At 41.4% G+C, this 288358-nt stretch overlaps 3 protein-coding genes across 7 annotated transcripts; 2 read left to right on the top strand and 1 right to left on the bottom strand.

The window, feature by feature from the left end:
* The first annotated feature begins 74704 nt into the window (after positions 1 to 74704).
* On the top strand, positions 74705 to 225647 carry LOC139533026 (RNA-binding Raly-like protein). Of its 5 annotated transcripts, none has more exons than XM_071331185.1 (9): positions 74705 to 74930; positions 142194 to 142467; positions 201547 to 201622; positions 203940 to 203987; positions 210351 to 210538; positions 216846 to 216962; positions 217337 to 217506; positions 218575 to 218613; positions 223067 to 225647. In XM_071331185.1, exons 2-8 carry the CDS (start codon positions 142212 to 142214, stop codon positions 218605 to 218607), a joined length of 888 nt encoding a protein of 295 aa, XP_071187286.1. In that variant the 5' UTR covers positions 74705 to 74930; positions 142194 to 142211; the 3' UTR covers positions 218608 to 218613; positions 223067 to 225647. The 5 variants fall into 5 exon arrangements, with proteins under 5 accessions (XP_071187286.1, XP_071187287.1, XP_071187285.1 ...); XM_071331186.1 differs by having other exon boundaries at positions 74705 to 75636; positions 216849 to 216962; XM_071331184.1 differs by having other exon boundaries at positions 74705 to 75636.
* Positions 225648 to 251190: 25543 nt separating this feature from the next.
* LOC139533025 (ribosomal biogenesis factor-like) lies at positions 251191 to 275670 on the bottom strand. Its single transcript, XM_071331182.1, has 5 exons — positions 275532 to 275670; positions 258120 to 258285; positions 257804 to 257920; positions 251657 to 251773; positions 251191 to 251527 (listed from the first exon to the last, which is right to left on the bottom strand). Exons 3-5 carry the CDS (start codon positions 257912 to 257914, stop codon positions 251459 to 251461), a joined length of 297 nt encoding a protein of 98 aa, XP_071187283.1. The 5' UTR covers positions 257915 to 257920; positions 258120 to 258285; positions 275532 to 275670; the 3' UTR covers positions 251191 to 251458.
* LOC139533024 (carbonic anhydrase 1-like) lies at positions 260338 to 266682 on the top strand. Its single transcript, XM_071331181.1, has 7 exons — positions 260338 to 260494; positions 260815 to 261012; positions 262721 to 262839; positions 263264 to 263356; positions 263514 to 263576; positions 263698 to 263853; positions 265070 to 266682. Exons 1-7 carry the CDS (start codon positions 260461 to 260463, stop codon positions 265187 to 265189), a joined length of 783 nt encoding a protein of 260 aa, XP_071187282.1. The 5' UTR covers positions 260338 to 260460; the 3' UTR covers positions 265190 to 266682.
* Positions 275671 to 288358: the final 12688 nt, after the last annotated feature.

Raw genomic sequence — 288358 nt, 5'->3', positions numbered from 1 at the left:
ACAAAGCGAGGTCCATACAGAAATGGTTTGTCGAGATCGGTGTGGAGGAACTTGACTGGCGTGCACAGAGCCCTGACCTCAAACCCATTGAGCACCTTTGAGATGATTTGGAACGCCGACTGCGAGCCAGGCCTAATCGCCCAACATCAGTGCCGAACTCTCTAATGCTCTTGTGGCTGAATAGAAGCAAGTCCCCAAAGCAATGTTCTAGTGCAAAGCCTTCCCAGAAAAGTGGAGGCTGTTATAGCAGCAAAAGGGGGGCCAACTTCATATTAACACCCATGATTTTGGAATGAGATGTTTGACAAGCAGGTGTCCACATACTTTTGGTCATGTGTGCGTGCGTGCGTTCACCAAGTGAGGTCCTAAACATATTCGTTTAGTGAGGTCCTCAACATATTTGTTTAGGGTGAAGTCCTTAGGACTGAAAATGGATGAACAGAGTCATGGTGGTAACTCCACAATTTACTCAAGGCACTCTGGGAAATATTTGAATAAGAGTTTACACTAAAAAGTGTGCTAATTTAACACTGTTCAGGGGTCTATATAGGTCCACAGACTCAACAGTGTTGATTTAACACTGTCAGACTGGATAATTTGCTGTGTACCACTAATGTATAAACTATAAATACAAATAGGCACACACGTTCTGATCACTCAGTCAAAATAATTGTGCTGAAAAGGATTGAGAACTGATTCTATGCCAGGTGAATCATTGCATTATTCCTCTCAATGCAATGCAGTGGAAATTGGTCAGATTTGTATCGAGAGCTGACTAAACTGGAATAACAGAGGCTTTGTTTGCTATGAATTATATTTCTATTTGGACGGTTGACTCAATTTTGACACTGTGCCCACAGGCTAATGCATGCTACAATGAATAATAACCATCTAAATGTTAATCCTTGGATGCAAGTGTCAGGATGCGAGAAAGTCATTTAAAACTAATAAAAGAACATGCACGGCTCTTTAAACAGCAGTGTTTTTAAACAAACAAACTTTCTGTTTCATTACATGCTGTTTATTAGTGAAGGGCTGTTGCGTATTGAAGATATTATAAAACGCTACAGGACAATTATTTATTGCCATGGTGTCTAAATTATTTCTAAAGACATTTAAAGCAACCATAGCTCCCAAAGAATATGAAAAACATTGGGCTTACGAGGTTCCAATGTGGTTCCAAAGTGTTGATTTGAAAGAAGTTTGAGAAGCCCTTTCACCGTATTGGCTTCATTCTGTATTGACTGATGACACAGATGATTCTTGTACATAAGAATCTCCTTTGTCCGCTTGGATCGGTGCTACTACAGTAAATTACGCTTCTTGCGTTTTATAAAGACGGTGTTCATGGATTTGTGCAACGCTAGATCTGCATCATTGGCAATGTTCGCCAGAGGTGAAACTATTTTTGAATGATAAAGCACCTGATCATTGACCGAAGTATATGGATTGTACTCTGTCTATAACTGTATCAATCTGGTGTGTAATGGACCTGGACTTCCAGAGGGTTCCTGTTCCCCCACAGTCATTTGGCGAAGAAGTCGAATGGTGACACTTAAACCTAATAGATCACCTCCTATGAAGATAAATTCTAATTTGTTATGGTATTGCTACATGGATGGCTATTTTCCCCATATGTGTGATTTGGACTGCTTTGTGTCGTCTGTCTTCCTCTCTACCCCTCTTTCTTTTGCTCACTCTTTTTCACACTCTCTTGCGTCTCTCGCACTCCTCCATGCCTCCCTGACTCTCTCATATTTCTCTCTTTCCCACACCACGCACACATGTATACTCACACCCACATAGGCAAATGCATAAGTAAACACACATACACACACACCTGGCTCATAGCAGGATTGATTTCCTGGCCATGAACGTACGCTGTAGTAATGAGATTACTGAGCAAGTTCAGGAAGAGTACAGAAGGCTTAACAGCTCAGGTGAGAAGGGGAGAATACACCCCTCTGTGCTCTACTTACACTGATACAATAATATACACTATATATTCCTTTCAGTGATTGTTGTAACATAATTCAACTTGTACAAGCAAGAAGTACTCTTCTTGCTTGTACAAGAAGTATTGCTAAAATACACAATATATACGAAGGTATGTGGACACCCCTTCGAATTAGCGGAGGCTGTTATAGCAGCAAAGGGGGGACCAACTCCATATTCATGGCCATTTTGGAATGAGATGTTCGACTAGCAGGTGTCCACATACTCTTGGTCATGTAGTATATTTATACAAAAGGGGGAAATACAGTATGTTGAACAATAAATGCAAAGAAAGGAACTAGTCCCTGAGCACGAAAGAAAGAGATGGTTTGGGAAGTTTTGAAATGGACCTGGAGCAATCACAAATGTTTATTATTTGGGCTTCTTTCTCAGTTTGTTAACGCCCTACAACCTTGGTAGATAATGCACACATGTTTTTCTTTTTCGATACTTTAAAACAATGGATGCACCTAGAATGATAGTTAAAAACCATTACAATATCATCTGGAGTCATACATTGCATATGGGAACAGATTAATATACAAATTATATTTGAGAACCAAATGGCAACTCCATTACCTAGCACTGGCAGAACAAAAGGTCATGGTGAGAAATGTTTCACATGAAACACTAAGGAGTACAGCCGGTACCAAGAGAGAGTGTACAGGGTTCAGAACCAGGTCACCGTCAGACAGATTAATTAGCAGAGATATGAATAATTAATTCCTTCAGGAAAAGGGGTGATAGGGCATGCTAAAAAGGAGAGGCGTGAGGTGTGTTTGGTAATGAGAGAATGTGTTGCCTTCAATATTCATCTTACTAGAGTCTGTCTATTTTGTCAGCCCCTGCTAATCCCTCGGTATTTTTCTTTATCTATGTGCTCTTACTACTACAGACCACAGAGACACTACTACACATCAACATTTCAATGCATATCCTCAGGCCATATTCAAGCATACTCAAAAAAGAGACATTCAGTGGGGAGTAGTTCAGACCCCTATGTTCATTATCTGTTGATGAATTTCAACAGTACATCAGACTCTCAATTCGGATATGTCAGGGGTTTCATACATCCTATTACAGTGTATAGTATGTGCTTGTAGTGAATTGATCATTTTTTTTATTTAACTAGGCAAGTCAGTTAAGAACAAATTCGTATTTACAATGATGACCTACCAGGGAACAGTGGGTTAACTGCCATGTTCAGGGGCAGAACAATAGATTTTTACCTTGTCAGCTCGGGGATTCGATCCAGCAACTTTTCAGTTACTGGTCCAACACTCTAACCACTAGGCTACCTGCCTTTTATGCAAACAACCAAGCTATGAATGCCAGTCTGAATAAGTCATTTACATCAGGCCATTGTGCTATTTCCCACATATATATATTTTTTTTTACAGTTTACTATAGAATACTACAGAAGTTACTATAGTATTCTGAAGTAAACTGTAGAATACTATACTACAATCTGTAGTATCCCTATAACAGGTGTAGTACTTACTATAGAATGTTGTAATATACTGTAAAAGACTATATTAAATACTACAGTATTATCCATCCAAAACAACACTAGTAAATACTACAGAAATGTACGCAAAAACACTACACTTTTTTAAAACTATAGTAAATACTACAGTATTGAATTTACATATACCCTGCCCATACCCCTCCCCCATTTTCCAATTTCTGCCACCCTTCAGTCAGAAACCCACATTCCAAGTATAGACCATATTTTGTTTTCATTGTAATTTATACATAAAAAGTGCTGAACTATCAATTCATACTACATACCTACAGTATCTGTTATGGAAAAAGCTAATAAAATAAAAATGCTGTCTTGTAAACCCTAGTGATGGGGAAATTAAGCTTCTTTAAGCATTGACCATTTCCAGACAATTGTGTTCGAAAATAGCTTCATTACACGAGGCTTTGCTCAACACAGTGTACAGTAGTGCTACCTGGTTGTCAAAATAATGTAGAAAAGCATTGTATTATGTTTGTCTTCTACCGAAACCAATACCAAACCAATTAGGTGGTTGTTTGACAAAACGTAGCTTCGGACATCGTTCATCACGCGCTTCTGATAAAGCGATACAAGCATCGGCACACTGCTTTGAAATAAACTGCTTAGCGATTTCGACGCACGCCTCGGAGCTCCGGTATCAAACGTAACATCACTAGTAAATACTACAGTAATGTCCACAAAATCACTACAGTAAATACTACAGTATACCACAGTCTGCAAAAATGTTACAGTAAATGCTATGGTATATTACAATCCGTAAAAACACTACATTAATCACTATAGTATATACTAGTTTTCTTTTACTAAAGTATTTATACTATAATTAAAGGACATGAAATTGGATGATATTTGAAGGAAAAGTATGAGAAACAACTTGCTTCTACATTGATAAAGTTTGATCATAAAGTTACTGGTCCCCTCCCTCATGTCAAACACCTGGATTCATTATTAAGGGAACAAGGTGACCACCTTACCTCTCATTTTAATACACCAATGGTAACATTGGAGAAGGCGTGTTTGCAGAGTGGCGTGGTTTAGATCGCTAGATAGCTACTCTCCTGGTGCCAAAATTTGACTGTAGGGTGCCAGCAAATATAATTAGAAGTTTACCCTATTCATCTATTGCAAAGATACTGTACTTATATGTTTCCCCTTTCATCTGTGTCTGGTGTTTGCTAGTTACTGGTTAGCTAGGTGTTCAGCCAGCATGAAAGAAAAGGGGGGGAAGGGTCATTCAAAACTCTGACGCAGTTGTCAAGTCAACACATCCGTCAGTGCTGCGGTGAACTGCATCACAAGAGACATGCCAAATGGGAACAACATTATTTTTTTCAAAAAAATAAAAATAAATGTGTATCCTTCATGCAGTTTCAATGTTGGTTTGTGCATCACCAAATTTGTACTGGTGGGGAAACAAAGCTTCCTGGAGCATTGAACATTTCTAACCAATTGTGTCAAAAATGGGTTTGTTAATTGAGGCTTTGATGAACACATTTTACACTAGTGGCACCTGCTGGTCAAATGAATTTAGAACAGCCAAATTACTATAGATGACGTCACACACGCCAGAGCACACGCGCAGGGTAGCCATATTGTCTTACACTGAAAGCAATACCAAATCAATCAGGTGGTTGTTCGACAACACAAAGCTTCGGACGTCATTGATTACGTGATTCTGACAAAGTGATACAAGCATCGGCACACTGCTTCAAAGTAAACTTCTTAGCAAATGTGATGCATGCCTCAGAGCTCCGGTATCAAACGTAACATCACTACAAATTTGCTTGAGATTATTTCATTGCAACACAGCTCACTGCATCCAAGTTGCTTGACATAGGCGTCTCAAAGAGCTGTCTGTCAAGGGGAGATCATGAATATAAGCTCCACGCTCACTCAGCCTTTCTTTTCAAACCTCCTGGTAGTTAGCTATGAGAGAAAAAGTAATTTTCAGAATGACTGTTCAGGACCATTCACTGTAAATACTACAGTAAATACTACAATATTCACTGTAGTGCTTTTGCGGACTAAGGTCTGCAGTAAAGCCCTCAAAAACACTACAGTGAATAATAGTACTTATACCATGGTATACTATAGTATTTTTTTCATGTGGAGAGATTCACCAAGGAGTTCTATGACTTGTGTGGGAGGTGAGGTGGGTGGAGAGGAGATGTACTGTATGTGTCTATCCATCATATATCTGTATCCTCACCCTGATGTATGCCTTCAGCTGCTTGCTGAAAACCCACTGACACAGATAGCTAATCAAGAGAACCATGTACAGCTAGAAAATGTATGTAGCAAATTTAGTGAGTGATCGTGAGAAAGAGCTGAACCAGAGATCCTGCACCAGGGACTCTGCACTTACAAGCACATACATTGTGCCAATAGTGTCCAACAAAATCTTGGAAACTGCCTCCCTCCAGGACCAAGAGATCCACTGCTACAACACAACCACTGAAGCTGGACTCTTGGGTATAGGCTGAAGGATTATTGCAGCATTGTCTGCAGAGTTGATGCTGCCTTATTGTGCATATAACTGAATAGAAGCAAGAGCTAATTCTATAATCCTGATGAGACAAACCTTGTAAGCATAACTTTCAAAATAAATATATATTTAACAAGAAAGGACACTATCGGGGGAGATGCCTTTGTTGGCAGTAAAATAAGAATTCCATCCATTTTTATGCGTAAGATATTAACAAAAAGGTTTAAAGGCAATGGTTCTATGTCAGACTTTTTCAAGTCCCCCCTCCCCTCTGCTCCCCTCCCTGGGTGCACATTTCAGTTTTTTACCCAAGAACTACAAAGCGGATTCAAATAACCAACTCATCATCAAGCTTTGATTATTTGAATCAGCTGTGTAGTGCTAGGACAAAAACCGAAATGTGCACCCAGGATGGGCCCCAGGACTGAGTTTGGGAAACCCTGCTTTAGAGCCAAAATAATACATTTACACCCAATAAGATATATCAACTTATATTTTAAAAAATCACAGATCGATTCAGGTTCTCAAAGGGTCAGTATTACATTTTACAAGAGAACTTGGCACAACTTTTAATGCATTTCCCAGCAATACTTTAATGAGAAGATCAAAGGGTGAGGCACAGTTTAAACTGGAATTATATTATATATTGGCACTATGTTCCAGCTTTTTCAATATAGCTTTATTTAATTGATTCCAAAATACTTTTAAGAAACACGATGTCAGAATGAAAAAGGATTTGCTAGAATTTTCAGAGCTGAGAGTTGTAAACAGTTGCATTAATTCAGACTTAGAATTTAATTTTGTCATTCTCCCAAAATAATGGTTTTATGTTTAATAAAGTAAGTCCAAAGTCAGTATTAGACTTACCAAGGTCAACTTCAGTTGTAGAAGTATAGTTTAAAATGTTCCTCTCAATCCTGAGGGCACTTGCTATTCACTTGCCCTCCCAGAGTGCAAAGAACGTTAGCTTGGCCCTGGACAACACCCTGTCGATCTATGCAAACCTCAAAGCAGTGACTCGCTCCTTCAGGTTCTCACACTACAACATCCGTAGAGTATGACCCTACCTCACACATGAAGCGGCAAAGCTCCTAATCCAGGCACTTGTCATCTCCTATTTGGACTGCTGCAACTTGCTGTTGGCTGAGCTTCCTGCTTGTGCCATCAAACCTCTGCAACTTATCCAGAAAGCTGCAGTCTGCCGGGTTTTTAACCTTCCCAACTTCTCCTATGTCACCCAGCTCCCCCGTAAACTCCACTGGCTTCCAGTCAAAGCTTGCATCCATTACAAGACCATAGTGCTTGCCTATGGAGCAGCAAGAGGAAGTGCCCCTCCCTACCTTCAGGCTATGCTCGAACCCTACACCCCAACTCGAGCACTCCGTTCTGCCACCTCTGGTCTCTGAGCCCTCCCACCTCTAGTGGGGGGCAGCTACTGCTCAGCCAAGTCCAAGGTCTTCTCTGTCCTGGAACCCCATGGTGGAACCAGCTTCCCCCTGAAGCTACAGTAGGACAGCAGAGTCCCTGCCTATCTTCCGAAAGCACCTGAAACCCTACCTCTCAAAGAGTATCTTAAATAATCCCTCTCCTCACCTTGACACCCTTCTAGCTCTGACTTTGCTACATTAGTGAATAAAAATGCATTACTATGCCTCTGATATGTGGTTATCCCACCTAGCTATCTTAAGATGAATGCACTAACTGTAAGTCGCTCTGGAGTGTCTGCTAAGTGACTAAAATGTAAATGTAACATATATTATACTAAGTAATGCACATGATTAAAGGATACTACAGTGTGTAGTATAATACAGTCTACTACAGAATTCTATAGTAAGTACTCCAGTATTCTATAGTAAACGCTAGTATTTTTTATGTGGGAGGGGACCTCTACCTTCATCAAACTGCAGTGAAAATGATTGCAGAATCACAGAATATTGGCCCTTAGTTTTTTCATGTCAGATTACATTCGGAGATAAGGCTTGGGAAGATAAATAATTCATAAAGTACCACATTAAATAACATCTCTTATAAATTCATGTCACAGAGAATGTGTATAGGCTATACTCAAAACACATTTTTCCATCTGACACGTCCCTGGGTACAGCACACGGCATATGCAGATGTGCCAAAGCAACCCTCTTACAAACCCAGGACCTGCATTTTTATGACAGTCACACAGAGTTAACGACATCTGAAAAGAGCTAAACAGGGAAGGGGATGAGAGCTAATAAGGGTCAGAGTAAACTCGGGTCTCTCTAAGCAGCCACTAAAATGAGAAATGTTAAAGAAAATGTTAACACACACACACACGTTACCAGAAATTCATAGTTGCGCGAAGTAGGGGTGCTGAGGGTTCTGCAGCACCCCCTGAAAAATCAGAATACATCTTTGAAATGTATATTATTATTTATTTAACTTTTTTCACAAAAGTAGTGCACTGGGCCTTTACTAGTCCTTCATTAGCGGAACGTTATAGTCATATTTTTCAATTGATTGCGTTATTCAAAATGTTTATTTTTTCTAAGTGGTTTGACGTTCCAGTCCTCCGTACCAGTCCTCCGGTGTTACAGCTTAGACATATGTGACTTGCTCTATCATAATCAGTCACATTGACCCCAAAAACACAGTTGGAGTTTTATACCGGCTGGAAAGAGGAGAATGTTACAATTCTATTGAGACCAACATGATCTCTCTACTCCAAATATCAAGCGAGTTACGTGCCATTACATGCTGAGTGACACCAAACCGTGTTTTTGAGAAAAACGCAGTCAAAGCTTGCAGTTACTTTTAAGACATTTACTCAAATAATGAATAACAACTATTTACTTAACACAAAACACAATACATGAAATCCATTGACATGAGTGCCCATGTTCTTTCTATTTCTATTTCACACGCACACGCTTTTGCCATGATATGTGCGAGGACTACATGCAGTGTGCACGTGTTTTGTGTTTCCTCGCACATATCATGGTTGTGGCCTTTAATTTTTCCATGTCAGATTACATTCGGAGATAAGGCTTGGGAGGATAAATAATTCATAAATTACCATGTTAAATAATCTCTTATAAATACATGTCACAGAGAATGTGTATAGGCTATATTCAAACACAATTTTTTCATCTGACACAGCTCTGGGTAAAGCACACGGCATATGCAAATGCTCCAAAGCAACCCTCTAACAAACCCAGGACCTGCATTTATGACAGTCACACAGAGTTAACGACATCTGAAAAGAGCTAAACAGGGAAGGGGATGAGAGCTAATAAGGGTCAGATGTTAAACAATACAAAGGAGTGAACAACTTCCAGCTAGCATCAACACCTTTGACTCCGTTCCACGTGGCGAGTGTGTTTCATTTAGTAATCTCATGAAGTACAGGAAACACACATAATGGTATCTCTTAAAGTGTACATCTCCCAGCTGTCAAGTTTACATCTAAATATTGTGAAAAGTATGTGATTAAACATTAAACTGTTTGTGAAAAGATGTAATGAGATTTTAGCCTTCTAAATGAGAGTATGGATTTTCATATAAAGATTAACTTGTCAGTGGCCGCACCCCCGTGAGCCCAGACATCACATTAGGCGTCTTGGACCTCACTTTTCTACTCTTACGTATAAAACGCACTCCTGATGAAATTCACTTCAGACTAAACAAACCCAGTGTGAGCTGAGGTTGCAAATAGTTGAATTTCTGAGACTAAAACATGCCGGGTGACGCTGGTGTGTGAAGTGGTTTAAACTACAACTCTACCAAAGGACAAGACTATACCACGTGGAGCATTGGCTACACGGCTGGAAATGGTTCAACTCTGAGACTATTGATCCCTACAGAATAAGAGCAAATCTTAGATACAAATTACTAGTCTGCAGCTAGAAATTATGTAAATCAAGGACGAGAATACATACAACCCCCGAAACATCTATCTATGAGAATGTTTCTGGATGATGCTCTGAAGTATCCATTCTAACCCTGAAATACTTTGTGACTTCCATGAAAGTTAACGAGAGAGACTGTCGACTCTCTCCAGCAGACGGACCAAATTCTAACAGAGAAGACAACAACGACACACGGCAATAAATAGAAATTGCAATTCCTTTTCGAATGAGTGGCCGTTCATGGGCAAAGGATTAGCATTTCAATTAATATAATTATAGACGGTGTGTAATGAATCCATGTTGTCTTTCCCAGTCTTCCTCAGTCCACACCCCCTTTCCTTTGTCTACCAATCCGTCATATCGGCTTAGCCCACTAGGGACTCTATCCTATCATTGTTAGTAACCAATGTTTGTTACGTATTTCTGTGATTATTTAGTTAGTTAGTAATAAATAATTAAGCCAATTTGTATGTTGTTGATTCATAAGTATAGGCTAGGTTCGTGCAGATAACCATTCATTTTACAACGTTTGGAATGAGAACTGATGAGGTAATAATAAATTAATAGAAGACTGTACTCGATAAGATATGAAAATATCTTTAGAGTCGATTTGGGAAATAGACTCTAAACATTCTCCCGTGGTGCCCCGAGTTCCTAGTTAATGAAAGTTTACATGATTAGTTTAATCACATAATAATTACATGTAGAGAATTGATTTGATAAAATAACAGTCTTCACATTTAATGACAAGTCAGAGACACAACATTATTATTGGCGGGGGGTTTAGAGGTACAATATTAAAAAATATTGGTACAATATTCAAACAAGAAAACAAAAAGGAAGTGGGCCTCCACCCCTAGCCTCTAACCCCAGCCAACATGTCTCCATCCAACTGACTTTAACCTCAGTAGTCTTTCTCTTCGTGAAATGATCACCAATGCATTCCCCAAAAAGAAAGAAGCAGTACTACAATGTGAAGTCATCTATAAATAAAGGTGAATGCCTTTTGTTATCCAAACGCTGACAAAAGCTGTGGCCGAAATGTATCTGTTTGCCCTGACCTCTGCTGTTATAAAGAATACATTAAAACTTAAAGAATATTCCAGTGAGTGTTGTGGTGTGAATGCATCCCTCTGCCATCCATGTCACATGGTGTGTGAAATGTGATTAGCTGCCACATAGGGCAGAGTCGCAGAAAGCAAAAAAAGATTTGCCATTTTAATTGGTAATGAATAGTGTATCAAATTGCTGAGCTCGTGTGTATTTAAATCTCTAACTGTATAGTATTATATGTTTAATCAATAAGGCCCGAGGGGGTGTGGTATATGGCCAATATACCACGGCTAAGGGCTGTTCTTATGCGCAATGCAAAGCGTAGTACTAGGACACAGCCCTTAGCCGTGGTATATTGGCCATATATCACAAACCCGAGGTGCCTTATTGCTTATTTAGATGGCCTATGTTATATACAGAGACACAAGTGCTAATTAAGTCATATAATAATCAATAGAATAGAATAAGGTTACAGGTTAACCAAGGACAAGATAGTTCTGGGCATCACACTCACAGGAGTCACGTCAACAAGTCAAAGTGACTAGCTAGCAGATCCTTAAATCTCTTATTCAAATGTATTGATAAAGCCCTTTTTACATCAGCAAATGTTACAAATTGCTTATACAGAAACCCAACCTAAAACCCCAAAGAGCAAGCAATGCAGACGTAGAAGCCTGGTGGTTAGGAAAAACTCCCTAGAAAGGCAGGAACCTAGGAAGAAACATAGAGAGGAACCAGGTTCTGACAGGTGACCAGTCCTCTTCTGGTTGTGCTAGTGGAGAATATACAAGTACTTGTCCATTAAGGCTAGATAGTTCTTCAAGATGTTCAGACGTTCATAGATGACCAGCAGGGTAAAATAATAAACACAGTGGTTATAGAGGGAACAACAGGTCAAGAGAGGGTTAAAAAAGCAGGTCCGGGATAAGGTAGCACGTCCGATGCACAGGTCACGGTTCCATAGCCGCAGGCAGAACATCAGAAACTGGATCAGCAGCAAAACCAAGTGGACTGGGGACGGGGACAGCCGTCTCCCACCCCTTCTAATGCAACTAGCCCCGATGCTCCTCCCTCTTTTTAAATAACAAAAATATATATAAATAAAGGAGTCATCGGGCCAGGTAGTCCTGAAGCATGGTTCTAGGACTCAGGTCCTCCAGGAGAGAGAGAGAGATGGGAGAATTAGAGGGACCATACTTAAGATCACACAGGACACCAGATAAGACAGAAGAATTACACCGACGATACCCCCGGACAGGGCCAATCAGGAAGGATATAACTCCACCCACTTTTCCAAAGCACAGCCCCCCTACCACCAGAGGGATATCAACAGACCACCATCTACCCTGAGATGAGGCAGAATATAGCCCACGAAGATCTCCCCCACAACACGAGCCCGAGGGGGCGCAAGACCAGACAGGAAGATCAAGTCAGTGACTCAACCCACACAAGTCGAGTATAGCAAAAAAAGCCTGGCAAGACATGATGCACCCTTCCTATGGTGTACAGAAGGACCAAATCGGAGAGATAGGTAGGAGCAAGTCTATGTAATGTTTTCTAGGTTAGCAGTAAAACCTTGAAATCAACTTTAGCCTTATCAGAAGCCAGTATAGAGAGGCTAGCACTGGAGTAATATGATACAATTTTGGGGTTGTAGTCAAGATTCTAGCAGCCATATTCAGCACTAGCTGAAGTTATTTAGTGCTTTATCCGGGTAGCCAGAGAGTAGAGCATTGCACTAGTCTAATCTTGAGGTGGCAAAAGTATGAATTAGCTTTTCAGCATAATTTTTTAGAACAAAACGTTTTTGAAATAGTTTTGATATGTTCGTCAAAAGAGAGATCATAGTCCAGAGTAACCCTGAGGTCTTTCACAGTTTTATTTGAGATGACTGAACAACCATCAAGATTAATTGTCAGAACTAACAGCAGATCCCTTTGTTTCTTGGGACCTAGAACTAGCATCTCTGTTTTGTCCAAATGTAAAAGTTTTTAAAAATGCTGCCATCCACTTCCTTATGTTTGAAACACAGGCTTCCAGGGTAGGCAATTTTGGGGCTCCCACCATTTTTCATTGAAATGTGTCATCTGCACAGCAATGGACAGGACAGGACAGGACAGACGCAGAGCCTTGGTCTGACAACCATTGAAAGATAATTTACCACCTTCACGAGTGCAGTCTCAGTACTATGATGGGGTCTAAAATCAGACCAAAGCGTTTCGTATACATGACTTGTCTTCAGGAAGACAGTGAGTTGCTGAGCAACAGCTTTTCAAATATTTTTTAGAGGAATGGGGGATTCGATATTGGCCGATAGTTGGTTGAAAATTTTCAGGAGAGGCTTTATTACTTTTAGGGAGTTTGGTACACATCCGGAGGATAGGGAGTCCTTTATTTATCACACACAAACACACACAAATATTGACAGGGCCATACAAGGAAGTGCAACATTCAAAAGAATGAACACACTGTGTTTTGCCATGTTTTAGACAAAGCACTGGGCATGGTTTGAAGATGCTGGATGCTTGTCTTCCCAATTGGCAGGTGCATTGTGGCTATCTCTAGTCCATATGGACGGATTTAGAACTGGAATGGGAAAGGAATGAAAGAGAAGAAGGGAAGAAAATACCAATTTTGTTGGCAAATGGTTTTGGAGGAGGTTGATAGTGTGTAATTGTTGGAGGGAGAAGGGCTTGGCACTGAAGTGATTTGAACAGGTGTGGTGAAGATAAGGTGAAAACATGCCACTGCTTCTGCTGTGAAAAGGTCACGCTCGTCTGGACGCACAGAACCGTGTTTTAGGGGCTCCTGTTTTGGTGGAGGAGGAAAACAAGGTTACACAGGGTTGGGCTGCAGTCAAATGAAACCTCATACCTAAGAGTAAAAACCATTTTCATACAGTTAAGTTGCATATTATTTTTATACAGTTACGTTGTCTATGAACATCGTTCCTGCTTCGCCGACTCTGAATGGGTCAATTCATATTTACAGTGTTGGGGAAGAAAGAACGGTTGTTTTAGTAAGAAAATATACACTGTCCCTAAATGTCATGTTCTAGGACAGTTGTTAATATCAGCCTCGAAGAACTATAAAAAAGAGCCTTTTAGTTGGTGCACCCAGCTTAAGAAACTGCATTTCAGATGGCTGATTAATATGCACAAAATATTTACAATATAATTACCTCAAAACGAATTTAATATGTATTGCACTCTAAACAATACTGTCTGGGATATGCAAAGAAACACTGCTGGATAATGTTATTATGTACTGTACATCGCCCTGCTTTATTGGAGTCCTAATGCTTTCTTCTTGTTCCAGGCTACTGAAGCCTGGAATATATGAACAGAGCACAAGGGAAACTAGCAAGTCTCTACTGTATTATACCACATGTTAAACTACTTCGGTCTTGCAGCATGTTAATGTTTTGCTACCAGTCTTGCTCATTTTGGAGTGATACATACAACTGTAAGGACTTCGAAGGGAACTTTGGGGATTGTACCACTGCTACATCTTATATTTTATTTTCTTAAGAATACAACATTTCTACTCTAAATATATCAGAAAAAATCACTAGGCTATTTCAGTTTCTCAGAATTCTAGTCACCGAACTGGTGGTTTTGCCATTTCAGATCTCTTCAGAACAAACTTTGAATCATCAATTTGTTCTTTGATATTATTTCATACTGTATTTGTGAAACCTTTCAAGTCATCCATTAATAAAGATGAACAGGCATCTTCACATAGACTGTCTGGGATCTCTTCAAGGTGCAGACAGGCTGCTAATCCTTCTGTCTCACATCTCTAAAATCAAGGCTTATTTTTCATCCTGCAGGGGTTGTTGATATTCATGAACTTGGCATTTTGTGCCTGCAGTGAGATTAACTGCAGAGGCGATGGGGATTGGCTAGACAGAGTGTTCTAACATGCATTAAATGTAGGTATCCATTGCATACTCCCTGCCTTAGTTGTCTATGGTTGTGGTTTACCATTTTCAACTTTTCAGCTCTGTGATATTTCCCTTGTCTGTTCTTTTCAAATAAAATAGAATATGTTATTTGTCATATACACATGTTTAGCAGATGTTATTACGAGTGTAGCGAAATGCTTATGCTTCTAGTTCAAACTGTGCAGCAATATCTAATAAGTAATATCTAACAATTTCACAACAAATACCTAATACACACAAATCTAATACAGTATATACATATGAGATGAGTAATGCAAGATATGTACACATTATAAAAAGTGACTAGTGTTCCATTTATTAAAGTGGCCAATGATTTCAAGTCTGTGTATGTAGGCAGCAGCCTCTCTGTGCTAGTTATGGCTATTTAACAGTCTGATGGCCTTGAGATATAATCTGTTTTTCAGTCTCTCGGTCCCTGCTTTGATGTACCTGTACTGACCTTGCCTTTTGGACGATAGCGGGGTGAACAGGCAGTGGCTCGGGTGGTTGTTGTCCTTGTTGATCTTTTTGGCCTTCCTGTGACATCGGGTGCTGTAGGTGTCCTGGAGGGCAGGTAGTTTGCCCCTGGTGATGCGTTGTGGAGACCTCACTACCCTCTAAAGAGCCTTACGGTTGTGGGCGGAGCAGTTGCCGTACCAGGCGGTGATACAGCCCGACAGGATGCTCTCGATTGTTCATCTGTAAAGGTTTGTGAGTGTTTTCGGTGACAAGCCAAATTTCTTCAGCCTCCTGAAGTTGAAGAGACGCTGTTGCGCCTTCTTCACCACGCTGTCTGTGTGGGTGGCCCATTTCAGTTTGTCCGTGTTTTGTACTCCGAGGAACTTAAAACGTTCCACCTTCTCCACCGCTGTCCTGTCGATGTGGATAGAAGGGTGCCCCCTCTGCTGTTTCCTGAAGTACACGATCATCTTTTTTGTTTAGTTGACATTGAGTGAGAGGTTGTTTTCCGGACACCACACTCCCAGAGCCCTCACCTCCTACCTGTAGGCTGTCTTGTCGTTGTTGGTAATCAAGCCCACTACTGCTGTGTCGTCTGCAAACTTGATGATTGAGTTGGAGGTGTGCATGGCCACGCAGTCATGGGTGAACAGGGAGTACTGACTTTTTCTGACTCTGTGCAGCATGCCGCTGTTTGGTGATGAAAGTCTATGTACAGCAGGGTTATTTGTCCTCATTCTTCCACTCAGGGCAGTGTGTCTGCCTCTGCCACGGTACTGAACACTGGAAACGGCCTAAGCTGGGCTGATAGATCGCAGGGCTGCCGGCATCCAGGGCAGCCAAGCACCGGTGCTCGGCTCAGCTCTCTGCGACACAGTGACACCCTTTAGCCCAGAGGTATGGCTTAGTGTGCTGCTATTGGAGTGCCCCTGAAGATTTAATGAGCTAATTACAGCACAGTGCTGAACAGCTGATAAAGTACAGCATGTACTGTTAGGAATGTTTCATTGTGGTTGGGGGAAAGGACGTGTGCAGGTCTTGTTTAGCAATAGCCCTTTTAACACCCAGTGGCTGGTAAAGAGATCTGCACTTAGCTTTCGCTCTAGTTGGGTGAAACATTCCATTGTATCTTTTTCTACTGCATCCTGCCAATTGAAACAATGCCAAGCTGTAATTCTCTCCTCTCCTCTAGATCCCCTCACTGACATCAAGTGAAACAAGTCAATCTCTCCTGTCTCCGGAGGCAAGCTGCCAAATGATTCCATGAACATGTCTCTGGAGCCAGGAGGACTGCAATAAAAGTGAAGGAACACATGCACCGAATTTTCAATTTAAGTGGAGAAGTACTCCTAGAACGTATCACTCTTGGTACACTTACAAATAACACAGCATAAACAATGTAACAGAAACATAGGGATATAGTATACCAACAGTTTAGAAAGGTACGGCTGATAGCGCTTGCCCATAAGCACCTGCTTACAATACATCGTTTTTGTTATTTTCATGCAGGTAATATTACCTGGAGGGTTCATAACTGACAGTAAAAGAGTAGACAGCAAGTCTTGCTGTACAGATTCATCAGAAACAGACAGAACCAGCCCAGATGTGCTCCACCCTAACTGTTAATTAGCAGTTAATTGAAACAGGCCCAGTGGCCATCATCATCATCAGCTGTTCGGGTCTTGGAAACTCCTGGTCTTCACAGAGGTGTCACATTAATGACCTCTGATTGGCTACACAGCCTCTGACCCCCCCAACACCTCTCCCTCTAGTCACCAAGCTCCAATCTGTCCCTTTCTGTTAATTGCATGTACACTCTCAGTAATCACACTGGACCAACAGAGAGCCAAAGGCGCTGCTGACCTCTCACTCTCCACTACACTAAGTGTAGTCATTATACTACAGTATGTGTATGAAGACTCAATATGTTTTATGTGGTTGCAATTATTGTGCAATGAGCACCCAGCCTACCACAAATGGACAGTCCTAACAATTACTGTACTGTATACACTGAGTGTACAAAACTTTAGGAACACCTTCCTAATATTGAGTTGCACCCCCATTTGCCCTCAGAACAGCCTCAATTCGTCGGGCCAAAGCGTCCACAGGGATGCTGGACAATGGTAATTCCAATGTTTCGAATAGCTGTGTCAAGTTGGCTGGATGTCCTTTGGGAGGTGGACCATTCTTGATACAAACTGTTGAGCATAATTTGTAGTTTTCGACACACTCAAACCGGTGCACCTGGCACCTACTACCATACCCTGTTCAAAGGCACTTGAACAAGGTATGGCACACTGAATGGCACACATACACAATCCATGTCTCAATTGTCTCAAGGCTTAGAAATCCTTCTTTAACCTGTCTCCTCCCCTTCATCTCCACTGATTGAAGTGGATTTAACAGGTGACATCGATAAGGGATTTGTATTTGTATTTATTAGGGATCCCCATTAGTTCCTGCCAAGGCAGCAGCTACTCTTAAATGGGGTCCAAACACATTAAGGCATTTACATCACACATAAAAAAAGACAAAACAGTACACCATATAACATTATTACACCACTTTACATCTACAATACAAAATGTATAAAATCACCATAAAACAATATTACAGTGTGTGTGTGTGTGTGTGCGCACATGCGTGTGTGTGTGCACATGCGTGTCTCTTCACAGTCCCCGCTGTTCCATACGCTGTATTTTTATCTAATTTTTTAATTGGATTCTAATGTTTGCATCAGTTACAGTACCTGATGTGGAATAGAGTTCCATGTAGTCATGGCTCTATGTAGTATTGTGCGCCTCCCATAGTCTGTTCTGGATTTGGGGATTGTGAAGAGACCTCTGGTGGCATGTCGTGTGGTGTATACATGGGTGTCATAGCTTTCACCTGGTCAGTCTATGTCATGGAAAGAGTAGGTGTTCCTAATGTTTTGTACACTCAGTGTATATCTTAAAATCCCTTTTAAACCTCCTTTGGGTATTTCAGCTCTGCCTTGTATAGAGTGTTAATTCAATGCGTTAGACATGTGTAATAAGGCAAACATTTCTACTATAGCCCTACAGTACATCTTACAAAATGAAGAAAAGATGAAGCGCACAAAGTCAACAAAAGAAAAATTGGTTGTTATTTTTTTATTCTGATCGTTGCTGGTGGTTTGGTGTAACTATAAAGACGAACATAACCTACTTGAATTAGTGTTTAGCTGTGAGATGTGTTGTTATACACTGTATAAAGCTTGCCTAGGGTATATATTGCTATACATGTGCTCGATGTTACATCTTTGTAAAGAACCACAGTCCTAACGAGATCTTCAGTTCCTGTAGTTTAACCAAACTCTGTCACTTGATCAACAGTTGACTTATCCATCTGTGATGAAAGACACTCGACATATGGCTGCCCAGTTAGCTCTGATTTATATACAATCCACCATTGGCCAATGCTGACTCACTACCTCAGTGATGAAAGCCAAACAGATTTTTCTGAGACATTGTCCTCCCTTTCAGTCCACTTAGCCCCATAAAATTGTGAGATATTCCTCTCGACTCCTGTTAGTGTGGGCCATAGCCATTTATAAAGCAACGGCACGATTGACAGTGAATGCCTGAGTGCAGAGTTGGATGTTAAAACCATTAGGAGCATTTTTGTACACTAAAATAAAGCTGTCTTATAGGAATAAACCTGTATGAAATATAGGAGTTAAAGCTAGTTTATGTTACATGCATTCAGAAAGTATTCAAACCCCTTGACTTATTCCACATTTTGTTGTTAGAGCCTGAATTCAAAATTTATTCAATTGAGAAAATGTCACACTTATCTACACACAATACCTCATAATGACAAATTGAAAACATGTTTTTAGAAATGTTAGCAAATATATTGAGAATGAAATACATAAGTATCTCACGTATATAAGTGTTCACATCCCTGAGTCAATACATGTTAGAATCACCTTTGGCAGCATATACAGCTATGATTTCACATTATATTTTGTTTTAAATTCAAGCTCTGTCAAGTTTGTTGTTGATCATTGCTAGACAGCCATTTTCATGTCTTACCATAGATTTTCAAGCTGATTTAAGTCAAAACTGTAACTAGGCCACTCAGGAACATTCAATGTTGATGTTGCCTTGCCTAGCAAGTGGCCTTGTATTTTAGGTTATTGTCCTGCTGAAAGGTGAATTTGTCTCCCAGTGTTTGTTGGAAAACAGACTGAACCAGGTTCCGTCTGGCTGTGATAGGACAAAACTGAGGATGGATCAACAACATTGTAGTTACGCCATAATACTAACCTTTTGCTTGTGCTTAGCTCAATTCCGTTTATTTTTATCCCCCCCAAAAAACTCTCTAATCTTTGCCGATGACAAGCATACATGATGCAGCCACCACCATGCCTGAAAATATGAAGAGTGGTAGTCAATGATGTGTTGTGTTGGATTTGCCCCAAACATTACGCTTTGTATTCAGGACATAAAGTTAATTTCCTTGCCAGATTTTTTGCAGTTTTACTTTAGTGTCTTATTGCAAACAAGATGCATGTTTTGGAATATTTGTATTCTGTACAGGCTTCCTTCTTTTCACTCTGTCATTTAGGTTAGTATTGTGGTGTAACTACAATGTTGTTGATCCATTCTCAGTTTTCTCCTATCACAGCCATTAAACTCTAACTGTTTTGAAGTCACCATTGGCCTCATTGTGAAATTCCTGAGCGGTTTCCTTCCTCTCCAGCAACTGAGTTAGGAAGGACGCCTGTATCTTTGTAGTGACTGGGTGTATTGATTTACAATCCAAAGTGTAATTAATAACTTCACTCTGCTCAAAGGTATATTCAACGTCTGCTTTTATTTTATAATAGGTGCCCTTCTTTGTGAGTCATTGGAAACCTTCCCTGCTCTTTGTGGTTGAATCTGTGTCTGAAATGCACTGCTCGACTGAGGAACCTTACAGATAATTGAATTTGTGGGTTACAGAGATGAGGTAGTCATAAAAAGAATGTTAAACATTATTATTGCACACAGAGTGAGTCCATGTAACTTATTATGTGACTTGTTAAGCACATTTTTATTCCTGAAATTATTTAGACTTGCCGTAACAAAGGGGTTGGATATTTATTGACTCAAGACATTTTAGCTTTTAATCTGTCATTAATTTGAAAAATATATTTTTTTAAAACAATTTCACTTTGACATTATGGGGTATTGTCCGTAGGTCAGTGACACAAATTCTCAATTAATCCATTTTAAAATCAGGCTTTAACACAACAAAATATGGAAAAAGTCAAGGGGTGTGAATATTTTCTGAAGGCATTTTATGTTGCTCCTTGGTTTGACACATTGTAACTCCCTATCCACACTCATAGTCACTCTAGGTTAAAGATACCCAGGTTAGGACAACCTAATAATTCCATGCAAAATAAACAGATTCATGTTTTTTGTATTATGTCACATTTATGCAACGAGTTATGGGATATTAGAATCCTCGTCTTAAAGGGATACTTCGTGATTTTGGCAACAAGGCCCTTTATCTACTTCCCCAGAGTCAGATTAACTTCTTGATACCATTTTTATGTCTCTGTGTCCAGTATGAAGGAAGTTGGAAGTAGTTTCTCGACAAAATCCTGAAGTATCCCTTTAACCTTTGTCATCTTCAACCTATAGGTTGAGTGAAATAGGAAGTGTGTGTGTCAGTAAAGGTAGAAGCCATCTTGACAGAATTTTGTGGTTAGAAATATTTGGTAACTTGGACAATCTTTTTACGTTTAAAAGCCTAGTTTTCTCAACTCCATACAAGTGAGTACTTGATCATCAAGAGAAGTTTCCATTCTGTGGACTATTAACTTCCAAGAACTACCAACTGGGCACATACTGATTGAATCAACGTTGTTTCCATGTGCTTTTAATGAAATGACGTTGTACCAAGGTGGAATAGGCATTGCATTGACGTCTATGCCCAGTGGGTAAAGTGTGGAAGGCTATTTCTAAGTCCAATTTATATATTTTGGGGGTTTCATTTGGATTATTACACAGACTAACAAATTAACTGGAAAGATTTCTCCGTATTTCATTTTCTTGCGGCTGGATTATTTCGATTTTAGATTTTGGGAGGGATTTCTTGATGGATTTTGGGACTGAACTGAACATTTACTTTAATTGGAAGACAAATACATTGTTGCTCAACTAAAACAGACTTGATTTTGGATTTTCATTTGAGACAGAGACTGAGCCTACACATTTGAGTTGATTTTGGGGGTATTTTGATTTGATTCTGTATGCCAGTTTATTCAACTGTAACACTTTTCATGAGATTTGTGCCTTCCCTTATTTTCAGATTAGCAGTGTTGGGTTTAGTGCTCACTGACTATTATAACGTCATCATTGTCAGTTGAACAGTTGCTTAATGATGTGCAACTATGTTCAGATTTGGGGGTTCATTTCAAGGGTCCCAGCCCAAGCAGTGGGCGCTCCAGTAAATAATGGTGCATGTGCGGTCAATAATCGTTACCACATCAATCATTATTTAATTCCTCTGCTATCACTGAACACCCCTTTGTAATTGTCATTCAGCGAGGTTTCCTTATGTAGTTGGTGAGGGATGGAGAATGACTAGGTCAATGTTAGTGTCTGTTCTCTGGTTATCTCCCCAGCCAACATGTTGAGCGTCTTGTCTACTGCAGTGCACACTAATTTAATTTGGACGAGAACAAAGTAACTAGCCTAATGCACACTGACTTACAGATGGACACAGGATTGTGCTTACCTTGATTAAAACATTTGGATCAGCACAGTATGTGAATGTCCTGTATTACACTCCATCTCCTCTGATCACATTAACTCTTGAAGCATTCAACCCAAATTGTATCTCGGGACAATAAATATTTTGGGGGTGGAGGTCTGAATGGAACAGAAAAAAATTCTGAATAGCAAGGAGCTCACTTTCCAAACTTATAATTCATGTTTGAACTATTGACTGTCGAGCCATGACCATAATCATCTCTATGAATGCTTATTACATCATGGTTGATGGACTTCTTGTCACTTAGGTCATTTATATTATACATTTCTTGTCCTGAGCACTTTTAATGATGAAAACAATTCGTTTTTTAGTTCTCTGCTTCTCCATTGTTGAAAATTCCATCATGTCATAGAGTCTACTATGACACCTAAAGCCACAGAAAAAGAGAGACAGTGAGTGACTCAGACAGTGCTTTATTGACAGTCACCACTGATTCTGACATTCCCTCTGAAGCAGACTTCAAAGGGGAGGACAGGTTTGCAATTCTCTCACGATTCTGTGAGAAATTTCCTTTGCTTGGCATGAAGGAACAGTGGGAGCCTATATTCAGTGGACCTGTTGTGAATCTCATCAACTATGGCTGAAAAACACATTGTGCTTCATTAGGTGAGCGCTTGAAATAGGTTTGGTCAAAACGTAAGCATTATCTGACAATTACCAACATTACTTTGGTTACCTGAGGGTAAAATTCGTACATGTAATATATCTTGAATGTTGGAAATACAATCTGAATAACATTGGACTTGAAACACCCCCACGGAAAAACAACATGAATTTCCCATGTGATCACGTGATTCTGTGTGATCTCGTGATGATGTGATTTTACGTGAAGTTAATGTGATAGCATGTGAAAACACGATCTCATCTGAAATCAAATTTCAACATGTGATAACATGAAACGACACGTGACAACATTTGAGCACGTGAAAACCAAGGTGTCAAATGTCACTGAGAATATTTTACTTTAAACTGCTTAATTGACAGTACTTCAATGTAAACAGTCATGGTCTCATGCAGGTTTGATTTAGTTACCAGTTTGTTTCAGTGGCATACCAAGACTGTTTTTGGAACATTGCGTTCCCTGGATTACTTGGTACTCCACCTCACTTGGGATTTGAAGTCACAACCTCTTGGTTGCTAAAGACCTTAAGTTCCTGCTTCACCACCTGTTCTTTGGAAATAATGAAGATTGGCTTTTCATACACTGAGTGTACAAAACATAAGGAACATCAGCTCTTTCCATGGCATAGACTGACCAGGTGAATCCAGGTGAAAGCTATGATCCTTTATTGATGTCACTTGTTAAATTCACAATGTAAATGAAGGGGGGGAGACAGGTTAAATAATTATTTTTAAGCCTCGAGACAAACTGTAGATTGTGTGTGTGCCATTCAAAGGGTGAATGGGTTAGAAACATATATGTAAGTGCCTTTGAACGAGGGATGGTAGTAGGTGCCAGGCGCAGCAGTTTGATTGTGTCACCAACTGCAACTGGGTTTTCCACTCTCAACAGTTTCCTGTGTGTATCATGAATGGTCTAACACCCAAAAGACATCCAGCCAACTTGATACAACTGTGGGAAGCATTGACATCAACATGGGTGTTCCCTGTAGAACGCTTTCGACACCATGCCCCAACAGATTGAGCAATTCAATTTTAGCAAGGTGTTCCTAATGTTTTCTACACTCAGAGTATATTGCCAATAATACATTTTTTGCACATTGCCTAAAGTTTATACAACAACTTGAAGGAGTTGTTTCTATAACATGACAGTATGCGGCTGCATTCTGATGTCAATTAGTGTAAAAAACAACAACCATGGTAATATGACCACACTTGGGACTTGTACTTAAAACCTCTTGGTTGTTAGCAACCTAAAATGTTCAGCTACAGTACATGTCCTGCTACACCACCAGATATGTGAGCATAGAATAGATATGGCTATAGACTTATTGGCAATAACATATTCCTGTACTTTGCTAAAAGCTGCTGAGAATCAAGTAAACAATTGTCCATTGATCACCACCAACATTGCATCAACGTAAAACTAGCAGTGCTCAACGACACTTGACATAGAGTATACACTAATGCTTTGAACTTGCAACCTCTCGGATGAGTGCGTCAATGTTTCTGCAGTGGCATCAGGTTGACTCTTGTTGCTTGGAAAATGTATTAACGAATTCAAAATATAAAGGTATGGTTAGGGTACAGTGTTGATCCCTGGGGTGCAAAAAAGTCAAAGGTACACTTCACAGGTACACATATGAACTCACATGGTACAGTTTGGTACCTTGTATTTTTCTACCCAATATTTTGTATATAAGGTACAATCATCACTGCACTTAGATAGGTGGGGGCAATGTACTGGTGGGGCTCAGTAGCATATTTGGCATATTTGGGGATGTGGTCAAATATATGTGTATTTGTGCCAAACATCAGTGGAAGTGTTGTAGCAGTTGTGTTTGATGCCGATGACACTCTTCCACAAACTTTGTAAGAGGGTGGGTCACTAATGAGCTCTGTAAGCTAAAGAGGTTATGGTGCACTTTCTTAATTGGAAACCATTTGTCAGTAAGTCATTGTAAAGTTCACAGCAACTTACAGGCAACTGGCTGCCACTAGCAATACATGCCAGTAACCTACTGTGCCTTCACTGACAATATGCTACATTACTTGCTAATTGGCAGCATACTGTTGCAGGGGCAGCCTATCAGAATTGGCTTATTGCAGGAGTGACTTTCAACTACTGTAGGTCTTTTTGGTCTCCCATGAGAGGGAATGCAATCCCAGTTAATCTTGTCTAAATACTAGGCATTTACACTGTAAGTCCATGTGATGTCAAAGAGCCAAACAATATTTCATTAATAGCTAGTTACCATCAGATTGTAATACTCACTTCACAGCCACACCATTAGGTCAATGACTAACAGATAAACTAGTGTAACTTAATGCAAAACATACAATTACTGACTTGCAGCTTGTTGACAGCAAGTTTTTGAAAATTAAACATTACATTTCTGTGAACCAGCTGCTGTTAAGCTAATAGAATATGCACAGCAGCCTATAAACAGCACAGTTCTTGATTGCCACAAGTTCTTACACAGCTAGCATCACAAACATTGTCCAAAGAGGTGCTTAATCTTGTTTCGCATAATGATAAACCACTCGTACAACATTTCCACTGACGGTTAGCACAAATACAACATATTTTACACCATGCCCCCAAATATGTTAATGAGCCCCAGACAAAACAGTTGCAACACATGATTTCACATGGAAAATGACATGATTTCACATGTAAAAACATGTGAAAACATGGTTTTGGAACACCGCGTGACATTTCATATGTGAAAATGTGTTTCCTTACATGTGAAAGCATGTGTTTTTGGAACACTTGAAATTCCTATACACATTCATTACCTATTATAAACTGGGTGGTTTGAGCCCTGAATGCTGATTTGCTGAAAGCCGTGGTATATCAGATTGTATACCATGGGTATGACAAAACATTTATTTTTACATTTACATTTACATTTTAGTCATTTAGCAGATGCTCTTATCCAGAGCGACTTACAGTAGAGTGCATACATTTTATTACATTTTTACATACTGAGACAAGGATATCCCTACCGGCCAAGAGCAGATGCTCTTATCCAGAGCGACTTACAGTAGAGTGCATACATTTTATTACATTTTTTTTTATTTTTACATACTGAGACAAGGATATCCCTACCGGCCAAACCCTCCCTACCGGCCAAACCCTCCCTAACCCGGACGACGCTATGCCAATTGTGCGTCGCCCCACGGATCTCCCGGTTGCGGCCGGCTGCGACAGAGCCTGGGCGCGAACCCAGCCCAGCCTGGGCGCAAACCCAGAGACTCTGGTGGCGCAGCTAGCACTGCGATGCAGTGCCCTAGACCACTGCGCCACCCGGGAGATTTTTACTGCTCTAATTATGTTGGTAACCAGTTTATAATAGCAATAAGGCACCTTGGGGGTTTGTGATATATGGCCAATATACCACGGCTAAGGGCTGTGTCCTAGCACTACACATTGCATACTGCCTAAGAACAGCCCTTAGCCGTGGTATATTGGCCATATACCAAAACCCTTTGGGCCTTATTGCTTAATAATACATTTCTGCACTTAGCAAAAGGAGTGCCATCTGCACTGCTATTTTAGTTATACATTAATCTAACTATTCTCTCGACATTGATTTAATTTACATATTTCACCAATTTGAGGGTTTTCTATATAATTGTTTAATGTTGGTGGGGCATATTATTCTGATCAAATTCTGAATCTCTATGATAAATATAATAATTTTTCTTGAGTTTAATTTTAACAAAGCTGAGATTCATTTTAAAGTCCAAACTGTAAGAATACAGGTGAAATCAGTTAGTAACACAGTTGTGGTTTTGTAGCAGGAAGATCGGAAGGCCATAAACCAAGAGGTTGTAAGTTAAAATCCCAGGTGAGGACACGTTGAATAATAATGACTGTGTAAATGAACATACACAATGTGTGTGTCAAATATGTACGTTAAAAGTACTGTGTGTATCATAATGATTAATTTTTGTTTTGACATTTGTTCCAAAACAAAATTTTCACATGTGAAATGTCAAATTTGAAGTGTTCCAAAAATTTCACATGAGAAATTATGTGTTTCTTGTTTTGTAAGTGTAGTATTATCATATTTTTACTTTTACCTTCAAGATATATTACATTTTGTTTCATCACACATATACTTCTCATCCTTCATCAAGGCAACATGAGAAAGAATCTGAACCTCTGCAAACCTAATTTGTCAGACATTTAAATGTTAATAGTAGTGATGGGGAGATTGGACTGTCTGTCGTGTTGTTGCTGCTAGAATAAAAGTATGATTATATTCAGAGCTTATCTTTCTTTCATTGAATTCCATCACTCTGTGAGTCATGGCAAAGGCTTCCTCATTTAGAATCCTTATCAACTTCTGCTTTTCAACTCTACTAGGCCTTTGTGAAAACTCTCTCTCACAGATGTTCCTCTCCCTCCTGCTCCATTCCTCTATTCCTCCCTCTTCATCCCTGTGGCATTGAAGACTACACTTGATGCCCCAGACACACTACAGATGTCACATTCTCTGAATAGCCTTCTGTCTACTTAGTTAGTTGCCCACTCTTTGTTGACAGTAGCACCCCTGCAGTCTAATGTGCAACCAAAAAATAGCCCTTTGTTCCAAAATAGCAAAGACAGTTAGTATGAAGCTAAGCCCAATGTTACAAATCTAATGCAAGTGTTAGGTCTTGTGAAAGTTCCTTGCTTTACTGTAGTCGACATTATTAATATACCTCCCTCGGCCACTTGATTAATTATGCCTAAACTGAAAGGCACATAGTTAACTCTGTGGGGTAAACTTTGTCTTCCAGAGGCAAGCAGCTGACCCAAGTTTGGTTTCCAGTCAGTCACATATACATTCATAGGCAAACATTAGCAAGGCTTTTTGGAGGCCAACAATATCTACCATGTCATATGTTGACATATGTTTATGTCTCAGATTCCCCAGGCTGATCCGAGGCATTCACTCATTTCCTGACTATAGGATGAGCAGTCCATAATCAATTCCAGAGGTAGCAAACTTCTTTGGTGATTGATAGCGAGTTGTCACTAATGGCAAAATAATAAAAGTGGGGTACGGCTCAATCATGCCAGTGGGGTACCTGACAAGTGATGGCATCTACAAAAGATGAATTTATTACACGTCAATGCTGAAATAGTCAATGGACTGCACTGCTTCAATACATCACAATTTTAAGTTAAAAAAAGATATACAGTGCCTCCGGAAAGCATTCAGACCCCTTGACCTTTTCCACATTTTGTTACGTTACAGCCTTATTCTAAAATGTTTTACATTGTTTTTTTCCTCATCAATCTACACACAATACCCAATAATGACAAAGCAAAAACAAAGGAAATATCACATTTACATAAGTATTCAGACCCATTACGCAGTACTTTGTTGAAGCACATTTTGGCAGGGCAGCGATTACAGCCTTGAGTCTTCTTGGGTATGACACTACAAGCTTGGTACACCTGTATTTGAGAGTTTCTCCCATTCTTCTCTGCAGACCCTCTCAAGTTCTGTCAGTTTGGATGGGGAGCTATTGCACAGCTATTGTCAGGTCTCTCCAGAGATGTTCGATCGTGTTCAATTCCAGGCTCTGGCTGGGCCACTCAAGGACATTCAGAGACTTGTCCCGAAGCCACTTCTGCGTTGTCTTGGCTGTGTGCCGTTTATCTTTCCCTCGATCCTGACTAGTCTCCCAGTCCCTGCTGCTGAAAAATATCTCCAAAGCATGTTGCTGCCACCACCATGCTTCACTGTAGGGTTGGTGCCAGGTTTCCTCTAGATGTGATGCTTGGCATTTAGGAGAGAGTTCAATCTTTTAGGAGAGAGTTCAAAGAGTTCAATCTTGGTTTCATCAGACCAGATAATCTTGTTTCTCATGGTCAGAGTCCTTTAGATGCCTTTTGGCAAACTCCAAGTGGGCTGTCGTGTGCCTTTCACTGAGGAGTGGCTATCGTCTGGCCACTCTACCATAAAGGCCTGATTTGTGGAATGCTGCAGAGACGGTTGTCCTTCTGGAAGGTTTTCCCATCTCCACAGAAGAACTCTTGGTCACCTCCATGACCAAGCCCCTTCTCTCCCAATAGCTCAGTTTGGCCCGGCGGCCAGCTCTAGGAGTCTTGGTGGTTCAAAACGTCTTCCATGTAAGAATGATGGAGGCCACTGTGTTCTTGCGGACCTTCAATGCTGCAAAAATGTTTTGGTACCCTTCCGCAGATCTGTGCCCCGGCACAATCCTGTCTCGTAACTCTACGGACAATTCCTTCAAACTCATGGCTTGGTTTCTGCTCTGACATGCACTGTCAACTGTGGGACCTTATACAGACAGGTGTGTGCCTCTCCAAATCATGTCCAATCAACTGATTTTACCACAATCAAGTTGTAGAAACATCTCAAGGATGATCAATGAAAACAGGATGCACATGAGCTCAATTTCGATTCTCATAGCAAAGGGTTTGAATACTTATGTAAATGTTTTCTGTTTTTCATTTTTTATACATTTGCGGAAAACTCTTAACTTGTTTTCACTTTGTCATTTTGGGGAATTGTCTGTAGATTGATCCATTTTAGAATAAGGCTGTAACATAACAAAATGTGAAAAAGTCAAGGTGTCTGAATGCTTTCCCGAATGCACTGTATATTTAAACTTTTAGATAACTGAACTTAATGACTATCGCCCCGTAGCACTCACTTCTGTCATCATGAAGTGCTTTGAGAGACTAGTCAAGGATCATATCACCTCCACCTTACCTGTCACCCTAGACCCACTTCAATTTGCTTACCGCCCCAATAGGTCCACAGACGATGCAATCGCCATCACACTGCTCTATCCCATCTGGACAAGAGGAATACCTACAGTATGTAAAAATGCTGTTCATTGACTATAGCTCAGCATTCAACACTATAGTACCCTCCAAACTCATCATTAAGCTTGAGGCCCTGGTAGGAAACAACATCTCCACTTCCCTGATCCTCAACACTGGGACCACACAAGGGTGCGTACTCAGCCCCCTCCTGTACTCCCTGTTCACCCATGACTGTGTGGCCATTCATGCCTCCAACACAATCATCAAGTTTACAGACAACACAACAGTAGTAGGCTTGATTACCAACAATGACAAGACAGCCTACAGGGAGGAGGTGAGGGCACTCAGAGTATGGTGTCAGGAAAATAACCTCTCACTCAATGTCAACAAAACAAAGGAGATGATTGTGGACTTTAGGAAACAGCAGAGGGAGCACCCTATCCACATCGACAGGACAGCAGTTGAGAAGGCGGAAAGTTGTAAGTTCCTCTGTGTACACATCACAGACAAAAAGACAGTGTGGTGAAGTAGTAGCAACATTGCCTCTTAAACCTCAGGAGGCTGAAGAAATGTGTCTTGTCACCGAAAACCCTCACAAACTTTTACAGATGCCCAATTGAGAGCATCCTATTGGGCTGTATCACATCCTGGTACGGCAACTGCACCGCCCACAACCGTAGGGCTCTCCAGAGGATGGTGTGGTCTGCACAACGCATCACCGGGGGCAAACTACCTGCCCTCCAGGACACCTACAGCACCCAATGTCACAGGAAGGCCAAAAAGATCAAGCACAACAACCACCCGAGCCACTGCCTGTTCACCCCGTTACCATCCAGAAGGCGAGGTCAGTACAGGTGCATCAAAGCTGAGACCAAGAGACTGAAAAACAGCTTCTATCTCAAGGCCATCAGACTATTAAACAGCCATCACTAACACAGAGAGGCTGCTGCCTACATACAGACTTGAAATCATTAGCCACTTTAATAAATGGATCACTAGTCACTTTAATAATACCACTTTAATAATCTTTACATATCTTGCATTACTCAACTCATATGTATATACTGTATTTTATACCATCTATTGCATCTTGCCTATGCCGCTCTGTCATTGCTCATCCATATATTTCTATGTATATATTCTTATTACATTCCTTTACTTAGATGTGTGTGTATTAGGTAGTTGTGGAATTATTAGATTACTTGGTAGATATTGCTGCACTGTCGGAACTAGAAGCACAAGCATTTCGCTACACTCGCAGTAACATTTGCGAACCATGTGTATGTGACCAATAAAATGATATTTGATTTGAGCACTTTTTTTGCCCTTGAAATGAGTGACTTGAGGGCTCTGGATATTCAGAGGAGGAATAGTATGTGCAGTGGCTATTTTAGCATGTTAATCATGGTGGGTCAAACTCCCCCTAAATTTTCTTTGATGCATGCCAGCAAAACCAATACACAGCACAACACTAAACAATACATGACAAACGGTGACAAACGGTGCCCACAACACTGGGCGAAAAGTATCCATATCAGGGGATATCGTAACTTTTTGATGTTCTACAGAATACAGGACATTTCCAATGCATATTTTGAGTTTTGTGGATAAGCACCATATCCTGACAAATTCAGAATCCAGATGTGTCTTTTAGACATATATGATATGGGGATTACTCTTAATATCACACATGGACATTACCTATTGCCGCATATTCAATATCCTGAGATACTGTATGTGACATCCTATTTTCTTCCTTCGTATTGACAAATACTGATTGTATACATCACATATCTGTGTTTTCTCAGTACAGTCAAGATATTAAACTATATTGATTTCAGATATGCTTCTCTTGGCTGAGGTTCATATCCGGATTTTGATATGCTTTTTGATTTGATGAAAATAAGGACGATTTCTGATGCATTTTTGAGCTTTCAGCATATGCTCAATAATTTGTCAAATATGACATCCATATTTTTCTTTCATGCACAAATCCTTTTTTGATTCTCTCCGGATATCATACATGTAATGGCCGGTTATTGACTCATTAGATATCCTGAGATCGGCCTATGCAGACATTTTATTTTCTCTATATGATGAAAAATACTGACAGTAGGCCTACACGGTATATTTTCTCAGCACATACAATGCATATGCTCTTGACTGAGTGCCGACAAAGGAAGTGGACCAAAGCGCAGCGTGGTAAGCGTACATATTCCTTTTATTTAGGTGACGCCAACAAAAACAATAAACAATACAAAACAACCGTGAAGCTTAAGGGCTATGTGCCACAAACAAAGTTAACTTCCCACACAGAAAGGAGGGAAAATGGCTACCTAAATATGGTTTCCAATCAGAGACAACGATAGACAGCTGTCCCTGATTGAGAACCATACCCGGCCAAAACAAAGAAATACAAAAACATAGAAAATAGAACATAGAATGCCCACCCAAATCACACCCTGACCAAACCCAAAAGAGAGACATAAAAAGCTCTAAGGTCAGGGCGTGACAGTACCTCCCCCCAAAGGTGCGGACTCCGGCCGCAAAACCTGAACCTTTGGGGAGGGTCTGGGTGGGCATCTATCCGCGGTGGCGGCTCTGCTGCGGGACATAGACCCCGCTCCACCTCTGGCTCACCTCACTTTGGTGGCGCCTCTGGTGCGGGGACCCCCGTCGCCGACCCCGGACTGGGGACCCTCGTAGCGGGCCCCCGGACTGGGGACCGTCGCTGGAGGCTCCGGACTGGGGACCCTCACTGATGGGAGGAGACGTATAGACAGCCTGGTGCGTGGGGCTGCCACAGGGCCCACCAGGCTGGGGAGACATACAGGAGGCCTGGTCCTTAGAGCAGTCACAGGTCGAACCGGGCTGTGGGGGAGCACTGGAGATCTGGTGCTTACCACGTGCACCTCTCCTTTTGGCTGCATGCCCACTTTAGCCCGGCAAGTGCGGAAAGCTGGAACAGGCCGCACTGGGTTCTCCTGGCGAACTGGGAATACCGTGCGTAGAGCTGGCGTAGGATAACCCGGGCCGAAGAGATGCACCGGAGACCAGGAGCGCTGAGCCGGCACAATCCCTCCTGGCTGAATTCCAACTCTAGCACGGCAACTGCGGGGAGCTTGCAGAGAGCGCACCAGGCTATGAGAGCGCACTGGAGACACATGGCGCAGAGCCGCATAACCTGGTGCCTGACTAGTCACTCTCTCCCCACGGTAAGCACGGGGAGTTGGCTCAGGTCTATAACCTGACTCCGCCAATCTCCCCGTGTGCCTCCCCCCCAAAAAATGGGGGCTGCCTCGTGCCTGCTTCGCTGACTTGCCTCCTCATATCACCGCCGCTCTGCCTTAGCTGCCTCCAGTTCCTCCCTTGGACGGCGATACTCCCCAGTCTGCCTCCAGGGTCCCTTACCATCCAGGATCTCCTCCCAAGTCCAGGAGTCCCTTGGTGGTGGGAAGTTCTGTCACGGCCGTCAAAGGAAGTGGACCAAAGCGCAGCGTTGTGAGCGTACATATTGCTTTTATTTAGGTGACGCCAACAAAAACAATAAACAATACAAAACAACTGTGAAGCTTAAGGGCTATGTGCACAAACAAAGTTAACTTCCCACACAGAAAGGAGGGAAAAGGGCTACCTAAGTATGGTTCCCAATCAGAGACAACGATAGACAGCTGTCTCTGATTGAGAACCATACCCGGCCAAAACAAAGTAATACAAAAACATAGAAAATAGAACATGAATGCCCACCCAAATCACACCCTGACCAAACCCAAAATAGAGACATAAAAAGCTCTCTAAGGTCAGGGCGTGACACTGCGATCCATATCAGGATCTTGATATGCTAAAAAATGACAATTTCTGACGCTTATTCGAGTTTTGTGGACATGTTCAATACCTTGCCAAATATTAAATCCAAATAATTTTTTCAGACGCTAGCTAAAGTTTTTATATTACATCTGCATAAAGACACTGGTAAACCGCAAGCTAAAAGTTCTTGTAACTGGTAGCCTAGCAACAACAATCACAAAGTTCCTTGCTTTACTGTGGTTGACATTATTAATATACCTCCCTCGGCCACTTGATTAATTATGCCTAAACTGAAAGGCACAGAGTTAACTCTGTGGGGTAAACTTTGTCTTCCAGAGGCAAGCAGCTGACCCAAGTTTGGTTTCCAGTCAGTCACATATACATTCATAGGCAAACATTAGCAAGGCGTTTTGGAGGCCAACAATATCTACCATGTCATATGTTGACATATGTTTATGTCTCAGATTCCCCAGGCTGATCCGAGGCATTCACTCATTTCCTGACTATAGGATGAGCAGTCCATAATCAATTCCAGAGGTAGCAAACTTCTTTGGTGATTGATAGCGAGTTGTCACTAATGGCAAAATAATAAAAGTGGGGTACGGCTCAATCATCCCACTGGGGTACCTGACAAGCGATGGCATCTACAAAAGATTAATTTATTACACATGTCAATGCTGAAATTGTCAATGGACTGCACTGCTTCAATACATCACAATTTTAAGTTAAAAAAAGATATACAGTGCATCCGGAAAGCATTCAGACCCCTTGACCTTTTCCACATTTTGTTACGTTACAGCCTTATTCTAAAAAACGTTTGACTGGTACTGTATATATCCCCTGATATTTCCCCTGATATTTTCCCTTTTCGCCCAGTACAAACTGTTTTGGACTGCGGAACTTTCCTTTGCGCACCATGGAGTGAATCCTTACTACCGCTACATAATTAGCAGACGGTTACTTAAGGCAAAAACGAAAGGAAGGTGGTTAGTCGAGGTGTATGGGTGGGTGTTTAACATTAATTCTAATCTCATCACGGATAACTTTAGTAACTTTTCAACTACTTACAACTTTATAGATACTTTGCAACTACTTAGCATGTTAGCTAACCCTTCCACTAACACTAACCTTAACACTTCATCTAACCTGAACTATTTAAGCTAACCCTAACATTAACCCTTTAACCTAACTCTTGACCCTAACCCTAACCCCTAGCCTTGCTAATGTTGGCGAGCTAGCTAGAATTCGTAACATATCATATGTTTTGCAAATTCGTAACATTTACTTTTTGCAAATTCATAACATATTGAACGTTTTGTAAATTTGTAATATATATTACGAATTGTAAATCGCAACATATCACAAAAAATGGTCAATCACAAATTAATACATACCATACGAAACGTATACATACTGTATCATACTAAATAGAGTGTCTCGGAGTTACAGAATGATAAGAAATGCTCTGAGACCAGGTTTTAAATAAATATGGTTTCTACTGACTCCTTGTGGATTTCTGTAATTCAATAAGAACAACATTCTCCTTCAATACTAACAAATGCCAACATGAGTTTTGACTTTTGAACCATACACAAACATTATATTTATGTTCAGTAAATTCATAATGTTTGTTAACACATTAACATTATATCATTAACACTTCGCTCTAAGTATAAGCAAGTGCAAGCAAACAAGCTGCAACAAGTTAAGCCGATTCGTTGAGCTCTTTCAAAATGGACAGTTACAGAAATTCAGATAGACGTTTGATCAGATAAATTCAGCAAGATGTTGAGACCTTAACTTTACTCTTCTTTAAGTCACCACACAGAGAGAGAGAGACGGACTCAGCAATTAGCCTACCATTTGAAGTATTTTATTGTGTTCTAAAAAGGGAGGAAAATACAATCACAAGGATACATTTTTATAGACTATATACCGACGCACACACAGCGCATTGCGCAAACAAAACAACCCTCGCAATATGAATTGGAATTACATGGGTCAATTACTGAACTTTTTTTTGAACAAAGATATTTAAATTGAAAGATACTGTCTCTGGCAAACATGGTTATAGACCCAACAACATTATATATTATCCTTCTTACTGGCTGAAAGTTCTACCAGAGACAGTTCATCACTTGTAACTCTACCAATGTGTGTATATGCTTACTTGCCCGTGTGGTACCGCCTATGTGGGCCAAACAAAAAATAAGAATATCTGATCATAAAACTGCAATCCGCACTGGCAATATTGAATATACTATGGCAAAACACTACTTAGAAGCCAAACACGGCCCATCATCCTCTTTGCGCTTTGTGGGCCTGGAACAGATCACGTCCTATAGACGTGGTAACCTCCCTAAAATGCTCTCACAACGAGAGATGTTTTGGATTGATAGATTAAATATCATGCATCTTCGAAGTCTAATGATGATTTTTCATTCAGACCTTTTTTGTAGATGATATGGCTGCACTGTGTTTTGAATGCTTATGTATATCTACATTTTCGCACATTTAATTACAATCTTCGTCAGATGTAAAAATAAAAAAATTCCCAAAGCATCTATTTTTGTAGGCTTTACTGTGCAATAGGAAGTAAATAAATGCGGCCAAATTTCGGACATTTCCTACATGTCATCATGATACCTAAATGCTATTTTTCAAGTTTATTCTGCTAATCTGTGTATTTCTATATGTATTTGTAAGTATATTGTAACAATTGTTGGTTCACTAATGTTTTTATTACCACTATGTACTGCCCTCACACAGGTGTGGGCAATTGTAATTATCACCTAGGCACATTTATTCCACAGTATGTGTCGTAATACCCACAAAACTTATCGGTCAAACAGGGAAATGGTTCCAATAGTTTTTCCACCATTAATTTTTCCCATAGGGGATTTTAGAAACACTTAAACTATAATATCTCTCAGACAAGGTGACTTTTATCAATATATTCGGCTCTATTTACTCTCAGATTCGAAAAGGCTAATTAGTATCAAAGTAGACATCATGCAAAACTACAAATCATGGCAAACTCCTGCACATCATCTCTATCTGAAACCTTTGCTAACAGCTATTGTGTCAATTTAAAACTTGCACAAGGCAGTTCACAGAATTGTCCATTTAAAGAAATGTTGCCAATTTATTAATTACTTCATTTAGCTAACATTAGATACTTAATCCATAGATTATTACATTTGCCTTGATTTGGCAGTCTCGTCCAGATCATCATGGCATATGTAGTTATTTATGATAGCCACAATAGCATTTCATTTTTTTGGTGTGGGGGGGGTGAATACAGGCTATTCATAAAAGTCACCTTGTCCTAGAGAGACTTACGTGGTTATCAAAACGTCATTCCAGGGTAGCTTACAGGAAACAAAGTCCTTATTTTAAGTGTTTCTAAAATCCCCTAGGCGAAAAATGAATGATGAAAAAACAATTGGAACCATTTCCCTGTTTGACCGCTAGGTTTTATGGGTATTATGACTCATACTCTATACTTCAGATTTAGAAACATAAAACAAAGTTTTTTTCCCCATTTTGTTTTATTGTATTAAAAACCAAACATAGCCTCCCCTCCTCTCAATGAAGGCTGTTTTCTCTGTGTCCTTCCCAATGTAATTAAGTAGGCTAGTTAAGACCATTGATAAAGTGGTTGGCTTGTGAGACTGCTTGGAAATAAATCTTAATCACCAAAGCTTTATTCAAATATCAGCTTTGAGAGGAGAAAAAAAGGGAATGCCAGCTCACTGTTTATCTATGTATTGTAGGCAGGCCTACATTATTTTAGCCATGATTTGGTCATGCGTAAAACCCCCTCCTTGATGGAGACTACATCTGTCCATGCCCATCATGAAACAAGAGACGAGAACCTCTGTGAATACCGGTGAATCTATTTAGAAGTTATTTTCCTGTAACACTTGTTTGTTTTCCATTTCATATTTTTAAAACCCAAGCCCTCCGTAGGCTACCCTTACTTACTTACCCTAAGGCTACTATAACGAAGGCTTGTTCAACAACAATATGTTGTCGTTTTTTATCCTGCCCGATTTTATGATATCATTACATTTTACATGTATTTTTGATAATTATTCACTGACCTGGTTTCATGGTGAGAACGTTCGTGGTGCGCATGCAATGCACCTTCTGGAGAAGTGTGAATGCGATCTGTAAGATGGTTCCAATATGTCTATAAAACATTATTTGGGAGCAGCGTAAGGGTGAGTGGACATTCCCCCTTTCTCTTTACATTGGATCTTTGTCTAGCTACTGTGAACAGTTTAGATGTGCGTAAAACCCTCCATTCATATTACATGCCCACGGGAAGCAATTATAGTGCCTGTAAGTGCATTTTGCCTATTTAAAACAAGTTGTTTCGTTTTGTAAAAAAATGTATTAGAATTTTTCACTCTCTTTTTAGTGAATTTAATCTTGCTTATGGGCAACATTTGTCATGTCCATGCTCAGCCATAATGCAATTTACAGTAGGCCTAGCCCCTATATCAGTGTGAATGCTATGTATATATTTAAACATTGAAGCCATGCAATTACTTAAAACAGTGGTTCCCAAACTTTTTATAGTACCCCTTCAAACATTCAACCTCCAGCTGCATACCCCCTCTAGCACCAGGGTCAGTGCACTCTCAAATGTTGTTTTTTGCCATCATTGTAAGCCTGCCACACACACTATACGATACATTTATCAAACATGAGAATGAGTGTTTTTGTCACAACTCGCTCATGGGAAGAGACAAAGAGCTCTTATAGGACCAGGGCACAAATAATAACAAAATAATAATCAATTATTTTGCTCTTTATTTAGCCATCTTACATATAAAATCAAAAATTGTGAATAACTCACCACAAGTTAATGAGAAGGGTGTGCTTGAAAGGATGCACATAACCCTGCAATGTGGGGGTTTGTTGGAGAGAGTCTGTCTTAAATAATTTCCCACACACAGTCTGTGCCTGTATTTAGTTTTCATGCTAATGAGGGCCGAGAATCCACTCTCACATAGGTACGTGGTTGCAAAGGGCATCAGTGTCTTAACAGCGCGATTTGCCAAGGCAGGATACTCTGAGCGCAGTGCAATCCAGAAATCTGGCAGTGGCTTCTGATTAAATAAAATGTCAGATATCAGATATCGATAAGTGGACTGGAGGCAGGGTACGAAAGGGATAATGAATCCAGTTGTTTGTGTCATCCGTTTCGGGAAAGTACCTGCGTAATTGCACATCCAACTCACTCAGGTGCTTCGCTATATAATATTTGACATTGTCCGTAAGCTTGAGTTAATTTGCACACAAAAAATCATACAATGATGGAAAGACCTGTGTGTTGTCATTGTTAATGCAGACAGAGAAGAGCTCCAACTTTTCAATCATAACCTTAATTTTGTCCCGCACGTTGAATATAGTTGCGGAGAGTCCCTGTAACCCTAGATTCAAATCATTTTGGTGAGAAAAAATATCACCCAGATAGGCCAGTCGTATGAGAAACTCGTCATCATGCAAGCACTCAGACAAGTGAAAATGATGGTCAGTAAAGAAAACTTTAAGCTTGTCTCTCAAAAAAAAGTGTAAATACTTTGGCCCCTGATAACCAGCACACTTCTGTATGTTGTAAAAGTGTTACATGGTCGCTGCCCATATCACTGCATTGTGCAGAAAATACACGAGAGTTCAGGGGCCTTGCTTTAACAAAGTTAACTATTTCCACTGTAGTGTCCAGAACGTCTTTCAAGCTGTCAGGCATTCCCTTGGCAGCAAGAGCCTCTCGGTGGATGCTGCAGTGTACCCAAGTGGGGTCGGGAGCAACTGCTTGTCTCCCTGGCATGGCTTTTGTGCCATCAGTACAGATACCAACACATCTTGACCATTTGATGTCACAAAGCTGTCCAGTACTTTAAAAATATCCTCTCCTGTTGTCCTGGTTTGCAGAAGAGGATGTCTTCCTTAATTGACCCCCCATAAACGTAACGAACATATACCAGGAGCTGTGCCAGGCCTACCACATCTGTTGACTCATCCAGCTGTAACGCATAGAATTCACTGGCTTGTATGCAAAGCAGTAATTGTTTCAAAACATCTCCTGCCATGTCACTGATGCGTCGTGAAACAGTGTTGTTTGATAAAGGCATAGTCTGTATAGTTTTTTGGGCCTTTTCCCCTAGCATTGTCCCAGCCATATCCACGGCAGCAGGAAGAATTAAGTTCTCCACAATAGTATGGGGCTTGCCTGTCCTAGCCACTCGGTAGCTCACCATGTAAGACACTTCTAGCCCCTTCTTAATGGTATCTGTTGCTTTTTTGTCTTGCTACTCGAAAGTTGTCTAAATTCTCACTCAAAAAACTCCTGTGGCTTATTTTTCAAATTGGCTGATGGTTTAATTTTATTTTTGGCAGTGAAACGAGGCTACTCAGGCGAGAAAAAAACCTCACCCAAATGTATAGCCCCGTTGGAAAATATAAATGGACTGTTTGAAAATGTGAAGACACTTTTTTTTATGTGAATCACATTTTTATTTGGCGTACCCTCGATGGCATTCCCAGTTTGGGAATACCTGAATTAGAACAATGTGGACCGCAAACAGGTTTAAGTTATCATATTTAGAAAGATAGGTCTACATTTTGTTATTTTGTTTCTGTAAACTGTTTAACAAACTATATTGGACTAACATTGGAATTTGAGTTGATTCCAAGGCAATACATAAAAGACCGTAAATACACAACTTCAAGCAACCATATATTTAGCCATGCAGCACGTTCTGATTGGCCAGCACGTTCTGATTGGCCACCCACAACCTGTTCATTCATCAAAACCCACCCCTTTCGCGCCAACGCCAGCAAATCAAATGAAATCGAATTTTATTTGTCACATACACATGGTTAGCAGATGTTAATGCGAGTGTAGCGAAATGCTTGTGCTTCTAGTTCTGACAATGCAGTAATAACCAACAAGTAATCTAACCTAACAATTCCACAACTACTACCTTATACACACAAGTGTAAAGGGATAAAGAATATGTACATAAAGATATATGAATGAGTGATGGTACAGAACGGCATAGGCAAGATGCAGTAGATGGTATAGAGTACAGTATATACATATGAGATGAGTAATGTAGGGTATATAAACATAAAGTGGAATAGTTTAAAGTGGCTAGTGATACATGTATTACATAAAGATGGCAAGATGCAGTAGATGATAGAGTACAGTATATACATATACATATGAGATGAGTAATGTAGGGTATGTAAACATTATATTAAGTGGCATTGTTTAAAGTGGCTAGTGATACATTTTTACATAATTTCCATCAATTCCCATTATTAAAGTGGCTGGAGTTGAGTCAGTATGTTGGCAGCGGCCACTAAATGTTAGTGGTGGCTGTTTAACAGTCTGATGGCCTTGAGATAGAAGCTGTTTTTCAGTCTCTCGGTCCCTGCTTGGATGCACCTGTACTGACCTCGCCTTCTGGATGATAGCGGGGTGAACAGGCAGTGGCTCGGGTGGTTGTTGTCCTTGATGATCTTTATACATTTCTGTGACATCGGGTGGTGTAGGTGTCCTGGAGGGCAGGTAGTTTGCCCCCGGTGATGCGTTGTGCAGACCTCACTACCCTCTGGAGAGCCTTACGGTTGTGGGCGGAGCAGTTGCCGTACCAGGCGGTGATACAGCCCGACAGGATGCTCTCGATTGTGCATCTGTAGACGTTTGTGAGTGCTTTTGGTGACAAGCCGAATTTCTTCAGCCTCCTGAGGTTGAAGAGGCGCTGCTGCGCCTTCTTCACAACGCTGTCTGTGTGGGTGGACCAATTTAGTTTGTCCGTGATGTGTACACCGAGGAACTTAAAACTTTCCGCCTTCTCCACTACTGTCCCGTCGATGTGGATAGGGGGGTGCTCCCTCTGCTGTTTCCTGAAGTCCACAATCATCTCCTTTGTTTTGTTGACGTTGAGTGTGAGGTTATTTTCCTGACACCACACTCCGAGGGCCTTCACCTCCTCCCTGTAGGCCGTCTCGTCGTTGTTGGTAATCAAGCCTACCACTGTAGTGTCGTCCGCAAACTTTATGATTGAGTTGGAGGCGTGCATGGCCACGCAGTCGTGGGTGAACAGGGAGTACAGGAGAGGGCTCAGAACGCACCCTTGTGGGGCCCCAGTGTTGAGGATCAGCGGGGTGGAGATGTTGTTACCTACCCTCACCACCTGGGGGCGGCCCGTCAGGAAGTCCAGGACCCAGTTGCACAGGGCGGGGTCGAGACCCAGGGTCTCGAGCTTGATGACGAGTTTGGAGGGTACTATGGTGTTAAATGCTGAGCTGTAGTCGATGAACAGCATTCTCACATAGGTATTCCTCTTGTCCAGATGGGTTAGGGCAGTGTGCAGTGTGGTTGCGATTGCGTCGTCTGTGGACCTATTGGGTCGGTAAGCAAATTGGAGTGGGTCTAGGGTGTCAGGTAGGGTGGAGGTGATATGGTCCTTGACTAGTCTCTCAAAGCACTTCATGATGACGGAAGTGAGTGCTACGTGGCGGTAGTCGTTTAGCTCAGTTACCTTAGCTTTCTTGGGAACAGGAACAATGGTGGCCCTCTGCGGCGATAATTGTGCTTGTGAAAATAGCTCAAATATTTATGACACACCCCCGAACCTATAGCGCTCGAAACTAATCGCCTGGTGCTTAGATTGATCATTGCATTAGGTTTGTTCAAATAGAGCCCTTTATATCGGAGTTCTCTCGAGAAAGCAATGCATATTCATGGCATGAGCCTAGTAGCATAGCATTTCTGCATTGAATACAGTCCTTTGACATAAAAAAGTAAATCTATGGCAGCACCCAAGGAGGGCTTGAACTGCCTAGCTCTCCAGTAGATTCTGCGGTGACGTACTGTCCCCATGAGTGACAGAACCCTGAGCCAATCATGGCGCAACCAGAGAATATTAACAACGCCTATGCTCTGTGCTTTCACTGGCTGGTCCTCCACCTCAGAAAGCACTGAGCTAGGCTGAAGCAGCTGCATTTTGGAGATGCCTTACTCAAAGAAAGAGACCAAGTTTGTATGCTGCTCTATTCACTCAATATTATTTCTTTACATTGTTGTTTGCTGAACTGATATGTGACACAAATTAATGCCAGAATTACATGCCAAACAGACCAATTACTATAGATTTTTTTCAAAGCAGCTTCTGCCCCACCTGCCCTGAATGACAGGTCGCCACTGCAAAGGTGAAATTAAAGGCATAAAAAAAGAACTACTAATGAATGAGATATGCAAATGCATTCATTTTCTTTTTTTTGTATGAGTGTGAATTATATATCACATATGTCACGATCGTGTGGAGGAGAGACGGACCAAAACGCAGCATTTGGAAAATAAGCCATCTTCCTTTTATTAATGAAGAAGGCAAAACGAAACAAAAACACTTACAAACTAACCAAAACAATAAACGACCGTGAAGCTAATAAACGTAGTGCACATACACATGCTACAAACGTTCAGACATAGACAATTCCCCACAACAAACTAAAGCCTATGGCTACCCTAAATATGGCTCCCAATCAGAGACAACAGAAACCAGCTGTCTCTAATTGGGAACCCATTCAGGCAACCATAGACTTTCCTAGACAACTACACCCAACATAGACACAGCTAGACAACTATACTAAACATAAACCCAACTACTCTAAATAAACCCCCTAAACCTTACAATCACCCTGGACACTACAAAAACCCACATAAATACCCATGTCACACCCTGACCTAACTAAAATAATAAAGAAAACAAAGAATACTAAGGCCAGGGCGTGACAACATATTTATCTTAGATCTGCATTTCATCTTGTTCTCAAGATCAATGCACACCGTGGCATCATACTGGTCTGGTCGCAAGACTTCTCTTCTTCACTTGGCTTCATTGAGCATACAGTACTGCTCCAAGATTCAATTACAAGGGTGATCCAATGAATGCCTAGTGCTGCCCCTACTTCCTGGTCAATGTCACTGTAGTTATGTGGGAGCAAATAAAGAGATGCCAATCACAACCTTGTTAGCCAAGCCTCAAAGGTGATGATGACTTATTTCCCTTTGTCCCCGTGAACCTGTCCCCGTGAAGGTTTTTCCACAATCCTATGAAAAAACGCGAAATGAATCTCAATGACACTGAGAAAAGTTTCTACTGAGAACAGCATGTGCCTTTCATCATGGCATGAGAAACAAGTCAGGCACAGTGGGGAGTCATCTAAACACTGAGTGTGCACATGAGGAAGAAGGACAATAATATCTCAAAGAAAGTGAGGGCAATATAAAGGAATATGGTATGTGCATGCACACAAAATGTGCCTTTAAAGTGCATTCTGTAACTTTTTTGTCCCCAGATTCAAGTTCTAAATAGGGGATGTGTAAGGTAATATATTTACAAAATATCTAAGACATGTAACAAAACAAAATAACAAAACTCATGTTTTTTACATGACCAGCTTCAGTTTGTGCACGAAGTGTTCCAGACATACAGTTGTGATGCATGGTTCCATCATCTGTGCAGTTCTCCCTCCCCAAGATGAGCCGTCTTACAAATCTCTCTGCTGTTTAATCCCACTATCACACTTTAGCAGTAACATGAAAAATACATTTTCCCTCTAAGCTCTAACACTGAAGTTCTTTTTTTGACACATGCCTAAGGTTCTTTAGGAACACTTAATCAAGCCTACAAGGTCATTGTATTTCTAGGGAGCACTCGGAATGGTACAAGCAGATAAAACTTAAATGTTCAATTTAGCTTCCTTGCCAAACCCCTTAGTTCAATACGCAGGGCCTTATTCAATGTCGTAGTTCTCTCTCATGGTGGGTGTGTCCACGGCATGGCCTTTCAGTGTGATTCAGTGCAGACTATAGTGTCTCGCAAACCAAACTCCGTTTTGGCTGAATGTTTTATCCAGTTGTGCAATGACATAATTTAAGGATTTCTGAAATTATTTTTATCACTTTCTGTACTCCCTTTGGTAGCAATTAATATGAGTAGAAAAAAGTAGTGGCTAAGCTCCCTGTTTTTCAGTATCCCTTGCCAGTGAAGATAGTGCCATAGTCTGTCTGAGAAAACTCTTTTGTCTAATTACCTTATCTTTACCTGTGGCTTCCTTTGAAGATAGCTGCCTCAGTGTGTCCATGGGCATAATCAATTTTACATCCAGTACATGTTCTGAGGAGAACTGCCAAGGCTTTCAACTGCAATGTGTCTTCTTTTTCTCATTGAATTTATTTCTGAGTTAAAGGTACATAGTTGGATTTTTTTATTTGTTTTATTTTTTAATAGATTGATTTGGAATTCAGAAACTTAAGAAAATGGTTCAGTCTATTTACACATGTATTATGTTTTCATCAACAGGTTCCCAAGACAAGGCTAGACAAGGCTAACACATCGTTGAGGTTTGTAATCTTATCTTTAAGGACAAAATTACAACTGCAAACAAGGCTGAGCCACTCAGGGGCATTTTGAAGATTTGGGTGTGCCAAATAGACACAAATGTACCTGAAGACAAAACACGTCTTTGCATATTTATAATCAGTAAGCAAAAGTCTTACACTTTTGGACTACTGTTAATTTCATGATCAGCACAATCCTCTCTCTTCTAACGATGGATCTATTAAACGTTTGCTAAACGAGGTGTTTTGGGAACCCCTTGTCAAAATGCAATGCGCATTGGTGTGATGTGATCCTTCATAAGTTCTATGGTTCATTGTAAAGATCACTTGATATGGGATGGATTAGCTAATACTGAATCCCTTGCTGTTTATTTACCTGTCCCTCAGTATATTATCATAATTTGCAATTCATTGGAGCAGTGTGCACACTAAAAAAATAAGCTTATTAGGTTTAATTAAATAGTTGTTCTCAGGCTCCCTGGTGATTGGGGGAGAGTCATTGATCTGTAGAAAACAAACCTTATTAGTACAGATTTGACTGTGATTTGGTTCACAACTAATATGTTGCAGTGCCAGGAAAAATCAAGTGAGAATTTTTGGATAGTAATAGTTATATCAAGTGAAACTCTCACCATCAATTGGTCCACAATCATGCACTGGACCACTGTAATTAAACTTACGGAATTGTGACAACCCAAACAAAAATAATGTCCTATTCTTGGTTAAGGTTTTCTTATCATTACCTTAGTCTCAAAAGGGCTGATTCAGACTCAGGAAATGTATGCCTTTCCTATGCACTTCTCAGTCATTGGTATTCATGCTTACCTTATGCAGGCGCATAATGAGTTTTGCAGGCGTGGTTCCCTTGCACAGGCTGAATACATTTTATTAAACCGCTGAAAACTCTCCCACTTGCTGGCCAACACATTTCCTCATGAAGCTTTAATTCAATAGAGTTTTCAGTGCAACTGGTTTAAAAATCTTGTAGATTATTTAGGCAAATTTTAGGATTAGGGAAGTATGTATGACTCAGAAAAAAAGGTTTGGAGAGCATTTATGTACAAAATATATTGATGAATCAAAATTACAGTGGCTTGATTCATCCTGAAAGTTGCCATATTCAAGTTCAATCCATGAACTATTGGAAGGTGAAAAAAAAGTGTACAATAGGGGTTGAACAATAGGCTAGTCCTATAAATGTACCCTGATCCTCAATCATCATGGAAGTGTGATGACAATGGTCCAGTCATCGTGATTTGTGCGTCAGGCTCCATGTTTAATAAAAGTTTAAAGATTGGAGGAGGGGGGGGGGGGGGGGGGGGGGGTTACTAAGCTAACATATGGAACTGTTCTAATATGGTCATACCATGGATCATTTAGCTATTTGATTAGAATTTTACGACCCCTTTAGGTATCCCCAAATAATATATAAATAATATTTGATACAATATTGAATTTGGCCTTTACTACTATAACTCATAGAACACACTGAATCACACATTCATGAATTGTCAAAATTACATTCTAATGATTCATTTTTTTACTATGGTTTTGAAGTGTCTGTCCTATATCTAGGAGATATAAGAAATATCTGTGTTTGTTTTGGACACATATTTAACCCCTTATTTTTTGGGCACAAACTACCTCCATTTGTTTGTATGGGTTACCTTCAGATGAGTCCCGTCACACTTGTGGGGGTCATAGAGCAAAACGGAGAACATCATCGTGAGAGTCTCCCCTTTCCTTAGTTTGTAGGCCAAACCGTTCGGACACTACAGACGTTTTCATCAGAAGACCGATTTTCGCGATGTCTCATTGTTAGATGAACACCGCTGTTGTCACATGCTCCCTCTCTGGCCTCTAGGTCACCAGGCTGCTCATTATGGCGCACACCTGTCAACGTCGTTACGTGCATCAGCGCATAATGGCACTCACCTGGACTCTATCAACTCCTTGATTACCTGCCCTATATATGTCATTCCCTTTGGCTCCTTCCCCATGTGTCATTGTTTCTGTTTCAGTTTCCTGTCTGTGCGTTGTTCGTGTTTCTTGTTTTGTTTATTAAATTATCCACTCCCTGAACTTGCTTCACGACTCCCCGTGCACATCATTACAGCTGTAGCTCGGTCACCTTCCAGCGCAGAGGCGGAAGGCTAACATAGGCAAATGTGGTGGATTGAGATGAAACCATTGCAAAGAAATGATATTTCCAGCATAACTGATGGATTTTGATTGGGATTTTTAAAATGTTTTTATTGTTATTTAGATTGACGCTTGGATTTTCAACTGTTATGTGTGTTCTGAATTCCGTAACGATTCAAATAGGCTTCATGTCCCAAATTATTAAACATCTTGTAATACGTTAACCTAATATGATCCACTATTGCTTGTGATCCACAGGAACAACCACATGAACGTGACAGAGCAAAGACAGGTAACCTAACGATGTAATAGAATGAAGCAAAATGTAAGGAAACTAACATTAAAGTCAGTGGCAGTGATACATATATGTGGGTATAACTGAGTGAAAAGTCTGGGCATATAATTAAAATATTCTAGAAATCATAAATCAACTCAGGTTTGGCACTGAACTTTAAGTTGTGCATGGCTACAGAAGCCTATAGCTTGGATCTCCAAATTTGACCCCAAGTTATAAGGCCAGCATTTCATAAACTTCACTGTGGAACGGGTGATATGTTGATATGATTCAGTTTGCTGCCATATGACTGGTTCCACATTTGTCTCCAGTGATCATAAGGTAAAATAGATCTAAAACAAGTGTCATTTATATTTACAATCCCCTTATCCAAACGGCTTACTCATTCACCTAGCTCTATCAATATCTCTTATCAATTTGTAAGTTACAGTGCATGGAGAACGGTGTTAATTCTATCAGAAAAGATCTAGTAGGTGTTGTTCCACTTGGAACCGAACGGTTTCCAAACCTTATCCATTGCGCTTATGAGGGAATTAAGTCCGAGTCAGAATTCAGTCAGAATAAGGTCAGAGTTCTGCGTTTCTGTAGATACTCTTCCACCACACTTTAATTTCTTTGATCTCCACCCACAACGAATAGTGAGTGAACAGCGTGCTATTCTCATGCCTAAGTTCTTTGGTCAGAATACGCTAGAGAGAAAAGTGCCTAAAAAGGGAATTCCATTCCATTTATGCGCTTAACTCAGGCCGTAATCAGCCCCCAAAGGAACACTGAAATATTCAAATGTATTTCTCAGTGGTCCAAATTAATAAAACATTTACTCTTGCATTTGACTAGTAACTATTCTGGTGACTGCGCTTGAAAATGCAGCTGAAATCAATAATTAGATGAAAACCAAGTCTCTTGTGAATGGTTAGTGTTGTGAAAACGTAATTAGTTTTTATGTGTTTAATAAGCTCCAATTCTCTGCAGGGTTGAGCAGTATTTCTGAGATCACCTGCTAATGCTGAAAGACGAGCAATGTGTTGTCAGCATCTGCCTTTTGCAATAAAGCATACCCTGACTTTTTTTTCACTTAGAGCATATCTTCATTAATGATTACAGTCTAAACTTGTCATGGTCATCTCTTGGGATGATATCCTAATTCACTATACTGTGCTAATCAACCATGGTCCCTAACTGTCACAAGGACCAAGATGAACAAATCAGTATCGGCGATTAATGCGGGAGATATTTTCAAAATGACCCTTTTCCCGATGGCCGAAACTGTGGACACGTAGGTAACTGCCCCCTTCCGCCCCCATCACGCCCCCCTGAAACCCTCTTCCCCAGAGCTAAAGATCCGTTTCACATTCTGCTCGTGTTTCTTTACCTCTATTTTAGTTTATGCACACATTTTTGTGGTCACCCTCTCTTCACATTTCTCACAGTCAATCATGAATGACAATTCTTCAAGTTTTACGGGTGAAATGTACATGCAGCATTTGCATGCCAACCATTTGATCTTAATCAGTCTTATGGAAATATACATTTAGGTCTACTTAGTTATGTACAGTGTTGTTTAGAAGTGGCCGACAGTGTTGTTTTGAATTATGTACAGTGAGTGAATTGTGTTAACAAACCATAGTATACCTGTGTTTTGTTTCAATCAAAGCACATATTTTGCTGCACTGTTGAGTTGTGGCCGTATGAGAGAAATCCTAAAATCTCATAATAAATTAGGTGGTGTTTTTTGTCTTACAGTAACATTCTACTACGCTTTTTATTTTTTTTTAAATGTATTGAACATACAATGTACATGCAGTGAAGCCGCTCAACATTTACATTACATTCAGTCATGTAACAGACTACCATCCAGAGCGACCCACAGAAGCAACCAGGGTCAACGCCCTGCCCAAAAGCACATCGACAGGTCTCCCACCAAGTCAAAACGGGGACCCGGCCCAAGCTCCCAACCGCCAGGCCTTCAACCCTACAAGATCCCCCCACACTTCCTTGAGAGCTGCCCTTCAACCATCTGATACCAACCTCAATTTTTTTTAAATAATAAAATACTTCTCCCTCCATTCCAACCCCCCCCCCACCCCCCACCCCCCCCACCCCCAAGCCACTGTCCCCAATGCACCAACAACCAACAAAATGAACAAAAGACAAACGAGAGAAAAACAACAGAAAACAACAATGCAAAAACAAAAGACATCAAGGACAACAAAAATCTAAACATCAAGGCCAGCTGTATACATTTGAGTGCGTGTGTGGCACTATTTACATGTGTGTGTGTGTGTGTGTGTGTGTGTGTGTGTGTGTGTGTGTGTGTGTGTGTGTGTGTGTGTGTGTGTGTGTGTGTGTGTGTGTGTGTGTGTGTGTGTGTGTGTGTGTGTGTGTGTGTGTGTGTGTCCATGTGTATGCACATGTGTGCGTTTGAATGCGAGCATGTGTATATGCATGTGTACACGCGTACAAGCATCTGCGCAGCATTATTCTCAGGCAAACATGCATTGGATGTAAAAGCGTTGCCCCTCTGTGTCATTCAAACCAACTTTTTCGTTGAGTTTATTTTGACTTATCTTTGACCGTCATTCTATTCCCCGTCCAGCAACTCCACTCCCACTTGTCTCCATTTCCACATCCCAACCCTCTGCTTCCCTCAGCTCATCCCATCTATCTCTGCTGGGCACCCTCTTCGGATTTCTACGTGCCGTATATCTTTCAACTATGCTGTGATGTTTAACATACAATTTGAATCTACCTAATCGAATATAATCTACAGATTGCGTGTTGAAGATGAATACTTTTACTAAGAGTATTAGTATATTAATAATTGACCACGTCTCTCCAGATCTCTTAACAATGCTATTTCTATGGTACATTTTAGATTAATGTTATGGTTTTTCAGCCATTCCTGAAACAGAGACCAGAAACAGGCTACCTGAGGGCAATACCAGAAAAAAAGTGTCTATTGATTTTGTATCCTTACAACAAAATCTGCAGAGCTGCGATGATTGTATGCCCCAAATATTCAACATTTTGTTGGTGGCAAGAATTCTATACAATAATTTTAGCTGAAAAGTACCAAGTCTTGAATCTTGCGTTATTTTATATTGTCACGCCCTGATCTGTTTCACCTGTCCCTGTGATTGTCTCCACCCCTCCAGGTGTCACTTATTTTACCCAGTGTATTTATCCCTGTGTTTCCTGTCTCTCTGTGACCGTTTGTCTTGTATGTTTAGTCAAGTCAACCAGTGTGTTTTTCCCCATACTCCTTTTTTATTCTCTTCTGCTAGTTTTCACGGTTTTGACCACTGCCTGACTCTGGACTACTTTCCTGCCTCCCTGATAATCCTGCCTGCTCTGACCTTCAATCTGCCTGCCCTTCGGTACCTATTGGACTCTGAACTGGGTTTGACCTTTTGCCTGTACATGACCATTCTCTTGTCTACCCTTTTTGGATTTATAAACATTGTAAGACTCCAACCATCTGCCTCCTGTGTCTACATCTGGGTCTCACTGTGTGCATTGATAGTACGAACTGGCCATGACAGACCCAGCAGACTTGGACCAGCTCCGCCACAATGTCTCCCTGCAGGGAGCCACCATTGGGAGACATGAGGAGTTGTTACAGGGCCTTTCGGAGGGGCTCAGTTCCTTGATGGATCCCCACGACCATGGGTTAAAGGCTATTATGGAGCAAATCAGGGAGTTAGCTCAGAGGCTGCCTGCCATCTCTGAAAAACCCCAATCACGCAGTAATTTCTTTCCCAATCTGTGGTGAGTTTGTACAGCCTTTCCCCGCTCCCTGAGAACCCTGCTTACCTCCTCCGGAGCGAAATTCGGGGAATCCTGGTACCTGACGGGGTTTTCTTTCTCAGTGCTCGCTTATTTTTGAGCCACAGCCACCTTAGTTTCCTTCAGACCGACCAAAAATAGCGTATATTATTACTGGACTACGGCAGTTTGGGAGAAACAATCTGCCATTTGTGATCATCTGGAGGAATTTATGGCAGAGGTGAGAAAGATATTTGAGTCCCTGGTATCCAGGAGAAAGGCGGCCAGTAAACTGCTTGACTTACGTCCAAACTCCCGTAGTGTGGCAGACTGTGCGGTTGATTTTCGCCCGTTTGCCGCCGAGAGTGCCTGGAATCCGGAGTCTCTTTTCAATACATTTCTGCACGGATTATCTGAGGAGGTGAAGGTTGAGCTAGCTGCTCTGGAATTGCCGGTGGACCTCGACTCCCTTATTGCCCTAACCATTAAAATTGATGGACGCCTAAGGGAATGCAGGAGTGAGAGGAGGTCTGGTCTCGGGCATACTCGTGCACACTCGTGAATCCGGAAGTTTCCGAAGGCAGCTTTTCCGAGAGGATTCGAAGCCACCCAAGCCCTCTCGTGAATCTACGACGGGTGAGTTGGATACTCCTGAGCCTATGCAGTTGGGAAGAGCTAGGTTATCAGTTGGGGAATGCTCACGGAGGATGAATAGTAACTGTTGTCTGTACTGTGATGGGGAAGGACATTTTATAGCTACCTGCCCTTTTAGGAAACCCTTGTCTCTAGTGGGAACCATTACTTTGGTGAGTCAGACTGGGGAATTAGGGAACTACATCATCCGCACACCCTTTTTTGTGCTTGTGCTGTGGGGAGACCAATCTAAGTCTCTCTGAGTGTTCATTGACTCTGGGGCTGATGAAAGTTTTATGGATGCCACTATTGCTTTGGAACTTGGTATTCCCACTCAGCCTCTCTGGACGGACGCTCTATAGGGGAAGTCACTCATAGTACTGTGCCCGTTCAATTATGGGTTTCTGGTAACATCAGTGAGACCATACAGTTTCCCCTCATTGCATCTCCCCATTTTCCAGTTGTTTTGGGATTTCCTGGCGCCAAAAGCACAATCCTGTGATTGACTGGACCACAAGCTCCATCCTGGGTTGGAGCCCATTTTGCCATTCCCACTGCCTTCAAGCAGCACAGCCTTCCCCAAGTCGTCTTCCTCAGGATGTTAGCACGACTGTGGATGTCTCTGCTACTCCCACTGAATACCATGACCTCCTGGAAGTGTTCAGTAAGGCACGTGCTACTTCCCTTCCCTCGCACCATCCTGATGATTGTGCCATTGGTCTTCTCCCAGGCACTACACCACCTCGGGGTCGGTTGTATTCTGTCAGGACCAGAGACCAAAGCTATGGAGGAGTACATAGAGGAGTCTCTGGCCACTGGGGCCGATCTACGCTAGAACATGTACTTCATGTCAGACAGGTCCTTCAGCGACTCCTGGAGAACCAATTATTTGTGAAAGCTGAGAAGTGCGAGTTCCACCTCTCTACCATTACCTTTCTGGGATATGTCATTGCTGAGGGCAATGTTCAGATGGATCCTGGAAGGGAAAAAGCAGTGGTGGATTGGCCTCAACCAACGTCCAGGGTGCAGTTGCAACAGTTTCTTGGTTTTGCTAACCTCTACCGCCGTTTCATTCGGGATTACAGCACCCTGGCGGCCCCCCTCTCGGCACTCACCTCTCCCAAGGTGCCGTTCAAATGGTCTCCAGCTGTCGACAAAGCCTTTGTGGACCTGAAGCATCAGTTCACAACAGCCCCCATCCTCATCCATCCGGACCCTCGCATCAATTTGTGGTAGAAGTTGATGCTTCGGATGTTGGAGTGGGTGCCATCCTGTCCCAGCAATCTGCCCAGGACCAAAAGCTTCATCCCTGTGCCCTCCTGTCCCGTTGTCTCAATCCTGCAGAGAGGAACTACAATGTAGGCAACTGAGAACTCCCAGCGGTTAAGATGGCGTTGGAAGAGTGGAGCCACTGGCTGGAAGGAGCAGAACAGCCATTCTTGGTCTGGACCATCCATAAAAACTTGGAATATCTGCATACAGCCAAGCGCCTCAACTCCAGGCTGGCCCGGTGGGCCTTCTTTTTTACCAGATTCAACTTCACCATTTCCTACCACCCAGGGTAAAAAAATGTGAAGCCTGACGCTCTCTCCCGCCTATACAGTTCCTCTGCCACACCGTCGACCTCCGAAATCATTCTCCCTACCTCATGCCTTGCTGCCATTGTGGATTGGGGTATTGAGAACCTGGTTCGTGAGGCGCAACGCTCCCAACCTGGACCTGAAGGGAGCCCGGGCTAGCCGGCTGTTTGTCCCTAAACCAGTCCGGTCCTGGAATGGGCTCATTTCTCCAGGCTGACCTGTCATACAGGGTCCCATCGTACCCTAGCCTTCCAATGTTTCTGGTGGCCCACAATGGTTCCTGCCGTCTCTGCCTTCATTGCCACATGCCCTTCGGTACCTATTGGACTCTGAACTGGTTTTGACCTTTTGCCTGTAGACGACCCTTCTCTTGCTGACCGCTTTTTGGATTAATAAACATTGTAAGACTCCAACCAGTCATGAAGAGGGCACGACAAAGCCTATTCCCCCTCAGGAAACTAAAAAGATTTGGCATGGGTCCTGAGATCCTCAAAAGGTTCTACAGCTGCAACATCGAGAGCATCCTGACTGGTTGCATCACTGCCTGGTACGGCAATTGCTCGGCCTCTGACCGCAAGGCACTACAGAGGGTAGTGCGTACAGCCCAGTACATCACCGGGGCTAAGCTGCCTGCCATCCAGGACCTCTACACCAGGCGGTGTCAGAGAAAGGCCCTAAAAATTGTCAAAGACCCCAGCCACCCCAATCATAGACTGTTCTCTCTACTACCACATGGCAAGTGGTAATATATATATACAGTGGGGAGAACAAGTATTTGATACACTGCCGATTTTGCAGGTTTTCCTACTTACAAAGCATGTAGAGGTCTGTACTTTTTATCATAGGTACACTTCAACTGTGAGAGACGGAATCTAAAACAAAAATCCAGAAAATCACATTGTATGATTTTTAAGTAATTAATTTGCATTTTATTGCATGACATAAGTATTTGATCACCTACCAACCAGTAAGAATTCCGGCTCTCACAGACCTGTTAGTTTTTCTTTAAGAAGCCCTCCTGTTCTCCACTCATTACCTGTATTAACTGCACCTGTTTGAACTCGTTACCTGTATAAAAGACACCTGTCCACACACTCAATCAAACAGATTCCAACCTCTCCACAATGGCCAAGACCAGAGAGCTGTGTAAGGACATCAGGGATAAAATTGTAGACCTGCACAAGGCTGGGATGGGCTACAGGACAATAGGCAAGCAGCTTGGTGAGAAGGAAACAACTGTTGGCGCAATTATTAGAAAATGGAAGAAGTTCAAGATGACGGTCAATCACCCTCGGTCTGGGGCTCCATGCAAGATTTCACCTCGTGGGGCATCAATGATCATGAGGAAGGTGAGGGATCAGCCCAGAACTACACGGCAGGACCTGGTCAATGACCTGAAGAGAGCTGGGACCACAGTCTCAAAGAAAACCATTAGTAACACTACGCCGTCATGGATTAAAATCCTGCAGCGCACGCAAGGTCCCCCTGCTTAAGCCAGTGCATGTCCAGGCCTGTCTGAAGTTTGCCAATGACCATCTGGATGATCCAGAGGAGGAATGGGAGAAGGTCATGTGGTCTGATGAGACAAAAATAGAGCTTTTTGGTCTAACTCCACTCGCCGTGTTTGGAGGAAGAAGAAGTATGAGTACAACCCCAAGAACACCATCCCAACCGTGAAGCATGGAGATGGAAACATCATTCTTTGGGGATGCTTTTCTGCAAAGGGGACAGGACGACTGCACCGTATTGAGGGGAGGATGGATGGGGCCATGTATCGCGAGATCTTGGCCAACAACCTCCTTCCCTCAGTAAGAGCATTGAAGATGGGTCGTGGCTGGGTCTTCCAGCATGACAACGACACGAAGCACACAGCCATGGCAACTAAGGAGTGGCTCCGTAAGAAGCATCTCAAGGTCCTGGAGTGGCCTAGCCAGTCTCCAGACCTGAACCCAATAGAAAATCTTTGGAGGGAGCTGAAAGTCCGTATTGCCCAGCGACAGCCCCGAAACCTGAAGGATCTGGAGAAGATCTGTAGGGAGGAGTGGGCCAAAATCCCTGCTGCAGTGTGTGCAAACCTAGTCAAGAACTACAGGAAACGTATGATCTCTGTAATTGCAAACAAAGGTTTCTGTACCAAATATTAAGTTCTGCTTTTCTGATGTATCAAATACTTATGTCATGCAATAAAATGCTAATTAATTACTTAAAAATCATACAATGTGATTTTCTGGATTTTTGTTTTAGATTCCGTCTCTCACAGTTGAAGTGTACCTATGATAAAAATGACAGACCTCTACATGCTTTGTAAGTAGGAAAACCTGCAAAATCGGCAGTGTATCAAATACTTGTTCTCCCCACTGTATATCAACTCATAAACCTTGTGACATGGAATCGGTACATCAAAAATCTCTCTTGAGTTCAACCATAATATTTGGTCTCTCTTTTCAAGGGGATGAAATTGGAATTGTAACCAGGTCTCCAATGGTTCTTTGAATGATACTTTGAAAAAGGTTTCATTTTCAAATAATCGAAAATGAGACATGGCAATCTTTTGTATAAGTGAAGCTTTTAGAGAGGTTTAGTGTGTTTTATATTTAATTATCTCAACCCACCCAGTTCATATTCATTTTATAGTTAAGATATAGAGTGTCTGTCTGGTTTAGCATCCCAGATAAAGTTAAATATATTTTGCTCAAATCATTTGAAAAACGAATAATCAGGAGTAGGCAGTGCCATAAGTGAGTAAACTGAGATATAACTAAGAAGTTAATCGGTGTAACGCACGTCTTTCGGGAGAAGGAGAAGAGGACCAAGGTGCAGCGTGGTAAGTGTGAATATTATTTAATAAAATACGCAACATTTGACAAAACAACAAACACAACAAACGAACAGTCCTGAAAGGTGAAACAAACACTAAACAGGAAACAACCACCCACAAACACAGGTGGGAACAGGCTACCTAAGTATGATTCTCAATCAGAGACAACGATAGACAGCTGCCTCTGATTGAGAACCATACCAGGCCAAACACACAGAAATACAAAACAAGGACAACATAGAACACCAGACATAGAATGCCCACCCAAACTCACGCCAACCAAAGTAGAGACATAAAAAGGATCTCTACGGTCAGGGCGTGACAATCTGTATCATTTTTTCATAAATAGACAGGTATTTAACTCTCCATGGTTGCAGGATTGTGTCTATTGTTACTACTTTCTATTGACATTCATTGTGGAGAGCTCATTTATGTCTTTTGTGATATGAATACTAAGTATGTCTACTTCACCGTCAGCCCTTTTTATAGATAAACTGCAGGGTAATGTAAAAGTTATATTTATAAAGATCCAATAAGTAAGATGGTACACTTATCATAATTAGGTTTTAGTCCAGAGAGTCCAGAAAAGTTATCTTCAATGAGACATTGCAGGGATCTAGCTTGCGGACTTAATATATAACTTGAGCCTTGGATTTCTAATCCTCTAATGTTATTTGATCTGATTTTAATAGCTAGCATTTCGATGGCCATAACGAATAGATATGGTGACAGCGGACACCCTTGTTTTGACAATACAAAACTCTCTGAGAACTAGCCACTGTTTAGTATTTTACACCTGGGGTTACTATACATTACTTTTACCCATTGAATAAGAGACACAGCGAAATTGAAAAAAATCCAGGCATTTATATTAAAATCCAGTCTTACTTCATCAAAGGCCTTTTCAAAATCCGCTATATACTTATACCAGGCGTGGCTTCTTAGATGTTTCATGTTGTTCAATTAGTTCTAGTAGTATGTGTAATATCGTCAATGTATCGTCCATTTAAAAAAAACTGTCTGATCAGTAGGAACAATACCTGGTAAAAAAAATATAATTCTGAGTGCCATGCATTTTGCTAGTATTTTGCATCACAACATTGAAATGTAAGAGGCCTCCAGTTTTTTTAGATGAACTGGATCTTGTTTAAATAGTAGTAAAATCAGTCCTTCCTGCTGATTACCTGACAGACTACCATTTCTTTAGGTGTCATGTTAAAACATGCTAATCAAATCGAATCGAAGTTTATTTGTCACATACACATGGTTAGCAGATGTTAATGCAAGTGTAGCGAAATGCTTGTGCTTCTAGTTCTGACCATGCAGTAATTTCTAACAAGTAATCTAACAATTTCACAACTGCCTTACACACACAAGTGTAAAGGAATGAATAAGAATATGTACATAAAAATATATGGATGAGCGATGGCCGAATGGCATAGGCAAGATGCAGTAGATGGTATAGAGTACAGTATATACATATGAGATGAGTAATGTAGGGTATGTAAACATTATATAAAGTGGCATTGTTTTAAGTGGCTAGTGATACATTTATTACATCCAATTTTTTATTATTAAAGTGGTTAGAGATTTGAGTCAGTATGTTGGCACCAGCCACTCAATGTTAGTGATGGCTGTTTAACAGTCTGATGGCCTTGAGATAGAAGCTGTTTTTCAGTCTCTCGGTCCCAGCTTTGATGTACCTGTACTGACCTCGCCTTCTGGATGATAGTGGGGTGAACAGGCAGTGTTGTCCTGTTGTCCTGTGACTTCGGGTGGTGTAGGTGTCCTGGAGGGCAGGTAGTTTGCCCCCGGTGATGCGTTGTGCAGACCTCACTACCCTCTGGAGAGCCTTATGGTTGTGGGCGGAGCAGCTGCCGTACCAGGCGGTGATACAGCCTGACAGGATGCTCCCGATTGTGCATACAGTGAGGGAAAAAAGTATTTGATCCCCTGCTGATTTTGTACGTTTGCCCACTGACAAAGAAATGATCAGTCTATAATTTTAATGGTAGGTTTATTTGAACAGTGAGAGATAGAATAACAACAAAAATATCCAGAAAAACGCACGTCAAAAATGTTATAAATTGATTTGCATTTTAATGAGGGAAATAAGTATTTGACCCCCTCTCAATCAGAAAGATTTCTGGCTCCCAGGTGTCTTTCATACAGGTAACGAGCTGAGATTAGGAGCACACTCTTAAAGGGAGTGCTCCTAATCTCAGTTTCTTACCTGTATAAAAGATACCTGTCCACAGAAGCAATCAATCAATCAGATTCCAAACTCTCCACCATGGCCAAGACCAAAGAGCTCTCCAAGGATGTCAGGGACAAGATTGTAGACCTACACAAGGCTGGAATGGGCTACAAGACCATCGCCAAGCAGCTTGGTGAGAAGGTGACAACAGTTTCTGCGATTATTCGCAAATGGAAGAAACACAAAAGAACTGTCAGTCTCCCTCAGCCTGGGGCTCGATGCAAGATCTCACCTCGTGGAGTTGCAATGATCATGAGAACGGTGAGGAATCAGCCCAGAACTACACAGGAGGATCTTGTCAATGATCTCAAGGCAGCTGGGACCATAGTCATCAAGAAAACAATTGGTAACACACTACGCCGTGAAGGACTGAAATCCTGCAGCGTCCGCAAGGTCCCCCTGCTCAAGAAAGCACATATACATGCCCGTCTGAAGTTTGCCAATGAACATCTGAATGATTCAGAGGACAACTGGGTGAACGTGTTGTGGTCAGATGAGACCAAAATGGAGTTCTTTGGCATCAACTCAACTTGCCGTGTTTGGAGGAGGAGGAATGCTGCCTATGACCCCAAGAACACCATCCCCACCGTCAAACATGGAGGTGGAAACATTATGCTTTGGGGGTGTTTTTCTGCTTAGGGGACAGGACAACTTCACCGCATCAAAGGGACGATGGACGGGGCCATGTACCGTCAAATCTTGGGTGAAAACCTCCTTCCCTCAGCCAGGGTATTGAAAATGGGTCGTGGATGGTTACTCCAGCATGACAATGACCCAAAACACACGGCCAAGGCAACAAAGGAGTGGCTCAAGAAGAAGCACATTAAGGTCCCGGAGTGGCCTAGCCAGTCTCCAGACCTTAATCCCATAGAAAATCTGTGGAGGGAGCTGAAGGTTCGAGTTGCCAAACGTCAGCCTCGAAACATTAATGACTTGAAGAAGATCTGCAAAGAGGAGTGGGACAAAATCCCTCCTGAGATGTGTGCAAACCTGGTGGCCAACTACAAGAAACGTCTGACCTCTGTGATTGCCAACAAGGGTTTTTCCACCAAGTACTAAGTCATGTTTTGCAGAGGGGTCAAATACTTATTTCCCTCATTAAAATGCAAATCAATTCATAACATTTTTTACATGCGTTTTTCTGGATTTTTTTGTTGATATTCTGTCTCTCACTGTTCAAATAAACCTACCATTAAAATTATAGACTGATCATTTCTTTGTCAGTGGGCAAACGTACAAAATCAGCAGGGGATCAAATACTTTTTTCCCTCACTGTATGTAAAAGTTTGTGAGTGTTTTCGGTGACAAGCCAAATTTCTTCAGCCTCCTGAGGTTGAAGAGGCTCTGTTGCGCCTTCTTCACAACGCTGTCTGTGTGGGTGGACCATTTCAGTTTGTCCGTGATGTGTACGCCGAGGAACTTAAAACTTTCCACCTTCTCCACTACTGTCCTGTCGATGTGGATAGGGGGCTGCTCCCTCTGCTGTTTCCTGAAGTCCACAATCATCTCCTTTGTTCTGTTGACATCGAGTATGAGGTTGTTTTCCTGACACCGCACTCCGAGGGCCCTCACCTCCTCCCTGTAGGACGTCTCGTCGTTGTTGTAATCAAGATAACCACTGTAGTGTCTCCTGAAAACTTGATGATTGAGTTGGAGGCATGCATGGCCACGCAGTCATGGGTGAACAGGGAGTACAGGAGAGGGCTGAGAACGCATCCTTGTGGGGCCCCAATGTTGAGGATCAGCGGGGTGGAGATGTTGTTTCCTACCCTCACCACCTGGGGGGCGGCCCGTCAGGAAGTCCAGGACCCAGTTGCACAAGGCGGGGTCGAGATCCAGGGTCTCAAGCTTAATGACGAGTTTGGAGGGTACTATGGTGTTAAATGCTGAGCCGTAGTTGATGAACAGCATTCTTACATAGGTATTCCTCTTGTACAGATGGGTTAGGGCAGTGTGCAATGTGATTGCGATTGCGTCGTCTGTGGACCTATTGGGGCGGTAAGCAAATTGGAGTGGGTCTAGGGTGTCAGGTAGGGTGGAGGTGATATGGTCCTTGACTAGTCTCTCAAAGCACTTCATGATGACGGAAGTGAGTGCTACGGAGTGATAGTAATTTAGTAAAGTTACCTTAGCTTTCTTGGGAACAGGAACAATGGTGGCCCTCTTGAAGCATGTGGGAACAGCAGACTGGGATAAGGATTGATTTATTGAATATGTCCGTAAACTCACCAGCCAGCTGGTCTGCACATGCTCTGAGGACACGGCTAGGGATGCCGTCTGGGCCGGCAGCCTTGCGAGGGTTAACATGTTGAAATGTTTTACTCACGTTGGCTGCGGTGAAGGAGAGCCCGCAGGTTTTGGTAGCGCGCCGTGTCGGTGGAGCTTTGAGTATAACAAAAAAGCCTTGATATACCTCAACCGGTATGCCATCAAGCCCTGGGGGTTTTCCAGACTGAAAGGATTTAATAGCATCAAAAAGTTATTCCTCTGTAATTTGGCATTCCCACTGATCTTTCTGCACATTTGTTTAAACAATTGTTTTATTATTATTTGGAAAGAATTCCTTAGAGTAATCGTCATTCAGAGGGTGAGGATGAGACATAAAAGAAAACATCTGCTTAAAATATTTAGTTTCCTATTTTAAAATATCATTCGGAGAATCATAGATGACTTAGTCTTTAGTGACGAGTTTCTGCAAATTAGTTTTGGTAGGGTTCCTGTGTTGTAGATTCAGGAAGAATTTGGTGCATTTGTCTCCATATTCCATCCAGTTTGCTTTATTTTTTTAATAGATTACATTAGATCATTCTTGAATAAGTTCCTCCAGTTCTTTTTGTTTTTCCTCTAACTTGTTTTGTATCTCTGTAGTACCGTTTTTATTGCGATCTACCTGTACTATTAGTTCGTGAATTTCACTTGTTGGTCTTGTCTCTTTAGACAGAAACTGCTTTTCTTCTATTGATTTAATATTGAATTGAATGACCTCTGAAGGTACATTTAAAGGTATCCCAAACAATAAGGCGATTTGCTGAACCTATATTGTGCTGGAAAAATTCTGTTCTACATTATTTTGTCTTAGTTAAGAATAAATTGTCGAACAGTATACTTTGATTAAATTTCCAATATCCACGTGGAAATTCGGTAAGAGCTTTGTGAAGGCCAATTAGATGATGGTCCGATTGCATTCTGTCTCCTACCAATACCTTTTTAACCTTTTGATGCAAGAGAGAAAGGGATCAAGACCACTAGCTTGATTAAGTCTCCTCCATGTATATCTCACTAGGTCAGGGTTTTTTATTCTCCAAATATACACTATTTCTAATGTGTCCATAATATTTGTGATCTCCTTAAGGGCACGGTGATGATAGTTTGTAAAGTGATTTCCTTTTCATTCTACTATGCAATTATGTTTGGTTCTGTTAAGTAGGCCTACAATACTATATCATGTGATCTTGCAGATATTGATTTATCTTTGATCTAACTTCATTAAATGAGCACCAGCAGCCTGTTTTCTGGGCAGCCAAACGAGTAGAGCAGAGACTGTGCGTAAAGTAGAAAATCTTGCACATATGCAGAAACTCCGGACCTTTAGCTATTGGAAAGAGGATTCTACAGAATCTGGACCCACAGCCACTCGGGAAACAGATTCCCTGTTAAATGTATGTTCACTAGTGTTGTGTTACGATAGACGCCACATATATATATATAAAAAAGAAAGCATCCTGAGTAATTTATGCTCAGAACATAGCATTCATGAGACAGTAGACTTCACAACACAAACTTGCCATCAGTTCAATGTTGACAACTTTACTTCTTCTATCTATCACAACATGACAGAAAAAAACAACTAAGTATAGACTCAAGTGTATTAACCCATGCACGGGTGACATTTAAAGAACAGTGGTGTTTCAAAACCTGTTCAAATATTCTTCCGAAAAATACACACAACAAAACAAGTTGACCTTCAAAGAAAGTGTTGTCTTCAGTAAGGTCATCAAGCTTAAATAATTGTTGTTATTCAAACTGTTTTTATGGCAAAGTGTTTTTGTTTAGTTCATTTTGTATTCACACAATTCCTTTCTCACAGAGCAGCTTCAAGTAACAATAAGTAAATCATGTAGTTATTAATGGTTAATTAATTTAATGAATAATTCATTGATGGGTTTTGAATAACTGATGTAAAAATACCCCAGCTAATTAAAAAAAAAAAATTCTAATGGAAGTTTCCACTAATTGGCTTTCTTTATGCTTGACATCTGAACTTTGTATTTCACCTGGAATGAGCTTAAGTCTTTACCTGAATATTGACACATTAAAATGATAAGGCAGCAAATTAATCAGGAACACATAGGCTGTGTCTACACAGGCAGCACAATTCTGATATTTTCCCACTAATTGTTATTTTGACCAATCACATCAGATCTTTTCACATCAGATCTTTTTCAGAGCTGATCTGACTGGTCAAAAGACCAATTAGTGAAAAAAATATCAGAATTGGGCTGCCTGTCTAAACGTAGCCATGGCCTACTGTATCATATACAGTGGTTAGTAAAAGTATTGCATCAGGAGCATTGCAGAGCCCAAATGGCATTGTTGTGAACAGCCACAGCCACAGTAGTGAAAAGCGTGTGTCTTTGATGTAAATATACTTTGTATGTCAATATACTCTTCTTCAACCCACTTTATCACACTATAGCCTACATCTTTACTGATATTTTTCCATATCGAAATGGGAAGCATAGTGACAGTTCTTAGGACATTTAATAATTTCCTGAAATAATTGCCTCTGAATCCACTTGACTTTAGACATTGTAAGTCATTTTGTCTGGGGATAAGTCCCTTACACTCAGCTTTTATCTTATGGAATTTGTTCATTGAAAGAATTGGCCAACTTCGTCACTTCAAGATCCATCATCACTCTGACATTTGCATTTTCTCTCCCAGGCATGACACGATGGCTTTACATATATATATTTTTTTATCCAATGTAGACCTATATTACTGATGAAGACAGAGACTATTCTCAATATTTCTCAATATTTTTATGCATTAAGTTTTTCTTTTTACTCTGGGCATGTTCTGAGCTTACACCGAATATGAAATGGTGATGGATTGTTAACTTCATTGGAATGATCACCTTTCCAGACAGATTAAATCATTGAGTTTCCATGTTGACGAAAACAAGAGGGATTGCGCAGCTCACCTACCGTTATACGCTCCAACCTACCCAGGTGGGCCTTTTGGTGTTCAGAAAAGTGTTTCCCTGAAGGTGTCATGATGTTGCCAATGTGAAAGGGCTAGCTAGTTAGCGGTGCATGCTAGTAGGGTTCACTCAGTGACGTCACGTGCTCGGAGACCTAGAAGTATTTGTTTTGTGGCATGACTAGTTAACTTCATGGAGACACATGTCGATGTGTTGGTCAGAAGGTCTCTGGTTTGAGCCCAGGTAGGTGCAAGGAGAGGGGCGTAAGCAACAATGCTACACTGGGTCAGTAACAAATTAATAATGGATTTCTTTGTCTATCCAGCTCATGTAATTACCAGAACATATCTAACAATGTTTTGAGTAGCCTACTTTTATTCACCGTAACAGGAATGTACAAGGTCATTATATACAGAAATATTTACAAGTAGGCTATGCGAGCTGCTAACTTAATGTTTTGAAGGTAATGAAATTAAAGCAGTGGAAGGTTTGAATTTAGAACATGCAGCTGTCAGGTTACCATGACAATGTTTGCAACAACACTGTCAAAGTTGAATGTCTCTTGCTCCTATATAAAAGGTGAATTCAGACAAGAAAGAGGTAAGAAATAGTGCTGTTTTTACAGGCGACATACCGTGTATTCAATGTGAAAGCAGTATAAGTCATCTCCAGATCTGAGATCGCTCCTAGGTGAGCTTTTCTGCTTCAGTCATACTTACAGTTGACTTTAGTGTGTGAAGTTGATGGAAGAAAGCTGAGCATTGCATCCAGACAGGTTAGTTGCTACATACTGCATTTGCTACATGCTTCATTACATGCATATAGGGTAACGTAGTGTAACTGTCACGTTCTGACTTTAGTTCCTTTGTTTTGTCTTTTGTTTTAGTATGGTCAGGGCGTGAGTTGGGTGGGTTGTCTATGTTAGTTTTTCTATGATTTTCTATTTCTGTGTTTGGCCTGATATGGTTCTCAATCAGAGGCAGCTGTCAATCGTTGTCCCTGATTGGGAACCATATTTAGGTAGCCTGTTTTCTGTTGGGTTTTGCGGGTGGTTATTTTCAGTCTTTGTGTGTCTGCACCAGACAGAGCTGTTTCGGTTGTTTCTTTGTTGTTTTGTTATTTAAGTGTTCAGTTTTGATTATTATTAAATATCATGAACACTTACCACGCTGCACCTTGGTCCTCACCTTCTTCCACCGACGACAGCCGTTACAGTAACCTAGCCCCCCTAAGAACAATGTCCAATTGCTGACACAAAAAAGCAACGTTTGGTAACAATGTGGTACGTTGGTTATGGTCATAAAGGCAAACTATGAAGGGAAATAAGTGGCTACAGTTTACACATTTTTAGTTATTTAATGAAATGCTGTTTGTAGAAAACGGGCGTCTTCCCCAAGTACCAGGGTAACTGCTCCCTTACTTACCTTCATTACCTTGAGGTGACAGAGAGAGTGAGAGCTACTTTATCAACAACCACTGCAAATTAAACAATTTTTATCTTAACCTCAGGCTGATATGGGATCGTTTAATGTATTTCTATCTTCTTTACCTCTACAAAGCTAATGCCTTGTCACTTACAGAAATTGCATTTCTACCAATCTCAGAGATATCAAATCATTGCATTTGTCTTCACCTTCACTCCTGTAATGTTGCCACCCAGGCTCTGGAGGATGTTAATGGGAGGAAAAACGGGAGAGATTTTTTTGTCATATTGAATAGCAGGGCCCTTGTGATGTTACTGTAGTCATAACAAAGATAGACAGGACTGTAACGATCTCGAAGGGAGCATAACTGAGGGGCAAAAAGACACCTGTAAATGTATCAAGTGTCATAACAATAACATGAGGGATTACATGTGTTAAATAAAAGGTGATGGTCATGGGTGTAAAGACACAAACAGAACCTCCCACCTTAGGCACAATAATGCCATGTCTGTATCATATGAGTATAGAAGGCAAATTGAAACACACAGGGGCTAAAGCGATTTTTAAGTAACTTATTAAAAGCCAACGGACCGATATTGTTTTAGCCACGCCTAATTAATTCACTACTAAGTCTCAGTTTAGCCAATTTCATGCTCCTGTGATCTGACAAAGTGCTTAAATGGTTTAGCATCTGCGAAAAACTCCAATAAGGCGTCCGTCATTAGTAAGGGTGCATCCATAAGAGTGGCTTGATCTCTGTAAGCATTCTCCTGATCTACCCAGAGCACCATATGGTCCAGTGTGCAACACAGTCAAGAACAATGCTAGAATACAAGAACATAGTCGAGGAGAAAGTAAGATGGTATTCACACATATTTAGTGTCACACACACACACACACATATCTATTAACCATAAGGATGGTATAAATAAAACATTAATACAATCTGTTCATCTCTCAAGGCTGAAACCTCACCTCCTGCTGACACTGGCTATGTGTATGATATAAAGATCCACATTACAGTGTTCCTTTGTGGCCTTGTGTAAAGGTCACTACTCCATAGTTTTAGTGGGTGGGCATAACTGAGACATTTGAGTGAGTATGTTATCTGTGAGTTATGGTAATTAGGTAGATTACAGTTGTGTAACAAGGGAAATATGACGACAGATGTGGATGTGCTTGTTTGGCAGAACCTCTCCTTGTTTTGAAGCACAGTTGCCATGGAAATGTTGTAACTATTTTCCGTGTGTTTATGTCTTGTCTTCTGAGCCAATTATTTTGCTCATCAGAATGTAACATTGTGAGTGACTTATTTTCAGAGCTCCTTGTGTCACTGACTGAATGCAATTAATCCGATATGCAAAGGCCAATTTTTTTTGCAAGACTTAATTTTAAATTAACCAGAAGCAGAACAGCTTTATAATATAGCATAGCATCAATAAATTGGCATAGTGAAGCATACCTGATGGTAAAGTGTGTGTGTGTGTGTGTGTGTGTGTGCGTGTGTGTGTGTGTGTGTGTGCGTGAGCAAGTGATCACATGTGAGCAAGGAACACTGATTCATTCTTTTGTATAAAACCTCTCGACAACACATCAAACCCTGCGTTGGTAGGACAGGAAGTGAAGCATATGTTCACTGCAGAGTGACAGAATATGAAACACCTATAATTGGGTCTCCTCTACAAACAGGCTGTGTGAGAGAGAACCTCAGTCTGAGTAAAGGAGAAGTGGGAAGTTGACTGTTGCAGTGAAAGAATTGGAAATAAGCCTGTGTTCAACCAATGTTGAAATCACATTGCAAAACGAACATTTGCCTCAAGTTGTGCCCATGTGCCATACACTTGATATAAAGTAGTTTACCAAGGATATGTCACCAACTTTAGTGCATGCAGATCTGAATATCAGCAGTGTAAATACTATCTAATTCAAACACATTTCTGGAAGCTCCAACCTGTAACAGTAGGTAGGGACAGTGTAACAATGAGGGACTCGGTTGGGTTTGTGGCTTTTTCCATGTAGGTTTTGCCAACTTCGCTTACTTAATTGCTTGATCTTTTCAGACCCCAACAGCATAAGCTACAAGACACAAAGGTCAATACTTATATGGATTTTGAGATTCATTTTGTGAATGCAAGACTAATAAGAAGGGTTTTGTCCATATTCTCTTCTTTGCTGTCATTCTTTTCAATAAGTACTGTATTTTCTCTCTCATGTTTCCTGTAGCTTTCAGACTCTTCATTGTTTAGGGCCATTATGCTCAGAAGCAGAGAGCTATCTGTGCATACTCAAAATAAAGTGCTGTGCTGTCTTTAGTGTGTCAGACAGCCAAAGTCTACCGACAGCTCCGGGAATCTTTTTCAATTGAGAATCATCACCGTGATGCTACATATACAAAATGGCCTGCCATCACATCCTGATAAGCTAATCATAGACAACACCAAATTGTACACAACATGGAATGCGATGGGGAGCAATAATCACCTAGTAACACTTTGCATCCAAATACATTCAATTCAATAACATATGGAATGAAATTCTCATCTAAGTCCTTTGCTAAAATATGTTCAAACATCAGAATACGGAATGTAGATAACAGAACGAAGATGTAGACCATGTAGCCATGATCCTTCCCCATGTCAGGTAGATAGTGCAAACCCCCTTTAGCGTGACATCAGTGGTGATAAGACCATATCAAGCTGATGAGTACAAATCCTAGCTGCTTCCTGCTTCCAGGCTGGCTATGGCATTGAGGAACTGAAGCAGAGTAATTTACCTTGATAAACACAGAAAGGTGAGGTTCTGCACTGGGATGGGTCATGTTTGGGATGTGCTGAGTATAAATCATCATTAAACTGTGAAGACATATTGGATTACTTTTATATGTTGGCAAAATAAGAGGCAGAGCTTAGCCGACTTATCAAAGCAGACTTAATTTTTTGTTGTGTTCTGAACCTAGCTCTTCATTAAAACATACATTAAAATACCCAACATTGTTAATCAAAGTTAATTACCCTGATTTTCATGCATGCTATTGTTCCTTACCAACTCTGCCATATGTTATTTATTTCCTTTGTCTTCTCAGACTTAGTGGCTGCGTTTCTACATGTCCACCCCTAGCAGGTGTTGAGTATCTGATATGAAAGGAGCATAATTTGCACCTGTGACAAATACATTTTTTGGGAACCTATGTGATTCACACTTAGCATTGAAAATAGGAAATCCAAGTGGGAGTTTATACATCGTTGGAAAATAAACACATTCAAACTGTAGGTGTCTTTTATTGTATTTATTTTGATTGGATTAACATTGTAAGAATGTTTACAACGTAACCCCTGGTTACATTCCCCAGCCTTAAGGTAAAGTCACCCCCATGTTACAGTATTAAAGACAAAACAGGTTAATTGACTTAACCAAAGGTCAAATTTAGCTAATTTCCCAGAAAGCACAGTTGACGCACTTATAATTCACCCACAGAATTGACTTTGCACAACAAGCTGATTCTAGTTAGGGAGAGGAATCCACTAGCCCATAAGCCCTACCTGAATCTTTATGGCATTATATTAATATTTCATTCCTAAACCCATTTTGCCAGACATGGACACACTGTACCCAACACGCCTCCATCCCTCCATGTTTGGCTGCATTGGAGATTCAGTAAGACGTGTGTTTAATAGTAAATACGTTCAAGAGACGTCTCAGGTAGGACACATGGTGTAACCGTCACCAAGAGAAGTTATAGGATACAGGATATTTTCATTCTCTGTGTCAGTTGCCTAAAAGTTTCTTTGGCTGTCCCCATAGGAGAACCCTTTGGAAAAAAAAGTTTGGTTCCAAGTAGAACCTTCTTTGTTCTATGTTGAACCCTATTGGGTTCCATGTAGAATCTAAAAGAAAAGAAGGTTCTAAAAGAATCTAACCTGCAACCAAAAAGGGTTATACCTGGAACCAAAAAGGGTTTTCCTATGGGGACAGCCGAAGAACCCGTTTGGAAACCTTTTTTCCAAGAGTGTAAGGGTTATTTCTGAGACTTTAGAAGGTGCTATTGTTTGCCTTTCCTTGTGGGGCAAGGGCCATTATGGCCACCACAACGGACGCAAACAGCAAGTTGAGGCAAGTAAAGACCAAACTGTCCTTATTATTGCTGCCAGAAAGAAACATTTAGGATAAGCATCATTGTGCGGATGAGCAGAAGATCAGCCAACTCCTGCTTGGAGAGAGTGCAGCTGCTGGCAAGCCTTTGCTTATTTAGTCAAATCATGCTTTAAAACTAATGGGAGTTGGGGAGGAAGCCAAGGGAATGTGGCGTATATAGGTTAATGGAAAACGAATTACAAAAAAAATATGAATAGCTGCATAGTCTGTGTGCATCAAGTGAGAAAATGTGTTCATGACTGAAAAGAAAGAGAAACAACTCTGTGTATATATTACCAATGTGTATTTGCTACTACCTCAAAAAAATCACATAAATGAATGCCAGAAAATGACAGTTATCGCATGAGCGTGCTTTAAGATGTGCATGAGCACATATGATTATTGATTAACACATGCTGTGTTGTTTGAACAGGTAAATAAATAGTTTGCACATTGGCGCCGTGCTGACACCACAAAGGTCCTTTTTCCATTGTGATATCAATTAACAGAATCCGTTCATATCAGACTGTAAATTGTGTGAATATGGCACGGGAAGAACCCAATCCCCAATAATGACTTGTTAATCCGATCACCGTTGTGTCTGTGCAGTCCATTTGTTTCTGAATTGAGTGCAATATCCATTGGCAACAATTACACATTTCCTAGGAGTCCATAACAAAAGTATCATTTAGAAAATGCTAAATCCATAATTGTGACAGTGGAAATTAATTCAGTCCATATTGTGTATTAATCAACGCAGCGGGAGCTTGGACTCTGTTGGCAAAGTCGTGACTGGGCTGTGACCATGTAAGGAATCAGTGTCCCTTGTCTAAGTCTGAGCAATTCAATCTCATTCCCAGCAATAAAACTCAAAATGCCATAAATAGTCAAAGCTTAATCAATGGTCTCGTTTGGGTCTTGTGCTATGTGCTTTGGCTAATAATTCATTTTAGAATATGGATTAAACCTTCACTTCAAAATTCCCAAACTGATTCCCATGGTGTGCATTTGTTTCTTCAGCTCTTGCGTGTATTTGATTACACTATTGTATGAAGCTGAGACATTAGTTAGTACCATAGCAATCAAGCTCATTTAATTTCCAAAACATGTACACCTGTATAAGAGAGGCCATACAAATAAAAATTTCCAGGTTTTGCTCAAAGCGAAAAGGCAATTATTAAGTGGAAAGTTGTATTTTCAGGCATCTCAAACCGCATATGTTTTAAATGCCTCAGGTGATATCCAGACATTCATTTTTTTCATCTCTCTCGGGAAACATCACAGAGAAATCTCAATCAAGCCCTTTCACGAGCCTCTACCCCGGGTCCGGGATCACCCCCCACCCCCCCCACACACTGATTAGCATAGCTAGCATAGCTTCACAAGTAGATAGTAGCATCTAAATATCATTAAATCACAAGTCCAAGACACCAGATGAAAGATACAGATCTTGTGAATAAAGCCACCATTTCAGATTTTTCAAATGTTTTACAGGGAAGACACAATATGTAAATCTATTAGCTAAACACGTTAGCAAAATACACCACTTTTCTAACTCCATCAGTTTCTTACTCCTTCAGGTGCTATCACCAATTCGGCTAAACTAAGATATTGATAGCCAATAACCTATAAAAAACCTCTTCAGATGACAGTCTGATAACATATTTATGGTATAGGATAGGTGTTGTTAGAAAAAAGTGCATATTTCAGGTAGAAATCACAGTTTACAATTGCACCGACCATCACAAATCGACTAGAATTACTAGATAGAGCAACGTGTATGACCAATTTACTCATCATAAAACATTTCATAAAAATAGACAAAGCATAGCAATGGAAAGACCCAGTTCTTGTGATTTCAGACCATATTTCAGATTTTCTAAGCGTTTTTCAGCGAAAACACAATAAATCGATAAGTTAGCATACCACATGTGCAAACGTTACCAGAGCATCGATTCCAGCCAAAGAGCGCTATAACGTAATCACCGCCAAAATATATTAATTTTTTCACTAACCTTCTCAGAATTCTTCAGATGACACTCCTGTAACATCATTTTACAACATACATATACAGTTTGTTCGAAAAGGTGCATATTTAGCCATACAAAACCGTGGTTACACAATAAAAATACTAGGAAATCAAGCCTCAATATGTCTGACGTCATCTATCAGAGTGATCTAGTTTAATTGAAAGCTAATCATATACTTGACTAAAAAATACAGGGTTGACAGGAATCGAAAGACAAATTAGTTCTTAATGCAACCGCTGACTTACATTTTTAAAATTATCCTTACTTTTCAATACAGGGTTCGCCAAGTGACGCGATAACAAACAAAATGGCGAAATATGCGTTTAAAATATTTCGACAGAACAACGATTTATCATATTAAATATTGCTTACTTTGAGCTGTTCTTCCATCAGATTCTTGGGCAATGTATCCTTTCTATGTTATAAACGTCTTTTGGTCGATAGATGTCCTCTGTCCTTCGAAATGTCCACCACCAACGACCGACACCCCGAAACGTTTCCAAAGCTAAAAAGGGCACGACAAAGAAATTCCTCAAAATCGCACTAAACGGATATAAATTGCTATAAAACGGTTCAAATTAACTACATTATGATGTTTTTAACAACTATAACGACTGAAAACATGACCGGAGAAATCTAACTAGTTAAACAACGATTTGGAATGAGGCAGGTCCGATGTCCATCTTGCTTGTGGCGCGCGGAGAGAGAGAAAGGTCTTCCCACGTTTTGTGGTTTTATATGGGCTGGGATTGTGCAATAGACTCCATTCAAAACGTGATGACGTACAGACACCCAGAGGAAGACGTAGGCAGTGTCGGTTTCTTCATAGCATTCACTGTCGCCTTAAAAACAGACTCCAGATCAGGGGTAAAAATTTCTGAAATCTGACCCCTGTCATGAAAAGTGCTGTAGATATTGTTCTGTACCACTCAGAGACAAAATTCCAACTTCTATAGAAACTAGAAGGTGTTTTCTATCCAATAATAACAATAATATGCATATTGTACGATCAAGAATTTAGCACGAGGCAGTTTAATTTGGAGACCCAAATATGCTAATGCGGAACAGCACCCCCTATAGTTGCAAGAAGTTAAAGCATTCGGTAAAACAGAATATTTTATATTGATTAGATACGCACATAGACTGAGAACAATGAATCAGTCCATAATTAATGCACACACATTTATTGATTTATGTTTCCCTTGGAGGATGAGGATGTTGAGTGCTCAGAGACCCAAAGGTTGATTGAACTTTGACCCTGGCTGTCTCTGTGGCTTCTTTATGCGTTATGGTCTTGGGGGGAAATGGTTTCAAAGGATGTGACATATTTACTGTATTTCTGACTATATTTACTGTATTCTCTTAACTCAAATGAATCTGTTCTTGGGTCAAATTGTTAAATGTTTCCTTGTTTTTGATCATTGACATTATGGTGCTGAACTAAGCCAGTTGTTATTCATAACACCAAGGGGTCCAGGTTTAGATAACGGGGCTGGCTAATATTGGAATATACAGTACAGTGGATAGGGAAAGCTTACCATATCGATGTGACACAATGATAAAAGCTGTTATTGATATATCTTATTTCAGATATTCATAAAGGGCATTCCTTTAACCTTGGTGCTCTTTGTGATAAAGAATGGGCGCCGCCACCTCTGAATAAAAATGGTCTGTCATTGTAAACATTATGCCTTATATTCTGTTTATTGTGATGTACATAAAATCATGTCAAAGTTGATGCAAAATCTCTGTAGCACTGTCACGTGTAAATAACAATCGTAATATCACACTGCTTAGTTTATTTTGTATTTTATTTCACACTTATTTTACCAGGTAAGTTGACTGAGAACACATTCTCATTTACAGCAATGACCTGGGGAATAGTTACAGGGGTGAGGAGGGGGATGAATGTAAGCTGGGGATGATTAGGTGACCGTATGAAGGCCAGATTGGGAATTTAGCCAGGACACCGGGGTTAACACCCCTACTCTTACAATAAGTGCCATGGGATCTTTTAGTGACCACAGAGAGTCAGGACACCCGTTTAACGTTCCATCCGAAAGATGACACCCTACACAGGGCAATGTCCCCAATCACTGCCCTGGGGCATTGGGATATTGTTTTAGACCAGACAAAAGGGGGCCTCCTACTGGCCCTCCAACACCACTTCCAGCAGCATCTGGTCTTCCATCCAGGGACCAACACTGCTTAGCTTTAGAAGCAAGCCAGCAGTGGGATGCAGGGTGGTATGCTTTTTGTAATAAAAAAAAGATTGGCTGCAAAGGGGAAAAAATACAGTCATAACCTATTGTATTATCTTAACATGCAAAAATGAAAAAGATATGGTTTCCATTTTGTTATCTTCCTTGTTGGTTACTGGACTCAGGGAAATGTAGAAAATATCAGGGTTCGTATGTATCAAACATCTCAGAGTAGTAGTGCTGATTTAGGATCAGTTTTGCCTTTTAGATCACAATGATTAAGAATACATGGGCAGGGGGGACTAGATCCTAGATCAGCACGCCTACTGGCCTCTGATATCATGATGATCTGGTGGGATCACTATGTGTCGTTGAGGGGCAAACCACAGCCATGTACACATATGGCTTTGAGGCAAACTACCTGCTTCCACCCATATTCCATGAATGAGTCATACTGTAGAGGTCTGGGACCCAAGGCTTCCAATGGTACTTCCTATAAGGTCATCAAGACCACTAGGCACAGATAGGCATTCATCTGATGAGTACAGTACATTTGAATGAAAAAAGTCAGATTCACTCTGGAGCAGGAATGACATAAACTATGACAGGTGCCTCCTATGATGTAATCTTAGCAGTTAGCACATTGGGAATGACATATTGAATGACATTAAATGTCCCAGTAGTGTATTTAGGTAAACGCTCTCGTTCTGAATCTGATGGACTGTTGCAGGTACACAACAGTCAACAGTGAATGCTGTCGAATTCCACCCTGGGGATAGCAGTGTGTTGTTAGATGTTAGATCACGAATAACAAAATAACATGCTTTACACTGTAGCCTTTAGAGAGGTATGTGACAAGAAAACATCAATCAAAACACGCTAATGGGTGAATAAGATTTTCCTCGCCATACTCATGCACACTATTGGCATTCAACCTGCATGGTCGAACAGCTTTCATTGAACACACTGATTTAGAGTGCACAGCTAAATTGCAGCGCAATGCTGAGCAAGCATGCACTGAAAGGAGTAATGTTAACAGTAGCCTTCAGTGCATGGACAGCGCATCTTGTATTTTCAGTTACTGAAGAGTTAAGTCTACTGTTCACATTCAGTGCATGCTTAGTCTGATTACCATTGCTGTATGCTACTTTACCTGTGCAAACTCTACAAGCCACTCTTGGTACACTTGTAACAAGAGTGGCTTATACCAAACGAAAATAGCCAATATCATACAGTAGACCTACTTGGCATTACAAATCGCTGGGATACAGCAACAATCACGTCCAAATGACTGCTAGATAGTGAAGGAAGCAACCAGAAGTTGAAAGAACAGCCTTGATGTTACGTAGGCTCTGACATCGAGTGAGCGCTGCATCTTTAAAAAGAAAAAAAATATAGAAGAAAAAACACAACCAGCTCAGTCATAACTGTAGAATGATAAGGACTACCTCTTTTACTTTTGGAGAGCGGCGAGCCGTTCGGAGAGTATTCGGCTTCAGCTGTTCTACGCTAGTCGCTCATTGCTGGATGTCGGGCTGATTCTGAGTCACATGACAGAACCGGAGGCTGAGATCTAGAGAAAAGCACATCATTTCGGGCTTGCACCGCCATACTGTATTTTGTGCCATATCACATTTTTATTGCAACATTTTACTCCCGCTCGGTGAGTACATTTCCAATGGCTTTTTCTAAGCATTTTTTGTCTTTTTAATTACTCTTTTTATTTTTCCTCCTTTTGCTGGTGTTTAAGATGATATTTGAAGTGGTGGTTTTTAGCGTTTTTCCATCCAGGCTTCAAGTTTTTAGCATGCAGTGATTCTGAATCATGTGTACCGAGATGGGTAACGGTTTGCATCGGGCACTGGAGATTCGTGCTTGCAGTCTTGTGAAATCATGAAACTGGTTTTTCAACCAAGCGGGTTGTCAGTCTAATATTTTTCTAATGTAGTTTTACTGGTGGTTTTCAAACATTTTTATTTTTTGTTTCTGTCGACTTTTGCTGTTGCTATGCTTTGCTTTGTATTTTGCAGTGTTGTTTATACGAGTTTTGTGATTTTGGTGTCTCGGTGCTCACTGACCAAGCCTTTGCTTTTATTTTGGTCCTCTTTTCTTTAAAGGAATCATTTTTAAACCTGATGACGTTTTAACTTGAAACTTTTCTTGCAGCTCACTGATCACAGGTTTGTTTCTTTTTGTGTTTCTTTCATTTTTTCGATTTATTATACTTTTGCAGATATCAGTGTCAAGTATTTTTGGAAGTATCATTTTTCATAGATGGTGCTGAGTGGACGAGGAGTGTTTTGATTCTTGGGTCAATGCGTTTTTGTTTTCTGTTTCAACGAGGATGAACAGACATTCTCCCTTTGCAGGTATATAATGAGTGGATTAGTTGTCACACCTTTAGTGCCTGTGTATTTGCAATAAAAAGCAAGGTGGTACAGAAATATGCACCTGTGGCTGATGTATTATTTTGTGAGGGAATATTGCGTTTATTACAGTATAGGCCTGATGCATTTGAAGGTTGTCTGAAGGTTTTGCACAATAATACTTGGTAATAGGCCAACTCAATGAAAACGAATAAAAAACACATGCAGGTTGGTACAGTATAATGAGTTTCCTTCTGATCAACAATCACCAAGTCGCCGCATGAAGATGGTAGAGGATAACACTTCTGATGTAAGAATGTAAGTACGGTTCTCTGAAATTCTACCATGGTCCCGATAATAAATACAGCAGATCCAAAGTCTATTGCTCACTTTATTAAATATGCACCATATGACATACCGTAGCCTATAGGCCATCCAGGCTGTTGCACCGATACAGTTTAGTTCCGCGGAAAATAAACCGGCGCTCGAGCCAATTACATCCACATTTCCTTCAGAGTGCATCATTGTGGATTAGATGAAGAAATGACTGAGAAAATAATTGGCAATACAATGCACGCGCATAGGCTACCCTGTGAACTAATGGTACTTAAACAATGCGTCCGTGCATGGTCTTTCTGTTGAAGGCAATCCATTTCGATACAGCTTTTAAAGGCTATTAGGGATGGTCCTTATTCCCTTCACCCCCTCCCCTCGCCAGTCATGGTCTGTTTGTGTGGTTCACACTTGTAGTCAATCTCTTTGTTATGATTGCAGTAGTGTAGGTACACTGTAGAGAGGTGTTGCTATGTGGTTATTGTGATTTGGTCTAAATTAGATTATGATTTGGCATATTTGTAGTAATAGTAGCTATAGGTTACTGTTTACATAGTAACAGCCAACTCCAAAATGCTGTATAGGTATCATAATCTATCAATAAGATGTATGTACCCTCTGTAGGTGTTGAAAGGTATTTCTGACATATTGATAAAAAATACCTCTGACACGTCTCCTGCTGGGCGTTATGATGAGGCTGCATTACTTCCTGCAGTTGTTGTGTCTGCCCTCTAGGCAGCTCCCCTGTTATCTGGGCCCAGCCAGCCTCGCACAGCCTCGCTATAAATGAAAACTGAAAAATATGATAGCTCATATGTGAAGATACCTTGGCTCTCATCATGAATAATACCTCTGACAGGAAAGTCCTGTTGACATACAGTTGAAGTCGGAAGTTTACATACACCTTGGCCAAATACATTTAAACTTACACAATTCCTGACATTTAATCTTAGTCAAAATTCCTTGTCTTAGGTCAGTTAGGATCACCACTTTATTTTAAGAATGTGAAATGTCAAAATAATAGTTGAGAGAATGATTTATTTCAGCTTTTATTTCTTTCATCACATTCCCATTGGGTCAGAAGTTTACATACACTCAATTAGAATTTGGTACCATTGTCTTTAAATTGTTTAACTTGGGTCAAACGTTTCGGGTAGCTTCCCACAATAAGTTGGATGAATTTTGTCCCATTCCTCCTGACAGCTGGTGTAACTGAGTCAGGTTTGTAGGGCTCCTTGCTCGCACACACTTTTTCAGTTCTGCCCACCAATGTTCTATAGGATTGAGGTCAGGGCTTTGTGATGGCCACTCCAATACCTTGACTTTGTTGTCCTTAAGCCATTTTGCCACAACTTTGGAAGTATGCTTTGGGTCATTGTCCATTTGGAAGACCCATTTGCGACCAAGCTTTTAACTTCCTGACTGATGTCTTGAGATGTTGCTTCAATATATCCACATAATTTTCCGTCCTCATGATGCCATCTATTTTGTGAAGTGCACCAGTCCCTCCTGCAGCAAAGCACCCCCACAACATGATTCTGCCACCCCTGTGCTTCACAGTTGGGATGGTGTTCTTCGGCTTGCAAGCATCCCCCTTTTTCCTCCAAACATAACGATGGTCATTATGGCCTAACAGTTCTATTTTTGTTTCATCAGACCAGAGGACATTTCTCCAAAAAGTACAATCTTTGTCCCCATGTGCAGTTGCGAACCATAGTCTGGCTTTTTTATGGTCGTTTTGGAACAGTGGCTTCGTCCTTGCTGAGCAGCTTTTCAGGTTATGTCGATATAGGACTCGTTTTACTGTGGATATAGATACTTTTGTACCTGTTATCTCTAGCATCTTCACAAGATCCTTTGCTGTTGTTCTGGGATTGATTTGCACTTTTCGCACTAAAGTACGTTCATCTCTAGGAGACAGAACGCGTCTCAATCCTGAGCGGTATGACGGCTGTGTGGACCCATGGTGTTTATACTGGCATACTATTGTTTGTACAGATGAACGTGGTACGTTCAGGCGTTTGGAAATTACTCCCAAGGATGAACCAGACTTGTGGAGGTCTGCAATTTTTTTTCTGAGGTCTTGGCTGAATTCTTTTGATTTTCCCATGATGTCAAGCAAAGAGGCACTGAGTTTGAAGGTAGGCCCTGAAAGACATCCACAGGTACACCTCCTATTGACTCAAATGATGTCAATTAGCCTATCAGAAGCTTCTAAAGCCATGACATCCTTTTCTGGAATTTTCCAAGCTGTTTAAAGGCACAGTCAATTTAGTGTATGTAAACTTCTGACCCACTGGAATTGTGATACAGTGAATTATAAGTGAAATAATCTGTCTGTGAACAATTGTTGGAAAAATGACTTGTGTCATGCACAAAGTAGATGTCCTAACCGACTTGCCAAAACTATAGTTTGTTTAGCAAGAAATTTGTGGAGTGGTTGAAAAACGAGTTTTAATGACTCAAACCTAAGTGTATGTAAACTTCCGACTTCAACTGTACTTGCGTGCCTTGTCCATGATTGTGTGTGTGTGTGTGTGTGTGTGTGTGTGTGTGTGTGTGTGTGTGTGTGTGTGTGTGTGTGTGTGTGTGTGTGTGTGTGTGTGTGTGTGTGTGTGTGTGTGTGTGTGTGTGTGTGTGTTTTGTTTGTGTGTACTGTTCAGGGACACTGCACACAACCCAACTGGCTGGGTCAAAATAGTCCAGTGTGTGTTGTGTCCAATATTTATCCAGCGCTGGGTTACCAAATAACCCAAATTGATTTGTTTTTAACCCAGCCAGTTGGGTTTTTGGGGGTGTATTCAGAATATTGTTGTCGTTTTATCCCATGTAGCCATTGAAAAGGTTAAGGCTTCTAACTCTGTCAGTATATTCTGTATCCATGAAAATGCTCCTTCCTCAGATCCCCATGTCATCAAAGCTGCAGGGTGTGTGGGACAGGAATCAAAGAGTCTTTCAACAGAACTGTCTGATCTCTTAGAGGATTGGCCACAAGTAACCAATAGCTGAGTCCATGAAAAGGAACTCAGGGCTTCAAGGATGGTGGCATGCATATGGGATAGGAAGCTATTTTCACTTCTGTTACCTGAGTTCCCAGTTACACATCGTGGTGAAGAGAATCAAATTAAATAAGTCATGAAATCACATTCTAAGGTTTGGTGGGAAAGCAGGGCCTGTGAGTTTAGCCTGTGGTATATGAAGACCTTCATTGCAATGTAGTTATCAATTATTCAGTAGTTCTTCATTTTGATTGTTGAATATTCTTTGCTTCATCTCCTTGGGCTTTAGAGCTTGATATTAGTGAGTGTGTGCATCCTAAATGGGACCCTATTCCTTATCAAGTGTGCACCACTTTTGACCCAAGGCATATAGGGCCCTATATAGTGCACTATATACTATATAGGGGATAGGGTGTCATTTGGGACGCACAGATTGTTCTGTCATTCCTGTTGTCAAAGACACCAGCCACCCAAGTCATAGACTGTTCTCTCTGCTTCCGCACGGCAAGCGGTACCAGAGCGCCAAGTCTGGGATTAAAAGGCTCCTGAACAGCTTCTATCCCCAAGCCATAAGACTGCTGAACAGTTAATCAAATGGCTACCCAGACTTTTTGCATTGACCCCCTTTTTCTTTGCAGTGACATTCTTGCACCGGCTCTATGCACGCTCTCTGGACTCCACCCACACACTCACACATACTGCACTGACACACAAACACACACTCACACAATATTTATGCTCACACACACACACACACACACACACACACACACACACACACACACACACACACACACACACACACACACACACACACACACACACACACACACACACGCATGCATGCATATTGACACCACACTCACACATAGACACACTTTCACACTCTTCATATATTCTGTTGCTACTCTGTTTATTATCTATCCTGATTGCCTAGTCACTGTTACCCCTACCTACATGTACATACTACCTCGTACCTCTGCACATTGACTCGGTACTGATATACTCTTTGTATATAGTCTCGTTATTGTTATTTTATTGTGTTACTATTTCCTTTCTTTTTTTTTGCTAATCTTTTGTTACTTTTTAACTATGCGTTGTTGGGAAAGTAAGCATTTCACAGTAAAGTTGTATTCGGTGCATGTGACAAATATATTTTTTTCTTCATTTTTTATTGCTCATTCTCAGCCACTCTTTTTTTACCTTATATTGGCTCTGGCTCCATTGTCTATGTATGGCAATCTCCCATAAATAAACAATTCCTTATTATGAAAACAAACTCCCATATTTTGCACTCCACTCATATCTTAATGAGTGGTTGGATTATAAATGAGTAAAAAAACATTTTTCTCTCAATGAGGCGTTCCTCTCCTTAGCTCCATTCTCCTTTTGAAGAGATAAACAGCTTACCCATTCCCCTTTTTTTTAACCGTTATGTACCTCGAGGTCCCCTTTTCTTAGCTGTTAATTTGATAAGTGAAAGGATATCTCACTTAGTAATCATATTCTATACAATTAAACCCGTATCTGAAGAATTGGACCGGACTGAACGACTTTTCAGTGCCAATTATGTGGAACCATTTGAGTTATAATTCTCCACTTAAATGAGCCGTTCATGACACATTGGGACTCAATTGTGTGTGAGGATTGCTGATGAAATAGTGGTTTTAGAACAAATGACATTTTATTAGTTCGTTAATATCGTGATTGATTATGGAAACTCATTTAGAAAGACACTCTTATCCAGAGCTTCCCATGTTAGTTTTATATTTTGTTTTTAATGATTGTGTATGCTGAAGGTGGTAACTCAATAGCTTAATGCTTACTTCTGGGCAAGCTTATCCACATACTATTGCAAAAGAGCTTCTGAATAGACACTACTGAAAAAGGCAAGTTGTCATTCAGTCTTGATATTGCTGTTGTCGACTGTGGACAACAGCAGTCAATTTTGTGCTGCATTACGGGGAGTGACTGAATCATCCCCCCATGATTTGACCTCTCTGTTTAGGACAGTATGTCTCATCTGTCTGTCTTCATGGCTCTTTATAAGGTTGACCCCTCACTTACCCCCATCTATCTGGAGCTAAAGCACACTGCATCTTTCTCTTCTCTTTTGAATGTGATCAGAGTAGAGCCCCACAATATTGATGATAGGCCTACTCTATATCTACCCGACAGCAATATCAACTCTCTCTCTGTCTCTTTATTTTTTTATTTCGCTCTTGCCCCTGCTGAGTAAGTGTGTGTGTGTGTGCGTATGAGTGTGAAAGAAAAGAATAACTGAAAGCACCATGTCACGCTCCATTCATTTTGGGCCTGGCAAATTAGGCATTGCACATCATTTCTTTCTTTCCTTCTTTCTCTCTATTCTGTATCCCCAAATCCACTCTTGGGATGATTCCTAAATGAGTTTTGGAGAAAGAGAAATCATATTTGCAGCGAGTTTTAGTCTTCTTCATCCTTCAGACCTAATTTACTCTCTTCTCTATTATCATTGGGTTGTGACTGGTGTCATATTTCAAATAGTTCGATTTCTCCCATATCCACCAGCATGGGACCAGGGATGTATACACACCAAATACCCAACAAATCATAGGGTACAGTACACTTAGTGAATTGCCTTTATGTGTGCCAATACATTTACAGTATATCACACATTATCTGTCCTTGCTTGGAAAATATTTATCATTCAAAGTTATTTCCCTTTGCTCACAGATTCCCTGAATCTTAAACAGAAACCCAACTGGCAAGAGACCATCCAATTTTGTCATTTAACATTTTTTATCGGGGGGGGGTTACAGGTACAAAAAAACTATTAAAAAAATGCATAACCCCAACCCATTTCTCACCTCATTCAAGGAGCTATCGTCGTTAATTAACATAATATATGCAAAGCATTGAATATTTAAATTATGCACTGTGAATTTTGTAACTTTGGTTCAGAAGCATTTAACTGCAGGGCACTCCCACATCATGTGAAGGAATGTGCCTTCCTAATTTAGGGGACACAGTGAACAGTTGGGAGTTGGGGTTCAATATCATCGTAAAACGTTTCCTTGGTGTTAGATACAGTCTGTGAACAAACTTGAAATGTATACATTTTGCTTCGGATTACGGGATGCCAAGGTCATATTTTACCATAGTCTCTTCCAGTTAAAGGGTTGTTCAGATTCAATTAGATCTGTGGACCATACTTTAATGGCTAGCTCAGAATATGAGCTTTCCAAAAGGTATGTATATATTATAGAGATCAGTCCTTTCAGGAGCCCAGATCATTTATAAACCCCATCATTGGATGGTGCGGTAGTTGAATTTCCCAAAGGACAGCATAGCTGACATAAATTGTAAATATAGAAAAACATGAGTTGCCTGGCATTGTGTATGTATCTTTAACATCTTGGAATGTTCAGAAACCATAATTGTTCAGGATATCGGTAAGGGTACGGGTTCCACATTTGGATCATTGGGGGGATGAAAAGGGGTACCCTACAGATCGCAAGGTATTATTGTGAAATATTGGAGTATGGGCATGCCATTTTGATTCCCAGTTACATTGTTTTTCAATTTTGCACCAAATAGAAATTGTTTGAGCAATAATAGGACCAAAGCGTAGTTTATATTGTTTAAAGGATATATCAATGAAGACAACCTTTGCATTTTATTACGAAATCTGCAGTTTTGCTTACATGGATGTATATAATTATGGTATGTGGGCATGTAGGGTAATTTGCACCACCAAATTAAATAAAACACTGAATTATATGATGTCTATGGATTGCACACCAAGTGCTAACTTTGGCTTGTTCATAACCATAGAGACAGTGATTAAGCGATGAAGCGAATTTCAGGACCATTGACTGGTTTTGTGATAAGGTACTTTCAATCATTGACAGTTCAGGACAATCGACACTGATTTTGTGAAAAACTATTTCAGGACCATGGACAGTGATTTAGTGATAAAGCCCATTTCAGGACCTTGGACAGCACTTTTGTGACATTCTTTTCAAGACCATGGACAGTTCAACGTTAGGGCATTGCATGATAACCCTTTATCAGAACCACGGACAACTCCAATTTCTGCAGGAGTACATTTCTGCACCAAGGACCGTCCAGACATAATAACTGTACACTTATCTCTAATTAGAACAAATATACCAGACTACTATATACCAGACTACTGTAATACAAAGATAAAATGTTCTGGTGAGAGTGAGTGTGTTTGCTTCTATTGCTCTCTCATTGTATATCGATGTGCACATTATTTTATCCTTGCAGCTGATTATATCGGGATTCACTTCATGGAATCAATTTCACAGCCTATTTCAGTAGCATCCCTTCCAAGATCAGACTGAATGTCATTTTAGAGAAGGATTTGTCTCGCTTCAGGTGCACAAGCTTTTCCAATGTATTTACTTTTCTCAATGTATCATATTCGCTTGCAGGGGGAAAAAATCATAATTAATGTGTCAAAGACTTACCCTCGGGCTTGTGTACAACTAGACAGTGACTGCTCAACAGTCTCAACGTATACATCTTTTCACACTCTGGATTGTATTATGTTCGTAAAATGCTAGAGAAATGATTGGGCAAAACAAACAAGTTAAACACACGCCTGTACGCACGAATGCAAACACACACGCACACACACATACAGTACACACACACACACACACCGTTGCTAGTGATATTTTGGGAATATGTGGAGTGAATAATGACAAGATTCGTGACACAGTAACGCGCTAACTGGTTTTGACAGTCACACACAACACAACTCACCATTTACGTTGCTGTAACAAGCTTTGATGATGACAATGTGTCTTCATGACATGTCTGTGCGCTCTGTCTGGTTTGGGTGCTGACAGTGACTTCCCTGTCTGTGTGTGTGTTCTGTCTGTATTTGAAGTTGACAATCCACGTGTCTCACTCCTGTGTCCTAATGGAGACAAAGATGGTTTCTGACTCAGAGTACACAAAGCTAAAATAATGGTGACATCTCAAGTGTCTTTGACTTCAACACACTCACATTCATCTCTATTTCAGATGTGTTGTCTTCATTCTATTTGGATATATTTATTCCTGCCTTTTTCGACCTCTATCTCCATCCTTTTTTGAGCCTGTCTCGATCCCTCTGAGCCTGGCCATTGGAATACACCATTAACTTAATCTCCTACCTAAAATAGTTGGCTTTATTGAAGGATTTAGTAAATAGTTTAAATCTCAATATTTCTTTATTGTGATGTTGTTATATGAGAGAGTTCATATAGAGCTCATTCCAATATGTCCCTTTTAGACACATTTATTTAAAGTGACGTTTAGGGGAATCTGCTGAATTTTGGATGCTGAGAGCTGGGTCTTCACAACAAATTGTACGTTTGATATTTGGTTGTAAGAGAGTACTCAGTAAAGCATTTTCTACTATAAAGAGCTCAGTATTTTACAAAGGGTTCCACCTAAATACAATGATTCTAGGCATAGTAAAAGGAAAGGACTTGATCCATGTTCCTCAAGCACATATCGGACATGGCTATGTGACTGTGTGATATTTAGAGAGTCTGGGAAAGAACAACAAACAAACCAACAAGGAGGCAGATGAGAGGTCTGTGGCCCTCCAGAGCAGGTGGTGAAGGCTGACAGATGCTGCAGAGAAGCACTGAAGCAGATAATGCCCTGCCTGGCTCCCCAGATGACCTCTGGGACCCGATTTAAGGAGGATTTTCCCCCATCTAGGTCAGCTCCATGCTGGCTCTACCACTGGACTCATCTGTTCTGACTAGTTCTGTTGGACTCAGCTGTTCTGACTGGTTCTGTTGGACTCAGCTGTTCTGACTGGTTCTGTTGGACTCAGCTGGTCTAACTGGTTCTGTTGGACTCAGCTGTCCTAACTGGTTCTGTTAGACTCAGCTGTTTTGACTGGTTCTGTTCAGAGTATGGTAGTAGGTGCCAAATGCACCGGTTTGCGTGTGTCAAGAGCTGCAACGCTGCTGTTTTTTTCACGCTCAAAGGTTTCTTGTGTGTATCAAGAATGGTCCACCACCCAAAGGACACCCAGCCAACTTGACACAACTGTGGGAAGCATTGAAGTCAACATAGGCCAGCATCCCTGTGGAACGCTTTCGACACCTTGTAGAGTCCATGCCCGGACGAATTGAGGCTGTTCTGAAGGCAAAAGGGAGTGCAACTCAATATTAGGAAGTGTTCCTAATGTTTTGTACACTCAGTGCACTACTTTTGACCAGGACACTGGTCAAACAAACTAGGGAATAGACTGCCATTTGAGACAAAGACTAAGCGTTTGTTGTTAGTCAGACCCACTACTATTCAAGGGTTGTTCACTAGACCGGGTTTATCATGGTTTCATAACGTCTCCCCGCTCTTTCATTTCACACTTTCCACTAGATCTAGTGTGTTTCACTGCCTGTCTGTATTGGTTTGAGAGGGAGTGGCGGGAGTGTGAGAGATAGAGACAGTGTGTTACAGTGTTAGGGTTCTTCCTTTCTAGTTAATCTGCCTGTTTTCCATTGGGGTGTCACACCGTGTCATCTCTGTACACCTCACTGTGCCACAGAATCACACCATGTCTTCAAGGTTGGTCACACAGCTGTGCCCATAGACGTTCACCCTCTGTCACCATGTCCCACTATATCTCTATTCTGTAGCGTTCACCATGCACAATGCAATCAAGAGCTAAGATACTCCAATACTAAGAGATTTGCACTTTGCCTTCTGGGGGCAAGTGTATCAAGCGTCTCAGAGTAGGAGTGCTGTTTTAGGATCAGTTTAGCCTTTTAGATCATAATGAAAAATGTTACATTGGCAGGGAAGACCTGATCCTAGATCAGCAATCCTATTCTGAAATATTTGATACATACGGCACTTGCAGTATTTCTGAAATAGAGGTGCTCACTGAGTAAGATATCTCTGCACACTTATGAGGATCATGACCTCAATTTCCAGAGTCTACCACCAGGAAAACAGAGGTTCATTCAATGGGAGAGAAGGAGAGAAGGGAGATGTGTTTGTCTTTAAGCACGTCCAGGAAGCAAACCTTCTCGGCCCTCTCCCAATGGTTCACTCTAGCCCAGTGAAAGTTTATTGGGGTAGTGATCGTTGATTTTACTCCACAGGATGTTGTTTCGAACTGTGTTCCTGATGATGATTAGCCTCAGGGGAGTGCAGGAAGTAGACTCACTTGAATCTGGTGTTTGGACTGATGTAGTATGCTATGACTGCTGTGGTGATTGGAATTAGTAGCTGTCCATGAGGTTGATTCAGTTTGTGAACCCTCCGCAATGCTCTTAAAGGGCCCCAGAAAGCCAGGGCTAACAGGGAATGAGGATGTGTTCCAAATGGCACCCTATTCCAAATATAACTTTTGACCAGAGCCCTGTGTCCATGGGGGAAGAGTGGAGAAGTGTCATGGGGGTAAGGATATGGAGGCAGCTAGGGAAGTCAGACATGGATGTGCTGTACACATTCAGTGGTAATGAGAGCCAGCTGGGGGCTGTGAAGGGTAGAGCTATGACTGTGATAATGTGTGAGTGCGTGCGTGCGTGGGAGCGTGTGTGTGCGTGCATGTGTGGGTGGGTGAGGGTTTAAGCATAGCAGTTGCCTCACTCATTTCATTCCGTCTGCATAGTAGGTTCCCTTTCAAACCTATGAAAAAGCCCGACCATCTGGCTGTTCAAAACATCACCATTCTAAAGTGGAACAAAATTGTCCTATGATTTAATTTCCCTTCGCTTAGCACAGCAATTTTCTCTGGGATATCAATAGCTTGTTGACATCTTGCAGTATGCCACAGTCCATCAGGTGACGTGTGTAAACAAGACTCCATTCTCCCTATTGATTTTCTCTCTGTTTTTGACATCAGATGAAACCAAGGTGCTTAGTGGTTATTGTTCTATTAGATGCCAGGAGCTATATTGCTCCTTAATTGTTAATTTCCCCTGTTCAAATGAGTATTTAAAGCAATACGCCATTTTTGCTCCACAAACACATTGACTCAGTTGATGAATATGGCTATGATCCACTGGTATTACGGGAAATGGATGCAAGTGTTCACATTGATTGCAATAGATATATAACAAACCATTAGCATATTGCATCCAGAAATAATTGAGAACATCATCAAATGATCCTCCTCCAAGCATCTCCAATGACTTATGTGCTCTCTGTCTCACACACACACACACACACACACACACAATATTATCAGCATTTGATCTCAGGTAATGTGGTCCGCTAAGCCGCTCTCCTGGATATCAATACCGGCATCTGAAGTTATTAAGTGTGTAGGAGGATCTAAGAAAATTGCATTAAATCGTGTTAGTGCGTCTGTGTGTGTGTGTGTGCGTCTGTGTGTGTGTGTGTGTGTGTGTGTGTGTGTGTGTGTGTGTGTGTGTGTGTGTGTGTGTGTGTGTGTGTGTGTGTGTGTGTGTGTGTGTGCGTGTGCGTGTGCGTGTGTGTGTGTGTGATCCACATTCCTATCCTTCAGTGCAATTTCAGGTCCTTTGTTGTTTTGATTCAGCATCCCTCTCACTCTGAGATTGAAAAATCCTATCCAATATGTCCATGGATTAAACCTTGCACAAGGAAAGGTAGTAGAAAGCCATTATTTGTATGTAATGCATTGCTTTGTCTGTTAAGCAAACAGTAGCGCAGGGTGTATTTGTCTCTATCGTTATTATTTTGCTGTACTGTCAAAGACACATGACAATAGCATCGTTAGAGATTACCAACATAATTAAGTAATCAAGCAGACCCATTATGCAAATGGCGCTAATTAGAGACATGGGTTTAAAATAGTCCTCTGAATTAGTCACAACACTTAGATAGTGATCTCTCCAACAAATGTAATCATGGTGCTAATTAGGTCAGTCAATGAAAGTTGAAACAATTTGAAAAGCAATTCCAGTTTCCAATTACTTGTTCAGTGATACTGCCCTATAACTGGGTAGAATGCAAATATAGTACTGTCGGAGGATGCAGAGGGCTCTTTGAGCTTTGAATATGATCTCATGAATATAAGACTATGTTGCTCTCATGGACTCAGACATCCTTCATTAAGTGAGGGTGAATGTATTGTGGATATATGGATATTTGTCATGGTTTGATATTCAAAGCACAATGGTGTAAATGTTGTCCTGTCCATGATGTGAAATTCCTGTCCACCCTATTCCCTGTATAGCAGGGGCGTAACTTTTAGAAGTGGGGGGGACATCACATTTTTTCATTTTTCATTTTGTTATTTTGTCATCCTGTCAGATAAACCCTCCAAACAGCCTACCCGACCACTCAGAGTCGTCCGCATGGTCCTAAAGCACACCGTTGCCCCGTTGTTTTTGTATCACATGCCAATAATAAAACTGGGGCGAACAAAAATGCTATTTCTTTCACTGGGGACATGTCTCCCCCATCCCCAGTGAAAGTTGCGCCCCTGCTATATAGTGCCCTAGTTTTGTCCAGACCCATATGGATACAGAACAAATGCATGCCAAGCAGTCCAATCTAGCTACACCCATTATCAGGAGGACCTGCTAGATCCTGAGTGAATAGTCCATCCTCCTTCGTCACATTGTACCTGTAGAATCATCCCAGTAGGTTAGTCTCCTCTCTATAGCTTATCGTTGAGGGGTGTCTGCGCCCTAAGCGCTAGCCTGCTGAATACCATCAGAATAATTCAATCATTATCAGAGATCTCATTATGGGGCTAGCGCCGGGGCTTTAGCAGTCAAATTCCCATACAGTACAGTGGGTCAAGTGATTGACAGACTGAAGGTTCTTTCAGGGTGAGTTCATCATTAAATTGCGTTTCACTTCCCAGACTGTGAGTTGGCATTCACCCATCCAGGCTCACACATTACTTGGATATTTTTAATCCTCTGTGTGTGTGCATTTCTTATGGTAATCTGTTTTATAATCTACAAGGCATGAAGCACTAAGGCAACTATTGCTGTGTATGTATTTCCAGAAGAAGGCCATTGACTATTCACATGAAGAAATAAACATAGAGTGATGAATTGAATATAATTTGTTTTGTTGAGCATCGGTCTTTATTCTCTGTCTCCATCACTTACCAAAGCTCCTAACTACTACTGCCTGAATTTGATATCATTCAATTCCTCGTTCACTTTTCACTTCATTCTTTTCCAACTGCGTTTACACAATAACATTTTTTAGAGACTTCTTCATCAATAGATATTCCTTCTCTGATGATAGAGCTCCTGTGGTGCATACAATAGGCCTTTTTTGGAAAATATCTCAGAGCCCGACGTGTACTGTATATTGTCACATAAAAGCACTTCGCTCTTGAAATGAAACCACAAGCTAGCTTCAAGGCCTTCCTCTGAAGTTTTGATAGTGGTCCCATCGCGTTAAGTAAGTAAGTAAGTAGGTAGGTAGGTAGGTAGGTGGGAGCGTAGTGTACTGAAGTTTTCCAAAGAATACACACAAGGGCTCTCCTCATGCAACTGCAATCAGAGAGCTGGTTCTGGATTGTCTCATGAGAGTGCACTCGTGAATCATGGTGTGCATCTTTCTTCATCTCTACACTCTTAAAAATAAAGCTGCAAGTTGGAACCAAATAAGGTTCTTGAGAGCGATGCCATATGGGAACCATTATAGAGTCTTTGAAGAACCATAAATGGGATGGTTCTTTGAAGAACAAAAATCCCAAACCAGAAATATTTTGACCCTCCAGGACCTTATTTGCATATTTCCTTTCAGGTGAATTTTAGAGCTACAGTACTAGTACCAACCCTTGACTGTGTTTGCTAGTGACAGAGACATGGTTGTTGCATTCATTCATTTTCAGTGCTGTGGTGTTCACCAAGTGAGATTCTATTGAATATATTGACAATAAAATACAATTTGTTTAAAGGTCCAGAACAGTCATTTGGATTCCCATTTAAAATAGCCTTTTGAGTGACTAAAATATCACCGTAATATTTTTTGCAGATAGAAATGCTTGAAATTGGTGATAAATAACGTCTTCTCTCATGTCTAGCTACCAAGAAGTTTGAAAAGACAAGCTGAGTGGGCGGGGAGCTTATATTAATGAGTTTGCCTTGACTGACAGGTCTTTGAAATGCCTATGTCAACAAACTTGGATGCAGTGAGCAGCATTGCGGTGAAAAACTCAAGCGAATTTGGTGATATACAAAGCAATTCGAACATTGAAATTGCATCAATGATATATATATATTTTGTTATACATCTCCTGTTTGACATGTGTCTTGTGATGCAATTCACAGCAGCACTGACGGATGTGTTGACATGACAACTACGTCAGAGTTTTGAACGATTATTTTGGTCCATGCTGTTCCCTTTTGTTCCATGCTGGCTGAAGACCTAGCTAGCCAGTAACTAGCTAACACCAGACACAGATGAAAGGGGAAACATAAGTATCTTTGCCATAGATGAATAGTGTACATTTTTTATTATATTTGCTGACACCCTACAGTCAAATGTTGGCACCAGTAGAGTAGCTATCTAGCTATATAAACCACTCTCCTGTGCAAACACGCCTTCTCCGATGTTTGTTAAAAGGCGGAACTTATTTAAATTAGTTAAGAAAATATCATGTTACCATTGGTGTATTACATTTTTTGTTATATAATCCCACCTCCTGAATCCAAGTGTTTGACATGGGGGAGGGGACCAGTAACTTTATGATCAAATGTATCAATGTAGAAGCAACAGTCATTTTTCATACTTTGGTCATCATACTTCGATCTGGTTTCATCCAAATATTATTCAATTTCATAAAAAATATGATTTTGACTGTTCATGACCTTTAATACAATACATATTTAATAAGGCCTTCTTTTGAGGGCCCAGTTTTATCCTAATACAGTGGCCTGAAACTCATAGTTTACAAGTCACATTAAGCTGGCTTTCAAAGTGATGTGTAATTCCTATTAGAATGCAGCCAGAGTGGGGATATCCAACATTTTAAATGTGTATTCACCCGCAAACTGCATTCAGAAAATGACTGCCAGGATTCGTAAAACTAAAATATGAGAATACCTTAAGTGTCTTAACTGGAACAACCATTCCAGTAACGGGTGCAATATAAGTCCAAGTAACATATTGGAATGGTTTAGAAAAATGTATGTTATTTATATTTGAGTAGCATGATTAATTAATCAATCAATGTACATGCAAAAACGTAAATATTGAAACAAACAATTCTAAAAATCAACCCGCAATAGAGCATACTGGAAAATATGATAATGATGGGCAGGGTTTTGGTTCAATTCTGGTTATTAACACCAACACTGGGGTTATTTTACACCACTGAGTGTTGTCTTTACAGTGTTAATTTAACTCTTGAGTCAACACTAAAAATGTTACACTGAAAAATCAACACGAGTTAATACTGGCCAATTTGCTGTGTGGTATGAAAGGGGCACATCTGCAGGCTTAAATTTAAAAAAATTAAACGTTTAGAATTCTGAAGAACCGTAGATGCCACAAAAATAACCCCACACTTAACTCAAAGTTTATTTATTCAGGCAAAAGTTATCCAATGAAACTGAGCAAGAGCTGAGGAAGAACCATTTAATTAAGAACCTTTCTTTTTTTACAGTGTGGCCCCCAATGGAATACACTATTTCACACATTATTCCTCTCATACACTCCCCCTGTCTTTTACATACTTCTCCATAGTCTCATAAACTCCCCTCTCCTACTCTATTACTCACAACCTTTCTCCCACACGTGACTCCGGGCCCCCTGAAAAGTTACCTGTGGCCTGTGAAACTTTGGTCATTTAGTGTAGCAGTTTTGGTAATTCAGAAGTTTTGGTCATTTAGCAGATTTGTCATTTAGCAGATTTGGTAATTTAGTAGTTTTGGTCATTTAGCAGCTTTGTCATTTAACAGCTTTGGACATTTAGCAGATTTGGTAATTTAGTAGTTTTGGTCATTTAGCAGCTTGGTCATTTAGTAGTGTTGGCCATTTAGCAGCTATAGTCATTTAGTAGCTTTGGTCATTTAGTTGCCTCACTCCTGTCTGTTTGAAAGCCAGCCCGCCCACGTGACTCCAATTCAGACACCCTGGACTGGCCAGCAGTGGATTCCAGCAGTGGATAAGACACACTGTAAAATGGCGCCAACATGGGAGCTCTGCTTCTAGCTCCTAAGCAACTTTGCAGTATTTTGTTCCTTTGTGTGTTATTTTTTACTTTACTAGCCCAGGATGTTTTTTGTGTTATTACATACAGCCTGAAATAACTTTTGGATATCAGAGTGGCGGTAACACACCAGCATTACGACCAGAAATACGACTTTCCCCAATTGGATCCTTTGTTCAATCACCCACCAGAACAATTTAACTTATCCAGGAGGCTACTCCAAGACGCCGCTGGCGGAGAAGTATTCAGAGTGGACTTCTAGTCCGACTCAGGAGGCGTGCACACTATCCAACGCTTCCGAATATTTTACTCTAATGTTCAGTCCCTGAACAATAAAGTAGACGAGCTCAGGGCTAGGATCTCTTTCCAGAGACACATCAGGGACTGTAACATACTCTGTTTCACGGAGTCATGGCTCTCTCTGGATATACTGTCCCCGTCCATACAGCCAGCTGGGTTCTCAGTACATTGCAGAGACAGGAATAAAGAACTCTCCGGGAAGAAGAAAGGCAGTGGTGTATGTTTCATGATTAACTACTCATGGTGTGATTGTGATAACATACAGGAAATCAAGTCCTTTTTGTGCCTGTAGTACTCGCACTACAAAAACTCTCAACCATTGTTACTCTAACTTCCGGGATGGCTACAGGCCCCCCTGCCCTCCTTTCTGCAAATCAGATCACGATTCCATTCTGCTGCTCCCTTCCTATAGGCAGAAACTCAAACAGGAAGTAACCGTGCTAAGGTCTATTCAACGATGGTCTGACCAATCAGAATCCATGCTTCAAGATTGTTTTTATCACATGGACTGGGATATATTCCGGGTTGCCTCTGAGAATAACATTGACGTATACACGGACACGGTGACTGAGTTCATCAGGAAGTGTATAGGGGATGTTGTTCCCATTGTGACTATTAAAACCTACCCAAACCAAAAACCGTGGATAGATGGCAGCAATTGCGCACATCTGAAAGGAAAAACCACCGCATTTAACCACGGCAAGGTGACTGGGAATATGGTTGAATAAAAACAGTGTAATTATTCCCTCAGTAAAGCAATCAAACAGGCAAAACGTCAGTACAGAGACAAAGTGGAGTTGTAATTCAACGGCTCAGACACGAGACGTACAGTGGGAGAACAAGTATTTGATACACTGCCGATTTTGCAGGTTTTCCTACTTACAAAGCATGTAGAGGTCTGTCATTTTTATCATAGGTACACTTCAACTGTGAGAGATGAAATCTACAAAAATCCAGAAAATCACATTGTATGATTTTTAAGTAATTCATTTGCATTTTATTGCATGACATAAGTATTTGATCACCTACCAACCAGTAAGAATTCCAGCTCTCACAGACCTGTTAGTTTTTCTTTAAGAAGCCCTCCTGTTCTCCACTCATTACCTGTATTAACTGCACCTGTTTGAACTCGTTACCTGTATAAAAGACACCTGTCCACACACTCAATCAAACAGACTCCAACCTCTCCACAATGGCCAAGACCAGAGAGCTGTGTAAGGACATCAGGGATAAAATTGTAGACCTGCACAAGGCTGGGATGGGCTACAGGACAATAGGCAAGCAGCTTGGTGAGAAGGCAACAACTGTTGGCGCAATTATTAGAAAATTGAGAATTTTAGATTCCGTCTTTCACAGTTGAAGTGTATGATAAAAATGACAGACCTCTACATGCTTTGTAAGTAGGAAAACCTGCAAAATCGGCAGTGTATCCAATACTTGTTCTCCCCACTGTATGTGCCAGGGTCTACAGACAATCACTGATTACAAAGGATAAAACCAGCCAAGTCGCGGACACCAACGTCTTGCTCCCGGACAAGCTAAACACCTTCTTCGCCCGCTTTGAGGATAACACAGTGCCACCGATGTGGTCCTCTCCCAAGGACTGTGGGCTCTCGTTCTCTGTGGCCAACATGAGTAAGACGTTTAAGCATGTTAACCCTCGCAAGGCTGCCGGCCCAGACGGTATCCCTAGCCGCTTCCGCAGAGCATGCGCACACCAGCTGGCTGGAGTGTTTATGGACATATTCAATCTCTCCCTATCCCAGTCTGCTGTCCCCACTTGCTTTAAGATATACACCATTGTTCCTGTACCCAAGAAAGCAACTGAAACTGAAATAAATGACTATCGCCCCATAGCACTCACTTCTGTCATCATGAACTGCTCTGAGAGGCTAGTTAACAATCATATTACCTCCACCTTACCTGACACCCTAGACCCACTTCAATTTGCATACCTCCCCAATAGATCCACAGATGATGCAATCGCCATTGCACTGCACACTGCCCTATCCCATCTGGAGAAGAGGAATACCTGTGTAAGAATGCTGTTCGTTGACTAAAGCTATACCTTCAACACCATAGTACCCTCCATGCTCATCATTAAGCTCAGGGACCTGGATCTGAACCCCGCCCTGTGCATCTGGGTCCTGGAGACAACACCTCAACTATGCTGATTCTCAACACAGGAGACCCACAAGGGTGCGTATCAGCCCCCTCCTGTACTCCCTGTTCACCAATGACTGTGTCGCCATGCATGCCTCAAACGCAATCATCAAGTTTGCAGACAACACAACAGTAGTAGGCCTGATTACCAACAATGATGAGACAGCCTACAGGGAGGCGGTGAGGGCCCTGGCAGAGTGGTGCCAGGTCAATAACTTCTCCCTCAACGTCAACAAAACGAAGGAGCTGATCGTGGACTTCAGGAGAAAACAGAGAGCACGCCCCTATTGACATCGACAGGACCACAGTGGAGTAGGTGAAAAGCTTCAACTTCTACGGCATACACATCCCTTATAATCTGAAATTGTCCACCCACACAGAAGAAATGTGGCTTGGCCCCTAAAACCGATGTACAATTGAGAGCATCCTGTTGGGCTGTATCACCGCCTGGTACACCAACTGCACCGCCCACAACCGCAGGGCTCTCCAGAGGGTGGTGCGGTCTGCTCAACACATCACCGAGGGCAAACTGCCTGCCCTCCAGGACACCTACAGCACCTGAAGGCCAAAAAGATCATCAAGGACATCAACTACCCGAGCCACGGCCTGTTAACCCCGCTATCATCCGGAAGGTGAGGTCAGTACAGGTGCATCAAAGCTGGGGCCGAGAGACTGAAAAACAGCTTTTATCTCAAGGCCGTCACTGTTAAATTGCCATCACTAGCCGGCTACAACCCTGCACCTTTTAGGCTGCTGCCCTATGTACAGTTGAAGTCGGAACAAACTATAGTTTTACCAAGTCGGTTAGGACATCTACTTTGTGCATGACACAAGTAATTTTTCCAACAATTGTTTACAGACAGATTATTTCACTTATAATTCACTGTATCACAATTCCAGTGGGTCGGGAAGATGACACACTAAGTTGACTGTGCCTTTTAAACAGCTTGGAAAATTCCAGAAAAGGATGTCATGGCTTTAGAAGCTTCTGATAGGCTAATTGACATAATTTGAGTCAATTGGAGGTGTACCTGTGGATGTATTTCAAGATCAACTTCAAACTCAGTGCCTCCTTGCTTGACATCATGGGAAAATCAAAAGAAATCAGCCAAGACCTCAGAAAACAAATTGCAGACCTCCATAAGTCTGGTTCATCATTGGGAGCAATTTCCAAACGCCTGAACGTACCACGTTCATCTTTACAAACAATAGTACGCAAGTATAAACACCATGGGACCACACAGCCGTCATACCGCTCAGGAAGGAGACACATTCTGTCTCCTAGAGATGAACGTACTTTAGTGCGAAAGTGCAAATCAATCCCAGAATAATCAATCCTAGAAAGGACCTTGTGAAGATGCTGGAGGAAACAGGTACAAAAGTATCTATATCCACAGTAAAAACGAGTCCTATATCGACATAACCTGAAAGGCTGCTCAGCAAGGAAGAAGCCACTGCTCCAAAACGACCATTAAAAAGCCAGACTACGGTTTGCAACTGCACATGGGGACAAATATCGTACTTTTTGGAGAAATGTCCTCTGATGACCATCATTATGTTTAGAGGAAAAAGGGGGAGGCTTGCAAGTCGAAGAACACCATCCCAACCGTGAAGCACGGGGGTGGCAGCATCATGTTGTGGGGGTGCTTTGCTGCAGGAGAGACTGGTGCACTTCACAAAATAGATGGCATCATGAGGACGGAAAATTATGAGGATATATTGAAGCAACATCTGAAGACATCAGTCAGGAAGTTAAAGCTTGGTCGCAAATGGGTCTTCCAAATGGACAATGACCCCAAGCATACTTCCAAAGTTGTTGCAAAATGGCTTAAGGACAACAAAGTCAAGATATTGGAGTGGCCATCACAAAGCCCTGACCTCAATCCTATAGAAAATGTGTTGGCAGATCTGAAAAAGCATGTGCGAGCAAGGAGGCCTACAAACCTGACTCAATTACACCAGCTCTGTCAGGAGGAATGGGCCAAAATTCACCCAACTTATTGTGGGAAGCTTGTGGAACGCTATCTGAAACGTTTGACCCAAGGTAAACAATTTAAAGGCAATGCTTCCAAATACTAATTGAGTGTATGTAAACGTCTGACCCACTAGGAATGTGATGAAAGAAATAAAAGCTGAAATAAATCATTCTCTCTACTATTATTCTGCAATTTCACATTTTTTAAATATAGTGGTGATCCTAACTGACCTAAGACAGGGAATGTTTACTAGGATTAAATGTCAGGAATTGTGAAAAACATGAATTTAAATGTATTTGGCTAAGGTGTATGTAAACTTCCGACTTCAACTGTACATAGACATGGAATCACTGGTCACTTTAAATGGAACGCTAGTCACTTTAATAATGTTTACATACTGTTTTACTCATTTCATCTGTACAGTCCCTTCGGAAAGTATTTAGACCCCTTGACTTTTTCCACATTTTGATGCGTTACAGCCTTATTCTAAAATTGATTAAATAAAAAGAAAATCCTCAGCAATCTACACAGAATACACCATAATGACAAAGCAAAATCAGGTTTTACAAATGTATTTACAATTTTAAAAACACATACCTTGTTTTCAGTATTCAGACCCTTTGCTATGAGACTCGAAATTGAGCTCAAGTGCATCCTGTTTCCATTGATCCTCCTTGAGATCTACAACTTGATTGGAGTACACCTGTTGTAAATTCAATTGATTGAACATGCACACACCTGTCTATATAAGGTCCCATATTTGACAATGCATGTCAGAGCAAAAACCAAGCCACCACCAAGACTCTTCCTAGAGCTGGCCGCCCGGCCAAACTGAGCAATCTGGGGAGAAGGGCCTTGGTCAGGGAGATGACCAAGAAAGCGATGGTCACTCTGACAGAGCTCTAGAGTGCAAATCTAGAAGGTATGGTATGGTAGATTGGCCAGGCGGAAGCCAATCCTCAGTAAAAGGCACTTGACAGCCCATTTGGAGTTTGCCAAAAGGCACCTAAAGACTCTCAGACCATGAGAAACAAGATTCTCTGGTCTGATGAATCAAAGATTGAACTCTTTGGCCTAAATGCCAGCGTCACGTCTGGAGGAAACCTGGCATCATCCCTACAGTGAATCATGGTGGTGGCAGCATCATGCTGTAGGGATGTTTTTCAATGGCAGGGACTGGGGGACTAGTCAGGATCAAAGCAAAGATGAACGGAGCAATGTACGGTGAGATCCTTGATGAAAACCTGCTCCAGAGCGCTCAGGACCTCAGACTGGGGTGAAGGTTCACCTTCCAAACAGGACAATGACCCTAAGCACACAGCCAAGACAATGCAGGAGTGGCTTCAGGACAAGTCTCTGAATTTCCTTGAGTGGAGCAGCCAGAGCCCGGACTTGAACCCGATCGAACATCTCTGGAGACACTTGAAAATAGCTGTGCAGCAACGCTCCCCATCCAACCTGACTGAGCTTGAGAAGATCTGCAGAGAAGAATGTGAGAATCTCCGCAAAATATAGGTGTGGCAGGCTTGTAGTGTCATACCCAAGAATACTCAATGCTGTAATCGCCGCTAACGGTGCTTCAACAGAGTCCTGAGTAAAGGGTCTGAATACTTATGTAAATTTGATAGATCAAAAAAATATATATACATTTGCAGAAATTTCTAAAAACCTGTTTTGCTTTGTCATTATGGGTTATTGTGTGTAAATTGATGAGGGAAAAGAAATATTTAATACATTTTAGGAGAAGGCTGTAATGTAACAAAATGTAGAAAAAATCAAGGGGTCTGAATGCTTTCTGAAGGCACTGCATATACTGTATTTTAGTCAACGCCACTCAGACATTGCTCATCCTAATATTTATATATATCTTAATTCCATTCTTTTACTTTTAGATGTATGTATTGTTGTGAATTGTTAAATACTACCGCACTTTGAGCTAGCAACACAAGCGTTTCGCTACACCCGCAATAACATCTGCTAAATATGTGTATGTAACCAATCAAATTTGATTTGATTCTCACATTGACAGAATCCTGAGTGAATGTGTTGAGCAACATTCTGTCAGGGAGGACTCCATGTGCAGGGAGTGAGGGACAGGTTCTGAAAGGGTTAACTATGTTGGTAATCTCTAATGATGCCATTTGACCTCGTTAGAGATTAGCAATTTGATGAGGTGTGGATTAGCATGTTAGCTAGCAGTAGGACAGAGTAGGGGTGTGAGAGAAAGAAGCAGCCTTCTCATGCCTGGTTTGTCCTTATGTGAATCACAGAACACACTCTTTGCTTCCCTCTCCATTGAAGAATGCTTACATTGTCAGCAAGTTTTGCAGTGTTCTCATGGGAACATTTGAATGTAAGTATTGAATAACAAAGACACTAACAATACTGAAGAAACAAACAAACACAATGCAAATATTACAGTACACATGCAAGCAATAGGGAATAAATTATTAAGAAAACATAAAGCAGTAGATCTGTTCTTTTTGCACTATTTATATGCTTCCCAATGCGTACATTTTGTTTTTGCGTCTTTTACTTTCGGTCTTGTACACCAGCTTCAAAAATCTGAAAATACAATATTTTGGATTATGGAAAAGATATTTCACAGCAGTTTAGATGGTACAATGATTCGTTACACTATACTTGCTTGTTTTGTCACATAAACTGAAAATAGGTGAACTAGTCGAATTTTAGCAACCAGGAAGTGGCGGAGACATTTCTGCGTAGTTCATCTTTAATACATTGTGGTAAATAGGTTATAAAAGCTTTAACATTGTCACGGTGTTTTAGAATAGCTACATTTATTCTCCCATTTATTTTCTCAAAAAAGGAAGATGGCCTTGTCAGAAAATCACAGGAACAAATGCCTCTGGGCTTTTCTCTAACATCAATCTTCATTTTTTTCCCCTAAATTTCCTTTTCTCCTTTTCTCCGTGAGCCTCACCAGCTGTTGTTGCAGATGGGCGAAGCAGGAACAGACCCCACTCTAATAACACTATCTATTCCCACATAAGCAGACAAACAAATGGAAGCAGCTTGGCTAACCATGTGAGAATAGCAGCAACCTTTTATAATTACGCAGACAGAGAGGTATAGTGATTGTGATGACGTATGAAATGTTAGACACCTCCAACATAGCGTAAATAACCTGAGAGAAATAGGGTCACACAAGCCACATTTTTCCTCTTGTTATCACTAGCTGTTTCCCTCTGTCTAGGTCTATGCTCACGATCTCACACTATTTCCCTCTCTACCTCTCTTGCTTTATTCAGTCCTTTTCTCAGAATGCACTTCTTTTCCTTTATTCTCTGTCACTCTGCTGTTTATTTCTGTTCATTTCTATCAATGCTTCTCTCACTCATTCCCTCATCTCCTTTCCAATATCATCCGATACCTCTGCTTTGGATTTGGACTTTCGATAAGGAGGAGAGAAATGAGTGAACCTTTTTCTCTCCTCCTTGTCGAGGGCCCAATCTTGCCAGCTTGTGACTCTGACATGTAAGCTTTTAGCTCCGTAAGCACAGAGATTTAAGGAAAAGGTGGCTTCTATTGAAAGGCCTTTGTGAGCATCCGCCTTCTTTGTGGTGATAGCATCAAGTGTCACAGAGCAGAGTAGAGGTCTGTTGTGTGTGTGTGTGTTAGGAGATTCAGACTGAAAACGTTGACTTTAGATCAGATTTAATTCAAGACCAACCTAAATACAAACTGAGGATAAATGGTGTGGAGCTATTTTATGAGAAAGTCACTGTTATACAGTTCTAAAATGTGGAAAATCAGTTGTTGTGAATTGTAACATTCATTAATTATCTACCTAGTAACTAATCTACTGTATTCAGGCTGGTCAGATATTGTTAATTGTTTTAGGAAGAACAGGAAGTAGTGGAGTTAATGGATGGGTCTAACTGTGGTCAGTTCATCATTAAATCTGCAAAAGAGTCATCAGTCTCCATCCAGTGTTTGTTTACGTAGCCATTCATCCTCCACCATCTAAAGAACCGTCCAACTACAATGTATTTTCTGTTTTGCAGGTACTGTCTGCAGCTGCTTGGAAGTACTGTATTGTCGCTGTCTGATAAAAATCTCGTAACCTCATTTTTGCCAATGTAATATTTTTTGACATTTATTGAAAACGGTAACTCCTCTCAATGTACTCTGAACATTTCATGACTCTAAGGACCAAAATTGTTTTTTCAAAATAGCTTCTAAAGTTTAATAATTGTATGTTCGTTAAATATGCAATATGTAACTTTTGGGGTGACCCCACCAAATTCACATAGACATTTTAGTCTATAGATCTGTCATTCTTATTGAAAGCAAGTCTAAGAAGTGCTAGATCTGTTCTATGTGCGCTATTTCTTTTACTTTTGGTTTTGTACACCAGCTTCAAACTGCTGAAAATACAATATTTTGCGTTGTGGAAAATATATATCACAGCTTTCGATGGTGCAGTAATTCTTTACACAAAGACTGCTTGTTTTGTCTCAAAATGAAATTAGGTGAACTATTCGAATTCTAGCAATCAGAAAGTGGCGGCAGCGATTTCTGCATGTTGCACCTTTAAAAGTTTCTGCTTTGGAGATGAGGTTTTCCTCAGACGACGACGGTATAGGTCAAGGTTTTATATCTAGACTAAAACTGTATCAGGCACAACATACTGTATCTACTAGAGCTGTTTGTATTGTTACGGTGGGTGTTTTAGATCATACTTACTATTGTGTGTAGCCTTTGTTATTTTTAGATACAAAATTAGACAGCACTTCAAGTAGTTGACAATTATCAACCTTAATATAAACAGTGTACTGAAAGTCTTTTTTTTTTGCTCAACTGTCAGATGTCACAAGCATGATGATAATGAGTGACACTGTTTAACCCAATGGCAAATGAAGCAACTTGAGTAAATAGGCACAACCTTAAAGCCAAGATGCGTCAAAATAGAAAGCTAATTATAGGTACACCATGTATATTTTGGCTGTCCGTCTTCATATTTAAATGCCTTTTCCGCTGTCTTTGACTTCCTGCCCTTGTCAGTCGTAATGAGGAGTGGTCGAGTGGATCACATGTCTTTGTGGAGCCACTCAGGGTAATGTACTGTGATGCTCTGAACAGATGGAGACAGGCTCCATGTTGAATTGGAGTGACTGAGTGGTTTGAACCCTGTTGATCTATCAGATCAGAAGTGTCGACTGGCGGACCTTAGTGAAGGTGGACCTGTCAATCAAGAGTCCATAACGTTTAAATATCATATTGATTGAAAGGAATGGGCTCATTTTAAAACCAAAATGTAGGCAGTTGTGTACGTTCGTGCGTGTGTACTGAATGTGTGTAATGAATGTGTGTGCATTTGGGCTCTCTGGCCAATGGGATGACCTGCCTCATGTATTGGGCGCCCCTCAAGCTTTAATCCCCTATTCCACATAGAGCTGTAGCTTAGCTGTGACTGCAGCATTGACTAGCTCCGTAGCTGACTTGACTCTGTGCCAAGTTTTTTTTTTCCATTTGGCCATCAAGGAGATTCACAGCCCCCTTTGAGAGGATGGGTTTATAATAAACAAACAGGATAAAGCCAAGAATGATGTTTAGAGGCCCAGATAAGTAGAACGGGTCATACCACATCAGCTCAATGGGGTCGCACAGAGTAGTGACCTGGCACCATGAATTCCACTGATAATATTTTAAAAGCTTGTGTGGACAAAAAAGAAGGGGAAAAGTAAAAGAAAGGGTGACAAAGGGATGGACTAGTTTTGGGGTGAAACACGAGTCAGAGGAATCCATATTTATGATTTATAATTTTTATTACAATCTCTATTAGCTGCTGTAGAAGAAGCAGCTACTCTTCCTGTGGTCCACACAAAACACAAAATATTCACTGCTGTGTTTGAATGATCAAGGTAGAGGAATCAAGGTGTGGAGAGAAAGATTTGATAGGAAAATGACCGTCTTTTTTCTTTAAAAACAATGTAGTGGGAATCTATTTACTTCAGATGTGTCAATATAAAGTGGGTGGAATGGTTCTTAATAATGAAAGGATGTTTTGAAAGCAGAGAGGATTGTGTGGAAGAGATACAGCTGGATTCGGGGATCATAACATCTCCTGAGTGGCATGTTGATACTGACAGACAGCCCCTTTTATTTATCCAGTAAAGCTCTGAATAGAATAAGAGGATATACAGTGCATTCGGAAAGTATTCAGATCCCTTTACTTTTCCCACATTTTGTTACGTTACAGCCTTGTTCTAAAATTGAATAAATCGTTTTTTCCCCCTCATCAACTACACACAATAACTCATAATGACAAAGCACAGAGTTTTTTAGAAATGTTTGAACATTTTACATAAGTATTCAGACCCTTTTACTCAGTACTTTGTTGAAGCACCTTTGGCATCAATTACAGCCTCGAATCTTCTTGGGTATGACGCTACAAGCTTGGCACACCTGAAGTTGGGGAGTTTCTCCCATTCTTCTCTGCAGATCCTCTCAAGCTCTGTCAGATTGGATGGGGAGTGTCGCTGCACAGCTATTTTCATGTCTCTTCAGAGATATTCGATCGGGTTCAAGTCCGGGCTCTGGTTGGGCCATTCAAGGACATTCAGAGACTTGTCCCGAAGCCACTCCTGCGTTGTCTTGGCTGTGTGCTTAGCGTTTTTGTCCTGTTGGAAGGTGAACCTTTGCCCCAGTCTGAGGTCCTGAGTGCTCTAAAGCAGGTTTTCATCAAGGATCTTTCTGTACTTTGCTCCGTTCATCTTTCCCTCAAACCTGACTAGTCTCCCAGTCCCTGCCACTGAAAAACATCCCCACTGCGTGATGCTGCCACCACCATGCTTCACCGTAGGGATGGTGCCAGGTTTCTTCTACACGTGACGCTTGGCATTCAGGCCAAAGAGTTCAATCTAGGTTTCATCAGATCAGAGATCTTGTTTCTCATGGTCTGAGAGTCCTTTTGTCTGGTTGAGTGCAGCAGAGATGGTTGTCCTTCTAGAAAGTTCTCCCATCTCCTCAGAGGAACTGTGGAGCTCTGTCAGAGTTACCATCGGGTTCTTGGTCACCTCCCTGACAAAGGCCCTTCTCCCCCGATTACTCAGTTTGGCCAGGCGGCCAGCTCGAGGAAGAGTCTTGGTGGTTCCAAATTTCTTCCGTTTATGAATGATGGAGGCCACAGTGTTCTTGGGGACCTTCAATGCTGCAGAAATATTTTGGTACCCTTCCCCAGATCTGGGCCTCGACACAATCCTGTCTCGGAGCTTTACAGACAATTCCTTTGACCTCATGGCTTGGTTTTTGCTCTGACATGCATTGTCAACTGTAAGACCTTATATAGACAGGTGTGTGCCTTTCCAAATCATGTTCAATCAATTGAATTTACCACAGGTGAACTCCAATCAAGTTGTAGAAACATTTCAAGAATGATCAATTGAAACAGGATGCACCTGAGCTCAATTGGAGTCTCATAGCAAAGGGTCTGAATACTTATGTAAATAAGGTATTTCTGTTTTTATTTTTAATATATGTGCAAAACAATTTACAAACCTTTTTTCGCTTTGTCATTATGGTGTATTGCGTGTAGATTCATGAGGAAAATAAATAATTTAATACATTTTAGAATAAGGCTGTAACATAACAAAATGTGGAAAAAGTGAAGGGGTCTGAATACTTTCCGAATGCACTGTACTGTATATCAGCTTGTAAATGTAAATGAATCATCATTTACTGTTGCACAAGCATTTGAAATGGTTTCTGCATCATCATGATGTTGATTTCACACTACGTTGAGGTAAAAATGAGTATAACGCTTGTATGGATGTCAACCACAACACATTAATGTCATCGTCACTAATCGACTGCATTACAGTTAAAAACGTCTTTGACTACCACTGAGTTCTGTATGCTAGCTATGCTTCCAGCTTGTACAAACAGGAGTTAGCATTTAGCAGTCACTTCTAAACCTGAAAAGGGACAACTTCTAAATCGTATGCAGCGAAAACAGCCAAATATATCAAAATCGGACTTAAGTACCCACATTGTGGGCCCGTTACAATACATAAATCATGACGTATTTGACGAATATACACTTTGTTAGATCAGATTTGTTGAGTGTGCGCCAATCTGGTCATGGTAATGGTCTGTGTTCCGTTGACCCATTTACCGCATCTACAGTATGTCATAAACCCTCAAAGTTCCAGAATGGGTGAAAATGGCAGCCGTATTAGTCAGGGAGAAATCCAAACCAGTCTAATTGGAATGAATGGCAGTGGAGGCATAATCCAGATTTTTCTAATGCAGGAAAATAAAAGTAAGGCATGTGATTTATCAGAAATTGTGTAATCTAATTATTTTCAACCTAAAATATTGTCGTATAATTAATTATAAATAAAGTTTGAACGGGTTTAATAAAATATTTTCTGTATAAATAGCCTCTAAAATATATGTGAACAGACCATAAATGTCTAAATGCTTTGTTTTCCTGGGAAGCTACAAGGGCTATTATATGATTCAATATCAGTACCTGTTGCATTTACAACTTGTCTATCATTAACTGATTTTAGCCAGTGTATGCATTGTTTGTAATGTTGGCATATTGGCAGTTAATTTGAAAAATATATGGAATCCTTCCTCTAAAACTGGTTGGCTGGCTAACTAAGAAACATACAGTGCAGATAGCCTAGCGGTTAAGCCAAAAGGTTGCTGGTTTGAATTGCTATTTTTAGACAGCACTTAAAGTAGGTAATAATTATCAACCAAAAAATCTGCAAACTGAAAGTCTTTATTTTTTTGCTCAACTGTTAGATCTCACAAGCATGATGATAATGAGTGACATTGTTAGACCAATGGCAAATGAAGCACCATGAGTAAATAGGCACAACCTTAAAGCCAAGATGCATTAAAATAGAAAGCTAATTTTAGGTACACCATGTATATTTTAGCTGTCCGTCTTCGTATTTAAATGCCTCTTCCGCTGTCTTTGACTTCCTGCTCTTGTCAGTCGTAATGAGGAGTGGTCGAGTGGATCACATGTCTTTGTGGAGCCACTCAGGGTAATGTACTGTGATGCTCTGAACAGATGGAGACAGGCTCCATGTTGAATTGGAGTGACTGAGTGGTTTGAACCCTGTTGATCTATCAGATCAGAAGTGTCGACTGGCAGACCTTAGTGAAGGTGGACCTGTCAATCAAGAGTCCATAACGTTGAAATATCATATTGATTGAAAGGAATGGGCTCATTTAAAAACCATATAGGGAATAAAATGTAGGCAGCGGTGTACGTGCGTGCGTCTATACTGAATGAGTGTGTACTGAATGAGTGTGTACTTGGGCTCTCTGGCCCATGGGATGACCTGCCTCATGCATTGGGCGCCCCTCAAGCGTTAACCCCCTATTCCAGATAGAGCTGTAGCTTAGCTGTGACTGTAGCCTTGACTAGCTCCGTAGCTGACTTGACTTTGTGCCAAGTTTTTTTCTCCATTTGTCCATCAAGGAGATTCCCTGGCTGGCTAGCTAGCTAACAAACATAAAGGGGAGATAGCCTAGCGGTTAAGGCCAGTAACTGAAAGGTTGCTGGTTTGAATCACTTAGATAACTAGGTGAAAAATCTGTCGATGTGCACTTGAGCAAAGCACTTAACCCTAATTGCTCCTGTAAGTCGCTCTGGATAAGAGTTTCTATTAAAATTCATTATTTTACACAATATCTTTTCACAGCACTGGCAAACCATGGTTGACCAATTCCCTGACCAAAATGGCTGACCTTTAGAAGGTTCATGTACATTCTAGTATTCTAATTCCTAACTCTATGGTCAGACCAGAGTATCATGGTGTGTATCTCTAGTCAGTACAATCCTGTTGACAGAAATCTGCTTCAGCAGCCTCTGTACTGGATGTGAGGCAAAACTCACAACATGTTTATTTTTAGACTCCAGAGTGCTGATTGAGTTGAGAGTGATTTAATAAGCAGGGGGAGATTGACGTTGCTGGGTTTTAGACATCACACTGGAAGGTTAGCCACATAAAGCAGACCTTTAGGAGTAGGAGGGAAGAGGAAGGGAGGATTCGCTGTTCACTGCACTGACTGACGCATATAAGTGGTCACCTGGGGGCCTTAGAAACCGTGCCTAAGTACCAAATATATAAGTACCCAAATGTGTGTGCATTAGAAAACTTTTGCTTTGCTCTATTATACTGAACAAAAATAAACAGCAAAAAAAGAAACGTCCCTTTATCAGGACCCTGCCTTTCAAAGATAATTCGTAAAAATCTAAATAACTTCACAGATCTTCATTGTAAAGGGTTCTAACACTGTTTCCCATGCTTGTTCAATGAACCATAAACAATTAATGAACATGCACCTGTGGAACGGTCGTTAAGACACTAACAGCTTACAGACAGTAGGCAATTAAGGTCACAGTTATGAAAACTTAGGACACTAAAGAGGCCTTTCTACTGACTCTGAAAAACACCAAACCAAAGATGCCCAGGGTCCCTGCTCATCTGCGTGAACGTGCCTTAGGCATGCGGCAAGGAGGCATGAGGACTGCAGATGTGGCCAGGGCAATAAATTGCAATGTCCGTGAGACGCCTAAGACAACGCTACATGGAGACAGGGCGGACAGCTGATCATCCTCGCAGTGGCAGACCATGTGTAACAACACCTGCACAGGATTGGTACATCCGAACATCACACCTGCAGGACAGGTAGAGGATGACAACAACAACTGTCCGAGTTACACCAGGAACACACAATCCCTCCATCAGTGCTCAGACTGTCCGCAATAGGCTGAGAGAGGCTGGACTGAGGGCTTGTAGGCCTGTTGTAAGGCAGGTCCTCACCAGACGTCACCGGCAACAACGTCGCCTATGGGCACAAACCCACCCTCGCTGGACCAGACAGGACTGGCAAAAAGTGCTCTTCTTTGAAGAGTCGGGTTTTGTCTCACCAGGGGGGATGGTTTATCATTGAAGGAATGAGCATTACACCAAGGCCTGTACTCTGGAGCGGGATCGATTTGGAGGTGGAGGTTCCGTCATGGTGTGTCACAGCATCATCGGACTGAGCTTGTTGTCATTGCAGGCAATCTCAACACTGTGCGTTACAGGGAAGACATCCTCCTCCCTCATGTGGTACCATTCCTGCAGGCTCATCCTGACATGGCCCTCCAACATGACAATGCCACCAGCCATACTGCTCGTTCTGTGTGTAATTTCCTGCAAGACAGGAATGCCAGTGTTCTGCCATGGCCAGCGAAGAGCCCGGATCTCAATCCCATTGAGCATGACTGGGACCTGTTGGATCAGAGGGTGAGGGCTAGGGCCATTCCCCCCAGAAATATCCGGGAACTTGCAGGTGCCTTGGTGGAACAGTGGGGTAACATCTCACAGCAAGAACTGGCAAATCTGGTGCGGTCCATGAGGAGGAGATGCACTGCAGTACTTAATGCAGCTGTTGGCCACACCAGATACTGACTGTTACTTTTGATTTTGACCCCCCTCCCCCTTTGTTCAGGGACACGTTATTCAATTTCTGTTAGTCACATGTCTGTGGAACTTGTGCAGTTTATGTCTCAGTTGTTGAATCTTGTTATGTTCATACAAATATTTACACATGTTAAATTTGCTGAAAATAAACGCGTTGACAGTGAGAGGACGTTTCTTTTTTTTCTGAGTTTATTAACGCAACATGCAATAATTTCAACGATTTGACTGAGTTACGGTTCATATAAGGGAATCAGTGAATTGAAATAATTCATTAGGCCCTAATCTATGGATTTCACATGACTGGGCAGGGGCACAAGCCTATACTCTCCCAGGCCCACCCACTTGGGAGCCCACCCACTGGGGAGCCAGGCCCAGCCAATCAGAATAAGTTTTTCTCCACAAAAGGGCTTCATTACAGGCAGAAATTCTCCTCCGTTTCATCAGCTGTCCAGGTGGCTGGTCTCAGACGATCCTGCAGGTGAAGAAGCCGGATGTGGAGGTCCTGGGCTGGTATGGTTACACATGGTCTGCAGTTGTGAGGCCGGTTGGACGTACTGCCAAATTCTCTAAAACAACGTTGGAAGTGGCTTATGAACATTAAATTCTCTGGCAACAATTCTGGTGGACATTCATGCATTCGGCATGCCAATTGAACGCTCTCTCAAAACATGAGACGTCTGTAGTATTTTGTTGTGTGACAAAACTGCACATTTTAGAGTGGTCTTTTATTGTTCCCAGCACAAGGTGTACCTGTGTAATCATCATGCTGTTTAATCAGCTTCTTGATATGCCACACCTGTCTGGTAGATGGATTATCTTGGCAAAGGAGATATGCTCACTAACAGCGATGTAAACAAATGTGTGCACAACATTTTAGAGAAATAAGCTTTTTGTGCGTATGGAACATATCTGGAATAACAAATGGCTCATGAAAAATGGGACCAACACTTTACATGTTGCGTTTACATTTTTGTTCGGTATATATATTTCATATCTTAAAGTCTGGCAGCCTGCAGCAAAGATACGCTCTGGGACTGACCTAGTGACATTCAAACAGAAGGCGTGTGGCATAGAGCAAGGCACCCTGGGACTAGGGCATTGGCCCTCCAGACATGCCAGATGGAGTCTCAGGAAGGGTGATATAAAGCGTGCTAACAGCCCCTGAACACTTCCTCAGATACAGGCAAACACTGTGGCTAGCAATATGAGAGATTAACCTCTCGATATGTAAATTGAGCACACTGCTGCATCACATGCGTAAAACAGCACCGATGTAGGCATAGAGATCTACATTACACAGACATACACTGTACATGATGATGATAATACAACTTTACTCCTATTATCCAAGCAGTCCGCAACCCCACTATCCTTCAGAAAGTTGGTGATCTAGTTAGTAGTGTTACAGGATATTGGCAGATATGTGTGGCAGGTCAAAACCTATTTATGCTAACATCGATACACCTTTCCATGTACTGTATTGATCAGAGTGCCACAGCACTAGCCTACTGATAAATATATAAATAAACAGCTTATTGACCGAAACTGTACAGTAGGTAAAAAGCCAGCAACACTACCAATTACACACCCATACCCATATCGATCACATAGACTTCAACTGTAGCACTGTCCTTCTGAGATTGAAGCATCCAGACTTGTATCCCCTCTACACCGCAGGGATCGATATATATTGACTAATGAGACTGCTTTATGAGATTCACCCTGCGAGAAAGTTATTGCCTCTGACTAAGCAGCGGCTGTATCCAGGGACATTGGTGTTCTAAGACAACAGAGCTCATCTTTTTTTTTAAACACAGTAGAATCAAGAGGATATTTTTTGTGGTGAAACTTTATCATCATCGATCAGAGACAAACATTATTTGATGATGCAGGGAGAGGTATGTTACAATTAGTGATGCACCGAAATGACATTTTTGGCCGATACCGATATCCGATATTTTCCTTGCCAAAAAAAACTATACCGATAACCGATATATAAAACATTTGCGGCATTCTAGTACAGTTAAATAGTTAACACACACACACATGGATGCAGCGGTCTATGGCACGGCATCTCATTGCAAGAGGTGTCACTACAGTCCCTGGTTCGAATCCAGGCTGTATCACATCTGTCCGTGATTGGGAGTTCCATAGTGCGGCGCACAATTGGCCCAGCGTCGTCCGGGTTTGGCCGGGGTAGGCCGTCATTGTAAATAAGAATTTGCTCTTAACTGACTTGCCTAGTTAAATAAAGCTTACACACAGACATCACACTGACCAAAAAGTTATTTTGTTGGCATTTACGTATGTCCCCATTACCAGTAAAACATAATCAAAACCTATTTCTTTCACTTACTTGCTGTGCTGTTTCATAGTTCATTTGTTCAGTCGTATCATTCTCAACCAGGATTTCTATGGAACGCCGTTTGGGTCTTTGCGTGTCAAAAAATATACTATTTAACACTATTTGATGTGTCAAATAACACTATTTGACGTGTCAAATAAGTTTGTTGACCAATCAGGACCTGAATATGACTGAACGTCACATAATAATTTAACGCGTACATACATTTTTACGTAGTTATTACACATTGATTACACTATCACTCGTATTTCATGTCACAACAATTCATCGATACGTATGCTATGATGCTGATGAAGTTGTCTCGCGCACCTACAGTGCTGGTCATAAAAAAGCTAGCTAGCTCATTGATGCAAACAATGTTCTTCCCCAAAAACATAGCAAAACAACATAATCTGTTTCAGTTGCTATAGTTAGCTAGCTAACTATATATCTAGGTGTCATCATCTAAAATAACCCTCATTTATAAGACAGTTCTTATTTGATTAATGGTGGTCGGACCCATCTATGTAAGGCTAACCACAATAATGGACTTTGCGGTTAGCCTTCAAAATAAAAGTATGGCATAATTCTACTATTTGTATTCATTTGCATCACTGTCAATTACATACTTTTATTTTTATTTTGAAGGCAAACCGCAAATTGCACTATTGTGCCTATCCTTATTGTGGCTGGTTTCACAACACATAACCAGGTCCGGTCGACCCTCACTAGCCAGATGAAGCTAGCTGGCTGCTTATAATGTTAGCTTTGGGCAACAGGGTTAAGTAGCTGGCTAGCAATTTATTTATATGAACTGAAGTTCAATTTCAATAGGTGAACAACAAGTGGCAACCTAGCTAATACTTACAAGGATTCCTAAATCATTGCTAAGAATAATGAAAATGACTGCAGTTTCTACTGGTAATTGTTTTCAGGCTGGTTGTATTGGTGCTAGCTAGATACCAAGCTAAAGCTAGCTACCCCAGAAGTTGCGGTCGAACAAATGATGGTTTATTACCAATGCGGTATTGTAAATACATTGTTCGTGTCCGGTGTTTCCTTGTTTGTAGACTTTTTTTGTACAGCTTTGACAGTGCTAGTGTATCTTTTTTGACATGCAAAGACCCAAACGGCGTTCCATAGTATGTATGTCTTGAAGCTAATAGCAGTGACACTATTACTGTGTAACTCCGGTAGGGAAACATCTGAAAAATACCGCACTTGGTAGTGTGTACCGGTACTCGACCAGTCTGCGAAAGCCAACATCACCCACGACCGAGAACGGTTGATTGTCAAGGGCAATGAATTCCATTATCTTGGCTTTAATGGACTTCGCCTTTTGAGTTGTCTCGCTGAAATGTTCTTACTCTTTCGAATGACTGCTCGACTTGTTGACTGCTCGATCCACAGAGCAGACATTGTGGGCTAGGTTATGAATGCTGTGTTGCACGTGTAGCGCAAAATTTTACGTGGCGTCATTACTGCATGTACCTACGTTATATAGGTGTGCACGTCAGCTTTGATATCGGTTTTGCACATCAACGTTAAACTAGACATCGGCCAATACCTATGTTGACATTTTTAGCTAATATCGGCTGATTCCGATATGTTCACCGATATATCATCCCTAGTTACAATAATTGTTAAATATTGGCGTTGTTTTGAATAAGACACATACGAGGTGTAAAGGTACAATATGTTCCATGAATATATCACGCAGAGCACAGTGCAGTGCAATCTTCGGTTATTGAGCAGACAACAGCCTTCTCCTTGTTAAACTAAGCCTACTGATTGGGTGGTACAAAAGACCATCTTGTGCTTGTCACACATCAATGTTTTTGTTAAGTGTTACAATACCACTATCAATACCATATCAGTACGCTACTCACTTATCAGTACTTATAGGGAACAAAAATATAAATGCAACATGTAAAGTGTTGGTCCCATGTTTCATGATCTGAAATAAAAGAGCATTTGTCCTTTGCCAAGATAATCCATCCACCTGACAGTTGTGGGATATCAAGGAGCTGATTAAACAGCATGATCATTACAAAGGTGCTCCTTGTGCTGGGGACAATAAAAGGCCACTCTAAAGTGTGCAGTTTTGTCACACAATACAATGCCACAGATGTCTCAAGTTTTGAGGGAGCGTGCAATTGGCATCCTGACTGCAGGAATGTCCACCAGAGCTGTTGCCAGATAATTAAATGTTAATTTCTCTACCATATGCCGCCTCCGAGGTCGTTTTAGAGAATTTGGCAGTACGTCCAACCGGCCTCACAACCGTGGAACATGTGTAACCACGCTAGCCCAGGACCTCCACATCCGGCTTCTTCACCTACGGGATCGTCTGAGACCAGCCACCCAGACAGCTGATGAAACTAAGGAGTATTTCTGTCTGTAATAAAGCAATTGTTGTGGGGGGAAACTTATTCTGATTGGCTGGGGCTGGCTCCCCAGTGGGTGGGCGTATGCCCTCCCAGGCCCACCCATGGCTGTGGCCATGCCCAGTCATCTGAAGTCCATAGATTAGGGCCTAATGAATATATTTCAATTGACTGATTTCCTTATGTGAACTGTAACTCAGTAAAGTCGTTGAAATTGTTGCATGTTGCATTTATATTTTTGTTCAGTATGTATCAGTATCGTATTAGTACTCCAAATCGCAAGCTTTAAATTCCCAAAATATGTTTTATAAGTGCACTGTTTACTCATTCACTTGTATTTAACTTCGTGGTACAATAGTGCTCTTTTGAATTATCTGACATCAGCACACTCAGAGAGAGATCTAGGGACATATTTCACATTCTTGCCTCGTCTCAAACCATTCTCTGATACAACTGTCACTTTTCATTGTGGCCCCTTTCATATATATTCATGAAGTCTAATAAGAAGAACATTTGTTTTGTTTTTATCCTGTTTATCATGTTCTGAAGGGCTATTTCATTTCACACCAAAGCTGAACTTCATCCCTCTCTTTCTCATATTCGTCTCCTCTGTCTGTTACAGACAATCTCCTTTCATAAATAAGCTCCAGAGAGAGTCATTAATTACAGGAGAAAGTCATTACATGTCTTCCGCATACTGAATGATGAAGCTCAGCGGAGACTCGTGTGTTAGTCGTTAATACATTCATTACCGGGCTTCAATCTGGCCTTCATCAGGAACAAGGATACAGCTGCATAATCAGCCTTCTCTTGATGCTGCCCAGTGACAAGACTTCCTTCATGAACTTGTTGGCTCTGTCACATCACAACCTACACAAACATTCCTAATTGGCCTGGTGCTCTTTAGGACACTTTGTTACTCCTGGGGAGAAACACACATTGGAATCATAGACCCTCTTGCAAAGTGGAGATTGAAGTGAAGGCTGAACAGATTCAGTATGTTAGACTTTATAGGAACTAACTATCTATGGCAGAAAGTAATTTGTACCCAGTGTTCATGTTTGAAGCTAGTAGGACTATAGGACTATAACATATTTACTCCACCCTCTCAAACTCATGTATTTACAAGTCAATTAAACAATTCAATTATTTCATTCTCTCTACATAATGATAAGTCCTATATAATATGCATTCGGAGGCTATTGATAGTGCATATAACCATATTGATGAAACATACAGTAGATGGTACACGCATACCCTCAACTGCAAGGGCGGATAGCCAAAAAGCAGCAAACAGTACAATGCTATAAATTAAATGTAACAAAATGATTTGCAGCAGGTATTCAAGAGCACATTAAGTATCTCATAAAAAGTCAATGGTTTTGTGCAAGCTCAATTTGAGAGAGCCAGAACCCCTTTTGACAGCCTGCAAATGGAGCGTGGCTTATAAGGTATTTTCTACAGTGTGGTAGCATGCCAGTTTCTGAATAGCTTAGTGCTGGCTAACGGATTAAACTGTCTATAGGCATTGAACACAATGGGATCGTATTACGTGGGGAAATTATGTTTTTATGCTTCTGACGTTATTGCCTCATTGTGGAACAGAACATTGGACGGGGAGGCTGAAGAAAAGGCTGCAGCAAGTCTAGATGCACACCACTGGTGTTTGTGTGTGTGTGTGCGTGCGTGTGTGTGTGAGCGAAAAAGAGAGAGAGAGAGAGATCATCCAGGACCAGAGTTCCCCACATTCCTCAGAGAGATGGGGAACAGTAAACACTAAGCTGCCTGCAGCCCTGTCATAAATATTATTGGCTTTGATATGATGAGAGCCTCCAAATAATCCTCTTGCACTCTGTTAGGCGATTTGGAGAATGAATGTACACTGAATAAACATATGATGGCATATTGTGTGTGTGTGTGTGTGCGTGTGTAAGAAAATAACTGAAAGCACCATGTCATGGTATGTGTGTCATATGAGAATCAACAACTTCTGCCTTTGGTCAGTGTGGTCAATATACTGTAAATAAAGTAATACTTTATTTATGAATGTTTTCCGATAGATAACGTAGCTATAGAGTAAATACCCTGCCATCCATCCACTCTCCCATAATCCTTACTCTGCATTAGAAGGCCTATCAGCACTTCTCATTTCTCACTCTGTGTTGCATTATTCACTAGGTACTTCACCCAATGTTAATAGATTGAGTTGACAGATTTTGTGTCTTGCCCAGCTTTGGATGCAACTGGTAAAAAGCATTAAACGAGTGAGAACATTTCCTATGTTAGTAGCCATCACATCATACTGTAGTAGGAATATTTTTTATTCTCTGCGATTATGAAATACTTTGCTAAACTAATAATTAACACAGGATATGCCATATATGAAAATAAAGGGTATGGGCACTTGAAGATTCTCCTTCCAAAAGCGCTATATAAAAACATTTTTCACATGTGTGTGTTTTTTCATCAGAAATGATTGCTTATGGGTACCCTCATTTGTGTGTAAAATATTACTGTTCTCTGATTTTTTTATTCATACATTTTAGATGTGTATTAAAATGGGTTTTGTTGCAAAACGCTATATATCCATTGTTTAGATAGAATGGAATGTGTAAAACATAGCAGTACTACTTATTCCTCTGAGAGTTTGCAACAAACATGATTGTTTGTCCCACTGAAATGAAACCGTCAAGTGATAGATAAAAAAAAAATAATAATAATACATGTCTGTCATTGAACAACCCCGTGCCATGATTAGATGGGAGAAAACAGCGCACCAATCTCTTTCATAAATTCTGTAGTAAACAATAAATTGCTAATTTACTAACATTTCTGAAAATGGAAATTTAGCGTTTTGTAATGAAACTCCTCACTTTTAAACCCACAACAACTACTACTCTTTTACTTGCAATTTTCAACGTGTGTATAACTGGGTTTTTCCCCGTGCAGTGGTCAGGTTAATAAAGTGAATTAAAGTGCTAAGATTTCTATTGCTTTAACTCATTCATCTTGATGACTTTAATTCAATTTCCTAACACAGCAGACAAGGCAAAATGTGCTGACAAGTTTGTAGAGCAATACCAAGAAGCACTAAGTATGTCACTTACTTCATTTGTTTTCTTTATTCTTGGTGTTTACTTTATCTTGGTAACTGTCTGCCTCTCAGACATATCACTGGAGACTTGTTAGACACTGTATTACAACAGCAATTCACAGGGTCACATTTGATGATATGAACTTCTGATAAAATATAAACATAGTGGATGGCAAAATGAAGAGGCGAGAGGGGGCCTCCATTTCAAGCATTAAAGACTGTCCTCTAAATGGTCTATTTGTTTGGAACATATACGGTGTCAATGTACTCTTGTCAAGCATTAGGCACATTAACACTGTTTTTATGTGTCATTCACATTACGGATCCCACTGACATGAAATAACGTTTCTGTATCATGTTTCAGTTTCTATGCAGTACAAATGGTGAGGTGTAAGTGTGGCAGGGTGTTATGAGTTGTGTGCTGAAGGGTGAATGCAGAAGTGGGAACATTCCTGCTCAAGTTTAGCGTTGTCGCCTGGCTTTAGCTCACCCCTCTAAGACGTTCCTGTCACTAAAGCAACAGGACTCGGAAATGGTTTGAAAACTATGTTGCTTTATCAAGTCTGACCTCCAAAACAGCCAGGATGACATTTGGACTGAGATTGCTGGTGGACTTGGTTGAATTTAGATCATAGACTGTAGTGAGGCTACTTTTATTAGGATTGGATTTTGAATGGTTTCTTGATGACCAGACAATGGGGGATTATCTTTGGAGGTCAATTTGACATTAAGTTTACATATGTGTAGTTTCTCCTAATGTAATTCATTGGCATAAAAAATCAGTTTCCTGTGCTGTGATTCAAAGGAGAAGACATACCGTAGTAGAATTTGGTTGAAATATAAATGTGCTTTTATGCCTGAGGAGTTGCACAGCAATTTATGTTCAATTAAATTAGTCATGTTGAAAATTATAATTAGTCTTGTTAAGTGAAAAGATTGCCCAATTCCATATAGTGATAAAGCATGTCACGATTATAGCTGCTAGACTTGCTTTATTTTATTAATAGGGAACAAATCAAGACATCTAAAAGTATGAAACGATGTACTTCTGAAATCATTATAACATGGCATGTGAAGCATAGTTATGCTCTCTGAAAGAAGTGGGGTCCCTGCTGTTAGTAATTCCAACTTCAGAATGCACACAGGCAATTTTCTTGTATGTCAACTTCATCTTAGTGAGACACAATCACAAAATAAAATCTATTTGAACCAATGATGAGACACTTTCATTGATATCTGATTTGATTTGTGCATTCCTTCACGTGCATTGTTTTTTTCAGAAGTGGGGAATGAAATTGACTCGTCTACAAAGATATGATGTTTTTCAAAGCACCCAAGGTTAACATTTTCCTTATCTTTAACTACACTGTAAAGGGGTTACCATGAATTTGACAGTAATTTACAGGCAGCTCGATTGCTAGTCAAATTCTGTATTTAATATATTGGCTAGCTCCTTTGAACAGTGTCCTGACGAGAGGGCACATATTCTATGTCAGGCGAATTCGCGCACCATTAGTTCATTGTCATGGATGTATCCAAATAAATGGCACTAGAAAACAGTTTAAACAAATGCAAATGCAGCTACTTTGCTGTTATTCTGGCTGCACTGTTTGACATGACCGTGTTAGCCATAGTTGGCTAGCTAGCAAGCAAGGGATAAGAGTGCTGCCAGCCAGCATGGCAACGGAACATTTGGAACAAACAACTGGGTCGTGTATCTGGCAACCTAACCGATAGAATGAACGACCAGACGGCTTGGCTAGCAACCATAGATTTGTGTCGGGACTAGGCCTATATTTTCACGGTGGGATGACATAGTAGCCTATGAATACATTTATCAAAATAATGTTTTTTATTATATGGTAACCCGTTGTAGAAGAGCAATTTTACACTTTAGGTTGTGCTAAACAATTGTTTTAGCACGGCTGTGCTGATCTATGGTACTTGGCGGACTGCAGCACAGCCGTGCTAAAAAAGTAGTTTAGCACACGTACTTGTGTACAATTGCTTTAGTATTCTGTGGAGTGGAATTACAGTACCAATCGAAACCTAGCAATTTTAGAGCAGCAGGTAACCTAGTGGTTAGAGAGTTGCGCTAGTAACCAACAAGGTGAAAAATCTGCCGATGTACCCGATGTGCCGTACTACTACGGCTGACCCTGTAAAGCAACACATTTCACCGTCATTTACAGTATACTGCTGTAAAATGTTTCAGATTTTTTTTGTTTAACTGTTGATAATACCTCGAATTACCCTATGAATAGCAGTTTTTCGTTACAGTGTAGTACTTCTACTACAACTGTAAGTATCAAACAGCAAACATTGATAATTAATAAAGAACTCCTCAACTTTTGGCTTTATGACTTGTGTCTTTTGCATATGATGTATTTAGGTAATTAACTTCAGGGCGATACATAAAGGGCTGCTGCAATGCCAATGTGTTTTTTGTATCTCTCTGTGGGGAGGAAGACAGGAAGATACATGTTTCAACAATCCTCAAAGTACACAAAAGGAAGAGAGATTGCACTGTCAAACTGGACACATTTTTAAAGTTATACTTTGAAGACTGTGCGTGCATGAACACATGCGTGTGTGCATGGGTGTGTGTGCATTTCTTATGGTAATCTGTTTTATAATCTACAAGGCATGAAGCACTAAGGCAACTATTGCTGTGTATGTATTTCCAGAAGCAGACCATTGACTATTCACATGCAGGAATAAGTATAGAGTGATGAATTGAATATAATTGGTTTCTTTGTTCTCTCTGTCTCCATCACTTACCAAAGCCTACACATAGCTCCCAACTACTGTGTGTGCGTGCATGGGTACATGCCTCCGTGCATGGGTGTGTAAGTAGTGAGAGTGCACATACTTTCTATACCAGTGGCGGTCGGTGCCATTTAAGATTAGGGAGGAGTTATTTCTAATACAGCATATCCGATGACTGTCATTCATATTCCATTCATTCCATTCCAACTCATTGTAACATCAATTGTCAAGCTGGTATAAATGATTCGGGAGACAGGCGCAGGAATGCGTAATATTTTTTTTTATTATGCTCCAAATTACGGCGTGCCGTATAAAGCCACGGGGACAAAGACCAAACAAACATGTGACAAAAACACAGGGTTGAAACCCAAACAAAAGAGCGAGGAGTACATTGAATAAATAACACTAGCGCACAATGATTCTCACACAGGACGAGGCCCGTAATCATCTGCGCAATCCACAAGGGCACGAAAGCCCAAAATACACAGTACAGGTACTCACAAGCACCAACGGACATAGTAACAATAATCGACAGCACCATGGTGAACAAAGGGAAACATATATATATATATATATATATTTTTTTTTTTCACCTTTATTTAACCAGGTAGGCTAGTTGAGAACAAGTTCTCATTTGCAACTGCAACCTGGCCAAGATAAAGCATAGCAGTGTGAACAGACAACACAGAGTTACACATGGAGTAAACAATAAACAAGTCAATAACATGGTAGAAAAAGAGAATCTATATACAATGTGTGCAAAAGGCATGAGGTAGGCAATAAATCGAATAATTACAATTTAGCAGATTAACACTGGAGTGATAAATCATCAGATGATCATGTGCAAGAAGAGATACTGGTGTGCAAAAGAGCAGAAAAGTAAATAAATAAAAGCAGTATGGGGGGTGAGGTAGGTAAATTGGGTGGGTAGTTTACAGATGGACTATGTACAGCTGCAGCGATCGGTTAGCTGCTCGGATAGCAGATTTTTAAAGTTGTTGAGGGAGATAAAAGTCTCCAACTTCAGAGATTTTTGCAATTCGTTCCAGTCGCAGGCAGCAGAGAACTGGAAGGAAAGGCGTCCAAATGAGGTTTTAGCTTTAGGGATGATCAGTGAGATACACCTGCTGGAGCGCGTGCTGCGGGTGGGTGTAGCCATCGTGACCAGTGAACTGAGATAAGGCGGCACTTTACCTAGCATAGCCTTGTAGATGACCTGGAGCCAGTGGGTCTGACGACGAACATGTAGCGAGGGCCAGCCGACTAGGGCATACAGGTCGCAGTGGTGGGTCGTATAAGGTGCTTTAGTAACAAAACGAATGGCACTGTGATAAACTGCATCCAGTTTGCTGAGTAGAGTATTGGAAGCTATTTTGTAGATGACATCGCCGAAGTCGAGGATCGGTAGGATAGTCAGTTTTACTAGGGTAAGTTTGGCGGCGTGAGTGAAGGAGGCTTTGTTGCGGAATAGAAAGCCGATTCTTGATTTGATTTTGGATTGGAGATGTTTGATATGAGTCTGGAAGGAGAGTTTGCAGTCTAGCCAGACACCTAGGTACTTATAGATGTCCACATATTCTAGGTCGGAACCGTCCAGGGTGGTGATGCTAGTCGGGCGTGCGGGTGCAGGCAGCGAACGGTTGAAAAGCATGCATTTGGTTTTACTAGCGTTTAAGAGCAGTTGGAGGCCACGGAAGGAGTGTTGTATGGCATTGAAGCTCGTTTGGAGGTTAGATAGCACAGTGTCCAAGGAAGGGCCGGAAGTATATAGAATGGTGTCGTCTGCGTAGAGGTGGATCAGGGAATCGCCCGCAGCAAGAGCAACATCATTGATGTATACAGAGAAAAGAGTCGGCCCGAGAATTGAACCCTGTGGTACCCCCATAGAGACTGCCAGAGGACCGGACAACATGCCCTCCGATTTGACACACTGAACTCTGTCTGCAAAGTAGTTGGTGAACCAGGCAAGGCAGTCATTAGAAAAACCGAGGCTACTGAGTCTGCCGATAAGAATATGGTGATTGACAGAGTCGAAAGCCTTGGCCAGGTCGATGAAGACGGCTGCACAGTAATGTCTTTTATCGATGGCGGTTATGATATCGTTTAGTACCTTGAGCGTGGCTGAGGTGCACCCGTGACCGGCTCGGAAACCGGATTGCACAGCGGAGAAGGTACGGTGGGATTCGAGATGGTCAGTGATCTGTTTGTTGACTTGGCTTTCGAAGACCTTAGATAGGCAGGGCAGGATGGATATAGGTCTGTAACAGTTTGGGTCCAGGGTGTCTCCCCCTTTGAAGAGGGGGATGACCGCGGCAGCTTTCCAATCCTTGGGGATCTCAGATGATACGAAGGAGAGGTTGAACAGGCTGGTAATAGGGGGTGCGACAATGGCGGCGGACAGTTTCAGAAATAGGGGGTCCAGATTGTCAAGCCCAGCTGATTTGTATGGGTCCAGGTTTTCCAGCTCTTTCAGAACATCTGCTATCTGGATTTGGGTAAAGGAGAAGCTGGGGAGGCTTGGGCGAGTAGCAGTGGGGGGGGCGGGGCTGTTGGCCAAGGTTGGAGTCGCCAGGAGGAAGGCATGGCCAGCCATTGAGAAATGCTTGTTGAAGTCTTCGATTATCACGGATTTATCGGTGGTGACCGTGTTACCTAGCCTCAGTGCAGTGGGCAGCTGGGAGGAGGTGCTCTTGTTCTCCATGGACTTTACAGTATCCCAGAACTTTTTGGAGTTAGAGCTACAGGATGCGAATTTCTGCTTGAAAAAGCTGGCCTTTGCTTTCCTGACTGACTGCGTGTATTGGTTCCTGACTTCCCTGAACAGTTGCATATCGCGGGGGCTCTTCGATGCTATTGCAGTTCGCCACAGGATGTTTTTGTGCTGGTCGAGGGCAGTCAGGTCTGGAGTGAACCAAGGGCTATATCTGTTCTTGGTTCTGCATTTTTTGAACGGAGCATGCTTGTCTAATATGGTGAGGAAGTAACATTTAAAGAATGACCAGGCATCCTCAACTGACGGGATGAGGTCAATATCCTTCCAGGGTACCCGGGCCAGGTCGATTAGAAAGGCCTGCTCGCAGAAGTGTTTTAGGGAGCGTTTGACAGTGATGAGGGGTGGTCGTTTGACCGCGGACCCATGGCGGATACAGGCAATGAGGCAGTGATCGCTGAGATCTTGATTGAAGACAGCAGAGGTGTATTTGGAGGGCAGGTTGGTCAGGATAATGTCTATTAGGGTGCCCATGTTTACGGATTTAGGGTTGTACCTGGTGGGTTCCTTGATGATTTGTGTGAGATTGAGGGCATCAAGCTTGGATTGTAGGACTGCCGGGGTGTTAAGCATATCCCAGTTTAGGTCACCTAACAGAACAAACTCTGAAGCTAGATGGGGAGCGATCAATTCACAGATGGTGTCCAGGGCACAGCTGGGAGCTGAGGGGGGTCGGTAGCAGGCGGCAACAGTGAGAGACTTATTTCTGGAGAGATTAATTTTTAAAATTAGAAGTTCGAACTGTTTGGGCATAGACCTGGAAAGTATGACAGAACTTTGCAGGCTATCTCTGCAGTAGATTGCAACTCCTCCCCCTTTGGCAGTTCTATCTTGACGGAAAGTGTTATAGTTGGGTATGGAAATCTCAGAATTTTTGGTGGCCTTCCTAAGCCAGGATTCGGACACGGCAAGGACATCAGGATTGGCAGAGTGTGCTAAAGCGGTGAGTAAGGCAAACTTAGGGAGGAGGCTTCTGATGTTGACATGCATGAGGCCAAGGCTTTTTCGATCACAGAAGTCAACAAATGAGGGTGACTGGGGACATGCAGGGCCTGGGTTTACCTCCACATCACCCGAGGAACAGAGGAGTAGTAGGATGAGGGTGCGGCTAAAGGCTATCAAAACTGGTCGCCTAGAGCGTTGGGGACAAAGAATAAAAGGAGCAGATTTATGGGCGTGGTAGAATAGATTCTGGGCATAATGTGCAGACAGGGGTATGGAGGGGCGCGGGTACAGCGGAGGCAAGCCCAGGCACTGGGTGATGATAAGAGAGGTTGTATCTCTGGACATGCTGGTCTCAATGGGTGAGGTCACCGCATGTGTGGGGGGTGGGACAAAGGGGGTATCAGAGGTACGGAGAGTGGAACTACAGGGTCCATTGCAAACCAAAACAATGATAATGAAAACTAGCCTGAACAACAGTATGCAAGGCATATTGATATTTGAGAGAGACATACAATAAGGCATAAAGTGATTGCAGGTCTTGATTGGGAGAGCTAGCTAAAACAACAGGTAAGATAACAGCAGCAATAACAGGGTGCTAGTCTAACACAGCAACAACAGGTAAAAATGGTGACGCCTAGGCAGAGAGGGTCGGATTAACTACACACAGATCCTGAGTTAAAGCACAGAGCCGACAGATAAAACACAAATAAACAGAATGGAGTACCGTGAATTAATGGACAGTCAAGCATGCATCAGCTATGTAGCCAAGTGATCATAGTGTCCAGGGGGCAGCCGTAGATGGAGCAGGGAGGCCTCCACTAAGCTAGCACGCGGCGTTTAAAGTTAGTAGCCCGGGGGGTGGTCTGCTCAGACGGAGGGGGTCTGCTCAGACGTGGTCGTGTCGACAGAGAATCCAGAGAATCCAAGCCGAATGGCGAAAGAGAGGTTGTGAATTGTAGAATTGTGTTTGCTAACTGGTGCTAGCTTCGTGGCAGTGGCGCTAACTGCGCTAGCGGCAAGCTAGCTGTGAGGATCAGAAGTAGTGGCTCAGGGATTACGGCAGGAATCCGGCGTTGTTGTCGAGAGACAGTCCGATGCTGGTAAATTGGTGAGTAATATCCAGGCTAATAACAGGGCTGGTGTCTGTGCAGAAGGTAAAAGCTACTAGCAGCGGCAAAAAAAATGGCTAAATTAGCTTGTAGCTGATTTAGACCAGTTGTGATGGATTGGCAGGGCTCTGTGTCGGCAAAAAAAGGTCCAGTCCAATTGGCAAAAGAGGTATTGTAGCCCAAGAATTCGCTGGTAGACCTCTTCGGCTAGCCGGCAGATGGGCCTAGCTCGAGGCTAGCTCAAGGCTAACTGGTGCTTGCTTCGGGACAGAGGTGTTAGCCAGTAGTAGCCACTCGGTTGCAGCTAGCTAGCTGTGATAATACGGTGTAATTGTCCAGAGCTTGCGTCAGGAATCCGGTGATGTGGTAGAGAAAAAGCAGTCCTATATGCTCTGGGTTGATATCGCGCTTGCAGACTGGCAGGTATTGGCCCGGTATTGAAGCTGGCTGTGTCCGAGTTAAGGGCGAAGACCGCAGCAGTGGCTAACTGACTACTAGCTAGTAGCTAGTTATCTGGCTAGCTTCTGATTGGGGTTACGGTTCTAAAGTATAAAAAAAAATAGCAGGTCCGTACCACATTGGGTGAGGCGGAATGTAGGAATGTATATTCAGTTCCTAGATGGAAAGTGAAATTAAAATATATACGAAATGTATACGAAAAATACGAATACTATTTACACGGGACAGACAGGACAAAGACACATCCGACTGCTACGCCATCTTGGATTCCACAATATAGAAATACAATCAGTGGGAATAGGGGCCAGGTGTGCGCAATGAAAGTTCCAGAGGGATCTGTGACATCGATAGGTTTAGCCTATTCCATGATACTCGAATTTGCCCTGTAGCCATCATGAGGTTGCTATAACCCAGCCTACAAATGAAAGTTTATAACGTAGGTGCACAGGTCGAGAGGACAAATTGGAGTAATCAAGGCGACTGATGGTGACACACTCTTGCTTCCATCTAGCTGATCTTGGTTGTAATCATTAGTCCAAACAGTTGTTAAACGTTCCGTTTTTTAACTAAAATTCGTTTATTTTAGAAGTCCATCCCCGTTTTGTTCTGTTTGCTTCCGTTTAAGAAAAGTTTTTCAACAGAATCGGCGGAATAAATGAACACCTGATCACCCGCACACACACAGTTCACTTTCATAGCAGCCACATAAAGCATCATCACTTTTCTAGTTGTATAATTGCTTCTCGCATCTACGCGCTCTCCTCCTCACCTTTTCCCTTCCCTTGTGGAATTCAGTGCACAACATAACAGCTGTGTGTGACCAGACGCAAATCTCTTCAAGCCAAACGTTCATACCATAACCGCTAACCGCTACACAGCTTAGAGTACATCGTTGTCACCATATTAGCTAACATAATAGTCAACAAACTAGAACCAACGAGTTAGAAAACCCACATTCCAATCCATGTGTACAATCACGCAGTACAGTGTACAGCAAGCAGTTTAGCAGTTACACCGGCGGGCCCCGGTGGCAATAAATTAATAAAACCGAAAGCTTACCTTGACTTGGAAGAGTTGCAGTGTTGGATATACTTAGCCAATGTGCTAACATAAATAGCATTCCTATCAGTTTGATTCAGCTTGTGGAGTAGGCTAAATTAGCTGCGTTAACCAAGTAAGTGAAAGATAAACTGAGAAGAAGAAAAAAATACAACGAAATATAGCTTTCTCTCTCTGCTGCTTCTCCTTAATTTTGGAAGAAGTGTATTTGTCCAAAACTGTTCAACTATTGTATTTTTTCTCTTTGAGTCAACTACTCACCACACGTTATCCATTTCAGTACTAGTTAGCTGTAGGTTATGTTTACAGCTGATAGGTTGGAGGACATCCTCTGGAAGTCATCGTAATGACTGTGTAAGTCTATGGAAGGGGGTGAGAACTATTGAAGTCAATATACCCTGAGGAGGATGGAAAATCAAATCACATTTTATTGGTCACATACTGTACACATGGTTAGCAGTTGTTAATGCGAGTGTAGCGAAATGCTTGTGCTTCTAGTTCCGACCGTGCAGTAATATCTAACAAGTAATCTAACAATTTCACAACAACTACCTTAAACACACAAGTGTAAAGGAATGAATAAGAATATGTACATATAAATACACTGCTCAAAAAAATAAAGGGAACACTTAAACAACACAATGTAAGTCAATCACACATCTGTGAAATCAAACTGTCCACTTAGGAAGCAACACTGATTGTTGTTGCACTTGGTAAAAAGCATTAAACTTTGTACTTGGTAAAAAGCATTAAACACTCATTTTGCAGAGCCCTGCAAAATGACCTCCAGCAGGCCACAAATGTGCATGTGTCTGCTCAAACGGTCAGAAACAGACTCCATGAGGGTGGTATGAGGGCCCGACGTCCACAGGTGGGGGTTGTGCTTACAGCCCAACACCGTGCAGGACGTTTGGCATTTGCCAGAGAACACCAAGAGTGGCAAATTTGCCACTGGCGCCCTGTGCTCTTCACAGATGAAAGCAGGTTCACACTGAGCACATGAGCACATGTGACAGACGTGACACGAGTCTGGAGACGCCGTGGAGAACATTCTGCTGCCTGCAACATCCTCCAGCATGACCGGTTTGGCGGTGGGTCAGTCATAGTGTGGGGTGGCATTTCTTTGTGGGGCCGCACAGCCCTCCATGTGCTCGCCAGAGGTAGCCTGACTGCCATTAGGTACCGAGATGAGATCCTCAGAGCCCTTGTGAGACCATATGCTGACACATGCACATTTGTGGCCTGCTGGAGGTCATTTTGCAGGGCTCTGGCAGTGCTCCTCCTTGCACACAGGCGGAGGTAGCGGTCCTGCTGCTGGGTTGTTGCCCTCCTACAGCCTCCTCCACGTCTCCTGATGTACTGGCCTGTCTCCTGGTAGCGCCTCCATGCTCTGGACACTACGCTGACAGACACAGCAAACCTTCTTGCCACAGCTCGCATTGATGTGCCATCCTGGATGAGCTGCACTACCTGAGCCACTTGTGTGGGTTGTAGACTCCGTCTCATGCTACCACTAGAGTGAGAGCACCACCAGCATTCAAAAGTGACCAAAACATCAGCCAGGAAGCATAGGAACTGAGAAGTGGTCTGTGGTCACCACCTGCAGAATCACTCCTTTATTGGGGGTGTCTTGCTAATTGCATATAATTTCCACCTTTTGTCTATTCCATTTGCACAACGCATGTGAAATTTATTGTCAATCAGTGTTGCTTCCTAAGTGGACAGTTTGATTTCACAGAAGTGTGATTGACTTGGAGTTACATTGTGTTGTTTAAGTGTTCCCTTTATTTTTTTGAGCAGTGTATATGGATGAGCGATGGCCGTGCGGCATAGGCAAGATGCAGTAGATGGTATGGAGTACAGTATATACATATGAGATGAGTAATATAGGGTATGTAAACATTATTTAAAGTGGCATTGTTTAAGTCACTAGTGATACATTTATTACATCCAATTTTTAATTTTAAAGTGGCTAGAGATTTGAGTCAGTATGTTGGCAGCAGCCACTCAATGTTAGTGATGGATGTTTAACAGTCTGATGGCCTTGAGATAGAAGCTGTTTTTCAGTCTCTCGGTCCCAGCTTTGATGCACCTGTACTGATCTCGCCTTCTGGACTATAGCGGGGTGAACAGGCAGTGGCTCGGGTGGTTGTTGTCCTTCATGATCTTTTTGGCCTTCCTGTGACATCGGGTGGTGTAGGTGTCCTGGAGGGCAGGTAGTTTGCCCCCGGTGATGCGTTGTGCAGACCTCACTACCCTCTAAAGAGCCTTACGGTTGTGGGCGGAGCAGTTGCCGTACCAGGCGGTGATACTGCCCAACAGGATGCTCTCGATTGTGCATCTGTAAAAGTTTGTGAGTGTTTTCGGTGACAAGCCAAATTTCTTCAGCCTCCTGAGGTTGAAGAGACGCTGTTGCGCCTTCTTCACGACGCTGTCTGTGTGGGTGGACCATTTCAGTTTGTCCATGATGTGTACGCCGAGGAACTTAAAACTCTCCACCTTCTCCACTACTGTCTCGTCGATGTGGATAGGGGGGTGGTACCTCTGCTGTTTCCTGAAGTCCACGATCATCTCCTTTGTTTTGTTGACATTGAGTGTGAGGTTATTTTCCTGACACCACACTCTGAGGGCCCTCACCTCCTCCCTGTAGGCCGTTTCATCGTTGTTGGTAATCAAGCCTGCCACTGTAGTGTCGTCTGCAAACTTCATGATTGAGTTGGAGGTGTGCATGGTCATGCAGTCATGGGTGAACAGGGAGTACAGGAGAGGGCACTCCAATGTGTCCCATAAACATCACAAATGGTCCTTTTGTTCGATTAATTCCGTCGATATATATCCAAAATGTCAATTTATTTGGTGCGTTTCATCCAGAAAAACACAGCTTCCAACTTGCGCAACGTCACTACAAAATATATCAAAAGTTACATGTAAACTTTACCAAAACATTTCAAACTACTTTTGTAATACAACGTTAGGTATTTTAAAACGTTAATAATCGATCAATTTGAAGACGGGATGATCTGTGTTCAATACAATAAGAAAACAAACTGACGCAACTTTTTTGGTAATGTGCCTCTCTCAAACAATTTACTTCAAGTGACCCTCATTTACGATGGCCGTACTTCTTCATTACACAAAGGAATAACCTCAACCAATTTCCAAAGACTGGTGACATCCAGTGGAAGCGGTAGGAACTGCAAACAAGTCCCTTAGAAATCTGGTGTCCCAATGAAACACATTGAAAAGACAGTGACCTCAAAAAAAGAAAATATCGAATGGTTTGTCCTCGGGGTTTTGCCTGCTACATAAGTTCTGTTATGCTCACAGACATGATTCAAACAGTTTTAGAAACGTCAGAGTGTTATCTATCCAAATCTACTAATAATATGCATATCTTATATTCTGGGGATGAGTAGAAGGAAGTTGAAATTGGGCACGCTATTTATCCAAAACTGAAAATGCTGCCCCCTACCCCGAAGAAGTTAACTTCCTGACTGATGTCTTGAGATGTTGCTTCAATATATCCACATCATTTTACGTCCTCATGATGCCATCTATTTTGTGAAGTGCACCAGTTCCTCCTGCAGCAAAGCACCCCCACAACATGATGCTGCCACCCCTGTGCTTCACGGTTGCGATGGTGTTCTTCGGCTTGCAAGCCTCCCCCTTTTCCTCCAAACATAACGATGGTCATTATGGCCAAACAGTTCTATTTTTTTTTCATCAGACCAGAGGACATTTCTCCATGTGCAGTTGCAAACCGTAGTCTGGCTTTTTTATGGCGGTTTTGGAGCAGTGGCTTCTTCCTTGCTGAGCGGCCTTTCAGGTTATGTTGATATAGGAATCGTTTTACTGTGGATATAGATACTTTTGTACCTGTTTCTTCCAGCATCTTCACAAGGTACTTTGCTGTTGTTATGGGATTGATTCGCACCAAAGTATGTTCATCTCTAGGAGACGGAACGCGTTTCCTTCCTGAGCGGTATGACGTTTGTGTGGTTCCATGGTGTTTATACTTGTGTACTATTGTTTGTACAGATGAACGTGGTACCTTCAGGCATTTGGAAATTGCTCCCAAGGATGAACCAGACTTGTGGAGGTCTACAATTTTTTTTCTGAGGTCTTGGCTGATTTCTTTTGATTTTCCCATGATGTTAAGCAAAGAGGCTCAGAGTTTGAAGGTAGGCCTTGAAATACATCCACAGGTACACCTCCAATTGACTCAAATGATGGCAATAAATCTATCAGAAGCCTCTAAAGCCATGACATAATTTTCTGGAATTTTCCGAGCTGTTTAAAGGCACAGTCAACTTATTGTATGTAAACTTCTGAACCACTGGAATTGTGATACAGTGAATTATAAATTAAATAATCTGTCTGTAAACAATTGTTGGAAAAATGACTATTGTCATGCACAAAACAGATGTCCTAACCGACTTGCCAAAACTATAGTTTGTTTAGCAAGACATTTGTGGAGTAGTTGAAAAATGAGTTTTAATGACTTCAACCTAAGTGTATGTAAACTTCAGACTTCAACTGTATATCCAATAGTTCTTCCCGGCTGGATGTAATAAGACTTAAAATTTCTTGGCGTAACAGTGTAAGAAATAATACATAAAAAAACTAAATACTGCATAGTTTCCTAAGAACGCCAAGCGAGGCGACCACCTCTGTCGGCGCCATGTTAAGCAAATAGCTGTTCTCTCGCTACACCATGGTGCTACCCCAGAGGGTACTATTGAGGCTACTTCATTGCAAAACCGTGTGTTTTAATCAGTTTTTTTGGTGTCATGAATATACAGTATTTAGTATAGTTTTATCGAGACAAAAATCTGAAATTCACTGAGTAGGATGGTCCTCCCCTTCCTTCTCTGAGGAGCCTCCACTGTTCTATACTTATTCAGCTTGTGTCCACACACAGTAAGTTTGTGTATTTAGACAGTTAATCTCAGCCTGTGATATATTCCACTGATATATGTGGCCTTGCAGTGTGCAGTGCTAGAATCACTCTTCAGTAAAAGATGAACAAATCCAGAGTAATACAACAAGCCACTACCCTCAATGAAACAGCAATGACCATCTAGGAGCTCTGGGGACCCATGGAGGTGCCCTCTGGGCTCTGCATGGCTACATCCAGAACCTTCTCTCTGTCCTGTATGTCTACCCACTAATCACAGCTCTGAGTCATTGGTCTGTCCACTAAATTAGCAGGTAATTAGGCCAGTCATTCAGGGCTACAGACCCTCTGCTGCACACATTTAGGTTTTTAATTGAAAAAAAATATGCCATCCTATTTTTTGGAAGGCTTTCTGATAATGCATCAGTAATAAAAAAAATAACTTTTACCCTTCACACCCAGATTATTTTTGGTTGCCTCAGGGCAACGCGGTGCCATTAAGGGTCCTAAAACACAAAATGAATATCCAATATTTTCAGAACATTTATTAAGTAAAACATAGTAGAAACTAGCACTCTTTTTGTAAGAAAATGCAAGTTGGGCGTAAACTAGTATTTCATTGCCTCTCAAACCTGATTCTGGGGTCCATTCTTCCTCGCTGTCACTGTCCTGAAGCTCACTGTCTTCACTATCAGAGGGTATGATCCTTACTCCTCAGTTAGGTTCAAAACATTGACCAAGGCCATCATTTTACATTAAATGACATGTCTTTCATTGAGCATGATATTGCCCTGAAAAGTAGCCTTACTGGACATTGTTGCCCCAAGGCAACCAAAAAAGTAGCCTAACAGCAAACCAATGCCCCAAGGCAAAAAAAAATGTTTTTAATCAAATATATATAAAAACAATCTATGTTCAAAACCTATCAAAAATCCTTATTTAGTGGTTCCTAGACAAGTGTTTTATTGTGAAGTTATCTATTTAAAAATGCAAAAGAATGAAATGTATCTTACCCTTCTCTCACACCATGCGCTCAGGTCACTCTGCTTCCTGAAATAATGTCCCTCCCCCAATTTATACATCATACCAACTTCTGCACCTCATTGGATTATTTACAGACATGTCATCACATATTGTCATGTGTAGGATTTTTTTATTATTTATATGGGCGGATGTCAGGGGCAAAAAGGTTTTCTCTTGCCTGAGGGCAATGATGTGCAGTAGAAGGTTAAGAAAACAGTGGGGCATAAAGGGCAATTTTTCCAGAATACCACCAGAAAGGAGATGAAGAAAAAAAGATAGGAAGAAGAAAGAGAGAAAGATTGTGGCTAATATGGAGAGACATACTTAGCGTGACGGTCTCTCTCATTAACCCTATCTGATTTTGCCTCTTCGTCATTCCTCTTATGGAGTGCTTCCCCAGACTTGAATAATTCAATGGGCTGCAGACATCAAGTGCACCTCTGCTGAAAGATTCATACACAGTGGATGGAGGAGCCATCAAATATGGAGGACCCTTTATTTGGGCTTTCTCCATTACAAACACTGTGCAATTAAAGGAAAGTGCTATGAATGGGAGTAATGAGGATTCTGCCAGGAGAGGGTGAGGGCGTGAACCATGCTTAATATAGACACCATGCACTGGTACCCAATTAAATAATGCAGTTGGACATATAATTTACCTCTCGGAGACAATTTACTTCTCAGCCTGAAGCATGTTTTAAGTTGAACCATTCAGCCAGCAATGGGGATATGTATCTACCTACAGGGATAGGTATCTACCTACAGGGATAGGTATCTACCTACAGGGATATGTGTCTACCTACAGGGATTTGTATCTACAATGTTCCCTTTCTTAGAATTGACTGCGTTTTGACAGAGCACTCTCCTTGGAGTCAAAATATGGCATCTTGGTTCATAGAGAGTTAATGTGTTTGTTCCGGTTCAGACTGGTAAATGATTGGGTGGAATCGATTTCTTTGTCTGACTTCCCCACCTGGAGGACTTGCATGTCTCGCATGAATTATTTGACAACGAGGCTCTGGTTGGACAACTCTTTCTAGCCCAGAGGAGAATACATGTTACACCTTCCTCCCCGAACCTAAAACTGGTATATGGGTGGTTATCCCTTTATCTGCATTTCGTTTGAATTGCCCAATGTTCTAATATTCAGTAGTTAGCCTACACATTAAGCTTGTAGGAGATCAAGTGATTGAACTCAAATAAACAGTGAAAATTAGAGCCGGAGGCGATATGGTTTTCGGACATGCTGTTAGTCAAATTGTTGATTGTTGATGTGTTTTCTCAGACTTCTAATAGATCACATAATCTCAGAGGGAAAGGACCTAAGCCTGTCTGACAGACAGATCCATCAACATGCAGTTGTCAGTTAAGCTTCTTGTTCATCTCTGTAACCTCACTGCATGGCTCCAAAAGACAAAAACATCAGTCCTCCCCAAACAGAACAAAGCAAGCTAGGAAAGAAAAATCACCAGTCTTTTTACAGCGGAAAGGGGGAAGGATATTGATTCACCAGGTACATACAGTGTAAGAAACTGTAGACATTTTGCAAGAAATCAGTCTCAAAGAAAAAGATGGAAAAAGCTGCAGGTACATAGTCACAGTAAAGATGAGATTAAGATTGTCCTAGACAATTCATGGGGTCATCCTCGTGTCTGGACAACATGATGTAGCCAAAGTGTTCAATTATGACTATGAATATAAGATATTGCAGGGGCGTTAATGACAGCTAGATATCCTAGAATCCCCCTTAATGGCAGCACTTAACCTGTGATTGCACAATCGTTCGACTGATTGGTGTGTTCTGGCAGCTGTAATTCCCAAAGTGTCTTCAGCCAACAGTAGGGCAAAGAATGCAGCCTAGGGGCAGTCTCTGTCTCAATTAGTCTTCTCTGTTTTATCAGCCTCACTCCAAACACACTTCAATGGCACAGAGAAGGACGTCTGTCCCAGCAAAACACAGCTGGTGGGTATGTCCTGTCGTCCTTAAAACAGAACTGGAGAAATTTCAGTGAGTCCCAGAGAAGATTAAAAACTGTCATTGAATTCTGGGAGATTCTTTGAAGTTGATATTGGGTATCTTGAATTGATGTTAAAGGATTATACAAGCCCTTTTATGCATAATAAAGAGTAACATGAGTAACTAATCTTATGTACTTTTTGACAAACTGCACACTTTCTTATCAGGGTCTTCCTAAATTGGGGGGGGACTATGGTCCAGAATAAGCTATGAATGTGTGGACGCCTCTAAATTTCTCCAGGTAGAACCCTTTTTGGTTCTAGGTAGAACCGTTTTGGATTCCATGTAAAAACCCTCCGTGGAAAAGGTTCTACATGGAACCACAAAAGGTTCTACCTGGAACCAAAAGAGTTCTACCTGGAACCAAAAAGGGTTCTTCAAAGGGTTTCCCTATGTGACAGACAAAATAACCATTTTAGGTTCTAGATAGCACCTTTTTTCCTTGCATCAACAGAGTACAATATGTTAATGATGAAATTACAAGCCAATAAAAAAAGATGCACAAACTGACAAGCTCTTCTGTCTGTGCTGTGGATATATGTCGATCATGAGAAAAGCATGGTGAGGCAGAAAAATTGCAGGGGAACGCAGTAGTATGCAGATGAGCTTGAGGGCCAGAGAGGTTCAATAATTCTACAAGAATCTAACCTTGAGTTTGTAGCAGAGGTACGCATCAAATCAAACTGAATTGTGTGGCTAGTCTTAGTAGATAGTTCTCTACTGTATATGCACCTACTGTGGAAAGCAAATCGTTTGAGGCATCGTTATGACATACACACACATGCGTGCACAACATGCACGCACACTTGCGCACACACACACACACACACACACACACACATAGACAGACACACACAACACACACACGCACACATATACATACCTCAGGGCTACTTCACAGCTGTGTTTTTCTGAGTGAGAACAGGGGAGGAAAAATCAGAAGCAGGTCTGTGTGCGCTCCCTGTCTACCTCATCGTGCATTACTTCTGCATGGGAAATATGCACTGTAGAAAAAAAGAGGTTGAGACGCAGAACTAACAACATGGTGTCACTGTAGTGTCAGAGATGAGAGGAGTAGTGCAGGGAAGGAAAGTGGGTGGTGGTCTGGTGGATGAGGAGATTCCTTACTCATGGGTCAAGTCAAGACTATTGATGTTTCACATGCTGTCAACATAGCACCATTGGAGAACAGAGAGGGAGAATCTAATGCAGAGTAGAGATAATGTACAGTAGTTGGATATTTTTATAATGGTACACTGCAGACACACATAAAACTTAAAGGGTCAGTAAATTGAAAAGGAGGCACAATTCCCAGTTCTGGGAGATGGTTACTTCCGGTCACTAACTCAGTTGGGAATGTTTCCTTTTGTTTTTTGTCTGAGTATTTTGTCTATTTGCAAATTATTTCCATTTCTTCCTCCTTCCAATCAGACTCAGGCTGTCTCAGGCAAGCCTTGAGAGACACATAATGGACTGTCATCATGCTGATAAAGACAGGCATTTCAGCACTTTAAGCACTTTCAGAGCACTTTCAGACTCTTTGTAGTCAAATGTTTTGATTTCCACCAAGCAAATATGTCTCGGACAACCGCCAATACTTTTGAGTGAATATTTTTCAAAAAGTGTTATTGATGAAACAAGAATGTGTTCCCTCAAATGCTAATTGTCCTTAAACCACACTCATCGGTGCCAAAGAATGTTTCACCATCACATGGTATCAGTTCTGATAGAAGCATACCTTTGATAACCAAAATGTACTCTGTATATTTTTTATTCAAAACTTTGCTTGTTGAAGGAGCCACTAATAATATTTGGACCGGCGATTATCTGTACTAATGAAGAGTTGAGACACTGTTTTACTTCCCCCGCAGAGTGCAACATAAGCAAATGCTCATTTCTTCCCATTAAAAGCATTTTCAGTTGCACCTGGTACGAGGGAAGAAGAGCATCCCTTGAATTTAAGTACACCCAAAACAGCTAAGCCTCAGTCACTGCATTACCAACCTTAAGCATGTGTGTATGATTGCCTGCTTTGACCCGACAAACTGAGAGATGTTTGGTGGTACCTTTGAATCAAATTGATATATCTCTGCTGTACCTCAGATCGCAGATCTGCAGATCGATGCAAATAGATACTGAACTTGGTGACATTCACACTGCTGTTACAGGCTGACAATATTGATACCATCTGCCTCACACTGGTATATTCCAAGAGAGGTAGTAGCTAGACATATGTCCAATGTCCAAGGGTAAGCTGGGGGCAAGCATTTTGCAGACCAAGGCATGTTTGCAGTAGATAATGGATTGGCCTGGAGCTCACGGATTTGACCAATCACCTGAGGCAATACACAGGGGTCAAATAAGTGGGGGTGGCCGGAGGGGTGAGATCTTCAGGTTAAGTCATCAGAAGGGGAACCTGTTGACTTCACACATGGGTAAACCCTGAGCTGACTACAAGCATCATCATCACTCATCCCAACGTCTGTCTCCAGTGCAGAAGTTTTTCTTCCATTTTCCCTTCTTTCGAGGAGATTTGCATGTCCTATATGGGAGAGCCAGCTTTTACGAAGAAGTTGGTTTCAAATTATGATAAATGACACCTATGCTGGGTTAAAAACAATGCAATTTGGGTTGCTGGTTTATTAAGCTATGACCCAACAGGGCAGATCAGAAGACTGGAGGCGTGACTTAGTAGGTGTGTGGCTTTCAGATAGTTTTTTTGGCCACCCATGAGAGTAAATGTAAATCCAGTTCTGTTGTATTGTCAGCACATGTTAAGGTTCAGCACTAACACGTTTGTAGCTTTAATAAGGCTTACGCAAGAGTATGAGTTTCTTAAGTGCCTATGCATGTCCTAATGTTGGGATAGTTACCACTATGTTATAATAGTGTCATGAATTTTATATAAAGATAATTCATGTGCAAAAACAGAAGGAACTTTTTTATTTTCAGCGTACCAATTTAACATGATGAACATGAATGACCCGAAAATAACTTTCTGAAAGCCACGCCCCCAATAGGCCAATTCTTTGGATTACCAAACATGGGTTAATTTAACCATCAGTTGGGTTTTTATTCACTTTCATGCTACAGTAGGTGAACCCAGCAGATCAGTCTTTAGAAGTGGTGACCTAATGGGGGCGTGCCTTTCAGATAGGTCTTTTTGGCCAACCGTGACCGTGACCTGTTCACCATATTATCTTAGTACACCGCAAATTAAAATGACCATTCAATATTTTACACACTATACATTATCATTTAAATATCCTAAAAGTAATAATTATCCCAACTTTGGGAAATACGTAATCACTTGAGAAACTCAACTTCTGCAAGTGTCATTAAGCTACAAAAGTGTCAGCGCTCAACCGTAAAATATATTGTATGGACAATACAACAGAACAGATTGAACGGAATAACAGATTAACCGGAATAACATTTACTCCAACTGGCTGGGTCAAAAATAACCCAACGTGTGTTCTGTCCACTGTTTACCCAGCACTGGGTTGTTTTTAACCCAGCATTTTCTTAGAGTGAACGTGCCAGCCTTACCAATCAAGTGGAACTGCAACCAGACAGGGATTGATCTTTTTTTTATTAGCACTTCTTTGTGTTCGGAGAGATTGGTGTAAATAATGTGTAGCTCGACTGTCATACGTTGGGAAGCAATTAAATCGAGTCACTGCAAAAGTGTTTCCCTGTCCATCATGGACAAGTGATTCCTTTCAGGCAATTTCGGTGGTCCACAGTTATCCATTTGGTATTTGCAATGCTCCCAAACACAAACCCCTGTAGCTCCCTTTCCTCCCCTTGCCCCCACACCACACCTGTGTTCAAGGTGAGGAGAAAACTCACTGCAGGGAAGGGTTTTAGTTCCGTGTTGGAAGAAGAATGGTGTTCTCAGTCTTAGTAATGTCGTGTTACAGAATTCATACACTGAACATTAGCTACAACATGGGACATCGCAGCCGACAATAGTGACATGTTGTCCCACATTCCACAGAAGGCAATGAATAAACTGAACCTAAAGCAATTGAACATCTTTGAGTGAGGGTGACAGAGAGAAAGACCTTTTGCATATTGCATGTCATGGCCCTTGAGTTATTTTAGACCCATTGCTGTAGAATGAGGAAGGCAAGAGACAATGTATTAATCGGTAGTCTATACTCATTACACTAATAGAGTGAAGTAATTTACTGTATCGAGGGATCTTGATGCGGTGTTGTGCACAGTGGGAAAAACAGGTGAGTGTTTGACTGAGCTTTTTCAGGCTGATTGTCACTATGACAGGCTGCCTTGGCAACAGTCAGAGTAGGGCGACTGTGGCAGAGGGGAAAATGAGCAGTGGCAGAGTTGTAAATTACACAGGAAGTCAATTCTGGAGAATAGCTTAATGAACCCACGGGCAGACCTCTTCAAAACTCAAACGGTTCCCTTTTGAGAACCTTCTCTACCTTGATACAATCCATTACACTGCCAGTCCTAGCACTTGCCCTGCTAAGTTTGTCATCCAACTCTCTCATCCTGAGGCTTTTACTTTGCATCAGTCTGTTATGCTGGTGAAGGTTGGATTTCAGTCAACTCTTGGAGAACCAATATCATTATGGCCTTATTTCAGAGACAGAGAAATTAGTTGGAGAGTATTTCTGTTAGGCTTATGACCAGGGGATATTGGGAACAGGGAACTAGGACATTGCATAGTGGGCTAATCACTGAAATAGCTTAGGTCATTGTTAGAACTTTTGCTGTACCTGTTTCCACAGCAATTAGTATTTCCCATACATAATCAGTTTGCGCCATGTTTGACGTCCAAGTTGTTATCTAATGTTCTCTTCATTGCAATGTCACTCAAGTGGTTGGACAGTTTAATGCAAGTTGTAAATAAAGTAAACAGCAACAGGAAAAGTGGAGATGAAATCTATTAAGAGGCCCGTGCTGAAAAAAAGACCGGAACTCTAACAGTGATGAGGAGGCAGTGGTGAGGAAGAGGGCACATGTGATTACCCACATGTGATTTATCGGATGAGATTGAGAGGCAATCTAACGGTTCAACGCTTATTTGTGGACTTTCTTAATTCCCTTTCCACAACGTCCATTTGAGTGTCAGAGTTGCCAGCCTAAATTACTGTTCGATGCTCATCATAACAGTAAACTCGTAAAAAATGAGTGTGTGTGTGTGTGTGTACCTGCACCAGCATTTTTTTATTGCTTACCAATAAATATCAAGGCTATAAGAGCAGGTAACTCACAGCAGTGTAATCAAGCTTAGAAACAAGTCAAACACATACTTCAACCTAGAGTCGATGTCCGCTCCCTCACGGAAATGTAATTAGCATAATTTAAAAATCCCCATAAAATCGGACTATTTAAACTTAGAGATATCTGTTTTTTTGTTGCATGGGCTGCATCTCAGTCCACCACATCCGCTAATGGTGGCCTTCCGCATCTGGGGTGGAAGGTTGCCGAGCTACAGAGATGTTTGTCAGACCATGAGACATTCCGAAAATTGGTCTTCTCACGAAAATGTCTGAGCGGTTTGGCCTAAAAAACTAATACGGCCACTCTATGGAAAGATGAGACAATCACGATGGTGTTCTCCGTTTTTATTTTACGACCCCCCCCCACCCCCACCACCCCCGTCACGGGACTCTTCTGAAGTAGGTACCCGACGATCTGCAAACTTCTGTCTGTAGAGTCCGAACAGTTTGGACTACACACTAATATGACCCCGCTATGGAAAGGCGAGACTCTCAAAACCACATACATGTTTTGCTCTCCACAAGCCTCACAAGACTTGTCTGAAGATAGTCTGGTACCAGTTTTTTTTTTAAACATGGAAGTATATTTGTAAGCAGTGCCAAAGACAGGGGTTACATATGGGTGAATGATCCCCCAGCTTAAACTCTTAAGGATTACAGGGGTTGCTGTGAATTTGACAGTAGTTTAAAGGCAGCATGGTGGCAAGTAAAATATGCCAACTGCATTATAAATACTTTATCAATGCAAGTACTGTGTAATGACACCCAGTACAATACAGTAAAATTTACTGAATTATACATTTAAAAAAGTAAATGCTACCGTAATTGGAATGAATGGATGAATGAATGAAATTCATTAAGGGAGGGAGTTTGTATTTCACAGTATTTTACTGTAAATACAAGGGATTGTTGCAAGCAGGCGTTTATAGCATACTAATGAATATTTTATGTTTTATGTCACTTGCACTTCTAGAGGCCTTAACAAAGGAATCCAAACTGGTCTAAACAGATCAAAAGGACATGGCAAAATGCTCAACCATTTGAGGTTTAAGCCTTGCTGTCCCTCCAATCTGTCCCCTATACATTTTCAATTTCCCGAACAGTCATTCTGATTCCCATATAAAATAGCCTTCCAAGCAACTAAAATATCACCCATAATATTTGTTTTGGATAGAAATGCAAAAAATTTGACAAAAGCAACCAAGCTTATATTCATGAGCTAGCCTTGACTGGCAGCACTGTCAAAGGGGTTATCTTGTCAAAGGAGAAATGCACACTAACAGGGATATCAACACATTTGAGAGAAATAAGCTTTTTGTGGAAAATTTCTGGGATCTTTTATTTCAGCTCATGAAACATGGGACCAACACTTTACATGTTGTGTTTGTATTTTTGTTCAGGATATATTTGCAATGTCGAGTATCTATGTAGATATATAAACCACATCCCTCTGCAAACACGCCTTCTCCGATGTTCGTTACAAGGCGGTACTTATTTAAATTAGGTAAGTGAATATGATGTTACAATTGGAGTATTAAAATGAGAGTTAGGGTGAAGGGGATGTCAACCTACCCTCTTAATAATCCAGAATCCAAGTTATAGACATGGGGGAGGGGACCAGTAACTTAATGATCAAACTTTATGTAGAAGGAACAATCATCTTTTATACTTTGGTCATCATACTTTGATCTGGTTTCATACAAATATCATCAATTTTCATGAAAAACTAAATTTGACTGTTTATGACCACTAAATTGTTGGGGCGTTATAACCACATATGAGTTCAATTGATGCAACATTCTTACTCACGGGTGCAACAAATATAGCCTTTTCCAAGACACCTAAAAATGGGTTAATGAGCCAGAAACAACAATACCATGCACCCACTAATTAATGGTCAAAAGGTTTTTGGTGCTCCAAAGATATGGTACGGTACTGTATTCTGTGGGGTGTAATTACAATACCATTTGAAATACAGCATTTTTTCATACAATGCACCATAATTTACAGTATACTAAAGTTAAACGTTTCAGAGATTTTTACTGTTGATAATACCTACAATTACCGTATATATTACATATATTACAGTACACACACACAAACACACACACACATTGAAGAAAGGTTTTTCTCTTGGATTAAACATATTTCCTTTGATTGTCTCCATTCTATGATACTTTAGATTTAACACTCACGGGACAGTAGATGATTTTGAAGTGTAGATGGAGTGTGTAATGGCTTACGCATATACTGTACTATCACAAGTCAGAGAAAGCCATGAAGGAGTGGTGTTTATGTTCCTGAGTGGGCTGCTGAACAGCCATACTAGAGTGATCTCAGTCTCAGGTGTAATGGACGACTGACAGAGAATCTCTCCCCTGTAAATCACATGGCTGCTCTCTATTTAGCGGCTGACTGAACAGCTTCCTCCCTCGGCCAGGTACAAAACAAGCTAGTTTTGGAGAGAAACTTCACTCAATGGTCAGGGACAGTTCTATTGGTAGTATTTGACTTGGGCACATTGCATCTTATTGACGGTTAGCAATAGTCCCGCGTGTCAAATGGGGGGAAATATGCATGTTTAGCCATGGGATTCAGGTTAGAAATAATGCCATTTTACCTATTTATAAACAGATCATGAAACCTTACAAAGGGTGAAGTATTAGTCAATTAGTGTACTGAAATGTAGCTATACGTTATAATTAAGGAAATACATCAGCTGAGAGGAGAGTGAAATGTGTAGCGTTGTGCAAATTCTGGGAGATCGAGGTGTTTTATCAGACCACAGACCACACATTGTGTTTGTCTGAGCTTTGAGGAAAATGGGAAAATTTCAGCTGGTAAGTCACCTTGGTGGGAAATGAATGAATACCTACATTTCTGGGACCTCACAACAATGCAACAGTGCATGTGTGCGTGCGTCAGTCAGTATCTGTGTTACCATGGTAACTAATCCTATTTACTGAGAATTGGATCCATTATTCAGGTATTTGGTCTCAAAGCAGAATAGATCTTATCTCCCTTTCTCCTGTCTCAGGGACATTGAAGCAAGAGACCAGGACGATCATTGATTGTTTTCTCTGTTGTTGAATATTGCACTTAATTCTGTTATTGTATTCCAAGGTCAATTCAATTATACAGCATGGTACTCTTTTAGACATTAACAACGGTGGCACCAGTTTGCTTGTTTGACACGGGGTAAATGCTTATGTGGTCCCCCATATCACAACAGGTGTCATTTTACTCACATTATTGGTTGTGCACGCCTTTACAACGACTGATCCCCGGGCGCAAATGACGTGGATGTCGATTAAGGCATCAGGGGGTTGGGGTTTAAATGCGGAAGACACATTTCGGTTGAATGCAGCCAGTTCTGCAACTGACTAGGTATCCCCTTTTTCCCTAGTAAAATGTCTCAATCAGTGCGATGAATGCTAGTCTGAGAGATTCCATTGAGATGCTGAAGACAGCCTTGAAGGAGATTAGTGAACTTGGTATAGCAGTGACAAGCATGGTGTTTTGCGCTCTAGGTGCAGGGCTGTCACATCGAGAAGCATTGAATGAAGTGCTGTACAGCCCAAATCTGTGTATTTCAAGCCTGTTCCTGTTGACACAAGGACAACCCAATGATATCTTTATAACTGACAATGCTACAATGTTATGTAAGGGCCATGACAAGCTCACTTAAAATGGTTGTGAGGGAGGCATTCAGAACTCATACTTCATTTCAGGGGACATTTTGACATCACAAAAAAAAGAGACACTGTTCTAAAAATAGACGTATCACTTCAAATACTTGTGCAAAATGTATTCAAAACAAATTTGTGACTGATCACTAGTATGCTCAATATGTGATATACACTTTTTGCAGTCATCTCACATGGTTTAGTTGTCTGCGGTGTTCATTATTGCTACTCTCACTTGACCATTGCACTAGCATAAAATAAACCAAAGTTGATCATGCTGTCTTCTCTCCATTCACATCAGATCAACTCTCAGCAAAGGGGTTGGGGTTGACTAGTGACTCTAAAGCCCTCTACTCCTTGTATCTGTCTGTGTCCCAGGAGGGCAACCGGAGGAGGATGACCGGTAAGATTCAGACCAGCAACGTGACCAACAAGAATGACCCGCGCTCCCTCAACTCCAGAGTCTTCATCGGCAACCTCAACACCGCCATCGTCAAGAAGACCGACATCGAGGTCATCTTCGCCAAGTATGGCAGGATCGTAGGCTGCTCCGTTCACAAGGGCTTCGCCTTCGTCCAGTACATCAGCGAGAGGAATGCTCGCGCCGCCGTGGCCGGAGAAAACGCACGTATCATCGCTGGACAGCCGCTCGGTGAGTTGCCATTTAGAATTTCCCTGGTTTTCTATGTGAGCATCAGATTTTCTTTCAGTGTTGAGTGAATTGTTTTTACCTCTTTTAGCCATCCTATAGCCAGGAAATGGCTTGGTAAACTGGTTTGGTTTGAAATGCATTATGTAATGCCTGCATCTGTACTCATTGCCATTGAACACAGCAATAGTTTTATTATAGACTGTGCTATTTTAGAGTAATGGACTGTATGTCCCTCATGGGGACCCATCATGCCTGAGACGTCTTTTAGGCTTGTTTAGATGCTCTCATGGTTCTCGAGGTTGAAGAGTATGTCGTGCTGTTCTCAGGAAAGGGGACCTGCTGAATCCATTAGTTTAAGTAGGAGCGTATGTCAACACAGTTAGAATGTGGCTCACTAAAGTATGTCAAGTTCCTTTAAGAGTTCCTGTGGCTCAAACCACTAAAGGAAAAGCACAGACCTGTTTTCTTCTTGGAAAGATTCAGGCAGTAGCTACCTCTTTGTTCACTCTGTTTCAAAAATGTTTTATTTCTACTGAATATGACCTTGGTTGACACACTGCAATGCTAGTTTCAGGGTTGTTTTGCTGTGCCACAGTTTGCATTTAAAACCCTTTCTGTGACTCTAGAGCTATGGATTTGGAGTAGTTGAGGCGCTAAACGGCAGCCATTTTGGTTCTCACTTTTTAAAATGTCTTCAGTGTGTTCCCTCAGGAGACATGAAGACACATTACAGATGCACTGCAGCAGTACACCGTCTAACTGAAATCCCTGACCTCTCTTGGGACCACTACTTTTAACAAGGAGGTGCTACAGATAACTTACCCTTTAACTGCAGTCTCATTATCCAATTGACCTGCTTTCAGAAAAGTTGTTTGGTTTTTGCAATGCAAATCTGTGGCAAAAAACATCAGCTCTCTATACATAATGCAGAGTATAGCCAAGAGACCACTATTTAAAACTAGCCCATTTGGTTAGATATAATTGCATGCAAGGGCAGTGAGAGTGTGTCAAAGAGAGAGAAAAAAGTAGAAGATAAAAAGGAGAGAAATGATGGTGTTGTGGAGAGAGGAAGCAAGAGAGGGAGTGAAAGAGAGAGAGAGACAGAGAGAGAGAGTGAGAGTGTGTGTGTGAGAGAGAGAGAGAGAGAGAGAGAGAGAGAGAGAGAGAGAGAGAGAGAGAGAGAGAGAGAGAGAGAGAAAGAGGGAGAGAGAGATCCTCCCATGCCCCTTATATAATCTTCCAGCAACACACAGGTCTGTTGGTTATTACATGAGTGATAGCTGGCTAGATGACTGATGATGGCTAATGCACTGAAAATGTCTTTCAGTATTTTAGGCCTCTCACTTGCAGTTTCCGTGTTAGTGTGAACTTGTGCATTCAGAATGTAAACAGAACAGACAGAACCATTGGCTAATGGAATCCAGTCAGGGAGATAGATACCATCGCCAAGCCTCTATTACGCCAAGCTCCCTCTTTCTCTCTCTGCAGTCATGGCGAGTGTCCTGGAGAGCCCTGCCGGATGTTACATATTTATACTATCCGACATTGCTTTACGATAAGCAACTTGAATATAAATATTTATTTTCATAAAGCCACTCGCTTTGCGGTTTCCTGAAGACGCACACAACCTCAGGCTGTTTTCTATTTACAAACCCCATATCAGAATACAAATGTTGAAGCTATTCAGCGTTCAATACTCTGTCACTAGCTCTACTTTGGTGATTCTGTCACTGAAGACCCATTAGTAGAGAAGGAGACAGAGACTAATCTCAGGCATACTGATGTGGGTTTATGGAACTACCTGAAATGCTGTGGTGTCCACCAAGGCAGTATGTGGTTGCTTTTTGGGTGTTACATAAAGACCAACATTACTACATATTTCTGTTAACTTTCCAAAATTTCACAGGTTTTACAGAAATCCCGGTTGGAAGATTCCCAGATTTTCTTCTTATTCCCTCCAGATTCTGGGAATCTTCTATCCGGGATTTCTAGTAAACCTACACATTTTGTGTAAACGACAGGAAATTTGCGACCCTAATGATGACCCATTTTTTCACAAGGTTATCATGATACATTGCCTTCCAAATAATCTAAGAACTCCTTGAATACTGTTAAAGTGACAGGTCATTTTCCATTCGATTTTTGCAGGTGACACTGCATTTCTTGTGTTCTACTGCTCTCTGCTCTTTCTACCTACCTTATGAGTGGTAGTGCATGGTATTTCCATCACTTCCCAAAGGTCATCGACATGATCACTCAATCTACAAATCATGTGGCAGAGTAATGTTTGAAAACACATCCCCGATTGACAATTATGGATACTCATTCTCATTCTCCTGGACTGATATGTTTTAATAACATTGTGTAGAGTTGTGAATGTGCAGTACAATTATATATCGAGGACCGGCTCTCCCAAATGGACTACTGCTGAACCTGTTCTCCCTCTCCATAAATTCTCATTAAGGGAAATTGTGCTGTTAAGCTTGTCAGTTGCTTGTGGCCTAAACACCATGGTGAAAATAGTAATATAAGTGTGATGTGCCATTGTAAATCTTGCAAAAAGGAGAGAGTTGCAACCCACTACTAGCGTTACGGCATTGGAAGGTCAATTGTCATTGTCTAGAATTAGGGGTTATGACATTTGTCATGTCTTGCAGGCTATTTGATGCCTATTTTAAGAGCCACACTACCCTTCTCCTTCTCATTCAGTTCATGTCGTTAGAGTATTCCTCCCGTTTGGCTGATGGCTGTGTGGAAGTTTCCCGTTGGCACCATAACGACAGCTAACATTCATGCCACCATAACGCATCATCTGAGATGACAGTTCCCTTACCTCACCCTTCATTGGGCTGCCATGGTTACGTAACTTTAGAGACTGACTCGCAGCCCTGAGCCATCCCAGCATGCAGTGTACCTTTCCATGTGTCAGCACAGCGCAGTGTCCAAATCCACATATGCTCAACGAAAGGAACTCCAGGAGGTCCTGAGGACGACACAACATGCTTCACCTACATTTCTGCCTGCAGCACTGCAACCTCAGAATAGAAAACGACCAGAGAAAATAAAAGCTTTTGTCTTGGAGAGATGTTTACTGGACTCTTGCTGCAAGTAGACCTGAAAAGAAATTGAATTAGCATACCATCTATCATTCATCAAAACATACGCCCTCATTTTATATTTATATAGATTTGTCATACGTTTGAGATGGCTGATCTTGTGCTTCATGTCTTCCTTACTGAATCCATAAATTGACCAGTAGCATTCTCAGCTTAGTTTTCCCCTGTTTCTAGTGTTGTTTGTTATAAGACGTATTGCATTGTGGAAGTTCTTGAGAGCTTAATTGAGATTGTACGGTATATCCTTGACAGGTTCAGTGCAAAGGTATGTGAACCGGTATTGGATGAATTTTGTATGATGCTGACCAGCTTGCTGACCGGGTTGGAGTTGGTTTAGTTTTCCCTCTTGACTACTACAGCATCTTCCCTTACTGTAGGGTTTGGTCAATGGGCAGGAGGTTTTATAACGACTGTGAGTTCCATACACTGTAAAAACAAGTGTTTAGGATCTGAACACATAACTAAACACTCTAATGTAACACTTTTTAACCTGTCAAGGCATTTCGAATTTCAATAAAAATATGTCACAGTGTTTAGAACTGTTTATTTGCATTTGGGTTTAAAAACCGAAACGCAGGGGGTGTTGTTTTAACACTGTGGTGTTTAAAGCTCTATTTGCATATTTCCCAGCATGCATTTCGAGTGAATATGTGTGGTACCCACCCATGATTGTGTTAGTCAGTGAGAGACACATGGTTGTTGCATTCAAAACTTCTAATTTGAAGGCTTTCTCAAGTGGTTGCTCAAGTGAATGCATTTCAATAAAAATTTATGAATTATGACCTTATATTACACATGACATAAGGCCTTTAGATGTGACCTAGTTATCCACAACATTGTGGTTGGAAAATCCTGGCTCATGGGTCTTATAAGACCTCAATGTCACAATATGATGGTTTGTGAAATGATTATTAATTCCTATCAAAATACAGCCAGAAAGACAATATCCAAGAATTTGAATATTTTATCACCCACAACCTGAAATCCGAATGACTGCTATGGTGAAGGACTAAACAGATAAGACTACCGAAACCTAAGCTGGAACAACCATCTGTAACGGATTTCCTCTTCGTCTGAGGAGGAGTAGCAAGGATCGGACCAATGTGCAGCGTGGTAAGTGTCCATAATGAGATATTTAATAACTCAACAGAACACTGAACAAACAAACAAAAGTACAAACAAACAACCGAAACAGTCCCGTATGGTGCAAACACTAACACAGGAAACAACCACCCACAAAACACAATAGAAAACAGGCTACCTAAATATGACTCCCAATAAGAGACAACAACTGACACCTGCCTCTGATTGAGAACCATACTAGGCCAAACACATGGAAATATAACAACAGAACAAAACATAGAAAAACAACATAAAATGCCCACCCCAACTCACGCCCTGACCAACTAAAATAAAGACATAAAAAAGGAACTAAGGTCAGAACGTGACACCATCTCAGTAACGGGTTCAATTAGTTTAGAAAATGTCAATTATTTATCTTTGTGTAGTATAAGATCAATGAATCATTCAATGTGTATACTGTAGATATTATAACAAACTATTCACAAAAAAAATCCAATAGTGCGTGACTGCATCCCGCAATTTGGGGCATTCCTGCATTTGAAGGAACGCCCCCATTCGAGCATCCCATTGGTTCCTCCATGAACACCCCCTCCCCTCGAGTATCCCATTGGTTCCTGCATGTACAAGACAAAGCAAGACAAAGGAGCTGATCGTGGACTACAGGAAAAGGTGGGCCGAACAGGCCCCCATTAACATTGACGGGCTGTAGTGGAGCGGGTCGAGAGTTTCAAGTCCCTTGGTGTCCACATCACCAACGAACTATCATGATCCAAACACACCAAGACAGTCGTGAAGAGGGCATGACAAAACCTTTTCCCCCTCAGGAGACTGAAAAGATTTGGCATGGGTCCCCAGATCCTCAAAAAGTTCTACAGCTGCACCATCGAGAGCATCCTGACCGGTTGCATCACCGCCTGGTATGGCACCTGCTCGGCATCTGACCGCAAGGCGCTACAGAGGGTAGTGCGTACGGCCCAGTACATCACTGGGGCCAAGCTTCCTGCCATCCAGGACCTATATAATAGGCGGTGTCAGAAGAAAGACCATAAAATTGTCAGAGACTCCAGTCACGCTAGTCATAGACTGTTTTCTCTGCTACCGCATGGCAAGCGTTACCGGAGCGCCAAGTCTAGGACCAAAAGGCTCCTTAACAGCTTCTACCTCCAAGCCATAAGACTGCTGAACAATTAATCAAATGGCCACCGGACTATTTACATTGACCCCCCCCCCCCTCCCTCCATTTGTCTTGTACACTGCGGCTACTCACTGTTTATTATCTATGCATAGTAACTTCACCCCTACCTACATGTAGTTTATTTGGTAAATATTTTCTTATCTTTTCTTGAACTGCAATGTTGGTTAAGTAAGTAAGTAAGCATTTCACGGTAAGGTCTACACTTATTGTATTCGGCGCATGTGACAAATAAAGTTTGATTTGATTTTGATGAACGCACCCCCTCGAGCACCCCATTGGTTTCAGCATTAACGGAAAGAACTACACAGTAGAGTAACAACAACACCACGCAATTGAAAAGATTTATTGAATCAAATGTCCTATTCAGTTGTGTTGAAATGTAGGTGACAGACGTTCCTAACACTGAAATAAAAGGCATGGAAGTCACATCATTTTCTAATGACTAAATACACTCTAAACAGGACGATGGGAAAGTAAACATTAGTGTTTAAAGTCATTAGTGTTCAAACATTAGTGTTCTCCTGGTTGGAAACTGCTTGGAAAAAGTTGACTTTCATTTTGAATTCTTATTTTTTTTAACACTTATTTTCAAATCTAAATGCCTGATATTTAAATTTTAAACACTGACGTTTAGGTTATAAACATGTCACATGTTTCATGGTTTTACAGTGTACCCAGATGTTATGGGGGGAAAATGATAATCATTGATTGACTCATTTCTATCTTGATGGTGCTAAAGAGAATATTATGAACATAAATATTGTTTTGTACCTCTCCTGTGTCTTGTAGTGTTTTGTTGTAACTGTGTTTAGTGTTTGTGAGCCTGGTGGCAGCAGGAGTGTGTGGCTGGCAAGGAGAGATGGAGACACTGGTAGAGAAGACTGATAGGATAACACAACATGCTGTTAGAGTGGCCGGGTATAAAGAGTCCTGAGCCACCAGCTCCAAATAGAGAGAGAAGGAGAGGAAGAGAAACTGAGAAAAATAGAGAGAGCGTACAAACATTTCCAGAGAGACTCATCATTAATGTTTTTCTGTTTCCCCCTTTTAATTCTATGGAGAGAAATGAACAACAGAGTCCAACAGAAATGTATTCACAGATCATAAACAATACGTGTTGATATGATGTTGTGTAACCTCCAATCATCTAATAGTGTAACTCTATATCACCTGCTGCCATCCAAAGCTCTAACCCAAGGTGCAATGGCCAATATATGGCCCATATTGTATGCACACCTTGTGTGCACTTTACCTGAACAGTAGAGGAGCTTCTGCTATTATATTACAGCGGTAATGAGCACAGTGAAGGGTAATGAATGATGGATCACCTATCGCTGTGTCTCCAAATGGAATTGGCAAGAGTTAGGCACATACATAACAAAGTGATTTAGATGCAAAATCCATCCTAAGCGGATTACAGTGGCAGCGACTCCGCAATCAATCGTCATTTTGGGCCAACATGATGCATGGCAAGTAGAAACACACATAGAAAATAACCAGTGGAGTGGAGGGAGGAAGGAAGGGAACGAAGGAGGGAATGAGGGAGTTAGGGATGGATGGGGGGAGGGAGGGAGGAGCAGGATGAAATGACAGTAGGGCCTCTTCCAAACTCTACATAGTATCTGTGTCTGCCTCTGTAATCTCTCTTTCTCTCTTGCTCTCTTTCTTCATCCCACTCTCCCACCTGTCTGTGCCACATTGCTTTTGGAACAGGAAGGAAAGGTCACACCATCTCTTCACAAAATGGCAGCTTATCCATCTCCTCCATTCAAATAAATCATTCAGTCGCCACAATCTTACACACTACCATAGTCAGCAGATTTAGTCAAATGTTGAACCTGAAAAGGTCCACATGTCCCTATGGATGCTGAACAAAATAACAGCATGGAGCTTTGAAATGATTTAAGAATAAGCTTCAGAGGCTAGTATGTAACCAGTGATGGCAGATACTGTATTAGGAGATCACTCGAGATACATAGGTGTACGATAGTTTCCATGAATCAACAGAAGCCACAGGATTCAATCCGTATTGCAGAAGTTCAGCGTTACAGCGTAATTGAAATTTCAAGGCAATGTTCCCACGTTAGCGGAGACTGCATTGACGGTAAACGCTGCATATGTCGGCTCAGTTGGAAATTACCTTTACATTTCGATTGTGCAATCTATAATGCTTCAGTGATACAGATTGAATAGAGCCCTTGATCTTCAAGGTTACGCCAAGGAAACACGAGGACGTTTCAGTCAGGGGTGTGCAATGCTGTTTCACTATGGCCCTCACCTATGGCCCTCGCAAAGTTGTGAGGACCATAGTTAAGCAGCATTGCACACCCCTGACTGAATGGAGTTCCGTGGGGATTGTAGTATGGAACTAGAAAGGCCAATCCTTCCTGATCCACTGGACTGAGCTTTGCCAGGACTAACCCCATAAGACCCACTCTCTGTCTTTTATGTCCCTGCGTTTGGTTCTGAGGCTTCGACTCTGTGTAGTGTGTGCGTGTGTGTGTGTGTGTGGGAGGGAGGGAGGGAGGGAGGGAGGGAGGGAGGGAGGGAGGGAGGGAGGGAGGGAGGGAGGGAGGGAGGACATGAAGGAGGTGTCTACTCTTTGCTCTCCTCCACAGGCAAAAAATAAGGAATTTAAGACACCTCACTGGAATGATAATTTCAAAACAACTCTCTCTCGCTCTCACACACACACACGCACACACAAACTTGTCTGTATAGTAGAGAGTCCTTGTGGGTGATTAAAATGCACCCTGACTGTCTGTCTGCTCTCTCATTAATCACACACTGACACACTGAGGTGGACTCACAGTGTGATCACAGTGTGTGAATATACGCCGGGTTCTCATCACACTACTCCACACAGCTATTATGATGAATATTCACCTGAAAGAGCTCCACGTAGAACCATAACACTTAATATACAGCATGTAAGAACACTGTGACCATAATGCTGAAAGCAGTGTGTCTTCAGCGGGATATTGCATACACAAGGCTGAATATACAGCAGAAAAAGGGAACTGCACAGGGATCGTATTCTGTATATAATAGGATAATAATTTGGAAGATACAGCACACAGTGTGCTTTGAGAGAGAGAGAGAAAGACAGAGAGAGAGAGAAAGAGAGAGAGAGGGAGGGAGAGAGAGAAAGAGAGGGGGGGCTTGGCAGGTCTATTAAAGCTCTGTGTGCTGTGACTCTGATTCACTGCTCAGCTTTTCCAGCCTCCTGAACCCAGATTTCTAATCACAGAATTAGCAGTGTTTGTCCTGCCAACATGCAGCCTATAATCCATCTCACTTTGCCCAGGCTGTGCTTCTGTATAGCCCCATGGAGAGGTGTGTGTGTGTGTGTGTGTTTGTGTGTGTGCGTGCGTGCTTCTGAGTCTTTGTTGGCCAGCAATGACCACAGCAGGGCTGAATCCATTCAGCTAAACATCTCTCTCTCTCTCTTTTTCTCTTTTTCTCGCTCTCCCTCATACACTGTAAACCCCAAGGCATTTTGAACTCAAAGTCAATGAAAAGTCATTATTACTTAAAATGTTCATGTGATACTGACTCAAAACTAAATGAGAAGTCACATCAACTCTAATTTTCTTTCCCTTTTTGCTCTACTACAGGTAAAAAAAATTAGAATAGTTTTTAATATCTGTGTTTTTGCATGTCCATTGAGAAATTGATTGATTGATCTTATGCTACACAATAATAACATACATTTTTCTGCTGAAATGGTTGTTCCAGTTTAAATGGCTTAGGTAGTCTCCTCACACTGTTCCTAACGCTGGCAGTCATTATGAATGCAGGTTGCGGGTGAATACAAATGTCATCTGCTGGATATCCTAACTCTGGCTCGATTCCAATATGAATTACACTTCACTTTGCAAGCAAGCATAATGTGACTTTTCGGTAGGGTTGCAAAATTCTGATACATTTCCCAGGTTTTTGAGAAATCCCTGTTGGAATATTCCTGGATATCCTTCAACCAGGATTTTTGGTTACTGGAGTTTTGCAACCCTACTTGCAGGCCTGAAGTGGCCTGTAAATCATGAGTTTTAGGCCGACCTTCCCAAATTCCCGGAGATGGTCTAACCTCTTCGGTGAGGCGCCAGGCAGCCTGGGAGTCCTACCGGAGAGAAACGAAGACGCTGGCAGAGAGGCGGACGTGCGGGGATCTTAGCGAGATTGAGACTCAGATCGACCCGTCCTCCATTAGCGAGCATACTACTTGCAAATGTTCAATCATTTGTGAATAAACTTGATGAACTCAGAGCGAGGATCTCCTTCTGGAGGGACATCAGATTCTTCAACATACTCTGTTTTCTGAGACTTGGCTTTCCCCCGACATCCAAATGGATTATATGTAACCAGCGAGTTTTACAGTTCATCGAGCGGACAGGAAGAGGGCTCTCTCTGACAAGAACAAAGGCAGTGGGGTGTGCTTTAGGACCAATAACAAGTAATGTGATGGGGGAAACGTACAGGAACTCCCGACTTGGAATACTTGGTCATCAAATGTTGCTCTTTTTACCTTCCAAGAGAGTTCTCAGAGATTATTGCCACGGCTGTGTACATCCCGCCCCAAGCCGACACAAAAAATTCTCTCTAGGATCTTCATTGGACAATGAACAAAATGGGGATCGCGTACCTGGAGCCAGCGTTCATTGTTGTGGGGGACATTAACAAAAGTAATTTAAGGCCCTCTCCTGTCCTCCTTTCGGCATATCAGACCACGACTCTATTTTGCTTCTCCCCGCCTACAAACAAAGACTCAAGAGGGACATTCCGGTGGTCAGATCTGTGCAACACTGGTCTGACCAATCAGAATCCATGCTCCAAGACTGTTTTGATCACGTGGACTGGAATATGTTCCAGGTCACTTCTGGCAATAACATAATTGAATACGTCAACTCAGTCACTGGATTCATAAAAAAATGCATAGATGATGTGATACCGATGGTGACTTTCAAAACTTACTCGAATCAAAAGACGTGGAATGACGGCAGCCCTTTCGGAAAATTGAAGGAGAGAGATGCTGCTTATAAACACCGAAAAGTGACCGGGGACAAGCGTATGGTTAAACAGTACAAACACGATCTACGCAGATCGATCAAGGTGGCGAGACAAAAGTATAGGGACAAAGTGGAGGAGCAATATAGCGAGTCATACACGAGGCGTATGTGGCAGGGGCCTCTAACAATCACAGATCCCTAGCCGCACCCTCAAGCATGTGCAGACCAGCTAGCTGATGTGTTTTCTGAAGCTTTCAATCTCTCTCTTGCTCAGGCCATTATCCCGACCTGCTTCAAGATGTCCACTATCATCCCCATTTGCAAAAAAGGTAAGCTAACTGAACTGAATGACTACTGACCTGTAGCACTCCCTTCTGTCATCATGAAGTTCTTCGAGATGCTAGTCAAAGACCACATGACCTTCTCATGTCCCGGTACTCTCGACCCTCTCCAATTTGTCTACCGCCCAACAGATGACACAATCACCATTGCACTGCACACTGCCTTGATCCACCTGGACAAAAGGAATACCATACTCCTCCCTATGCAACTAGTCCTGAACTTCCTGACGAGCCATCCCCAGGTGGTGAAGGTTGGCAACATCACCTCCTCCACACTGATCCTCAACATTTCCCCACAAGGCTGCGTCCTTAGTCCCCTCCTGTACTCCCTGTATACCCACGACTGTGTGGCTTCACACAGTTCCAACTCCATCATCAAGTTCGCTGATGACATGAATGTAGTAGGCCTGATTACCAACAATGATGAGATGGCCTACAGAGAGGAGGTAGGCACTTGAATTTCAGCAAAGCAAAGGACCTGATTGTGGACTTCAGGAGGAACCAGGCTGGGCACATCCTCATCAATGGGGCCACCGTGGACATGGTCAAAAATGTCAAGTTCCTTGGCATACATATCTCAGAGGAGCTGAAATGGTCAAGTCACACAGACACTGCGGTGAAGAAGGCACGACAGTGACTCTTCAACCTCAGGAGACTGAAGAAATTTGGCCTATCCCCAAGTGACAGTGTTCTCAGTGTTTTACAAGAGCACCATCGAGACCATACTGCTGGGTTGCATCACAGCCTGGTACAGCAACTCCACCACTGGTGACCGCAAGGCTCTACAGATGGTGGTACGCTCAGCCAAATACACCATCGGGTGCATACTAGTTTCCCTCTATGGACAAGTATCCTTGTTTACACACTTCAGCACTTTTAACTGCAGCAACTGTATAGAATTTAAAACTAGTTGTATATACAGTACCAGTCAAAAGTTTGGGCACACCTACTCATTCAAGGGCTTTTATTTATTTTGACTATTTTCTACATTGTAGAATAATAGTGAAGACATCAAAACTATGAAATAACACATATGGAATCATGTAGTAACCAACAAAGTGTTAATCAAATCAAAATATATTATATATTTGAGATTCTTCAAAGTAGCCACCCTTGCTGCCTTGATGACAGCTTTACACACTCTTGGCATTCTCTCAACCAGCTTCACCTGGAGTGCTTTTCCAAGGAGTTCCCACATATGCTGAGCACTGCTTTTCCTTCACTCTGCGGTCCAACTCATCCCAAACCATCTCAGTTGGTTTGAGGTCAGGTAATTGTGGAGGCTAGGTCATCTGATGCAGCAATCCATCACTCTCCTTCTTGGTCAAATAGCCCTTACACAGCCTGGAGGTGTGTTGAGTCATTGTCCTGTTCAAAAACAAATGATAGTCCCAACTAAGCACAATCCAGATGGTTAACCTCTCTTGGGTACGTGAGACGTTAGCGTCCCACCTCTTCAACAGCCAGTGAAACTGCTGGGCGCCAAATTCAAATACAGAAATACTCATTATAAAAATTCAGAAAACAAAACATATTTTACATAGGTTTAAAGATTAACTTCTTGTGAATCCAACCACGGTGTCAGATTTTGAAAATGCTTTACGGCGAAAGCATACCTTACGATTATTTGAGAACATAGCCCACTAGACAAATCATTACAAACAGTAACCAGCCAAGTAGAACAGTTACACAAGTCAGAAATAGAGATAAAATGAATCCCTTACCTTTGATGTTCTTCATATGGTTGCACTCAGCAGACATTAATTTACTCAATAAATGTTCCTTTGTTCGATAAAGTCTCTTTATATCCAAAAGAGGGGTAGCTCAACATTTTCTCTCTTTTATCTCTTTTATTGAATAGGTTACCGTCCGGTTGAAATATTATCGATTATGTATGTTAATTAAAAACAACCTGAGGATTGATTATAAAAAACGTTGACATGTTTCTACGAACATTTCGGATACTTTTTGGAATTTTCGGCTGCCTTTCAGGAACGAAACGAGGCTGTGGTTTTCTGAACATAACGCGCAAACCAAATGGCAGTTTTTGGTTATAAAACTAATATTTATCGAACAAAAAGAACATTTATTGTGTAACTGGGAGTCTCGTGAGTGCAAACATCCGAAGATTATCAAAGGTAAGCGATTAATTTTATTGCTTTTCTGACTTTCGTGACCATGCTAATTTGGGGCTAGCTGTTCTTACGGTTTTGTCTATTGATTGATAAACTCACAAACGCTTGGATTGCTTTCGCTGTAAAGCATATTTTCAAAATGTGACACGATAGGTGGATTAACAACAAGCTAAGCTGTGTTTTGGTATATTTCACTTGTGATTTCATGATTATAAATATTTTTTGTATTATTTTTTAATTTGGCGCTCTGCAGTTTAGCGGTTGTTGTTGATAAATGATCCCGGTACCGCGATCTGTGCGTCAAGAAGTTAAGAAGGAAAGAAATTCCACAAATTAACTTTTAACAAGGCACACCTGTTAATTGAAATGCATTCCAGGTGACTACCTCATGAAGCTGGTTGAGAGAATGCCAAGAGTGTGCAAAGCTGTCATCAAGGCAAAGGGTGGCTGCTTTGAAGAATCTCAAGTATAAAATATATTTTGATTTGTTTAACACTTTTTTGGTTACTACATGATTCCATATGTGTTATTTCATAGTACAGTCGTGGCCAAAAGTTTTGAGAATGACACAAATATTAATTTTCACAAAGTTTTCTGCTTCAGTGTCTTTAGATATTTTTGTCAGATGTTACTATGGAATACTGAGGTATAATTACAAGCATTTCATAAGTGTCAAAGGCTTTTATTGACAATTACATGAAGTTGATGCGAGTCAATATTTGCAGTGTTGACCCTTCTTTTTCAAGACCTCTGCAATCCACCCTGGCATGCTGTCAATTAACTTCTGGGCCACATCCTGACTGATGGCAGCCCATTCTTGCATAATCAATGCTTGGAGTTTGTCAGAATTTGTGGGTTTTTGTTTGTCCACCCGCCTCTTGAGGTTTGACCACAAGTTCTCAATGGGATTAAGGTCTGGGGAGTTTCCTGGCCATGGACCCAAAATATCGATGTTTTGTTCCCCGAGCCACTTAGTTATCAAATCAAATGTATTTATATAGCCCTTCTTATATCAGCTGATATATCAAAGTGCTGTACAGAAACCCATCCTAAGACCCCAAACAGCAAGAAATGCAGGTGTAGAAGCACGGTGGCTAGGAAAAACTCCCTAGAAAGGCCAAAACCTAGGAAGAAACCTAGAGAGGAACCAGGCTATGAGAGGTGTCCAGTCCTCTTCTGGCTGTGCCGGGTGGAGATTTATAACAGAACATGGCCAAGATGTTCAAATGTTCATAAATGACCAGCATGGTCAAATAATAATAATCACTGTAGTTGTCGAGGGTGCAACAAGTCAGCACCTCAGGAGTAAATGTCAGTTGGCTTTTCATAGCCGATCATTGAGAGTATCTCTACCGCTCCTGCTGTCTCCAGAGAGTTGAAAACAGCAGGTCTGGGACAGGTTATCACTTTTGCCTTATCGCAAGGTGCTCCATCATGCTGGACAAGGCATTGTTCGTCACCAAACTGTTACTGGATGGTTGGGAGAAGTTGCTCTCGGAGAATGTGTTGGTACAATTCTTTATTCATGGCTGTGTTCTTAGGCAAAATTGTGAGTGAGCCCACTCCCTTGGCTGAGAAACAACCCCACACATGAATGGTCTCAGGATGCTTTACTGTTGGCATGACACAGGACTGATGGTAGCGCTCACCTTGTCTTCTCCGAACTAGCTTTTTCCGGATGCCCCAAACAATCGGAAAGGGGATTCATCAGAGAAAATGACTTTACCCCAGTCCTCAGCAGTCCAATCCCTGTACCTTTTGCAGAATATCAATCTGTCCCTGATGTTTTTCCTGGAGAAAAGTGGCTTCTTTGCTGCCCTTCTTGACACCAGGCCATCCTCCAAAAGTCTTCGCCTCACTGTGCGTGCAGATGCACTCACACCTGCCTGCTGCCACTCCTGAGCAAGCTCTGTACTGGTGGTACCCCGATCCCGCAGCTGAATCAACTTTAGGAGATGGTCCTGGCGCTTGCTGGACTTTCTTTGGCGCCCTGAAGCCTTCTTCACAATAATTGAACCGCTCTCCTTGAAGATCTTGATGATCCGATAAATGGTTGATTTAGGTGCAATCTTATTGGCAGCAATATCCTTGCCTGTGAAGCCCTTTTTGTGCAAAGCAATGATGACGGCACTTGTGTCCTTCCAGGTGACCATGGTTGACAGAGGAAGAACAATGATTCCAAGCACCACCCTCTTTTTGAAGCTTCCAGTCTGTTATTCGAACTCAATCAGCATGACAGAGTGATCTCCAGCCTTGTCCTCGTCAACACACATGATGTCAGCTGGTCCTTTTGTGGCAGGGCTGAAATGCAGTGGAAATGTTTTGGGGGGATTCAGTTCATTTGCATGGCAAAGAGGGACTTTGCAATTAATTGCAATTCATCTGATCACTTCATAACATTCTGGAGTATATGCAAATTGCCATCATACAAACTGAGGCAGCAGACTTTGTGAAAATGTATATTTGTGTCATTCTCAAAACTTTTGGCCATGACTGTACAATGTAGAAAATAGTAAAAATAGATTAAAACCCTGGAATGAGTAGATGTGTCCAAACTTGACTGGTACTGTATATATACAGTGCCTTTGGAAAGTATTCAGACCCTTTGACTTTTTCCACATTTTGTTACGTTACATATAGCCTTATTCTAAAATTGATTAAACTTTTGCTTTCTACACACAGTACCCCATCATGACAAATCAAAAACATATTAAATGTTTTTTTTGCTAATTTATATATATATATTTATATATATATAAACTGAAATATCACATTTACATAAGTATTCAGACCCTTTACTCTTTACTTTGTTGAAACACCTTTGGCAGCGATTACAGCCTTAAGTCTTCCTGGGTATGACGCTACAAGCTTGGCACACCTGTTTCTGGGAGTTTCTCCCATTCTTCTCTGCAGATCCTCTCAAACTCTGTCAGGTTGGATTGGGAGTATTGCTGCACAGCTATTTTCAGGTCTCTCCGGAGAAGTTTGATCGGGTTCAAGTCCTGGCTCTGGCTGGGCCACAAGGACATTCAGCGACTTGTTCTGAAGCCACTCCTGCGTTGTCTTGGCTGTGCGCTAAGGGTCGTTGTCCTGTTGGAAGGTGAAATTTTGCCCCAGTCTGAGGTCCTGAACACTCTGGAGCACGTTTCCATCAAGGATCTCTCTGTACTTTGCTCTGTTCATCTTTGCCTCAACCCTGACAAGTCTCTCAGTCCCTGCCACTGAAAAACATCCCCACAGCATGATGCTGCAACCACTGTGCTTCACCGTAGGGATGGTGCCAGTTTTCCTCCAGACGTGACTCTTGGCATTCAGGCTAAAGAGTTCAATCTTGGTTTCATCAGGCCAGAGAATCTTGTTTCTCATGGTCTGAGAGTCTTTAGGTGCCTTTTGACAAACTCCAAGCGGGCCAATATGTGCCTTTTACCGAGGAGTGGCTTCTTTCTGGCCACTCTACCATAAATGCCTGATTGGTGGAGTGCTCAGAGATGGTTGTCCTTCTGGAAGGTTCTTACATCTCCACGGAAGAACTCAAGAGCTTTGTAAGAGTGACCATCAGGTTTTTGCTCACCTCCCTGACCAAGGCCCTTCTCCCCCGATTGCTCAGTTTGGCCTGGCGGCCAGCTCTAGGAAGAGTCTTGGTGGTTCCAAACTTCATCCATTTAAGAATGATGGAGGCCATTGTGTTCTTGGGGACTTTCAATGCTGCAGACATTTCTTGGTACCCTTCCCCAGATCTCGACACAATCCTGTCTCGGTGCTCTACAGACAATTCCTTCGACCGCTTGGTTTTTGCTCTGACATGCACTGTCAACTGTCGGACCTTATATAGACAGGTGTGTGCCTTTCCAAATCATGTCCAATCAATTGAATTTAATACCGGTGGACTCCAATCAAGTTGTAGAAATATCTCAAGGATGATCAATGGAAACATGATGCACCTGAGCTCAATTTCAAGATTTATAGCAAAGGGGCTTAATACTTATGTAAATAAGGTATTTCTGTTTTTTATTTTTTAATACATTTGCATACATTTCTAAAAACCTGTTTTCGCTTTCTCGTTATGAGGTATTGTGTGTAGATTGCTGAGGGAAAAAGTTTATTTATTCAATTTTGGAATAAGGCTGTAACGTAACAAAATGTGGGAAAAGTCAAGGTGTCTGAATACTTTCTGAAGTACTATATATGCCATCTTGCAATCTATTATTTATATTCTATTATTTTGCTTAGTATTATTACTATTATTATTATTGTTTCACTCACTTTAACCTGCATTGTTGGAGCTCGCTGCAAAAGAATTGCACTGCCTTGCAATTACATATGCAACCCTGTACATGTGACTAATAAACTCTGATTTGATTTGGGTAAAGCTAGGCCTCAAAATAAGTCCTCATGAGATATGTAATGTATTGTCATAAAGAGTTTAATTATAATGATAACATTGAACTAGGAACTCAATTTGTGAAGGCCACTGGACTGAAAATTAGCGATGCACCGATATTACATTTTTGGCCGATACTGATATCCGATATTTTCATTGCCAAAAAAACAACAACCTGTTACCGATAACCAATATTTAAATTTTTAGCAGCCTTTAAGCATTCTAGTACAGTTAAGTAGTTAACACACACACATGGACGCAGCGGTCTAAGGCACTGCATCTCAGTGCAAGAGGCGTCACTACAGTCTCTGGTTCGAATCCAGGCTGTATCACATCCGGCCGTGATTGGGAGTCCCATGGGGCGGAGCACAATTGGCCCAGCGTCGACAGAGAATGGTTGATTGTCAAGGGCAATGAATTCCATTATCTTGGCTTTAATGAATTTCGCCTATGAGTTATCTCGCTGAAATTTTGTTACTCTTTCATATGACTGCTTGACTTGTTGACTTCTCGATCCACCCAGCAGACATTGTAGGCTAGTTTATGAATGCTGTGTTGCACGTATAGCGTAAAATTGTACGTGGCGTCATGTACCTTCGTTATATAGGTATGCACGTCAGCTTTGATATCGTTTTTGCACGTCGGCCGATACCTATGTTGGCATTTTAAACTAATATCGGCCGATTCCAATATGTTCACCGATATATCATGCATCCCTATTGAAAATTATCAAATTGAACAACCATGTCTCTGTCACTAACAAATACTGTCATGGGTGGTAACTCCACAATTCACTCGAAAAGGCACTCCGGGAAATTATATTGGAGGCGTGGCTTAGTGGGTTCGTACTCAAAATGTTCAATCTGATACAACTAAAAGACCCCCTACACTACAGCGTCACAGTAACTCTATCAGTTTGAGTAATGACTACAAAATCACTGTATCCATTTCCTGCAGTCAAATGACCTACAGTAGTGACTCCATAAGTGGAATGTTATTCGTATTTTTCATACTGTCATAGTTAATAAACAATATATTTTTTAAATCTGCCGAAAATCCGGTGTTTCTATGTGAAACAGTTTTGTTGTATTTCAGTCTTGATGTATAATGTAATATTGGGATGCAAACTCAAATTAAATAGATTTCAACTCTATATCTGACATGGTACAGGTGCAATGTTCTCTCTAAGCTGCACAGGTGCGCCAGCTCCCAGGGACTGCTGCGCAGAAGCAATATCAGCCTGCAGCAGAGAAGCACGAGATTGAACTTCACTCCAAGTTCTACTTTTTCCCTTTAGTTAACATTATCAATGTTTCCCTCTACTGTGGGAATTGCCAATATTATCCACTTTCAATGCAACATACCCGAAACAAAATGAATTATGCAAGACTTAGTATGCAAAACTAACTATGCAAGAGATTTTCTTGTAGGCACAACACACCAGAGTAGTATTCTATTGCATTGACAGGCAGGACTCATACTCATACTCTACAGACCAGTGCGGCATAACCAGTCACAGCTGCAGTATCCTTATATGCAAATAGTACATTGCCATATATGGATCTGTGCCGTTCACTTCGAACTGAACTGCGTTTACAGCATGAGTGGTCGTGAGTAGATGCGCTTGTTTTGAGATCAAAGCGAGAGCTTCATGTAGCCATGTGTGCACATTTGTTCATATTCTTTGCTAGTAAGTGTGTTACTAGCCCTGTTATAGCTCATTTCTAGTCAGCAATGGGGGAGTGGTTGCTTCCTACAAGAGCACCCAACGTGTGTGCATTTCTAGCTATGTTTGAAAAGCAAGTCAGGTAAAGAGAATTTGTTATGTCTTAAAGGGGCAGTGTTGTATTTTGAGACAGGCTTGAATAAGCTACCAAATAAGTAGCAAATATGCAGAGGGTAGCATAATTTGTCTGATTCTCTGTAATAATGGTATGGGAATAATAATTCACTTTATTTTGTAAAGTAGTTTCTTGCATCAAATAACACATTTTCAGTCACCTCCTTGTCTGAAGGACAAGTGGATAAACAGGTTAATGTCAAGCGCTGCATATTTTTTCCAAAAGTGTCACGGAATGTAGGCCTACGGGCTACTGTAGGCTGAATGATAGAACAGCTATTTCCATGTTAAAATGTTATGGGATGCATTTTCTCCATTGTTTTTGATGGTGGACCACTCTGATAGGCCTAGATTATGATCAAATAGCCACAGTAGCCTACTTGGCCACTGTTATAACTGTAACTTAAAGCGGGTACAGCTTCAGTGTTCACAGTAAATCCGAGCCAGAAGTTGCACAGAATTTTCATAACTTTCAAGTTTGCACTCAGCAGACCTGACATTTGCTCAGTGCCCCCAAAAAATTGAGGGAACATTGTACAGGTGTCTTCTTTTTTTTAAGCCCATAACCATCTGTGTGAGGTGTATACTTTTGTTTCAAAGCAGATTTGTTTAAGACTACCAAGAAACACTCTGTGTGACCCTGATTTAGCCCACTGCGTAAAAGGTTAAGATATATTAAGTACAACGGGTTTCTTCAAAAGGTTTGAGTAATGACAGGTTTACAGTGTACACAGATTTAGACTAGACCAGGGACATCATTGAGAAGATTACTGGTAACGTGGAAAAAATACAGATGTGTGTTATAATTACACAACAACTTCAATCTTAATGCATCCTTCCTCCATTTCATTTTGCATTTGATTCTCGCACAATTCTACATTCATAGATATAACATTTGAGTTTGAGTGCAGTAAACAACTTGAATGGCCCTGAAGATGTTTGTTTTCTTAGGGCAAAAAAATAGTTTGAGTGTGTTAAATGAATAATACATAATATGAAAAAAATGATGTTATGTTGGCAACTAATCCTTCTATTTTAATTTTCAACTGAGACCACAGATTGGCTCTGACAGACTGATAATCATCCACGATTATGAGCACCTTGAGGCATTGAAGAATTAACAAACCATTCAATTGAGATTGTGTCATGTATTGTCATTGTGGTGTGTTCTAACTGTGTAGCATGTCTGCTTGTTTTTTAAACATTTTTGTTTCTCTTTTTCACTCCAGTTCTGTCGTGGTGTATCTTCCACCTGACTGGTCTCTACAAGCTGCAGGACGACTGAGGTTACAGTTATTCCCCTTAGCGTTACACTGTGCAGTAAACAGCACACAGAATGTCTGTCCACTTTGAGACCGCATGGGGGAGTGTGGCATGAAGGACCAGCTCGTAGCCCAACAAGAAACACTGTCTTCCAGGGACACTCATTACAAAACACACACATGCGCACACACAGAGGCAGGCACGCATGCACACACACACACACACACACACACACACACACACACACACACACACACACACACACACACACACACACACACACACACACACACACACACACACACACACACACACACACACACACATACACACACAGGCAAACAGGCACACACACATGTGCACACACCATGTGCACACACATACACATGCACCCACACACACACTCACACACATACAGCTCGGCTCTCCTATACAAACACAGAAGAGTCCAAGCTGTGAGGAGACTGCAGAAGTGCTGAGTTTGAGTTTTATCAGGCCATGGAAGGCTGGCATTGCAGTATTTCCCCTGGATAACTTTATCAAAGATATATGCTTGCTTACAGATGAGGTCTGGAGTTCACTTAGAGGTCAATTACACCTGTGGGAGAGGGGTAGGGGGGAGGGGGAGGAGGGAGGGGGAGGGGCAGAACAGACCCCTCTGTGTATCTTTGTGGATTTGCTATTGGTCACTTGAGGTGGATAATGAACCAGTCGTGAGTTTTGTCATGAAAATACAGAACTCTTTGAAGAGTTTGAAGTACATAGGCTACATGGACATTTTGCTATTAAAAATATGTAGGGGAACAAATGTATAGGTTTGGAATTGGTCCATTGAATCGTGGATTTCCAGGAAATAAAACTCCATCTCCTAGTATACACAATAATGTTTTCTAATGGACTGGAATGGAAACTCTCTTCTGCAAGGGCATGGTTGATAATGTCTTGGAACAGATCCTACAAGGGCATGGACTACAAGGGCATGGTTTGAACTGAGTTTTAACGGGAATCCTGAGGGTATGTACTGTAATGGATTGGAACGGCTCTTTGTCTTTAGGATTAGGACTAATGGAGATGTCACAGAGTCAGCCAGCGCGACAATGTGTGTGAGGTAGAGGCAAAGGCTGTGTGTGTGTGTGTGTGTGTGTGTGTGTGTGTGCGTGTGTGTGTGTGTGTGTGTGTGTGTGTGTGTGTGTGTGTGTGTGTGTGTGTGTGTGTGTGTGTGTGTGTGTGTGTGTGTGTGTGTGTGTGTGTGTGTGTGTGTTACGACAGGACAGCAGGTGACCTTTAAACGGAGCGAGCCTTTACAGTAGAACAGATCTTTATGGGCTTCATATGGACCCCTGGAATGGAAAAGCTGCCCTTTTTGCTCTCCATCAGGATTGATCGGCTCGCCATGCTTGGCTCGTTATTAACACCATAATCATCGACTGGTTGTGCCTGAGAGCCTATTCAACTGAGATTATATGACAGAATTAACACTAGGAGAGCGATAAGAGCAAATACAAATTGTAAAGATTACGTATACTATAGTCTACAGTACATCGTGGTTCATGGTTTCTACTAATACATGCTAGGATAATTACTTTGACCCTTGAGGTTTTTCTGTGACTGTGGAATTGCTCTTCTGACTCCCACAGATTAAGAATGGCTTTGACACATTTTCTGGAGTATGTAGCCCAGGCCCGGTACAAGATGGACATTGTAAACAAAATAACACACACACACACACACACACACACACACACACACACACACACACACACACACACACACACACACACACACACACACACACACACACACACACACACACACACACACACACACACACACACACACACACACACACACACACACACACACACACACACACACACACACACACACACACACACACACACGAGGCTAGGAAACGCACAGTACTGTATAGAGCCATAACTAAATGCAATTCTCTTCCACCTCAGGTAAATCAAGCTAGCAGTAAAATCAGATAAAAAAATACATTTAAAAAAAGATAAAACAACACCTCACGGCACGGCACAATCAGACTGTGAAGAGACACACTCACACACACCCACACACACATTATTCTTAGTAATGTAATGTAGTATTGTAATATTGTAATGTAATAATGGATCAATGTCCGTTTGTGTAATGCACAATCATTTGTTTGATGTAACATTTTATCTCTGTTTGAACCCCAGGAAGAGTAGCTGCTGCCTTGGCAACAGCTAAGGGGGATTCTAATAAAATACTAAATACTAAACTAACACACTCACACACAACACAATTAGCGGCTAAGCTACAGGGCAGTGCATGAGTCACTGCAGTCACTGGTCTTCGGTGTTGTCTAATTTGTGAAGGAGCAGTAAAGCCTTGGGCCCGTCTGGCTACCAAAAGGTCACATCAAGCATATTTCAATAGACACACATTACCCCCTAGTTTATGTTGAATCACCTCCAGTTTGTTTCTATAGATACCACACATTACCTCAATAATTCTACAGCATTTCTAACAATGCTACCAGCTAGCGTTCGATTTTATAGCATTGTAGACACCATCTTCTTGACCTTTGACTTCAACCAAGTTATATTGTGTCTAAATGCCAGAGGAGACGCTCGAGTCTATTTGGCCAAATTACTGATGGAGCAGAAACTGTGCATAACACTGCATTTAGAGCACCCTGAACAGCTCTGTTAGGTCGTGTGAGTTCCTTAAAGTGTGCCATCGCTCTAGCCCTGTGGGACCACTGAGCGTGCAGTACAGTATGTGTGTTCTCTAAAGTGTGCCATCTCTCCCAGGCCTACCTGTGTGACAGCATTATTAGTAGACACTGTCCATAATTATTCAACTTTTAGTCCTGGTAGAAGAGGAGCTGAGCTCTCTTGAGAAGTGGGACTACTGGTGTCAAATTAAATTTGGGTCTAGGCTAAGATGATAGGCTCTTGTTATAACTCAAGTGGAACTTGATGAAATATTAATTACTTTTGAAATGATGCTGAAGAAATTCTCAATCAAGTTTTGTGCTTGTTGAATGAATGAATGGTCTTTATGAAAAGGCTAGATGTGCCTTCCAGCTCTGTAGAGATTAGATGTTCTGATCCTTTACCTTTGTGGTCCTTAAGCGCCACTCTGTGGCGGAAATTGGTACTGTTACAGCACCTAGAGAAGTTAATGCGTTATGCATATTTGATATATTCTCCTTAGATTTATTTGATCATCTACATTTAATCATATTATACTGAACAAAAATATAAACACAACATGTGAAGCTTATTTTTGTCAAATTTTGTGCACACATTTGTTTACATCCCTGTAAGTGAGCATTTCTCCTTTACCAAGATAATCCATCCACCTGACAGGTGGGGCATATCAAGAACCTGATTAAACATTGTGATCATTACACAGGTCCGCATTGTTCTGGGGACAATAACAGGCCTAATATGGGCAGTTTTATTGCACAACACAATGCCACAGATGTCTCAAGTTTTGAGGGAGCGTGCAATTTGCATGCTGACTGTAGGAATGTCCAACTGTACCGGGCAGATGGCAGACCGTGTGTATGGCATCATGTGGGCAAGCTGTTCGCTGATGTCAACGTTTTTTGAACAGAGTGCCCCATGGTGGTGGGGTTATGGTATGGGAAGGCCCATTGTTGTGCCATTCATCTGCCGCAATCGCCTCATGTTTCAGCATGATAATGAACAGCCCCATGTCTCAAGGATCTGTACACAATTCCTGGAATCGCCCAGTTCTTCCATGGCCTGCATACTCACCAGACATGTCACCTGTTGAGCATGTTTGGGATGCTCTGGATCGACGTGTACGACAGCGTGTTCCAGTTCCCACCAATATCCAGCAACTTCGCCAGCCATTGAAGAGGAGTGGGACAACATTCCGAAGGCCACAATCAACGCCCTGATCAACTCTATGCGAATGAGTTGTGTCGCGCTGCATGATGCAAAAGATGTTCACACCAGATATTTACTGGTTTTCTGCATCATGCCCCTACCTTGATTTAAAGTATCTGTGAGACATAGACAGATTGAGAGAACTTGCCTCAGTTCCTCTTACTGACGCACCATAACTCTTTTGACTTACACATGTCATTTACCAGTACATCACAGAATTACACTGAGTATAATTTCAATGTATTCTTTGATAGGTTGTTTGTTGGTAGCCTTTGAGAGGGAGTAGGGCTAAGGTTAAAATGTTGGCCATGTGTGACCCAATCATAGTTTTTTTCTTCTGGATTATGGCAATATTTCCTTAACCTTTTACTGCAGTGGGCTAAATCAGGTTCAGTGTTTCTTGGTAGTGTTAAATAATCTAGTACTCTGTAACAAAAGTTATACACCTCACACACATGGTTATGGGCTTAAAAAAGAAGACACATGTACCATGTCAAATATAGAGTTGAAATGTATTTAATTTTGAGTTTGCATCCCAATATTACACTTTATGTACATCATAGAAGACTGAAATATAACAAAACCGTTTGACGTAGAAACACACGATTTTCTGCGTTTAAAAAAAATAATGTTTATTCATTATGAAATGATGATGAATTATAATATTCCACCCATGAGGCCACTAGGTCATTTGACTGCAGGAAAGGGCTACTAGGATTCAAAACACACAATAATTAGTGTGTATGTAAGCCATTTTCTCTCATGTTCTTCCGAAGCTGTGGCTATTGCTGTGCTGTACAGTGCTTTCGGAAAGTATTCAGTCTACTCATCAATCTACACACAATACCCCATAATGACCAAGTGAAAACAGGTTTTTAGAAATATGTGAAAAATAAAAAACAAAATACCTTATTTATATAAGAATTCAGACCCTGTGCTATGAGACTCGAAATTGAGCTCAGGTGCATCCTGTTTCCATTGATCATCCTTGAGTTGTTTCTACAACTTTATTGGAGCCACCTGTGGTGAATTGAATTGATTGGACATGATTTGGAAAGGCACACACCTGTCTATATAAAGGTCCCACAGTTGACAGTGAATGTCAGAGCAAAAACCAAGCCATGAGACAGGATTGTGCCGAGGCACAAATTTGGGGAGGGGAACCAAAACATTTCTGCAGCATTGAAGGTCCCCAAGAACACAGTGGCCTCCATCATTCTGAAATGGAAGAAGTTTGGAATCACCAAGACTCTTCCTAGAGCTGGCAATCGGGGGAGAAGGGCCTTGGTCAGGGAGGTGACCAAGAACCTGATGGTCACTCTGACAGAGCTGCAGAGTTCCTTTGTGGAGATTGGGAGAACCTTCCAGAAGGACAACCATCTCTACAGCACTCCACCAATCAGGCCTTTATGGTAGAGTGGCCAGACGAAAGCCACTCCTCAGTAAAAGGCACATGACAGCCTGCTTGGAGTTTGCCAAAAGGCACCCAAAGGACTCTGACCATGAGAAACAAGATTCTCTGGTCTGATGAAACCAAGATTGAACTTTTTGGCCTTTATATATTCATAATTACATTCCTTTATTTTGGATTCGTTTGTATTGTGTGTATTTTTGTGAAATTGTTAGATATTACTGCACTGTTGGAGCTAGAAACACAAGCATTTCGCTACACCCGCAATAACATTTGATAAACATGTGTTTGTGACCAATATTATTTGATTTGATTTGATTTGAATGCCAAGCGTCACTCCTGGAGAAAACTTGGCATCATCCCAACCTTGAAGCATGGTGGTGGCAGCATCATGCTGTGGGGATGTTTTTCAGCGGCAGGGACTGGGAGACTAGTCAGGATCAAGGGAAAGACGAACAGAGCAAAGTACAAAGAGATCCTTGATGAAAACCTGCTCCAGAACACTCAGGACCTCAGACTGGGGCAAAAGTTCACCTTCCAACAGGACAACAACCCTAAGCACACAGCCAAGACAATGCAGGAATGGCTTCGGGACGTCTCTAAATGTCCTTAAGTGGGCCAGCCAGAGCCCGAACTTGAACCCGATCTAACATTTCTGGAGAGACCTGAAAATAGCTGTGCAGAGACGTTCCACATCCAACCTGACAGGTTGTGATGTTTTTTATTTGTAATACATTTGCAAACATTTCCCCCCCCAAAAATGTCTTTGTCATTATGGGTTATTGTGTGTAGATTAATGAGGGAGCAATTTGTTTTTAATACATTTTAGAATAAGGCTCTAACGTAACAAAATGTGGAAAAAGTCAAGGGGTCTGAATACTCTCTGAATGCACTGCACGTGTCCACTTTTAGGATATCTTTATAACCCCTACTAATGCAGTTAATAACTAATAACTCATCTTTAGCAGAGGGGCCAGCTCATCATGGTGATAAAGCCCAGCTCATGTGTGTCATCATTAAGTCATGCATGAGAGAGAGACAGAGAAAAAGAAAGCGATTTTTTACTTGTGAAATGTTGTTTTGGAACACTTCACATGCCATGATATTTTACATTAAGTTTCACATGGATATTTTTCACATGAGATTTCACAGGTGATGCCATGCAAACGAAAATGTGTGGTTAGGAGTTCCCGGGAATGTCAAGCAGTCGCATAGTTTTCAACTTCCATATTTGACATAGAATACCAGTCAAAATTTTGGACACACCTACTCATTCAAGGGTTTTTCTTTATTTTTACTATTTTCTACATTGTAGAATAATAGTGAAGACATCAAAATTATGAAATAGCACATATGGAATCATGTAGTAACCAAAAAAAGTGTTAAACAAATCAAAATATATTTTAGATTTTAGATTCTTCAAAGTAGCCACCTTTTGCCTGATGACAGCTTTGCACACTCTTGGCTTTCTCTCAACCAGCTTCATGAGGTAGTCACCTTTTTTAAATTATATATATAATAATAAAAACACCCTTCCTACACTCATTAAAAACACATTACCTCATTCCACTACTTTGACCCTATCTGCTCCTGCACCATGCCAACAGCCTGGAAGGATGGGACACCACAGCGCAACACACCCTGTAACTCTTCTGAAGTAAAATCTCGTATACCCAAATACTTCTCTGCAGTTGCCACTACAACATCTATTTTATGTGATTTATGTTCCATTTCTGCGGGTACAGTTGATAACCATTGAAATTAACGCTAAAAAGCTAACCTTACTGAAGCTTACAGTGTATCACTCGTTGGCCTATCCCTCTAAGCTGGCACAAATCTACTACTCACAGGGATCTTCTCAGTATCCTTGACCCATCCTCCTCTACTTTCTTCAATGCCTCAGCATATGACACCTTCTGCACTACTCTGACTCTGGCCACCTCAACCTAGAATCTCTCTCCTGTGACACACTGACCGGAAAGGTTGCATTTGAAACACTGCAGTGGATTCGGCACAAAAGCTTTAACAAGATAACAGATATATTCTAACATGACTTTGTCTGGTAAATACTCAGACACTCTGACTCAAAACTCAAAAGGCCTGACAGTGACTCCTCTGTTTTACCTCGCTCACCAACGGGGTCCGCGTACCACCAAACAGCGGGCATCACAAAAACCAGGAATCTTCAACTTTAATTGCTCCACCTCCACAATTCGCTCTAGCCCATACCATCACTCCTTTCAATTGTGCCCTATTCCTAAGCACAAAGCAAGAAACAGATATTGACCCAAGTTGCGTGACATGGAGCACCCGCTCCCTCTGGGCAGAATAAACACAAACAAATATCACAAGTCCACCAGCGGCGGTCGGTGCCGTTTAAGATGAGGGAGGATTTTTACAAATATTTTATTATGAGCATGGCCTTATTTCTATTGCAGCATATTGGATGACTGTTATTCATATTCCATTCTCTCAGCTTAATGTAACATCGGTAGGTTTTGGCTACTACATGATACTGATATTATTCCTGTACCCATCGTTTGGTTGTTACAACCTAGCCTATGAATGAAAGTTTACGACGTAGGTGGACAGATCGAGAGAATTTTGAGTAATCAAGATGACAGACAGTGACACATTTAATACCACCTTGCACACTCTTGCCTGCATCTAGCTGATCTAGGGTGTAATGATTAGTCCAACCGTTGCAAATGAGAGTTTCTATTGGACCAATTCAGGTATGTTTATCCCTGTTTCATTCTGTTTGCTTCCGTTTAAGACACGTTTTTCAACAGAATCCGCGGAATGAATACACCCCTGATCACACACAAACAGTTCACTTTCATAGTAGCCACTTAAAAACAGCATGATCACTTTGCTCGTTGTATATATAATTCCTTCTCGCAACTATTTACGCATTGTCCTCCTCTCACCTTTTCCCTTCAGCTGTCTGTTACCAGGTGAAAAAATCTTTCCAAGCCAAACCTTCATATCATGACCGCTATCCACTACAAACAGCCTACATCATTGTCACGTCATCATTGCCTCTCTCTCTCTCTCTCTCTCTTGCTTCTATTTCATTTTGTAAGAAATTCATTTGTTCAAAACTGTTTAACTATTGTCTTTCTCTCTCTCTGAGTCAACTACTCACCACATTTTATGCACTGCAGGACTCGCTAGCAGTAGCTTATGCTTTCAGTACTTGATCAATTCTCTGATCCTTTGATTGGGTGGACATGTCAGTTCATGCAGCAAGAGCTTTTATAAGTCTATGGAAGGGGTTGAGAACCATGAGCCACCTAGGTTTTGTATTGAAGTCAGTGTACCTAGAAGAGGATGGATCTAGTTGTCCCTACAGAGTGCTGCTGAGGCTACTGTAGACCATTGCAAAATTTGGTGACGTGAATATATTTAGTATAGTTTTATCTACAAAGGATAACTTTTTTAAATGTTTCACTATTTAGATTTTTATGACATTCACTGAGGAGGATGGGCCTCCCCTTCCTCCTCTGGTGTCCACAACAGGTTACCTTCACTGATTCAACTCCACCCAACTCCTTTCCCACCCACCTTGAAACCACAAATGGATCCACCCAAAGGCGAGGATCCACTTTTTCCAAAAATGTCACTCCTACTGGACCAGATTCTTCTTTATCAGGTCCATCGATGCCAGGCTCGGGCTCCGAAGTCTTCACAACACCTTCCACCTCACTTAACTCGCCCTCATTCACTTCCACTTCACCTCCAGAACTCGGTCTGGCGTACGGTTCACTGTTTTCACTTGACACCTATCTTCTTCGACACACCTCTTTCCTCCATTTTCAAAAGATTCAGACTCCCTCATTCTCTTCAACCTCTTCTTCCTCTCTTTTTCCCTCCATGGTACATTCCTCTCTTGCTAGATGCGCAATTATACAGGAATTACACTCAAACATTTTACTGTGTTTCTTCTCATGTGATTTAATCCTTGACATGGACTCAGAACATCCATTTTCATTGTTTCTCTATGAATAATTGTAATATTGATAATACAAAACAGAAACAAATCCCAAACCAGGAAAAATTCAACAGAGAAAACAGAATTCAGGAAAATAGAATTAGAGTTGTTTATTAGCCATTATTTTACCAGGTATATTGACAGAAAACATATCTCTTGTACACCAAGGATGCGGGGAAGAGAAGAATGTGCCTATTTGAATGCTATAAAAAAAATGTTTTAAAGTGCCCTAAGGGTCCTCCAAAATCATAATTTAAAATAATAATTATTGGGTCAGTGGAGCCAAACACAGGCAAAATATACACCCTCCGAAAGAGCTGAGTACAGTATCAAAAGCAATTGAACTAACCAGCTAATTTACTAGTGGCTAATAAGCAAAAGGAACTCATGGCCTTGGACCTGACCTGACACCATGTATTTTATGCCGTATATCAACCAATGGCAGGCATTGGTTGATATACGGCATAAAGAAGTACAGAACGGTCTCTAAACTATAACATACAGAATTCCATCTAGCCTAATTAGGGGTCAAAGGCATTTTGTAAGACAGCTGCCACAGCCCCAACAGGGGCTAAAGCAGTGGTACCTCCATATCTAAATCAAATGTTATTGGTCACAAACACATGTTTCGCAGATGTTATTGCGGGTGTATCGAAATGCTTGTGTTTCTAGCTCCAACAGTGCAGTAATATCTAACAAGTAATATCTAACAATTTCACAACAATACACACACATCTAAAGTAAAAGAATATGATTAAGAATATATAAATATTTGGACGAGCAATGTCGGAGCGGCATAGACTAAAATACAGTAGAATAGAATACAGTATAGACATATGATATGAGTAATGCAAAATATATAAATATTATTAAAGTGACTAGTGTTCCATTATTTATTCAAGTGTCCAGTGATTTCAGGTATATATATATATATATAGGACAGCAGCCTCTAAGGTGCTAGTGATGACTTTTTAACAGTCAGATGACCTTGAGATAGAAGCTGTTTTTCAGTCTCTCGGTCCAAGCTTTGATGCACCTGTACTGACCTCTCTTTCTGGATGATAGCAGGGTGAACAGGCAGTGGCTCGGGTGGTTGTTGTCCTTGATGATCTTGTTGGCCTTCCTGTGGCATCGGGTGCTGTTGGTGTCCTGGAGGGCAGGTAGTTTGCTCCCGGTGATGCGTTGGCAGACCGCAACATCCTCTGGAGAGGTCTGCGGTTGCGGGCGGTGCAGTTGCCATACCAGGCGTGATACAGCCCGACAGGATGCTCTCAATTATGCATCTGTAAAAGTTTGTGAGGGTTTAAGGTGCCAAACCAAATTTTCTTCCCGAGGTTGAAGAGGCGCTCTTGTGCCTTCTTCACCACACTGTCTGTGTGGGTGGACCATTTCAATTTGTCAGTGATGTGTACGCCGAGGAACTTGAATCTTTCCACCTTCTCCACTGCGGTCCGGTTGATGTGGATAGGTGGGTGCTCGATCAGCTCCTTTGTTTTGTTGACGTTGAGTGAAAGGTTATTTTCCTGGCAAAACACTCCCAGGGCCCTCACCTCCTCCCTGTAGGCCGTCTCATCATTGTTGGTAATCAGGTCTACTACTGTTGTGTCGTCTGCAAACTAAAAACTACATGAATCTACCTCTGTGCCACATTTTGTGTGTTTAGGCCTATCTAAAAAAAAAAGGCTCTCATAACTGTAATACTGTATTACCAACAGTGACCATTGTGTAAGATGCCATGACTCCCAGGTGCTAAATATGTGGTAGCTCCGTACATAAGTCTTTTCAGGGTCCATAAAACTATTGACAATTGGGTCAAACAAGTCCATGTCACAAAGATGATAATTGGATTCAAACTCACAACCAACAACCTGCTTCGTTCACCCCTTCATACCTGGTTGTGCCCCTTATTTGAAACCCATTCCACTCACTCCAATCTCTCATTAGGAAATATTAAGCTGCCAATCAGAGAGAAGCTCTATCCAACAACATCCATCATCCATGCTGTATTAATCTCAAACTGGCTGCCATTACGCTGAGAAGCAGCTCTCCACAATGGAACATCAGGAGATGATAGCCTTTTCATCATTAACCATATTACATGATGAATGCAAAGCTTACTGGGGTGGATGGAATGAGGGAGGATGGGAAGTGTGAAGACAATTAAAAGAGAGGAAGGAAAGAGAGGAAGAAAAAATGTAATGTGCCCACAATTCAATTTTTTTTCCAAAATGTTTCTCTTTATTTCTCTCTCTCGCACTCTCTCTCTCGCTGTCTCTCCAAATATAATTCCACGGGTGCTGCGTCTGCCATTTGAAGCTCCATTATTTTGAGGAGACATTATGTTGCGTGGGGCAGGTTTCTCTAACCCCGCTGCCATGTGTGGTTTGTATTATCTCTGCTGGCTCGATGAGTGACTGAGAGAGTGATAGAGTCTGAGGCATATTAGATTAGTCAGTTTCTAATGCCTGTCTGAATAGCAATCGGCAACATTTGAATATTTCTTAATGTGATGCTTTGCACTCTGCTGCCCCTGACAGACGGAGAGAGAGAAATGGATGGAGAGGAGAGAGTGAGAGAGAAGAAAATAGAAGGAAATGTTTGCTTACAGATCTTCGTGACAAGAATAGGAAATTATTTGTCTCTTTTTCAAGACAGTTTCTATAGAGTTCAATGTTTGATGTGTTTTGCTGTAGAAAACTAATGGTAATGGTTTATACTATTCTCGATACAGTATAAAACTATAAATAGACCATATGAATATTACTATATTTTTGGATGCATGGTTGATTAAGAACTTGAGTTGAAGGTTGTGGTAGGGTGACATGGTACTGTGTAGGCTGTCATCAAAACATTTAAATAATTTGAGATATGTGTACTGGGGAGACAAGACAATGGAGGATGTGATTAAATCCAGCCATGTACTGTACACTGAGTGTTCAAAACATTAGGAAAACCTGCTCTTTCCATGACTGACCAGGTGAATCCAAGTGAAAGCCAAGATCCCTTATTGATGGCAATCCACTTCAATCAGCGTAGATGAAGGGTTAAATAAGGTTAAATAAGGATTTTAAGCCTTGAGACAATTGAGACGTGGATTGTGTATGTGTGCCATTCAGAGGATGAATGGGCAAGACAAAATATTTAAGTGCCTTTAAACGGGGTATGGTAATAGGTGCCAGGTGCACAGGTTTGAGTGTGTAAAGAACTGCAATGCTGCTGGGTTTGTCACACTCAACACTTTCCCATGTGTATCAAGAATGGTCCACCACCCAAAGTACAAACATACAGCTAACTTGACACAACTGTGGGAAGCATCGGAGTCAACAATAGCCAGCATCCCTGTGGAACGCTTTCAACACCTTGTAGTGTCCATGTGCTGACAAATTGACACTGTTCTGATGGCAAAAAGGGGTGCAACTCAATATTAATGCAATATATTTGTACACTCGGGGTATGTGAGCTGCTGCCGCTGCTGCTGTTGCTTAGCTCGCCACTAGGGGATGCTCATTCCCATCTCAGGCTTTGGAAGCACTATGACTCTTCATGTAAAATTAAAATAGACCAAGGATAGGAGGCGTTGCGTTAATAGAAATAGGCTCAACAGTATGCCATAGAAAAAGTAATGGTTTATACTATTCTCAATAATTTGCAGGATTCTGTCCCCAAATTGCCCATGGTTTTGTTCAGACCTGGTTTTCATGACCGAGTTGAGTTCTCTCAATTTGTCTTTTTCATTGCATTAAATGTAACATATGCTTAGCCTAGACGAGAGCACCTGTTCTATTCCAAACTGTAGCAGTGTGGTGCTTCTAATGCAAATTTGATTGACGATCAAAACTTTCCTCTAAACGAGGTTGCAATGCAGGAAATTAGTTTGTGCTTGTCATCAACGTTGAGTTACAAAGCCGAGTGCGTGTGTGTGTTTGTGTCTGAAACTATTGCGCAACACATCGTGCAGTACAGTAAGTTCCTCTAATGAGCTATTAGAAGTTATGCGCCAAAGGTTAATGATATTGGATGGTTTTACCAGCTGGAAAAACCACCATGTAGACATTCTATCCTGTGGACAAATGGATTGCTGTATCTCTGTTCCAGTGAGTGTCATTTGACAACAGCAAGCCTTGTCGGTAACGTCAGTGAATCATAGTGGAGAATAACACACATGGTGCACATGAACTCTGAATGGTATACATTTTCACCAAATTTGGCAAAACAAAAGATGGCACAGTTGGTAATCTAAACATTAATTTTCATCCAGTTCAAGTTTGTGGCCTGAGATAGTGAAGATCAAAGGTAGGCCCCACATCAACAATTGAGCCCCTTGATGAAAGTCGAGCAAAGTTTAAATGCCACAGGATAGCTGAACATCATTGCCAATCAGGTGAATCCCTTCATGGCAGCAGTGTATCCATCTGCGAATAGATTTTTTCAGCAGGATAATGCCCCATGCCACAAGGCTAGGATTGTCCCTGAATGGTTCCATGAACATGACAGTGAATTCAGCTTACTGCGGTGGCCTGCCCAGTCCCCAGATCTCAATCCAAGTGAGCATCTGTGAGATGAGATGGAACGAGCTATTTGGAGTAGAGATCCACTACCAGCCAAATTGACACCAATGTGGAAAGCATTGGAGTTAACATGGGCCAGCATTCCTGTGGAACCCTTTCAACCCTTTGTAGAGGCCATGCCCTGATGAATTGAGGCTGTTCTGAGGGCAAAAGGGGGTGAAACTCAATATTAAGGAGGTGGATTTAACATGTGACATCAATAAGGGATCATAGCTTTCACCTGGATTTACCTGGTCAGTCTATGTCATGGAAAGAGTAGGTGTTCCTAATGTTTTGTACATGTACTCAGTGTAGATGAAGGGGAGGAGCCAGTTTAAAAAAGGGATTTTTAAGCCTTGAGACAATTGAGACATGGATTGTGTATGTGTGCCATTCAGAGGGTAAATGGGCAAGACAAAATACTTAAGTGCTTTTAAACTGGGTATGGTAGCAGGTGCTAGGTGCACAGGTTTGAGTGTGTCAAGAACTGTAACGCTACTGGGTTTTTGACGCTCAACACTTACTTATGTGTATCAAGAATGGTCCACCAGCCAAATTACATACAGCCAACGTGACACAACTGTGGGAAGCATCGGAGTCAACATGAGCCAGCATCCCTGTGGAACGCTTTCGACACCTTGTAGTGTCCATGCCCTGACAAATTGACACAATTCTGAGGGCAAAGGGGGGTGCAACTCAAAATTAGGACAATATAATTGTACACTCAAGAGTATGTGAGCTGCAGCCGCTGCTGCTGTTGCTCAGCTCGCCACTAGGGGATGCTCACTCCCATCTCAGGCTCCGGAAGCACTGTGACTCTTCACGTAAAATGAAAATAGGATAGGAGGCGTTGCATTAATAGAAATAGGCCTAACAGTTGTCTGTAACGTCAGTGAATCATAGTGGAGAATAACACACATGGTGCACATGAACTCTGAATGGTATACATTTTTACAAAATGTTGCAAATGGCAAAAGATGGCACAGTTGGTAATCCAAAAATAACTTTTCCTCCAGATCAAGTTTGTGGCTTGAGATAGTGAAGTTCTAGATCAAAGGTAGGTCTACATCAAGAAGATTCCTGAATATATTAATCTCAGAACTATAATCAAAAGCGTATATATTCTATTCCTTTTGATTTTCAGTTGAGGAAAAATCTTGGTGGGTACATTGAAAGACTAGCGTTTGTATTCTGACACACCTTTTACTCCAAGAGACTCTATTCAACGGGAATATATAATATATAAACTATACATTGCATGGATTATGATGATGCTCTCAATAATATGATACCCTGCAACAATCCCTTAAAACCAGTAGAGGGCCCCACAGGAAAGGAATGAATGATGGCTTGCCAGTGAAACGTTTCATTATGTTTTTAACCCTTGCCTCAAGGAAGGCACACTGATTAAAGCGTTCATCAGTTTGTTGATTGTTTTTTGTACAGAGGGGAACACTGATTGACTGTGTAGATTTGTAGGCTGTAGGTAGGCTAAATGCATAGTGCTATGTGAAAAAATGACAAATAAAAATTCTGAGTATCCATTATGTGCATTCCCATTTCGTGGGAATTCATCCTCCTTCCATTTGAGGAGAAAAAATAAACAGGTGTGATTTATCATTTTAGAGGAGAGCTGTAGACACAGAGCTGTGGAATATTGATGGGCTTCTAGCTATTTCCATACAATGCAATTGGATTTTATATTGTTCATCTTCACTGCATAATTCTTTACAGGCCCCCCCAAAATTGTAATTCCACCCGCATAGAGACACTGCACAATAGCTGAATAAATAGCACAGATCAACATACTGATCCCCTTCTGCTTTGTCTCCTTAGCAACCCAATCCCCTTTATAGCCTGATAAAAATGTCCTCAAGTATATGCCTACCCAGAGGTGGTGCATGATTGAATATTGTAGCGACCCTGTCTATAGCTAGGTTTCCATCCAATTGGCGACAGATTTTCATGCGAGTAGTCTAAAATGCGCATAAAAACAATATGCGCATTTTCCCACAAAACATGTTTCAATCAAATTGATTTATTGCAGATAAAAGGATGTGCGTGATGAGGTAGTGCACATGTACCGAATAAAAACACAAGTTAAATGGGTTTCCATTGTATTTTCAAATCTACTGATGGTTTTCTCATCAAAAATGTTGCGTTATATATAGCAGTTGTGCAAACTGGCATTGGCTCGTGCGCTCTAGACGCATATATAGCCTACATGATGAGATTATTACGGACAAAAGAGCGAGATTATTTTTATTTGTCAAACGGCAGCCAAGCATCGATGATCATGTCACCAAAATATTTATTGGAAACGAGCATAAAGCTCATCACCTTTCACCACCCTGTGATTTTCATAATAACGTATTTCATCTGTAGCCTATTCAACAGCATGCTTTCCCGACGAGTCGTGGGCAGATAACACAACATGTCTTCGCGTGTCTCCACGTTCACTTCGACCTGATGATTATTAAATCAATATTTGCATTTTACTGCCACAAAAAGAACACACCTTGTCTAGTGTATTTTGTTTTGTCAACATTTGGAAAGTACAGTCAGGGCCATAAATATTTGGACATTGACCAAGTTATTATTGTTTTAGCTGTCAACCACATCATATTGGAGCTGACATTAAATAATGAATATGAGCTGAAAGTGCAGACTTTCAGCTTTAATTTCAGGGTATTTACATCCAAATCGGGTGAACTGTGTAGGAATTACAGCACTTTTTATATTTGGTCCCCCGCTTTTTAATTAAGAGACCAAAAGTAATTGGACAATTGGCTGCTCAGCTGTTCCATGGCCAAGTGTGTGTTATTCCCTCATTAGTTAATTTACAAGTAGGCAGATAAAAGGTCTAGAGTTGATTTCAGGTGTGGCATTTGTGCTTGGATTCTGTTGCTGTTAACCCTCAATATAAAGTCCAAATAGCTGTCACTGCCAGTGAAGCAAACCATCATTAGGCTGAAAAATCTAAACAAACCTACCAGAGAGATAGCAAAAACATTAAGTGTGGCTAAATCAACTATTGGTACATTCTTAAAAAGAAATAACGCAGCGGTGAGCTCAGGAACACCAAAAGGCCCGGAAGACCACGGAAAACAACTGTGGTGGATGACAGAAGTCAACAATCAAGAGAAGACTTCACCAGACTTCATCCGAAGCATACCACCTCATCTGTGAAGCATGGTGGAGGTAGTGTTATGGCGTGGGCATGCATGGCTGCTAATGGAACTGGTTCCCTTGTATTTATTGATGATGTGACTGCTAACAAAAGCAGCAGGATTAATTCGATAGTGTTTAGGGCTATATTATCTGCTCAGATTCAGCCAAATGCTTCAAAACTCATTGGACGGCGCTTCACAGTGCAGATGGACAATGGACCGAAGCATACTGCTAAAGCAATGCAATACTTTTTAAGGCAAAGACGTGGAATGTTCTGCAATGACCAAGTCAATCAGCTGACCTGAATCCAATTGAGCATGCATTTCACTTGCTGAAGGCTAAACTGAAGGTAAAATGCCCCAAAAACAAGCAGGTACTGAAGACAGCTGCAGTAAAGGCCTGGCAGAGCATCACCACGGAAGAAACGCAGCATCTGGTGATGACTGTGGGTTCCAGACTTCAGGCAGTCAGTGACTGCAAAGGATTTGCAACCAAGTATTAAAACTCTCAATTTAATTTATGATTATGTTAGTTTGCCCAATTACTTTTGAGCCCCTAAAATTGGGGGGCTATGTATAAAAATGGTTGTAAATCCTGCACGGTTCATACAATAACTTTGACAAAACCCTTAAATTAAAGATGAAAGTCTACAATTAAAGCACATCTTGTTTGTTTCCTTTCAAATCCATTGTGGTGGCGTACAGAGCCAAAATTATGCAAATTGTGTCACTGTCCAGATACTTATGGACCTTACTGTATACTGAAAAATATTCTGTTTCCATCAGGCCTGTAGTGACTTTTTTTTATCCGACATGTACTTTACTCGCATAAAAAGGTTGGCTGGAAACCTTGTTATTGGTAAATAAAATACAGTTTTTGTTGAGTGAGTTAATTGTATTGGCACAATAACACATTGTGGATGCCCCTCACAAGCGCATTCTTCTGAGTTGATGTACCTCACCCTTAGGAATTTACTACGCTGGTGTCAGAAGTGGGATTGGGCTGCAGTTGGGCAATTGGTTATGCATCTGAGTGGTAGTCTGAAAGGGCGTGAAAGAAACACAATCAGCCTACTGCAGTGGGTTACCTCTAATAGCAAAGGAGCACGCCTTGTAGACAGATGCTTTTGGTCTCCAATGGGAGAATAAAGTAGTAGACTGGATGAATTACTATTTATCATTAATAATTGCGACAGTAATGGTTCATAATATGTCCAAATTTAATTCCAGTGCCTTCAGAAAGTATTCACAATCCTTTTATTTTTTTACATTTTCTTGCGTTACAGCCTGAATTTTAAAATGAATTAAATTTAGATTTTTTTGGTCACTGGCCTACATACAATACCCCATAATGTCAAAGTGGATTTATGATTTATGAAATGTTTACAGATTAATTAAAAATGTAAACCCGACATGTCTTGAGTCAATAAGTATTCAACCCCTTTGTTATGGCAAGCCTAAGTATATTCAGGAGTAGAAATGTGCTTAACAAGTCACATAAGTTGCATGGACTCTGTGTGCATTAATAGTGTTCATCATGATTTTTGAATGACTATCTCATCTCTGTACCCCACACATACAATGTTCTGTAAGGTCCCTCAGTGAATTTCAAACACAGATTCAACCACAATAACCAGGGAGGTTATGTAACCTTTATTTAACTAGGCAAGTCAGTTAAGAACAAATTCTTATTTACAATGACAGCCTACACCGGCCAAACTCGGACAACGCTGGGCCAATTGGGTACTGCCCTATGGGACTCCCAATCACGGTCAGTTGTGATACAGCCTGGATTCAAACCAGGGTGTATGTAGTGACACCTCTAGCACTGAGATGCAGTGCCTTAGACCACTGCGCCACTCGGGAGCCCAATGCCTTGCAAAGAAGGGCGCCTATTGGTAGATGGGCACAAATAAAAAAGCAGATATTGAATATCCCTATGAGTATAGTGATCAATACACCCAGTCACTACAAAAATACAGGCGTCCTTCTTTACTCAGTTGCTGGAGAGGAAGGAAACCGCTTAGGGATTTCACCATGAGGCCAATGGTGATTTTAAATCAGTTACAGAGTAATATTCCAAAACATGCATCCTGATTGCAATAAGGCACTAAAGTAGAACTGCAAAAAATGTGGTAAAGAAATTAACTTCATGTCCTGAATACAAAGTGTTATGTTTGGGGTAAACACAACCCATCACTGAGTACCACGCTTCATATTTTCAAGCATGGTGGTGGCTGCATCCTGTTCAGTCTGCTTTCCAACAGACACTGAGAGACAAATTCATCTTTCAGCAGGGTAATAACCTAAAACACGAGGCCAAATATACACTGGAGTTGCTAATACCAATACGACATTGAATGTTCCTGAGTGGCCTAGATACAGTTTTGACTTAAATCAGCTTGAAAATCTAAACTATGGCAAGAGTTGAAAATGGCTGTTTAGCAATGATCAACAAGCAACTTGATAGAACTTGAAGAATTTTGAAAACAATAATGTCCAAATATTGTACAATCCAGGTGTATGAAGCTCTTAGAGACTTACCCAGAAAGACTCACAGCTGTAATCGCTACCAAAGGTGATTCTAACATGTATTGACTCAGGGGTGTGAATACTTATGTAAATTAGATATTTCTGTATTTCATTTTCAATAAATGTGCAAAAATGTCTAAAAACATGTTTTCACTTTGTCATTGTGGGGTATTGTATGTAGATATGTGAGAGAGAAAAAAGCTATTTAATCCATTTTGAATTCAGGCTGTAACACAACAAAATGTGGAATAAGTCAAGGGGTATGAATACTTTCTTTAGGCACTGTACATCTATGCAGTATTATATGAGGACTTCTTTCAGTATTGAACATCCACGAATCAAGTAACTACTGAATGAAGGGGATTTGAATACTTAACCCCAAGGTTTATCGTGGATCGAGTAAATCGTCGTGTGTACTGCCTGCTAGGCTAACTGGATATCCGTCCTCAAATAATTCATTCGAGAGAGCATCCCAAAATTGATGATGGGCCAGCCATGGGCTACTGGCATGATCCTAAAACGAAGAAACCCCCCTCTCTGAATGCTGCGATTGGTATGGCCCTTACTCAAGAAGTGGTTTCAATTCTCCTCTGAAAAGGCAGATTTATTTCAAGGCATATACCAGGTTGGATGAGGCTGACATTCTTGTGCATCGACGTTGTTTCAAAGGGGTTTTCATCTCGCAAAACTGGACCCGTACAGAATGACTATGTATAAAGGAAAGCGTCGTAATCAACGATGTAAGTCGCCCTCCATCCGTACCAGTCTACTTGATTAGAAAAAACATTTGTTTTTGTGTAGCGCGTGCCTTTATAGATTTTCTGAAGTTAACGATATGAACTCCGTTGTATTTGCTGTTTTTTTTTTTTTTTACAGTTTTATTTATTTTGATAATTCCATAAAACTATAGATTTAGGGGATGGATCAACCAAATTCGTCTGGGATTGGTGCGATTCGATAAGAACTATACATTTTTTAATTCATGTTTCAGTATGGGTTAAGGCTGAGTAATTGAATAATTTCAAATTAACACGCAGATAATGTTTTCAGAGGTGTTAACAACTTGATTGTGAAATTAAAATGATTTAAAAAAAAAAGTTATATTATAGCTTTAGGTTATGAAACCTGTATTAGGCTATTATGAAATACAGGTATAGGTAGGGTATGTGGTATTAGTGTCACTTTAAGTGTGAAATAATTAATTTAGTTTGTAAAAAGAGTTAGAAAAATATTTTAATTTTAGTAAAGCAATTTATCTAAGCCAAATATTAAAGTCTATGATAATAATCCTGTATTCTTAGGTAATGGGTATTGTAGTCAAATGTCAGTGAAAGGTGTCATTATAGTGCAATTGTGTGTGCATAATGAGATTGCATATTTGGGGTTAGGAACACAGACAGGATAGCATTGGTCTGTGCCTCTGAACAAAATGCTTTCTGCGTCTTTTCCATGTCTCAGTTATAGCTGGGATTTTGAGTCTTAAATCATAAATATCTAAGACTTTGCATTTAAGGAATCTTCTGCAATCAGCACATGCATGTGTTTGTGGCCAGACCCACACCCTTGCAACTCAGTAGAAACAATTTACAACGTTCACAACTGGCTATAACGTTATAGCATTTGAGAGAAATGTATTTTTGAATGTTTGCTGCAATAGATTCTGTTCAAAGTGTGATAGCTATCCTTTTTAGACATCCTCTGTGCGTCACGAGTTTTGACCCTCCAGACGTCTGCAGCTGTCTTTTGTTTCAAGTAGGCATTTTCCCCCAAGAGTCCTAGTTGCAGTCTGCAGTGCAGGGCAAATTAATGGAAGCCCGCCGTCTCCTGCTAAACCTCTGCAGATGTTATCTGTGTTCTGTCTGTCTTGCCCTGACAGAGAGGAAGCGGGATGGAACGATAGAAACATGGCAAAGAGTGGCAGCACTAAGATCCTTAATAGCACCCTGTGTCAAGCCAAGGGCCTAAATTAGTTCTGTGTAATATCGCCTAAACAAACCTTATAGCACACAGCAGCAACATATTACTGTATCTTCGTCTACATCTGCCACCATAGCAGATCCTTCCTTGCATTGATGGTTAAAGGGATAGTTCGCCCAAATTACAAAATGACATATTGGTTTCCTTAGCCTGGAAAGAAATGTATTGGGGGAAGTGTATTTTTTAATGTTTGCTGCAATAGATTCTGTTCAAAGTGTGATAGCTAGATATGACAACAATCCATGCTTTGGTTTAGTTTCCCTGGCACGGTTTCCAAAATGCATTTGTGGCACACATCCCGTTTAAGTCATGGGAAATCATTCAAATCTAATTCATAGAATTTTTTGCACATCATATTCACATCATCTATTAGTGACTTTGATTAGATTTTTTTAAATATTTTTTTGTATTTTAGATACTTTCGGATGATTTGGCCATGAAAAATGGTAATATCAGTCCCATGTCTTAAATGAGATTTGTTCCACAAATGCTAAAACATTAGCATTTGGGGAAAAAAGCCAGGGAAATAAACCAAAGCAGGGATTGCTGTCATACCTTGTCCATAGACTGCTTTCAAGGTAAGGAAACCAATGTGCTATTTTGTAATCTGGGTGAACTATCCCTTTAAGGCAGGCCTATAACTTCCAAGTGCTCCCAGTCTTAAGCTTAGTGCTTAGACCTTGGTATTTTGGTATTTTATTAGGATCCCCATTAGCTTTTGCAAAAGCAGCAGCTACTCTTCCAGGGGTCCACACAAAACATAAAACATTACATAATGCAGAACATCAATAGACAAGAACAGCTCAAGGACAGAACTACATAATTTTTGTTTTAAAGGCACACGTAGACTACATGTCAATGTATACACACACTATCTAGGTCAAATAGGGGAGAGGCATTGTACCGTGAGGTGTTGATTTATCTGTTTTTTGAAACCAGGTTTGCTGTTTATTTGAGCAATATGAGATGGAAGGAAGTTCCATGCAATAAGGGCTCTCTATAATACTGTATGCTTGAATTTGTTCTGGATTTGGGGACTATGACATCTCCCTAGAGACACTCAACTCAAGGATGTAAGCCTGAAAAGTGTCACTAGTGAAACAGAGATCGCGCTCGTCCTGGACATGTTAGGTGTCTGTCAGCATGGGTCTAATGAGGTTCTCTGTCTGATGAAGTTGGCTGACATATTATACTACTTTTGTCCCCCAGCACCTCTCCAGTCTCCATATACACACTGACTACTGCCTCTCCACCTGTCTCACCGCCAGCAGTGTGTGTGTGTGGGTGGACAGTCTCCAGGGCAAACACCAATAATTAGTCACATACACACACATATCGTGTGCAAGAATGACTGGCAAAAATGTACACACACACATTCTGGTGCAAGAATGACTGCCAGCTTCTAGTTCACATGTTAAACTTTATAATGAGGACTGATTTGTTTGAAACCCCATAGGAAATCCACCAGCTATGTAGAGCAACAGGCTTGTGTGACTGACATTTTCTTGTATTAGGTCTAATGTGAGAAGTTAATGGATTTGTAAACGACTCGTGGTTGCCACAACAATATGTTCAACACTGAAGAAAATGGCTCATACTGTATAATATATGTCAGATGTTCTACTTACTTGGTAGCAAGAGCACTTTCAGATTTTTTAGGGCAACAAGGAATAACTTGATATTGACAACAAACAGACAAACCAGCAACCTTCTCGATTTGAGGTTCTCCCATAGCTTGTCAGTACTTAGATGTTATGTTCCTACCGTACTTTTATTAACTGACACTGTATATCTGTGTTATTATTACATATGCTCTTTATTCCTGTCTCGAAATGAAATATACATGTACAGAGAAGTGCAAGGTGTTGTGATGTCAGCCCTGTTCAAAGAGATCTTTGTCATACGTTTGACACCAGAGAGTTAGCTAGTGACGGCCTATTTTTAGAGTTCATACTAGGCAGTCAGAGAGTTGCGGTAGAGAGATATACATTTGTAGTGGTAACCTGGTTATCATGGCCTATCATGATTACATGTATTTCAAACCACAGAATATCAAAGGGAAAACCCGTTCTAAAATGTGTTCATATTTGTTTTCTCCTACACGCCTCATTGCTCACAATCAAATTATCACAAGCCTTTAAGCTAATTAGGTTCATATCCCGCTAGGGCCTTGCACACTGCAATATTTATCAGTCTCTGAAGGGGAATATGGTTCAAGCCTGATTTCTCGGCTTTTTAACGAAGTGCATCATTGTTTACGGAATGGAAGGTAGCCAGCTCGCTTGATTTCACAGTTCATATCAAAGTGCTATCTCACCGGGATGCCTTTTCCCTTATCTGTTATTCCGGTCCCTGGGGGCCATGGATTTGGAGTTGATCCATTTAGACTATGTGGTACTCATAGTGTAGAGCTTCAGAGACTAACTGGGACAGGGGAATGAGACTAAGGGCTCTGTGTTCTGTTCACTGTAATGGAAAAAGGTGTCATATAAAGTCCATGCATTTTCCACTGAATGGACAAGTCGCTTATGCACAAGAGATAAGAAACTCTGCCAAGCATTTAACATCTGTTCCATGTTAAAACTATTTATGGTTTATAGCCAAGAAAAACAGGTTACAATACTAAACAAAAATATAAACACAACATGTAAAGCAGGGCTGCCCAACCCTCTTCCTGGAGATCTACTGTCCTGTAAGTTTTCAGTCCAACCCTAATTTAGCAGTTCTGATTCAGCTAGTTAAGGTGTTGTTGAGCAGCTAATGAGTAGAAGAAGGTGTGTTGAATTAGGATTGGACTGAAAACCCACGGGATGGTAGATCTCCAGGAAGAGGGTTGGGCAGCCCTAATGTAAAGTGTTGTCCCATGTTTCATGAGCTGAAATAAAACATCCCAGAAATGTTCCATACACACAAAAAGCTTATTTCTCTCAGATGGTGTGTACAAATTTGTTTACATCCCTGTTAGTGAGCATTTCTCCTTCGCCAAGATAATTCATACTCTTGACAGGTGTGGCATATCAAGAAGCTGATTTAGCAGCATGATCATTACACAGGTGCACCTTGTGCTGGGGACAAAAAAAGGCCACTAAAATGTGCAGTTTTGCCTCAGATATCTCAAGTTTTGAGGGAGCGTGCAATTGGCATGCTGACTGCAGGAATGTTGCCAGAGAATGTAATGTTAATTTCTCTACCACAAGCAATGTCGTTTTAGAGAATTTGGTAGTACGTCCAACTGGCCTCACAACCGCAGACCACGTGTAACCACACCAGCCCAGTACCTTCACATCTCGCTTCTTCACCTGCGGGATTGTCTGAGACCAGCCACTCAGACAGCTGATGAAACTGTGGGTTTGCACAACCAAATAATTTTTGCACAAACTGTCAGAAACCGTCTCAGGTAAGCTCATCTGTGTGCTCGTCGTCCTCACCAGGGTCTTGACCTGACTGCAGTTCGGTGTCGTAACTGACTTCAGTGGGCAAATGCTCACCTTCGATGGCTACTGGCACGCTGGAGAAGTGTGCTCTTCACAGATGAATTCCGGCTTCCACTGTACCGGGCAGATGGCAGACCACGTGTATGGTGTTGTGTGGGCGAGCGGTTTGCTGATGTCAATGTTCTGAACAGAGTGCCCCATGGTGGTGGTGGGTTTATGGTATGGGCAGGCATAAGCTACGGACAGCGGACACAATTGCATTGTATCGATGGCAATTTGAATACAGAGATTCTGTGACGAGATCCTGAGGCCCAGTGTTATGCCATTCATCCACCGCCATCACCTCAAAGAAATCAGCCAAGAACTCAGAAAAAGAATTGTAGACCTCCACTAGTCTGCTTCATCCTTGGGAGCAATTTCCATACGCCTGAAGGTACCATGGTCATCTGTACAAACAATAGTACGCAAGTATAAACACCATGGGACCACGCAGTTGTCATACCGCTCAGGTAGGAGATGTGTTCTGTCTCTTACAGATGAATGTACTTTGGTGCGAAAAGTGCAAATCAATCCCAGAACAACAGCAAAGGACCTTGTGAAGATGCTGGAGGAAACAGGTACAAAGGTTTCTCTATCCACAGTAAAACAAATCCTATGTCGACATAACCTGAAAGGCCGCTCAGCAAGGAAGAGGCCACTGCTCCAAAACCGCCTTAAAAAAAGCCGGACTACATTTTGCAACTGCACATGGGGACAAAGATTGTACTTTTTGGAGAAATGTCCACTGGTCTGAAGAAACAAAAATAGAACTGTTTGGCCATAATGACCATCGTTATGTTTGGAGGAAGAAGGGGGAGACTTGCAAGCTGAAGAACACATCCCAACAGTGAAGCACGGGGGTGGCAGCATCATGTTGTGGGGGTGCTTTTCTGTAGGAGGGACTGGTGCACTTCACAAAAATAGATGACATCATGAGGTAAAAATTATGTGGATATATTGAAGCAACATCTCAAGACATCAGTCAGGAAGTTAAAGCTTGGTCGCAAATGGGTCTTCCAAATGGACAATGACCGAAAGCATACTTCTAAAGTTGTGGCAAAATGGCTTAAGGACAACAAAGTCAAGGTATTGGAGTGACCATCACAAAGCCCTGACCTCAATCCTATAGAACGTTTGTGGGCAGAACTGAAAACGCGTGTGCGAGCAAGGAGGCCTTACAAACCTGACTCAGTTACAACAGCTCTGTCAGGAGCAATTGGCCAAAATTCACCCAACTTATTGTGGGAAGCTTGTGGAAGGCTACCCGAAACATTTGACCCAAGTTAAACAATTTAAAGGCAATGCTACCAAATGCTAATTGAGTGTATGTAAACTTCTGACCCACTGGGAATGTGATGAAAGAAATAAAAGCTGAAATAAATCATAAAACTAAGTTTAAATGTATTTGGCTAAGGTGTATGTAAACCTCCGACTTCAACTGTATCTGTATTCCCAGTCAAGTGAAATCCATAGATTAGGGCCTAATGAATTTATTATAAATGTACTGATTTCCCTCTATGAACTGTAGCTCAGTAAAATCTTTGAAATTGTTGCATGTTGCGTTTATATTTTTGTTCAGTGTAATTTTGATTGAATATGGATAGGGATACACTCAATGCACTGATAATGAAATTCTAGGCCAATACCGTTTAGCAATATTTGACGGCATATACTGATAATAATTACAAAATAATTACAAACTGACATGTTTTCGCATCGTGCGATAAGGCCAACTCATGCAAAGAACAGCATTGTAGAAGATACACAGAAAATAAACTGTGGATGAGCAACCTGCATACCATAATGCACACAGGACCATACAAACATACTGTGCACACTATTAATTATCCAGAGACATACTGTTTGCATAACCCTGCTTAGTTAAAAGAGGGACAGACAGACAGACTCACTGTTTTACTTTAATATGGTTTTTAATGAATTTCCTTGTTCTGTTTGATTTGCGGAGGTCTACAGGAAAACACCTTGATATGCAGAGTGCTCAAGCCTCAATGGCAGCCAAGTGTTTTACTGTGTAATGAAATCACAGTGTAACCTCGGGCTGCATGTAGCCTTTCCCCACTGTTACCCTCTTTAGTAGCCAGCCCTGATTAGTAAACAGGTAGGCTCTCTGTTGAAAGGTCTGGCATTGAGCCAGCAAAGAGGAGAAAAGAGACGGAAGTGTTCAAGTGACAAAGGACAGCGTAAATGGTTTTGGCAAGATGGGCGACGCTTTCTATATGTGACCTCGGTTGAAGGCCGCACTGCTCTAGGAAAGGGAAGGGATAATAATAGTGTCTCCGACTGGGGGGGAAGGAAAAGTGATGTCTGTATTGCAACCAAACCAGGGTACATGAAGTCTTTATTTGTCTGAAGAACAGGCGGTGATGTTAAAGGCAGACATTTTTATTTGATTTTATTAGGATCTCTTTTAGTCCTCATTTGGACTAATCTTCCAAGAGTCCTTAAACATTCAAATACAATTTATAATACGATCACATTTTCACATAAAACACACTGTTACAAACAGACATAATACACTGCCATATTGACCAGATAAATACTCTAACAGTTTGAAAAGATAGATTGATTCCTTCATCTACCATAGTCCTGCACAACCTTCCAATTTATTATATTTAAATGGTTCTAAAGTATCATTTGAATTTATATGTTGAAAGGCTTCTGGTTTACTGAGATAAATTATTACATTTCTTTATTGCTCTGAATCGAAATGTTATTTTGCCTATTTCTCTTTTCTGTCTGGAAAGCACATAGATGGTGGACAACCTATTCTTAGTATTTATTGAGTGTCTGTCTCTTACCAACTGAATATTGTTGTGAATGGAGTTGGGTTGTTATAAGTGGTATACATTGTGAAATAAAATAAGCATGTTTTTTTTCAATTATCTTGTTGATTGATGACCAACCAAGCACATTTTGCATGACTACAACAGAAGAACCATATATCCACCTTAAAACAATCCTTGCTGCTTTGTTCTGTGCAATCTGCAGCCTCCTAAGTTCACTTGCTGATGCATTTCCCCAGACCACAGAACAGTAGTTCACCTGACTCCCAATTAATGCTTGTGTTATTTGCTTAAGAATCTTTCCCGGTAAATATTTAGCTATCCTTCTGATCATGCATGCAGTTTTAATATGTATCTTTTTTTACAGAGGTTAGTTATTTGAGATGACCATGATAAGCAGTTGTCTAGCTGCACCCCTAGTAGTTTGGTTTTTGCCACTTCCTCAGTTCGTACTCCCCCCATACTTAATTGTTCCTGGTGAAACAGACCAACATAACCTTGGTTTTCTTGGTGTTGAAAGCGCATTTGTTCCGACAAACTCACTCCCTGATATTTCCCAGATCTACTTGTAGAGTTTGCTGTACCTATTGTACAGATTGTCTTGCTGTATAAATTGTAGTATCATCTGCAAATACAGTAGCTTGAGTTTCAGATAAGGCATAAGGAAGGTCGTTGGTATATATTAAGTAAAGAAGTGGCCCAAGGCAGCTGCCCTGCGGTATTCCACAGTTTAAAGCATGAGGGGAAGAAACTGACCCATTGATATAGGTGGACTGTTTCCTGTCAGTTAGATATGACTTTACCCGATTCAGTGCTGCCTCCTTAAACCATAATGTAATCATTTTGTCAAAATTATTTCATGATCCACTGAATCAAATTCTGCACTAAAATCCAAAAATAGTACACCAAAAAATATACCATTATCTATAGCATTGAGCCACTGGTCAGTCATGTCAACCAATGCAGTGCTAGTGGAATGGTTTGTCTACTCACAATACCCTCCGATATCTTACTGAGTGATGGGAGTAGACTAATTGGTCGACTATTGGCAGGCGTAATGGGTTATTTGCTGTCTTTCAGGATTGGACACAGTTTAGCATGCTTCCATACATTTGGAAATGTCCCCTTTTCCAGTGGCCAACTAAATATCTATCTCAGTGGAGCTGCAATCTGGGGAGCAGCATAGCGAAGTAAAACATTGTCCATAAGATCATAACCTGTAGATTTACCATTGGGTAATGACTACAATAGGTTTAACACCTCCTTTACTGACACCATTTGTAGACTAAAAGAGCCGGGGTTTTTTGCTCATAATATGATCATCAATCAATTGGACAATAGCTTGTTTGGAAGAATGGGTGTCAGCAAAATGATTGGCATTATCAGCTTGTTTTGTTATTGTTCTCCCGTCAATCTCCGCTCTAGATGGGCATGATGAGATAGCCCTTTACTGTATTCCATACCTTTTTAGAATAGTTTTTACCATCAATAAAAGCATTTTTGTAAAATAACGTTTTTTTCTTACAAATTAATTTAACTGCATAATTACGTAGTTTTCTACAATTCTGTTAATCAACTTCTAGTTTAGATTTAGCTGCGAAGACTTTTGCCATATTTCTTTGCGAAAATGCCTCACCCAGTTCATCATCAATCCATGGAGATGGACGAGCCCCAACAGTACTCTTTCGTACTGGGGCATGATGGTCCATTACCTCAGTGAGCAAATCAATAAAACATTCTGTAGCGTGATTTAAATCATCCTCTAGATAAATCAGCTCCCAGGGTACAGCAGCCAAATCCTTTTGAAGTAGCTCATGATTAAATGTTTTAACATTTCTCTTGACCACAATCCTCAGGGGTTTCTTTGGAACCTTGGTGTTTATGGTTATGGTCACAATATTATGGTCTGTCCAGCCCACTGGCAATAATCTGTCTTTTAAGCATTGCAATGGTATATTACAGAAGATCAGATCAATGCACGTGTCCGAACGGTGACCTAACTTAGTTGATGATCTACTATTTGTTTCAAACCACCGCTCTCTGCATGCCTCATTAATTTAGTTATGTTTGAATTATTAGGATCCTTCTAATTTATATTAATATCACCCAAGATAAGTACATCTCTGTTACTATCTTTGGCCTGGTCAAACCCAGCGTATAAGTCATCCAGATAGGACACCTTAGACTAGAGCTAGGAGATCAATACATACATCCTACCAATATGGGTACCTGGTAAGGCAGATGTACTTGAGCCCATAGTGCCTCTATTTGACATACATTAAGGTCACCCCTCCACTTAAAAGGTATATGATTCTGAATGTACAGTGCTACACCCCCACTATTCCTGTCCCTTCTAAGTAGACTATATCCATGAATGTTAATTTGCCCATCATTTACAGATGTATACAAATGCGTTTCGGTCAAAGCCAAAATATGAATATTATTTATGTTGACCAAGTTAAAAACATGTATTTTGTTAGGGAGGCAACATACATTAACCTGAGCTATATGCAGCCCTTTCTTGTCAAGTAAAGATTTGTTATAGTTGAAGTTGTCATGATACACTACAACACACAAACTCAGATTTGAACATTGGATTACAATATCCAGGGAGTTACTCTGGTGTCCCAATACAATTGGCCGTTGATGTAAAGTGTATCCATCACCAAGGAGACTCGTTGGTTCAGGCAACGCTTTTTTCTTTCATGATGGGATACAGTTTTTTTCTCCTTTCATTGATCTCCGGGGGGAAAAAATCATTAATTCCAAAATCAGTGTTCCTGAGTTCACTGCCCCTGCTCTTCGCCATTACCTTTTGCTTAAAATGTTCAAAACATGCAATAATAGCCTGAGGCCTATTCCCAGAGACCTTACCCATTCTATGGACTCTGGAGAATGTGGCATTACACACGACATCTGTGAGCAGTTTCAGTTGAGTTAACAGTGTCGGACAGTGTCCTCACAGCTTCTGCTGTTGTCATTCTCCAGTATCCCTGAAAATATGAGATTGTCTCGCATTGATCGACACTGTACATCAAGCAAGGTTTCTTTAAGTTGTTTGTTCTCCCTTTGCACCACCTCCACCTTGCCATGAATAGAGTCCATAGTACCTTTCAGCTCCGTGTTCTCATCAATCTGCCATTGGCTGATTTCTAGACTGGCACATAATGCATTGATGTCCTCTCGTAGTATATCCAAGATATCAAGTTTGGCAAGCCTTTCATTGATGGATTTTAGCAAGTCAACGTCCATATCAATAAACCTCTCCTCACTCCCCACGCGCGCCCTCCTGCTTGGGGATGGTTTGATGCCATCGTTGATACCGCTTGGCCAACTTGGCTTTGTTTTGTTGATTGGGTTTGTTGTCCTTAACAGTGCTTGAATCCTCTGAAACCTGCGACATGTTTCTTTGAGCTCGTAAGTATCTCTCGTCAATCATCCGCAGGACGATTCAATGGTTTCTGAGTCATCCCGCGTGTTTGCAGGCAGAGTAAAACATTAACAAAACAACGGATGTATCTTTCCGGACAAATACAGGCCGTCGGTAGATACATCCAATACAAAAATCAAATCAAACGATTGTGTACTCACTCCTGCCTGTTATATTGAAATATTTGCCGCAAACAATTAACCCGAATCTGCCACCAATTTCACCTTCGTGTGTCAGCTTGATTTGGCCAGAGGGAATCAGAATGATATTAGCCAACTAGACAGCTGTTTCAGGTCATCTCTTTGTGGTAGCTATTCTGTCGGATCTTGAGCATAATAAGTGTTCTCAGGCCTTTTCTCTAAGTGCTAGGTGGACCATACATCTTCTTTCTCTGCATCAACAATTCACATTCTTTGTACCTCACCCACGTATGACATAATAAAACCTAGTACATTAGGTAATTCCGGTGTTCAACATTGTTTATATAAGAAGCTAGAGATGTATTTTCTATAGATGGAAAATATATTTTTTTTTTAATGTAAAAGGCAGCAAAAATGTCAACGTGAACACCAGCAAGAATCAAAGGCAGTTTGAGTCAGACAATGTTCTTCCCACAGTTATTTATACGGAAGACAATGTGCCGTCTTTTCACTGAGCATTACACTGAACAACTTCACCATAACCTCCCTCCTCCTCATCTTTCTCCTTACCTACTCTCAAGTCTAAGCAGCACAGTCTCGGTTAGAAAGCTATTTCAACCCATCTTAAAAACAAACTTCTGATGAGCTGTGTGGGTTGGCCACTGGGTGGTCTGACAACAATCTATTCTACTAAACGCTGCCAGCTCTCCCGCCTCGCCTCACGTCCATCACAAGCACGTCTCCTCCTCTCCTCCTCTGCTCCTCTGTTCTTTTCTTCTTCCCTCCCGCCGCTTCTCGCTTTCCATAATTAGTTACTTCGTTCAATTAATTAAGACGGAAGCAAGATTGGCGGCAGCAGACAACTCTCTTTCTCCCTCGCTCCCTTTAAGGTTTATCTTGTCAAAGAGACATCAGGGCTAGGGGGGGGGGAGGAGGGAGGGTGCACGGTCAATTTGACAAAGATGTATTAGGAAACGCCAGTATTCGGAGATACAGAGTCTGCGTCTGTTTGAGGGAGATGTAAGGGATGTGTTTTTCAATGAGAGAGAGAGAGAGAGAGAGAGAAAGACAGAGAGAGAGTCTAAACAGCAGGTCCGGGACAAAGTAGCACGACCGGTTAATCAGGTCAGGGATCCACAGCTGCAGGCAGAGAGAGAGAGAGAGAGATCAGCAGTCACGCCGGATCAAGAAGCGCCTGGGATGCTTTCAGACCAGGCAGAAGCATCGACACTGTGATTAATCAAGAGATGCTGTTGTAAGAGTCTGATGCACTGTAGGTCTGATTTTATCTATGTGTTTACCGTGGAGCTGTAAAACAGATGGTAGCCTAGGATGACTCAGTCTAATGTCTGGCCGGGACAACTGTCGGAGATGAGATGTGACTGTAATATATAGCGAGACCGCATTCAATGGAGCTCATTCCATTGAGTCACTGCCCAATGTCAAGCCAATACTGAAGCATTTTTCTTAAAGGTGAGGCTGTGAAACTTTCTATCTTGGTCTCTTCCCTCCTTACTCACTCATTTTCTCCCTCCCTCCCTCCACTCACCCACTTTCTTTTCCATTAACCCTCCCTCTCTGAAGTAATTCTGTATCTCCTACTCCCACTCTGTAAGTGGGTGTGGGGTTTCTGCCCCCTCGCTCTCTGACCTTGAGGTGATCTGCCAGCTCCTTTCTCAAGCCCCAGGCTCTGTGTGTGTGTGTGTGTGTGTGTGTGTGTGTGTGTGTGTGTGTGTGTGTGTGTGTGTGTGTGTGTGTGTGTGTGTGTGTGTGTGTGTGTGTGTGTGTGTGTGTGTGTGTGTGTGTGTGTGTGTGTGTGTGTGTGTGTACTGTCTTACAGAGTGGATGTGAGAGTGCCTGTGTGAAGAGAAGGTCTGACCTCTCTGACTGTGTGTGCGTGTGTTGGGGGAGGGGGGAAATGTCTGACCTTACTGCCTGGACTGGGTTTGTTCTAGATCTGCTCCAGTACCTTAGGTGGAATCCCTCCCAGCAATATGAGTATGTTTTTTCTCTCTCTCTCTCTCTCTCTCTCTCTCTCTCTCTCTCTCTCTCTCTCTCTCTCTCTCTCTCTCTCTCTCTCTCTCTCTCTCTCTCTCTCTCTCTCTCTCTCTCTCTCTCTCTTTTCCGCTGTGCTGCACCTCCATCCATTTCTAAATTGTGGTCGTAATTTGAAAATGTGCTACTGCCGTTATGGGCATTGCGTCAGCTCGTTTGATCCCTCACTTTGTAGTAGTACTTACTCTAATATGCCTAAGTGCTATTACCACAGTTGTATATATCTGTGCAAAGGCTACGTTGGTGAGGTGGTATGACTAAATGTTGCAGTCATAGCTTATAGTCAAGGCCTTCACATATTGATACGGTATTATTCATTCCTCGCTTCTAGGGATAATAAGAAAAGGGAGAGAGTGAGGCATGACATGCAAGTCTCTCTTTGGCAGCAGAGGTCAGATATGAAGGGCACGCGGGTAAGGCTCAGCATTAAGTGAAGCTCTCGCTCCTATGGGGAGATGTGAGGGGCACAAATATGTCCAATAAAAAAAGCAGGCCTCTGTACCCCAGGGAGTCACGGATGCATGTTCACTTGTCAGAAAAACACAGCTGAAGCTGAAATGATTGCTCCCTCGTGCTCTGTCCCTGCCTCTGTGTCTCTCGAATAGATTTCACCTTGTACCCACTTCTTTTATTTATTCATCCTTTCAGAGAAGATACAGTATGGCTTTCACTTATTCATCCTTTCAGAGAAGATACAGTATAGCTTTCACTTATTCACCCACCTGGGTCATATATGTTGTAGGGCCTGCATATGATTAGGGAAGTGAATGTACTGCAAGTGCAATGACAAATATAGTTGTTTTGTGTGTGTGTGTGTGTGTGTGTGTGTGTGTGTGTGTGTGTGTGTGTGTGTGTGTGTGTGTGTGTGTGTGTGTGTGTGTGTGTGTGTGTGTGTGTGTGTGTGTGTGTGTGTGTGTGTGTGTATGTGTGTGTGTTATACAGAATACATACACAGACTACTGTTCAAAAGTTTGGGGTCACTTAGAAATGTCCTTGTTTTTGAAAGAAAAGCACATTTTTTGTCCATTAAAATAACATCAAAATTATCAGAAATACAGTGTAGACATTGTTAATGTTGTAAATGACTATTGTAGCTGGAAATGGTAGATTTTTTTGGAATATCTACATAGGTGTACAAAGGCCCATTATCAGCAACCATCACTCCTGTCTTCCAATGGCACGTTGTGTTAGATAATCCAAGTTTATCATTTTAAAAGGCTGATTGATCATTAGAAAACCCAGAGTTGCAAAGAAAAAGCCATATCTTAGACTGGCCAATAAAAAGAAAAGATTAAGATGGTCAAAGAACACAGACACTGGACAGAGGAACTCTGCCTAGAAGGCCAGCATCCCGGAGTCGCCTCTTCACTGTTGGCGTTGAGACTGGTGTTTTGCGGGTATTATTTAATGAAGCTGCCAGTTGAGGACTTGTGAGGCGTCTGTTTCTCAAAGTAGACACTCTAATGTACTTGTCCTCTTGCTCAGTTGTGCACCGGGGCCTCCCACTTCTCTTTCTATTCTGGTTAGAGCCAATTTGCACTGTTCTGTGAAGGGAGTAGTACACAGCGCTGTACGAGATATTCAGTTTCTTGGCAAATTCTCACATGGAATAGCCTTCATTTCTCAGAACAAGAATAGACTGACGAGTTTCAAAAGAAAGTTAATTGGAACACAGGAGTGATGGTTGCTGATAATGGGCCTCTGTACGCCTATGTAGAGATTCCATAAAAAATAAGCAGTTTCCAGCTACAATAGTCATTTACAACATTAACAACATTGTGTGTGTGTTCCGGTATAAGGTGTATAATATTACTGTGGTCAGCAAGTTCAGTGATTACAGAGTATTGAATGTAGCCATTGAGATGAAGAATTAGTTCTCGTCGTGGATGCTGCGAATGATTCGGTGTGAAAGCCGGTCTGAATGGGAAGCTTTCATTTCTCCTGCAGCCAAAAGTCACCAAGTTCTCTCCCCCTCCTCCTCTCCACGGAGCTCTGATTTAGCACCATGGACAGCGCCCTTCCTCTCTACGTGTCAAGACTTAACTTGACACCAGCGAGCAGAACTTGAACATTTGTATAGTGGGGAAATCAATGGGGAAATCAAATTAAATGTGCGTGCGTGTGTGTATGTCAAGTTAGGATTTGGCCGAGTGGAGTGGATGTCTGCTTTAAGTCCATGGACAGTACTCCATATTCTCCGTAGTAGTGGTGCTTGATATCAGCACCACGGACAGCGACAATATTCTCTGTATTGCACTTTATCAGCACCATGGACAACTCCCCTCTTCTTGACCCTGGGAATCTGATTCATTGCATTCATTGTAAGTCATTGTCTCTGTCTCGTACTATGCTGATGCTCCAGCGAGAGAGCCCTAAGGGCTGGTCTAGGATCAGCCTTCGCTTTCCTTGTCGCTTCTCGAATGGTGTTGCTGTAGCATTGATGGATCTCCTTCCTCCAGTAGAGTTAGCACCTGAGTCAGGTTTATCCTGACAGCCCAGTCAAACTGTTCTAAACCCTCTGGCAAGTGCCAAGTGGAGCCAATGCCAATAGACAGTCTGTCAGGTTGCTGGATGAAGTACTGTATGGCACAGTGTCAAGTTGTGTGTGCGGGGTTTAACCCATGCAGAGATTGCTCAGTGTTATCCTTAAGTACTACAGTATCTGATCTTTATACCTGTTATCACCTGGGGCATACATGACTTCAAATGGATCTTAAAGGCCTATTGCAGTCAAAAACGTGATTTTGCTTTGTTTTATACAATGAGTGTACAAAACATTAAGAACATCTTCTTAATATTGAGTTGCACCCCTTTTTGCCCTCAGAACAGCCTCAATTCATCGGGCATGGTGTCGAAAGCATTCCACAGGGATGCTGGCCCATGTTGACTCCAATGCTTCCCACAGTTGTGCCAAGTTGGCTGGATGTCCTTTGGGTGGTGGACCATTCGTGATACACACGGGAAACACTTGAGCTTGAAAAACAGCAGCGTTGCAGTTCTTGATACACTCAAACCTGTGCGCCTGACACCTACTACCATACCCCGTTCAAAGGCACTTGGTCTTGCCCGTTCACCCTCTGAATGGCACACGTACACAATCCATGTCTCAGTTGTCTCAAGGCTTAAAAATCCTTCTTTAACCTGTCTCCTCCCCTTCATCTACAATGATTAAGGTGGATTTAACAGGTGACATCAATAAGGGATCATAGCTTTCACCTGGATTCACATGGTCAGTCTATGTCATGGAAGGAGCATGTGTTCCTACAGTTTTTATATATATATATATATATCCACACTATGAGGTTGGAATAATACTGTGAAATTGTGAAAGTGATGATAACGCCCTTCTAGTGTAAGAGCTGTTTGAAAAGACCGCCTGAAATTTCAGCCTGTTTTGGTGGGATGGAGTTTTGGCCTTCCATGGTGACATCACCATGCGGTAAATTAGTTAAAAGACCATTTAAGAAAGAGGGTTCCAAACCTCTCTGCCTGTAACAGCAAATGTTCCGTTTTCCTCTCCCCACTCAGACCACTCCCAGACAGTCCTAGCTAAATTCTTGTTTGAGAAATTGCTCTTTGCCAAGAAGCTATTTTTGTTTCCTTTTGACCATTTGTAATTGAAAACGATCACAGTAACGTACTTAACTGTTACCCCAAAATGTTTGGTATCTTTTTGTGTCATTACTGTGGAAGAAATCAACCAAGATAAAATGATTATTTTAGTCACACACACACACACACACACACACACACACACACACACACACACACACACACACCAAGGTAATAGGATTATATTAAAGTCATCCTCACTGATAATCCCCACCATACACACACACACACACACACACACATACACGCTATCTCTCCCACATTCTAAATGAACAAGGCGGTGTTTTAGGATGTCTGACAGGCTAGTGTACAAACAACCGTGGGCATAATCACATTTCTATGGAGAGCGGAGGGGCGGGAAGCTAGGCTGCAAAATCCTCCCGCCGTTTATTCTGCCTCTCCTTGCTATGATCTCACTAGTGAGGTTCAGCTGCTCCCGAGTGAGCCCAGCCGGGCCCACATGCATAATTTAGACTAACATCTGCTTAGATAGGACTGACTGGAAGTGCATCTTAAACAGTGAGATGTGCATACACATGGTATTCTGTTGGGCACAAAAGGCTTTGGTGAACATCCTGTACTGTAGCTCTCATCGAGGGTCTTGTTTTGTGAGGAGTGATGTATTTTCCTGTTCCTGTCTCTCTTGTGTTGCCATTTCAGAACGACCTTGCAGCTCAAACTGGTCTTGAGCATCTTTGACATGCAATAAAAAGGGATGAATTGTACAGAAGGTAGAAGTTGTGAAGGAGACCTTGTAAAAGCCTTGCTGATATAGAGATAGCGATTTGAATTGCCTATACACTCGGTGTTTGTGATCACAGTACATCTGATAAAGCGAGTCAGATAAGTTGAAACCTTCGAGGGTGACGGTCTCATACGCACATGAGCAAGTACATAGACAATAGGATACCAAAGGGAGGGAAATAGTTGATGTCATACATACTTGAGGATAACGAGAAATAGAAAAGAACTGATGTCCTTTCCTTCAACTATCTATTTTCTACCCGAAGAATGGATGGTTGTAAATTAAAGAGCATTCGCTCTACAGCATCCTTACCTTGTTGGGTTCTCTTCTCTCCCAAGGAAGCCCATTCTGTAAATGAGTAATGAAGGACACTGTATTATCTCCCTCCCCCTTACACCTGGGTTCGTATTGGTACCAAGGTTGTTATGGCTATCTTCAGAGCACTTTAGAAAAGAGCTTCAAGCAGGAAAGTTTCAAGGAGGATGTCGGACATATTCGCATATAGACTACTATATTATTTGAAATGGTAAGTTACCTGGAATTGTTCACTTAAAGGTATTGGAATCTCCCCAGGACTGAAGATGACAAACCTTGCTCTGTGTTGCATCAAATCAGTCCTCATTGTACACCACATGTTAAACATTTAATTTACACACTAAATAATGATGTCTGACGCTATTTTTGCATCCCCTTACTGAAAAGGGTTCTTCAAAAACCTGACTTTTTCTAGTAATTTACACTGCACTGAAGTGTTAAATTGGATTAGATGCCGGAACGGTTTTTCAAGTGACAGGATTGGTACTGACATGAGTTGCCGGTACTTTAGGTGTTTGACTGTTTTAGGGAGGGGAGGAAAGAGTGGATGAAAAAAAGAAAAGCTGAGTAAAGAACTGCTTTTTATTTGTATGTTTTTTACAGACATAAACATGGCAGGGGAGCCCAAACCGTACCGGCCCAAGCCAGGCTCCAAACGGCCGCTGTCGGCCGTTTACAGGTAAGCCCGTAAAGATCTCTCTCACTCTGTCTGTCCCTCTCTCATCTCTCCCTCTCGGCTATGGAGAGATGAGGAACCTGTCTAAAGTGTGTGTCTGAGGCTTTCTCCTACTGTAACAACTTGTAAAGGAGTTGGATTAGTGTGTGGTGCCAGGTGAAGGCTAAGGAGTGACGCAAGTTCAAATTATGCCTAGGAGTTGGCGAATCAGCAAGAACCTATAGAAAACTGGGGTTAGCAGCTACATTAGGCTAAAGATACTCTGGCTTTGCATGAGAACTCTGGCACCATTATTTTGTTAAAGGTCAGTGTTCTGTGTTGGTTTAACTCTAGGATTGTGAGGGGGGAAAAAATCTATGACATCGATATGGTTTTAAATCATTAACCATTTGGGATTTAGTTTGCCCATGTTTCTCAAGAGCACAAAAAATAAGAACCATGAAAACGTTTGGTAAAAATGTAAATTCTCATTTCCCAATTTACTTTACTCCCCAGGTACTAGTTATTCGACTCTTGACATGTTCTTAAAATCGTCAAGTAAAACAGATCCAACATAAGAGGCATTCCATGCAGAAAATGTTGAACATGAAGGCTTTATTACACATGGCCTGATTTTTCTCCCATACACGTCTCATGATCATCAAAGCTATATTTTTTGGTCAATGTATAATACACTCAGTGGTCACTTTGTTAGTTACACCTCCACATTCATGAAAATGGTTCGCTCCTACAGACAGTAAGTCACGTGGCCGTGGCTTGCTACATAAAGCATGCAGACAGCATTGAGGCGTTCAGTCACGGTTCGATTGAACATTAGAATGGGCAAAAGAAGTGACCTAAGCTACTTTGAGTGTGGTATGATCTTTGGTCCCAGGCGCGCTGGTTCCAGTATCTCAAAAACGTCCGGTCTCCTGGGCTTTTCACGCATGTCAGTGTCTAGGGTATACCGAGAATGGAGCGACAAACAAAAAAACATCCAGTCAGCGGCTGTCCTGTGGGTGAAAATAGCCCATTGAAGAGAAGTCGAAGGAGAATGGCAAGAATCGTGCCATGTTAACAGGTGGGACACAAACAGGCAAATAATGGCGCAGTACAACAGTGGTGTGCAGAACATCATCTCAGAGCACACAACTTGTCGATCCTTGTCACAGATGTGCTATTGCAGCAGACGACCACACTGGGTTCCACTCCTATCAGCTAAAAACAAGAAGAAGAGGCTCCAGCGGTCACTAACACTGGGCAATTGAGGAGTGGAAAAACATTGCCCGGTGCGACGAATCCCAGTTCTTGTTGCGTCATGCTGATGGCGGAGTCAGGATTTAACTTAACTTTATGTAAGCAGCATGAGTCCATAGCCCCATCCTGCCTGGTGTCAACAGTTCAGGCTGGTGGTGGCGAAGAATTCAGGATGTTCTGGAGGCAAATAGGGTTCCGAGCCGGGACTAGATGGGTGTACCTAATAAACTGGCCACTGAGTGTATAACTGATGTGCAGCCATATTGGTCTATTTACTATGGCTAATGGTTAACAGACTGTTGTATAGTGGTCCCTTGACACCCTGTCAACCCATAGTTGTCCCATTCATTGGCTTGTTACATTAGGCCTCTTTGTTTTCTTATTTATTCATTTGCACATTGTTTTTTATGTTACAAATTCATTAAACATTCATTTGCATTTTAATACCACAGCTCAAAACAGCCGTGATGTAACATGGTAATTAGAGAGCCAAAACCAACGCTGGGCTGCTCTAAATGGAAATGACATTTGCATGAATCTTAATTAAAAATTATCCCTGTGAAAAAGAAATGTGAACTTCTCTGCTGTTCTGAATAGTTGTAAAAAAAAAAATCATTCTCTGAAATGTAGCTTATGTGTTCTATTTTTTGTTAGTACTAATATTTTCATGATTACTCTGAGCTCACAATTGACGTGAGATTGACGAATGTGTTGTTGATGGAGGTGCCTTAGTTCTTGTGACCTTCCTAAGTTTATCCACAGGTAGCGGCCTTGAATGTAGAACCACTCTGAAACCACTCTTATTCCTGTCAGTCAGTCTTTGGCCTCCGCATGTCAGATTAGTGAAGGTTTTCTCCGTCTGCGGTGGCCTTAAGACTTGACCTACATGTCTGTTTGGATCAAACGGTTTCTGTTTTGATATGTTAGCATTTGACAGAGCTTATAGTAGACATTAAATGCTAAACACACTCTCTTTTCTCTCTCTCTCTCTCTCTCTCTCTCTCTCTCTCTCTCTCTCTCTCTCTCTCTCTCTCTCTCTCTCTCTCTCTCTCTCTCTCTCTCTCTCGCTCTCTCTCATCCCCAGTGGTTATGAATTTGACTATGACTACTACAGGGATGATTTCTACAGTCGGTATGTATTGAATAATTCACTTACTTTTATGACATTTGAAAAAACTGTAAATTACATTATGCCAAGTGCAAAATCGGTCAAATGAAAAATTCCCGGAAATGTGGAAATGTTTCCCAGCAAAGTACCTTCTGCTTCAAGTTGTTTTTGCTAAGCAACCTTCTCTCCAAATATGAATAAGATCACTTTTCAGTCGTTTCATCCATCTGAAAAGACTGAGTAGAGCACGTCCTTAAACTTTATCAACCCGTGTTTTCTCTCTCTAATTTGTTTTGGTGTTCAGTGCTTTAATCTGCTGAGACATTTACTAAATGTCAACTCGGACAGAGCTGCGATTAAAAATCAACTGGCGCTGTGAAATTAGTCAAGGAGGACACCTCACTTTGGCATTTACATCTTGTTTTATTGATCCCCCCCCCTTCTTTTAAAGATGGATGGGAAGATAATTGATAGTACATTAGAGTGTAATAGTAATTTGATCAATGTGAAAAAATAATGAAATGTCAGGCTTGTGAGAGATTTGACATCTATTCGCATCCAAAAGGACACACTTGAATTGGAATGTTTCAAAATGGTAGAGCACAGATTTGTACGTCATTGATAATGAACAATTTAAGAGGTCATAGAATGAGATACAGTATACTGTATAGAAATATATTGCGAGACAGAGGCATAGGCTATGAATAATAGGTTGTACAAATGGATTGCATGCATTTGAAAATAGGATAATTTGATAAGCAAATCCATGTCAGATAGACCTACAGTAGATAACCATTATACAGCTACCATCAGTTTTATATGTAATAGATAGATTGTTGGGGGATATACTTCATAAGTCATTGATGACAAAATACGCCGGTTGGTGCGAATATACAGTAGTATGGATTGATTGAAGCTCAATGTTAAATTCATATCTAAGCCAATATGACACCAATGTCGATGAAAATTCGCAAATCAATTTGATTGAAGGTACACGACTCACTCCCCGCCTCGCGTCATGATCCATCCAGCCATTACAGAGAACATTTATACCGTAGGGTCGTTATCATTAGGGTCGCACATTTCAGTCCTTTAAGAACCAACGATGTGGTACCTTTTTGTAGCATTTCTGACAATCAAATAAAATTTTATTAGTCACATGCGCCGAATAAAACCGGTGTAGACCTTACAGTGAAATGCTTACTTACGAGCCCCTAACCAACAATGCAGTATAAAATGCAAATAGTCTGGGTAGTCATTTGATTAGGTGTTCAGGAGTTTATGGCTTGGGTTAGAAGCTGTTTAGAAGCCTCTTGGACCTAGACTTGGCGCTCCGGTACCGCTTGCCATGTGGTAGCAGAGAGAACAGTCTTTGACTAGGGTGGCTGGAGTCTTTGACAATCTTTAGTGCCTTCCTCTGACACCGCCTGGTATAGAGGTCCTGGATGGTGGGAAGCTTGGCACCAGTGATGTACTGGGCCGTTCGCAATACCCTCTGTAGTGCCTTGCGGGCAGAGGCCGAGCAGTTGCCATACCAGGCAGTGATGCAACCAGTCAATATACTCTCGATGGTGCAGCTGTTGAAACTTTTCAGGATCTGAGGACCCATGCCAAATCTTCTCAGTCTCCTGAGGGGGAAAAGGTTTTGTCGTGCCCTCTTCACGACTGTCTTGGTGTGCTTGGACCATGTTAGCTCTCAACCTGCTCCACTGCAACCCCGTCGATGAGAATGGGGGTGTGCTCTGTCCTCTTTTTCCTGTAGTCCACAATCATCTCCTTTGTCTTGATCACGTTGAGGGAGAGGTTGTTGTCCTGGCACCACACGGCCAGGTCTTTGACCTCCTCCCTATAGGCTGTCTCGTCGTTGTCGGTGATCAGACCTACCACTGTTGTGTCATCGGCAAACTTAATGATGATGTTGGAGTCGTGCCTGGCTGTGCAGTCATGAGTGAACAGGTAGTACAGGAGGGGACTGAGCACGCACCCCTGAGGGGCCCCTGTGTTGAGGATCAGCGTAACGGATGTGTTGTTACCTACCCTTACCACCTGGGGGGCGGCCCGTCAGGAAGTCCAGGATCCAGTTGCAGAGGGAGGTGTTTAGTCCCAAGGTCCTTAGCTTATTGATAAGCTTTGAGGGAAATATGGTGTTGAACGCTGAGCTGTAGTCAATCAATAGCATTCTCACATTGGTGTTCCTTTTGTCCAGGTGTGAAAGGGCAGTGTGGAGTGCAATAGAGATTGCATCATCTGTGGATCTGCTGGGGTGGTATGCAAATTGGAGTGGATCTAGGGTTTCTGGGATGATGGTGTTGATGTGAGCCATGATCAGCCTTTCAAAGCACTTCATGGCTACAGACATGAGTGCTACAGGTCGGTAGTCATTTAGGCTGGTTGCCTTTATGTTCTTGGGCACAGGCACTATGGTCGTCTGCTTAAAACATGTTTGTATTACAGACTCGGACAGGGAAAGGTAAAAAATATCAGTGAAGACACTTGCCAATTGGTCAGCACATGCTCGCAGTACACGTCCTGGTAATCCTTCTGGCCCTGCGGCCTTGTGAATGTTGACCTGTTTTTAAAGGTCTTACTCGCATCGGCTGCGGAGAGCGTGATCACACAGTCATCCGGAACAGCTGGTGCTCTCATGCATGTTTCAGTGTTACTTGACTCGAAGCGAGCATAGAAGTAGTTTAGCTCATCTGATAGGCTCGTGTCACTTGGCACCTCTCAGCTGTGCTTCCCTTTGTAGTCTGTAATGGTTTGCAAGCCCTGCCACATCCGACGAGCATCAGAGCCCGGTGTAGTACGATTCGATCTTCGTCCTGTATTGACGCTTTGCCTGTTTGATGATTCGTTGGAGGGCATATCGGGATTTCTTATAGGCTTCCAGGTTAGAGTCCCGCTCCTTGAAAGCGGCAGCTCTAGCCTTTAGCTCAGTGCGGATGTTGCCTGTAATCCATGGCTTCTGGTTGGGGTATGTACGTACGATCACTGTGGAGACGAAGCCAATGACTGATGTGGTGTACTCCTCAGTGTCAGAGGAGGAATTCCTGAACATATTCCAGTCTGTGCTTGAAAAACAGTCCTGTAGCTTAGCATCTGCTTCATCTGACCACTTTTTTATTGATCTTGTCACTGGTGCTTCCTGCTTTCATTTTTGCTTGTAAGCGGGAATCAGGAGGATATTATGGTCAGATTTGCCAAATGGAGGGCGAGGGAGAGCTTTGTATGCGTCTCTGTGTGCTGTTGATATTCACCCCCCTCCCCTCTTTAAAGGAAGAATTCATATGTTTTGCATAAATACAAATAGACATGTCTATGAAGTAATAGCCAGGGCCCGTTTTCCCGATAGCGATGGAACTTTAGCTATGGAACTTAAGCTTACAAGTGTTTTAATGATGCATTGTTTCTATAACGGCCGAAGAACTAACATGCGTATCCCAAAACACCACGTAAGGAACTTATTGAATGTATGAAGAACTTTCAATAAGTGCGTCGTTAGAGCATGTGTCGATACTGATAGGATCAAAAGAAAGGCAGTGCTGCTCTCCGATCAGCGTTCTCCATTCAAACCCTAACATTAGATACTGACGACCAATCAGCTCCTAGAAAGAAATGATCACCTATAGCAGCAAATATTGAGGTGGTTAATTCTAATGCTTAGGCTATGCACTAAATGGAATATTTGGCACATCATTGCGCACATGTTGTTAGGCCTACACATCATGAAATTGAGGCAAGAATTACAGACAGTAGCCTACAATTAGAAAAATAAAACTCAATCGATTGAACTTGAAATTGATTCAATATGATTGAAATACAGTGCCTTCAAAAAGTATTCCAACTCCTGGACTTTTTCCACATTTTGTTGTGTTAGAGCCTAAAAATGATTCAATGGAGATGTTTTGGTCACTGGCCTACACACAATACCCCATAATGCCGAAGTGGAATTATGTTTCTTCAAATGTTTACAAATTAATTAAAAATTAAAATTCAACCCCTTTGTTATTACAAACCTAAGACCAAAAATGTGCTTAACAAGTCACATAATAAGTTGCATGGACTCACTGTGTGTGCAATAATATTGTTTCACATTATTTTTGAATGACTGCCTCATCTCTGTACTCCACACATATTATCTGTAAGTTGAACAGCGAATTTCAACCACAAATTCAACCACAAAGACCCAAGAGGATTTCCAATGCCTCGCAAAGAAGGGCACCTATTGGTAGATCGATAAAAATAAGCAGACATTGAATATCCCTATGAGCATAGTGAAATTATTAATTACACTTTGGATGGCGTATCAATACACCCAGTCACTACAAGGATACAGGCCGGAGAAGTTGCCGGAGAAGAAGGAAACCGATCATGGATTTCACCATGAAGCCAATGGTGACTTTAAAACAGTTACACAGTTTAATGGCTATGATAGGAGAAAGCTGAGGACGGATCAACAACGTTGTAGTTACTCCACAATACTAACCTAATTGACAGAATGAAAAGGACGCCTGTACAGAATACAAATATTCCAAAACATGCATCTTGTTTGCAACAAGGCACTAAATAGTTCAAAACTGTGGCAAAACAATTAACTTTTGATCCCGAATACAAAATTGTTATGTTTGGGGCAAATCCAATTATTGAGTACCACTCTTCATATTTTCAAACATTGTGGTGGCTGAATCATCATATGGATATGCTGGGGAGTATTTCAGGGGCGGAATGGAATGAAACGGAATGGAGCAAAGTACAGGCAAAATCCTAGAGAAAAACCTGCTTTCCACTAGACCCTGAGAGATGAATTCACCTTTCAGTAGGACAATAACCTAAAACACAAGGCCAAATCTACACTGGAGTTGCTTTCCAAGACAGTGAATGTTCCTGAGTGGCCAAGTTACAGTTTGACTTAAAATGATTGGCAAGACCTGAACATTGTTGTCTAATAATGATCAACAACCTGCTTGACAGAGCTTGAAGAATTCTCCCCCCAAAAAATTGAAAATATTGTACAATCAAGATGTGCAAACATCTTAGAGACTTACCCAGAAAGACTCACAGCTGTAATCGCTGCCAAAGGGATTCTAACATGTATTGACACAACGAAATGTAACACAACAAAATGTGGAATAAGTCAAAGGGTATGAATACTTTCTGAAGGAACAGTAAATCCAATCAATTTTATCCCACTTTGTAACAAAACTACATACAGTAGGCATAGGTCTACTGTATGTAGCTTACTGTATTTATATTTTAATGCAGTCATCTCGGTTTTCATTTTAGGCATTTAATTTTTTTACCCTTTTCTTGTTGATAACAAGTGCAAAGACATTAGCAACTTTATCTTGTAGTAAACTTCGTTGTGAAGTTATCGACGGTCACAGAGAGACAGATAAACATCTTGATTCTAGGTTTAGCAGAGATCTTCAAAGTGGGCAAAAAAAGCATCTAATGCCCCAGTTATCTGTTCTACGGGTGGTCTGAGGCAGTCAATAAATGACGAGTGTTTTCCACTTTAGTAACAATGGTTTTGGGAAACAGCTCTGAGATGTATAACCGTGTGCCTACAAAGGTTTTAACGATGAACTTAGCCTTAAGATGCTTTTAGGAAACTGGGCCTTTGACAACAAATTATGTGAGACAAAACACATCATTTGAAGCGCAAATTACATTTTTGAAAGTCACTTTTTGCATGTGGAAATATTTTTTATAATTTTGTATAATCACCTTCCAGTGTAAAAACCATTTGAAATTAAAAACAAAAAACAATGTTTTAAGTGACAAGTAGGCAGGGGTTTGAAGCCGAAAAAGCAAGGAAATTCACATGAGCACCACAATGCCTACACCACCCATGCTCTACTAAACAAGTGTTTCTGAGCTTACTGTATGTCAATGTTACACAGGTAAGCTAACGGTTACAGAAATTAGGAATGGAGACATGCTCTATAGAGACCTCTATATGAGTGACTGTGTCCAGCACACCACCCCGTTGTTATGTTGGGCACCTACTGACCAAACAAGTATGTTTATGAAATATATTATGAAATATATATTTTTCCTCAATGACATGTATTGCTAAAATAAATGTTTAAGAACATACAGGCAGGCACCACATTACTACAGTACAAAACAGCTTGCTCAGTCAAGTATGATGGCCCTGTAAGTATAAAAGCAAAGCTTGCTTTTCATATAATAAAAAACCTTGAAAAGGTGGTGGAATGGGATTAGTGGATTCCAATACTTGAACTTGTATGCGATACAAATCACATTATTGTGGGAGCACCCCCTCTAATAGTAGGAATTAGGCTGTTTGATCTCTATGGGTGTAGTTCCCTCCTGTCCTCGGGCTGTTTGATCTCTATGGGTGTAATTCCCTCCTGTCCTCAGGCTGTTTGACTACCATGGCCGGGTGGCCCCACCCCCCAGGGCGGTGATCCCCTTGAAGCGCTCCCGGGTCCTGGCTCCATCCACACGACGTGGGAAGACATCCTTCCCCATCAAGACTACCTCCTCTTCCTCCTCTTCCTCCAGACCACCCACCTCCTCCTCCTCCTCTACCTCTTCCGGACTCAAGTGTAGGTTCACCAACTGTTATACTGTATATGTGGCTGATTCCAATGTGGCAATACTAGGATTGGAAAAGGATTAACACATATGGCTAACATTCAGCTAAACATAATAGATATTGTATCGTCGAATGTGAGGGGGATAAATAATACAATGAAGCAGGAAAACATGTACAGAAAGATTAAGTTGCTTAATATACAACTATTTCACATTGGTAAACCATCTGAATTTTTTTTAAAGACTTACCAAGTGATTTTACTCTCCCTTAACAAAAGGAGCTGTCATTTCCCAACCTACCCTAGCACAACTTGCACTTTCTCTGCCACTATAAAAAGCAATGCCGTTTCCAGACAACAGGAACGAGCAACAGCAATGTAGAGCACAAACAGAACGCTGTATCCTTCCAGTCACAAACGATTCATCCATATCTGTCTCTGACCCACATTGAATCTTTTGATTAGCAAATTAACAATAAGACCATGTTTTACATTTAACGTGCTGATCAGAGTTCTGTGTTCCTGAACGGCAGTCTATAAGGAACGGGCTGTATAATTGGACTCAGTGTGCGGTCTGTACGGTTTCTGCTTCCCCCTTATTCAGTGCAGTGTTATCAGTACCCACAGCTTGCTAACGTCAGTCAAGGGGCTCTGATGCAGTGGACTTATGGAGGGAGCGGAAAAACATGTTTTCCTCCTTTTTTGGATAGACTATATTGATTTTTCTCCAAGCCGGGCATCACGGTTCTATATCTGGTAGCCACAGTCGCTAAAGTCAGAACCGTGAGAAATTGCTGTTTCTATTGACGTAGATGGATTGGGAGCAAGCTATGGTTAGATAGTCCAAAGATTTGGGTGGGTGGATCTATATAGTTTGTAGGGGCTGTGGTGCATAACAGCCATTCAGATCCTATATAAGCCATAGCTGTCAAAGACCAGGCCTAGCAGACAAATGGACTAATATTCTCAGTATTGACCTCTTCGTCCTCTACAATTCAATAGAGATAAGCTCTGCATACGACAACAAAAGTAATGCCAGTGGCAAAACAGACCATATTGCTCAGAGCATGCTGGAGATTTCCCTAGTGCTCTATTTGACTTAAAGCTATCCAGGGTCTCAAATGACTTCGGTAAGAACAATCTGAACTCTCCTTGTCTGCTGCAGTCTTCATCTTGCAGTGATTCAAAGAGACCGTCGCTATCTCAAAGAACATATTCCTCTCTATGGGTCATCGTTAAGTCCCAGAATAAGATCCAATCTGTCCACCCCATAGAAATAGAAGCGACTATGTTGTTTTTCTCTGTAATGCTGAGCTATCAAGAGGGTGCTGTTGATGAAATGATGTTGGATTAGGCTGGGTATGTCTGGAGTCTCTCTCTATCTGTGGCTCGTGTGGCTTATAGCACAAAGGAACAGGGCCTGAAGTCACTGATAAATTAGAAATGGCTCCACACTTTCTTATCATCAAAGGACAACTATAGTAAGTTGCCCAGAGCATACGCAGTTGTTGTTGACTGTTGAAATAACAAATTGCTGTGTGTGTGTGCGTGAATGCTTGCGTGTGCGTCTGTGCCTGTGCGCGCGCCTGCCAAAAGCATTGAGGAGACAGCAATGAAGGAGGGAGACTTCAATGTATCATATATCACACCTCCTTGGCACCATTCTCCAGCTCCACTATATCCTCTATACTTTCTGTTTTCTCTGTCTGTGGTATGGCTGATCCAGAGCTCTCAACGCTCAAACAACAGAGTCCATGGCCACTTTAGGGAACAACAGGTGGCTGGCTTGTGATTCCAATACACACGTTGACTCTGCATTGCATCTGAAGTAGGATTGCATACCAGACAAGCACAATGCTGCTTTGAATGGAGCGAATGCATTTACAAACACCACAGAATGCAAACACATGTTCTGTCCACACGTATGTCCTTACCGACCACTTTAAAATCAACAAGGGGCCATGTCACCTCTAGGGTCAGGTGCTTGTGGTTTGATGTTGGACTGGGCAAGAGAGACAAAGACCTCTATGGCTTCAACTGTGTCCAGGTCGTCATTGTAAATAAAGTTAAATAAGTTCAACTGACTAGCTAGGAAAGGGGCAATAGAAATACGTTCCCCCAGCCCTATCTGCTTTCCCTAGAGATAAGGTTCTTTCTCCTGATCTAATAGCAACACTGTATACTCTTAGAAAAAAGGGTTCCAAAAAGGGTTTTTCTACTGTCCCCGTAGGAGAACCCGTTTTGGTTCCAGGTAGAACTCTTTTGGATTTCATGTAGAACTCTCTGTGGAAAGGGAACCCAATAGGATTCTACATGGAACCCAATAGGATTCTACCTGGAACCAAAAAGGGTACTTTAAAGGGTTCTCCTATGTGGACTGACAAAGAACCTTTTTAGGTTCTAGATAGCACCTTTTTTTCTAAGAGTGTAGGAAATGTCCTTGGTGAAAAAGTAGAGGAGAGAACAACAGCGGGGAGCTTAATGATGTGTTTTTGTGTAATAAATCAATGTTTTAACAAAAATAGTGGCTACAAAGCAGCCATGAGATTGCACATAATGAACATTTCTACAACATTTTTCAGAGGCTTCTGATTCGGAACTAAAGCCCCAGAAATAAGTGATGGGAATGCTTCACACAGCCACTCATGCGTCCTCGTTCTGACACTCACCAGCTTTGATCGGTGTCAAAGTCCGTTTTCTTATTTCAGACTTGTGCTGTCTGTTTTTCCCTATTTTGACGGTTGTAAAATTTTCAACCATAAAAAAATTGACAACTGTACCATATAGATTGTAAAATATTTGGGAAGAGATTTTCAATGTACCGATTCCATGGCACATGGTTTATGAACTGATACATAACTTAAGAGTTTTTCAATGTAAATTATTCTACAAAATTCTTTCAACCAATAGAATGTTATTTATATATATATATATATATATATATATATATATATATATATATATATATATATATATATATATATATATACTGTATATGGGGCATACAACCTTCCCAGCTCTGCAGATTTTGCTGCAAAGAGACAGAATCATTAGATCATTTGTTTTGGTACTGTCTATGTACAGTAGCTTGTTTTTGGTCTCTGCTTCAGGAATGGTGGAAGAATTTCAACACTCACCTGGAGCTAACTCTGCAAATAGCACTGCTGGGTGATTTGAAAAGTCATAGTAAATCGATCAATAATATAATAATACTCTTAGCAAAAAATGTTTATCTTTAATTTACAATCTTTAGAAACTATGAGAATAGAAAGGTTCCGAGCATTTGTTAAACTTCACAGCACAGTTGAAAAATATATGCTTAATAGAAGTCAAAACTGGATGGTGTTCGGAGATAGGTGGAAGGGGTTGAGTGGAGCTGAAGGGTGGGACTAAAAACAACAAGATAACTAATGTAAATTATAAACTGTGTGGTTCAAGCCCTGAATACTGATTGGCTGACTGCCGTGGTATGTCAGACCGCATACCATGGTGTAATATTCATATGTGTAAACATACTGAATTAAAATTGGATGCATTTTACCGCCATATCATACTGTGCTATGATTGCTTAAGACCACCCAAATGGTTAGGTGATGGTCAGTTTTGATCCTGGTTGGCGATACGTGAACATCCCACTTATAGCTAGCTAATAAAGAGCTACGTTAAGAAATATCCTGTAGTACTGCATTTGATTATTTTGTACAAAGTGTGCAAAACAAGACACATGGGTATGACAAAAACATATTTTTATATGTTACGTTGGTAACCAGTTTATAATAGCAATAAGGCATCTCGGGGGTTTGTGATATATGGCCAATATACCACGGCTAAGGGCTGTGCCCAGGCACTCCGCTTTGCATTGTGCCTAAGAACAGCCCTTAACCGTAGTATATTGGCCATATACCACATCTCCTCAGGCCTTATTGCTTAAATATACAGTGCCCGTAAAATGAATATAGGTTCAGAACTTTTGTGAAACAGCACAGTTGGAAAATATGTGAAAAATAGAAATCAAAACTGGATGGTCTTCAGAGATAGATGGGAGGGGATGAGGGTAGCTGAAGGATGGGACTAAAAATAAACAAAATATAACTATTGTAAAATATACTGTGTCTGTAAAATGTATATAGTATGTATTAGCTGGAAGTAGAAGCCTAAGTGTTGTTGTCCCTTAGTTAACACCAATTAGGGGAGGGGTGGTAGGGTTAGGGGAAAATAATAAAGGAAGATATATTATTAAAAATATATATACAATAGCAGTCAAAAATTTGGACACGCCTACTCATTCCAGGGTTTTTCTTTATTTTTACTATTTTCTACATTGTAGAATAATAGTGAAGAAATCAATCAGAATACTACATGGAATCATGTAGTAACCAAAAACGTGTTAAACAAATCAAAATATATTTGAGATTCTTCAAAGTAGCCACCCTTTGCCTTGATGACAGCTTTGCACACGCTACTTTGAAGAATCTGAAATGTAAAATATATTTTGATTTGTTTTCCTTTTTTTTGGTTACTAGATGATTCCTACTCATTCAAGGGTTTTTCTTTATATTTACTACACTTTTTTTGGTTACTACATGATTCCATATGTGTTATTTCATAATGTTAATGTCTTTTGTCCAAACTATTGACTGTGTGTGTGTGTGTGTGTGTGTGTGTGTGTGTGTGTGTGTGTGTGTGTGTGTGTGTGTGTGTGTGTGTGTGTGTGTGTGTGTGTGTGTGTGTGTGTGTGTGTGTGTGTGTGTGTGTGTGTGTGTGTGTGTGTGTGTATCCTGTGTGTGTATCCTGTGTGTATGGGGCATTGGAAAGCATGCAGAAAATTACATTGATGGAATCCACAATCTATCTGCAATATTATAGCTGATCTACCCCCTTAAATGTTCAACCATCAAGATAGTGAAGCAGGATATCATTTTTTTTTATCCCGGAATTCCTAGTACTTCCAGCTACTTAAGTATAGAGCCTAATGTGTATTGTACATCAGAGAGATGGGCCTGCGCAGAATTAATCTGACGTCCGTCAGATATGGTGTATTTTGGTAGGCCTATTTTTTTAAGTGGATGTGATCTGCATTTCAAAGTCAAATCCCATACTGTGGTTGAATCCCAAATAGCACCCTATTCACTACCTTGTGCACTGCTTTTGACTTGAGGCTGTGGTCAAAAGAAATGAAATATATTGGAAATAGTGTGTCATTTGGGATGCAGGCATTTTAGGGTGACCAATCTTTACTTCAGCCTCTTTGGTTATGTATAGTGTAAGAATGCAGCCAAATAACATTTGACCACACCTCCACAAGTTCAAACATCATGATGCTTAACAGTTTATTTCTATATTTCTATATCTGTTTGAAATACATTACTTATTCACATAAGACATCATTAATTTATTCTATATTTATCAGCTTATTATTATTAGTTTATCATACTTGAACCATGCAATGCAGTAATTTATTTACTGTTCATTGTTTGTTACAAAGACCTGGGTTCAAGTACTATTTAGGGTATTTCAATTATTTAAAAATATATTTGGAAGTAAGTATCTGGATATTTTTGATTTGAAAAGACAAGTTGAGTATTGGAATGTATTTGGAAATATACTTGGAAAGTATTGGCATGTATTTGAAAATACTCAAACACTGACTCAGATACACTCCCATGCATTTAACCCAGGTATTTGAAAATAGTATTTGAAATAAGTATTTGGAAAAAACGTTCAAATATTATATTTAAATGAAATTATTTGAAAATACTTTCAAATAATTCCAATAGAAGTAGTTGATTCTGCCACATTATTTTAAAATACTCAAATACACAGAAAATGTATTATTTAAATAACAAATAATGAAATTCACATATATTTGAACCCAGGTCTGTTGTTACATAATGTCAAAATGGCATCATCCCCTTTGTGTTGTCTTATTATGTTCCCAAAAAGTAATCAGAAATTATAAGGAGAGATGTTGGCTACAGCCGTTAACGCAGGTAATGAGCAGGAATCAGACATCATAGTGGATGTAAGCCATGAACTAATCTCCTAATTGAAAGCAGTGGTTTCATATTTGGAATAGGAGAACTGTACACGGTCGGATAAATTGATATGTTCACCCCTGGAGAAAATGTAATTTGGCTTGATGAAAAGATAGAATGATAGGGGGTCCTGGGGTACAACCTGATGATAACATCAGTTTTGTGATACGCAGTTTATGAAAATGAATCGTTGAGTGGTGTTTAAAATTAAAATAATCTTGTAAAATAAACCCACACTATGGTATAATAAATCGATTTATTGTCTGTTTTTGATTATGTCTCAGCAGTGAAGACGGACCAGCTCCAGACCATTAAACGAGAGCTAACTCAGATCAAGATCAAGATCGACTCTCTGCTGGGTCGCCTGGAGAAGATCGAGAAACAGCAGAGAGCCGAGTCTGGTGAGGGGGGAGGGGGGGGACAAAGACAGAGGGTAAGGGTGTCAGAGAGAAAGAGAGGGCAACGGGGGGAGAGAGATAGAGATGGAAAGAGAGAAATGTAGAGAGAGAAAACATTTCAAAGAGAGAGAGAGAGGACAGTCTCAGCAAGGGAGGTGAAGTAGGAGAACATTTAAAGCTTGTTCAGATGTTAAACACAGTTTCACCAAGACTGATTAGTATGATGTTATGAATCTCAATTGCAAGTCTCTCCTTATCCCCTCAGAGTAGCTAGTCAGCATCTTGTTACTTTTTGTCACCAGTTGTTACTTTGGTCTCATTTCTTTGTCCTCTCACTCTTTCTTACACGCTTTCTCTTCTTTTCACGTTTTCTCCAGAGGCTCAAAGAAAGTACGAGGACAACTGTGACTCTCTCCATGAGGAGTCTGTGTCGGAGACAGCTGAGAACTCCGGGGAGGAGGCGGGCAACAGGGCACTGGATGTCGAGGCCGGAGAGATGACCGACGGGGGCGAGGATGACTACGACGAAGAGGGCAGCCATCATCTGGTAAGAGAAATGGGTGATGTAAGGGGGCCTGGAAGGGGGTCAGGGGAGACAGTGGTTTGGGATAGGAGATTTAAATTGAGCACACCAGTCTTGCCCTTAAGAAAGTTAATTCTGCCGAATTATTCATGGCTCAAGATCCGAAAAGCAGTGTGAGGTTGCTCATGAGTAAATTATGTGTGCCACCACAGACAGTTTCTCCCTGACAGCCCAACTCAAGTGAAGGCGGTGGCAGGTCCCTGTTCATACACACACACATAAACACACGTGCGTGCCCACACACACACACCACACACTGTCATGGGTTGTAATTAAAACAGGGCGCTGCAGACATACCAGGGGGACTTGGAGGCCTGTCTTAACCGGTCCAAATATGAAAATGAAGATGGAGTTGATACTGAGGGAACTGAAAGTGTTCTTTAAACTCACCATTTTATACTCTTCAAAGAACTAGACTGAAGGAAAAGCTAAAGTATTTTTGACAACCTTTGGAACAGCTGAGATGACAGCTACAATTATTGATCACTTCAGTCAACAACTCACCTTATTGATATTTCTCATAGTTATCACAAATAGAATGCTATTTGAGCATGTCATTTTTCAAAATAATGATATCATCCCTGTTGTGTCACTAGAGTCTTGCTCCTCATAGAGTACACATTATTTCAAGTTCAAGCAGGAAGATCGAAGGACTTATCTGTGTGGTTCATCTGTGGTTCAATGCCACCATGCTTTCCCTATTATGCGATATTTATGACCCATTATAAAATGGAGCGGGTGCATGCCGTCCAAGAGCTAAGCCTTGTCTTCTCGCTAATAGAAGAGATTATTTTTCCCAGCGAGTGTGTGGGATATTTATTTGTTTCTTCATCCAAGGTCATATTGATCAGATATAGTGGAAATGTACAATGACCCAGGACATTTTTTGTTTAAAGTTGACAGAGCTCTCCAACAACTTGAAAAACCCTGAATTAAGTTCTGATTTAAGCAGGGTTTGTTTTATAGCTGATTAAATTAGAACTGCACAAATTGGATTTTAAATACTGATGCATTTCGTCCTTTTCTTTTCAGATAGAGAACCATGTTTCTGACATTGACAACTGAGAACAGGTAAGAATTTGGAACCAATAAACCTTTGAAAATTAGATAATCTAAGCTTGTTTAGTCAGCCATTTTAGGTTCTCTAACGTTTTCCTTTAGTTTCATGAACCTTAGTAAATCACAAATGTCACAATTATTGAAGTTTTTTTTTAGGCCTAGAATCAATCAGATCAAGCATTAACCCGCGGTAGCGGACACACACATAGCTGGTATTTTGGTGGTGTCAGAGGTGTAACAGCATTAGAGCTGTCAAATCGGTGAGCGGCTGCGTTTGCGGTCATTGTCACAAAGCCACACCCGTCCCACGCGCATTACAAGTTCAGAATGAGAAAGTGCAGGCTACTTAGACATAATGACACTCAAATTGAAAAACATTCAACGAAATTACGAGGATTTCTATCAGTCTAATCGAGGTGTAGATTACATCTCACATTCCAGTGTTCAAACTTGAGATTTAGAGAAAAAATCGATTTCTCTAAATGCGACTCCGTGCAGCCAATGGCAATGTCCGCTTTAGGTTTAATGCCAGGAGCCGCTTGTGGATTTGACAGCTCTAACGCAGTTCCACCTCCGACACCACCAAAACAACCGCTATGCGGAGGTCAGCTAGCGCGGATCTGATAGAATCTAGCCCTTAATCTTAACCATCGCCAAGCATCGACTCATCAATCATGTCCTAAAGTAAAAGCACTGTGACAGACGTAGGGCCAGTTAGCTCCAGTGAAGGGCAGCTAATGCAGACGCTGACAGAGAGCGTAGTAATGGAGTTGCAATGGGCCAGAACTGGCCACAAACAACATTCATCTCATTTAATAATGTGGAAGTGGAGAGACTGAATGAATAGCAGGGCCCGAGGAAAATTGTTTCTTCTCGCCTGTCGTCCTCTCAGGCTCAGGGTAATGACCAAGGAAGCCACATCATCACTAGGCCTAGCATGCAGAGTTATCCTAGCAGGGCTATTTAGTAGTATTTATGACTTCTGTCCAAATTATGCTACATTATTCCAAAGTTCTCTTAGAGACTGGCTGATAGATTAGACCACTAGCCTTGATGTAGACTAGAGAAAATGTTCTATTCATGGTTGTTACAGTATTCATTACGTTTTATTATCGTTGAATGTGTTGTCTTTCTTAGGTTTAAGGTTGATGGAGGAAATGTTACATGGGAGATCATATGTAAAGTACTATGTTGGCCACATATGGTGTTAAAAGTCATAGCATATGGCTGTAATGGACAATGCCAAGTTATCTTTCTCTTTATCTCTCTCACTCTCTGCCTCTCTGCCTCTCCCTGCCTATCCATTCATCTGGAGAGACAATTCCCTTGCTCATCCACATATAAAACAGCCGTATGTCACACTGCCATTTCCCATTTCCATTTGATGTTTGCCACTTTCAAATTCAATCGGTGGCCCCATCCATATGCAGCGCAACCTCAGAGTGCATGCTTTAAAAATACCTAAAACACTTCAAACACAAACCGTTCTGCTAAGACATAAGACCATTCTCTAAAACACATAAGACCAATTGCAATGGAGGGAATAGCAGCCATTTTACTGACTCCTGACCAATTATGCTATTTTGTGTTTTTTTTTGCGCTGATCTTATCTTTTTTTGTGCATAATGTTTCCGCCATAATTTCCTATGACCAAAAACAGCTTCTGCATATCAGAACAGCTATCACTTACGTCAATTTGGATGAGGACTTATACTTCAATGAATCGGAGGCAAAGGACATATTGATCATCCCGGACCAGGCCCAAATCCCCAACACTAGGAGGAGGCGGCGCTATAGAGGTGGGATACCTGTGCAATCACTGGAGAATAAACTGGACGAGCTCTGTTTGAGACTATCCTATCAACGGGAGCTGAAGAACTGTAATATTATATGTTTTACCGAGTCCTGGATGAACAAGGACATGGAAAATATAAATCAAGCTGTTTTTTCTATACATCGGTAGGACAGAACGACAGCTTCGGGTAAGCTCAGTTTCTTTGCGAACCACAGCTGGTGCGCAATCTTTAATATCAAGGAAGTCTCGAGGTCCTGCTCGCCTGAGTTAGAATGCCTCACTATTTTCCAAGTGCGTTTTCATCTATATTTTTCATAGCTGTCTATTTACCAACAAAAACTGATGCTGGCACTAAGACCGCACTCAACAAGCTGCATAGGGCCATAAGCAAACAAGAAAATGCTCACCAGAGGAGGCGCTCCTTGTGGCCGGTGATTTTAATGCAGGAAAACTGAAATCCGTTTTACAAAATGTGTATCAGCATGTCACCTGTGCAACTCAAGACCACCTTTACTCCACACACAGAGACGCATGCAAAGCTCTCCCTCGCCCTCCATTTGGCAAATCTGACCATAACACTATCCTCCTGTTTCCTGATTACAAGCAAAAACAGGTAGTGGTCCATTGAAGTGGATGCTAAGCGACAGCACCATTTCACTAGCACAGACTGTTCTGGGATTCATCCGATGGCATTGAGGAGGTTACCACATCAGTCACCGGCTTTAATAATAAGTGCATCTACGACGTCATCCCCACAGTGACCGTACGTACATATCCCAACCAGAAGCTATGTATTACAGTCAACATCTGCACTGAGCTAAAGGCTGGAGCTCCCGCGTTCAAGGAGCGGGACACTAATCTGGACGCTTATAAGAAACCCTGCTATGCCCTCCAATGAACCATCAAACAGTCAAAGCGTCAATACAGGACCGAATCCTACTACACTGGCTCTGATGCTCGTTAGAAGTGGCAGGGCTTGCAAACTATCACGGAACACAAAGGGAAATCCAGCAACGAGCTGTCCAGTGACTGGAGCTTACCAGATGAGCTAAATACCTTCTATGCTCGCTTCTAGGCAAGCAACACTGAACCACGCATGAGAGCACCATCTGTTCCGGACGACTGATCACGCTCCCCGTAGCCGATATGAGTAAGACCTTTAAACAGGTTAACATTACAAGGCCTCAGGGCCAGACAGATTACCATGTGCTGACAAGTGTCTTCACTGACATTTTCAACCTCTCCCTGACCCAGTCTGTAATACTCTTCCTTTGCCCAAGAATGCCAATGTAACCTGTCTAAATGACTAACTACAGCTCAGCGTTCAACACCATAGTGCCCTCCAAGCTCATCACTAAGCTAATGACCCTGGGATTAAACACCTCCCTCTGCAACAGAGATCAGAGATCTGGAATGTGGTGCCAGGACAACAACCTCTCCCTCAACATGAATAAGACAAAGGAAACAGAGGGCCGAGCACGCCCCCATTTACATCAATAGTGCTGTAGTGGAGCGGGTTGAGATCTTCAACTTCCTCGGTATCCACATCACTAAGGACCTATCATGGTCCAAATACACCAACACAGTCATGAAGAGGGCACAACAATGACTCTTGCCCCTCGTGGAGGCTGAAAAGATTTGGCATGGGCCCTGAGATTCTCAAAACCTTCTACAGCTGCACTATTGAGAGCATCTTGACTGGCTGCATCACTGCTTGGTATGGCAACTGCTTTGCTTCCGACCACAAGGCTCTACAAAGGCTAGTACGTACTGCCCAGTACATCACTGGGGCCGAGCTTCCTACCATCCAGGACCTCTATACCAGGCGGTGTCAGAGACGTTGTCAGAGGAGAAGGCAATAAAACTTGTCAGACTCCAGCCACCCAAGTCATAGACTGTTCTCCCTGCTACCACACGGCAAGTGGTACCGTTACCAAGTCTGGAACCAAAAGGCTCCTAAACAGCTTCTACCACCAAGCCATAAAATTGCTGAACAGTTAATCAAATGGCTACCTGGACTGTTTGCATTGACCTCCTTGTTTTTGCACTGACATTCTTGCACTGGCCCCATGTACACTCTCTGGACTCTACCCACACACTGACACTCCAACATACACATAGTCACACACACAAAAACACACTTTCACACTCTTCACATTCACTGCTGCTACTCTGTTTACTATCTATCCTGATTGCCTAGTACATACAGTATTACCTCAATTACCTCGTACCCCTGCACGTTGACTCGGTACCAGTATGCCTTGTATATAGCCTCGTTGTTGTTATTTTACTATTTTTATTTGCTAATTTTCTTACTTTTTAACTCTGCATTGTTGGGATATGGCTCGTAAGTAAGCAGATTACTGTAAAGTGTTGTATTCGGGGCATTTAAAAAATACATTATATTTTATTTGCTGGTAGCAAGGATTGGATTGAACATCAAAGTGAAGAGCTCTAGATAGAATGTCTGGAAGGATTATGGAAGTTCTAGTCCCTACTCCCAAAAGGATCAACAAACTTCCCCAAATTCTAACTATGCGAGCATTAAGCACCGTGTAATCGTCCGATTTGCGGTATTATAAATAGTCACATTAATACAAAGGAAAGCCTGCGGCTATTTCCTGTTTTCTCATCTGCATTTTTGTCATTGTCATTTGTTTATATCTTCAGGACGAGGGAGCGGACATCTCTCCGTCTTCTCTACAGCACCAAGAGACATCCTCATCACCTCCTAGAGAAACCAAAGGATCTCTGGGGGAAGGAACCATTGTGTGGTGTAAAAACAAGATGGTAGTCTCCTTCTTTTCCATCTCTCTCTGTGTGTAGCGGAGACGTTGAACAACATTCAGATGCCCCACTGTGCAGCAGTAACTATATGAATATGGCCTGCTGCTGTCAGAAAAAATATATAATTTTACTGCATCTGCCCTAATTCACTCCTAGATATTCAATTTGCAATTGTTTTCAAGAGACTGATTCAATCATATTGATGCTAGAGAGAGAAGAAAATACTCATTAAAATGGTAGAAGAGTGGGTTATTTGCTGATGATAACTGCCATTCCCTTGAGTTATGTTCATATTTGTTTGTGTATGGCTTTTATTTTCAGTGCTGAACACAGTCAAAGAGGACCATTTTTGCATAAGCGTTTACATTTTAGTCCTGTCGATTTGATCTCTGTTTTTTTCCCCATTTGGCCCGAAAGTAATAAATGATGATAAAACATGCACTATCGAGATCACAAATGGTTGTTTTTTTAAGGATTTGGAAAGGTACAGAGGAGCATCAGTCTTGCCCATGCATAAGCGATCGCATTTGCGTAACCTTTTTCCAGATTAACCATTTATCACATGCATGCCCTGGGGGGGATGATCCATTCTTTATTCTGACCTCCTACCAAATTTCAAAGGGGAAATCGGGCTTCCTGTGATAGCCAGCCAACGTCTGCTTTGGCTTCCTACCAGGGAACAGTGTCTCGCTGTAGCCGGCCCTGCACAGTTTGTACTACCCAGCATGCATCACTCTGTAGGAAGCTGTGCCCTCTCTCTCCACATGGATCTGACCTGTACTCGGGAGAGGAGACAAGGAGAGAAACGTGTGTTCTTTTGCCTTATTTGAGCTCACTGCACCACCACCGCAGCACCACATGCGCAGAGGCTTAAAAACCTATCCGAGCAAAAATGAAAAGAGGGAGAATTATAGTGCTGTACTGTCACTTATCTCATCCAATTTAGAAAATCAGCCAAATTGAATAATTAATAGAATTGCTCCCAATGAACTAATTAGACTACTTTTAACTCATTATTGGGATTGGATGTTGAAATATTTTTCTGTTACTGAAATTATAATTTTTATGTTGATGATTTTTCATTGTTATTGAGTCACCTAATAGGTGAAACAGAATCAAGGTTTCAGATAACCTAAATAGAAAGAGCAGAGGATTATATCGATACACATTCTTGTACACTTTGTATGTTGAGATTTCTCTGCTGAAAGAGGTCTTTGTATTTGGAGTAGAATTCAAAAGGTTCAGAAACTGCCTCTACACAATAGTTGATTTTCGTACAATCCACTCAAATTTGATTTCTGTTTATTAATATTATCACTACTTTTGTATTGTGGAATGTCTTTAAGAAAATGGTCATACCACTACCTGTTTTGATTTCACAATGATATATCCCATTCATTACTCTCAAAAACATAGTTTGAAATTCAATCAGGTCGTCACTGCAGTACATCCACACTGCTGAAACACATTGTCACTATACCACTCAAAGCATATTTTAAGTTGATAAAGTAATACATTAGATAATTATGTAGGCCTACTAGGTGGATCAAGAGAAATGCTCATTTTAATACTATTGAAAGGGTTTTTAGCCTCTGGTTCTGCAGTGTGGATTTATTGAATTGCAGGCTTTGATTGAATCCTTAGCTGACACCATTGAGTGGAGAAAAGAGTCTCCATAGACCAATTATTTGGGTTTGTTTGTTTGTTTATTGACGGGTAATGCAATTAGTAGTATGTCATGTTTTGCATACAAGGTCATCTTTAACTCAAATCTAACTCCATAATTTTGTCTGCGGTTTATGCTACTCTGCACCTTGCAAATCAAAGCAAACCTTGCTATCAAAAGCAACAAGTGTAATTTGGTGCCAGTGGAGAGGATTAACCAAAAACCATTGAAACATCACATAGTTGGATGTGATCTTAAAGCCCGGAAAATTAGATGACATCGTGACCTTGTTGCAATTGACCCCCTGTGTTTAAAAGAAAACTGTACTTGGGTTGGGTTGGGAGTGGAAAAGGGTATTTTAGAGATGTGCAATTAAAAAATATTGTTGCATAGAAATGTACATTTTTGTAAAGATATTTTTATGAATGGCATGTTTAATCTGTGTGTTTCATTTGAATGTATATGGTTGCAACTGTTGTATGGCTATAGGGTCCATTGCATAGAACATAATACGATGACGTGTCATTGAAAATAAAAGTGTTTTATTTGTTTTCTCTTGTCGATAAAATGTTTCTGATTTATGTCATGTAATTTGAATGACACACATTTTTATTTTACTTTGAAAATAAACAAACTGAAAGACAACTGAAATGATAATATATTGTCAATAATAATGCAGTTATTGATAGCTATTTACAATACATTATCTTTGTGTTAAATTTCATCACACATTTTAGATGTTCTAAAATCTCTTGGTAATGTTAAGGCAAACCTATTATTAAATGGGCAGACCATGAAGTGTGTGCTTAGTGCTGTCCTTTCATTCTACCTCCCCAGAAAGTGTTATCTAGATTCTAGACAGAGGTCACTGTATGAATTCATATTCCATGCCAAAATAAGGTAATTCCTCGAACAACTCCAAATATATGGGTTAGCTGACAACATCACGAAAATGATGCTCACCCTCAATGGGGCAGAAATTAGTGTGGTGTTGTGATTCTGGATGGCTAGATACTGTAGCTAGCAACAATGGCAAGAATCTGCCATGTAGCTCGTTTCAGCTAGTTTTATCTAGTTCTTGATACCATGTCTTGTTTTGAGGTGTTTTGACTGATGTCATGTCTATGCTATTTGATTTTGAATTTTAGGACCCCTGTATGTATAAAAAATATATAAATAAATTACTACTATAGCCCATAGAAACGCATTGAATAACTCATTCATAAATAGCAAAAAAGACAGCAATATATATATATTTTTAAATGTCTGTCCTATATCAAGGAGATATAAGAAAGCTCAGGAAATAGTTTGGGTTTTGGACACATTTAACAACTTTTTTCCCCACAAAACTACCTCCATACTTCCATTCATTTCTATGGGTTACCTTCACACGAGTCCCGTGATACTTGTAGGGGTCGTAGATCAACACGGAGAACACCATCGAGTCTCATCTTATATGAGTTAGTAGGCCAAACCGTTCGGACGCTACAGACGTTTTCGTGAGAAGACTGATTTTCGGGTTGTCTCCTGGTCTGACAAACATCGCTGTAGCTCTGCCATTTTGCACCGAAAATGCGGAGGGCCGACAGGCGGATGTGGGGGATTGAGACACAGCCCATGCAACAAAAAAAACATATCTCTAGCGTAAACTGATGGATTTGTATAGGGATTTTTTATGATGTTAATTAGATTGATGCACGGGTTCAATGGTCAATGGACTCTTAGATGAAATCAAATGTATTTATAAAGCCCTTCTTACATCAGCTGATATCTCAAAGTGATGTACAGAAACCCAGCCTAAAACCCCAAACAGCAAGCAATGCAGGTGTAGAAGCACGGTGGCTAGGAAAAACACCCTAGAAAGGCCAGAACCTAGGAAGAAACCTAGAGAGGAACCAGGCTATGAGGGGTGGCCAGTCTTCTTCTGGCTGTGCCAGGTGGAGATTATAACAGAACATGGCCAAGATGTTCAAATGTTCATAGATGACCGGCAGGGTCAAATAATAATAATCACAGTGGTTGTCGTGGGTTCAACAGGTCAGCATCTCAGGAGTAAATGTCAGTTGGCTTTTCATAGCCGATCATTGAGTATCTCTACCGCTCCTGCTGTCTCTAGAGAGTTGAAAACAGCAGGTCTGGGACAGGTAGCACGTCCGGTGAACAGGTCAGGATTCTGTAGCTGCAGGCAGAACAGTTGAAACTGGAGGAGCAGCACGGCCAGGTCGACTGGGTCCAGCAAGGAGTCATCATGCCAGGTCGTCCTGAGGCATGGTCCTAGGGCTCAGGTCCTCCGAGAGAGAAAGAAAGAAAGAAAGAGAGAATTAGAGAGAGCATACTTAAATTCACACAGGACACCAGATAAGACAGGAGAAATACTCGAGATATAACAGACTGACCCTAGCCCCGTGACACATAAACTACTGCAGCATAAATACTGGAGGCTGAGACAGGAGGGGTCGGGAGACACTGTGGCCCCGTCCGACGATACCCCAGGACAGAGCCAAACAGGAAGGATATAACCCCACCCACTTTGCCAAAGCACAGCCCCCACACCACTAGAGGGATATCTTCAACCACCAACTTACCATCCTGAGTCAAGGCCGAGTATAGCCCACAAAGATCTCCGCCATGGCACACCCCAAGGGGGGGCGCAAACCCAGACAGGAAAATCACGTCAGTAACTCAACCCACTCAAGTGACGCACCCCTCCTAGGGACGGCATGGAAGAGCACCAGTAAGCCAGTGACTCAGCCCCTGTAATAGGGTTAGAGGCAGAGAATCCCAGTGGAGAGAGGGGAACCGGCCAGGCAGAGACAGCAAGGGCGGTTCGTTGCTTAAGGATTTTAATGAAAGAGCTCTTTCACATAATGCTGACTTGTTAAGGTATGACAATGTCCTTGAAAGGTGTGCAGTACGTCCTATGCCTTCAACAGGGTACCTTTTAAAGGTAGCAACGCAGCAACAGATGGCTAATTTACACCAGTCAATTAATCAACAGTAAAAGGTAATGTCCCACTGTTAACGAGGGCCAACTGTGATGTCACAGGTAATTAGCACACTGTATTAAATGGTTCCACAATACCTGGTCTGATTGCCCACAGCTGTTTCATTTAACCCGTATTTATGAAACCATTCACCCCAAATAATGTGTTGGTAATGTGGTCTGCTCCTTTGGGCAATTGAATTACAGACTTTAGGATGGAAGCCAAATGGAGATAAAAAATAATAATAATCCTGTTAAATATGAAAGTAATAAGGGATATAAAGGTATAAAATAGTTACAGACATAATTTCATTAAACTAAGTTCTGATATAGTGTAGGTTTAGACAATTCATTTGTTGAGCTGTAACCCACTCTGTGTTCTCATTCATACAAGTCGACCTAAATGCATAATAATCAGGTGGCTTTTTTAATCCTTCAATATTGATTTGTTTGTCTACATTTGGAAAACAAATAGAGATACCGTTGTCTTATAAGCTTATCAGCTCAGTCACAAAATCCTATCTTAACATTAATGCGCCTGTTTGCTGACAGATTTGCCAATCTGCAAATGTTCATCATATTCCAATTATGCTTATTACAAATATGAATTACTGAGGGGGGGGGGGAAATAAACTTCATTTGGACGAATGCCAAAGTAAATTAACATTTTGGCATCGAAATGGAGCAGGCATTATGCTGATAACAACTTTTCTTTTCACACTCCAACATTTTCCCATTGGTCTCGTTATTCATCTATTCCCTACCTACCATTTATTTACAGTCCTGGACATTCCAAATGTGGAAGAAAAAACCTAATACAGTATCCAATTTCATATCCAAAAAGTTATAGAGGATTTGCCATATTGCAAATGTTCATCTCCCCAGCTCACTGCACAAATCGTCATTAACATTTATATTATATTAGCTCAGGGGTGGATGATGTGCATATTTGCATGGTCTGATTTGAAAAATATTTAAATGAGTGTGTAGTGTTGTGTGTGCGTACATGCATGTGTGTGTGTGTGTGTGTATGTTGCCAATAATCTTAGTTTCAGGCTCTAGAGTAAATCAGAATAAAGTGACCTGATTTCTCGTGTCTCTCAACGGATTCATGAAATATGACAAAATTAGAATGACAAATACCACTGACAAAGACTGAAGGTTAAATTGAGAGAACCGGTCAATTACATCCAACTGGGCATTCATTTTGGAATGTTTTTTTCCAGCCACATCACAGAGCATTGAACGAGTCATTCAAGTCATCGAACGAGTCATTTACTGCGAGTATATTTTTTAACAGCACTTGAGATGTAATACCACTTAAACTTTGAAAAACAGCACCATTAAGAGAATAATTTCCTGGCTATTGATGAATAACATAAAGGATTTAAAGCTGAGGTGGAACAATTCTTTTTCCTGAAAGAGTCATTGTGAAAGTCATCCAGACTGGCCCTTATGTATCCATCAATGGATAATTTAACATGGAAAATATGCCACTGTGATGAATGACAGGAGGATAATGGGAGAGAGGTAGTATGCAAAGGTCAATTTTGACTTAGCTAATGGGCAGACATATGGGTATCTGGGTGAGGCTTCTCACTTTGAGACAAAAAAATATATATTTAAAGTAATATTTAAAGGCTACAGAGTGCATGACACTCATGTGATGATTGTAGATGGTAAATATTCAGAAAAATCTCAAACTGTATACTGACATTAGTATACCAACACTGACTACTTAACTCTGACATTGACAGTTAATGAGAATTGATGACCATTAGTCAATACTGGGGATGATTCATTGATCAACTACGTTCAACACTGATGACATTAGACAGACGGTACAATGCTACAGTCCCCAATGTGCAATGCATCTATGTAGTCTGTTCTCTGTGCTAAATGTGCTGAATTAATATGACTATATAATCCAGTCTAATAAAAGTTTTTTCTACAGCTTGACCTTGGGGGCGTCTTTGCTTCTTGACAGTGACACTGACAGATCTATTCTACCGGGGAGAGAAATTTACAACCAGAGAGAAAGCGAGAGGAAAGGGAAAGAGAGCGAGAGAGGAAGAGAGCGAGCGAGAGAGTAGTAGGTTACAATGGAACAAGAATTTGCCTAAGAAAGTTATCTCTCTTTTAAAAAGGCACAGCTCCCTACATACCTTTAGGTGGGTGTGTGTAATTGAATCCCTCCACCTTGGCTTCACGGTCAGGGGCCCCTGGGGGCCGAGGTGACAGGCTCCCATAGATAACACACTATCGCCAGCCTGATGACTGCCTGTGGACAGACTCATTATGCCACCAGCCTATTGTGCATCTGAATGGAGAAATGATAGCGTTTGGGAGACAGAATTGTCATATTATAATTATGAACACTGGGTGGAAAGGAAAAAAGCCCCCTAAGAGTTGTGCCGATACACCCACAGCGACACCAATTACATTTTCAACAGGACAGAGTCCATTCACACACAACTGCAAATGAGATTTCCAATTTAATAGCACTACCTGTCTTTATTATCGTTCACGGCATGACAGAACTTCCAGCTGAAAATCAACAGGCTGGAATGGCAATATCCCATTTGAAATAATAAGAAAACAACCACATCGAAACACCAATATTCAGTGAGTGTACAAAACATCCATGACATAGACTGACCAGGTGAATCCAGGTGAAAGCTATGATCCCTTATTGATGTCACTTGTTAAATTCACTTCAATCAGTGTAGATGAAGGGGAGGGGACAGGTTAAAGAAAGATTTTTAAGCCTTGAGACAGTTGAGACATGGATTGTGTATGTGTGCCAATCAATATGGTGAATGGGCAAGACAAATGATGGAAATGCCTTTGAACCAGTGGAGGCTGGTGGGAAGACCTATAGGAGGACGAGCTCATTGTAATGGCTGGAATGGAATAAATGGAACAGTATCAAACATATGGAAGTCACATGTTTGACTCAGTTTCATTTGTTCCATTCCAGCTATTTCAATGATCCGATCCTCCTATAGCGCCTCCCACAAGCCTCCACTGCTGTGAACGAGGTATGGTAGTAGGTGCCATGTGCACCGGTTTGTGTCAAGAACTGTAGCGCTGATGGGTTTTTCACGCTCAACCATTTCCCATGTGTATCAAGAATGGTCTACCACCCAAAGGACATCCAGCCAACTTGACACAACTGTGGGAAGCATTGGAGTCAACATGGGCCAGCATCCCTGTGAACTCTTTCAACACCTTGTAGAGTGACCCGACAAATTCAGGGCAAAATATTAAGAAGGTGTTCTTAATGTTTTGTACAATCAGTGTATTAGCCAAAATGGGATTTAAAAAAGATTATGGATGACAGAAATTATGGAAAAATTCGAACTATTATCCAAGAATATAGTCGACAAAAGAAGCACCGCTGTGTGCATGCATTCATGTTTTCCTCTCAGAACATGTCTGCAAAGATATTTTATTTCCAAAGGAATTCAAGCCATTGTGGTAGAAAGAAAAGCAGCCCTATCAGTCTGGATCTGTCTAGCCCATATACTGTAAGATGGCAGAGCCATTGAGCGAACAGCGTGAATGATGCACTTCTTTACAGATATAACGACATCTGTGTACTATCTTAGCATATAGCGCTGCCTCCCTGAACTTGCTTCCGACTTGGCTTGAACCACGGATCTGTCGCCAACACACAACACCACTTGCCAACGTACGGACCGGTTGAGCTGTACAAAAGGATCCAATTTGATAGCTCCATCGGCGACATTTTAAGCTGTGGAGTGAGCTTACAGTACGTTCTTTACTTTGTTACACACATATGGTCATACATATTCATCATACATTCTTCTAGCTCTCCGAGTTATTTGGAAGACAGAGGAAGAGAATAAAACAAATTCCCCTCTGATCCAGTTCAGCTTTTGAGGACGAAAATTGCATATCGACCATCACCGCGGTGATAGAGGCTTATATCTCACTGTTGATTGATTTCCTGCAAGTCGTGACTGGCTCGGCCAAACCACCAGTGATGTGAGATGGGTTTCACGGGTTGCAGAGAGCCGCGAGGTCGATACACATAATCAGATACAGCAAATTCACTGTCCAACTAGTCTGATAGACTTTCATGAACTTTCTTATGCTTGATAGTATTGGAGATTATGAGCTCTGTTTTTCAGGGTTTTTACCCCCTTTCTTCTATTTTTGTGGCTATAGCTAGAGGTAGAAAGGGGATACTGAAATGAAGGTCATTCCATTCAACTCTGTGAAGGGGCTTTGTGTAATCAGTGCTGTCAGACTGAAAGTGACTGAGGGTTGTGGACGAGGCTGGGGCAGAGAGTTCTCTGATATTGTGTAGGAGAGTGGCAGGACTGCGACTCAGTAGGGGGCCAGTCTTTCTGATGACACTTTTCTGTGCATTCTCAGATTCTCGATGGAGCCTTGTGGCTTTCGTAGGATTAGTAATTCACTGACCATTGATTTTCATACAAAACTGCATTGCCTTTTGGCATGGCTGTCAAAAAAGAAATTGACCAATCATATGCCACACATTTTGATCAGTTTCCAAATTTGATTGTAGAAACCGGGGTTCTAGACTGGGAGCAATTTGACTCCCATTTGGCCTCAGATATGCCATAATTAAAAGGGCAACACAATCCATAATCTACAGAAGGCACCACAGACTGCTCCACATGCCATAATTAACCCTTTACACTCGTACCCTTAGACGGGTTGAAAATGTCAGATTTGGACACTGATAAGCGCCTAAATTGGAACGCAGTGGCTGTACAGTAGCATGCTATAAACTACATCAGAGCTCAGGCTCTGCGCTTCACAGCAATGTATGGGTTTTGATTGACAGCTGTTCTGAACTGAGCACCGCATGCAACAAGAGGTTGCCCTCGTCCCTCCCGCTAATTGGGAAACTTTTGCAAATGTTTTGTTGTCTGAGTGAGGGAAATGAGGGAAATGCTGTAAATTAAGAGGACTCAATGTATTTTGAAAGATGAAACGTTGAGGATTATAATAAATACCACTTTGATGTCATACAAGCAAGCCAAACACCCATATCATAAAACTCATGTCATCTATAGTGTAAAAGTTTATGATCACTGATGTTTGATGTAAAGTTACAAGATGGCAAGGCGTCATACACTGGGTTGTTCTGAACAGGATGTGTCTATGTTTGTTTATTGTGAAGAAAATTCACAGCGAAACACGTACCTGAGTGCACCAGAAATACAATCTGTTTCTCTGAATTGCCTTGTGAAAGCATAATACTGTAAGATAGTATTTTATAATTTAGCAAAGTCATGTTGGCAATAGAACAAGCGTTCAAATTATGCTCACCTGACCCAGATTGCGATTTATAATGGGCCATTTTTGGATTGCATAAACAACAACAGTAATTGTGTGATGGCGGGGATACTGGGTTGTGTTACAAACAAAACAACTACAAGTCTGCTTGCTCTAGTTCAGGGGTAGGCAACTAGATTCAGCAGGCAATTTCTGTCGGAGCGGATGGTCAGGGGGCCAGACCATAATTATAGTAATTTGTACAGTGCAAATTGACCACAACTAACCCCCAAAACAGAGATTGTATATCATTTCATACCTTGATTATATTGAGACGCGATCTCTCTTTTTTTATTAGTGGGAATACTTGGTGAACAGATTTTCTAAATAAAACACATTTCTAGCTGAATTCCTGAATTTTCACCAATAAATAAAATGGGGGCCCAAAAAAATTACTCTTGTGGAAAAGTTTTGGCCTGTTACCGACCCCTGCTCTAGTTCCTCAACAACAGGAGAGCTATTTAAAAAAAACACAATTTACAGTAGTTGAAGACTATTCTTTAAGTCATAAAAGTGCATTGAAATATCTTAGGAATTGTGCACACTTTGGAGAGGTTAGCTGAAGACTCTTCTTTGAGTTATAAAAGTGCATTGGAGAGGTGTTCCCGTGGAATGGCGAGTAATGGGCACTGCTTTACAGGCTCCTATCCAATTGTGCTATTCTGTGTGTTTATTTTGCTTTGTTAGTAACATTTTTGTACATAATTTTTCTGCCACCGTGTCTGGAAAGAGCTTCTGGACATCAGAACAGAAATTCCTCACCTCGGACTGAACAAAGAGTTTTCTTTAACGAATCAGAGGTGAAAGATTTATGGCTCCTCCCAGATCAGGCCCAAATCCCAGTCATTCGCATGAAGAGGAGATGCCGATACAAGAGGCGCATATCCAGGTGCTTGGTGAGAATTCGTCAACAAGTGGATAATCCGCCATCCATCCTACTGGACGAATGTGCAGTAACTGGAGAATAACTGGATGAGCTCCGTTCGAGACTATCCTACCAACAGGATATTAAAAACTGTAATATCTTATGGTTCACCGAGTCATGGCTGGGTTTTCCATGCATCGGCAAGACAGAACAGCAACCTCCGGTAAGATGAGGGATGGTGGTCTGTGTCTATTTGTCAACAAAAGCTGGTGCGCGATCTCTAATATTAAATCTTAAGGTTTGGCTCGCCTGAGGTAGAGTACCTCATGATAAGCTGAGGATCACACTATTTATCAAGAGAGTTTTAATCTATATTTTCCGTAGCTGTCTATTTACCACCACAAACCGATGCAGGCACTAAGACCACACTCAACAAGCTGCATAAGGCCATAAGCAAACAAGAGAATGCTCACCCAGGAGCGGACTTTAATGCAGGAAAACTTAAATCCATTTTACCTCATTTCTACCAGCATGTTACATGTGCAACCAGAAGGAACACAACTCTAGACCACCTTTACTCCACACACAGAAACGTGTACAAAGCCCTCCCTCGCATTTTGGCAAATCTGACCATAATTCTATCCTGCTTACAAGCAAAAACTAATCTGGGAGTACCAGTGACTCACTCAATACGGAAGGGGTCTGATGATGCAGATGCCAAGCTACAGGACTGTTTTGCTAGCACAAACTGGAATATGTTCCGGGATTCATCTGATGGCATTGAGGCATATACCACATCAGTCACCGACTTTATAAATAAGTACATCGGCATCCCCACAGTGACCGTAGTACATATCCCAACCAGAAGCCATGGATTACAGGCAACATCCGCACTGAGCTAAAGACTAGAGCTGCCGCTTTCAAGGAGCAGGACCCTAATTCAGACGCTTATAAGAAATCCCGCTATGCCCTCTGATGAACCATCAAACAGGCAAAGCATCAATACAGTACTAAAATTAATCCTACGACACCGGCTCTGACGCTCGTCGGATGTGGCAGGGCTTGCAAACTATTACGGATTACAAAGGGAAACCCAGCCACGAGCTGCCCAGTGACGCGATCCTACCAGATGAGCTAAATGCCTTCTATGCTCACTTCGAGGCAAGCAGCACTGAACCATGCATGAGAGCAACAGCTGTTCTGGACAACTGTGTGATCACACTTTCCTTACCTGATGTGAGTATGACCTCTAAACCAAGGCCGCAAGACGGATTACTAGGACACTTACACAGAGCACGCGCTGACCAATTGGCAAGTGTCTTCACTGACATTTTCAACCTCTTCCTGAACAAGTCTGTAATACCTACATATTTCAAGCAGACCACCACAGTCCTTGTGTCCAAGAACGCCAAGGTAATTGGCCTAAATGACTACTGCTCCGTAGCACTCACATCTGTAGCCATGAAGTGCTTTGAAAGGCTCACATCAACACCATCATCCCAGAAACCCTAGAACTACTACAATTTGCATACCGCCCCAACAGATCCAAAGATGACGCAATCTCTATGGCACTTCACACTTCCCTTTCCGACCTGGACAAAAGGAACACCAATGTGAGAATGCTGTTTGTTGACCACAGCTCAGCGTTCAACACCATAGTGCCCTCCAAGCTCATCACTAAGCTAAGGACCCTGGGACTAAAGACCTCCCTCTGCAACTGGATCCTGGATTTCCTGATGGGCCGCCCCCAGGTGGGAAGGGTAGGGAGCAACACATCTGCCACGCTGATCCTCAACACGGGGGCCCCTCAGTGGAGCATGCCAAGTCCCCTCCTGTACTCCCTGTTCACCCACGACTGCGTCGCCAGGCACGACTCCAACACCATCATTAAGTTTGCTGAAGTCACAACGGTGGTCGGCCTGATTATCGACAACGATGAGACAGCCTACAGGGAGGAGGTCAGTGACCTTGCAGTGTGGTGCCAGGACAACAACCTCTCCCTCAACTTGAGCAATACAAAAGATCTGATCGTGGACTACAGGAAAAGGGGAGACGAGCACGCCCCCATTCACATCGACGGGGCTGTAGTGGAGCGGGTCGAGAGCTTCAAGTTCCTTGACACCACATTGCTAACAAACTATCATGGTCCAAACACACCAAGACAGTCGTGAAGAGGGCACAACAATGCCTATTCCCCCTCAGGAGACTGAAAAGATATGGCATGGGTCCTCAGATCTTCAAAAAGTTCTACAGGTGCACCATCGAAAGCATCCTGCCTGGTTGCATCACCGCTTGGTATGGTAACTGCTCGGCATCCTACCGCAAGGTGCTACAAAGGGTAGTGCGTATGGCCCAGCACATCACTGGGGCCAAGCTTCCTGCCATCCAGGACCTCTATACCAGGCGGTCAAAGGAAGGCACTAAAAATTGTCAAAGACTCCAGCCACCCTGGCCATAGACTGTTCTCTCTGCTACCGCACGGCAAGCGGTACCAGAGCGCCAAGTCTAGGTCTAAAAGGTTTCTTAACAGCTTCTACCCCCAAGCAATAAGACTGCTAAACAGTTAATCAAATGGCTACCCGGACTATTTGCATTGACCAGCTTTCTACGCTGCTGCTTCTCGCTGTTTATTATCTATGCATTGTCACTTTACCCCTATCTACATGTACATATTACCTCACTTACCTCGAATAACCTGTACCCCCACACATTTTCTCGGTACCGGTACCCCCTGTATATAGCCTCGTTATTGTGATTTTATTGTGTTACTTTTCTTCTAATGTTTTTTGTTTGTATTCTTATTTTTTTTTAGCAAATATTTTGTTACTTACATTTTTTTTTACAATTATGCATTGGTATTCTGCATTGTTGGTATTAAGCATTTCACCGTAAGTTGTCGTATTCTGTTGTATTCGGCACATGTGACAAATACAATTTGATTGAATTTTGATTTTGGTTGAAATTTCACCAGCAAAACAAATATACCTTGATGACTTTTTGCAAATCCAATGTATTTTCCACGTAGTTTCCACATCACAATACTTTGACAAATGACATTGAAACAATGTTGATTCAACTAGTTTGTGCCCAGTGGGGTTAGGTGCCGAGTCTCACAATTCTCACGATTCTACTGTACTGTGCCTTCAGAAAGTATTCACACGATCACACCCCTTGACTTTTTCCACATTTTGTTGTGTTACAGTGAGATATTTGGTCACTGGCCTAAACAAAATACCCCATAAAGTCAAAGTGGAATTAAGTTTTCTTTTACAAATAAATAAAAAATGTAAAGCTGGATTGTCTTGAGTCAAAAATAATTGAACCCATTTGCTATGGCAGGCCTAAATAAGTTCAGGAGTAAAAATGTGCTTAACAAGTCACATGATAAGTTGCATGGACTAATAGTGTTAAACTCCTTTATGTCTGTACTCCACACATTATCTGTAAGGTAGCTCAGTCGAGCAGTGAATTTTGTAATATATGTTGGAATGTATTTAAAATGTTCTGTATATTACACAAAAACGAATACATCATTTTTTATGTTTCACATGTACAGTATCCTAAAAATAGTTATCTAAATATGTATATATTATTATTATTATTATTTTCTCCATATGGGTTAAAAGGACCAGCCATGCCATATCATTGTTGCTGCATTGATTCTTTGGAGATTGCATTGATATTTAGTTAATTTCTCAGTTGTGCTGAGAGCAATAAAGGAAATATTATTCAATGTACAGTATTCTCTCAATATCCACATATTGCCTCGTTAGATTATCGAGCCCAGTAGCTTTAGATTGTACAAGACAACTCAATTGGAGGCAGTGAAATTCCCATTTCATTGCACACTCAGTGTCTATGGTGGAATCTATAAGACTCAACAATACTGTCTATAGGCATGAGGATGTGTCATGTATACCGAACTGTACAGACATGCATGAAGAGGGAAATAATATTGGAGAATCAATATACAGCAAACCAGATTCAGTTAGAAGGTAGTGCCATGCACAACTACTAAAAAAACATCAGTTTAAACTTCCTCTCCCGTGAATATTATGTTGCCAACGTAATAATGTTCCTTAGCTCTTACAATTAGGATTGTGAACTCCCTAATCAATCTAGTTTAGAGCTGAAGGCTCATTTGACATGAGAAACTCACATAGCCTTCAGATGAAATTATGCATGTAATACTGTTAACACTTGATTAACTATGTCAAAGACCAGCCTGGAGCACGCTTAAGGCAATTTAAATGAAAAATGAAAGGAGTCCTCACACTGGCATGTTCTATTTAAGCAATAAGGCACAAGGAGGTGTGGTATATGGCCAATATACCACGGTTAAGAGCTGTTCTTATTCACGGCACAACGCGGAGTGCCTGGATACAGCCCTTAGCTGTGGTATATTGGCTATATACCACAAACCCCCGAGGTGCCTTTTTGCTATTATGAACTGGTTACCAACGTAACTAGAGCAGTAAAAATAAATATTTTGTCATACCCATGGTATACGGTCTGATATACCACAGCTGACAGCCAATCAGCATTCAGAGCTCGAACCACCCAGTTTATAATATAGAATATTCAGGGTGTGATAACATAGACAAGTGCCTCTCTGACTATACCTCGAAGAGGGCAATGCATCCAATGGCTGCATTACAAGAAATCATGGCACATTTATTTCTCGCCCTCTAGGTCTCGGGTGCTTGTTGAAGAAAAATATGAGTTATGCCACACATTGATGACGTGCCTGCAGAAGCAAACGGTCCATTTCTAAAATGTCAAATGAAAGGCTGTAACCTTTCAAAAGGTTAGGTATAATAAGAAATGCCCCCACTGCAAAAACTACCAAGCATGTCTGTGTATGTATCCATGATTAGTCTCCCAGCCAACTGTCATCAAGATGATGAAGATACCCCAAGATGTAATGGCATCGATCTCAAATTGAGTTATAAGAATCCTAATGGTGATATGAATGGCTCCTGCAGTGCGGTCATATATAAATTATGCGAGGGGGCTGCTGAATTTGAATTTCCTGCTTCGCGTGCATTAATTGATTTACTAAACAGCTGCGAGCGCATGCAGGGCAGTGTGTTGGGCTTCATTAGAAGGTGAGGGCGCAATTGGCGAGGAAAACAAGGAATGTATGTGTGGGGGTGCTTAGATACAGCGCGATGTGAATGTCAGCATTTGTGGTCTCTCTGAATTTAATTTTTAATTAAGGGAGGTGGCACAATCGATTCGGGGCCGGCCCATCTACCCCTGGAATGACTGCAGTTGATTTGGTGGGAAAAGTGCATGTTGTGAAATGGGATAGGGTTAAGCAGTATCTTGGTTGTAATTGCAGGTGCTGAAGGTGAAATGCTTGGCTGCATTCCAATGTCTTGCTAGAGAAAATATGAATGTAGTAACTGTAATGTTATGGAGGATCTTCTAGTTTTCCTCATTTGGAAAAAAACAACAGATTTGTAGATTGAAGTGTGATTCTCATCTGATAAATGCAGGTTACATAGTATACTGTTTACAGTGTATACCAATGTGGAGTCTCCATTTTTCTGTTATTCCACTTGGAATATTCAAACAAAATGGTTTTGACTGTCAAAACAGACCACTGATGTCACTTTGTGGAGTCCCATGGCACACACTTTGCCTTGACATGCACTAAATCGATTTTTCAGACACCTGTCACTGGGGTTTACTTTGAGTTGTCTGCCAGGGACCGTCTCAAGTTGACTGTTTGAACAAGGCACACCAAGATCGTTACTTGTCATTCAGTGGCCCGACTGACAGAATAGAACTAATGGAAGTTTCCAAAGAGTACAAAGACCGACAGGAAAGGTGAAAAGGCTGGAAGAAATAGGACACATGTTGTTACCATGGTGACTACCAAAGAACTGTGAGAGAATTGAATGTAGCTTCCTCTGGAAAGAGTCTCTAAAAGGTGAATTATCAGAACAATTTGTCTCTCACCCTCAAAGTAAACTCAATACATTTCATGACGGTGTTGAATCTTACTCAACACATTTCTGAGATGGGTGGTATCCTTACAGAGCTATATGATTAATTTATTAATACCGCCCTGAATACATGCAAGGTGCCACCTAGTACAGCTACCCAGAAACACTCATAGAAAACTGAGAACAAAGTTGCTGAGTGTGTGTTTGATTTAGGTATGTGTCTTTCTGCTTTCAAAATCCTTAGCCCCTGTGACACGATTGTAAACACATGTATACACATTTGCAACCGTTGCCTCCAATAGACTAACACAGGGCTCTCCAACCCTGTTCCTGGAGAGCTAGTGTCCTGTAGGTTTTCCCTCCAACCCTAATCAAGCGCACCTGATTCAAATAAGTAATTAGCTGGTTGATAAACTGAATCAGGTTCGAGCAACTGAGGTTGGAGCAAAAACCTACATGAGGGTAGCTCTCCAGGAACAGGGTTGGAGAGCCCTGCACTATAATGTCTTTTTTGGTATAAATATTACATAAGCATCAACCCATCTGTCACCTCACAGGAAGCTCACACGGTGTCATGCAGAGTATTGGAGCTCTCCCACGGATTATGTTGTTATTGAGTTGTCCTGAGTCTCCAGTGTGCTATCTGGCCCAGACTGATAACGGCCCTGGCTTAATGTCCATGGGTGTTCACACCTGTTTGGTTTGGGAACATCCCTTTTTTCTTTCTACCGGCCAGGTCACGAGGAAATTTGTGTTCAAAATGATGTGTGATCCATGAGCTCTGATGGGTGGAGGAAATCTATAGGGTTGATTTTGGTACCTAGACTCGGTTGTAGCTTTGAATTTGTAGTGCAGAGCATCGTAATAGAGAAACCAAGGTATTGAATGTTGCTCAGTTGCATTGGGTGGAATTGTATTTACTCCCCCTTTCAATGGTAGCTTCTCAGGAAGATAGCTCTAGTTTAAAGTCAAAGTTAGACATCCATCCAGGTCCCAAGAACGTCTAGATCTGCCTTCAAAATCGGCAATTATGGGCAACGGTGAGCGCTTTTACCTTGACATAAAAGCCGCGCTCCAGCGCCAAGGATTGCCTTTACCAAACTTTAACCCTTAACCACTCAGAATGAATTCCTAAACTTAACCCTATTTTAACCCTATCCCAAACCGTAACCCTTAACTTAACGAGATGTAAAATACCCAGCCCGAGGCTAATGTTTTTGGTTTCACTTTTGCGGAGTTAGGTAACAGTGAATCAACGTAAACATCCGATCCTTGACTTCACCCATAGACATTTGGAAAAACATGGACAAAGTCAAATTTCGAATTCAAACTGTGATACCTTGTTGAGCTTCTAAGTAAGCAGACTGAGTTTGATAATTGCACTTTAATCCAGCTACCTTATTTTTTGGTATTCTTTTCTTTTCACATTTTTAAGTTGGTCTCTGCCTCTCATCATCTCCTGCCCTTTCGCCCTGGGGTTACAAAGGTGCCCACTTTGTATGCAGGGCCCAGGACGGCCCAGCCCACAGAGGCTCACTGAAAAGGGCTTTGTTAAGACTTGCTGCAGGGCCAGCCTTCATCCAACAGAGCCTCAAGACTCATGAAGAGTTTTCACAGAAAGTCTGACTTCTCAAAAAGTCTCACCATGGATAGAATGCTAATCAACTGATCTACATATAAAGGTGTTGAAAACACAGTTATGCATACTAAATGGTAATATACAAATATTTTGAACATTAGGGCTGGGAATTGCCACAGATCTCACAATACAATATCATACTTCCCACTGGGAACACCATTTTATTTAACCACGGCACTTTGGTTAATATTTGGTTGAGATGTTGATCAATAGGATTTCAACCTTTATTCATCCACTCAAAAAGACAGCCAGAAGTTTGGGAATTCAACCATGTGTTATCACTATGCTTTCAACCATTTAAAAGCATGCCCAAGTTCAAATGGGAATGCAATGTCAGATATTTTGCATTTATTTATACAACATGTTTTATTACTGTGCTTCATCTAATAGCACAACCAAATGACCTGGATTGCAACAGAGATGACATTAAAAGTACACAGTACAAGTGATCAATGCTGTTTATCATAGCAATTGTGAAGATCTCCACATACCTGCAACCTTTGCATGCAATCTTGAACATGTACGCTTTCTATGATTACATAATAAGAAAAACATTTTATAGTCACAGTAAACTAAAAATGTGGCCATGTATGTGTTACTCATTTTAAGGTTAATAAAAAAAATATATATATATAATATCACATTTACATACAGTACCAGTCAAAGGTTTGGACACACCTACTCATTCAAGGATTTTTCTTTATTTTGACTATTTTCTACATTGTAGAATAATAGTGAATACATCAAAACTATGAACTAACACATATGGAATCATGTAGTAAGAAAAAAAGTGTTAAACAAATCAAAAAATATTTTAGATTCTTCAAAGTAGCCACGCTTTGCCTTGATGACCAAGGCCCTTCTCCCCTGATTGCTCAGTTTGGCCAGGCGGCCAGCTCTAGGAAGAGTTTTGGTTGTTCCAAACTTCTTCCATTTAAGAATGATGGAGGCCACTTTGTTCTTGGGGACCTTCAATGCTGCAGACATTTTTTGGTACCCTTCCCCAGAGCTGTGCCTCGACACAATCTTGTCTCGTAGCTTTACGGACCATCCTTCGACTTCATGGCATGGTTTTCGCTTTGAAATGCACTGTCAACTGTGGGACCTTATATAGACAGGTCTGTGCCTTTCCAAATCATGTCCAATCAATTGAATTTACCACAGGTGGAATCCAATCAAATTGTAGAAACATCTCAAAGATGATCAATGGAAACAGGATACAGCTGAGCTCAATTTCGAGTCTCATAAGGTCTGAATACTTATGTAAATAAGCTATTTCTGTTTTCAAAAATTTCTAAAAACCTGTTTCGCTTTGTCATTATGGGGTACTGTGTGTAGATTGAGGAAAAAAGTAATTTAATACATTTTAGAATAAGGCTGTCAAGTAACCAAATGTGGAAAAAGTCGAGGGATGTGAATAGTTTCCGAATGCACTGTATGACAAAGTATGGTTACGTTTCATTTGCTCTGTTAAACCTACCCTTCGGACTGACTTCGATAACAACAGTGAATCTATTTAATTATTGAGAGATCTCTTAATATTCATTCTGACAATAGCACATTGGTAGCAGTCAGTGAAAAATATCAAAGCTGGGCTTGGTTAAACCCTTGATGGGAGACCAAATGGATAGCTGTAGATACATTCTCCAGTAGGAGACGCTGCCCAGCCTATAGTTTTTTTCTGATAGTGGATATAACGTTGAAGATCTGACATTGTTTCAAAGGTACAAAGTCAACATATTTTATACAAGGTTTGTCTATGTTGAAAAATGCTTACCATGACATACATAACACTTTACATTGATAACTTTTTGCAAATCCAATGTATTTTCCACGTCACAATATTTTGACAAATTACGTTGAAACGATGTTGATTCAACCAGTTCGTACCCAGTGGGTTGTGCACTTCATTGCGATTTAATGATCCAAATATATATCTCACGAAATGTATCCTGCAGAAAGACAAGAGAGAGACTGAGAAAATGAGCTTTGATCAGTCATGGAAATAAAAGTTCTGAAAACATGTTGGCTCACTATTTAAAAAGAAGATGGAGAACAGGCTATAGGATGAAAAATACCTCCGTTTTGGAGCAGGTACATCCGACTAACACTACCTAATGACACCTACCTTTTTCTTAAACAAATCGATACTTGGAGTCAAATATCGATGTAATATCATCCAAAAATGATATTCCGATATGAAACTGTATCTATTTTCCCCCTATTACTACATAAGTAAGCATTGTGTCTTCACAAAAACAAACTGTAGGATGCATTAACTCATTAACAACCACAACCACACCATCACGGTAGGACAAAAACAATCCTTATTCCTTGCACTAGAGGAAAATAAATTGATGGATCTAACAAAGGAGAGGCCTGCACTTTCTCAGTGGGAGTAGAAAGTGCTGTGAGTTTTGATATTGAGACATCAATGCCAAATTGCATTGCAAGAGAGCTGGGCAGAGCCACTGGTGTATAGAAGCAGTCCACTGCACGTGTTTTGAAGGGAAGCAGGCAGTAGGAGGGAGGGAGGTACGAATTGTTGAGCCAGCTTGTGTGACCTTGGGTTGTCTGTGTGTGTGTGTGTGTGTGTGTGTGTGTGTGTGTGTGTGTGTGTGTGTGTGTGTGTGTGTGTGTGTGTGTGTGTGTGTGTGTGTGTGTGTGTGTGTGTGTGTGTGTGTGTGTGTGTGTGTGTGTGTGTGTGTGTGTGTGTGTGTGTGTGTGTGTGTGTGTGTGTGTGTGAGCAGAGCCGGGTTCAAATACTAATTTAGGGTATTTCAAGTTAATAATTGGGATGTATTTGGAAATACATTTGGAAAGTATTGGCATACATTTGAAAATACCCAAATACACAGACAAGTGTATTTTCAATTACAATTATTTAAAATACGCTCATGCATTTGAACCCAGGCCTGTTTGGTATTTGAAATGTTGTACTTGAAAATAAGTATTTGAAAATAGTTTCAATTAGTAGGCTATTTATAGGAAAATATTAGATAATGTTTCCAATAGAAGTAGGTGACTCGGCCCACATTATTTGAAAATACACAAAAAATAAGTATTTAAATAACAAATAATAAAATACACATGTATTTGAAGCCAGGTCTGATGTTTGTGTGCCCGCGCAAATGCGTGCATGTGTGTTTAGGATACTTCTTGCTCGAGGACTGACATCTAAGTAGAGAACAGATGCACCTGGTACACACATCTGACAGGTGTACCAAACAAGCACTATCCTTTCTGCTTCCATGAATTGCATACACACCTCTCCAAACTCCCCTTCAGCCATAGACCTCTCTCTCCCCCCACCTCCCTTCTCACACCAAACAATCAGCGCCGGGTGGGACTCCCGAGAGCATGCGCACAGTTTCTGTTGATTATATTTAGAAAAGCCACGGTTGTGTTCTCTGTGTCCTCTCAAGTGTAAAACCGATTTCTTTCCCAGTGAGCTAAACAGCTTGCAGTGGCCCGATGCTCTGATGGGTTTGTGAAGAGCTGCACAGCGTACTGTTGGTTTGATTGTTTGGTTGTTTGGTGAGGATCCAGTTCTGCAGCATGGGGTTGATGGTTTTAATGGTGGGGTTCCAAAATAAGCCTTCAATCTAGGCCTTTGCTGGTCTTGTGTAGCAATACAGTACCGTGGTGATGTAACGCAACCTGTTTAATCACACAATCTCTAAAGGCTCATCTTTAAGGGGAAAAAACATGAATTTGTTCTTCATTGTTGAGTGTGTCATTCTTTTACTTCACTACTTTTTCAAGCAATCAACCCTTTCCCATTCCTGGATATGTCAAAAACATAGAAAACGACTGGGTATTACCCAGAAGTCATTGTGACAGCCACATGCAGGGAAAGAATGACCACTGGTCAGAGATTAAATACCTTGTCCCAGCAACAGTGACCGGAGATTGACTTAAAAGCAGAGCAAATCTCTCTCTCTCTCTCTCACACACACACACACACACACACACACACACACACACACACACACACACACACACACACACACACACACACACACACACACACACACACACACACACACACACACACACACACACACACACACACACACACACACACACACACACACACACACACACACACACACGTTCTCATTTCTGTCAGAGTGGTGGAGAGCGGGCGCTGTGACCTCTTGGTGTTAGACTGTCAAAGTGAAAAACCCAGCTGTGCAATAAGAGTGACGCACCGCAAATGTGCCTTCAGCTCCTCATTGACATTCAGTGTGCCTCACACACGTCCCACACACAGCCGCAGTCTCTGCCTAAAATGCACGCACGCCGTACACACACACACAAACAGAACCGTTCTTTTAAAAGCATGGGAACCGGTTAATAACGTTATTTTATGTTCTAAGTATTTTTTTCCAGTCCCACAAAAAATGCAACAAAGCGCCTATGCAAAGCCCTCACTCTGTCCCTCAGAAACATATTCTATTGTCTGCCTGCTTGCCAGCTGAAAATTAAAGAAGAATGGATTCACTTTTTCAATGCTAGTTAAAGGATACTATAGTTACGACGTTTCACATTGGATTTACTGACTACAAAAAGGTAATTCTAGTGCCACTCTACACACACAAGCTTATTAGCAAGCTCTGGTCCAAGTTCAAAGACATTCAACGCTCCTTCATAGAAGCCGCTCCTCTGTAGGTATAATTATGTGGGCCTGTCAGTTCATAACAACAAGATGTCCAATGGTTCAAGCCAAGCCTCCTCCTCCACCCTCTCTCGCACCTGCAAAATGTCCATCGTATCTCGCGCTCTACACTGTCCAATGTATGTAAATAGCTTTCCCGCTCCATAGCAAGCTGTTCTACCAGCACTGATTGGTGAAGGAATTTATGTTGAGCTAGATGTAAAAAAAAATGTATAATTCAAAGGTTTAAGAAGGAACAGAAAGGAATAATATAAACAGTTACTTTTTTGGTGTTTGAACCGGTTGAAAAATGTATTTTGCTGGTCGGGAACAGTGGAACGGAACAAAAAAAATGATGGTTCTGTTCAGAATGAAACGATTGGAAAATAATGATGTTGGTTCCAAGTTCCAACCCGATTCCAATAAATTCCACTCAGTCATAAGTTTAATTGAATCTGAGAGGTCACAGTTTCAGATGCCAAAGAATATACACTGCTCAAAAAAATAAAGGGAACACTTAAACAACACAATGTAACTCCAAGTCAATCACACTTCTGTGAAATCAAACTGTCCACTTAGGAAGCAACACTGATTGACAATAAATTTCACATGCTGTTGTGCAAATGGAATAGACAAAAGGTGGAAATTATAGGCAATTAGCAAGACACCCCCAATAAAGGAGTGGTTCTGCAGGTGGTGACCACAGACCACTTCTCAGTTCCTATGCTTCCTGGCTGATGTTTTGGTCACTTTTGAATGCTGGCGGTGCTTTCACTCTAGTGGTAGCATGAGACGGAGTCTACAACCCACACAAGTGGCTCAGGTAGTGCAGCTCATCCAGGATGGCACATCAATGCGAGCTGTGGCAAGAAGGTTGTCTGTGTCTGTCAGCGTAGTGTCCAGAGCATGGAGGCGCTACCAGGAGACAGGCCAGTACATCAGGAGACGTGGAGGAGGCCATAGGAGGGCAACAACCCAGCAGCAGGACCGCTACCTCCGCCTTTGTGCAAGGAGGAGCACTGCCAGAGCCCTGCAAAATGACCTCCAGCAGGCCACAAATGTGCATGTGTCAGCATATGGTCTCACAAGGGGTCTGAGGATCTCATCTCGGTACCTAATGGAGCCTGTTTCTGACCGTTTGAGCAGACACATGCACATTTGTGGCCTGCTGGAGGTCATTTTGCAGGGCTCTGGCTCTGAGCTGCACTACCTGAGCCACTTGTGTGGGTTGTATGGAGAGCATTGCTGCACACCTATTTTCAGGTCTCTCCAGACATGTTAGATCAGGTTTAAGTTCAGGCTCTGGCTGGGCCACTCAAAGACATTCAGAGACTTGTCCCAAAGCCACTACTGCGTTGTCTTGGCTGTGTGCTTAAGGTTATTGTCCTGTTGGAAGGTGAACCTTCGCCCCAGTCTGAGGTCCTGAGCGCTCTGGATCAGGTTTTCATCAAGGATCTCTCTGTACTTTGCTCCGTTCATCTTTCCCTCGATCCAGACTTGTCTCCCAGTCCCTGACACTGAAAAACATCCCCACAGCATGATGCTGCCACTACCATGCTTCACCGTAAGGATGGTGCCAGGTTTCCTCCAGCCGTGACGCTTGGCATTCAGGCCAAAGAGTTTAATCTAGCTTTAATCAGATCAGAGAATTTCGTTTCTCATAGTCTAGGAGTCCTTTAGGTGCCTTTTGGCAAACTCTAAGCGGGCTGTCATGTGCCTTTTACTGAGGAGTGGCTTCAGTCTGGCCACTCTACCATAAAAGCCTGATTGGAGGAGAGCTGCAGAGATGGTTGTATTTCTGGAAGGTCCTCCCATCTCCACAGAGGAACTCTGAAGCTCTGTCAGAGTGACCATCAGGTTCTTGGTCACCTCCCTGACCAAGCCCCTCCTCCCCTGTTTGCTCAGTTTGGCTGGGTGGCAAGCTCTAAGAAGAGTCTTGGTGGTTCCAAAATTCTTCCATTTAAGAATGATGGAGACCACTGTGGAGCCAGGCCCAGCCAATCAAAATTAGTTTTTACCCACAAAAGGGCTTTAGACAGAAATACAGCTGATGAAATATAGTTTCATCAGCTGTCCGGGTGTCTGGTCTCAGACGTTCCTGCAGGTGAAGAAGCCGGATGTGGATGTCCTGGGCTGGTGTGGTTGCACAGTCTGCTGGTGTGAGGTTGGATGTACTTCCAAATTCTCTAAAATGACATTGGAGGTGGCTTATGGTAGACAACTGGACATTAAATTGCCTGGCAACAGCTCTAGTGGACAATCCTGCAGTCAGCATGCCCATTGCACACACCCTCAAAACTTGAGACATCTGTGGCATTGTGTTGTGTGACAAAACTGCACATTTTTCAGTGGCCTTTTATTGTCCCCAGCACAAGGTGCACATGTGTAATGATCATGCTGTTTAATCAGCTTCTTGATATGCCACAACTGTCAGGAGGATTGATTATCTTGGCAAAGAAGAAATGGTCACTAACAGGGATGTAAACAAATTTGTGCACAAAATGTGAGAGATTTAGGACATTTTCTGGGATCTTTATTTCAGCTCATGAAACATGAGACCAACACTTTACATGTTGCGTTGATATTTTTGTTCAGTATATACTTGTATAAACTACACCTAATATAGAATAGAAGAGGCATTTTAATTTACTTGTATTATATTTCCTTTAATTCAAATTTCAATTCTGTATCCATTTACTATTTCAATTGAAATTCAAAAGTTGTATTGGAATTTATGAGGCATTCTCAAATCAATTATGGAATTGAGCCCAACCATGCATGACACACAGAGTTGTTGGACAACCCTTAAGTCCTCTAATAGCACCACCTTGTGGACATAAGAATACCGAGCTCCTCATTAGATTCTTATTTAGGAAAAAACAATTAGATTAAATTACTTAGGCCTAAAGCCATCTTCTTCCTGACACACCTAATTAATCAGATGGGTTATGTCTTGTTTACTTCAATATGTAGATACATAATTTCATTTTGTCCTCTGGCTAAATTCAGATGATTAAATTTTGTTTTGTTTTAATTATAACTCTTCCAATGCAGTTGCATTTTTGAATGACATTCAGTGGTCAGTACTAAGTAAATGTAGAAAGAATGGCAAGAAGAACGTACTTCAGAAGCAATTGTCTTTATAGTTGATTAAGTCATAACTTTTCAATGCAACTTTAATTATCTCAAGCTTTGAGCTGCGAACCTTATGGTGATATACTGTATCTGCATCTAAAATGCACTGTGCCGTTTGAATTGGCAGCCATTTTAGTATTTTGCCGTTTCAGCAATAAGCCGAAAAATAAAAGGTAATAGCCTTAATATAACTTTTTTGAGTGGGCAGAATTGATGACAGTCTCTAAATAACATCCTAGGCCAAACTAAATTTGTTGTACTTCACACATTTAAACGTTAATTTGAACAATGTACCACAGCAGACTCAAGATAGCATACTGGCATGTTGTCAAAAACTGCATCTGTCATGGTGACATTGATATGTGGAGAATGAGCGATATAATAATCACGCTATTTTAGATCCACTGATAGCGTCAATAGCGCCATTTCGAAGTTCAGCACCACCAGGCAGTGGACAGCGACCATTGAAGACTCAGACAATCTTGTTTTTTTTCTTAGAAAATTCTCTGCCGCTTTATGGACCTGTCACGAGGACCCCTTTTGAAGAGCAAGTCATGGTTGAAATGATGCCACCTACTGTGGAAACTGAATTGACAGGCCAGGCACAATGTCCTGTGCTACCGCACAACCCTTTCGCTCATGAGATTTTCTCACCCTAGTAGGGTGTAGATAAAACTCCCACTGTGCTTTGTAGTGTGGCTGGATGGAGGGTTTCTACTGCATAAGTCAACGTAAGTGTGTGTGATCGTGCTTTTCAGTCCTATATAAATGCATGTGTGATATGTATTCTCTTTCCCCAGGGTATTATGGTGCCACCCCGCTGTCTCTAGCTGTTCCATCTGGAATCTCAATGGGATGTACCTGGCCCCAAGGCCAGTCTGAAACCTCTCCACTGTAGCAGCTGTCACACTAACCCCACTGTGTCCAATCATTCAGAGCCAAGAGAACCATTTCCTCTGCCGTATTAAATACAACAGCTTCACTCTCACAAATGCATGTATATAGGCCTACACTGAAAATGTAATGTCCTGGCACCTTCGCTTCATTTAAAGGTTCAGAAAAGTGTTTTAGCTAAGCCCTGAACATATATCACTGTTCCACTCACCTCATACCAGTCAGTTTTTTTGGGGTGGGGGGGAGATATTTCAGGAATATTCTGCTTAGCACCTAAGTTCTAAGTGGTGCAACTTTTACAATTAAAGCCTTGAAAAGACTAATGAGATTGGAAACAGAGGATTTAAAATATATCAAACATCTGCCATCACATATCATTTCACCAATAACCACCTCCAGAAAAACAGCTTACAGAAAGAAGCATGTTACAAGCTGTAAAATGCAAATGTAATCTCGGTTGCAGCATTTCCCAGGCACACGTATGTCTTGTGACAGCCCCATGCTTACACAGGTGGCTGTCCACAGAGAGACAGGCAATCAGGAGCACATCAGTAAAGCACCACCAACTGGCTACCGCTGAATGTGCCCAGCATACTTAAAACCAGCCACTGCCAGCAAGCTGCGCCGAGATGTAGTTCTCCCAAAGATATTTAAAAAGGAGAACGAGTGATTTACTGATAGACCCATGCATCATTCAGTAGATTATCCAAGAACAAATTAATAATTAGTACAATATCTCATCAAGAGTGAAAATCCAATAAAAACTACCTTCAAAAACTAAATAGTGTGTGCTACTAAGACCCTGACATTCAGCATTGGCAGCATAGTCTTGTGAAGAGATCAATATCAGCATTGATACATGCAACGGACACCTTAAGGTTGTTGATCATTATATTCGACAGATGTATCCAACAGGGAATCTATCATTTTACAGCATGTGTCAACCTCTCACAAATTCATCCTTTACATTCTTCGAATATCTGCACACATTTTTTTTTTTAATATCACCATATTTACATATTGTCATCATATGATATTAGTCATATTACATTCTACACAAATTGGAGATGATGCCCCTTATGTGAATGGGGCAGTGTGGAATGTTCGAATTGTAACTAGATTTCATTTCATGCAGCCATTCCGCACTATAGCTGAGAGAACAGCTGGGCAGCGCCGTCCACATTCGCAGACTCTTTCGGGGCTTCACGGACAACCTGACATAAAAACAAAAACAAAACGACTTGAGAAAAGATAAAGGAAAACAATCAAACAACCATCAGATGGAGGATACTCAGCACACTCAACTCTGTCGGGTAATCCATTGATTCTCAGTTTAACCTTACCGGTGTTGGCTTTCTGGGCACCGGAGCAGTGCATTTCGATACATTTCTGACATCCTGTTGGACCTCTGTAAATATTTTATTCAGGTTCTCCACCTTCTCATTCTTCACTTTATTGATCTGTGTACAAAGGGAAAAAAACAGTTGTCAGCAACTGTGTCAAATACTACCCTTGCACAATACACATACAAGACGGATAAGTTAACCTTCAGGGACAACAGTCTTATGGTGAGATGACACCGACCTGTTGCAGTCATTTTTTTCCACAGAGCATTTGCTGAGTGTCAGGGTTTAACAGGCAACTAGCCACAGAAAACACGACAGCAGAGCATTTCAAATCGAGTAAAGTTTGGAAGTACCACCAAGTAAAGTTTGCCAAGTAAAAAGTTAGCATTTTGAGACAGTGGCCAGCTGAATACTTACAAGGTAAGAACACTTTATGTCATTGTGGGCAAACTCTTTCAATGCATTCAGTCAAAATGTAACTAGGCTATGACTCCAATGGGATTAATTAGAGAAACACCATCAACAAATGCTTATACCAAAAATGAGGGAACCTGAAAAACATTGTTGTAGCTAGTTGATCCCCCAACATAAGAGTATTTTGTATTATTCTGTACGTAAATCTGAGACACTACATTTAGTATGATATGTTTCATATGTATTAATTTGTGGATGTCCATCATCCATTTTGTATGATATGTTAAGAATTGCAATTTGTACAATATGTTACGAATTAGTAAAATGTGTGATATGTTACAAATACCAATTTGTTGCAGCTAACTTTAGCTAGGTGGCTAATACTAACATTAGCTAGCTATAAGGTTAGGGGGTTAAGGTTAGGCATTAAGGGTAAATGGTTAATGTTAGGGTTAAGGGAAGGGAAAGGGTAAGCTAACAGGCTAAGTAGTTGCAAAGTTGCTAATTAGCTAAAATTCTAAAAGTTGTCCGTGATGAGACTGAACACGCAACCTTTGGGTTGCTAGACATTTGTGTTATATACCAACCACTCTCCTTTCGTTTTTGCCTTACAGTGCATTCGGAAAGTGTCCAGACCCCTTCTAATTTTCCACTTTGTTACATTACAACCTTATTCTAAAATGGATTAAAAAAAAAAAAAAAAAAAAAATTTCATGTCCTCAATCTACACAATCTACCTATAATGACAAACGGAAACAGATTTTGACATGTTTAGAAACTTTCGCAAATAAGGTATTTCTTTCCATAAGTATTCAGACCCCTTGCATTCTGTTTCCATTGATCATCCTTGAGATTTTTCTACAACTTGATTGGATTCCACCCGTGGTAAATTCAATTGATTAGACATGATTTGGAAAGGCACACACACCTGTCTATATAGAGGTCCCACAGTTGACAGTGCATGTCAGAGCAAAAACCATGCCATGAAGTCGAAGGAATGGTCCGTAAAGCTACGAGACAAGATTGTGTCGAGGCACAGCTCTGGGGAAGGGTACCAAAAAATGTCTGCAGCATTGAAGGTCCCCAAGAACAAAGTGGCCTCCATCATTCTTAAACGGAAGAAGTTTGGAACCACCAAGACTCTTCCTATAGCTGGCCGCCTGGCCAAACTCAGCAATCGGGGGAGAAGGGCATTGGTCAGGGAGGTGACCAAGAACCCGATGGTCACTCTGACAGAGCTTTAGAGTTCCTCTGTGGAGATGGGAGAACCTTCCAGAAGGACAACCATCTCTGCAGCACTCCAACAAATCAGGTCTTTATGGTTGTGGCCAGAAGGAAGCCAATTCTTTAGTAAAAAGGCACATGACAGCCCACATGGTGCTTGCCAAAAGGTACCTAAAGGACTCTCAGACCATGAGAAAACAAGATTCCCTGGTCTTATGAAACCAAGATTGAACTCCTTGGCCTGAAAGCCAAGCGTCACAGCTGGGGAAAACCTGGCACCACCCCTACAGTGAAGCATGGCAGTGGCAGAATCATGCTGTGGGGATGTTTTTTAGCAGCAGGGACCTAGAGACTAGTCCGGATCGAGGGGAAAATGAACGGAGCAAAGTACAGAGAGATCCTTGATGAAAACCTGATCCAGAGCACTCAGGACCTCGGAGTGGGGCAAAGGTTCACCTTCCAACAGGACAACGACCCTAAGCACACAGCCAAGACAACGCAAGAGTGGCTTTGGGACAGGTCTTTGAATGTCCTTGATTGGTCCAGCCAGACCCCGGACTTCAACCTTATCGAACATCTCTAGAGAGACCTGAAAATAGCCATGCAGCGACGCTCCCCATCCTACCTGACAGAGCTTGAGAGGATCTGCAGAGAAGAATGGGAGAAACTCCCCAAATACAGGTGTGCCAAGCTTGTACCGTCATACCCAAGACTTGAGGCTGTAATCGCTACCCAAGGTGCTTCAACAAAGGGTCTTATGTAAATGTGATATTTCCAGGTTCTTTCATTTAATACATTTGCAAAAAATTCTAAAAAACAGTTTTCACTTTGTCATTATGGGGTATTGTGTATAGATTGATGAGAAAGAAAAAACAATTTAATCAATTTTAGAATAAGGCTGTAACGTAACAAATTGTGGAAAAAGTCAAGGGGTCTGAATGCATATCGAATGCACTGTGTGTCCTTCTATGTTATGTAACCATACCAAACGTAACATACTGTAGCATTAACACTATATCCCAAAACTCTAATTTCCGAACCTACCAAAAAACCTCAATTAATAGCCTGGGCGTTTATTTGCTTAAATCACAACAGCCACTTATTAAGCCTTGTTCACACTGTCGGCCTTAATGCTCAACTCAGTAAAAAAAAAAAAAGTGACCAAATCAGGTGTGTGTGTGTTCAGACAGCAGTAATTTGCTGACAAGGCCATGCTAGTCGTCATAGTAACAGGTGTGTGTGCAATGGTGTAGGCTGATTGGTGGTTGTGCTTGTGCTTTCTATCACTCAAAAGTTAGGTCGCAAGCTAAGCCTCAAAAGGATAAGATGATCCAACTTTCAAAACAAGTCATTTTTGGCTAGCCACAGCAGTCAACTAGCTAGCTGTTTAGTTCTAGCACATTCACTAACTTGTTTGTAAACAATTAACAAGCTAGTTAACTGTAGCTGGCAACCAACAAGATATGCCGAATAACAGTCTAAAAACCATCAGATTGGACCGTTCAGACAAGTCACATGGCCAGGAATAAGATTTGTATCTGACTTTAAACCACGTGGCTAATAATAAAATTTGATTTGTCACATGCACCAAATACAAGTGTAGACCTTACAGTGAAATGCTTACTTACAAGCCCTTAACACTTTTTTTCTTAACTGCATTGTTGGTTAAGTATTTACTAAAATAAACTGAAGTGTAAAAAAATATATATATATTAATTAATTAATTAAATACATAATTAACTTCACTAGGGTAGGGGGCAGCATTCTGAATTTTAAGGTAAGTGATTAATTTGAATGCTATTTCTGACTTTTGTGACATTCTCCTTGGCTGGAAAATGGCTGTATGGGTTTCTGTGGCTAGGTGCAGACCTAACATAATCGCAAAGTGTGCTTTCGCCGTAAAGCGTTTTTGAAATCTGACACAGCGGTTGCATTAAGGAGAAGTTTATCTTTATTTCCATGAATAACACTTGTATCGTTTATCAATGTTCATGATGAGTATTTCTGTAATTTGATGTGGCTCTCTGCACTTTCACCGGATGTTTGTTTGAGACAATGCATTTCTGACCATAACGCGCCAATGTAAACTGAGATTTTTGGATATAAATATGAACTTTATCGAACAAAACATACATGTATTGTGTAACATTAAGTCCTATGAGTGTCATCTGATGAAGATCATCAAAGGTTAGTGATTCATTTTATCTCTATTTCTGCTTTTTGTGACTCCTGTCTTTCGCTGGAAAAATGACTGTTTTTCTGTGATTTTGCGGTGACCTAACAGAATTGTTTGTGGTGCTTTCGCTGTAAGGCCTATTTGAAATCAGACACTTTGGTGGGATTAACAAAAAGATTACCTTTAAAATGGTATAAGATACATGTATATTTGAGGAATTTTAATTATGAGATTTCTGTTGTTTGAATTTGGCGCCCTGCACTTTCACTGACTGTTGTCATATCACCCCGTTAACGGGATTGTAGCCATAAGAAGTTAAAGAAAGAAAATCTTCGTCCAGTACGAGGTGAGTAATCACTGTGCTGATATCCAGAAGCTCTTTTCGGTCATAAGAGACAGTGGCAGAAACATTATGTACAAAATAAGTTACAAATAACGCAGAAAAAAAAACAAAACACGATAGCACAATTGGTTAGGAGCGCGTAGAACGGCAGGCATCTCTTCCGGGGCCATCATATCCGATTCCATGTGCTTTGTGGCTGTTCAGACTCCAGGAAAATTAACAGTCAAATCAGATATGCAAATAAATAGAATTTGAGACACTTCAAAGAGCCAATGTGAACACGGCTCTAGAGACAGCATTCTATATGAGCAAGGCGTCTATTTTTCTAGGGCACACATCTTTTGCTAATTTGCATAGTTAAATTGTTTAATTCCACCATTCACTTCCAGTATTTTAATCAATTTCTTCATTTCCTGAACTATTGTGTTGGCATTTACACACTGTCACATTTCTTTTGTCTTAGTATGCCTGTTAAAACAATTTTTGCAGTTTTTACTTTCTCCACTAGATGGCAATCTGCCAATTTATAGGGATCTGTCCTGAAGTTGTTGACTGTTTTCCTGCTTGCCAGTTAGCTAGCAGTTCTCAGCTGTCAGCAGCTTCTTACTGGCGATAAAACCGGCATATTTTTTGGATTCATTACTGAATTATTTAATGTAACAAATCAAACCTCGTAAACAACATTTTGCTCCTCACTTGTACTTGATTGATGAATTAAGGTCACTAATTAGTAAAGAACTCCCTCACCTGGTTGTCTAGGTCTTAATTGAAAAAATAAGACGCAGACACTAGCCCTCCATAAAATGAGTGACAGCCCTGTCATAAACAATTCATGGTAACCTCGTAAACAATTCATTTATACCCGATGTTGTGCAATGCGTGCCGTTGTCCAGGTATTAAAAAGGGACAAGTGGCTATTTGAGTCAGCAATTTATTGAAATTGTACGGTAATATATCCGATAATAAGCACCAAACTTTGTTGACATAGTGGTGCAGGTTTCTCGTAACAACTTCTTAGGATTTTACATTTTGTCGTTGTCATCTTCAAAGTTGTTTCCGCTGGTCGCAAAAAGCTACATTTGCATGAAAAGAGCTGATATGAATGTTAAAGACTTTCAAAATAAATTAGGTATACGCTCAGTGCTCCGTTGACATTTCACAGATATAACTTGTTTTTGTGAGATCTAGGAAAAAGACATTTAAAATTAATATGAAAAGCACACTAAAATACTACATGTCATGTCTCAAAATCGATATCCATCTTACCTCTGTTTTATGTCCTTCGGATTCGAGAAGAACGATAAAAAGTTCAAATGCAAAGTGAGCCTGGAAGCGTTAGGTCGCCAGTAGCCTTAAAGATGCACTATGCAGAAATCGCTCCGCCATTTCCTGGTTGCTAAAATTCTAAATAGTTCACCTAATTTCTGTTCGTGACAAAACAAATGTCATTGTACCATCTAAACCACTGTGAAATATATTTTCCATAACCAAAAATATTGTATTTTCATCTGTTTGAAACTGGCGTACAACACTGAAAGTAAAATAGGCAAAAACTAAATTTAAGCATGGGAAGCATAGAAATAGTAACATACAACAGATCTACCGCTTTACACTTGACTTCAATTAGAAATACATGTGAGTATAGATACATATAGATCTGTCAATGAACGTGGTCAGGTCAGACAAAAATATAAATATTGCAGCTTTAATTCTTGCACAGAATCCAGCCTCGTTGACATGATGCAACTTTCCTGCTGACCACTTTTTATCCTTTGGCCTCCATTGATTTAGTCACCCTAATTTTGGCCATCCTACAACGGTAAAACTCCAATAACTTTAACGGATTATGATAGAGACATGAGGTTTGGACCATTGGTTTAGTCATTGTTCAAAAGATACGTTTTTGATTGGACACCCTACTGTGTGATGCCTATTAGCTAAATGGTTGGCTAACTAAGATGGTAGCTAGCTAGCATTTTCCACTTACGTGTTTGAGAGTTGAAGTGACAGGTTTTGCCTTATTCTTTTGTTTTGTCTGTTTGTTGGCCACTCGGAAAACATTCTGCTGCTTTTTGCCTTTTTGTTTATTCTTCGCCATGATTACCTATGAGAACAAACGTATGCTGTTAGCAAGGTAGCTAAGTAGAGGTGGCTAAGCTTGCTCAGACCGACCCGTTGTGATCATACAGTTTATTAGTTTATGTTGACACAATATATAAGAAAATACAGTAACATCAAGTGCGTACAATATGTGAATCCACATAACTAGATAAACTCGAAGAATAATAACAAAATATACAAACCTCAACAAGTGGACGACTATCGGCAAATGTTAAACGTGTTGAAGCAACGGAGCTTGACGCAATTTAGATGCGACTAAAATCTGAACCAATCAGTGCTCCCGAAGACAACAGATTGAAACTCCCTCATGGTGCGCTCGATTTCTACAATATCCGTGCTGAATCCGCGCTGGGTTAAAGGAGTACAAAATAAAATCTATTAAAATAGAACTTTATTGGTCACATGTCTGAATAGAACAGGTCACCTTACCGTGAAATGCTTACTTACAAGCCCTTAACCAACAATGCAGTTCAAGAAAGATATAAGAAAATATTTACCAAATAAACTAAAGTAAAATAATAAAACCTAACACAATAAAATAACAACAATGAGGCTATATACAGGGGGAACAGGACTCCCTGCCAGAATCGTCCCACCCACCCCTTCGCGTGAACGCGCACACATTCAATTCTTCATTGCTGTGACTTGCTTGCTAGTTGAGATTTCTGCTCTTCACTCCGTTGTCAGTTTAGCTTACATTTCACTGATCTTAGTAGCAGAAAGCATGTTTTATTTGTGTCTGTCCCAAGTCATAGACTGTTCTCTCTGCTACTGCACGGCAAGCGGTACAGGAGTCTAGGACCAAAGGACTCTTTAACAGCTACCCCCAAGCCATAAAACTGCTGAACAATTAATAAAATGGCCACCCATACTATTTACATTCATCCCCCCTCCCTATTTGTTTTTACACTGCTGCTACTCGCTGTTTATTGTCTATGCATAGTTACCGCTATTTACATGTACAAATTACGTCGACTAACCTGTACCCCCACACATTGACTCGGTACAGGAGGCACTAGTAATGTCTGCAGGCAAGGAAGCTTGGCCCCAGTGATGTACTGGGTCGTACGCACTACCCTCTGATCGGTGTTATGCAGAAATGTTATGCTCCATTTGCTTTGCCTCATGTTGTTATTCTACAGCCTTTATGCAATACATGTATTTTATCTGAGGACATTATCAAATCATTATTTTACCGTTCTCATTCCCTTCGGTTTTCGGCTAACAAGACAGACAGTTTACTGGCAGCAGCAGCTACAAAAACAGTTGCTTTCTCGTTATGACCGCCAGATGGCAGCAACGTATCGCCGCTGATACACTTTCAAAAGAGTCGGTAAACGTACTCTGAGAAAAGCAAACATTAGCAACACCTTCTTTAACCTGTCTCCTCCCCTTCATCTACACAGATGAATGGATTTAACAAGTGACATCAATAAGGGATCATACCTTTCACCTGGATTCACCTGGTCAGTCTATGTAATGGAAAGAGCAGGTGGCCTTAATGATTTGTATTCCCAGTGGCGGAGTTAACCCACTGGGCACAGACGTCAATTCAAAGTATATTCCACATTGGTCAACGAAATAACGTGGAAACAACATTGACTCAACATATGTATGCCCAGTGTAAAGCCTTTCACTTTTATAAAGGGGTTTTAAGCAACGCCATTGTGGGGGTGGGTTTTTGCATTATCAGCATATTAGAAAATATGTTAATCTGTCTATAATATTAAAGAAAAACTAGGATACATACAGACAGACAGAGAGACATACAGATACTTAACTGTTCTCAGTCTAGGCAAAATGTCATAACCTAGGCCTAAACGGGATCAATAGACTAATACAATTAATTATATACTACCGTAGCCATGGGGCTAGGTGTAAATTAAAAACATCCACCTAAGACAATAATACACAATGATTCCATCTGCTCTATGCAATAAATAATTCGTCCTAAAGTCCGTGAATACCACATAGCCTAAACGCTCAATATTGTTTTATATTTTTTATTTTTACAATTATGGCCATGTTCATTATTAAAAGGGAAGGGAAGAAAGGGACTCTTGAGTTCTCTCTCTCCCCCTGAGTGTGTGTACTCAAAATGCAATTGTAGCGTTCGAGTTTAGGAAGTGGAAGGCGCAACATCAAAGAGTTATTGCACATGGTACTGCTCGGGAATATCCATACAGCTTGTGTCGCTCCTTCCAGTGGCAAAATATTTGGATGAAGGAGCGCATAGCGAGGCGACTACTCACTGGATCTGTGGTGCCGCGCGCACGCACGCACGCACACACAGAGCGAGAGAGCGAGAGAGAGAGAGCGCGAGAGAGAGAGAGAGAGAGAGAGAGAAAATCTGGGCTCATCGATTGCGCATCTAACTCCTCCCGCTCCTACACGCAATCCACAGGGAGCCTATATAAACTCTGACAGTTGTCAAGTGGAGGACACTGCCTGTTTCCACTCGGGAGCGACGCAAATTTGGGAGATTTACAGCAATAGATACCCAGAAATACCCAAATAGTAACAATGTCTCATGCATGGGGATACGCACCGGACAATGGTGAGGCGCTTGTGCTCTGTTCTTAGCACTTATCATGACATAAAAAGGGACTTGTAGTACAGCATATACTGTCGGATGAATGAATGAAAAGACAACGGTCATGCGTTGATGAATCATTGTCTACATGTATTTTAATGCATCCCTCTTTGACATTGCTATTAGGCTACCGTGCGTCATAACAATCTCACTCGGTTACAGCAAGCTGCAAGTTTATCAAAAATATTCTCAATGTCAATGGAAAGCAATCATTTACGTAGGCTACATTTTTGACAGATACTGAAATATTGTCTTCAACTGCAATGTCCCCACTGTCATTCTAGGACCCGACAAATGGTGTGAAGGCTTCCCAATTGCCAACGGACCCCGCCAGTCTCCCATTGACATCGTACCTGGGGAGGCTGCCTTCGACGCAGCCTTGAAGGCGCTCACTTTGAAGTACGACCCTTCCACCTCCATTGACATTCTCAACAACGGACATTCCTTTCAAGTGACCTACACCGACGACAACGACAACTCAAGTTAGTGTCAATCTTTAAGCATGCGTCATGACAGGTGTCTCGAAATGGTACCTTAGAGTTGTGGATACTTTGTGCACTTCTTTAATATTAATAATTCATACATTTATACATTTACAAAGTAACAAATATTATGGGCATGGAATATAGCTGGATGAGACTATATTCGTTCACCACCCACATTATGGTATGAAAACAATAGTAGGTAATGGAATTGGTAACGCAACCCCTCACAAACCTTTCCCTGCACGTTAGACCTTTAGACTGGAAGCGCGGTCATTAGCGCAAAAAAGGCGAAGGTCAGTTTATGCAAATAGGACTGAGTCTGGTTAACCATTAATGTGTCAGGAGTGAATGGTAATGTTTTTAGTAACTAAGTACAACAATATGATATTTTACTAGTTCTGCTGTCATTATAATTCGATAAAAATAGGCTGTTGCCTAATACAGTGCAAAAATGTAATAACAAAATGGTTCACATTCATATTTATAAAATATTTCTGTGAGAAATGTAGAAACTACTCAATCCGAATCTTAATGTATGGTGTTTCATTTTTATATTCCTGTGATTTGTTACACAAGAGATTCTATTGTCTCTGTAATCCCTGATGGCATGTGATCCTAGCACCTTATTATATGCAGCATTAGGCCTATATGTCAGGTGGTTTATTGATATTGAATTGGTAATCCTCTATTTATGATCGCTTTAGTGCTTACAGGGTAAATGTATCATGTTTATTGTGTTAACTTAATGGAAGCTAATTTAAATTGAATGACAAGTTCATATTCAAACACAAATATAAGCTTATGCCTGAAAGAATGAATGACTGTTAGTCATACCTGTCTGTGTGTAGACCTACATTGGAAATTACGCCATCATAGCTATAGTCTAAATCTACCCACAGGGTGTGGTCAATGTCAGTCTCGTAATGTAATCCTGCATCAGAAACCTGTATACACTCACACACTCACACCCTTTGCTACTTGTCAGAAAAGTCTCCACCTTCTTATCAAGCAGAACCAACTATTGTAAATCGTGTCCTCAAAATAATTTTCAAAGAGAACCTATAGGCTATAGCCTATTCGTTCAGCATCAACTGTGACATCACGTGAGATGGGAATAGACTAATTAGTCAAGGATTACCTGCTGCCACTAAATTGGTATAAATAGATGACTATGTCAAAGGAACAATACCTGGAAAGTATCTTAGGCTGACCTTGGGCTTGCTGCTTTTGGGTCTGGATTACGCAACAGGAACTGAGTCTGCTTCTTCCATCAAACAGGAAGTCTGTGTCTGTGTGCTAGTGTGGGGGAGAGGTAGGGGTGGCAGTGACACAAGAGCGGCTTTTGCATTGCTCTCTTAATATCGTTCTGGCAAGACGTCTGTCAGTATGTCTGTTCACATTATACCTGTCAAGACAACTCATCGCATTGTGTCTTGTGACACATTTTCATCATGGACCAAAGATTAAAAGCGATGTTATCTCAGTAAAAAAGGAACATGGTGTATTTTGAAATCTTATTATGAAAGCATAATGATCCTGTTCAAAATGTGAACATCTCATGTGTTTTGTACGTGCAAGTCTTGTAGTGCTATTATACAAAGTGGACTTAAACTGGTGTTAGGTAGTACTAACTCGGGCCACATAACAGGTTGACCCATTGCACTTATACGTGTTCATGTCTTTGTTTTCTGTGTTCTGTTGGCAGCTCTGACAGGGGGGCCCATTTCAGGGAAGTACAGGCTTAAGCAGTTCCACTTCCACTGGGGCGCCAGCGACGACAGGGGTTCTGAGCATACCGTGGCCGGGACCAAGTATGCTGCCGAGGTACTGACACTGGTCACACACTTGATTTGAATCCCTTCGTTTCAACACCAAAGTTTGAATGGTATGCATTTGTAGTGCAACCCACAGTATTTGGCAAGCCATCAATATGTTTCTTTGAGTTTTTTCCCATAAATGACATATAAGGGTCAGTGAACTTTCATTTCATGGAGTGAAAATGTTCGCTTGACATTCAATGAGGAATTTCTGCCAATTCAGTTTATTTCATGAATTGACTTTGCTGAAATGGAATTGACTTAAACCCTGCTTTTCAATAAATATTGTGTAATTCCACAAAAGCCTCAGCCATGCAACTTCCAAATTGGTCTAAACCCCTAAACCCCACTGTACAAAAGACCCAAGGCCTAGTGGTAAGAAAATACTCCCTAGGGTTGCTCACTGCTTGTGTCCTATTTCTTTATTTTAGCTCCACCTGGTACACTGGAACACCAAGTACCCCAGCTTTGGTGATGCTGCTAGCAAGTCTGATGGCCTTGCTGTTGTAGGAGTCTTCCTCCGGGTGTGTAGCAATGGACTCAGCCATTTTGCTGTATACCTTCAATTGTTTTGACTTAGATTATTAGTTAAAGATAATATAAATATATTTTCAAGCGCAATTTTTTGGTCAAATGATCATTATTATTTGCCATTTATGTGTGTTGAATTTGTCTGATTAGGTTGGAAATGAAAATGCCAATCTTCAGAAGGTCCTTGATGCTTTTGATGCCATTAAAGCCAAGGTAAGTCTATCTGGAGCAAGCATTGTAAGTGGTGCTACGGCTAGCATGGAACCTGTCATTCTCGGAGCCAATCCTTGACCTGCTGATGTAAACTTGTAGTTGCCTCCCTCTTTGTTTACAGGGCAAGCAGACCTCTTTCGAGAATTTTGACCCCACCATCCTGCTCCCCAAGTCCCTAGACTATTGGACTTACGATGGCTCCCTGACCACACCCCCTCTGCTGGAGAGTGTCACCTGGATCGTCTGCAAGGAGCCAATCAGCGTCAGCCCTGCCCAGGTATGATAGGTCACGACCTCATTGAGTAGTAAGGGATTGAATTTACACTCTGCAGCTACAGTATACTGGCTTTGTTCCAATAGTCTGGAATAGCCTCTTTTCTTAATCTCTTCCTTGATAAAAGAGTCTGCTTGACAACTAAAATGTATTGTAGATAAGAGGATTTGATAGTTGAGAGGCATATGGCTGCTATTTCTGCAGTCTTTTCTCCTATTTTAGAGTGATGGGACAAGTCATTCCAAGATTCCAGGTCATTGAGGTCGTTCCCGGTTCTCCACCAAAACTGAAAAGATTCCTATGTGCCTGTCCAGCTGGACGTTCTGTTGGCCAAACAAAATAAAGTACTATGTGGGAGGTCTGTTTATTTCTAGTGGACTTGAAAATGCTCCTACTTTAACCTCAACCCACACGTTTTCATACAAGCATAGTCGTGTTGGAAGTTCCTGTAAAATGGCAGCCCACGTCTTCTCTAAACCCTGCCCTTGTGGCTTGACTCACTTGTGACCATGTGAAAATGAACACTGCCCAGTCAAATGTTTGTTTTATACCTTTGCCTGGGCGTCTCAAGGGTGAACAGGGAAATGTACACATAGGCTTTAGAGGGGGTGCCGTACTAGGCAGAGACATAAGATATGATATCAAAGAAATTATTCATACAGTAAATATCATGAATGTTAACAGAAACACTTCAGAAGAAGGAACACTGTATTAAGTGTTTATCAGTAGCTAATGACGCACTATTAGAAGATACTTGAAGATTCGATTATTTGGGTGGATATTCGTTTAATAAGAACTTCCTTGTCTCCCGTGATCAAATGTTATTCAATCCCTGAGGGTGAAAAATAAGATGGTGCAACCCCTGAAACAAGTCTATGTACTTTACAGTATGTCCAATGGCTGTAGCCATGAACTTGTGACCTCTTACTAATTTATTGGCCAAAATGAATGGCAAATCTCTTAGATGGGTCATTTGACTGTACTTCACATTTGTGACCTCAATCTCTTTGTCAGACTTAAGCATCAACAGAAAGACACGAAGCTTAATTCCATGAATCACTATTTAGGAAAATCATTTAAATAGAGAAGTCCCACACAACCTTTGCTTTAGTTAATGAAGGCTACCAACTGTATGACTGGAGATGTATTGGGGTGAGTGACAGGGACAGGAGGTAAGGCATATAACTCTATCTCCTCTCTCTCCTTTCTCCTCTGACAGATGGGCAAATTCCGGAGCCTGCTTTTCTCTGGAGAGGGCGAGGCCGCCTGCTGCATGGTGGACAACTACCGTCCCCCTCAGCCCCTCAAGGGCCGCGCTGTGCGTGCATCCTTCAAATAAATCCCCCTGCCCCTAATCCCACTCCCCCCCCTTCTGCTTAGTGAGACACCCAGGCGTGCCTCCCCTGCAGTAAGACTCAGAGCACATGTACTGTATGTCTGCCCTTACATTTTTTTTAGAAGAACGAAATCCCTCCTTTCCTGTCGCCCCATTCCTACCAGAAGAGGAAACAGTTGAGGCATTGACCTTTTTTGTATCCTCTCTCCTCTCTTGAGTGATAACAAGCCAGAGAAGCCCTGATGTACTTCACAAGAGAAGCACTCCACAGTGGTGGCTATAATGTGAAAGATTTACCGGGATTTCGCCTGCGGTGCCAATGTTGTAGACAGCTACTGGGCTCTGTAGTTTTTCATAGATAGATAGATAGGATGTGTCAACAAACAAACAAAGCTTGCGAAGAGGCTAAGACTATAGAAATGTAGCTGGGATCATGTAATGGATGATTCAGTTGGAGAAAGACAAGCAGGCCTGACTAGCAGTCAGTGGCAGGCCTGGGGTGGATGAAACTGCTTCACCATCTGTGAGTAGGGCCACACACACACACACACATACTGCCAGTCTGTCTTTAATCTCTGATTGACTGCCTGCCTCGGGATCACGGCAGCTTAATGAAACACAGTGGTCGCTTCCATCACACCCGATTGAACCAGAACATCCCCCTCTGGAACACACACACACACACACACACACACACACATTGACCTGCTCATTGATTTTCATACTAAGCATGCCCACAGTGCATACACAGTATACAGACACACACATTGACATACATGCACACACACCTAATAGGAGGTTACAGCTACTAACTGTTACCTATTGTGCTCTGTCATGACAATGACTTTGCATTCCTGTGTTTTTATAGCAAAGCCTCGTCTTCAATAATTTGTTTTATTTGTTTGTTCCTCTTGGTGTTATTAGTAATATTAATGGGTTTATTTTTTCAATATTTAAGTGATTCCTGAATTGTGTTTTGCAAGTGAAAACTCCTCTATACTTGTAGTATTGTCTTGATGACATGACAACAGGAGGGTTAGGTCATGACCCTTTTCAGACATTATGAATTGTGTAATGGAATATCCATCTAAGCATTGGTTTGCAAGCCCCTATGTATTGTGTTGTTGTCACGTTTCAAACGCACAGTCGCCTTGTGCGATGCCATAGGGCACTGCAGCCAACGAAGAATCAACCCGCCAACTGATAAGCTTTGTAGTGTTAGTGGGGTGTCAGGTCCTTTTAGGCCAGATTACTAATGACGAAGGGTCACCTTTAACTTTGGGACCACAGAATCATGCTAATTAAAAAATAAATAAATGTTGAATGCAAGTGAAATTATGAATCATGTCTGTCAAAAAAGGATGACTGTATTTGATAATGAAATTGAGTTTAAAAGCCTTATGCCAAGCACAATTAAAGGGCCGCCCTGGTAGTAAGTCTTGCTGTTTTTGGAAGTGGAAGTTTTATCAGTTGAATAAATATATTTTATGACAATTTTTTGTCTCCGTTGTACTTTGTCTACTTCACAACCAGACAGTTAGGGCTTTATTCAATCAGATCCACTTTATTCGACCTCCGCATAGCGGTTGTTTTGGTGGTGTCGGAGGTGGAACTGAGTTAGAGCTGTCAAATCCACAAGCGGCTCTTGGCATTATACCTAAAGCGGACATTGTCATTGGCTGCACAGAGTTGCATTAAAAGAAAGCCCAGGCAGCCTTTGAACACTGGAATGTGAGATGTAATCTACACCTCCATTAGGCTGATAGAAATCCTCATAAATTCATTTAATGATTTTCAATCAACTCAAGTTGGCTTAGTGACAACAATCAAGAGTGCGTCTTCGTGACAATGATCAAGAGGAGCTACTCACTGATTTGACAGCTCCTACGCAGTTACACCTCCGACACCAGTAAAACATTAGCTATGCGGGTGTCTGCTATCGCCGGTTAACGCTTGATCTGATTGAATCTAGCCCTTCGTCTCTTTTGAAGCCATCCTTCCAACTCCTATTCATCACTTACATGAGGAAGGTTGGAAATTGAGTTTACCAGACGGTTTCAATTTATTTACTTCCTGGACAAAAGCTCTTAATCTCAATAAACATCTAAATCTAAATGTAGCTTTTAAAATGTTAGGGGCCATTCAGTTAGCTTGCTTAAACCCCTAAAAGGCATCCACATACTAGGTTTGGTTTGCTCTTAGCATTATTATCGACACTCTCTATCTTGCACTGAACCCTAGAGCAGTCTCTAGACTACACTCTTAGAAAAAAGGGTTCCAATAGAGTTCTTCGGCTGTCCCCATCAGGGAACCCTTTTTGGCTCCAGGCCGAACCCTTTTTGGTTCCAGGTAAAACCATTTTGGGTGGCCATGTAGAACACTCTGTGGAAAGGGACCAAAATGGGTTCTTCAAAGGGTTCTCCTATGGGTACAGCTGAAGAACCCTTTTAGGTTTTAGATATCATATTTTGTACAGTATATACAAACACCAAATACACACTTACTCGCACACACTACATTGACACTCCCACACAAAACACACACACATGACACACAGCATACCGACACAACACAAACACACATACATACACATTACACACACACAAACACACAAACACATACACACTTTTACACTCATCATTTGCTGCTGATACTCTGTTCTTTATTTTACTCTTATTATTATCTATCCTGATGCTTAGTCACTTTACCTTTCCTTCTTGTACATATCTACTTCAAATACCTTGAACCTCTGCACATTGATCTGGTACTGGTACTCTCTATATATAGCTCCATTCTTATGTATTTTATTTCTCATGTGTTATTATTTTATTTTTAATTGTATTATTATTTTTTAACTCTGCATCGTTGGAAAGGGCTTGTAAGCAAACATTTCACGGTAAAGTCTACACCAGTTGTATTCGGCGCATGTAACAAATAACTTTTGAATGGATTTGATTTGAACGTCTGTGCCTCGTACTCAGGTGTCACTAGTTACTACAGCCACAAAGTCATAAACCCCGCCTATTTCTACAATTTCTCTTCTTAAAATGTGATTTTAAACCGAACCTTAATGCTAGCCTTAACTGCACTGCTAACCTTATGCCTACCCTAACCTTAAATTAAGACCAAAAAGCTTGAAAAACAAGAAAACAGCAGCAATATTACTGTTTGTCCCTCTTGAAATGCCGTAGCAATAACACAGTAACACTTCCTTAAAATAGTCTATATCAATCTAAGATAAATCAAGAAATCTGTCATTAATTTAGAAGTTTTTGTAGAGGAGGTCTTCGTTGCAAAATGTTATATCTAACTAAGATGTTTGGTGCAGAATTTCTCAAATTAAAACATGCATGAAAACTAGTCGTCTGTTGAAGAATCCAAATTGAAGAATCCCTACTATTGACCAATCACAGACGAAAGGGCAAAACCTTTGGCTACCAAACTTTGGCTTACCTCAGAAAAATGTTGTGTGGTCGAACTGCCTAAAAAAAACTTACGAACGCTTCCGAACAGCAAAACGAACTAGAACGTCACAAAATGTTGTAATAATATATGCATGAACTGTTTCGACTGGGAAGCATATGGTAAGCTTAAGACTGTAAGTTAGACGCAGGCTCAGATGCTCTCATGCTCAGACGGTCTCATGTCAACTAGTAAACAGTGTGACTAGTTCCATCATATGTTCCATCATATGTTCTCATGCCAGCTGTTCACTAGTTGATAGGAGTACATATTATGACTCCAAAATCTACAGGACACTCCACGACCTGTTAACTACTGACACAAGAGCTGTCCACAACTTCACATGACCAACAGATTACCTTTGACCTATATCATCACAGATCACAGCTAGGTCCTGATCAAAGGGACTGGCCAACGATGTCATATGATCCAACTCAACTATGGGAGCACCAAGCAGGAAGAGATCCAAACACGGATGAGCTTGGGTTACTAACTACCTCTTAACTGATCTAGGATCCTTAGAAAAACGATTTGGAATTACATACAGTGGTTGCGAAAGTATTCACCCGCCTTGGCATTTTCCTTATTTTGTTGCCTTACAACCTGGAATTAAAATTGATTTTTTGGGGGGGTTTGTATCATTTGATTTACACAACATGCCTACCACTTTGAAGATGCAAATGATTTTATATTGTGAAACAAACAAGAAATAAGACAAAAAAACGGAAAACTTGAGCATGCATAACTATTCACCCCCCCAAAGTCAATACTTTGTAGAGCCACCTTTTTCAGCAATTGCAGCTGCAGGTCTCTTTGGATATGTCTCTATAAGCTTGGCACATCTAGCCACTGGGATTTTTGCCCATTCTTCAAGGCAAAACTGCTCCAGCTCCTTCAAGTTGTATGGGTTCCGCTGGTGTACAGCAATCTTTAAGTCATACCACAGATTCTCAATTGGATTGAGGTCTGGGCTTTGACTAGGCCATTCCAAGACACTTAAATGTTTCCCGTTAAACAACTCAAGTGTTGCTTTAGCAGTATTCTTAAGGTCATTGTCCTGCTGGAAGGTGAACCTCCGTCCCAGTTTCAAATCTCTGGAAGACAGAAACAGGTTTCCCTCAACAATTTCCCTGTATTTAGTGCCATCCATCATTCCTTAAATTCTGACCAGTTTCCCAGTCCCTGCCGATGAAAAACTACCCCACAGCATGATGCTACCACCACCATGCTTCACTGTGGGGATGGGGTTCTCGGGGTGATGAGAGGTGTTGGGTTTGCGCCAGACATAGCGTTTTCCTTGATGGCCAAAAAGCTGAATTTTACTTTCCTCTGGCCAGAGTACCTTCTCCCATACGTTTGGGGATTCTCCCACATTCCTTTTGGCGAACACCAAACGTGTTTGCTTATTTTTTTCTTTAAGCAATGGCTTTTTTCTGGTCACTCTTCCATAAAGCCTAGCTCTGTGGAGTGCACGGCTTAAAGTGGTCCTATGAACAGATACTCCAATCTCCGCTGTGGAGCGTTGCAGCTCCTTCAGGGTTATCTTTGGCCTCTGTTTCCTCTCTGATTAATGCCCTCCTTACCTGGTCCGTCCAAGAGACGGCCGCCCACCAGGTTTGTTGTGGTGCCATATTCTTTCCATTTTTTAATAATGGATTTAATGGTGCTCCGTGGGATGTTCAAAGTTTCGGATCTTTTTTTATAAACCAAACCTGATCTGTACTTCTCCACAACTTTGTCCCTGACCTGTTTGGAGAGCTCCTTGGTCTTCATGGTGCCGCTTGCTTGGTGGTGCCCCTTGCTTAGTGGTGTTGCATACTCTGGGGCCTTTCAGAACAGGTCATGTGACAGATCATGTGACACTTAGAATGCACACAGGTGGACTTTCTTTAACTAATTATGTGACTTCTGAAGGTAATTGGTTGCACCAGATCTTATTTAGGGGCTTCATAGCAAACGGGGTGAATACATATGCACGCACCACTTTTCAGTTTTTTATTATTTTGCATTTTTTTTTAAATATTTTTTAAATTTGACTTCACCAATTTGGACTATTTTGTGTATGTCCATTACATGAAATCCAAATAAAAATCCATTTAAATTACAGATTTTAATGCAACAAAATAGGGAAAACGGCAAGGGGGATGAATACTTTTGCAAGCCACGGTAACAAATCTATCCTTGAATCAGTGAAACAGGTTACTAAATGTTAACTAATCTTGTCACGCCCTGATCTGTTTCACCTGTCCTTGTGATTGTCTCCACCATCTCCAGGTGTCACTTATTTTCCCCAGTGTATTTATCCCTGTGTTTCCTGTCTCTGTGCCAGTTCGTCTTGTATGTTTCCAAGTCAACCAGTGGTTTTCACATTCTCCTGATTTTTGCATTTCCTTATTCTAGTCCTCCCGTTTCTGGACTTTGTACCCGCCTGCCTGACCATTCTGCCTGCCTTGACCATGAGCCTGTCTGCCACTCTGTACCTCCTGGACTCTGATCTGGTTTTGACCTTTTGCCTGTCCACGACCATTCTCTTGCCTACCCCTTTTGGATTAATAAACATTGTAAAACTCCAACCATCTGCCTCCTGTGTCTGCATTTGGGGCTCGCCTTGTGCCTTGATAGTATGAACTGGCCACCAACGCTGTCTTCCAGGCTTTGGCCAATGATGTGCTTCAGGACATGCTAAACCGGTTTGTGTTCGTCTACCTGGACAACATCCTTTTCCCCCCCCGATCTGCCCAAGAACATGTACCCCATGTCAGACAGGTCCTTCAGTGCCTCCTGGTGAACCAATTGTTCGTGAAAGCTGAGAAGTGTGAGTTCCACCGCTCTTCTATCACCATTCTGTGATATGTCATTACTGAGGGCAATGTTCAGAAGGATCCTGGAAAGGTGAACGCAGTGGTGGATTGGCCTCAACCAACGTCCAGGGTTTAGTTGCAACGGTTTCTTGGGTTTGCAAACTTCTACCGCCGTTTCATTCGGTATTACAGCACCCTGGCGGCCTCCCTCTCGGCACTCACCTCCCCCAAGGTACCGTTCAAATGGTCTCTAGCTGTCAACAAAGGCTTTGTGGATCTGAAGCATCGGTTCACCTCAGCACCCATCCTCATCCATCCGGACCCCTTGCTTCAATTTGTGGTGGAAGTGGATGCTTCGGATGTTGGAGTGGGGGCCATCCTGTCCCAGCGATCTGACCAGAAGCTTTATCCCTGTCCCTTCCTGTTCCATCGTCTCAATCCTGCTGAGAGGAACTACGATGTTGGCAACCGAGAACTCCTGGTGGTGAAGATGGCGTTGGAGGAGTGGAGGAACTGGCTGGAAGGAGCAGAACAGCCGTTCTTGGTCTGGACCGACCATAACTTGGAATATCTCCGTTCAGCCAAGCGCCTCAACTCAAGGTAGGCCCGGTGGGCCCTCCAGTTTACAAGATTCAACTTTACCATGTCCTACCGTCCTGAGTCGAAAAATGTGAAGCCTGATGCTCTCTTCCGCCTAAACAGTTCCTCTGCCACACTCTCGACCTCCGAAACATTCCCCCTACCTCATCCCTTGCTGCCGATGTGGATCGGGGTATTGAGAACCTGGTTCACGGGGTGCAACGCTCCCAACCAGGACCTGTAGGGGGCCTGGCTAACCGGCTGTTTGGCCCTAACCCAGTCCGGTCTCGGGTCCTGGAATGGGCTCATTCCTCCAGGCTGACCTGTCATCCAGGGTCCCGTCGTACACTAGCCTGCCTTCGACAACGTTTCTGGTGGCCCACAATGGTCCCTGACGTCTCTGCCTTCGTCACCGCATGCACTGTGTGTGCTCAAAACAAGACTCCACGGCAAGCTCCTTCTGGCCTCTACCGGTTCCTCATCGTCCCTGATCTCATATATCTGGACTTTGTCACTGGACTCCCTCCGTCTGATGGCAACACTGTCATTCTAACGGTAGTCGACCGGTTCTCCAAGGCCTCCCATTTCATCCCTCTCCCCAAACTACCTTCTGCCAAGGAGACGGTCCAGCTTATGGTGCAGCATGTCTTCAGGATCCATGGACTCCCGGTAGACATGTTCTCCGATTGGGGTTCTCGTCTCAGTTCTGGAAGGCATTCTGCACCCTTATTGGGTCGTCGGCCAGCCTGTCATCCGGATTCCATCCCCAAACTAACGGTCAGTCGGAGAAAGCCAACCAAGACCTGGAGACCACCTTAAGGTGCCTGGTCTCAACTAACCCCACTACCTGGAGCCGTCAACTGGTCTGGGTGGAGTATGCCCGGAACACTCTTCCCAGTTCTGCCACGGGACTCTCCCCTTTCGAGTGCTCCATGGGGTATCAGCCTCCACTCTTCCCTGAACAAGAGCAGGAGATCAGCGTACCCTCGGCCCAGTGTATTTATCCCTGTGTTTCCTGTCTCTCTGTGCCAGTTCGTCTTGTATGTTTCCAAGTCAACCAGCATTTTTACCATTCTCCTGCTTTTTGCATTCTCCTTTGTTTAGTCCTCCTGGTTTTGACTCCTTCCCTTCTCTGGACTTTGTACCCACCTGCCTGACCATTCTGCCTGCCTTGACCACGAGCCTGTCTGTCACTCTATACCTCCTGGACTCTGAACTAGTTTTTACCTTTTGCCTGTCCACAACCACAACCATGCCTACCCCTTTTGGATTAATAAACATTGTAAGACTCCAACCATCTTCCTCCTGTGTCTGCATTTGGGTCTCGCTTTGTGCCTTGATAGATCAAGAACCATTAGAATTGGAGCTACAATTCTGTACCTTCATTTAGCCAGGGAGTCATGATGAGACCATGTTCTCTTTTGCAGATGAGCCCTGCATGAACACATCAATTAACAATAATTACACTATACATATCAACACCTTTCTAATATTGACCCCCCCCCCCCCTTTTTGCCCTCAAAACAGCCTCAATTCATCAAGGAATGCTCTACAGGGTATCGAAAGCGTTCCACAGGGATGCTGGCTCATGTTGACTCCAATGCGTTCTACAGTTGTCAAGTCGGCTTGCTGTCCTTTGGGTGGTGGACCATTATTGATACACATGGGAAACTGTAGAGTGTGAAAAACCCAGCAGCATTTCAGTTCTTGACACAAACCATTGCACCTACTACCATACCCTGTTCAAAGGCACTAAAATCTTTTGTCTTGCCATTTCACCCTCACGTGAATGGACATGTACTCAATCCATGTCTAAATTGTCTCAAGGCTTAAAAATCCTTCTTTAACCTGTCTTCCTTTTATCTACACTGATTGAAGTGGATTTAACAAGTGACATCAATAAGGGCTTTGGTAGGCCGCTCAAGGACATTCAGAAACTTGTCCCGAAGCCACTCCCGTGTTGTCTTGGCTCTTGAGCTTAGGGTCTTTGTCTTGTTGGAAGGTGAACTTTCCCCCACCTTCACCCCAGGTTTTCATCAAGGAACTCTCTGTACTTTGCTACTGTCATCTTTCCTTTGATCCTGACTAGTCTCCCAGTCCCTGCTGCTGAAAAACATGCACACAGCATGATGCTGCCACCACCGTGTTGGGATGGTGCCAGGTTTCCTCTAGACGTGATGCTTGGCATTCAGGCCAAAGAGTTCAATCTTGGTTTCATCAGACCAGAGAATCTTGTTTCTCATGGTCTGAGAGTCATTTAGCTGCCAAGCGGGCTGTCATGTGCCTTTTACTAAAGAATTGGCTTCAGTCTGGCCACTCTACCATAAAGGCCTGATTTGTTGGAGTGCCGCAGAGATGGTTGTCCTTCTGGAAGGTTCTCCCAACCACACAGAGGAGCTCTGTCAGAGTGACTATAGGGTTATTGGGCACCTCCCTGACCAAGCCCCTTCTCCTTGATTGCTCAGTTTGGCCGGGCTACCAGCTCTAGGAAGATTCTTGGTGGTTCCAAATTTCTTCCACTTAAGAATGATGGAGGCCACTGTGTTCTTGGCAACCTTTAACGCTGCAAGCATTTTTTGGTACCCTTCTCCAGATCTGTGCCTCGACACAATCCTGTCTCGGAGCCCTGTCAACTGTGGGACCTTATATAGGCAGGTGATTGTGTGCCTTTCCAAATCATGTCCAATCAATTGAATTTACCACAGGTGTACTCCAATAAAGTTATAGAAGCATCTCAAGAATGGAAACAGGATGCACCTGAGCTCAATTTCGAATCTCATAGCAAAGGGTCTAAATACACATTATTTTAAATAAATGTGCAAAAAAATCTAAAAAACAGTTTTTGCTTTGTCATTATCGGTATTGTATGTAGATTGATGAGGGAAAAAAACAATTGAATCAATTTTAGAATAAGGCTGTAACAAAATGAAGAAAAAGTCACGGGGTCTGAATAATTTCCAAATGCACTGTATACACATCAATTACACAAACCATGAAAAGCAAAACACAATCATATGAAACAGCACATTCTTCAGTAAAAGGTTCTCTAATTGCCCTAGATGCACCAATTCCACCAACTATAAGGCGTTTTAGAGGTAATTCCACATGAGATGCGCAAAAAAGCTAAAAGCAGATTGACCTAACACGATGGAGATTGAAGGGATCTCCAGGGTTAACCATCCCTGATTCCGGGTCTGGCAACTTATACGTCTGAAAGTTAACAATAAGGTAAGGTATGGCGGAAGTTTATGCAAGAGGACTTTATAGACAAAAAGAGTGCAATGCATTGATCTATGAGACTTCAAAGAGGGCCAGCCTACTTTCTGATACAAAATGCATCTATGTGTACTGAACCTATTGCCCATAATAAAGCGCAATGTGCTATGATAAACTGTGCCCAATGGCTTCAATACAGTGGCAACTGCATTCATATAGACAATATCGCCATAGTCAATAACTGCATCGCAGTGCTAACTGTGCCACTAGTGATTCTGGTTCGAGGCCAGGCTCTGTCGCAGCTGGCTGCGTCTGGGAGACCCATGGGGCGGCGCACAATTGGCCCAGCGTCGTCCGGGTTAGGGGAGAGTTTGGCCAGGATGTCCTTGTCCCTTTGCGCTCTAGCGAGTCCTGTGGCGGGTCGGGTACATGCACACTGACACGGTCGCCAGGTGTACGGTGTTTCCTCTGACACATTAGTGCGGTTGGTTTCCGGGTAAGGTGGGCATTGTGTCAAGAAGCAGTGCGGCTTGGCTGGGTCGTGTTTCGGGGGACTCAATGCTCTTGACCTTCCCCTCTCCCGGGTCTGTACGGGAGTTGCAACGATGGGACAAGACTGTAACTACCAATTGGATACCACGAAATTGGGGAGAAAAAGGGATTTAAAGAAACATGCTTTTAAAATATTTTTCTTCAATCCAGATGCCCAGATATTTATAAGCGGGAAACGGTCAATGAGGGCAAAATCTTAAGTACGTATGCATAAATCATCAGTGATTTGGATGATTTACGTGATTTGGAAAATAACATATATTTAAATGTTCAGTTCACCAAAGGCTTTCTGCAGGGGAATATTGCAGATTGAAGCTCTGACAGAGCCTGGTCCGCTGTGGGGGTAATAGCATATACCACAGTGTCATCTGCATACAGGTGAAAGTACATTTTTGTACAGATAAACCAACATTGCTAATGTATATGGTGAAATGAATCTGACCAAAAATCGGTCCCTGTGGGACACCCTTTGCTATGTCCTGATTTAACACCATCAGTAAACACACACTGTGTTCTGTCCTTTAAACAGTTTTCAAACCAGCTACAGCAGCCTGGTCCAGACCAATTGATGAAAGCCTCTGAATAAGTAATGAGTGTCCACAGTGTAAAATGCTTTAGACAGGTCAATAAAAAGGGTTGCACAGTGTTTCTTGTTATCCAAACAATTAAGAACATAATTTAAAACCAAAGAAGTAGCAGAGATGGTGCTATGACCTGGTCTGAAACCTAAATGGTGTACATTTTGAATACATTTTGTAGTTAAAAAAAATCTAAATTGAGTATTTACAAAGGATTCTAGAAATTTTTGCTAGACAAGAGAGATTGGAAATGGGGTGATAACTATTTACGTCACACGGGTCACCACCTTTGTGAAGGGGGAGTATATGGGTCGCCTTCCAGAACCTGGGGATGGTACCAGAAATAATTATAAGGTTAAACATATGTGTTAAAGATTATGCAATCAGAGGAGAAGAAAACATCAGCAACAAAGAATCAAGCAAATCAGCTTACGTGAATCTTGCACAAGGCATCTAGCATATCACAGGTAGAAAGTAAAAAATAAAATAAAAATATTCACTAGAAGTTGGAACTTCCATTGAGCCAACTACAGGCTGGGAGAGGGGAAGGCAGTCGACTGGTTGACCTGGGTCAATTAAACCACAATGTCTTTCTAATAAAAAGCCTGCCGAGATAAATTGCTGATACCACTAATCTCATTTTTCTTCGTAACGATGCCAGAGTTTGACAACTTGCTTAGGCAGGGAAGGAGAAATTTCCACGCCTCAGTGCATTAACTGTTTTCCTAAATTTGTCTGAGATGGAACTTAGAAAGTAGCTAGATTTTGATTGAGGAAGTGCATCTATTTAGGAGCTACACAACAAATATGTCTTTAGATCAGATGTGACATACTGTATCATGTCCCCACACCCCTCATGAAAAAGTGCTACTGAATTACTACACAAACCTATTTGTGCAGTAGTGACTATGAAGAAAGTTGTAGGGAGTGCGTGGTGAATGTCTAGTTTATGCACTACTCAAGATACACAAGTAGAATTTTGTAGTTTTCAGTAGGAAAACGGTAGGGTTTCCAGTATTAATCAGTTGGAGATTTTTACTTCCTGATGTTGGTAGTAAAAACAGTAAGTACTCAAAACACTACAGCTTTACTACACAGGCTTGACAATAGTAATCAGGTAGAGTTTTTACTATTAGATGTGGGTAGTAAATAACAAGTAACAACACTAAAGCCAGACTACACCAGCTTTTCACGACCGTAGAGGAAGACAAACAGGGAGTAGTTGGTTGTTGTTAGCTAGCTACTGTTTTGGACAATCCCGAATGAAGTCATCTTCCTTCCTTCGTCGTCCTGTCTTTCATAGCCCTTCTACTGGCACCATCTGTAAGTTTAACTTTCCTTTATGTTTTATGGATATTTTCATGTCATTGCATAGCCGTTTATATAACTTTGTACCACATAAAAAATATTGATATCCAAAACGGTCTTGTGTTTAGCCTAGATGTTTGCTAGCCCCATTGAGATGTAGCTATGTAGCCTCTGTTAACTATGCTAACTAATAAGTTTGTGTGTTTGTATGCAAATGTGAAGCGTCCCAATTTATCACCCATTACTACTTAAATTACTACATAAATCACTACTGGTTTCCTACACATCTCAATAGCAATCGAGTAGTAAAACCAGTAGGTTTTGTGTAGATCTTGTGTAGTAGGGATGAGTGGTGATTCAGTAGTACTTTTTCATGAGGGACTTCTCTAAAAATGAATCCTTCATACTCAGATGAAACACTATCAAAGAGGTGTCAGGGAACAGTCTCACCTCCTCTCACTGAAGTTAGAGATATTTGGAGGTTTCTCCTCCACGCTTGAGGTACTGGCCAGGAATGTGTTCTCTTCCTGGTCCATTGGGATAGGCTAAGCTTGCAGGGGTCAGTCCAAACCATGCTGAGCTTAGAGTTTGTCTGGCCTGTTCCCCAGTGCTTCCCCAGTTACTGCCAGTAAACCAGTCAGTCTGCCAGCAAGACTCCAGTAAGCAGTCTGGACTCCGATCTATAGGTCTTTTGTTGCTCAGTCATTCCAAATTTGAGATACTATAACATATCATTTTACAGTTTTGTTCTCCTTTTTCAAATATAGTACATACATTAGACAGACTGCATAGAGGTTTATCGAGGTTTGTTCATGTTATTGGAGGAGATCTGGAATGATGGTAGCAGAGAAGCTTAGAGGGAAGAGAGGCTTAGAGAGAAGAGAGGCTTAGAGAGAGAGACAGAGAGAGACAGAAAGAGAGGGAGAGAGAGAGACAGAGAGGGAGAGAGAGAGACAGAGAGGGAGAGAGAGAGACAGAGAGGGAGAGAGAGAGACAGAGAGAGAGAGAGAGACAGAAAGAGGGAGAGAGACAGACAGAAAGAGAGAGAGAGAGAGAGACAGACAGAAAGAGAGACAGACAGAAAGAGAGACAGAAAGAGAGAGAGAGAGAGAGACAGACAGAAAGAGAGAGAGAGAGAGAGAGATACAGACAGAAAGAGAGAGAGAGAGAGAGAGACAGACAGACAGACAGACAGAAAGAGAGAGAGAGAGAGAGACAGACAGAAAGAGAGAGAGAGAAAGACACAGAAAGAGAGAGAGACACAGACAGACAGAAAGAGAGAGAGACACAGACAGACAGAAAGAGAGAGAGACACAGACAGACAGAAAGAGAGAGAGACAGACAGACAGACAGACAGAAAGAGAGAGAGAGAGAGAGAGAGCGAGAGAGCGAGAGAGCGAGAGAGCGAGAGAGCGAGAGAGCGAGAGAGCGACAGACAGACAGACAGACAGACAGACAGACAGACAGACAGACAGACAGACAGACAGACAGACAGACAGACAGACAGAGTCCGAAAGAGAGGGAGAGGGAGAGGGAGAGAGAGAGACAGAGACAGCAAGAGAGAGAGAGAGAGACACACACAAATAAAGAGAGAGGGACAGAAAGAGAAAGAGAGACAGAGACAGCGAGAGCGAGAGTGAGTTTAAAAATATATATATATGCCACAGTATCTCCATTTTGAAATGTCCTCTGCCTCAGCCTCTTTCAACACTGTACTGGCTCTCTTTATATCTCCTGGTGTTATGACAGCTGGGCGAGAGGAAAGATCCTGCTGGGTACCAATGTAGCTAGCGCAGCTGAAATCATGCTTATTTATCTTTCTTTGTCTCCTTCATATGACACTATGAGAACAGTACAGTACAGAAGATTTCCTGGTCACTCATTCAGTCTAGTGCTTCTCTAGGTCACAAACTCTCGGTGACATAATAGATTTGATTTGGTGTACATGTAACGTGGGGGATTTAAAGATGTACTATGCAGAAATCCGCCATTTCCTGGTTGCGAAAATTCTAATAGTTTGCCTAATTTCAGTTTATGTGACAAAACAAGCAAGTATAGTGTAGAGCAGAGGTTCCCAAATGTTTTATAGTCCCGTACCCCTTCAAACATTCAACCTCCAGCTGCGTACCCCCTCTAGCACCAGGGTCAGCGCACTCTAAAATGTTGTTTTCTGCCATCACTGTAAGCCTGCCACACACTATATGATACATTAATTAAACATAAGAATGAGTGTGATTTTTTGTCACAACCCGGCTCGTGGGAAGTGACAAAGAGCTCTTATAGGACCAGGGCACAAATAATAACATAATAATAATCAATTATTTTGCTCTTTATTTAGCCATCTTACATATAAAACCTTATTTGTTCATCAAAAATGGTGAATAACACACCACAGGTTAATGAGAAGGGTATGCTTGAAAGGATACACATACAGTGGGGAGAACAAGTATTTGATACACTGCCGATTTTGCAGGTTTTCCTACTTACAAAGCATGTAGAGGTCTGTAACTTTTATCATAGGTACACTTCAACTGTGAGAGACGGAATCTATAACAAAAATCCAGAAAATCACATTGTATGATTTTTAAGTAATTAATTTGCATTTTATTGCATGACATAAGTATTTGATCACCTACCAACCAGTAAGAATTTTGGTTCTCACAGACCTGTTAGTTTTTCTTTAAGAAGCCCTCCTGTTCTCCACTCATTACCTGTATTAACTGCACCTGTTTGAACTCGTTACCTGTATAAAAGACACCTGTCCACACACTCAATCAAACAGACTCCAACCTCTCCACAATGGCCAAGACCAGAGAGCTGTGTAAGGACATCAGGGATAGAATTGTAGACCTGCACAAGGCTGGGATGGGCTACAGGACAATAGGCAAGCAGCTTGGTGAGAAGGCAACAACTGTTGGCGCAATTATTAGAAAATGGAAGAAGTTCAAGAGGACGGTCAATCACCCTCGGTCTGGGGCTCCATGCAATATCTCACCTCGTGGGGCATCAATGATCATGAGGAAGGTGAGATATCAGCCCAGAACTACACGGCAGGACCTGGTCAATGACCTGAAGAGAGCTGGGACCACAGTCTCAAAGAAAACCATTAGTAACACACTACGCCGTCATGGATTAAAATCCTGCAGCGCACGCAAGGTCCCCCTGCTCAAGCCAGCGCCAGGCCCGTTTGAAGTTTGCCAATGACCATCTGGATGATCCAGAGGAGGAATGGGAGAAGGTCATGTGGTCTGATGAGACAAAAATAGAGCTTTTTGGTCTAAACTCCACTCGCCGTGTTTGGAGGAAGAAGAAGGATGAGTACAACCCCAAGAACACCATCCCAACCGTGAAGCATGGAGGTGGAAACATCATTCTTTGGGGATGCTTTTCTGCAAAGGGGACAGGACGACTGCACCGTATTAAGGGGAGGATGGATGGGGCCATGTATCGCGAGATCTTGGCCAACAACCTCCTTCCCTCAGTAAGAGCATTGAAGATGGGTCGTGGCTGGGTCTTCCAGCATGACAACGACCCGAAACACACAGCCAGGGCAACTAAGGAGTGGCTCCGTAAGAAGCATCTCAAGGTCCTGGAGTGGCCTAGCCAGTCTCCAGACCTGAACCCAATATAAAATCTTTGGAGGGAGCTGAAAGTCCGTATTGCCCAGCGACAGCCCCGAAACCTGAAGGATCTGGAGAAGGTCTGTATGGAGGAGTGGGCCAAAATCCCTGCTGCAGTGTGTGCAAGAACTACAGGAAACGTATGATCTCTGTAATTGCAAACAAAGGTTTCTGTACCAAATATTAAGATTTTCTGGATTTTTGTTTTAGATTCCGTCTCTCACAGTTGAAGTGTACCTATGATAAAAATTACAGACCTCTACATGCTTTATAAGTAGGAAAACCTGCAAAATCGGCAGTGTATCAAATACTTGTTCTCCCCACTGTAACTCTGCAATGTTGGGTTTTGTTAGAGAGAGTCTGTCTTAAATAATTTTCCACACACAGTCTGTGCCTGTATTTAGTTTTCATGCTAGTGAGGGCCGGGAATCCATTCTCACATAGGCACGTGGTTGCTAAGGGCATCAGTGTCTTAACAGCACGATTTGCCAAGGCAAGAAACTCTGAGTGCAGCCCTATCCAGAAATCTGGCTGTGGCTTCTGATAAAATTCAATTTTCACAGAACCGCTTGTTGCAATTTCGATGAGGCTCTCTTGTTCAGATATTGGTAAGTGGACTGGAGGCAGGGCATGAAAGGGATAACGAATCCAGTTGTTTGTGTCGCCTGTTTCGAGAAAGTACCTGTGTAATTGCGCACCCAGCTCACTCAGGTGCTTCGCTATATCACATTTGACATTGTCCGTAAGCTTGAGTTCCTTTGCACACAAAAAAATGATGGAAAGACCTGTGTGTTGTCCTTGTTAATGCAGACAGAAAAGAGCTCCAACTTCTTCATCATAGCCTCAATTTTGTCCCGCACATTGAATATAGTTGCGGAGAGTCCCTGTAATCCTATATTCAGATCATTCAGGTGAGAAAAAAACATCACCCAGATAGACCAGTCGTGTGAGAAACTCGTCATCATGCAAGTGATCAGACAAGTGAAAATGATGGTGAGTAAAGAAAACTTTAAGCTCGTCTCTCAATTTTTTAAAAACGTGTCAATACTTTGCCCCTTGATAACCAGTGTTACATGGTCGCTGCCCATATCATTGCATAATGCAGAAAATACACGAGAGTTCAGGGGCCTTGCTGTAACAAAGTTAACCATTTTCACTGTAGTGTCCAAAACGTCTTTCAAGCTGTCAGGCATTCCCTTGGCAGCAAGAGCCTCTCGGTGGATGCTGCAGTGTACCCAAGTGGCGTCGGGAGCAAGAAAAAGCGAATTTCTTGCAATTATTCACTTTTTGCCATGGGGCAGGGATTTTTTTTCCTGTTTTCTAGCTTATCTCAAGCATTTGTTCACATTTTATCATGAGAATGAGAGAAAATGTTGCAGTTTTAAAGCGAATTTGCTATCATATATGATCCACGGAAGCTCAAAAAGTCCCTATCACAGGACATAAAAACATGTACAAATCCACAATTCAATTAACAGAGGCTTGAGTCACAGCATACACACAGATCAGATCAAAATTCCGCACAGGCAAAGAACATGTGTTGTGCAACACCTCGGGAGGGCGTACCCAGGAACAAGGAGAGTGGGTTCAACTGGCATACGGGAAACCTTGCCATAAACACATTTACGACCCATGGAAACACTTCTGAATTTGAACTAGCCCAATAACTCCACTCCCATCCTTGCGCATGTCAACCTTCACATGGTAATCTCTACAACAGGGATGTGCAACTTTGAAGGGGGCCACAAAAATATCTGAATTCATCATGAAGGGCAACAGTTGCTCATATGGCAAGCAAAATATTTTAGTGCCCTACCCCCCGCTTGTCTGCAGCACTAAGCCAGTTGCCCAGCCCTGCTCTAGAACGGCAGGAACAGGCAGGTTAAATACTGAAGGCCACACCTTTAATTACAATCAAGAGTCTCACACACCTGGCACTTACAAGCTGCATTCACCAACTCAACAGTTCCACCCTGTTACATACATACTATACAGTACACATGCCTGTGGCTCAAATGCATTACAGCAGGGGTGTCAAACTCATTCCATGGAGGGCCTAGTATCTGTGGGTGTTTGGTTTTTCCTTTCAATTAAGACCTAGAGTACCAGGTGAGGGGAGATCTTTACTAATTAGTGACCTTAATTAATCAATCAAGTACAAGGGATGAGCAAAAACCTGCAGACACTCAGCACTCCGTGGAATGAGTTTGATACGTGCATTACAGGCGAGACCAATTTGACAGAAAAAGCACGAAAGATAGATTGATTTAATAGAACTTTACATATAGACAGAGTGAATGCATGGAGTCTAATGTTTATGCTCAGCAAACAACAACCATATGACACACACCACTGTCAGTAAATCACTCTTAATCCCTCCAACCTTGTCTCAGTGCTGCCCATTATAGTAATCTAGCATGCCACATATTAAACAGGCAGTTTACACTCATTCACACACAGCTTGTCACAATTTTCTCCATTCACACTTGCATTATCACAAATACACACAGTTACATAGATAGCTGGATTGAATGGATCTACTGCAATGCTGGGTGGATGGTGCATGGCCAATAAACCTGACAGTGCACTTCTCTGTGACTAACAACCAGAGCGAAACCCAACACTGAGTCAAGGACAGGGAACCAGGAACATCCATCTCCCCAGGCATTAGAAAGGCAGCCCAGCCTAGCACAGAGTAGCACTCAGTCCCAACCACACTGCACTACAAAACGGTTTCACCCGGAACTCACACTGGCTACTCCCTTCACGGGCATTAATTACAAATTACAATTATAAAATACCACAAAAATCTATGTATCAAAATCAAATATAATCTATTTTTGCAAAGTATTGTGTTTAATTAAAATACATGTATTTTAAAATACAAAAGTACATTTGCTTTGTGGCAGGCCGAACAGCAACAACATTCTCAGTAATGGTTACAGAAACGTCTTACTTTCTATGACTGTGATATGTTGTTGTCTATCTACCTTGGTTGACTGCACTCACTCTGGATAAGAGTGTCTGCTAAATGACCAATATGTAAATGTATAAGTGAAAATTAACAACTGTAAAGCACACTGGGTATTGTCATTGGTCTTGTTTCGGAGCGGGAGTGCATTAGAATGATACTCAGCATGCTTTGCAATTGTTCATTTTTACACATTTACATTTAGTTTATTTAGCAGGCACTCTTATCTCACCATAGTGCCATAAGACTTTTGAGACCAATGTAGGGTGAAAAGGGGCCCCAGAAGGCCAAACTGCTTTAAAGAAATGGTATAGAAAAGTATTTTGTATTTTAATATACAAATGACAACTTTCGAAAGTATCTTGTTACATTATACATTGGAGTGTAGTTCAGCCCAGTGCAATACAACATACAAAATAATCAGAAGTAATTAAAATAAATATTTCAAATACATGTAACAGAAATACTGCCCATCTATGACATAATTGACAATAAAATTTAAAAAAATGAAATATGTGTAAATTCTATCAATTGATGACACATTATTGACAAGTATTGACAATGTGAGAGCAGGCCCAGTAGGAGTTACTGTGGATGGTGATGTGAAACGTGAGATTTGGCTGGAGATAGGATCCATGTTTTAACCTTTCACTTAGTTGTTTTAAGTCTCAAAGGACAGAGTCCCAGGAGGTAAAAAAAAAAAAACACTATATAATAGCTGAGAAACTCATCAGATGCCAAATGTAACCTTTTGATTAAATGAGTGGTAGAATGTGGGCGTACTGGCTCCTGAAACAGTTTTTTTAAAATTGTCTCTTGTTTAGGAGTTGACGTGAGATAGACCGCTGGTCTCACAGGCAGGGTTGGGGAGTAACGGAGTACAAAAAACTGTAACTGTAATCCATTACATTACCAGCCCAAATATTGTTATCAGATTACAGTTACATTAAAAAAAGTATATTATTATTTCGAAGATTACTTTTAAATTCCGAAAGGATGTTTGCAAAAAAATAATTTGACACCTTTCTTCTGTTTTCTCAATGACTTTCACATCAGTTTGGTTCCGTCTGAGTGAGTCTGAATAGAAATCTGAGACCACCATGATGACACACCAAATACGTTTGATGGATCGCGGGGAAAGACCAGGAACATGCTTTTGTAGGCTACAGTCCAAGCTACAGTATGTCTTCCAATGGTCCAACTTGAAGACAACGCTTTGAGGTAAGGAAGACAGCAGTGGTGTAGCCTAACTGCGATACGGATATCGCGTATTATAGGCTACATAGCGCATTCATTTAGCAATTTGTGGTTGTTGTGGATAGCTGTTAACAAATGTATATGTGTATTTTAACCCAATAATGGTTAAACTGAAGAAATGTAAGCTGCCAATCATTGTTTTTGCGACCAGGGGTGTCGCCTATTCATTAAGGAAACCATTTACCGTTTAAGAACCAAACGGAAGAAAATGGAGCAAAATGAGAGTTTCTATTGGACAAATGCACGTAGGTCCCGCCCCGTTTGTTTCCGTATAAGGATATTTCTGCAACTGAATCGGTGTAATGAATATGCCCAGGTGAAAAAGCGGATCCCAGCCTATGGAATAAAGGTTTGAGTTCCTCCCTTCTAAACTGCCCCTGTGGTATTGTGCTCCATACTGTCAAAAACTAGTTTAATTTAGGAAGACCAGGAGTGGGGCTTTTATTGCTCCTTTTTCTTCGTCATAGGCCTAACAGAAACATGCTCGAACTCGCACAATTTTGAACAGCTGCAAATTATCAATACATCAAGTGTCACCAACAAAAACGTAAACAATAGGACTAATTAAATGCAGCATATGGAATTGATTTTTCATATGCAAATAGCACTTTTCGGTGGTGCTCAAAGCATGCCATTCCAAGAGCAGCATTTATTTTTCAATTAGAAGAAATGAGCCCAATCAGTCTTCCATGACAGCAAAATCATAAACAACAGGGTAGGCTAATTAGTCTTTCGTTTTTGGGTTATGCTCACTGGGGAGACAGACCCAGCCAATCATAATGAGTTTTTCCCCACAAAAGGGCTTTATTACAGACAGAAATACGCCTCAGTCCCCACCCCGTCTCTGATGATCCTGCAGGTAAAAAAGCCGGATGTGGAGGTCCTCGGCTGGCGTAGTTACACGTGGTCTGCGGTTGTGAGGCCGGTTGGACGTACTGCCAAATTCTCTAAAACGACGTTGGAGGCAGCTTATGGTAGAGAAATTAACATTAGATTCTCTGGAAACAGCTCTGTTGGACATTCCTGCAGTCAGCATGCCAAAGCACGCGATTCAAACCAGAGCATACCGGACCTATATTTCTCTCCATATCCCCAGACTCCCACCGCACTCTCTGAACCTTTTCACCTGAATCATCGCAGCTGGCTAGCTGCAATCTGAGTGTCTACTCCTGGCTAACGTCTCTGACCTAGCTACTAGCTAGTAGTCAGCTAACCACTGCTAGCGGTAATCAGCTAACTTTTAGCTCGGAAAGCTCTCGCCAGTTTGCAAAACGCGATTTTAACCAGAGCATACCGGACCTATTTTCTCTCCATATCCCCGGATTCCCACCGCAAGCTCTGAACCTTTTAACCTGGATCATCGCAGCTAGCAATCCGAGTGTCTACTTCTGGCTAAAGTCTCTGTCCCGAAGCAAGCACCAACTAGCCTGGAGCTAGCCCATGCTAGGCCCATCTCCCGGCTGAGTTCCATCAGCCACTCCTGGGCTACTATACCTATTTTGCCAATTGGCCTGGACCCATTTTACTGCCGGTGCGGAGCCCCGTCGGTCCTTCACGACTGGACTACCAACGTAATCTGCCCAAGAGGGTTATTCAACTGGCCCCTCCGTCGCGACATCCCCTGAATGCCCATCTGCTAGCCTGCTAGCCACGGCCCACTAGCTGTCTGAATCGTTGTGTCTCCAACCAGCCTCACTACTCACTGGACCCTTATGATCACTCGGCCACGTATGCCTCTCCTTAATGTCAATATGCCTTGTCCATTGCTGTTCTGGTTAGTGATTATTGTCTTATTTCACTGTAGAGCCTCTAGCTCTGCTCAATATACCTTAGCCAACCCATTAGTTCTACCTCCCACACATGCAATGACATCACCTGGCTTAAATTATGTTTCTAGAGACAATATCTCTCTCATCATAACTCAATGCCTAGACCTACCTCCACTGTATTCACATCCTACCATACCTTTGTCTGTACATTATGCCTTGAATCTATTCTATCGCGCCCAGAAACCTGCTCCTTTTACTCTCTGTTCCGGACGTACTAGACGACCAGTTCTTATAGCCTTTAGCCGTACCCTAATCCTACTCCTCCTCTGTTCCTCTGGTAATGTAGATGTTAATCCAGGCCCTGCTGTGCCTAGCTCCACTCCTATTCCCCAGGTGCTCTTATTTGTTGACTTCTGTGACTGTAAAAGCCTTGGTTTCATGCATGTTAACATTAGAAGCCTCCTCCCTAAGTTTGTTTTATTCACTGCTTTAGCACACTCTGCCAACCTGAATGTCCTAGCCGTGTCTGAATCCTGGCTTAGGAAGACCACCAAAAACCCTGAAATTTCCATCCATAACTATAACATTTTCCGACAAGATAGAACTGCCAAAGGGGCGGTGTTGCAATCTACTGCAGAGATAGCCTGCAGAGTTCTGTCTTACTATCCAGGTCTGTACCCAAACAATTCGAGCTTCTACATTTAAAAATCCACCTTTCCAGAAACAAGTCTCTCACTGTTGCCACTTGCGATAGACCACCCTCTGCCCCCAGCTGTGCTCTGGACACCATATGTGAACTGATTGCCCCCCATCCATCTTCAGAGCTCGTGCTGCTAGGTGACCTAAACTGGGACATGCTTAACACCCCGGCCATCCTACAATCTAAGCTTGATGCCCTCAATCTCACACAAACTATCAATGAACCTACCAGGTACAACCCCAAAGCTGTAAACACGGGCACCCTCATAGATATCATCCTAACCAACTTGCCTTCCAAATACACCTCTGCTGTTATCAACCAAGATCTCAGCGATCACTGCCTCATTGCCTGCATCCGTA

The sequence above is a fragment of the Salvelinus alpinus genome, chromosome 10 (genome assembly GCF_045679555.1).
Source record: "Salvelinus alpinus chromosome 10, SLU_Salpinus.1, whole genome shotgun sequence".
NCBI lineage: Eukaryota > Metazoa > Chordata > Actinopteri > Salmoniformes > Salmonidae > Salvelinus > Salvelinus alpinus.
Note: the sequence above shows the minus strand (reverse complement) of the source record. Positions and strands in the feature narration are given on the sequence as shown.

Bases quoted from the DNA above. Each gene is read 5' to 3' on its own strand.
- LOC139533026 (XM_071331185.1), top strand. From the start codon at position 142,212: ATGACCGGTAAGATTCAGACCAGCAACGTGACCAACAAGAATGACCCG. The intron at 201,623-203,939 runs GTAAGCCCGTAA...TCTCATCCCCAG, and splicing joins CCGCTGTCGGCCGTTTACAG to TGGTTATGAATTTGACTATG. The intron at 216,963-217,336 runs GTGAGGGGGGAG...CGTTTTCTCCAG, and splicing joins ACAGCAGAGAGCCGAGTCTG to AGGCTCAAAGAAAGTACGAG.
- LOC139533025 (XM_071331182.1), bottom strand. From the start codon at position 257,914: ATGGCGAAGAATAAACAAAAAGGCAAAAAGCAGCAGAATGTTTTCCGA. The intron at 251,774-257,803 runs GTAAGTGGAAAA...CTTTGTACACAG, and splicing joins TCACTTCAACTCTCAAACAC to ATCAATAAAGTGAAGAATGA. The intron at 251,528-251,656 runs GTAAGGTTAAAC...TTTTTATGTCAG, and splicing joins TGCCCAGAAAGCCAACACCG to GTTGTCCGTGAAGCCCCGAA.
- LOC139533024 (XM_071331181.1), top strand. From the start codon at position 260,461: ATGTCTCATGCATGGGGATACGCACCGGACAATG. The intron at 260,495-260,814 runs GTGAGGCGCTTG...CTGTCATTCTAG, and splicing joins GGGATACGCACCGGACAATG to GACCCGACAAATGGTGTGAA. The intron at 263,577-263,697 runs GTAAGTCTATCT...CTTTGTTTACAG, and splicing joins TTGATGCCATTAAAGCCAAG to GGCAAGCAGACCTCTTTCGA.